This window comes from Stegostoma tigrinum, chromosome 15 (genome assembly GCF_030684315.1).
Source record: "Stegostoma tigrinum isolate sSteTig4 chromosome 15, sSteTig4.hap1, whole genome shotgun sequence".
In the NCBI taxonomy this organism is placed as follows: Eukaryota; Metazoa; Chordata; class Chondrichthyes; order Orectolobiformes; family Stegostomatidae; genus Stegostoma; species Stegostoma tigrinum.
In genome coordinates, this window is record NC_081368.1 from 38,025,542 (window position 1) to 38,283,547 (window position 258,006).

Below are 258,006 nucleotides of genomic sequence, written 5' to 3' on the forward strand. Positions count from 1 at the left end.
CTTCCTTAATTAAGACTCACACCTTTCCACATATCTCTGATAAGATTACAGTGTTTTTGATAGGATTGTCTTATGTGCTGGCCCTTCTGATTTTGAACCATTTTTATTAAGTGCTCCAATTTAAACTTACTTTTCTTTCTTTTCAGATATTTTCTCATCAACCTATTGAAAAATGTTGTTATACATATCTGGAGAAAGCAGGACTTGAACCCAGGCCTACAGAGTTGTACAAAAGTAAGGGTACGGCCAGACCCCCTTTCCTCCTCAATAACCTATTCCTCTGAATTATGTTCAGTGTTGCTCATCGGGTTTTACAACTGATAATCTTGATCCCATATGTGTGAATTCTTAGTACTCCAGTGCGCCGAGTGTCTCTCATTGTGAGAAAAAGACTGATTCCTGTTCCATTTCACAGAAACAGTTAGTTGCATCTTTCTGATTTCTTTGATAGAAGTGGATTTGTCTGTGTGGTAAAGCAGATGATCTAATTCAGATTCTGACAAAGTGTGATTCAAAAGCAAGACACTGCAGATACTAGAAATTTTCATTAAAATCTGAAGATGATGCTGGAAATACTCAGCAAATCATCTAACCTTTGTGGACAGAGAAACAAAGTTAATGTTTCAAGGCAGTGGTCTTCCTTGAAGGACCATTGATATAAAATGTTGAGCTAGCTTTTACATCTCCACACTAGTGGCTTTGAAAGCAGAGGGCTCATTAAATTCAGGAGGCAGCTTGCCCACTGTCTATTTACCCAACTTGGCCTTCCCTGTTACCAGCAGCGGTGGGGGCATCAGGCATTACGCCCGTCAATAGGCCTGTTAAGGCAGTTTTAAGTAAGAAATTAATGCCCACTTAAGAGATTCCACCTTGCCATTGCCAGAATTTGACGGACAGGAAAACTCCAAACCAAGTGACGAGCATGGCAGGATTATATGCATTGGGTTCATGGTATACAGGCAGTTCCCTTCTGATCGAACTCCTCAAAAGTTTCAGAGGGTGCTGTCCCTCAATGTCCCCTCATTTTCAAGCCACCCATCTCTCCTCACCAGCTATCTTACAAGGTATGCCAGCTTGACATAAAGTAAGACTTTGAAAACTTAACTAAATCCCGATCTACCAGCACAAACCTCTGTACCAAAGTGATGTGCAGCAGCTACCTTTGGAGATAGGACTTCCTGATTCAGAGAGGTGATAATCTCATCCAGAGAAAAAAAATCACCCATTCTCCAGGCAGACCTAGGTGAGCTTCCCCAACTCAGCCCTGTCTATTGTCTATTGGATGGGGAATCCAGTACTGCACATAATTCATCCCGTTAACTATTTTCTTCCCTTTAGTCAGATGCTGCTTGACATTCTGAGCATTTCAGGTATTTTCTAGTCATGTGCTTCTTGGCTCTACCCAACAACATCTCATTCAATCATGTTGCACAGAATTTCAATGTGCCAAATCATCTCATCCTATTTCATAAAATTCTTGATCCAAACATTAAAATAAAATCATCATCCTTTATGACTTAAAAAATTTAGCAGACGTAAAACCAAGCTCTGCCAAATTTCACACAGACGTTTCAACATATTTAAAAGCTTGTATTAAGGATTCATTTGTGACAAATGTTCTTATTTTATGTAAATTGAGCTGCTGATTGAATGTTTAATTAGGTTGTTTTGCCAAATTGACTGTTTCATTGCACAGTTTATGTCATGTTCCAACAAACTAGCAACGTGTTTAGCAAAATTTACCTTCGGGAATCCATTTCTCTCATTTTATCTCTTCTATAATCAGCACTACTGCATGATAAAGTGATGCCTCAAAAATATCTCATTTATCATGAGTAAGTTCATTACTGCCAAATCCTTTTTATTGCTATTAGGCTAAGTTACTAATACAAAGGGAAATGATGTTCACAATGCCTTTAGTTGAACACAGGTTCCACTTGCATGAACAGTACAGGTTTATTGCATAGTACTAAATAGGTAGTTAGATTACATCTAAGATGCAGAATATTCTCTTGTGAACCATTAAGCCCAATCTAAGAGTAAATACACACCGCTGTTAGTTACATCAACTTAGCACTAGAACAGCAACTTTCAGGTATTAACTGATTTATACAAGAGAGACCATTGCCCCTTGACATTCAATGGCATTACCATTGCTGAGTCAACCATCATCAATGTCCTGGAATTTAATATTGACCAGAAAGGGAACTGGACTAGCCATATAAAGACTGTGGCTACACAAGCAGATCAGAGGCTAGGAAATCCTGCAGTGAGTAACTCAGTTCCTGACTCCCCAAAGTCTATCCATCATCTTCAAGACACAAGTAAGGATGTGATGGAATATTCTTCACTTGCTTGGATGAGTGCAGCTACACTCAAGAAGCTTGACAGAACCCATGATTAACACCCCATTCACAAACATTCAGTCTCTCCTCCACCAGTGACATGAAGGGTCTTATATCACTGTCCTTTCCATCCATATTCAAAATATACAAGACTGTAGATGGCCCACATTCTGAGCAGTATATGATTCTTTGGATTTAGTAATCCAGAAAGCCTTGACATTTTTAAAGGTGTGGCTGGAGGTATTAAACTTGCCATCAGTTGTATTAGGGAAACTTGTAATGATATTGTACCTTCCATCCAGGTTATAAACAAGATCCTTTTCATTTCCTCCTTTCATCTACTAACAGAAAACTCACAATGTTCTTACTGTGTACCATCATCCTAAAACTGCAGGTAACAAACAGCAGCAATAGCCATCCCTTCCTGCACTTAATGTCACTTGTAATTAGCCCTAGCAGACTTCAAGCTGCAAGAATAAAACTGGATGAGTTGGTTCAAACTCCATCTTGCCAGACTGTTAGTTAAGATAAAAGGTTATAATTGCACCTAGGAAAACAACTTGATTTCATGCAGCACCTTATCAAGCCCTGAAGTAATCCCAAATGATTCACAATCAATAAATTACTTTTGAAATGCAGTCAGTGTTATGCATATGATATACCACCTTGTGCATTAATCTAATAATAAAATTCTCCAATTTGTATCCTACCATTGCTGAAACTAACCTCCTTCTTCCTCAACTTCATCTCCACTAAATACCAGACCACACAAAACCAAGTCATGATCCCTTTTCTCTCTAACATCCCTACAAATACATTCACCTCTCAGACCTGTCCACCTCCCCACGTATTCATGCTTGGATCAATGAATCAGGTTTCACATTACAGTGGCCCCATCCAAAATCATAAATAACATTTTTTTGTGACATTAACCATAGTTCCTTGCTCTTCTTAAACTCCCTACAGCCTGTTACTTAATATATTGATGTCACTGCAGTGACAGCGAGCCAGAGTGATTTTCCATTCTAGGAAGTCCTCTTCCAGTGGATCTGGCTCATTTTTGGAAACTGTTGCACCCAAAGAGATAATAAGTGTTAACTTCCACATGGAAAGCTGTAGGCCTCACACAAGGCAGGGAAAGCAAACTGAAGCGCTATAGAAAGTAACCATTTTAATGAAAAAAAAACTTCCAATGGGTGAAGATCATATAGTCATGGTGTCAGAGGCAGGCAAGGAATATGGTGATGAGGCAACCTACCCCAAACATTGGCTAGAGTTCAACATTTACAACCACTGGTAGGTGCAAACACATTACAGACATAAATATGCAACCAAGATAATAAAGTGTGAAGCTGGATGAACACAGCAGGCCAAGCAGCATCTCAGGAGCACAAAAGCTGACCTTTCAGGCCTAGACCCTTCATCAGAGAGGGGGATGGGGTGAGGGTTCTGGAATAAATAGGGAGAGAGGGGGAGGCGGACCGAAGATGGAGAGAAAAGAAGATAGGTGGAGAGGAGAGTATTGGTGGGGAGGTAGGGAGGGGATATGTCAGTCCAGGGAAGACGGACAGGTCAAGGAGGTGGGATGAGGTTAGTAGGTAGGAAATGGAGGTGCGACTTGGGGTGGGAGGAAGGGATGGGTGAGAGGAAGAACAGGTTAGGGAGGCAGAGACAGGCTGGGCTGTTTTTGGGATGCAGTGGGTGGAGGGGAAGAGCTGGGCTGGTTGTGTGATGCAGTGGGGGGAGGGGACGAACTGGGCTGGTTTTGGGATGTGGTTCAAAATCTCCCCTTCCCCCACCGCATCCCAAAACCAGCCCAGGTCGTCCCCTCCCCCCACTGCATCACACAACCAGCCCAGTTCTTCCCCTCTACCCATTGCATCCCAAAAACAGCCCAACCTGTCTCTGCCTCCCTAACCTGTTCTTCCTCTCACCCATCCCTTCCTCCCACCCCAAGCCGCACCTCCATTTCCTACCTACTAACCTCATCCCACCTCCTTGACCTGTCCGTCTTCCCTGGACTGACCTATCCCCTCCCTACCTCCCCACCTATACTCTCCTCTCCACCTATCTTCTTTTCTCTCCATCTTCGGTCTGCCTCCCCCTCTCTCCCTATTTATTCCAGTTCCCTCTCCCCATCCTCCTCTCTGATGAAGGGTCTAGGCCCGAAACGTCAGCTTTTGTGCTCCTGAGATGCTGCTGGGCCTGCTGTGCTCATCCAGCTTCACACTTTATTATCTTGGATTCTCCAGCATCTGCAGTTCCCATTATCTCTGATAAATATGCAACCAGCTGGGCAAATTGCTTGAGATAATTTTGTGGGATACCCAGTTCAGACAGTCATACCTAGGTCAGCTCCTAAAAACTTTCAAGCTGCATTGAAATGGTACGTTGCATAGTCACCTCACCCATTTCTCACATTAATCACTTTAAAGTAACAAAGCAGAATTCTTCATTTGAGGAAAAGATGTCAGAACATTGCATTTTGCCATTAATGAAGCAAGCTCCACTAAAGACTGAGTCAAGGCACTTTAGGGATAGATAATGTATTGCCCCCTGGCAGCAAATGTTGACCCAACCCAGGGCTTCAAACAAATACCCCAATAAGCCAGCATGCCAGGGGAGGCTGGTCCTGATTGACAGTTCTTTATAAATGAACAGGGATTCACACAACACAAGAAAGCAATCCAACAGTTTGACGAAAACTAATCAAAGGACTGGAGATGCTGGAGAAACTCAGCAGGTCTGGCAGCATTTGTGGGAAGAAAACAGAGTTCACCTCACAACGTAGTCTTGTCTATACAGGGAGAGACAAAATGCAGACTGGGTCACCACTTTGGTGACGACATCCACACTATCTGTAAAAATGACCTTGAGTTTCAAGTTGCCTGCCATTTCAAATCACAACCACGTCCCCATGTCAATATTTCTGTCTCAGGTCTGCTGCAGTGCTCCAGTGAGGCTCAACGCAAGCTGGAGGAACAACATCTCATCTTTCGCCTCGGTGTCTAACAGCCTTTTGGTCTGAACATTCAGTTTAACAATTTTAACAACACCTCTGTTCAAATTCATTACTGACTCTCACAGCCTAGGTCCTGTTCTGTATGGGTTATTTCAAGTAAAACCAACCCAATCTCATCTATACACAGTCCCTGTTAGTACTCATTCAGCACTTCCTTCCAGGCTTGCTCTCAATAATCTCTTTGGCTGCTTCCCTGTTTTTACGGTCTGTCACTCTGGGAACCATCTACCTCTATTGGACCCACTCTGCGTGATCAGCGTAAATACCACAGCGTCCAATCTGTTTTCAGTTCTGATGAAGGGTCACTGGACTCAAAACACTAGTCCTGTTTTTCTCTCCACAGATGCTGCCAGGCCTGTTGAAGTTTCTCCAGCACTCTCTGTTTTTGTTCCAACAGTTTGACATTTGGGGACAAAAATCTACTAAGAGAACAATTATTTCCCTTTGAAGCGAAGGAAAGGAGAAAATGGCCAAATCGTGTTAAAATAGTGATTTATTTACTTTTCCACGTTAACACATGTAAAAATTGACAATGGCTTTATTCTAATTTGCCAGTTTTTGAGTTTTGAAAAGGTTGAAGTATAAATATTCCAAGGACGGATTGAAGATATTTCTTTGTTACAGAACTATTAAGAGTGGCATCAGTCTGTCAGTGGCAAGCAACCACAAGCCTGCACAAGTTCATCCTCGAAATGTTAAAGAAACAGCACAGAACCATCATCATGTAAGGACAAGTAAATCTTGAAGTTACTGTTTGCAATGTTAGTGTTCAGATTCGTCACATTTGAGCAAATTCTTTCGTCTACTATTTTAACATTAACGTCACCTTTATCTGGTGAAAAATGACTCAAATAAAGCAGTTAGAAAAGGAATGGTCTACACTATCATTACAAAAATATTTTAGGGTATATTTATGATCATCTCAATTGCTTAATTTGTAATAATACTATTACTTCTAAAGCATATTTCAAAACTGTAGTCCAAATCATTTAATTGCACCCAATATGTTATTTGTTGCAAACACAGAAAATATTGGAGAAACCCAGCTCAACTGACAACATTAGTGGGGAGAGAAACAGGATTAATGTTTCAAGTTGGTGTGACTTTTCTTCGGGACTTTTTCATACTGAGGATGGCACATATGTGGAATGAGCTGCCGGGGAAATGGTGGAGTCTGGTAAGATTACAACATTTAGAAGGCATCTGAATGAGTATATGAAACGGAAGGATTTAGAAGGATATGGGCCAAATGCTGGCAAATTGAACTAGAGTTATGTAGGATATCTGGTCTGCATGAAGAAGTTGGACAAAAAGCTCTGTTCCGTGTTGTGAATCTCCTTGGCTCGCTATAACTGGAGTTACTTGCTTTCTTGCTACTTTTTTTTCCTCATGCATTTTCACTTTAAAATATGTGTGAGTGGAATGAAAACAGAACTCATGAATACAATTAGAATTTGAGGTGAGAAAACAACATACCAATGGAGTAATTCTGTGAAAGAATTAATCACCATTCAGTCCATTAAAAAAAATACCTACAGGCCAATTATAAGGCTAAAACCCAGGGGACTAGAAGGCTTTAGATAGAATCGCAGAGATAAATTACAATTTATTCTGAAGTTCAGGTGATTTATTTGAAGAATAATTAGTAGAATGCGTACTGGGATCAACATGACTGTGGCAAAATTGATAAGATCCATTGAGTAACAGGCTGGGTATAGTGAAAGGGTTTTGATAGATTACATGTTAGAATGATTTATTACCCAAGGGTATATTACAGGCTAGAATTTAATAAGGGAATTTGGGTTTGTTAATGGAATTCTTCATACTGCACCAAATTACAAATTGGAAGCAATCTGAGAAGGTTGGTTGAGTTATATTTGAAGTAATAACTTCCCAGGAGTGAGTTTTCAGAATTTTTCAATATATAAGTATTTTTACAATTATTTTAAATGCAGTTTGCTTGCTGTCCAGTTGATATCTACGAAGTAAAGCTAAGCAAAGATGTTACATGTGCACCTACATTTCAATTTCCAATGTGCCAAGATTGTGTTCTAACATTTTAAATATAAAGGAAATTATTCACTATTGTACTTCAGCAGACAATCTTACTCCCTGACAGCATATATTGAGAATTTATGCAAACACTGACTTCACTTTCCAACATTTATTTAAAATAATGGCTTGCAAGTACATTTTGGCCATGTTTGCAGTCAGTTGGTGATGCTTCTATCTCAGAGAAAGCAGAGCACAGTTGTGGATTGAGCTCATTCTAAAGTCCAGATTTGTTGAATAACAATACACAAATGGAGCTGGTAAATCATTTAAAGATTATAATGGAAACTGATGTTGCTTTAAGTTTGAAATGCAGATTCAACCGTGTATATAGGGTTGGGAGCAGAGTGCATGAATGATTGAGTTGGAGGTATTTCATTAGAACTAGTGTCTAAGAAGAGCTCAACCTGAAATTTTAACGCATAATATATTGACAGATCATGCAAATATTTTCAGATTTACACGATCGATTGGGAAAGTAGGCTTGCAATACTGTGGATATGAAAGTGACTTTGAAAGATCTCTGAGGCAGAATTCAGATGCAGAGAACGTATTAAAGAATTACAAATCACATCACTGTTCATGGTTTGCCTATGGCCTCAGAAGAATTTTAGAAATATTTAAAAGCCAGTTTGCATTTATTGAACTTCTGAGAAATGTTCAGAAAGAATGACAGTATATCCAGCTGCTGGTGTGGAAGAAAGTACTGTTTCTTGCAGAGGCTTTGCACTTTCTTTTGAGGCATCAAATTCTCCAATCCAGTAGTTTCAGGATGAAAGTACTTCTGAGAATTATAACATAGTAGCAGTGGGAATACTAGAGACAATGATGCTCAAGTATATTAATTGATAGCAGTAATTTTGAAGTATGTTACAGGTGAACAGTGATAAAGGAATGGTGCTTGTCTTGGAGTATAGTTAATAATGGTCAGTAAATGTAACATAATCATTGTTGTAGGAAAAATACTGTTACTTAAGTCAGTAATGTAAAATTTGCTATTAATGTAGGAAAGATATTGAGGATGAAATTGGTCTTGGAAGTTCGTGCCCAAGTGTAATCTTCAATCTTGTCTTGTTGATTGTTAGCTTGCAAATACTTTTAGAAAAATATATCACAGAATTCATAGACTCCCTACAGTGTGGAAACAGGCCATTCGGCCCAACAAGTCTACACTGTCCCTCCGAAGGGCATCACACACAGGCCCATACCGCATCCAATACTTCCCATCACAAATGCATCTAACCTACACATCCCTGGCCACTATGGGGCAACTTAGCATGGCCAATCCACCTACCTTGCGCATCTCTGGACTGTGGGAGGAAACCAGAGCACCCAGAGGAAATCCAGGCAGACACAGGGAGAATGTGTAATCTCCACACAGGAAGTCACCTAAGGGTGGAATTGAACCAAGGTTCCCGGCACGATGAGGCAGCAGTGCTGTCCACTGAGCTATCGTGCCATGTTTTAGCCTATTGTGCCGATGTAGCTCTTTGAAAGATGAATCCAAATAGTTCTGCTCTCCTGCACACTTTGACTAGGTTTGTTTCTGTAGCAACATTCCTCCTGAATATTAAAATCTCCTTAGAGACCAAAAATCTGTAAAAAGAATATATTTATACTCCCATGACATGAATTATTTCATTTTAAACGTGCTGTAATAAATGAAGTGAAAGCAATATTGATTAAACACTATTTAGTAGGGTAACTAATACCCTAAAATACAGAAGAACTAGTCCTCTTTAACCTTTTAACATGAGCAAAAACTATATGGTCACAGTTATAGTGCACTGATTACCAAAAGCGAAATTGCAATATTTGTAGGAAACAGCCCAACATCATTGTCAACGGGCTTGCTTCTTTCAGTTCCTGAAGAAGTCCTGAACTAAATGCAATCAGGAAGGCCCACTGGAATGATTCTTTTCTCCCACCTGGCTTTGTCAGGATAAATATTTTGAGTTCCTTAGATTGCTATGGGATGCATATTTTTCCACAGTATATCTTCCCATTTCTGCTTGATGACTCAGACAAAGGACATGCACACCTCTCTGCTGTCCATGTTGACTGGAATTCTTTATCTCTGTGGGATCTCTCTCACTCTCCACCTTTCTGTCCAACAGCTTGAAAATTGAATGTCTACCTACAGTCAATACAGCTGCCCTTGCCTCTCTTTCAAGTGTGAAACTGTCTCGTTTTGCTCCCATTATACCTCACCCCGGGCCATCCCATTACCACAGTAACCAGGTCACCTGATCAGAACTAATAACAAACCCCATTTCACCTGAAAATAAAGGCACAATCTCAACACATAATCATCATTTGAACACAGGAGCTAGAATCAGTAGGAAACCATTCAGACATTGTGGCCTGCTCTGTTGCTCAATAAAATCACACCTGATCTGGTCATGATCTCAGCTTTACTTTTCTGACTACAACCAATAGCCCTTGTCTACTTTGTCTATCAAAAATCTATTTAAGCCTTGAACAAGTTCAAAATGCCAGGCTCGACTACCTTCTGGGAAAGAGAATATCACTTATTAACAACTGTCTGACAGAAAACCCTCTTGATTTAACTCTCTTAAACTCTATCTCTAGGTTTGGTATCATTTACTAGAGGAAACTTCCCATGGATAACTATCTTATCCAGTTCCCTCAATTTCCTGTATGTTTCAAAATGATCACCTCTCTCATTCTTCTAATTCCCAATGGAATCAGGCCTATCCTATTCACCTTCATTCATTGCAGGAATGACTCCTACAAAACATCACTTCTGCATTGAGGGGGAGAAATTACATCTAATGTTGCCATTATTGAACATTTTTCTAATTCTTTCGATGTTGCTCAAGAGTGTAACTCAAACGTAACCTCAGATAATAATAGGTCAGCACAATATTGTGGGCTGAAGGGCCTGTGCTGAAATGTATTGTTCTAACTTCTATAATCTGCTCCTAAGACTGTGTGTATCAACCCTAGTGACAATGATCCAAATGGCATAACCCTGCAGAAACTCTTATAACTGCCTTGAAATCCATCCTACACAGAAATTTCTGGAAAAACTCAGCGGGCCTGGCATTTGTGGCGAGAAAGCAGAGTTATCGCTCTGCGTCCAGTAACCCTTCTTCAGAGCTGAAAGCAGCTCAGAAAAGGAAGAAGGATCACTGGTGATGTTAACTCTGATTCCTCTCCACTGATGCTGCCAGACCTGCTGAGCTTTTCCAGCAATTTCTGTGTTTGTCTCTGATTTCAGTCATCTAGAGCTCTTTGGTTTCAATCCTTCCCCCACTCAAAGATTCCGCTCATCTTCATCACATTCCAGTTCTGACAATAAGTGCTAGATTTTCAAAAAGCCTTGAAACCAGGCCTTGGACCTAATTACACAAAACCAACAGGGACTGTAGACTCAGAGGAGGTATTCAAGATCTTGGAGGTAAAAACAGTTTGCATGAAGGCTGCTTAATAAAGGCAAATGCCACACAGAAAATTGTCAACGGGATAAGTTAAAAAGAAAAGTGTATAGTGCATTTACTATTCACCATGTGTAAACAATGCAAGGTAGCAATAAATAGAATTGACTACCGCCAAATGAACATAGTTCAAATCCCAACAGTCTCATTACAATTGTTCTGGCCATATCTAGAAAATCATGCATTTTTCTGGTCAATGCAGCTAAGACAGGTTACCCTAGCTGTAGACATAATGTAAAGCAAAAGAATAAGCCTGATCTCCATTATGTGAGGGAAGAGACATGGGAATAATTTAATTGGCTTCTGTTGTTAAATCTTAAAACAGCAGAGAATTTTCAGATATCTTCAAGGAACTCGATTAAAAAGAAAATCCAAAACAGTGTATTAAGATGCACCGAAGGAGAAGGAAAATAAATTACAGCCTTGTGGTCATGAATGGCAAATTATGTGCAAATTTTAAAGGTAAACTTTGATAGAAAGGCTAATCAGCAGCTAAAATTGGTTCTCAGGAAGAATAGGAGATAACAAAATGTGGAGCTGGATGAACACAGCAGGCCAAGCAGCATCTTAGGAGCACAAAAGAGATGAAGGGTCTCGGCCCAAAACGTCAGCTTTTGTGCTCCTGAGATCTGCTTGGCCTGCTGTGTTCATCCAGCTCCACAATTTGCTATCTTGGATTCTCCAGCATCTGCAGTTCCCATTATCTCTGATACAATTTTAACCTCAGGAAGAATAGTTGAGGTATCAAGAGAATGTGAATATAAAACACAATTAAACTGCATCTCTACTGAGAGAGGACACTTAAAACTAAATCAACTTGTGTATTTTATAATAGCTTTACCATGGATTAACTTATTAACTATATGCATTCAGCAATATGAAATTGAGGACTACTAACTTGTGAATGAGGGACTTAAGTCTAAATTGAACTATCGGGAACACCACTTTCAACTCATCTCCAATCTGAGAAATGCCTATCTTTTTCCTATCTTCAGCCAAATTTTAATCCATGTAACCAAGGACCCAGCAAACTCAAACATTTCTAATTTGCTAATCAACCTACATGAGGCATCATATCAAGTGCTTTCTGAAAGTCCAAATATACAACATCTACACACCACTACCCTCATCCACTCCCTGAGTCATATCATCAAAGAACTCAATCAATTTTTTTCAGATATGACCTGTCCTTAATAATGTCTAACATTAACTTTTTTTTTATCTAAATGCATATTTGTTATCGTGTCTTACAAATCTTTCATTTTTCCCACTATTGGCATCAAGCTGATAGTTTTGCAGGTTCCTGGGTTATCCTTTGCCCATTTCATAAACAAGGGTATCACATTTGCAAACCTCCTGTCCAGGGACTAATCCAGTGTTTACAATCTGTTAACGTGTCCACAGTTTGCTCCTCTACCTCTCTCAATAATCTAGGTTACATCCTATCTGGGCTTGGTGACTCCTCCACATTCCCAGTGCTGCCAGTCTTTTTAGCATCTCCTCTTTACCTATCAGTATACTGCTCCATTGCTCGACACATGCTTTTTCAGTTGGGTTATTGTGAACATTTCTAATTTGGTAAAGACAGAAGCAACACAGTATTCATTTGGTACTGATGCCATATACTTTGCTTCAGTGAACATACATTGCTTGTTCCTTATGGGGGTCACTCTATCCTTCACTACTCATTTACCTTTAATATGTTTGAAGAGCATTTTATCATTTGTTATAGAGCAGCCTATGATGCTTTCTTCATGCTTCATCTTAGCTTTCTTTATTCCATCTTAAGACTCTCTCCTGAATTCAAGATACAATTCCTGAATTTAGTGGCTAGTATTATTCCAGTATGATCATATGCCTCCTTTCTCTTCCTTGTTTTCTCATCAATACCAATAGTCGTCTAAGGTACTCAAGCTTTGGGTACCCCATATTTATTTATAATGGATATGTGCCTTACTTGCACCCTATTAAGCTCTCTTTTGAAATTCTCCCATTTCTCATCCACTGTTTTATTCACAAAAGTGCACTTCCAATCAACATACTGCAATTCAACATTTAGATCATTAAAATCTACCCTTTTCCAGTTTGGAGTCGAATGAAATGTCATTTATCTCAAGACGGTTGGAATATAAAAGCAGCAATGTGCTTCTGAGACTTTATAAAGCTCTAGTTAGGCCCCATTTAGAATGCTGTGTCCGATTTTGGACCCCACACTTCAGGAAGGACGTACTGGCACTGGATCGTGTCCAGCAGAGACTCACACAGATGATCCCTGGAATGGTATGCCTAACATACGATGAACGGCTGAGTAGCCTGGGATTGTATTCATTAGAGTTTAGAAGGTTAAGGGGAAATCTAATAGAAATTTAAAAGATAATGCATGGCTTAGAAAGGGTGGATGCTAGGAAGTTGTTTCTGTTAGGCAGGGAGACTATGGCCTGTGGGCACAGCCTTAGAATTAGAAGGGGTCAATTTAGAATGGAAATGAGGAGACATTTCTTCAGCCAGAGAGTGGTGGGCCTGTGGAATTCATTGCCACGGAGTGCAGTGGAGGCCGGGATGTTAAATGTCTTCAAGGCAGAGATTGATAAATTCTTGATCTGGCAAGGAATTAAGGGCTACGGGGAGAGAGCGGGTAAGTGGAGTTGAAATGCCCATCAGCCATTATTAAATGGCAGAGTGGACTCGATGGGGTGAATGGTCTTACTTCCACTCCTATGTCTTATGGTCTTACGGAATCTTAATCCTTGATGATTTTTTTTATCTTTTTCCAACTTAATATTGAACTTTATTGTATTCTGATTGCTATTTCCAAAATACTCCCCATTCTGATGTTCTTTATTTGGTCTGTCTCATTTCCTAGGACGAGATCCAGCACAGGCCTCTCCCTGGTAAGGCTGGAAATGTGCTATTCCAGAAAGTTCTCCTGCACACATTGTAGGAATTTCTCCCCTTGGCACCTTACAATAAATCAAAGTACATGGAATTGGTGATAGCTACTGGCATGAGCTAAGAGGAAGAATAAACAAAGAATTTTTGCATTGGAACATGGTGCCGAGTGGGATCGCGCAGGGGCATGTGCTTGGACCCCAGTCATTCACAATATATATTAATAATTTGAATAAAGGATTCAAGTATCATGCCTACAAGTTTGTTGATCACATAAAACTAAGTGGGAGTGAAAGTAGTGAGTAGTACATAAGGAATTTCAGACAAGTGGATTGAGAAGGCAAATACATACCAATCCTAAGAGGTACTGCAGCAAAGATTCACCAAATTGATTCCTGGAAAAGCAGGTTTATCATAGAATCCCTACAGTGTGGAAACAGGCCCTTCGGCCCAACAAGACCACCCAGATCCCATCCTCCTAATTTACACATCCCTGAAAACTGTGGGAAACTTACCTGGCCAATCTACCTAACCGTATATCTTCAGACTGTGGGAGGAAACCAGCTCACCCAGAGGAAACCCACACAGACACGGGGAGAATGTGCAAACACCAGACAGTCACCCAAGGATGGAATTGAACCCAGGTCCCAGGTGCTGTGAGGCAGCAGTGCTAACCATTGAGCCACCATAGTGCATTGTGCAAGGAGAGATTGGACTGATTAGGCATGTACTGGCAAGTTTAGAAAAATGAGGGCTTATCTCTCAAAACAAATAAAATTCTGACTAGGTACAGAGATGATGTTTCCCCTGATTGGGGTGTTTAGAACAAGGGGTCTCAGGATACATTTTGGGTTGAGGAGAAATTTCTTACTTTGAACGTGAACTCAGTGAACCAACGGAATTCCCTACCAAAGTGATTGTGGAGGCGAACTCACTGAATACATTTAAGCAAGAAATAGATTTCTAGACTTTAAATATGTGAAGGGCTATGGGGAGCCAGCTGGAGTATGGTGTCAAGATAGAGGATCAGATATGATATGGTTGAATGGCAGTGAGAGCTTGATGGGATGATGGCCTACTTCATACAATCCCAGAATCCCTAGTGTGGAAGCAGGCTGTTTGGCCCATCAGGTCCACACTAATCCTCCAAACGGCATCCGACCTAGGCCCATCACCCTACCCCATGCTTGTAATCCTGCATTTCCCCTAGCTAATTCACCTAGCCTGCACATCCCTGGACAATATGGCAACTTAATATGGCCAATCCACCTAATCTGCACATATTTAGGCTGCTGGAGGAAACCGGAGCACCCAGTGGATACCCACAAAGGCATGGGAGAATATGCAAACTCCCTATAGTCACCCAAAGCTCGAATCAAACCCAGATCCCCGCTGCTGTGAGGCAGCAGTGCTAACCATTGAGCCACTGTACTGCCTTCTGCTCCCATTTGTTTTATTTCTGTGCCAAAAGCCCACCAAGAAAACTGTTCCTTTCTGAAGAGCCTTGTTTTCTTCAATTTTATTAGAATGTATATTGTTTCAGCAAGTTGAACGCCAGCTATGGCCTTCACAGCTTGTTAGGTCGATTGGCAAAGTGTGGTATGAATTGCTTGGACTTCAAAAGATACAATTTTCACTACTTGTTCTTAAGATCATCACTGGCAAGGCCAACTTTAATTGCCCATTCTGAATTATCCTTGAGATGGTGGTGAGCTACTTTTTTGACCCACTGCAGTCCTGTGCTCTAGGTACATTTACACTGGTGGTTGGGAGAACATTGCAAGGTTTTAAAAACAATTCTGTTTTAAATTTGTAAGTTGATTTGTTGCAGCTGCACTAATTCACGTACATATATAGTATCCTGCCACACTCCTAACTTATTCCCCTTCTAGATGATTGACAGGCTTTGGGGAGACAGGAAATATCAGTCACAGAATTGTCTGCCAGAGACCCAATTTTGTAATCATCATATTTATATGGCCAATCAGGTGGATGGTACAAGAATTCAGTGATGATAACGCTACCGGATATAAGAATTTTGATAAGATTAGGTCCTTCTGGAGATGGCGGTGGCCTGGCAGTTATATGATACTGATGTTAACTTGTTATTTTTTGAAGGCCAAGCTTGAACTTTGCCTAGGTCCTATTGCAAATCCAAATTGAGCATTAGTAAACAAGCTGTTGCTGAAAGTGCTGTCTAATGGCACTGTTAATGAGACATTGAAGCACTTTATTGATGAGTTTAGATTAATGGTGTGGCAATTGGTCATATTGAAGCTACCTTGTCTTTTGTGTAAAGCACATACTTCCCAGAATCAAAGAATTATTGCAGTTCAGAAAGAGGTCATTTGACCTTACACCAGCTCTACACTCTAATGTCAGTCTCCTATCTTTTTCTCATATCGGTGCACACAATTACCATCCAGAAAAATACGCTTTTTTGAATTCCTCATCTGAACCTGCCTCCACATTTACAGGAACTGCATTCCAGACACGAACAACTCACTGTGTGAGCAAGTTTACTGCTTACATTACTTGTCCTTTGTGTATAGCTATACCTCTTGTTTCTTTAACAAGCAGAAATGGCTTCACTCCATCTATACTGTCCAGCCCACTCATGCTTTTGAACATCTAAATCAGATTTCCTCTCAGCCTCCTTCTCTCAGTCCTGACTGCTCCAAATTATCCCCACAGCTGAAGATTCTCATAACTGGAACCATGTTAATAAATCACTTCTGCATTCTCTCCAATGCATTCATACCTTTCCTACAATGTGGTGTCCACAACTGTACATAAAACTTCAGCTGCGGTCCAACAAGTGTTTTAGACAACTTCAAGGTCACCTTCTTGCTCTTGCATACTACACCCCTATTAATAAAGCTAAGAACACTGTATGCTTTGTTTAATATTCTCTTCACTTGTCTAGTCACCTTCAATGATAGTAGGAAGTCAGTCTTCCTGCTCCTCTGATGCTGCTTGGCCTGCTATGTTCATCCAGCTCTATACCTAGTCACCTTCAAGGATGTGGGTACATATGCACCGAAGTTCCTTTGCTCCTACATCTACTTAACATTAGTTGAAAGAACACTGAAAGACAAAGTGCATGAAACTCTCACTTCCCTCTGTTGAACTGCATCTAACATCTATTCACACATTCCACTAACTTATCAATGCCTTTCTGAAACTCCATACTATCCTACTTCAAATTAACCATTCTCCCAACTAAACTGGCCATGTACACGTCGTAATGACTATCACCAACCTTATCTGTTATAACAAGGTGTAGAGCTGGATGAACACAGCAGGTCAGGCAGCATCAGAGGAGCAGGAAAGCTAACATTTCAGGTCTGGACCCTTCTTCAGTTTCTGTTAGTTCTTCAAAAAACTCCAGCTGGTCAGTTAAATGCAATTTCCTCTTTAGAAATCCATGCCGACTCTTCTGCCCTTTTTCATGTGACTACTGATTCTATCCTGAATAATTGTTTCCAAAAGCTTCCCCACTACTGAAGTTAAACCAACTGGTCTATAATTGCTAGCATTATCCCTACAATGTTCCCTAAAAAGGTAACCATAATACTGGCAATTCTCCAGTTTTCTGGCACATCCTGGAGTCCAGACGAGGCTAAAACATTTATGGTCAGTGCCTCCACAACTTGTACTCTCACTTCCTTCAAAATCCTTGTGTGCACCCCATCTGGTTTTGGTGTCCTATCAATGTTAAATGTCCCTTATTAATTTTGATACCTTCCAGTTAAAGATTTTCTTCATTTGTTACCAAGGCCTGGACAGCTTCATCCTCTTTTGTAAACACAGATAAATTTGTTTAATACATCAGCCATACCCATTTTCTTTTATCCATAAATCCCCTTTTTGGGCTGATTGCCCCCTCTCCTTTAACCTGAACACTTTTCTACATTATTGAATAGATTGCAGTGCTCTAGTTATTGTGGAACAGCTGGATAATGGGATTGCTAGTTCTGGAGCACACGTATTCAGTACATCAACCAAAATATAGTTAGGAACCCTAAACTTTATTGTAACTTGTACCTCAACTGTTTCTTGATATTTGACACAGAATGATTGATGGCCATAATGCGAGAAGCCTCAAGAGGAACTTGTGATGGATTGTTCACTCATCAGATTTAGCTGAAGGTGGTTGAAAATGCTTCAGCCTGTTCTTTTCAACTGATGTGCAAAATTGGTGATGTAGTCTCTAAGGTTTTTGGAATAGATCTATAGCACGGGTTGTGGGTGTTGAGGTTGGCTGGCCTGCCTGCTGAGCTGGTTTATTGTTTTGCAGATGTTTTGTTACCGTGCTTGGTAACATCCTCAGTGATGTAGTGAGCAGTGACGGTATCCTCAGAGTACAATGGGACTCTGTTCAAATAGACTTAGGAGTGGCTGATGGAGTTTAATCTAGATAACTGTGAGGTGCTACATAACAGAGGGGGAAATCAGGACAGGATTCGTATAGTTAATGGTAAGGTCCTGATTAGTGTTCCTGAACAAAGAAACCTAGAGTGCAGGCTCATAATTCCTTGCAGGCACAGTCTCTGCTAGACAGGGTAGTGAAGATGACACTTGATATGTGTGCCTTCATTGGTCAGTGCATTGCATATATGAGTTAGAAGGTCATGTTGTGACTATGCAGGACATTGGTTACGTCACTTTAGGAAATATTGTGTTCAATTCCAGTCTCCCTGCTGCAGGAAAGATGTTGTGAAACTTGAAAGAAAAAATTCACAAGGCTGTTGTCAAGTTTGGAGGGTTTGAGGTAGACAGAAGAGGCTGAATAGGCTGGGACTATTTTCCCTGGAGTGTCAGAGGCTGAGCGGTGATCTTTTAGGAGTTTATAAAATCATGAAGGGCACGAATAGGGTAAATAGTCAAGGTCTAGTTTTGGGCTTCCTTACCCCAGCGTAAAGGAGTGCAAAACTAGAGGGCATAAGTTTAAGGGGACAGGGTGGCTAAGATTTGAAAGGGGCCTAAGGGGCAACTTTTTCACAGCGAGTGTGGTGCATACATGAAATGACCTGCCAGAGCAAGTAGTAAATGCTGGTACACTTACATTTAAAAGACATCTGGGTGGGTAGATTAATAGGAAGGGTTTAGAGGGAGGCTTTTTCTGAAGGAAGGTCTAGGCCCAAAACGTCAGCTTTCCTACTCCTCTGATCCTGCTATGTTCATTTAGCTCTAAACCTTAGATAGCAAGGTGTAGAGAGATATGGGCCAAATGCTGGCAACTATGACTTGATCAATTCAGGATATCGGTCAGCATGGATGAGTTAACAGAAGGGTCTGGTTCCACGCTGTATATCTCTCTGATTCTATGTTCCAGAGTCCAGCATTACCAACTGTACATTGCAGAACTGGAAAGCATGGATCTGCTCTGTTGCCTGTGGGGTTGGTTACCTGTCTTTTGATTGCTGCTTGTATTTAGCATGCAAACAATCCTGTATTAATGCTCACCAGGTTTGCACCTTACTTTTAGCAATATCCAGCACTGCTCCTGGTATGTTATCCTATAATCTACCTTGAATCAGGTTGATCCTTCACATGTTCATTAGAATAGGGTGAATACCATTCTGGGTAATAAGGCTACAGATTGTGGTTGTATGCAATTTTGTACAGATGGACAGTTTTCAGCTGCTAAATTTAGGAAGCACAGCAGTACAACCAGGTAATATGAATGGGAGCGTGTCCTCTATGCGAAAGCATGACTTTGTCTCCACAATCACAGTACAATAGTCACTTTCCCCAATATTATCAAACAAATACATTGACTGCAGGTAGACCACGTTTAAGTAGGTCTTTCCTTCGTATAAGTTATTTTACCTGCAAATAGTCTGGTAGATATTACCTTCAGGGCTTGGATAACATACTCAGTGATTGTGGTATCCAGCGACTCTTGGGTTGGACATTGAAAGACATTAGTGAATAGGATATGGATTTTTACAACAATTGTGAACTCTTAATTAAGTTGAAATTTCATTCAATAGGTTTGTATATTCTTTAAGCATGCATCTTGAGTAAGATTTTGTATCTGAGAATTAGTCTAAATAAAAAAGCTGTGGATATGTTGTTTTGAACCTTAAACTGGACCTTTTAGATACAGAAGATGCTATTAATAGCGATGTAATCAAAAATAGCTGTTCTACCCAAGACTGGCAAATTGCTGATCATATTTATATACACATAATGGTAAATTTGAAGTTCAGTTGCATGGTTTTGAGCAGTAAAATCACAGAAAACCCACAGTGCAGAGTCCATTCAGCCCATTGAGTCTGCACTGATCCTCCAAAGAGTATCACATCCAAACCCAGCCTTGCAACTCCACATCAACCCATGGCTAATCCATCTATGCTACACATCTTTGGACTGTGGGAGGAAATCAGAACACCCAGAGGAAATCCTGCAGACATGGGAGAACTTTCAAAGTCCACATTCATCTAAGACTGAATGCAGAACCCAAGTCCCTGACACTGTGAGGCAGCAGTGCTAAACACTATGTGCCCATGTCCATTTAAAAGGGCTTCAGTAAGTGAAAAGCAAAAATTATTCACTATGATAAAGGAAAGTTTTCATGCTCAAAGAATATATTCAAACAATTTACAATTATGAATTTATGAAATACATGTAAAATGTCATAAAAAAAACTGAGATCCAGGTCTGCGGATTCACTTTGTCATCTCGATCATGTTGACCTTGGTTTGTGTTTATATATATATATATATAAAAACAGCACATGTACAATTTTTATACATACACTATCTTGAATTTTATCTTTACATTAGAATATCTTAAAGAAAAAGAAATCAATTACCAAAAAATGTACATAATTTTTAATATGTGGGCACAGTTTTACAAACCAAGACACAGTATTCTTTCTATACAGTGTGATATTCTTTTATCTGTCAGGCTGACTGTACTACATCTTTGTGGGAAAGAAAGTTATTATACATTACTTGTAACCTATTCCATGAATTTTTTCATAAACAGGTATTTGGGAGAGTTTCCTGCCACCTTCCCCTCTCTCTATTCCCACCCATGTAGATTTATGCAATTTCAGTAGTTTACTTCCATGATGCTTAAGATATCTGTTAAAGCATTATGTGCTCTGCACTTTGTGCTTCTTCTGGTACCCGCAACTTTCGAAAACAAATTTGTGTGGAAAAAAAACCTTTGAAATGAGCCAAAGTTCATGCAAAGTTGAAGATCTGCATCAAGTAGAATAGGTAATCCATAACTTTTCTAAAAAAATCAAGAAAAATCAGTGGGTGGACAAACTGAAAACTGCCTTGGAGGCTAAAATTTAGAAATGCACTGGGGTGATAAATATGAATTTTCAGAAGTCGTGATGCCAACATCTGAAGTTTCTCAATTTAACCCCATCATTGAGAGAATTTTGGTAGCTCCACACTTGGAAAATAATACAACTGTTAATTCTCTACTAATAAATTTTGTTGTCAACCAGGCAAGTCATGTTAGGGAATGATAGGAGCCAATAAATGAACTACAAAAGCATTCTTGAAGAATGCAGTAACATCAACAGTACTTCATTGACTACTTTATCTCTATTATAAAAGGCCTTACTTTCACTGGGCACTCTGAATTCATGCAGATCATTGAACGTGGCAAACATATGCAATAAACTATCATGTTTATTGTCCTTATAACTGTTAGAAGACTGAGAGATGCTGTTTTACCCCCTCAAATTAACCAAAGAAACAAATACAAGCATATAGTTGAAAAAGATGCAGTGGCAACTAAAGTTTATTCTTCATCCATTATGGTCTTTCTGAACCATCATTTCTCCCCAGTGTACATACAAACTTTACAGCTCAGTTCTTAATCTAGAATGTGTTAAAATGACAAGTGATGACCTATCTGAAAACCATTTTGCATTTTATTTCTGCAAAACAGGTTGGAATATTTATTTTTAAACTTTATAAAATTGTTCCTTTTGTTAATATGCCAAGGCACATATTCTGGCTTCTGATCATTATCTAACAACCCAACGTGGAAGCTGCACTCCTAGATTAGCTATGACGGTGCATGTGCTTAAGCAGCCTATGTATAGGTTCACATATGAAAAATGGTCATGTGGAGAACTACCAAACTGATGGTCCCATTGAGTCATACCACAACAGGTCAGTGATTTCCAAGCATAAGAGAAAAATGGTCAATAATTCCTTGTGTTCTTTTGTTTAAAGAGCATCAATATGAAACATTAATGAAAACAAACAAAAATAAATGTTCATAGAGTGCTTTCTATGTATACATATACACAAATGTATAAATTTATTTATATATATATATATATAAAAATATATATATGTTTTTAAAAAAAAAAACAGCGCTGGTGTAGCTGCTGGGAGAGTCAGTCTCAATAACAAGATGATCTCCTGTGAATCTCTATCATTGGCAATAACTAGCAGACCTGCAAGGTTTACAAATTGTGCTGGATCGCTCTTCAGGTGCAAGATCTACGGCAACCTTGTCAGTTAAATGCACATCAGCTGAAGTACTGTTGTTGAGCACAGATGTCCAATGGTTCAGCCTTCCTGGTCACCTCATTGAAGAGGACAGGATGGGATGGAATAGAGGAGGAGGATTGGAAAAATATACCAGCATCTCTCAGCTTTTTAATGCTGAAAAACAATTTTTCTAATCATGAATACACATGCATTGAGAGCAACCCGTTAAGTACATGAGGATATGGTCAATTAAGGAGCCAATTCCATAAGAAAGTCAGTCTCTGTGTCCAACACTACAGCTTGAGTCACAGCAGTGACATTCCTTTGGAGAACAGTAGACAAAATCTGGCATAGGCCAAGAGGTGAACAATTATTTCAGGAGATTCCAGCATTAATAGTATGGGTTTGCATTCTTCTGTGGTTGTGAATCTGTTGAATTAAAATAACAAAAGAAGAGACAGTGGGTCAAATAGCCAATTAACTCTAGATATAGTTTCCAACTAGACTGAACATCAAAAGGAGAGAAACACTGCCCCAAAAAAACTCATGCATAATTATTAACGTCATTTATTCAATCAGTTTGGTCTCACTTCTAGAGGTAAACTGTACTCACTAGCCTCGAACCCGCTGTCAAAGCAACATTTTACATTGATTATAAAGGCAAAATATTGCAGATTCTGGAAGTCTGAAATATGAATATAAATGTTGCAAATGGTTAGCAGGTCAGTGTGCATCACAACATCTATTACTACTCCCTTAAGTGAGAAGTTGGTGGCTATAAATTCCTAACTGCGAACCGTTTCATATTTCATTTAAATTTATCAGGGCAGACAGTGAAGAAAGAAACTGTACACAAAGAGACAGCTTGGGATTATTTCACGTATCCATCAATACTGGTTACAGAAGGACAGCAAACAATGACAAGATACCTCTAGTTTCTCAAAAGCTACGATCTGTGATAAGGAGAAGACTTGAGCTCACAAAGAAGGCAGTAATGGGAATGAAGCTCACAAAAACAAAACGTACAAGTCGTTTTGTTACAGAATTCCTTCTGAATAGGGTTAATGAGCTTGGAAGAAGTCAATCTTAAAGGTGTAACAGAGACCTAGAATCATACAGCATGGAAACAAGACCTTTGGCAACACTTTTCTCTCTCATTCATTCATTCATGAGGGCACTGCTGACCAGGCAGCGTTTATTGCCCATCCCTAATTGCCTAGAGGGCAGTTGAGAGTCAATCATAGTGTTGTGGGTCTGGAGTCACATGCAGGCCAGACCAGATAAGGATGGCCGTTTCCTTCCCTAAAGGACATTAATAAACCAGACGGGTTTTTCCAACAACCAACAGTGGGCTCACGATCATCATTATTTTACTGAATTCCACCATCACTGTGGTGGGATTCGAACCCTGGTCCCCAGAACTTTATCTGGGTGTTCAGATTAACAGTCCAACGATAACACCACTTGGCCATTGCCATCCCCAGGTGCCATGCCGACCACGTTTCCCAAACTGAACTAGTCCCATTTGCCTGCACTTGGTTCATATCCCCCTAAACCTTTTCTATCCACATACCTGTCCAAATGTCTTTTAAACGTTGTAATTGTACTTGCCTCTACTGCTTACTCTGGCAGCTTCTTCGATAATATGCACAATCTGTGTGAAAACGTTGCCATTCGGGCCCTTTTCAAACCTTTCTTCTTGTACCTTAAACCTATCCCCTCTAATTTTGGACTCTCCTCAACTGATGGATTAACTAACTGAACCATATAAACAGCTCATCCAATTCTCTAAATATGTACAATTCAAAGATATTCACAGGGTGTTTCTGCATTATAACATCTGCAACCACAAGGTTGGGAATCTTACCAGTTCTAACATCTCACTCAAAAATGAAGCTCAAAAAACAGCGATGGTAAGAACTGCCGGTGTTGGAGTCAGAGATAACACAGTGTGGAGCTGAAGGAAAACAGCAGGCCAGGCAGCATCAGAGGAGTAGGAAAGTTGACATTTCAGGTCAGGACCCCTGCCTGGCCTGCTGTGTTCCTCCAGCTCCACACTGCCATCTCTTAAAGAACAGGTGTCTCTTATGTAATTTTATAAAACTTGAACATTGAATTTAAACTGAGAAACATGTAGGCTTCACTGAGTTAAAATACTGAATGAAATAACAGATATGCAAATAATTCACAGTTTATATGGCTAAGTACTAATGACATAAAGACCACACTATTAAGCTGTCAAGAGATCTGCACAAACTCAATGTTCTAACTACCCAGCGTGAAAAGCAACTGCAAATTCATTGGAATATATTGTGTATTATTCAGTATTAAAATTTAATGCATTTTCCTAAAATTCTGCAGGCCACGGACTTCTACAAGGCACTTGTGAAGGTCCTTCATAAGAGATTGTTAAGCTGAAGTACCATAAACTGTAGGGATATGGACCAGATGCAGGGAACTGGGATGATGCTGTGAAGCTCATTTTATTGACTGTATCAGACATGATGGGCCAAAAGGCCTTTTGCTATGTGGTAAACTTTCTACAATTGCATTTTCAAAAAGTGAATTCTGCATGATTCGAAATTGGAAACTCATGGATTTAAAAGCAAATTATTGATCGATCAACCGATGAAATTGGTTGAGCAGCATAGCAGGGAATATTGGCATATATTTTTAATTGGCAGCATGTTACTAATTCCAATACTTTATTTTGGGGCTTCAACTATTCTCTGTATTTATTAACTTAACTAATAGAGCTATAAGCCAGGTATTCAAAGTTGCTATTATCATCAAAATAAGCAGCATTCCATGTGGTGTAGATGAAACGTGCAGTTCAAAGAGGTGTTGATAGGTGAAGTGAACACGCAAAAATGTGACAAATGGATTTTAATAAAGCCAAATGTATGGCTACCCAATTTGGATTCAAAACTGAAAACAAAAGGTGACTTTTTAAAATGGCGAAACATAAAAATTACAGGTCTGATTGGATTTGGAGATAATGGTTTATATTGTGATGGCCTCCCAATATTATAGAACATAGAACGTTATAGCACAGTACAGGCCCTTCGGCCCTCGATGTTGTGCCGAGCTGTCATACTGATCTCAAGCCCATCTAGCCCACAATATTCCATGTACGTCCATATGCTTGTCCAATGACGACTTAAATGTACCTGAAGTTGGCGAAGCTACTACCGTTGCAGGTAAAGTGTTCCATTCCCTTACTACTCTCTGAGTAAAGAAACTACCTCTGACATCTGTCCTATATCTTTCACCCCTCAATTTAAAGCTATGCCCCCTTGTGCTCGCCGTCACCATCCTAGGAAAAAGGCTCTCCCTATCCACCCTATCTAACCCTCTGATTATTTTATATGTCTCAATTAAGTCACCTCTCAACCTTCTTCTCTCTAATAAAAACAGCCTCAAGTCCCTTAGCCTTTCCTCGTACGACCTATCACTGGACTGTCAATCCAGAGACCCAGATAATGTCCTGGGGACCCAAGTTGCAATCCCGTTATGGCAGATGGTGGAATTTGAATTCGATAAATACCTGGAATTAACAGTCTAATAATGATTATAAATCAACTGTCGTTTATCAGAAAAACACACATGGTTCACTAATGTCCTTTAATGAAAGAAACGGCCATCCTTACCTGGTCTGGCCTACATGCAAATGCAGATCCACAACAAAGAGGCTGATTCTTAACTGTCCTCTGGGCAATTTGGAATGGATAATTAACGCTGGCCATGCCAACAATACCCTCATCCCATGAACGAATTTTTAAAAATCAAAATACTAGGAATGGCACAGAATATGATCATAAAGGCTAATGAAAGTCTGCCTTTCTAAACAGAGGGCTAAATTACAAAGAGTTAGAAGTCATGCTTTAGCTATACAAAGCCTGTTTAAACCACATTTGCAGTTTCATGTCTCACACTTTAGAAAATATATGCTGGTCTGGAGGTAATGCATTATCTTCCCCAAACGACAACTGATTTCCAATCAACTTAATTTTTACTCTTATATTAATAGGTTCACTAAAAGTATCAAGGGTAATGTGGCAAGGGCAGGTATAATAAGCCAGGTCACAGATCAGCCATGGCTTCAATGAATGGTATTAAAACACTCGAAGGACTATAAGACCTAGTCCTCATTCTGTGTTTCAATTTGAGGAAAGGTGGGAATACCACTGAGGAACCGAACAGGGATTTTGGATCACAGTATATGATACTGTTAGGCTTTATTTATTCCCCATCATGATGAGTGTATTTAAACAACTGGAGGTAATTAAACTTACTTGAAAGCTGCTGTTGCAACTGCCTAACCAGTGCCGCTGTCTGTTGTTGCTGTTGTGTCTGCTGCATTCCTTGTCGCTGGAACTTAAAAACGAAAAACAAAACATGCTAATTTTCTCAGTGTCTTATTTTTGGAATAAGATGAATAAATCTAGGACTTGCTGCTCATCACAACCTCATACTTGTTTTCTAAAAAATAGATACATATTCAAAAATACAAGCTCTCCCGCACAAATGATTGCAGTTCAGGTCCATTAATAAAATAGTAACTCTTCATACGAGATGGAGAAACGCCAAGGGGATTTTACATCACAGGAACATAACACGTCAAAAACACATACACATTTTCCAACATGAGTCAAAAGTGACCTGGAGCAGGAACCCTAGTGGATGATTGGTCATTTTAGCTAACAGCAATAGAAGCACGGACAAGGGTTATAGCAAAGTTCAGCAAAATCAGCATGGGCAAGGTTTGAACCAGCAAAGATCTCAGTTTTGCTTGTAATCAGAAACATATGCCATTGGAAAAGGGGGAAAAAGATGAATTCATTCAAAAAAGTTTCTTGGCCATTACTTTGTGTAGTAACTCAATTTGAGCAATAAATTAAAGCATCAGATAGTGCTGCACTTTCTTCTGAAAGTCAAGTGTGCTTTACGTTGCTACGCATTGTAGCCAAGGCTTACCATAGACTGCTGAGGTGGGATGGCCTGCATCCCCAGTGTCTGTGGTTGGGGCTGAGCCTGTTGTTGTTGCTGTTGCTGCTGAGCCTGTTGTTGCTGTTGTTGCTGAACTTGTTGCTGCTGTTGCTGCTGAACTTGTTGTTGTTGTTGCTGCTGTTGCTGTTGCTGCTGTTGCTGCTGCTGTACCTGCTGCTGCTGCATACAAAACAAGAATTTTCATTGTGTTAAGAACATGTTGAACATTGTAAGGAAAGCTTTCCCTGGTGCACTCTGCTAATAAATACCAACATTCTGTAGGGTCAAGGTGGGAAGTGAAGAAAACATCTAATCTAGAATGAATTGATTTTAACCTGGATTTCAAAACTACTAATGCTGAGAAATCTAAAACTTTTTTGTTTGAAAGAGAATTATAAAAGTAGTCACAAAAGGGGGAGACATTGGCATAGCGGCAATGTCACTGGACTGGTTATCCAGAAACCCAGGCTAACATTCTGTGGATCCAGGCTTAAATCCCACTTTGGCAGAGGAAATTTGAATTCAACGAAATCTGGAATTTAAAATAAAGCTAACCTAGTAGTGATCATGTAGCTGTTGCCAATAGTAAGAAAACCTCTCTGGTTCACTGATGTCTTTTGGGGAAAGAACTCCACCATCCCTCCCCCATTTGGCCTACATGTGACCCCAGACCCACTGCAATGCTCTATGCGCAATAAATGCTGGCCCAACCAAACACACTCATATTCCACGAATGAATATAAAAAAATTCACCAAAAAGACAATGTTAGCAAAAGCCTCTGGCTAACAATTGTACACCCACAATATCTCAAACGGGCATTTCAACAGTAAAAACACTAATCAAAGGAGCAATGAGGCCAAATAGGGATCAAATTGGAGATTTTCCAGTGGAGGCAGAAGCCCAGACTACTTTGCATCAGTACTTACTAAAGCAATAATAAGTGAGGGGTGCCGCGATATTGGATGAGGCAAGCAGAGATCCTAGAAAGGCCAGCAATATCTGTAATAAACAAACCACCTGGTCCAAATCATCAAAATTAACTTAAGGAAATACCACAGAGGTATTGGCCTCAAATGTCCAAACATTCCAAGATATGAAGAGAGAATATACCTTCAAGTAGGGATTTTGTCGTGTGTAACCCAGCAAATGTTAGTTTGTCCACCGTCTACAATGACTAAATGAAGGAACTGTTTGAATACTATACACGTGCCTCAAAAGAACAGACAAGAGATGGGCTCACAAGAAGAGAGCGCTATCTGACAGGGGCAGGGAGGAAATCATGGACAGGCAGTATCACCTTAATAAGTGAGAGTAAGGAGGACTTGGAGATAGATGGTAGCAAATAAAACTGCAGGAGATGGGGTAGCCAGAAACTAACAGGAAACCAACAGGAGCACTTAAAATAGTCAGAGTAAGGAAGGGATGGACAACGCCATCTAAAAAGAGTGGGTATGGGGAACATCCAGATTCAGACAGCTGAACATAAAATAGTTGGCAAGAGGACGACCTGGGGCAAGTAGTATCATCTGAAATAGCAGGCGACAGGGGATCCAGAGACAGACAACAGGATCTAAAAGAGAGGACGGCCAAGAGATGGTGACTGGCACGTAAAAAAATAGATGTGACAAGAGATGGACAGCAGCATCTATCCAGACCAACCATGTTCTGAACAGAGTGCATCACAGGAAAACAGACTGTTGTAAGATTAATAGTAAGGCAAGAAGATAGATGAGTGCACTGATCACAGCATTATGATTCAAAGTGCAAAGTTAATGCGCATTAATAGGAATGTTGAGACAGTAAGGACTATAGAGTCAGGGAGAGAGACACGGTTCTCTTTAGTCAACAGTATGAATCCAGAGGCTGTGTTGTCTGCTTGGTGCAGGGGTTGAGGCCACCTGCTCCTGGCTGCAGAGGAATTTGTAATAGTAGGAGAATCCAGTGTTCATGGTTGACACAGATGCCAACACAAACAGCGCTAGGAAAATGGATCTACTTACAGTATAAGTGGCTAGGGACTAAATTAAAGTGCAGAACATCAAAGGTACGGATGAATAAAGGTTAAAGATTTAAATGTGTGACTCAAAGATTTATGTGGGAGAAATGGTTTATTTACAGGCACTGGCATCAAAAGTGGTGAATGATATCATTTTGAAAATTTTCACATGAACTGTGCTGATCTGTACAGGGAGCCTTAAACTAAATAACAGAAGTGAGGAATCAAATGTGGGAAGATGTAATAAGTTAGACGGTAAAGCAAGGTAGTATTAAGGAAATTTGATAATCTGAGTGCGGCAAGGAGGGACAAAGCATATAAAAAGTGAAGGCGGTATCAGCAGATAAAGCTAGAAAATATTAAAAGACAGAATTAAAGATACTCTACCTGAACGTGCACAGCATTTGCAGACAGTAGATTAACTGACAGCACAAACGGGAAGTAATTGATATGATCTAATTACTGTCATGACAATGGGCTGCTAAGTGAATATTGCTGGGAACTGAATGTTTAAAGATATTCACATTTAGGAAAGATTAACAAAAAAAACAGAAAGGAGGCTTGGTAGCACTGTTAATAAAGAATGAGATCAGCACAAAAGTATATGAGAAAGCAATATCAAGATGTAGAATCAGTTTGGGTGCAGCTAAGAAACAGCCAGGAGCAAAGAACATGCGTGAAAACTGTTTACAAGTCATCAAACAGTACTGGTACTGTGTGGCAAGGTATAAATCAGGCAATTACAAATGCATGCAAAAGGATAATACCATTATCACAAGGAACCTTAAAATTTGCTAAACCCAATAAGCAATAATGTCATAGAGGATGAATTCCTGGAAAGTACACAAAATGCTTTTCCAGAACAGTTATGTTGAGAAAGAAGCTAGAAAGTGGGCTATTTTAAATGTAGTACTGTACAATGCAAAAGGGCTAACTGATCTTGTTGTAACAGGGTCTTAAAAGGCTGACCTAAATATGAAGAAGTTTTACATTCAGTTTGAAAGCAGTGTAATTTATCCAAAATGGAGGTCTCAAACCTGAGCAGACAAAACTGAGCAGGTAGGAGGGGCAAATTAGCTGTGGTAGATGTGAAACTATGTTAACACATATGTGGGTCGATGGTCAGTGACTAGCCTTGATGTACACAGAAGTTAGCCTTATCCCCAATAAACTTTGGCTTCTTGTCTAACAAGAATCTATCTAGCTCTGTCTTAAAAATATTCAGAACATTAAAATATTTTACATCCATCACCTTTCTGAGACAGAGTTCCAACCCTCTGAGATCAAAGGATATGGGGATAATGCAGAAAAATGGGGTTGAGGTAAAGGATCAGCCATTGTCTTGCTGAATGATGTCAGAACCAAGGTGCTAAAAGTCTTACTCCTGCTCTTATTTCCTTCAGTTACTGAATGAATACAGCTTCAGCACACTTAAGGTCCTGAATCACTATTCAAAACAAAGTAGCTCACTTAAGTAGTCTTTCCTATCACACAGTGGCAGGATCAACAAGTTGCACTGCAGGAATCTTCCAAATCTCTCGTGACTGTACATTGAAAACCCTCAAAGCGCTACCATAAGAACAAGGGTAGTAGTTGCATGACAACACCGGCATCAGCTGCAATTTCCCCTCAAGGAGCCTAACATTGACTTATATTGCCACTACTTCACTGTCACTAGAACATAATCCATGCAATTTCTCATTTACAGCACTGTAGCTGTACTTACACATCATGGACTACAATAGCAACCAACTAGCAAATCACCTCGAGGACAATAAACAATAGCATTGCTCACATTGCAAAAGCAAAACAAAAAGCTAGTTTTTGTGTGAGTAGCAAGGAAGCTTTTAGAAACAATAATCCGAAAGAAAATTAACCTCACTTGAACAAGAAAGCAGTAATAAACAAGTTGGCAATAAATGAGTTGGCACTAAATTGCGAAGAGGAAATAATATCTCACTAATGTGATTGAATTTTAGATGAGGTAACCTAATGCATGGATGAGGGCAGTGCAGTTCAAGACACTGTCCTACAAAGCATTTAATGAAGTACCTTTTACTAAGCTTGTTAAGCAAGATGCAAGTTCAAAAGGATAATACATACAACTGTGAAATGTATACAGCATGTTTTATGGGTAGATAGGAGTTCAAAGTATTTTTTCAGACTGGAAGACTATACACGAACTCACTGCCAATAATAAAGCTGACACAATGAATGATTTCAAAAGGGCAACAGGTAAACATTTCAGGGACATAAATTTGCAATTGTACAATGGGATAATGGGGCTGAAAGTATGAGTCTGTGTAGATTCAATGGATTTACTGGCCTCTTTCACAGAATCATAGAATCCTTACAGTATGGAAGCAAGCTATTCAACCCATCGAGTCCACACTGACCCTCCAAAGAGCATCCCACCCAGATCCAACGCCAACCTTATTTGTGCATTTCCCACCCAAACATTATGGGCAATTTAGCATAACCAATGCAACTAACCTGCACATCTTTTGACTGAGTGAGGAAACTGAAGTACCCAGAGGAAACCCATGCAAACATGGGGAGAACATGCAAACTCCACACAGACAATTGCCCGAGGCTGGAATTGAACCCGGGCTCCTGGTGCTGTGAAGCAGTAATGTTAACCACTGTTCCACCGTGTTGGTCTGAACATTATCTGGGTCTCTGCATAACAGTCCAGTGATAACACTATCAGGCTACTTCTGTGTCATAATAACCAAGACAGTATTCCTTCACGTATAGTACTTGGACCAATGTTATTTTTTGATTAACTAACCACTCCAATTCATCAGCAAAATTATATTTTACCTTTGGTTGCCTAAGGGAATGCTGAACTGGACCAACAATTTGATAATCTCCCAGTGGTGCACTCTTTTTCAATAATCACTTGGTGGGTCATTAAATCAATTTTCTTGAATGCTGTTTTACTATTTGTTTTAGCAATATTCTCAAATCTTATTGATCACTACAGTTAGTATTAGAGTCAGGATGATATTTTGATGCTTTACTGTTGAATTAGTGAATAAAATATTTTAGTGTAAGTTACCCTCAGGAGCTGTTGCTGACGTAGGTACTGCTGCTCCTGATCCAGTTGATTAGTCCTCAAAGTTGAATGAACACTTTGTGGGGTCATATGACTAATTCCTGTCATCATTGATGTCTGTTGCATGGGTTGGTGGGTTAGCCTGAAAAAAAGAAGACATCTTTAAACGTTAATTTACATTTATACAACACCTTTGGCATAGGAAGGTTCTATAGAGACCTGGCATTAGGGTGATCAAAGCTGGGAACTGTACATCCAATCAATCTTTAGGAAGCTCAGGCAAAACGTAACAGGAGGGAGATGGCATTGCAAGTGAAATTTGAAATCAGTGCAAACGTGAAAATGCATATTAGTACAGGACATCCAGACGCAGAATCAGTTGGCTGGAGCCAAGAAGCACAAAGGTGGAAAATATTAGTGGGTGTTTTCTATCAAACTCCAAATGGCTCTTGTACAATAGTAGTATCGCTACCACTGAGTCAGAAGGTCAATTATAACATAGTAAAGGTAAGAAAAACATTGTGGATATGGTGATGGAAAAGTTAATAGGGACAGACTTGGGCCACCAGCACAACTTTTCAAGGATAACTGAGGAGGTGTTTGTTAATGAGGAGTTCAGAAATGACTTTGCAAATATGAACCTTCCACAATTGACAAAATAATTTATAGTCTTTTGGCATATCAGCCAAACCGCAAGTTATTGATTGCACTTAATGTGGCCTGTACATGCTAAGAATTAGTTATGCGTGAAGGGTAGATATCAACTATATCATTTAGGTTTTTGGTAGGAATCCTAAAGTTCCATTAGTAATACATGATCAGCCCCCAACTTGGGAAAGGGTGGCAATTAGTTCAACTTTTTGGAGCATTTGAATGCATTGCGTGCAGGATGAAAAGCTTTCTTTAAATCCAAAACTTCAAGGAATTCCACAAGCCTTAAGATATAAGGAAAGGACATCAATAAACTAAATTCAAACTGAGCGACATTGTTTATTACAGGAGAGGGGCTGAAAGAATGGAAAACCCCAGGAAGATTATCTGCCAAGATGGAAAAATAATAATTGTACAGCATGCAAACGAAACTGTTCGGGTGCATTCGTCAACAGTGCTTAGCATGGATCATAAATTTGCAGATTTTGAAAGACTTACAGAAAATTGAGAGTCGTCGGGTACCTACCGTACCAAAATGTTGGTACGAGGATCAACCTGCCAAAATTGACAGTTTGTCTTAAGATGAACAAATCAGTTCTGATAGTTTATGAGGCTAATAGTTGTGAAGGACAAAAGTGGGTACCATTGTCAAATATTTAACAGAAGAAACTACTTAATGGAGAAATGCAACTATGATAAGTACAGCTGACAAAGCCACTGGGAAATAAAAATGCTAGATAAGTGTATGAGGGGCAGGATGTTAGGTCACAGATTGGGAATATCAAGTAAGAAGACAGAAGACAAGAGAATAGTCTAAGCTCAAATAGACAATCTGGGAATGAACATGTCTCTTGAAAGATGAATTAAGAAACCTAATTGGACGGATGAATCAGCTAAACAACCAAAAAAGGTCAGATGCCAATTTTGAAATATTAGAGTTAATTACAACTGAAAAATCCCAAGGTGGAAAATATTATTTAGATGAAAAATGCATTAAAAAGGTAAAAATGGAGCATCATGTTGTGAAGTTTCCATCATTTGGACATGCCAAGAACATAGAACTTGCTTTTTAGTGACACTTCTTATGTGAATCTGCACCGGTTTCTTGAGTTCTGGAAGGTTTATCATTTTTCTTGTTGGAAAGAGAGGTAAATGTTTCCCTTTAGCTCAGGGAAGAAAAAAGGTCAGAGAAGTAGTAAGAAGTACCTTAGAGATGGAGGTTCTTGCTCTTTGTCAGGCACGACACTTTTAGAAAAAAGATTGGAAGAATTCTAAAAATAGATTGAGCAGCATGACAATTAGAGTGCTTCACCAACAATAAGTCACTATAGGATAGAATAGACACAACCAAATGTGTGAATGTCAACAAGGCAGGGTCAATATTGCAGTCTTGGAAACAAATGGTGAAGCATTGAGGTATCTTAAATTGAAATAAATGATTAGCAGCAGTCAGTTATCTGATTGCTTTACAAATTCAGAAGCAAGTTCTAAGAAACCGTTTGACACCCATGCTTAGAACTAAGGTGCAAAGGATGAAGAAAATATAATCTGCTGTAATCATGTCTTGTCTTTAAAACTATATGATTCATTTGAAAAGGGATCTGTTATCATCTAATACGATCTGAATAAATGTTTGAGAACTATTGGAATGAGGGAAATGATGATGGCTATATTAATTAAGAATTCATTAGTTTGAATTGATTATAGTCATATGAGGAGCAGGTCAACAGTACGATCAATTTTATGGAGTGTGGCTAACTTAACTAAACCTCACCCATAGATGTGTGAATTTGAATTCTGCTTAAATAATTATCTTTTGGAGTACAATAGAGACTGCAATGAAGTAAGAGGAACTGCAAAGAAGGGAGTGCAGTTTTAATTTTTTTTCAACAAGAGAATATTGTATTGTACAAATAGCATTACTGTAAGGAATACTACCAACTGGATAGTTTAACACTGAACATTTGTTTTCACATTTCAAAGCAGCTGTAAATGTGCCTTACTTGAAGTGCAATGACTGTTAGAGATAGACACACAACCATTTAGCTGTGACTTCACCAATTCATTGAAAACATTTTTATGGTGATGGCTATTTTTCTTTAGTAGTGTTTGCATGTGATTTTAAAAAAAATTGCTGTTAACTACTGTCTTGTTATCTTGTGGAAATTTAAACACTACGGTATTTTGAAATTAAGGCTTTCCTGGTGTGTTGTGGCTTTAAGTTTAATGGGGCTGAGATGATTATTTAGGATAAAGTTGAATTCTTCTAAATCTGCTTGTGAAAGTTAAAACGTCTCATACCTCAAACACAAATACAGAAGATGCCGTGACCATGTTACTTAACAAAGGACTTAGTGGGAACGAAGAAGTAGCACTGAAAATAAAAAAAAACACTCCAGGCTCAAGAGAAGCCCGAAAAAAGTTACTTTATCTCTGAATAATTGGCAAATGAGATTTGGTAAGAGTTCAGGGCTTGTGAAGCAGAGTTTTACATGAATTTGAGTTTATACAAGGAAGCTATCAAATGTTGGTGCAATATAATTCAGATAGACTGATGCTTGAGAAACTGAAGGGGCAACCAGTGGACGTTGACATCATTCAAGAATAACTACAAGTGAACATCTAGGGGAAAGTATTTATCAAAAGGAGACTCATGCAAAGTTGGGGGGGGGGGGTACTTGTATTGGTGAGCCAGCTTCTAATCGTGCCACTGGGTTACTGAAATGACATCAGGCTTTCTTCCTGGTATCAGATTAATCTACTCCTTATACTTAGGCAATGAAACTATTCTATTTCTATTGAAATACTTCACCAAAACTGTGTTCAGAACAAAGCAAGGAACAGTGCCAAATGTTACTTAATGAGTAAAACCATCTTTAGTTAGATTTCCCACCAAAAGTATTTTATGTTTATATTTACTTACAGTAAAACCTTTTCAAATATTAAAAAACACAACCTGAAGTGAGATAATTCCCTACTTTGCCTCCTTTGAATAGGTCTTACTCATGTATTTTCAAATGATTTACACAATTAATTCTAAAAAACAGCTGCTGTTTAGCTAGCAAATATGACAATGCATTTTTCATCATAACACAAGCGATTATAAGCAGAATGATTATGTAACCCCTTACTCGCATATTGATTGAGGAAGTAATATTGACCAGGACATACAAGGGAATAGAACACAAAGAACAAAGAAAATTACAGCACAGGAACAGGCCCCATGGCGCTCCAAACCTGCACCGACATGCTGCCTGTCACAACGAAAGCCCCCTACCCTTCCGGAGACTGTATCCCTCTATTCCAATCCTATTCAGGTATTTGTCAAGACGCCCTTTAAAAGTCACTATTGTATCTGCTTCCACTACCATCCCTGGCAGGGAGCTCCAGACATCTACCCACCCTCTGTGTAAAAAAAAAACTTGCCTCGTACATCACCTTTAAACCTTGTCCCTCGCGCCTTAAACCTATGCCCCCTGGTAACTGTCTCTTCCAACCTGGGAAAAAGCTTCTGCATGTCCTCTCTGTCCATGCCCTTCATAATCTTGTAGGCCTCTATCAGGTCATCCCTCAACCTCTGTTGGTCCAGTGAGAACAACCCATAGCTAATACCCTCCATACCAGGCAACAACCTGGTAAATCTTTTCTGTACTGTCTCCAAAGCCACCACATTCTTCTGGCAGTGGGGCAACCAGAATTTGAATACAATATTCCCAACATGGCCTAACTAAGGTTCTACAAATCTGCAACACTACCTGCCAATTTTTAAACTCAATGCCCTGGCCGTTGAAGGCAAGCATGCTATATATGTCTTGTTGACTAGCTACTCACCTGCATTGCCACTTTCAGTGACCTGTGTACCTGTACACCCAGATCCCGATGCCTCACAGTACTCTTAATGGTTCTGCCATTTACTGTATATTTTCCATCAGGATTAAACCTTCTGAAATGCATTACCTCACATTTATCCGGATTAAACTCCATGTGCCATCTCTCTGCCCAAGTCACCAACCAATCTATATCTTGCTGTATCCTTTGACAGTCCTCATTGCTATCCGCAATTCCACCAACCTTTGTGTCATCTGCAAACTTACTCATCAAACAAGTCACATTTTCCTCCAAATCATTTATATATATCACAAATAGCAAAATCCCGGACAAACACCACTAGTCACAGCTGTCCATTCAGAAACACAGCCCTTCACTGCTACCCACTGTCTTCTATGACTGAGCCAGTTTTTTGATCCATCTTGCAAGCACACCTCTAAGCCTGTGCAACTTTACCTTCTGCATCAGTCTGCCATGAGAAACTTTGTCAAAGGCCTTTCTGAAGTCCATGCAGGCAACATTCACTGCCCTATCTCATTGATGATCTTTGTCACTTTCTCAAAAAACTCAATCAAGTTAGTGAGACACGACCTCCCCTTCACAAAATGTGTTGTCTCTTACTAATACACCCACTTATTTCCAAGTGGGAGTAAACCCTGTCTTGAAGAATCCCGTCCAATAATTTCCCACAACCGACATAAGACTCAACAGCCTGTAATTCGCTGGATTAGCCTTGCCACCTTTCTTAAACAAAGGAACAACACTGGTTATTCTCCAATCCTCTGGGGCCTCACCTGTAGAGAGTGAAATTACAAAGTATACTCTCGAGGCCCCAGAAATTTCCTCCCTTGTGTCTCTCAGCATTCTGGAGTATATCCCTCAGGCCCTAGGGACTTGTCTGCCTTCATGTTTTTCAAGACCCTCAATACATCCTACCTTTTGATCAGAACATGACCCAAACTACTTACACACACTTCCCCAGACTCATCATCCACCAAGTCCTTCTGTATGGTGAATACTGACACAAAGTACTCATTTAATACCTCGTCTATTTCCTCTAGCTCCACACAAATTCCCTTCCCTGTCCTTCAGTGGGCCAATCCTCTACCTGGCTACCTTCTTCCTCTTTATATATTACAAAAAGCCTTGGGATTTTTCTTAATACTGTTGGTCAACAACTTTTCGTGGCCCCTTTTAGCCCTCCTTACTCCTTGCTTAAGTTTGTTTCAACTTTCCTTATATTCCACTCTCGTTTTGGGTGTTCCCAGCATCCTAGCCTTGATAAATGCTTCCTTTTGCTTTTTGACTAGACTGTCAATGCTTCTCATTATCCAAGGTTCTCTAAATTTTCCATACTTATTCTTCATCCTTACAGGAATGTGCCAGTCCACAGTTCCTAGCAACTTACACTTGAAAGCCTCCCACATGACAGATGCTGATTTGCTCTTAAACATCTGCCTCCAATCTACATTTTTCAGTTCCTACCTAATATTGTTGTAATTAGCCTTGCCCCACCTTCGCCTGACAACTACACTTACCTTTATCCATCAGTACCTTAAAGCTTACTGAATTGTGATCACTGCTCCCCTACTGAGGCGAACACCTGGCCAGGCTCATTTCCCATTACTAGGTCTGGCATGGCCCCTTTCCTAGTTGGGCTATCTACATACTGTTTCAAGAAGCGCTCCTGAATGCTCCTTAGAAATTCTGTCCCATCTGTGCCCCAAGCACTAAGTGAGTCATAGTCACTATATGGGAAGTTAAAATTACCCATGACAACAACCCTGTTACTTTTACATTTTACCAAAATATGCTTATGTATCAGTTCTTCTATCTCCCACTGGCTGTTGGGAAGCCTATAGTAAACCCCAATCATTCAGATTGCACCCTTCCTGTTCCTGAGCTCTACCCACATTGCCTCACTGTATGAGCCATTGGAGGTGCCCTCCTGCATTACAGCTGTGATATCCTCCTTAACATGGAGTGCAACTCCCCCACCCCTTTTATATTCCCCTCTGATCAGAACTGGGCCTAGCAAGTCAGATGTTCTACATCAAGTACCTCTGTGTGCTTTGTATGGAGTGTGCATAAGCTGGAGCTTGCTGGTGAACATAGCCACTTGGTCTTTGCTGCATCTGCCGAACTTGATCTGCCAGCACAGGGTTATTGGCTGTGTGACCACCCTGGTATGGCTGGTTAGAATAGGCAGGAGGAATCATGCCTCTGGTCTGCGAAGGGTGTGGCTGCATCCCCAAATGAGATCCATAATTTGTGTAGCCTTGGGAAATATTCTGGAAGAGAACAGTAATTCACAAATAACATGAAAACTCACCCAAATCACTACTTTATCTTCAACTGTTTACTGGGCTAGATTTGATTATCTTACATCTACCCGCACACACTATGATGTCTATTTGTTACCACTTAAAGCCCGGTCATAATTCCTTCACCACTTGAATAGCTCTTTTCAATAGCAAGCAGATTTTATTAAAAAATACATTTACATTGTGCTTTATCAAGTCCTAGTGTATTATATCCAACGATTATTTCCAAAGTATAGTCATTATTGTCATCATAGGATAAATAAGGATAAGAGAAACCAGCTGTCCTTCAGAAGAACAAAGTCCACTCACACAACATGTTTCTTATGTAATCCTAGGGTTCCATCCTAGCTGTGAAGTTTTTCTCTCGGTCGTGCTGCAAGTCCTCTGATCTTGGTGAGCAGAACTAAAAGTTCTCAAGATGGGATCTGGTCACTAAGTATTGTTAGAACATACCTTTTAGCTTACTATTTTGCCTATATAGTACAGCATTGCACTTGCTTAGCTGATTACTGCTCTGTGATGGCTGGGTGATTTGATTTTATTTGATTTATTATCGTCACATATACTGAGAAAAAGTGGAAAGTGTTGTTTTCCATGTTATCCAGGCAAATCATATCTTACATAAGTACATCAGAGTAAGAGAACAGAACGCAAAATATGGTGTTATGGTCAGAGAAGGTGCAGAGAAAGATCAATTTCAATATATGCGAGCTCAGTTCCAATTTAGTCCATCCGAACTCAGATTTTTTACACTTCAGCTTTTGTCTTTTTGACATACAAAATAGAATGCCGTCCTTTACATTTCTATAGTCAACACTTTATACTTGCGTTTATTAAAATCAACCTACTACTGGTACGGCTACTACATCAATTATATGCGCTTTGTATTACGAAGTAGGCACTTGAATACTAACAGTCCTTGTATTTGACATTACTTGTTAATTTAATCAAATTGCACCGGGTTTGTGAATCAACACTGTTGTTTGAAATTAGAAACAATGATAATTCCAATATTGATATCTAGAGTTCTATAACACCAACTGAGTTCTATATATTGTTTTTCACGTCTTCAGCAAATTTCTTCCTATTACTAATCTTGAGATGGAGCTCAGCTAAAAAGCCTTTTCGTCTGATCTTTATCCAAAGTTTTTTTTCCAAAAAGGTAAAGCAATGTTGTAAACCCTTCAATAATCAACTGTAATATCAACATAAGATCAAGCACGAGCCAGATAAGGTCTTCTATTCTGAATCATGTTGACAGAGTTATTTTTACACAAATAATTCCCAAGTTTATACTTTTTTTCTAACAAAGGCTGTAATTGAATTTTTCTACATTAGCTTGCTCTCAGTTGACTGCTGTGCACCCTAGAACTCAGCCACTCCCTAATTACAACTAACGAGCTCTTAAGTTTCTTGCCCACTGTCACCCTTGAGTGAAAATATTGATCGTGCAAATTTCTGACCATCAGTATCAGGGGATTTTTTTCGATTCTCATTGTTTTCTTTGATCACTGTTAAGATACTGAAAAATCTTTACATTTATGGGTACACTTGATTTTCCCAGCTGCTTCTTTGCTCCGGAGTAACATTCTGTTTGCTTATTTCTGTAAAAATCTAATTAAACTTTCAGTGTGTACTCTACGCTGTATAGCGGTTATTCTTCCTCTTAACTTCTTAATTACATTAATCTTAAGGTGACAATTGGTTGGGCTAAACCTGACCAACGTAGGCATAAATTTCTTTTGGTTTATCACTACTCAACTAGACTGAATTTTCTTCTTGCTGGCAAAGAATCGTGGGAAAATGCACAATACTGTGCTAGAGGGCCACAGAGACCATCTTGACAGAACATTTCTAATCAGAGCTAAGAGTCAAAACTTTGAACGGAAGAGGTTAGGTAAAGGCGTATTTGAATGACAGGTGCCAAGACTAAAATAATGTCTCAATATATCACCTGGGCTTGTGACATTGGTCCATATTGCTGAGCTGGGTTTGCTTGACGTACCTGTTGTCCATACATTCCACTAGAATTCTAAGAGTAGAAGGGATATAAAGAAAAATGAGAGCTTTAATGTTTAATTACGTCTTTTTATAACTGTACCTTAAGAAAATGAAAGCCAAGGAACTTTACTTAGGCTTGAATTCACAGTAATTTCATACAGCAATGGGTTATTACTATTTTGTTCATTCTACCTCAATCACTTAATTTCTAGTTTCAACTTGACTAATGCCACCATTTCGACAAGTCAAAATATCTCCCTCATGTGCACCAGAAATAAAAAGGCATTTATTATTTCTAACAACACATTCACAAACCTGTAGGTACTAGTGAAAAGAATTTTACTGTAAAAGAGCTGTTTTCAACTTTAACATTTCAACAACTTGCATTTGTACTGTACTTTTAATGTAGTACACCTTCAGGCATTTCACATTAGCAATATCCAACAAAGTTTTACAGAAATGCATAAGTAATTCAAAGCAAAACACTGCATTTGCTGGGGACTTGAGGTAAAAACAAGATGCCAAAAAAACTCAGCAGTACTGGCGGCATCTGTAGAAAGGGAAACGGAGTTAACATCAAGTTCTGAAGAAGCGTTACATTAGAATCAAAAATGTTAACTCTCTGCGGAAAATTCTAACAGACCAGCTGAGTTTCTTTTCCGTTATTTACTGACATTTTTACGACAAGTCTGTAGCAAGACTAAATCCTTATACAAACAGGCAAGTTTCAAGGAGTTACTTAAATAAGGAGAGAGAGATCACGAGGCAGAAAGGTTCATGGAGGGAATTTGACAGGCTAGGAGAGAGATAGTTAAATATAATACCAGCATTGGTGGAGTGATTGAAATTTATCTGGAAGACTGTCAAACTGAGGGGGTTACAGGTTAAAAAAGGATGAATTTAGAGAGATTTGAAAATAAAAATATGAAAATTTGAAAATTAGAGTTGCTGCTAGATTGAGAGCCTAATATAAACAAATGAGCAGAGCACTGACAGATGAAAAGGACATGGTACAAATTATGAAATAGGCAGAAACTTGGATGCATCTTCAGAAGCAGGGCTGGAGAAAATTTGACAGCTGAAGCAAGAACTAACAAATTCACAGTTAAGAATTTTAGCAGATGAAGGGGGTCAAGCATGGAATAAAGGTTACAGATGTGAAAATAGATGATCTTAGTGATGGAGAGCACGTGGGTCAGCGGTTCAACTCGGGATCAAATAGGATGCTAACTCTACAAACAGTCTGGTTCAGTTTCAAGGCAGGCTTCCACAAAGCTACCCAGGTAGAAAGAAAAATAAGGTATTAAAGAAGCAAGATAATAAAATGTGAGGCTGGATGAACACAGCAGGCCAAGCAGCATCTCAGGAGCACAAAAGCTGACGTTTCGGGCCTAGACCCTTCATTAAAGAAGCAAGCTGCTTCTTTATCTATGAGCTAGGCAAAAAATGTTGCTTTGTGTGACTCTGCTTGATTGAACTTCTAGCTCTCTCACTTTTAAAGCAAGGCAAGTAGATTTATGCAATAAGCCAGGGTTTGGATGCCTATTTGAAACTGCAACAATGCCAAATTGGCAGCAGCTGCTATTATTTTGTGTTACTCTGAGTCTGTTTTCCTGTTCCAGTGGGTCAACTGAATGGCAACTGTTTGGTGAAACTATTCCAGATTCAGTGGTGGTTTCTCTGATATTTAGTTAAATGTAGCCATCACTGCAATAAATCACTGTGTATACAAACAACTTCTTATACAAAATCTATTGTGACATTTAAATACCATCAAGAGCTTTGTAACAGCACCTCTGTCTTCACTCTTAAACATCACAACAGCATTTCTTTTCAGTCTAACATTAAAATAACATCAGAATCACATAAAATGGAAAATAATACAACAAAATTATAGAAAACGCAGTCTGTCCTTCCTGATTATCAATTTTTGAATGCCAAATTTCTCAATTCAATTGCTTCCAAATTCAAAATTCTGCATCACACTGAATTTTTAACCAGTCACTTTGTGGACTTGAGAAAAAAAAATGATATGCTAATATTACTCCTGGGTTAAAAATAATCACCAAAACAATGCAATTTGCATCCCCATATTGAAGGAGAAATTGAAAGAAAGAAAGGAACAGAAATTCTCCTCGACTTTTGCTCTTACAGGTGATCACCCTTCCTGACAGTAGACAGAAGCCAGTGAGCATTAATAATGTGCCAGGGTCCTGACTGGACAAGAACACCATTGCTGATTTTCAGAAGAGTTTTCAAGCTACTTCATCAGTGAATGAATAAGAACGCTGCAAGACATGTGACTAACCAAACACACAGCAAAGTAAAATGGCAAAGGCCTCCAAATGCATCAAGCGTTAACTGTCTATTGTGCAATATGGTTAATTGATAAAACTACCTACACCTTGAAGACCTCTCAGTACCATACAGCTCTCAAAGCTTCTTTATAGTAAGACTGTAGTCAGTTCAAATGTATTGTTGAGCTCCACCACAGTAATAAAAGCTCATTAACATGAATTAAGATCCTCCAGGCAAAACAGGACTCCAGTTTACATAAAAACATGAGTAGGAGGATGCCAGTTGGCCCTTTGAGCCTGCTTCACCATTCAATACGATCATGGCTGATCACCCAACTCTGCTGTTCCCATTTTAGCCTCACCTTTTGATCCCTTTAGCACTAACTCTTCTAGAAAACAGCCAATTTTGGACTCAACCACTTTCTGTGACACAGAACTCCACAGGCTCATCACTCTCGAGGTGAAGAAATTTCTCCTCAGCTCAGTCCTAAGGGGCCTACCCAATATCTTTAGACTGTGACCCCTGAATCTCGACTCCACTGTCATATGGAACATCTACTCTGCATTTACCTTGTCTAGTCTTGTGAGAATTTTATGGGCTTCTATGGAACCTCCTTCATTCGTCTAAACTCCTGTGAATATAATTCTAACTGATCCAGCCTCACTTCACGAGCAAGTCCTGCCATCCCAGGAATCAGTACTTTAAAGCTCTGTTGCACTCCCTCCACAGGTACAACCTAGTCTGCAGTAGAAATGCATCACAGGTAAAGATCTCGATAACAAGTAGGTGCCCTCAAACTCTAGTCTCTTCTCAGCAAGAACTTTGATTTTAGAATGCCATAAAATCAGAGAGCAAAGGAGGGGGCCATTCTGCCCATAATACTAAGGCCAAATTTATGCTTCTAACTTATCTTGTCCATACAGGACATCTCTGCAGGAGTTTCTCACGGTACTGTGTAAGGCTCAGCCAACTTAATCTGCTTCATCAAGGGCCTTCCTTCCTTCATAAAGGACAGGAGATGGGGATGTTTGCTGATGATTGCATGATATTCAGCACCAATCACAATCCCTCAGATATTGAAACTGTCTATGATCAAATGCAACCAGAGAGGCAATATCCAAGTTTGGGCTGACAAGTGACAAGTAATATTCATGCCAAATGAGTACCAGACAATGACTACCTCCAACAAGAAATAATCTAACCATTGTCCCATGACACTAAAGGCACTAGCCCCAGTGAATTAACATCTTGGGAGTTACCACTGACCAGAAACTGAACTCAGCTATCTGTGTAAATACTTTGGATACAAGAGTAGGTCAATAGTTCAAATCCTGTGACAAGTAACTCACCTCCTGACTCTCAAAAGTCTGTCCAATATCTAAAAGGCACAAATCAAAAGTGTGATGGAATACTCCCCACCTGCCTGGATGAGTGTAGCTCCAACAACACTCAAAAACAAAACAAAAAAAAACGTTATTTTCACCATACCCACAAGAATTCAGTTCCTCAACCACCACCACTGCACAGTCAACATTCACCCTAAGCTGTGCAGCCACTCCAAGGGTCCACGCATGCCTCAGACGGCACATTCTATACCCATGGCCACTACTATCTGGAAGGATAAGGGTAGCAGATACACTTGAAAAACCACAACCTGAAAACTCCCCAACCACTCATCATCCTGGCTTGGACATATATTGTCACTGCTTCAGTGTCGTTCATCAAAATCCTGGAACTCCTTTTCCAATAGCTCTGTGGGTGTACCTACACCAGAGGAAAGCAGCAATTCAAGAAGGCATCTCACTACCTCATTCTCAAGGGCAGTTGGGGTGGGCAATAAATTCTGGCCAGCCAACAAAGTTACATTGAATAGATTGAAAAGAAAGATACTCACCAGTCTGACATGCAGCTGCTGACGGAGCATTTGGCCTTGCGGGATTGGAGGTTGTTGTTTGTATTGGGCAGGTTTGTAAAGTGATGGATCCATCATTCCACCCATAGGGGGCATCACTGTGCTATATGGTGGTCGGTTCTGCACCATTTTGGAGAACGGAGGCCGCACAGATCTGTATGGAATTGTATCTAATCTGGGTCCACCTAAATAAAACAAACATTGGTTAAAACATACAACATTATTTTTACTTTTACTGCCTTGCTGTTTGCATATGAACTTCAACAAGTATGCACCAAATGATAAGATGATTAAAAAACTGTTAGTACTTGAATACCGAACCCAAGAATTAGCAATAGTTCATCATCAGCCTACACAGGCACAATATTCAAGAGATAACCTTGAAAGTCCTAGAGCTGTTCTATACTAAATGCAACTCTATGTCAGAGACGTAAACTTAATTTATCCCTTTTTCTGATATGTTTGTTGGTGCCAGCCTCTGATAAAAGCTTTTCACTAATCAGATGAATAGAGAATCAACAAAACATCAGGCGAAAATTTAATGATGAGCCTACAATTTATGGGTGTTCAATCTAATGAAAGCCAGCTTTATATTTTTCAATGCCTGTTACAGTGGGAGAAACATGCCCCTGCTGCTACTAACAATAACACATAAGAACACCTACAAATACAAAATCTGCTTTATTCCACTATGATGCCTTGATTTGAGTTGTTTTGTCTCATGCTTCAAAGTGCCCAGATCAAAGATAACCTGGATAATTTTATCCTTTGGATATACAAGTGTAGGATAAAGAGCTTTCCTTGTTTTCAAATTCTCCCAAGCAGCAAAAAGGGCACAACAGCATAAAAAAAAGTTATTTACTGTGCAAACCTCTAGCTTTATAAGTGGCTGTTTACCTGGATTTTAAGTAATTCCTTCTTGAACTATCACAGTAAACACTTGAATTGCTATCTTGCTGTCCTTTTACTATAGTCTGAAAGCATTTCAGTTAGTCCCCAAAAAGGCAGTGATTCCTCAAGATTTATCAACAAACATGAATAGAAGAGGACAGCAGTATTCAGTACTGCCTTCTAAGATTTTACTAGTATAGCGAAATGACTCATTTAGGGATTGCTGAAGTTCATGCTTCCACAAACAATGCCTACTTAGCATAAATACCATAGTTAATAAGGTGCCATAATTAATGTCCATCACTTGACTGCAGCTACACAATTTAAAAAAAAACCTGAAAGGAACTTCATCAATTAAGGTATGAAGTGGTTTTACACCTTGCAGCATCGTGGTTCCTTTGCTTACCTGCTGGTAAAGGCTGGTTCTGTGCATATATCCCTACACTAGGCTGTCCATATGGAAGTCTAGTATAGTGGTTACTTGTCTGATGTGGGATGAGATCAGCAGGAACACCACCACCATAGGGAGGTACTCTGTGTGCACTGGAAGGCAAATCCAACTAATCAAAGACAAAGGAAAAAAACATTTTTAGACTTTCTGCAAAATTACCAATAGCTACTGATCAGTGGTTTTCAAAGAAAACAGAATTCTCAAAACACTGAAAAATCTTTCCTCATGGCATTGTTGCTCTACCTACTGTGGTTCAAGAAGACAGTTGTCAAGGATAACTAAGGACATGCAATAAAACGCTGGCCCAGCCACCAACACCCCAGCCAATGAACAATAAAAACAAAATCCCAAATAACAAATCAGAATTTAATAGTTTCTGAAGCCAGTGCCTTGATCATCAAAAATGACTATTGAAATAATTATTTCAAATTACTGTATTAAGATTCTATAGCTGAATTACAAGCTTTATTTAAAAAGGCCTTAAACCATTTTCTGTTCTCAAATTTACAACACTTAAGATCTGCTTGAAGCCACTTCTGGTATAGCCCCTTGCAGTCTTCAGTGAACCAAAGGTGAGGGGCAGCAAGGAGCAGGTAACCTTCGATTATATTCAGGAGACTTTCCTATAGCAATCCTTGTCCAGACCAACAGAAATGAGGTACAGCTAGATCTAGTTCTTGGAAATGCGGTGGGCCAAGTAGATCAAGAAACAGTGGAGGAAGATTTTGGGGTCAGTAACCATTACATCATAAATTTTTAGGATTATCGTGGAAAATAATAGTGGCATGACTAAGAATAACCAAAAAAGCTTTGATTAGGCAGCCCACTTCAATGCAACAAGAACGGATCTGGAGTGCACAGACTGAAACCAGAAGTTGCCAAGGCAAATGGGAACTGGGCAATGGGCTATCTCAGAGGAGCTGGTTCCAACAAAGCAGACATGGTGACTTACTGCAGCATTTTCTGTCTGTACGGATTTCCAGTATCAACAGTTTTTTACTTTTCTTTGATGGCTCAGATACAGCTAAGGTATATTCCCTCATAGGGAATAGTCCAAACAAACCCAAAGCTCTCTGATGTCAAAGGAACTTGAAATTCAGTAAAAGAAAAAATTTAACTGAAAACATGGACCAGATTTCTGTACTGCATGATTCTATTAAAGCTTCAGCTATGACCCTTTATCCATTATGAAGTCAGAAGTAGGGATTTTCACTGATGATTGCACAATGTTCAACATCATTAAGAAACTCCTCATACAATGAGGCAGTCCAGGTTCATATGCAGAGATAATGGGAACTGCAGATGCTGGAGATTCCAAGATAATAAAATGTGAGGCTGGATGAACACAGCAGGCCAAGCAGCATCTCAGGAGCACAAAAGCTGACGTTTCGGGCCTAGACCCTTGAAGGGTCTAGGCCCGAAACGTCAGCTTTTGTGCTCCTGAGATGCTGCTTGGCCTGCTGTGTTCATCCAGCCTCACATTTTATTATCATATGCAGAGATGCCTGGATAACATCCACAGTTGAGTGACAAGTGACATTCACATCACACAACTGCCAGGAAGTGCAATTACCAATAAGAAAGAGCCATTGTGCTATGATATTCAACAGCTATCAATGATCAGAAACTTAACTGGGTCAGCCATGAATACTATGCCTGTAACATGAGGTCTAAAACTGGAAATTTTATGGCAGGTAACTCACTGCCCCATTTCCAGAGCCTATCCATTCTTGCAAGGCACGAGTCAGGAATATGATAGAGGACTCTATAATTGGGAGGTAGTGCCACAGTGGTCATATCACTATCCTAGCAATTTATAAGTCAGACCAGGCTCTGGTGACATCCATCTGGGCAACACGGTGGCTCAGTGGTTAGCACTGCTGCCTCACAGCGCCAGGGACCCGGGTTCAATTCCACCCTCGGGCAACTGCCCGTGTGGAGTTTGCACACTGTCCCAGTGTCTGCATGGGTTCCCTCCGGTTTCCTCCCACAGTCCAAAGACGTGTAGGTGGACTGGCTAAGCTATATTGCCCGTAGTGTTCAGGGGTCTGTAGATTAAGTGGGTAAAAGGGGGATGGGTCTGGGTGGGATGCACCAAGGGTTGGTGCAGACTTGTGGGCCAAAGAGCCTGTTTCCACACTGTAGGGGTTCTAATTCAAACCCCATTATAGTATTTGATCAAGTTTAAAACCAGTTAATAAATCTAGACTATAAAGCTAGTCACAGTAAGCGTGACCAAGAACTATCACTGACTGCTGTAAAAGTCTATCTGATTCACTAACGTTAAAGGTAAGAAAATTTGTCAGCCTTACCTGATCTGATTTACATGTGGCTCCAGAACCACAATTATGTGGCTGACATAGGATAATCAGAGATGGGAAACAAATGTTAGCTCTGCCAGTGATACCAACATTCCACAAAAGAATAAAGTACTGCATGCAGTTCTGATCTCCCTGCTATAGGAATGATGTTGTGAAACTAGAAAGGGTTCAGAAAAGATTTATGAGGATGTTGCCAGGGTCGGAGGGTTTGAGCTATAGTGAGTGGTTGAATAGGCTGGGACTATTTTCCCTGGTCCATCAGAGGCTGAGAGGTGACCTTATAGAGGTTTGTAAAATCACGAGGGGCATGGACAGGGTAGATAGGTAAGGTCTTTTCCCTGGGGTAGGGAGGTCAGAACTAGAGGGCATAGGTTTAAGGGGAGAGGGGAATGATATAAAAAGGGCCTAACTGGCAACTTTTTCAAGCAGAGGGCAGTGGGTATATAGAATGAGCTGCCAGAGGAAGTGGTGAAAGCTGGTACAATTACAATGTTTAAAAGATGTCTGGACAGGTATATGAATAGGATGGATATACATGGATATGGGCCAATTGCTGGAAAATGCGGCTAAGATTTATCTAGGACATCCAGTTGGGATGAATGAGTTGGACCGAATGGTCTATTTCAGTGCTGTATATCTCTATGACTCTTAAAAAGAAAAGCTGCAAGTTTCCTTCAAACCATACATACCATCCTAACTTCAGACTATATTGCTATTCTTCCACAGTCACTGTTTCAATAACCTGACAGTGTGGCAGATGAAGGCGGCAGCTCGCCATCACCTTCTCAAAGGCAACCAGGGATAGGCCCAGCCAGCAATGCCCATGTACCACAAGTGAATGAAATAATCTCCAATCTTAAGAGCACTTGGGTAGACTCACTGCATCAGTTCAAGGCGGTGGCTCGGTATCACTTTTAAAGGGCAATGAAGGATGGACAACAAATAGCAAACCAGTGCCCCCATTTTGTGAAAGATAAAATATAAAAAATATATACATATATACACCACACATGTACTTAATACCACACTAAATGCTATAATAAAAGATGTGAGCAATTTCAAAATGTTACTGTGAGTCTTACTGCATTTATTGCAATTTGAACCCTCAACTGGGAATTCGGTTCTATCTCACCTCAGATTTATTAGGAGGCAGTCGTTTCTTTCTGGGTGGTTTTTTTTTCTTCTCTTCAGTAGTATTAGGTTTTTCCAGCTTTGGTGGTTCTGATGGGTTTTTTTCCGGTTCTGGAATGACTGGCACAGGTGGTTCTTCTTCCTCCGGGGGAAGTGGCAGTGGTTCTAGATAGTAACTACGAGGCTTTGGTTTTAGATGTGTGTGATACAATAGGAGCCTGTGCTGTTCTTCAAATTTGGTCACTTTACGATCAACACGAACCGTTCCAAACCAGCCCCAAGAAAGAGGAGCAGAGTGCTTCATCCCTTCAAACACATCCCAAGGTGAAATCTTCTGTTTAGTGGAGACCTGTAGCCCCTACTCCAAAGGGAATAACAAATGTAAGCTGTTTTGATGCACTTTTTTTTGCTTGCTTGCAGAATTAAATGTTTATCTTCCCCTTGTTAGCGGAGTCATTTATAATCTTTAACAAAGTTAGTTTCAGGGTTATCGGAGATTTACTTTACTGACACATCTAGAATGTCATAATATAAAAACTATCTAAAAACTCCCTCCCCTCCATCTTGCATTACATTTTGCTCCATTTGAACAGAATAAAATAAAATCCTGAAAAAAAAGTAGTCAGTTTGTTGCAGGGTACCTTAGTCTAGTTTCAAGCAAACGTTAAACTCTCACTTTATGAGGGAATATCAGCACTAGTAGGTAATCAAGTACTTGCCTCTTTCTTGAATATTGAATCAAAACCAGCAATTTTGTTTCCTTTGGTATCAATTAGAGAGCCTTGGGGTTCACAAGTGATGACATCTCTTGTCTGTTTGGGAAGTGGTAACAACTGTCTCACCTTCTCTAAGCTTTCTGATTGTCGGTCCCCAAGCTCTTTCTAGGCATTAGAACGAACATAAACAAAAAGGGGAGAAATAAAAGGAGATACGACCATTTTTACTTTGATGCACTGGCTAACACAGCTCAACAGTAAAAAGAAACACTGTAAATTCTTAAGTATGAAACGTGATGCTCCTCACCAAAAGTGCTGCGCACTAAGAGTGGAAATCATAGTGGAATTCAGGAAATCATAGCTTTGGCTTTACATAATTTCACTAAAAAAGCAGAAAATCAAGATTTGCAATCTTGGGTAACACTCCTTGATGCAAACATTTGATCAAGGAATCAAAGCAAAGGAAATTAAAATTTCCAACTCATCCAAATACCTAAATATATGGTTTTACAAATGCCGATTTATCAGTTGTGCATGATTAGCATTTTTGTCACATCACTATATCACTAGATTTTTCTTGGTGTCACTGCAGCAGAAATGGGTCGCTTTGTAAAGTGCTCTGCTAATTGCAGGGCGCAGGCTTTTCTCTACTGTATGAGACAGCGAATTTCTTAGCCCTTTCACACAAAGGAGAAAGGGTTTTATCCGGAGTTTCATTGTAAGGTTCATGTAGGCTCTTTTGTTCTCCTCCATAGTGCCCTAGAAAAACGGGGATCAAGCAAAAAATCATTGGCAAGTAATGGATCCAAAAGTCCTTGGATATCTGTTTGTAGCATGTAGGTACAGATTTGAAGACTCGAATGAAAGACACCCATCAGCACTTCAGTCAGGGAATGATAAATAAATAATCCATTTGGAGTGTATTATTACTTTGTGACCAGAGACAAGATTATATTTTTTCCCCAATGAAAGTGCACAACTCTGAGGAATAAATTTAATTTAAAGTTTTTGAGAAGATTTGTAGCTCAGGTTGTGGATGAGTTTGTAGACTTGCTCGCCGAGCCAGCGTGTTGGATTGCAGATGTTCCGTCACTCTGCTAGGTAACGTTGTCAGTGTGCTTCCGGTGAAGCATCAGTGTTCTGTCCCACTTGTTACTTACATGCCTCAATTGGCAAGGGCGGTTGGCATCACTTCCGGTTCTGTTTTTCAGTGGTTTGTATATCGGGTCCAGTTCGAGTTGTTTGTTGACGGAGTTCTATTTGGCATGCCAGGCCTCCAGGAATTCCCTGGCATGTCACTGTTTGGCCTGTGCTATTATGAATGTGTTATCTCAGTTGAATTCATATCCATCTTTGTCCGCGTGTATTCAGGCCAGCGAGAACTGGTCATGTCTCTTGGTTGGCTAGTTGCTGTTCATGTATCCTTATTGTCAGTTTTCTTCCAGTCTGGCCTATGTAATGTTTCTCACAGTCCTCGCATGGTATTTTGTATATTACACTATTCTAATTGGTTGTGGCTGTGGGTTCATCTACGTTCGTCAGTAGCTATCGCAAGGGCTGTTGTTGGCAATAGTTGGTTAAAAAGAACAGAACAATCAACCACGACACCTCCTAGACATGATGGTGGAACATACAACAGGGAACTCCAGGCTAGCACATGCAGAAAGATCACACATACAGACCAGATACTTAGTTACACCAGCAACCATAAACAAAGCTGCATCAGTACATTATTCAAACGAGCCACAACATACTACAGCAACCCTGTTCTGTGCAAAGCAGAACAGGAGCAATTATATGGAGTTTTTAAAAAGGAAAAGATACCCTAAAAGCACATTTCACCCTTACCCCATGACAGACGACAAGACGACAAGACGACGACACAACACAACACAACCAGACACACTAGTCACCATTCTGTACATCAGGGATATATTAGAAATGACCACAAGACTACCCAGACCCTGAAGTATTAGGTAGCCCACAAACCAACAACCACTCTACGACAGCTACTGACGAACACAGATGATCCCATAACTACAACCAATAAAACTAACGTAATATACAAAATACTATGCAAGGACTGAGAGGCCAAACTAGAAGACAACTGACAGTAAGGATACATGAATACCAACTAGACATGAGACACAGCCAGTTCTCACTGGTCTCAGTACACATGGACAAAGAAAGACACAAATTTGACTGGGACAACACATCCATAACAGGACAAGCCAAACTCAGATATGCCAGGGAATTCCTGGAGGCCTAGCATTCCAATTGGAACACCTTCAACAAACACATTGAACTGGACCTGATATACAAACCACTGAAAAACAGAACTGAAAGTAATACCAACCATCCCAGCAAACCAAGGCATATAAATAATAAGTGGGACAGAACATCAACGCTTCAGCGGAGGCACATTGATGGTATTACCTAGCAGGGTGACAAAATGTCTGCAATTCAACACACCAGCTTGGCGAGTAAGTCTACAACCCCAATAAATTTAATTGCCATAGACATCAGAAGGACTTATGTCATACTAGTCAAGCTGCACCTTAAATTATGTATCCAGATCTAGTCATTAAGGGACAAAGCCTGGAGGTGATTCAGAGAAGATGACCACAATTAACCTATTAACTAAATGTAAATGAAGCCAAAAGCTGGCATTTCCAGAAAAGGATTTGAGTAAATCGAATACAGTAAGATTGCAGAAATTGGTTTGTGCATCAATGGAAGGAGGTGCTTATTTACACGTTCAGATACAAATACAAATTAAATGAATGGAACTAAAGTACTGGTTAAACCAACAAAGCAAAATTTCAGTTTGTCATACATCACAGACTGAAAAACATGGCACAGATTTAGAGAGTAATAGAGCTAACATTGTCAAATCTCTGCTGTGAGAGTACTGAAGGTTGTTTTCAATGATGTAGGAAAGGTTGACTTGCTTTACTTATCAGTAGCAACCTTGTGTAAATTTTATTTAACATTTCTACAATGAAAAAAGGAAAAACAGTTTTACCCTGAGTTTCTTTACAAGATTCATGTAGGCTCTTTTGTTCTCCTCCATACTGCCCTGCGAGATGCTTGACATATCCGCTGCCAGAGTTCCATTAACCAAAACACTCAGCATATCCAAGACTGTAGTGAACAGCTCACTGGGAAACAAGATAGTCCTTTACTCTTAGGAACATTTCACAGCAATACATATACACAATGTGAGCTCCAAATGAGCTTAGCACATGAACACTAATAGTTACAACTGAGAAATGAAGGTTAAGAATTCAAGACATGTTTTCTCCTTTGTCTTTAAAATTTTAAAACTAATGGTAGAAAACCAAACTGCAGCAAACCACAAATAATTCAGCAATCAAACAAACCTCACAGCTGAGAACATCTTGGCTTGTACAACTCACCTAATCACAAATTAAATTTGCTGAATCATCACTGAAGCTCTGCATGCAAACTTGGAACTGTACTGATGGCAATTATTTCACAGTTTAAGTAAACAAACTGACCACTATGCTTCATAGTAAGAAAAAGAACATACTGTTTACTGGAAATCTGAAATAAAACCAAATATTTAAATACTCAGAAGTCCTAGCATCATCTGTGGTGACAGAAACTGAGTTACTGATTTGAACTTCCTCCGTGCTAGGAGGGATCAGTGACTTGAAAACACTCATTCTGCTTTTCTTATCACTGATGCAGCCACACTTGTTGAATACTTCCAGCCATTTCTTACTGTATGGAGGCGCTGCGTACAACATTCCATAGCTATCAATCCTTAAAGTGCATGCAAAATGCAGCGCAGCACAGATAACAGTCCACAAGTTATTGCAGAGAAGTCAGAGAATTGTGTGGTTTTGTTATTTACCACACCGCTGATAAAGACAGAAGGATCAGCAGCTGCATTGCTGCAAGTTTCAAAATAAAAACATGAGTAACAATGGTGCATACTTGTTGGACTGCATATCAACTGTTCCACTGCTAATTATGTCCAAGAGAAGAACAGCCCACTCAGTGGTGCCCTGCGTGCTACGCTGGACTGTATCGAACATCCCACCCACCTGCGAAGTAAATCAGAAACAAAAACACATAATTAGTGATTATCCTTTCAAAAATCTATTTGCCCTCAGCACTAAATTTAGTCAAATCCTAGGTTCAGTAGATTCTAAAATTAAACATTTGACTGAAGGCATTGGAAGATTATGGGGAGGTGATAGTTTAGTGGTATTATTGCTGGACTGTTAATCTACACCCTGGTAATGCTCTTGGGACCAAAGTTTGAATCCTGCCACAGCAAACAGTGGAATTTGAATTCAATGAAGTGTCTGGAATTAAGAATCTAGTGATGGCCATGAAGCCGCTGTCAATTGTCAGAAAAACCCATTTGGTTCACTAATATCCTTTAGGAAAGGAAACTGCCACCTTTACTTGATCTGGGCTACATGTGGCTCCAGATCCATAGTGGCATGGTTGACTCTTTACTGCTCTCTGGGACGGACAATAAATTTTGGCCGAGCCAGCAACACCCTCACCCATGAGTGAGATTTAAAAAACTGGCTCAATTTCCAAAGGTCAACTTTGCCATTCAGTTACTGAGTGAGAAATATTCAGAGGACCGCAGTAAGTGACCAGCCACCCTGGCTCATTAATGTGACAGCAAATATTGATCTAACGCTGGAGGCCAATAACATATCCAAATCAATATTAAATAATCCTTCAATCAACCAATGTTTTCACAAGTAGCAGCTTGAACTGAAAGTAGCTTGAAATTAAACAGCAATCTATTCTGAAATGTGTAAGTTATAGCTGTAAATTAGCATAATTTAGCATTAATTTAAAAGGCTAAAATAAACCCCAGGCCAATGGAAAAGACATTACACCAATACAAGGTATACAATGTAAACGGAACTGAAATTTGCTAACCAATAGGCATTTGAGCAAAGCGCTCCAGCTTGAGCCAAGCATCCTTGGTACAACACAATTTTCTGAAGTAGAGGCAGATACAGCATAGATTTATTTAGTATCATTTCATTAATGCCTGCTACATAATAGGATTTTTCAATGCAGTATTTTTGACACACTGAAAACATTGCATGCGATTTAACACTTTTCTATGGCCCAATGTCAGCTTGGATGATGCAATTGTATGTTCAAGCTAACAGCCATTGTTCTTTACTTGTTTCAAACATAATAAATGGAATTCATTAAAAGAAATAAAAAGAGACAAAGACTGCTCATTCTTGTAACGTGAGTTTGTAATAAAGAGGGAACCAGAAGTGAAAGCAATCTATAGCAACAGGAAAAAAGGGTCCTTTAGTTCACTGAGTCTGCGCTGGTCAAAACAGGCACCAAGCTATTTTAAGACAGATAGTAAGAACTGCCAATGCTAGAGTGTGAGATAACATAGCGTGGAGCTGGAGGAACACAGCAGGCCAAGCAGCAGGAAAGCTAACACTTGGGTCGGGACCCGTCTTCGGAAACGGTTCTGAAAAAGAGTCCTGTCCCAAAACGTCAGCTTTCCTGCTCCTCTGATGCTGCCTGGCCTACTGTGTTCCTCCAGCTCCAAACTATTTTAATCCCATTATTTGGCACTTGGGTCAGTGACTTCTATGCCTGGGCATGGTAAACGTAGATCTGCCGCTACCATCCTTACAAGTAGATAGTTCCAGGTTCTCACCATGCTTGGATCATTCCCCCACACCCCCCCTCCCAACATGCCATTTAAACCTCCTGCCCCTTAGCTTAAATCAATGCCCACTGGTCACTAATCTCTCCACCAGGGCAAAAGTTTCTTCCTGTTTACCCTACCTATGCTCCTCAGAATTTTATGTATCTCAATCGTGGCCTTTTCAGTCTTGTCTGCTTCAAGGAAAACAACTCTAGTCTATCCAATCTCTTAGTAAGCAAAACACCCAGGCCAGAAACATCCTGGAATATTCCCTCTGTCCCCTCACTGGTGCAATCACATTTCTTCTATATTGTGTTCTTGTATTGAACACAGAACAGTAGAGCAAGAACAAGTCCTTCAGTGCACCAAGCCTACAACAAGACATGATGCCATTCTAAACTAAAACCTTTTGCCTCAACATGGTCTGTATCACTATTTCCAGCCTTTTCCTGTTTCTGTCAAGATGCCTATTGCTACTGTATCCACGTCCATTGGCATTGTGATGATTTTGGATTTTTCTACTATTTTTTAAGAAGAAAATTAATGCATCTTAAGTATTAGGATTCAAACAATGCATAGAGACAAAAGATGGTTAAAAATATGTCTTCGTACTCTGCCAAATACTTTAAAAACACTATGCACTCTACAGGAGCCACTGAATACGTCATGCCCTGGGACAGGGCAGGTATTGCCTTGCAAAAGTCTTCCCATCAGGTTGTGAACAAGGAGATTTCAATGTTAAAATACAAAATGAAGTTCTTTCCTTCCAATCAAAATGACACAATTGTGTAAATAAGTTTAAGGAAAACAAAACTGAGAAAGAGAGGGAAGGAGAAATGAAATGAAAGAAGCAATGCCCAAATATAAACTGGAGAGAAAGGGTCAAAACAAAAACTACTCTGGCTGTAAGGCAAAGTACTTAAAATTATTTTTTCCTCAAACAAGCCTTACAAGATTTAAGCGGAGTTTCAGGGCTTCATGCATCATCTGTTTGGCTTTGCAGTCATCCTGGTACTGATCTTCACGCCAATTTGTTACAATCTGAGAAGGTAAAACAATATAGTTATTGAATTCATCTGCTGGTGATCAGTTATAGCTAGTGCCATTCTTTCTACAAATTAACCTTCTGTTGGGCAGATACCGTCAAGTGGACATTCATTTCAGCAGGGAGTCACAACAATTTCATAAGAAACTCAGTGTATCATCAAACTGATGCATTTTAAGAAGTCAATAAAATTTTCAGAAGCAGGTAGAAGTATCTGAGGATTAAAATGCAAATTTCAAAACAAGAACATTGAGCTAAATTCTTTAAACCCTTCACATAACCTTTAATTCTTGCAGTAGTTTTCACTCTACAATACTGGAAATGCCATCAGCACTAAAACTGATTTAATTCTTCAAGGCTTGAAAGGAATCACACTTCAAATTGAATCAAAGTCCAGTGAGTAGATGTCATATTTGTGCAGTTATATAAAATCAGTAAAATGCGAATTTCAAAACCCTATTCTGTGTTTCACTTAACTCACGTCAGAGTGAAGCTATAAATCAGAAACAAAAATAGAGATTACTGGAAAAGCTCAGCAGGTCTGGCAGCATCTGTGAAAAGAAATCAGAGTTAACATTTCAAATCTGGTGACCCTTCCTTGGAATAAAGGAAGGATCACGAGACACGAAACGTTAGCTCTGATTTCTCTTCACCCATGCTGCCAGACCTGCTGAGCTTTTCCAGTAATCTCTGTTTTATTTTTAACTCCAGAATAATGAAGATTTTATATTTGAGCTCACTAGCCCCTGATATGGATAAAATAACCTGGTTTAGACTCTTGAACAGTGTCCTGTTGGAAAGTGCATTTGTTTGGACACTAGGTGAAGCCAAACTTTGTCTTGGCTGTATTGCGTTCTACAGTTACTTAGTTTTTGGATCATACATAAAAATGGACAAAGTCAGAAGCCAGGTTATAGTCCAGGTTTATTGGAAACCAGAAGCTTTCCAAGCATAGTCCCTTTAGAAGGTGAATTGAGAGAAAAGCAGTCACAGAATTTATAGACAGAGAAATCAAAAGATCATACATGAAAATGGTCCCTTGGTTGAGGCAGTAGATGCAGCTGCAGCTGATGCAACATTTCTATCAAAGAGAATGTTTTCAGGAGCAGATAATCAACAAAACAGGAGACAAACTCCTTCAATTTGTAAGACAAAATAAGATTCTAGATTTGTTACATCTAACACAGGAAACAGTTATTGTATTATGTTTGTTATTGTTCAGTTCCTTGACAGCAGATGACAGTATGCATTATTTTTGAATCACAACAGGTTAGGAGATATTACACGCCAGTACCAAGCATTAGAGCAGAAGGACCTTTGTTGTCCAAAGCGGCATGATTGTAAGATCCTTGTTTTTTTTTAAAACACCTGTTTTTATGGTATTACATTACAAAACACCACTTGCCTTTAACAGTAAACTAGCAGCTTTAATGTGCAGTTTTACATTAAGGAGAACAAATTCAGGTTTATCAAAGTAACCTAGTAACTTAAGTCCCTCATCCCCTCATTCTTGTAACTTTCGTTCTGTGCCTCTCTAAAACCTTCACATCCTTCTGAAAAGGACCAGGAATGAATACAACTTTCCACCGAGACTGAACATTTTATAAAGTTTCAATGCAATATCCCATTTGCGTACTTGATATCTCTATTTATAAAACCCAGGGTGCTATCGATCTCCACTTGCCTTGCCACACTCAACAATTTCTATATTTGTCCCTGGATCTGTTCCTCAATCCCCATTAGAATTGTATCTTGCCCTTTTTAACCAGTTGTATCTTTTACTGTTTCTCTTTGTTCAAAATGTATAATTTTTAACTTTTATCACTTGTCCACCCATTCCATTAGCTCATCTACATTCTCTTGAAGGTCCGTCAGTATCCTCACCACAGTTCCAGGTACAGTTAAGTTTGAAGTTGTCTACAATTTTGTCCCCTCCACCAAAGCTAGGTTATCAAGATATTTTAAAATACCTCATATGGGCACTTGAGAATCCTGCCAAATGCCTTCCACTAATCAAACAATCAAACAATCCACTAATCAGAGGCCAACCAAGCGGAGGCTTGGTGACCGCTTTGTGGAATACCTACGCTCGGTTTGTGACAAAACAGCTGCACCTCCCAGTCGCGAACCACTTCAACTCCCCCCCCACTCCTTGGAATGACATGCCCATCCTAGGCGTCTTCCAGTGCCACAATGATGCCACCTGAGAACTGCAGGAACAGTACATCATATTTCGCTTGGGAACCCTGCAGCCCAATGGTCTCAATGCCGACTTCACAAGCTTCAAAATCTCCCCACTCCCAGCCTCATCCCAAAACCAGCCCAGCTGGTCCCCACCTCCCTGACCTGTCAGTCTTTTCTCCTACCTATCAGCTCCTCCCACCTCACTGATCAACTCCCACATCCACTTCCTACCTACTAGCCTCATCCCCACCTCCTTAACCCATTCCCCTTTTCCTTAACTGGCCAACCCCCATCCCAACTCCCTACCTACACTCACCTTTACTGGCTCCATTCCCACCTCCTTGACCTGTCTGTGTTCGCTCCACCCATCTGCTCCTTATCCACCTCCCATCATTGCCTCCCCCCCTCTCAATTTATTTTGGAGTCCTCTTCCCCCCCCAGCATTTATGAAGAAGGGCCCAGACCCGAAACGTCAGCTTTCCTGCTCCTCTAATGCTGCCTGGCCCACTGTGTTCATCCAGCTCTCCACTTGTTATCACAGATTGTCCAGCAGTGGCAGTTCCCATTATCTCTTGCACTGTTTCCTTATGTTATCTTCTCATGTCGTCAGCACGGTGGCTCAGTAGTTAGGACTGCTGCCTCACAGCACCAGGAACCCGGGATTAAATCCACCACTGGGTGACTGTCTCTGTGGAGTTTGCACATTCTCCCCATGTCTGTATAGGTTTCTTCGAGGTGCTCTGGCTTCCTCCCACAGTCCAAAGATGTGCAGGTTAGATGGCTTGGCCACGCTAAATTGCCCATAGTGTTCATGGTAGGTTAGGTGGGATACCTTGTGGGCCAGTGTGGACTTGTTGGGAAAAAGAGCCTGTTTCCACACTGTACAGAATCCAAGATATCAAATGGAGCGATAGAAATGGTTCTCCAAATGGCTTCACTGCCTGACTGAAACAGGATGCATTTGCTTTTTTTTGGCAAATGTCACAGAATAAAATTAAGGAAGTCATGCTGCACAAAGTATGGCCTTTGGTGAGAATACAGCTGGTATACTACATACAACTTGGTTTCTTTAATGAAGGAAGGATATGTTTGCAAAAAGACTCCATTAGATTGTTCCTTGCAATGAGGGGGCTGCGCTATATGGCGAAATTGAGTACAATGGGACCATATTTTCCAGTTGAAATTGAGAGGTGATCTCATTAATTTGCATTAAGTTATTAAGAGGCCTAAACAGGGCAGATGCCAGGCAGCTGCTTCTTACAGGTACACTATGAGATCATAGTGTTAGGACAAGAGGATGACAATTTAGGGTTGCGGGGAGCAGAAATGTCTCGTTCAAAGGGTACTGAATCTATGGAAATGCCTGTTCCAAAGTGTTGTGGATGCTGAGTCACTGAGCACAGTCATGAGTGAGGTCATGAGGTTTTTAAACAAAAAGTAAATCAAGGGGTTTAGGAAGAGTGAAGAAAGGGGTTGAGACAGCAGAGCAGCAATGATCTTATTCAATAGCAAAGCAAACTTGGTCTGTGTGAACTACCCATGCAACTATTTGTTTTCTTTTAATATCCAGAAGTGATTTTTTTTCTATCACCAAATCAGCTGCCAATTTATGTTATTCTGCCTTCATTGTTGTCCAGGTGAAAATTATATTGATGTGAATGTGAACTTTGCTGGCCAATGTTTCACAGGGTAACAGCTGTTGAAGTTACTGATTGATTCTTAGCTGTGCAGAGTAGTCAAAGTAATGGATGGTTGTCAGTATGGAACTATAGGTCAAAAGAAAAATGTCCAAAATTAATAACAGCAGACAATTAGAAGAAGGTAACTCTCAAAAAAAAATCTCTGATAGCTCCAATATGATTCTACAGTACTTGGTATTATAGTCTTTTTCCTTCTAACTGGGCAAACCAATTTAAAGTAATTTCCCTCAAATTGATTTATTTAATGTTGAATCAGAATAGTTCAGGTGACAGAGCATCTATTAGAAAGATAAAAGCAACACATTTCAAATCCTTTTCTTGTTCCTTAAAAGGTTATCAAGTTGGCCTAGCTGGTAGCATCTAGACTCTAAGTCAAAAGCATGAAAGTCCTACTTCAAAATTTGTGCATAATTTAAGCTGATATTGGTCAGAGTCGTGCAGCATAGATACGATGTTCAACCAATCGATCATCAGTTCTGATGTGCTACAGCAAAAAACCGTAATGACCTCCTCAGAAGACAGACAAGGGATTCTACCAATAAGGCAGCAGTCATCATCCATGACTTTCCAGGAGCGGAGAAACTACGCCATGCTCTAACACCCTTCAACACAATTTCAATGACCATGAGCACCTCGTCAATATCTTCCCTAGAGGTCTATTTCTTGCCTTCAAACAACCAACAAACCTTAAACAGATTATTGTTCACAGCAAACTGTCCAGCCTTCAGGACAACATCTTCCACAACACCACACAGCCCTGCCATGGAAAGGTCTGTAAGACATGTCAGATCATCAACCTGAATATTACTATCACGTGGGAACAGCCATCTATCACATGCACAACAGATACTCATGTGACTCGGCCTACGTTGCCTATCTCATATGCAGCAGGCAAGGATGCCCTAGGGCATGGTATATTAGCGAAACCACGCAGACACTATGGCAATGGATGAATAGACACCATGCAACAACTGCCAGACACAGATGCTCACTGCCAGTGGGGGAAAACGGTTCAGCGGTCAAGAACATTTGGCTTTGGATCTTTGAATAAATGTACTTCAAGACAGACTTTGGGATACATAACAACACAGGGTAGGCAAGCCGAGGCTGACAGCCAGGTTTAGTACCCGTGCAGACGTCTTCAAACGGGATCTTGGGGTTATGCTGCACCACAGGTGACCACACCACACACACTTTCTCACACACACATGCAGACAGACAGACACAGACACATATATGGGGTGAATTTGCATTTGCAGATTTGTAATTGAAGGTGCATTTTATTTTGTTCAAAAAGCACATAATTTGTAGACTGTCAATGTAGCATTTTAAAAATTCCTAGTGTGGAAATAAAACCAGTCTGACTCAAAGTTGGCACGCAGCCAGATTGTAAACAAGGGCTCACACTTACAATGCTTTGTCTTACCTGGGACGTCACCTCTGGTATACTGAGGGAACTAATAAAACCTTTAGTTATCTCAGGGCAGTGGCTTGAAGAAAAATCTTGAATTTGCATATTAACCTTTTCTAATTGAATGAAAATCTAACAGCCATCTTAGGTCTATTCAACATATTCGCATCCATTCTATGACTGTTCAATCTTTTGCTTACAAATTCGGTGTCTCTGATCCCACCTCTTTCATTGATACCTGAAGGAGGAGTGAGCTTGCACCTACCAATAAACCTGTTGGACTATAACTTGGTCGTGTGATTTTTGACCTTAGTTCACTTCAGGCCAACGCCAGCACCTGAACACCATGCAGCACAGAGACAGGTCTGCAACGTCTATGCCGACCAACAAATACCAAACTATACTAATTCCATTTACCTGCATTTGGTCCATAGCTTACAATGCTTTGGCGTCTTAAATGTTGAGAGTACCTGCCTGTGCCACTCTCACAGGCACATGTTCAATTTTAAAAAAAAGTTGTCAGGTCTCCTCTCAACAATCCACTCTTCACCTTCAACTTATTGACAATGGGCTTGAATATGACTGCCATGGGGAAGAAATATTGACAAACTACTATGTCTATACCTCTCATACTTGTGTATACTTCAGTGAGATGCCTCCTTCAGCCTCCTCTGCTCCAAGGAAAACAAACCTGCCCCATCCAGTCTCTCCTCATAAGTTAGTCTTTTCATCCTGGCAATATCCTGGTGAATCTCCTCTGCACGGTCTCCAGTCAATTCACGTTCCTCCGATAGTGGTGACCAAAACTACATAGTATTCCATCTGTGGCATATGCAACGTTTTATAAAAAATTGTAACAAGACTGCCTTGCTCCTATATCATAAACCCTGGCTAATGAAGGCAAGCATCCCACATCCTTCTTCACCACCCTGTCTACCTGTTGTGACACCTTTATAGGCTTATACACCAAGGTCCCTTTATTACTCAGTAGTCCTTAACAATCACTGTGTTCATCCTTCTTTTACTGGACATCATAAAATGCATTACATCACATTCAATAAATGGCTGCTATGGTTCTTAAATTACAATAGCGACAACATTTCAAAAGAAAGAAAACACATATTTATAATGTACTTTTTGACTGTGAATGAAATTACTGTAAGGCCAAGTAAGTACCTTTGAAGTATAGTTGCTGTTGTATTGTAGAAAAGTACTTCATCGGCTGCATGTATAAATATTTTTGATACCCTCCTTCCGTGATAGATGCTGCATAAATTATCTCCATTCTTTTTTATTCCATTAAGTTCACACAAAGTTGTTCCTTTAACATTACTAAATTAATTTCAGTGAATTACTTCAAACAGGCAGACCATGTCTGAATAGCTAATTACGGGCTATAGGAAACGTAGGCCCTGAAGGGCATTTCTCTGCAAATCTGAACTAACACCAGGGTCCTGTTTTGACAATAGCTCTTCCTCCATTTTAGATTCAATCACTTTTCCTTTAAAAATGAAATAATCCATTTCAACCAACCTCCTAAGGCAACATGTTCCACACTCCACACCCACTGTAAAGAAATTTATTTTAACTCTCCAAGCAATAATTTTAACTTGCTGACTTCTCGACACGGACTCCTCAGTCAAATAGCCTATATCCTCATGCTTGGGATAATAGGAACTGCAGACGCTGGAGAATTCGAAATAACAAGGTGTGGAGCTGGATGAACACAGCAGGCCAAGCAGCATCTTAGGAGAAGGAAAGCCGATGTTTTGGGCCTAGAACCTTCATCAGAAATGGGGGAGGGGAAGAGGGTTCTGCAGTAAATAGGGAGAGGGGGGGACGCGGATGGAAGAGGAGAAGATAGCTGGAGAGGAGACAGACAAGTTAAAGAGGCAGGGATAGAGCCAGCCGACACTCTTCCCTGCAACCCCACAAAGTGCTACACCTGCCCCCACACCACCTCCTTCACCCCACCCCAGGGCCCAAGATGACTTTCCACATCAAGCAGATGTTCACCTGCAGTATACCACATTGGCAGATGTGCATCAGCTGTACCCGTTGTGGCCTCCTCTACATTGGGGAAACCAAGCGAAGGCTTGGGGACTGCTTTGCAGAATACCTACACTCGGCTCGCAATAAACAACTGCACGTCCCAGTCGCGAACCATTTCAACACCCCGTCCCATTCCTCAGATGACATGTCCTTCCTGGGCTTCCTGGGCAGTGCCACAATGATGCCACCCAAAGGTTGCAGGAACAGCAACTCATATTCCACTTGGGAACCCTGCAGCCCAATGGTATCAATGTAGATTTCACAAGCTTCAAAATCTCCCCTCCCCCTACCGCATCCCAAAACCAGCCCAGCTCATCCCCGCCTCCCTAACCTGTTGTACTTCTCACCTATCGCCTCCTCCCACCTCAAGCCACACCCCATTTCCTACCTACTAACCTCATCCTGTCCCCTTGGCCTGTCCGTCCTCCCTAACTCCCCACATACACTCACCTTTACTGGCTCCATCCCCACCTCTTTGATCTGTCTGCCTCCTCTTCAACTATCTTCTCCTCCATCCATCTTCGATCCGCTTCCCCCTCTCTCCCAATTTATTTCTTAACCCTCTTCCCTCCCCTATTTCTGAAGGAGGGTCTAGGCCCGGAACATCAGCTTTCCTGCTCGGCCTGCTGAATTCATCCAGCTCCACACCTTATTATGTCTCATCCTAGGGCAATGTTTAGGTGGTTGGGCGAAGAAGTGCGTTGAGTCTGCATCTGAGGGCTGTTGGGTGTTAAATCAAAACTCAGCTCAAATGATTTTAAAAGCTGTAATGGAAAGCTAGCAGAACTAAATTTTGAAAGGATGAAATCATGTTCAAGCAAACCTAGCCTGTTTTCATGATGTTACCTGATGGCTCATTAATGCAAATGAACTGAAACACTCCAGTTAACTGACAACACCTACACCTGTTGATGTGAAAGTCACTGACTTTCAACAACAATAATAATAGATATAAGAATTACATTACCTGTTGGACCTGGCTGTAAAGGGATGTGAGAAGACCCTCTCTTTGCTCATCTTGCCCTTTCAGGCATGTCAAAACCAGAGAAAGAAACGGCTGTTGGCTCAGAAGAGACATACTGGACATAGAGAGTAAAGATTAAATAAAACATATTAATCTTAATAGGACCAAACTTATTTTGTATTAAAATTAATATATCATGGAACATTTCAGTGCATTGCATTGAATCAAATGCAGCCCACTATGAAGCATTCAACTGTAAATTGGAACGGACCTCTTGAATGCAGATACACGTAGAAATGAAATGACACTGGTTTAATATTGCACTGCATTTTCACACAGTGTATCAGTACGATCATAGATTTAAAGATATTTCGGTTTCTGGTAAAGCATAGAACATCAACCTTTTGCTAAATGCAGGGGGTAGGAAGAGAAGGAAATGTTGAAAACTTGCGAACAGAACAACAAAGCAGTAAAGCTTGATTTATGTCCTAGTAATGCATGTGTCTACCAAAGCATGTAATTCAATGCAAGATGCTTTAAAGAGTGATGCTCTGGCACCATTTTCCCTACCTGGAAAGACACAAGCAGTAGATGCATGGAAACAACATCTGCTTCATGTTCCTCCAGATGTATCGTTACCCACACATAGAAATATTTCACAATTCATTCATGGCTCTAGGTCAAATTCTAGAACTGACCATCCAAAAGTCAACTACAAGCACATTCCACAGAGACAGCTCACCAAATCTCAAGAACAACTAAAAATATAGGCAATAAATGCTGTTTTTTTTTGACAACAACCACACCTAAAAAATTACTTCTGCAAAAACAGAAATGAGGACTGTTCTGTTGCAATTTAGACAGCATTACTGAAGTCAACAGCTTCATTAAAGTCCAATGTCACCCCTTTTGAAGTGCAGTTCGTAATCACGACCTGCTTTAGTGGATGGTTTGAGATCCGCCCTGTTGTACCAGGCTGCTAGATGTTCTTTCCAGTGGTTATGCTGCTATACACCGGGTGAATTTGGTATTGGTAAAAGCACAAAAGCTCATTGAGGCCACATCAGCACAGATAATATCAATTCAGTTAACCGTAGAAAGCTGACAGCAAGGGGTGCACCAAATCAAGCACATTCGTTGTTCTTACTACTCATTAAGATACACTTACCTCTTCTGTTTCTGCCGGTCTCGTTCCTTCCTTGAGGATGACCCTAGATGTTGACCTTTCTCCAATTCCTCACCAGCTGCTTTCAGTACATGACCTTGGACAGATGTTGGCAATTTTGCAATCAATGGTGCCACCAGCCAGACACCCGTCCGCTCTGATGAGCTATATATAAAGGAGAAATTAAAAACAGCAAGAATACATGACACACATATACTACCTACAGTTAGATGGTCTTGATGCCTGGAGTTCAAATGAATTTCAACAAAAGACCATCTTTCTGTAGCATGACCCAGAGACCACAAGGTTGTGGATGCAATTATAAGGTGAGTTCAACTAACAGGTCCTAGGAGTCTGGAGATAAAATTTTAAATGAAATGCTCTTCCTTTAATACAATCATTAAAAATTCTTTAAACACATTATTGTCACTTTTCCTAGTATCTCATTTAATAAAAGCAGAAAATACTGTAACTACTCAAAAGGTCTAACACCATCAATAGAAGGAGAGTTATTTATGTCGACTGCCTTACAAGTGTACCAATTTGAAACATCAACTTTATGTTTCTTTCTCCTCAGATGCTGCCAGACCTGCTAAATATTTCCAATAACTTTTGTATCTATTTCAGATTTGAAACATTAGCCTCATTTTACTTTTGTTTAAGTATTTGGTTTTATAATTCTGCAAATTTTGTCCTATATTATTTCTCTGAACAACTTGGGACATTAGACATATTATAAATAGTACGCAATGGCTTACCAGATTACTGAGTCAAGAACCACTTGACAAAGCATCAAAAAGATCAGACAAGGAATTAAAAGCAAACAATTATAAGTTCAGAATTATATGGAAAGCAGATGTTTTGATTCATGGGGCAATGACACCAGTACTGTGAAAGAGGTAAGCTGTTCTATTGGGATCAGTTCATTTCACATGGGCTGGCATCAATGTTCTTTAAAATAACTAGGTTGGTGAATAGGGCTGTAAACTGAAAAGCTGTTGGTAAGGATGGTGGGATTGGGTCATGTGAAGAAAGATTCAGAAATCTAAAGAGAGACTGAGGTATTAGAGCAGTGTACAGACTTTTGGTAGGGGGAAAAAGGTAGGGATGCAGTTGGCACAGTTGACTACATGTCGAGAAGGCGTCTAAGAATGATGACAACAATATATCCTTTGAACTCTGTTCCAGTGGACTGTGTCTTGGGAAACTGTCTCATCGTTCTGTCGCATAGGAAAATTCATGGTACAAGTGATATTTGGCAACCTTTTTGTAATTAAGATTGCTATCCAGGGAAAAGAAGAAGAAAGGCTTTGACCAGTATATTAGAAGGAAGGAGAGTTCTTGAGGTGCAGTCGAAGTGTCCCACCTGTCTCAGAAGTGTGTCATAACACAACTAACAGGTTAATTAAAAAGGTGTATAAAAGGGAAAAGAGTAGCTACAGTAACTGTTGGTCCCTTAGAAGCAAAGACGGTAGAAATTATTCTGGGGAATGAGGAAATGGCAGAGACATTAAAATTAACATAGTATAGAAGACAAATTACATAACAAATAGATGGGAAGAGAGATACGGCAGGTGTTTCACATCAGAGTGGAGGACAATATAAACATGTTAAAGATAACAGGTACTAATGAGAGGAAACTTCTTATAGCCATATCTATGACAGACAAAGTATTCGGTGAATTAATGCGAGTAAAGGCAGACAGGTAGCCAGACCCTATTGGCCTGCAAAAATGTTCAAAGGAACTGACTGCAGAAACAGTAAAGGCATTAGTCATAATATTACAGAACTTTGTGGATTCTGAGAGGGTTCCAGCGATTGGAAAACCTCTAATGAAGTGCCCCTGTTCAAGAGACACAGACAGAAAGCAGGAAACAACAAGGTAGTTAACCTAACACAAATCACTGGGAAAATATCAGAGGTCATTATTCAGGGGGGAAAAAAAGAATCAGAGTATTTAGAAAAGCTTAAGCGAAACAAATGGAGTCAACATGGTTTTATGAAAGGTAAAACAAGTTTGACAAATTTGCTATAGTTCTTTCAGAATACAACAGGCTGAGTTGATAAAGGGAAACAAGTTGGCATAGTGTATGTTGATTTCCAGCAGGCATATGATAAGGTGTCACATAAAAGGTTATTGCACAAGATTGGAGCCACAATACTGTGGGCTAATATGTTAGCATGGACTAGGGTTTGGTTAACTTACATAGAACATAGAACATTACAGCACAGTACAGGCCCTTTGGACCTCAATGTTGTGCCGACCTGTCGTACCGATCTCAAGCCCATCTAACCTACACTATTCCATGTACATCCATATGCTTATCCAATGATGATTTAAATGTACCTAAAGTTGGCAAATCTACTACCATTGCAGGCAAAGCGTTCCATTCCCTTACTACTCTCTGACTAAAGAAACCACCTCTGACATCTGTCCTATATCATTCACCCCTCAATTTAAAGCTATGCCCCCTCGTGCTCACCGTCACCATCCCAGGAAAAAGGCTCTCCCTATCCAACCCTCTGATTATTTTATATGTTTCAATTAAGTCACCTCTCAACCTTTTCCTCTCTAATGAAAACAGCCTCAAGTCCCTCAGCCTTTCCTCATAAGACCTTCCCTCCATACCAGGCAACATCCTAGTAAATCGCCTCTGCACCCTTTCCAAAGCTTCCACATCCTTCTTATAATGCGGTGACCAGAACCATACACAACACTCCAAGTGCGGCCGCACCAGAGTTTTGTACAGCTTCACCATAACCTCTTGGTTCCTGAACTCGATCCCTCTATTAATAAAAGCTAAAACACTGTATGCCTTCTTAACAGCCCTGTCAACCTGGGTGGCAACTTTCAAGGATCTGTGTACATGGACACCGAGATCTCTCTGCTCATCTACACTACTAAGAATCTTAGCATTAGCCCAGTACTTTGCCTTCCGGTTACTCCTACCAAAGTGCATCACCTCACACTTGTCTGCATTAAACTCCATTTGCCACCTCTCAGCCCAGCTCTGCAGATCACACGTTCAGGATGAATCGGTGTTTTCCATGTTGGAAATATGTAATTGTCAAATGCCACAATGATCAGTCTATGGACCTTAATTACTTACTACCTATATTAGTGACTTGAAGAGCACAAAGTATAATGAATCCAAATTTGCTAATGATACAAAAATAGGTGGGAGGCATGTTCTGGTGAGACCATACAGAATCTGTGAGGGGGTATAGGTTGAGTGAATGGGTAAAAACATGACCGAAGGAATTTAATATAGGAAAGTGAGAGGTCATATAATCTGGTAAGAAAAATGAAGAGTCAGTTTATTTAAACAGAGATACGTGCCAAAAAATTGCAGGACGGGTGGATATAGGTACTTTTATGCATTAAACACAAAACATCAGCATGCAGATACAGCAAGTAATTAAGGCAAATAGAATTTTAGTCTTCACTGCTAGAAGACTGGAATTTAAAAATAGGCAAATTTTGGTACAACTGTTGGTGAGGCCACCCCTAGAGTACAGTGTTCAAATTTTGGACGCTGTATTTCAGAAATAAACACTGACATTGGAGGCAGTTCAAAAGAGCTTCATTCAGCTAAGTCCTAGATTAAAGGGATCAATTTGTCAAGGGGAGGCAATGGTTTAGTGGTATTATCTCTGGACTGCTAAACGAGAGACCCAGATAACATTCTGGGGACCAGATTCGAATCCCACCAAGGCAGATGGTGGAATTTGAATTCAATAAAACATCTGGAATTAAGCATTTTTATTTAGGTCTGCATCTAACAGTGACTTCCAGCACCAGAAGTCAGTGCAGCAAACAGCATTGCTGCTGTTGCCATTCATGGACCCTTTGACCTTCCATAAGGTAGTGACTGAAACAAGGTCTGAAATTTTCTGCAACAGAATTGTGGAGGTTAGATCACTGAAATTATTTAAAGAGGAAGTAAATATTGGGGAATTGAGGCTTTTAAGGAGGTGACATGAAAAGGGAGTTGAGACTGAGGCAGATCAGCCATGATATTATTGAACGGTAGGTCACTCTTGACTGGTCGAATGACCTAATCTTACTAATACTTATGCTCTTAGTATCCTCACAATTTAGTCAGTTTTTCCAGTCCAGCCCAAGCAAAAGGCAACAGAGGCTTGAAACAAACCTGCCAGCTATACAATACCACAGCAGGATTGGAAGAATAACAGCCTTGGACTTCAAATCATGTATGTAATTGGAAATTCTGATTTTAAAATGGATGGATTCCACTAAGTTACTGTCTTTTCATAGTGAAGTGCATAATGGTGATCAGATCAAGGGAAAAGGGTTTTCTCTTCCTCCATATTCAAACACTGCAGCCAGCACAATAAACATAGGAAAACCTAAAAAGGTTTTTACATACTTTAACATCACAGTTGCAGGAATGGGAAAATCATATGATAGCATACAAAGCAATTTACACAAAATGTTGGAAACCCCTTCCTCCTCCTCCACACCCCTGCCCTTCTCTTATGCAACCCTAGGTCTGTTCTTTCTCCAGAAAGATGGCTTGCATTCATCCTTCCTGAAGCACAGACTCTGTTTTTCTCTCTCTCTTTCACACCTTTTTGCTGAAGGCAATGTTTGACAATTTTCTGCTTTATATCAATCTTGTGCTTATTAACCTTCTGTTATGGGTATAGTTCAGGGAGGTATGGTCAAGTTGGGATGTCTGGTCAACATGGATGAGTTCGAACAAAGGGTTTCCAATGCTATATAACTATACGCTAACAAAAGCTCACAGAGCTGAGGGTAATAATATTAGCACGCATAGAAAGCTGACAGCAAGGATAATTGGAGGGGGGGGGGGTGGATTTTCAAGGAGTAAACTGATTAGTGGAAGGTCACAAGGACCAATATGGCAACCTCTGTAATTTACAATCTTTGTTAATGGCTTAGACAAACAAACAGAGTAAATGTATCCAAGTTCGCTGATGATACAAAGCTAATTAAGAATGCAAGTTGTGAGGAGAACTCCAAATATAAACAGGATAGTTGGCAACAAGGTAGCAGAAGCAGTGCAAGGTGGCAAAGTGCTGAGGTTATTTGCTTTGGTAACAAGAATAGAAAATCAGAACTTCATCCAAAGGTATGTGACTTTCACAAGATAATATTCAGAGAAATTGGCCATATTCACACAACAAACATAGAAAATTAATGTCTATCCATTTTTGGTCTCCACATTTAAGGAAACGTTGTTCTTTCTCTTCCTTAGGCAGTTATCTGGGATCAAGAATTACTGGCTTGCATTCCTATGTCCTCAGTCCTTGCAGTATAAACTAACATAACTTGTTCTTTATTTACCTTATCTTAAATATCTCCCTTTAAATAAAGTTTACATACTGATAAAACATCACTGACCTGAAACATACATCTGTTTCTCTCCACTTATGCTGCTTAATCTGTGGAGAATACCCTGTATATTTTGCTCTTATTTCTGGGCACCAAGAAGTTTGATATTCTGCTTTAACACTACTTAAATATTTGGCAGAAAACTCTCTGCTATTCAGAGATAAACCACAAACTTTTATTTGACTATACTTCTGGGCTGAATCAATCAAAAGAAAGTTAACAGCTTTTCTCAACATGAGTGTAGGGCTCCAGAACAAGACAAAATGTTCCATGCTCAAAACACAATCCCATACGATAGCCAATTGGAATTAATCAAATTTCATCATCCAGGATTTAAGCCTATATCCCCCAAATATTAATGTGGAGCACTGGATTACTCGGCAGTTACATTATCATTATGGTACCACCTCCCCCTAAGATATCACCTCGTATGTTTGAACTCCAAACATCCAAAATAAACTTACAAAAATAATCAGAAAATACTGGAAATGCACAGATCAGTCAACAAAATTAAAAAAAAGATACGTTTGTAGCTTTGATTAAAGTCTTTAACTGTGTTACCTCTTTTCAGACTTGACTGTCTTACAGTACATTTCCAGTTTTATTTTACGTTTCTGCTATTCACATGTTTAAGTCTTTCTGAAACTCACCTAAGTAATGGTTTCATTTTGCTGGTGGCATTTCCATTTATGCTGCTGGTGCTAAAAATAGGTACCCCTGCATTCATGATTCCATTACTGCTTAGATTGGAGGAATTCATTTCTGCTGATTTTTGGAATACTTCAATGGTGGCTTTGGCAATGTTTTCCAACAAAGAATTCATTTCCTAAAATACAAGATCAGACACAATATTCTGAGAGATATGCCATTAGGCCTGGGGAAGAAAATAAGGCACCTAGAAATAATCACTGTGACTAACATCTTTACGTGCACTCACTCTCAGCAGTTCATTATGTTTATGAGGTGACAAGTTTTGCAAGAGACATGCTTATATAGTCAAATGCTGTGTCCCCTCATGTTGTGTCCAAAGTAAATTCAGATACAAAATTTCCAATCTTGACGCATACCCTGGGCTTTCTAATAATCACTGGTTCAGTCAGTGCAGATTACCATTGAACTGGATGACAGTTGTGTTGTGGTTGTCTCATCCAATACACAGGGAAAGAGGAAACTTTGCATTCTTATCAACATCTGATGGACAGAAACTTGAATAGGTATAGATTTAGTACAGGTTTGGGTCACATGTTTCTGAAGTTCAGAAGCATTACAGTTTTTAATTACTCTTAAATAGCAAAAACACTCTCTCATTCACTTACAGGCATTAGCAAATAAACAAACATATGTGAATGCATATACAGAACCAGAATTGAAGTTAAACTGTAATGTCATTTGTTTTTGAAAAAGCAACTACTGCAGATGCTGAAAGACTGAAATAAAAACAGAAAATGCTGGAAATACTCATCAAGTCAGGTAACTCTTGTGAGGATATATTCAGGATGATAGGATAACAAGTTGACATTTCAGATTGACGAGCTTTGATCAAATGGATGAACTAACTTCTGATTAAGGATTATTGAACTGAAATATTCACTCTATATTTCTCTTTCTACAGACACTGCCTGACTTGCTGAGTATTTCTAGTGATTTCTGCGTTAATGTCGTTTACTTACACTGATGATGCTCTGTTTAATCATAAGCTGCAGTTCCAGTGATGACTGCCTCATTGTCCACTGATCAAGATTCTAAAATAAATGAAAAATGTCAACTCAGTATTCCATTTTAGGAAATGTGCATTTTGGGTGCTGCAGGTACCAACTGCATCCAGTGGGTGACTATCAGCCTGAACGTCTCCAAATATGGAAGCTACACACGATTACAAAAGGATATCATGACAAAAAACAGCCCATTCAGCCAACCCAGTTGATGCCAATATTTCTGTCCACTCAAGCAGCCTCCCATCTTTTCTATTCCAAATCCGCTATTATAACCATACATTTTCTTCTCCCTGACATACTTATCTACCTTCCCTGAAATGCAACTACACTGTTAGTTTCAATCATGTGGGCTATTCTGCCACAACACATTCTTGCCATTCTTTGGGCAAGTAGTTTCTTTTGAATTTCTTAGCAAATTTCATGGTAAACATGTTTAATATGTATGATCATTTAGGAAATTAGAATTTTAAAACAGAGGCTTAAGAATTTTGATTTCAGTCTCTAAAGGTAACAAGTTTATTTTAAAGGAGGTCAAATGTAATTTGAAGTAGAAACCTAAATACACAATTTCCAAGAAATCATGTGCGTAGGACAATATCTATGATGTTAATTGACGAAATGGCTATATTGCTGGGTTTAATAAAAAGAAAAAAGGGCTATTAGCTTAGTATACTTTCAGTTCAGCAGAATGAGGAGTTCACTGCAGCACTACTGTTTCCTCCTCATAGAAGATTTAAGTTTTCAGTTCAGAACAGTCATCCTAGCAAAAGGATTTTAGATTGTGAAGCCTCCAAATGATATGTATTTTTGCATAAGTTTCAAGCTCTCATATCCAAGAGGTGAATTAGAGTGAGAAGGCAACTGCAAGACTTTCAGCAGTTCAAGGAGGAGACCTAAAAATAGCTAGTTAAGTTGGCAATTAAACAGTTGAGACAGGAGTGTGAGTAAAGAATACTGCTGAGAAACAAGCTGACAAGTTACACAAAGCTATGTTTGCTTTATTTTCCTCTTCTGTGCAATAAGTTTATGTTCTTTCATTAATATTGGCAGTCACATGCAAATATGTTCAATGACCATCCACCAGGATTAACTCACAGCAAGAATTAAACTTGTGGACTACCAATACAGGTTTCGCACTGGAGTCCGACTTGTCTTATATTACTATCAGCTGGGATCATAACGCGATCTTACATTGAGGATACGATGAAAAGTGCATAATTAGGCACATCATAATTTATAGAATTTGGATTTTAAATTCTGAGGGGCAAACAGGTATTGATTACCTTTGTGAAGAATTTTCTTTTAAAATAAAATAAAGCATTTTATTAAAAGCAGGTGACTGCAGAGCCCTGTAAAATCATTGGAAGAATGTTTACACTATTGTCTTTACGACAGATAGTTAACACACCAGACCATTAGCTTTGGTTTTCTTAGTTCAAAAGAAACTAGGAACATCCAGCTTGCAAATGCTCATACTTACAAACACTACTCCATACAGGGATGCATTAATTTTAAAGATGCAATGTGAACATTTTCTCTTACTTACCAGCAGCTATCTCATGTTATCTGCAATGTAAATGACTTGGGCACATACTGATTTACAAACAGACTCAAGAATTGAACACATTTGCAATCCAGGAACTGCCAATATACAACAACAACAAAAGCAGAAGTTGCTGGAAAAGCTCAGCAGGTCTGGCAGCATTTGTGAAGCTAAAAAAAACTAGAGTTAACATTTCAGGTCCAGTGGCCCTTCCTCAGAACAGGAGGGGTCATCAGACCTGAAACATTAACTCTGATATTTTCTTCACATCTGCTGCCAGATCTGCTGAGCTTTTCCAACAACTTCTGGTTTTTTTTTCCTGATTTACAGCATCTGCAGTTCTTTTGGTTTTTACTGGCCTGTATGCAAGCTCATCCGGTCGTTACAACCAGACAAAACCCCATCATGGCAGTGCAGATCCGGCTGTACACTCTAAGTGATGCCATGCACGGAGACGCTATTTTAAGAAGATTAAGTAACACATACCTCACCTTGTAATGCTCTCCTATTCCGGTCACAGTTAAAAGTAGTACATTCGCCAATATCCCCTCAATCAGGAATAACAAAGAATTGTGGTTGACTCAAAATTGGCTTCAAGCTTTCAACCCATTCTGTTACCTTTGGAGACAAATTCTCCCTGGAAGTGCGCTTCATTCTTAGGTTTAAGAGAATTCCAAGGAGTTTTTATTTTTAACCAGTTTTTGTTGTTTTCTTTCCCACTATGCACTGTCCCTTACCTGCAGAATGCGTTTGATTCTCTGACGTTGTGGGTTGTCCCCTTCCTCACTATCCAGCTGGCGGTGTGGGTAGCAAATCAGTTGCAAGAGGCGTTGAGCTTGCTTATTTGTCAGAACTGGATCTTGCAGAGCACTGCTATCCTCACACAAACTCTTAAGGCAGCGCTCACCCACCCACTCCTGTAAGAAATGGCAATGATTCACAGAAAAGTGTTATGTTATACTCAGCAATAAATAATGCACTACGCTACCATCAATGTCAGGCTCTCTCCCTTTCAGGTCACATACTTATTGCTAAGTAAACCAACATCAGCCATTCAAAATGTAATTATTATTTGGTCAGTAAAGATCATTTTTTTTAGATCATTTGCAGGCCAGTGGCATTTCAGGGTTGTTTTGTTTTTGGAACAGGTGCAACATTTGCACAAACTAACAAGTTCAAAAATGGTGGGAATTTCAGAGACTGCAAAAGATGTAAACAGCCACAAAGGAACATGAAGAGTGTGACAAGGAAATAAGGAAAAAAAACGGGAATCAAGAATACACAGAACTAACATATTCCCCTGTGCAGGTGTTAATGCTACGTAACTCTCTTCCCACTCAACTGCATCAAATCCTTCAGCATAACCTATTTTTTTCTTCCCCACAATACCTTCACCTCAAAGGTATTTTTGTCATGTGCCTCAACTATTCCGTATGGTAGAAATTTCCACATTCTAACCACTATCTGGAGCAAGGAAGTTTCAATGAATTCCTTAACTTTATTAGTGACTTTATGCTTATGATTTCTAATTTGGATATTCTCACATGTGGAAACATCCTCCATATACATACACTATTAGATGGATCTGTACTTTGTATGCTCTTCTGACAGTTGTATCTAAACGTATCAATTGTGGGCATTCCTGCTTTAAATTTCAACAATCAACAGTGAATCCATGGCCATTGTTAGGCATGTAAACTTTCAATTCAAATGACACCACTTGCCATGGTAGATTCAAATCCAGGCCCAAAGAGCATTTCTGGTATCCCTGGATTACTAGTCCAGTGAAAATACCACAATAACATCACCTCTTCCTTAAAACTTGCTTGAATGAGTCCAGCTCCAGTAAGTTGAGAGCTTGACACCATCCAGGACAAAGTAGCCCACTGATTGGCATCACATTCTCAAGTATTCACTCGCTACACTACTGACATTCAGAAGATTCAGGTTATACCATCTGACAAGACACACTGCAGATGCACTTTGTTAGACAGCACCTTTCAAATCCCTAACTACTGTCACCTAGAAAGACAAAGGCAGCAGAAACATGGTAACACTACCACCTACAACAGCCCTCAAAGCTACTCACTATTCATATTTGAAAACATATTGCCGATACTTCAGTGTCAAAATCCTGGAAAGCCCGTCCCCATCAGCACTGCGGTTGTATCAAAACCAAATCTACTTAAGTTCAAGAAGGTAGCTCACTACCACCTTCTCAAGGTCAACAGAGAAAAGCCAATAAATGGTGCCCAGCCAGGGATGTCTTTATGTCCTGAATGAACAATATAAAAATCTCTTTTCTCTTGCGTTCCCCTTCAACATACTCCATGTTCACCTAGCATAACGTCGTCTTTTTTGGATCAGAGTATAATTTAGTGTGATTGTACTCAGTCATACAGTTACACAGCGTGCAAGCAGACCCTTCAATGCAACTCATCCATGCCGAACAGCTTTTCTAAACTGATCTAGTCCCATTTGCCAGCAATTGGCCCATATCACTCCAAACGCCTCCTATTAACATACCCATCCAGATGCTTTTTGATCACAGAATCCCTAGAGTGTGGAAACTGAGCCTTCAGCCCAACAAGTCCACACCAACCCTCAGAGCACCCACCCAACCCCATCCCTCTATAACCCACCTAATCGAGACATCCCTGAACACTGCGGGAAATTTAGCATGGCCAATCCATCTAGCCTGCACATCTTCAGACAGTGGGAGGAAACCAGAGCACCTGGAGGAAACCCACGCAGTCATGGGGAGAACGTGCAAACTCCACACAGACAGTCGCTCAAGGGTGGAACTGAACCCAAGTCCCTGGTGCTTTGGGGCAGCAGGGCTAATCACTGTGCCATCGTGCCGCCTGTTTTAAATGCAGTAATTGTACCAGCCTCCACCACTTCCACAGGTAGTTCATTCCATACATACACCACCCTTGACATTTAAAAGGTGTCCCTCAGGTCCCTTTTAAACCTTTCCTCTCTTGGCTTAAATTTATTCCCTCTAGCTTTGTATTTCCCCAACTGAGGAAAAAGACCTTGGCTATTCACCTTATCCATGCCCCTCACGATTGTATAAGCCTCCATAAAAGGTCACTCACAACCTCCAACGCTCCAGGAAAAGAAACCGCAGTCTTTTCAGTCTTTCCCAATAGCTCAAACCCTTGAGTCTCAGCAACATTCTTACAAATCTTTTCTGACCTCTTTCAAGTTTCACAATATCTTTCCGATAGCAGCGAGGCTGGAATTATACACAGTATTCCTGAAGTGGCCTAACTATTGCAGATGTACAGCTGCAATATGACATCCCAAATCGTATACTCAATGCACTGACTAATGAAGGTAAGCATGCCAAATGCCTCCTTCACCATCCTGTATACCTGCGATTCCACTTTTAAGGGACTATGCACCTGCACCTATGGGTCTCTTTGTTCAGTAACACTAGCCAGACCCTACCATTAACTATAAGTTCTGCCCAGGTTCGCCTTAACAAAATGCAAGACTTCACATTTATCTAATCTAAACTACATCTGCCAGTCCTAAGCCCATTGGCCCATCTGATCAAGGTCCTGCCCCACCCTGAGATAACCTTTTTCACTGTCCATTCCGCAACCAATATTGTTGTCATTTGCAAATTTACTAACTACACCTCCCATATTCACATCCAAATCATTTATATAAATGACAAAAAGCAGTGGACCCAGCACCAAGCCTTGTGGTACATCACTGGTCAAAGGCCTCCAGCCTGAAAACACAACCACCCACACAGTAGCTCAGTGGTTAGCCATGCTGCCTCACAGCACCAGGGACCTGGGTTCAATTCCACCCTCAGGTGAATATCTGTGTGGGGTTTGCACGTTCTCCCCGTGTCTGTGTGGGTTTCCTCCGGGTGCTCCAGTTTCCTTCCACAGATTTACAGGTTAGGTGGACTGGCCATGCTAAATTGTCTCAGGAAAATGCAGACTAGGTGGGTTAGCCATGGCAAATGTGTGGTTACAGGGATGGGGTGAGTCTGCATGGGGTGCTCTTTGGAGGGCTGGTGTGGACTTGATAGGCTGAACGGCCTGTTTCCAAAATGCACAAACTCTACAGGTCAGCCTGTCTCCTATCTACAAGCCAATTTTGTAACAAATTGGCGAGCTCCCTCGGATTCTATATGATCTAAACTTGCTAACCAGCCTACCATGTGGAACCTTGTCAAATGCCATGCTGAAGGCCATATAATCAGGGTCTCTCACTCTGCTTTGATTAACTTTCTTTGTCACTTCTGCAAAAAACTCAATCAAGTTAGTAAGAGGTGAATTCCCATGCACAAAGCCATGACGACTATCGCTAATCAGTGCTGGCTTTGTGGAAACATCTAGCCCTGTGAACATATCTTTTGGGGTGGGGTGGGGTAGGTATGGAGGAGAATGATTTGTTAAGTACAAGTTGCTTATTTAATCATCTCAGGTCTGAAAAACACAATTAAAACAGTAAAAAATGGAGCTCTCTTTGACTGTATGTTAGTCACCAATTAACGGTGTATTTTCCTAAATTCGATCTCTGCATTTTTGACAAAATATAAAGATAATTCTAACTGTTTGCTTAAAAACAGTAAAACTTTTATTTCAGTGAACATGCACGAACTTTCCAGTGTCAAAGATTTAAGGCCCTTTTACCTGCTGACAGATATTCTTCAGCACATATTTAGCATAAGCATCTAAACTGGCTGTTTCAATCGAAACAGTCCGACTGCCAGATTTTTTCACTCCTACGTCATCATCTGCAAGTTCCTCCATTCCACCAGAATGTGAAAATCCAGATCCTTTCAATTCAGCATCACCTTAAATTGATATGGAAAAGGAAATCTTTTCATTGTGTCGAGTCTTCTATATTAAATTTAATTGTATCTCAAAACATAGCGGTTTCTTTCTGGAATAAAGCCATCCCCTCTCTTAGCTCCGAGTTACTTGCCCCTGCCACAGAACATAAACCTTCCTTCAACACAGGAATGTAAACACTGTGGCAAGAAAAGATCACTTATTTGTTAGATATTTCATCAAGAGTCCAGAAATATTTATTCCACTAGAACTCTCCTCAGTTATCATCACAACCCCTAGTTATTTTGAAGATTGACAACAGCAAAGATTTTAAATATATGATTTCAACAGTGGTATGTGGTGCACAAGAGACAGTGTACTGTAAGACTGCAGGTCCACTGTGTATCCATTAAAACAAATGTTCAGAAAATTTCTGACACTACAATTGCAATATTTTAAATAATCTATTTGCTGCACGCAAGACCTGTTGAGCTACAATAAGAAAAAAAATCTGAGCTTTTCATAATTCTCCGGGAAGAGAAGCTAACCAGTATGGTTAATAATTTTAAGCCTCATGGTTTACTGCAGTGCTCTTTACTTCTTTATACAGAGTCATTGAGAAATGGCACGGAAAAATAGCACAGCACGGAAACAGACCCTTCGGTCCAACTCGTTCCTGCCAACCAGATATCCTAGATAAATCTTGTCCCATTTGCCAGCATTTGGCCCATATCCCTCAAGATTCTTCCTGAGCATATATCCATCCAGATGCCTTTTAGACGTAGTTATACCAGCCTCCACCACTTCCTCTGGCAACTCATTCCATACACACACCACCCTGTGCAAGAAAAAGTTGCCGTTTAGCTCCCTTTTAAATCTTTCCTCTCTCAGTTTAAACCTCCATTCTCTCGTTTTGGACTCCCACACCCCAGGGAAAAGACCCTGTTTATTTACCCCATCCATGCCCCTCATGATTCTATAAACCTCTATAATGTCATCCCTCAGCCTTTGAAGCTACAGGGAAAATAGTCCCAGTCTATCTAGCCTCTCCCTATAGCTTAGGCCTTCTAAACTTGGCAACATCCTTTAAGTCTTTTCGGAACCCTTTCAAGTTTCACCACATCCTTTCTATAGCAAGGTGATCAGAATTGCACAGAGTATCTCAAAAATAGCCTAATCAATGGCCGGTAGAACCGCAATATGACCTCCCAACTGCAATACCCAGTGGGTTGTTGAAGAAAGGCAAACATACCAAACGCCGCCTTCAATTATCCTACCTACCTGGGTCTCCACTTTCAAGGAACTATGAACCTGTATGCCAAGGTCTCTCTGTTTAGCAACAGTCCCCAGGACCTTACCATTAAGGGCACACGTCTTGCTCTGATTTGCCTAAATGCAACAGCTCACACTTAAATTAAACTGAATTGTCACTCCTTGGCCTATTGGCCCATCTGATCAAGATACTGTTGCACTCTGAGGGAACATTCTTCATTATCCACTACGCCTTCAATTTTGGTATCATCTGCAAAATGGCTAACCACACCGTCTATGTTCATATCCAAATTATTTCTATAAATGATGAAAAACAGTAGACCCAATACCAGTCGTTGCAGCACACCACCAATCACAAGCCTCCAGTCTGAAAAGCAGCCCTCCACCACCACCCTCTGTCTTCTACCTTCCAGCCAGTTCTGTATCCAATTGGCTAGCTCTCCCCTGTATTCAATGTAATACCTTACATTACCTAACCTTACTAACCAGTCTACCATCGGAGACCTTGTTGAAAGCCTCAATGATCATGTCCACAACGCTGCCCTCATCAATGCTCTGTAACTACTTCAAAATACTCAACCAAGTTAATGAGACATGACTTCTCAGGCACAAAGCTCTGTTAACTGTCCCTAATCAGTTCCTGACTTTCCAAATACAAGTAAATCCTGCCCCTCATTATTCCCTCCAATAACTTGCCCAACATCGATATCAGGCTCACTGATCTATAGTTTCCTGGCTTTTCCTTACCATCTTTCTTAAATAGTGACACCACATTAGCCAACCTCCAGTCTTCTGATATCTCACCTGTGGCTATTAATGACACAAATATCTCAACAAGGGGCCTAGCAATCACTTCCTAGCACCCCACAGAGTTCTCATGTACACCTGATCAGGTCCTGGGGATTTATTCATCTTTACACATTTTAAAGATGTCTAGCACCTTTTCCTTTGTAATATCGACATTTTGTAAGAGGTCACTATTTATTTCTCCATGTTCTACAACTTTTATACCCTTCTTCACAGTAAACACTAATGCAAAGTACTCATTTAGTATCTCTCCCATCTCTTGCAGTTCCCCACAGAGGTGGTCCTGCTGATCTTTAAGGGGCCCTATTCTCTCCCTAGTTATCCATTTATCCCTCATGTATTTATAAAATCCCTAACCCTATTTGCCAAGGCTATCTCATGTTCCCATTCTGTACTCCTGATTTCCCTCTTACATGCACTCCTACTGCCCTTGTACTCTTCTAGGGATGTACTCTTATAGGGATTCACTCAATCCCTGCTGTCTGTACCTTAGGTATGCTTCCTTCTTTATCTTGATCTCAGTTTGTCTAGTCATCCAGTATTCCCGGTACCTACCAGCCCTGCCCTTCACCCAAACAGGAACACGCTGTTCCTGGGCTCTCATTTTTGACGGCTTCCCATTTTCCAGTCGTCCCTTTACCTGCAAACATCTGTCGATATAAATGACATCAAGAAATATTGCATTCAAATCAGAGTCCAATCTGGGGCATACCATAGCATCAGGCCATCAAAGGGCAAGAATATGGGATAAATGCCGAGTCAAAACCAGCATCCCAAACAAAAAGGAGGTCCCATCATCCAACAGGAATCAGCATTCAATATTGACGGCACTTACCCAACATAAAAATAGCTTTCAGAACAGCAAAAACTGCTCCAACCACAATGCTGTTCTGTGATGCTGCCAACAAATGTCTGTCACAAGATGAACGAATCCCAACAGTCGGTTTATCTGGAACAAAAATGCTCTATCAGAGGAAACAAGTGATTATCAACAGTGCCAACAATTAGCAGAAGTCTTTTAACTATGGCCATTATCTTTCTCACTCTCACACACACTCGGTCATTCTCTTCTTAAACTGGACAGTAAGAGGTTTTATTTATAAATGTCGCAGCAACCAATAATGAAGGATGCAGCAATAGAGGAATGAAGGACTAGTTGTATTAAGTTATTCGACCTTTCATGTCTGTTCTCTCATTCAATAAGATCATGACCGATCTTGTGATCGCAACTATCTCAACATCTGCAGTATGTGGCTTTTAGTTTACTTTCCAGTTGAGTTGGTTTACCTTGTCTAAAGTTGTAAGAAACTAGTGTCAGTTTCTTCCTTATTCAGAGGAAACTACCAATCTCTTGCCCTTGGGCAAGACAAAATCCAAGCTTCAGCCAACATTTGAACAGTGGAGAAAAGATACACTTGCAATACATTTTACTTACGGCTGTCCTGATGACAAGGGTTCAACTGTGGTGTTCTAAACAAGTGAAGGAGGATTCTGCACGTTAGGCGAGCACCAGGTTCTGAATCTTGCTCACTGCATGCTGCAATATAAACAAAAAATACTTTAATGGTCTGAAATGTTTGTAGAACAGCCAAGCACGGGAGAAATAAAGCTCCAGCAACTGTTCTAAGCATACAATCATATAACAATTTGTCCATTCTCTTGAAATGAAATATGGAAAAAATGTTGGAGGCATACTGAAGTTCAGTTCACAACTAGAAAGGAACAGTGCTTAACATTTCAGGAACAAGTCAATTGTTATTGTTACAAATTTATTAACTCTACTGCAAATTTTGAGTAGTTTCTGACTCAGTGGTGAAGTTAAAACACAGGTTTATTTTGTTGTTGTGTATTACATTTACCCTCGTTTCCACAGTTAGGACAAAGTTACAACAATATCTCAAGATTCTTGGTTATCCTTCAATGATAATGACAAAACCAAGCTTTTACTGCATCCATCAACAAAGCTGAACAACAATAAGAACATCATAACTATATAGGAAACATATATCATGGGTATTTCAGAATTGTTCCAGAAGGTGGCATTGACTCCTTTGTGTTTGCAATGGCTCTTTGAGCATTTTAACTCAATGCCAATCTCCTGCCTTTTCATCATAACGCATAAATAATAATCGAATACCCTCTTAAACACCTCAATTGAACCTGTTACAACCATACTGCCATACAGTGCATTCTACAGTGTGAAAAAGTCTAGAATGCTGCATACTTAATTACAACTCTCTCTACCTGGCTCTGACCTTCAATGTCTAACGCACAAATACACCCAGGTCTCTCTGCTCCTGCCCTCCCTTTAGAATAGCACTCTTTATTTTATACTGTGTCTCCATGCTCTTTGCACCAAATTTGTGCATACTATTTGTTTTTCACATTTGTTTTCCCATTTCTGAATTTTCAGTATTCAGGTTGGTTCTCAATTGTATTTTATCTAAGTGACTGAGAAGGGGTCCGGCAAGGGAGGTTTTTGTTTTAAAATTCATACACAGGAGGTGCCCGTTGCTGGCTAAGCCAGCATTTATCGCCCATTCCTAACTACTCAGGTGACAGTTAAGAGTCAAATGCTGACTGAGACTCTGGGGTCACATAAAGGCCAAACCAGGTAAGGATAATAGCTTCCTTCCGTAAAGGACATCGGTAAAATCAGATACGCTCTTCTGGTAAATAATAACTAAAAGCAGATTTATTGCTTGGCACCTGTCATAAACAGCACCTCACACTTCTGTCGACTGAAATTCAGCTGTCGCCTATTTGCCCATTCCACCAACATGCTAATGTTCTTTTCCTCTTCATGGTTTATACTTCCTCCAGGTTTTGTGCCATTTCAGAACTTTAAAACCACCAAGATATAGATCTAGATCACTGGTATATGTCAGAAAAAACAAATGCCAAGACTGGCCCTGAGAAACTCAAATACAAACCTTCTTCCAGCCCAAAAATGCCCACTGAAATGTTTCTTATCCCTCAGGCAATTTTGAACCGACAGTACTACTGCCCTTTTATTCCATGACCTATAACATCCCCTACACGTTTGAGATATGGCACTGTATCAAACACCTTCGAAAGTCCATATACACCGTATCAACAGCTTTGCCTTCATCGATCTTCTTTGCTACCTCTTCAAAATTTCCAGAAAGTTAGGTAAAAATTATTTTCCATCAACAAACCCAAGATGACTTTTCTGAAGCAACCTCCAAGTTTCCACATGATTATTAATTCTATTCCAGATCGCTATTTTTTGAAGGCTTCCCACGGAAGTTAATCTAACTGGTCTGTAATTGTTGGGTTTATCGTTATAACCTTTCCGAACAAGGACACAGAACATAGAACATAGACAGGTACAGCACAGTACAGGCCCTTTGGCCCATGATGTTGTGCCATGAAATAATCCTAATCCAAAATTAAAATAACCTAACCTACATTCCCCTCAATTCACTGCTGCCCATGTGCATGTCCAGCAGTCGCTTAAATGTCACTAATGACTCCGCTTCCACGACTACCACTGGCAAAATATTCCATGCGTTCACAACTCTCTGGGTGAAGAACCTCCCTCTGACGTCTCCTCTATACCTTCCTCCTTACACCTTAAAACTATGACTCCTCATGGCAGTCAATCCTGCCCTGGGAAAAAGTCTCTGGCTATCGACTCTATCCATGCCTCTCATTACCTTGTACACCTCAATCAGGTCACCTCTCTTCCTCCTTCTCTCCAGAGAGAAAGGTCTGAGCTCAGTCAACCTCTCCTCGTAAGACAAGCCCTCCAGTCCAGGCAGCATCTTGGTAAACCTCCTTTGCACCCTCTCCAAAGCCTCCACATCTTTCCTATAATAGGGCAACCAGAACTGGACACAATATTCCAAGTGTGGTCTCACCAGGATTTTGTAGAGCTGCAGCATAATCTCGCAGCTCTTAAACTCGATCCCCCTGTTAATGAAAGCCAAAACACCATATGCTTTCTTAACAACCTTATCCGCCTGGGTGGATAAGGTTTGCTATTCTCCAGTCCTGCAGCACCTCTCCAGAGTCCAGTGAAGATTGAAAAACTATCGCCAATGTCTCCGCATTACACATTTATTTCTTTCAAAATCCTTGGGTCAACTCATCTGATCCCAGTGCCTTACTAACCTCAAGAACTGCCTCATTGGTAAAGTTAGATGCAAAGTATTTATTTAACACCTCTTATATTCCGTTTGCCTTTCTGTTGAAATCCCCTTTTTGATCCTCCAATGGTCCTGTTCCTATTACAACCTGTTTTCTATTGTAATACTGATAGACGACTTAGGGATTTCTCTTCGTGTTCGTTGCCAGTCTTTTCTCAAGGTCCCCCTTGCTTCTTATATTTATTTTCTCAACTCCTTTCTGAACCTTCCGCATTCAGCTTGGTTCTCAATTGCATTTATTACTTGACACCTTTCAAAGGCACATTTACCCCTTTTTTAAATCCACCTTCTACCTCCTTTGTCATCCAAGGAGCACTGGATTTGTTTGTCATGCTTTAAACTTTGAAGGAATATACAGTTACTGTACCCAACTTATCTCCTGTTTGAAGGTAGCCAATTGTTCAGATACCATTTTCCCCACCAACCTTTGACTCTAATCTGCCTAACTTGGCTACTGTACCATTGAAATCAGCTCTCCCTCAGATGTTTTTTCTTACCCCGGATTGACCACTGTAATCTTCCATTGTTATTCAACACTTTATGACAAAATGATTATTGTCCCCTAAATGTTTAACCACTATCACATGACCTATTTGGCCAATACCTCATTCCCAAGAAACAGATCTAGCAGTGCCTCTTTTTTTTGTTGGGCTAGATGCAACTATTCTGCTATGAAACTCTCTTGAACACAAACTAGGAACATCTGACCTTAATTACTCTTTACACTATAACTATCCTAGTCTACATACACCCAGTAACGTCCCTGCACTATGATCAGCAATCCTTCTGATTTTGTCTCTGGTTTAATGGGTCTCTGAGATATGTGCACAGCAGCACCTTCTGGAATCAGAAGTTAGTGTCACAATTGGCAGGCTAGCACAGATCCTATGTGCAGAACCTTTGAGCGGCTGTACGTACATGCAGCCTTAAAGAAATGTTGGCTAGGATGTTTATACCTCTCTGAAACTTCCTTGCAGAATTGTTGCTCTTTTCCTTTCCACTAGTTTGTAGACCAAAGGCTACACTGTGCAATGTAACTGAACCCTTCTCTTCTTTAGCTCTAGCCAAATCAATTGTCTTTTAACTATTTGAAACATCTTCCTTTCTTCATTACTGCAGTGCTGTCCTTAACGAAAACCCCCACCCCTTTTCTCTAGCCATTTTTTCCTTTCCTATCTGCCCTAAACACTTTTCCAGCACAGAGACCTGCCTTCTTTAAGCCAGGACTCCATTACTGCTACTGTATCATGATCCCACAAGACAATTGGTGTCTCTAACTCACTAATCCACTTAACTAGACTCGGTGTATTTACATACATGCAATATAGTCCTGATTTAGACTTCATTAATTTCTCCCTGACTCTGATCAGCCTAATAACTTATTATTACTTTTGTTGCTATCTACTTCTATCAGCACTTCACGCACCCTGGTATACGCTCAAGTTAGTTTAAACCCTTCTTATCAGCTCCATCAAAATGCCCCACAAGGAACTCAACTGCGGCTGTGCTCAAATGCAACCACTCTGGTTTGTACATGTGCAATTTCACTCAAAGCCGGCCCCTGTGTCCCAAAAATCTAAAAACACTCCCTCCTGCATAATCTTTCCTGCCATTTATCTATCTTCTCCTCTTACTCTTTGATTCACTAGCATGATGCACTGCAAGTAATTTGGAAATTTTGCCTTTAGAGATCCTGCTTGCTGATTTGCCAAGTAATCTAAATTGCAACTGCAGGACAACATATCTTCTTTGCTATTTATGTCATTAGTTCCAAAGTGGACCACAACCTTAGCTGTTTATCCTTTCCCATAAAGAATGCCTGCAGCCATTCTGTGACATCCCTGACTCTTGCACCAGGAAGGTAATAAACCATCCAGGAATCACATTGAAGTTTGCAAAAATGCATGTCCATTCCCCTAAGTAAAGAATCCTTATTGGTACTGCCCTTCCAATAATCTTTCTCCCTCCTGGACAGTTCAGCCATCCATGGTGCCATGAGCATGACTCATATTGCACTGTTCCAAGGATCCACCACCTTCATCAATACTCAGAATGGAATATCAGTTATTGAGCAGATCCGCTGAGAGCTTTTGCACAAACAGCCCAAGTCTTTTGGAGTGCCTGGTGGTTACCTCCTTCCCATGTGCCTACTCGTCCCTAAAAGTGCCGCGAACACCTCTCTGAACACATTATCATCTGCGAGGCCAGATGAATCTCAATAACTTGCTAGTAGTCGAACTGTGAAAACTGCAGCTTGAGTTACGCGCTGGCTGACAGTTCCTGTACATTGGCTTGGCTAGCAACAAGTGCTCACAACTCCCCACATGCCACGTAGCAGGCACTCTATATGGCAGAGCTGCACTGTCATTTCTTAACGTCATCCAGAGTTACTTTACATTGTTTAACTTGTCACTCTTATTTATTTTAACTTTATTTTTCCATTTAACTATAAACTGGACATTAGTAGAAAGCAAAAATTCCACAGCCTCTCTCACAAATTAGCTTCCCTTCCTGGTCTATTAATTCTTAATCTCCAAGTGCTAGTTTAGAAATTTACCTATTTCACAATTTATGGAATTGAAACTCACCTCCAAACAGCAGCTGTTTAACTGAAGACTTTCCTGAGATGTAGGATACTTAAACTTACTTTTCATGTCTCCTAACACTGTTTAATATGGTGTCGCACTCTGTCACATATTGGTCCGCGGTGTTATGTATTGGTCCATGCAGTGTATACTCTCTGTCACAAGCAGTTTCATATAGTGTTTGCTCTCTCTGACTCAAACTGTTTTACAAACTGCTCTGTCATATACTGTTCTATATTGTGTCTGCACTCTCCATCATGTACTGGTTCATGTGGTGTCTGCTCTCTGTCACAAGTTGTTTTACATGGCGTCTGCTTTCTGTCTTGTACTGTTTCATGTAGTACCTGTTCCTTCTGATGCACTCTGTTGTAGGTGGTACCTGCTCTCTCTGGCACAGGCTGTTTTATGTGGTCCCTTCTCGCTCTATTATGCTGTTTCACATGGTCTCTGCTCTCTAAAACACGCTGTTTTATATGGTGTCTCTCTGTTGCATGCTAATTTATTTGGTTGCTGCTCGCGCTCTCTTTCCTCACTCTGTTTCTAACTACGTCCTAACTCTTGTATTGTTTTATGTGCTGCCTGCATTCTCTCTCACTTGCACTACTTTAAATAGTACCCATTTTCTCTCTCGGCATGATACATATTTTTTGGTGATCATGCATTACAAGACTCATGGTGATATTTCTCTCATAGTAAAAATTTTCTGTACTGTTTTCTATGTGCAGAACGCATCAAAGGACAGATGGATGAAAAGAAGGGCTACAAAAATAGCACAGAACCCATTAATAGTGATCATTTTTGTTAGTTTAATGACATTAGAAAATAGAGAATATTTCTTTTGAGATGAGTCAAACACTCACTATAGAATACAATACACTGTGAAACCATTAGAAAACAGAAAATGGAAAATTTTCCCCTGCTTGTAGAATCGTCTGGTTATCAAACTTCCTGATTTCTGAACAGGATTGAAAAAGCATGTAATGCAGGAATATAAAATCAAATCAGTAAAATACTTAGAACATTTTCAAGTTTCAAAAGCAGAAGGTAACAATTTCGTTCCAGTTAGATGCCGCCATTGTTAACCAGTGATTATTGGGACAAGTACCTGAAAGGCTCCTCAGTTAACTGATAAGATTAAGGTTTAGCACTCATACCTGCATCAAAGTATGTATGTTGTAAACAGAATTTTAGTTCAATTTTTCACACCCAAAATACCCCATCTTAGCACTTTCAAAAATGGCAAGATAAATGGTTACCTGCATTAAGGAGTGATGGGATTGCCACACAACGTATCAGATCCTCCAGTAATAAACATTGCCTGGCTATTAAAATCGCTATAAATGTAGCCAGAGAGTCATGGAATGACAAGTCACTCACCTGAGGGAAAAAAAATGTGTATAAGAAAGACTTATTTCCACTCAAACATGACACCAAAGGTAATGCCTACTACTGAAAACATCAAGTAATAGCTATAGGTTCAGCAACTGCAATCACCATAAGTCAGAAGGTCACAAGATCATTTCCTTGATTTTCAAACTGTGCCCCCTGGTTGTAGACCTCCCCATTAGGGGGAAAAGTTTGACCTGCATCTATTCTGCTTATTCTTTTAAGTATTTTAAGGGTTTCCAATGAGATCACTTCCCATTCTTCACAACTGTAGAGATTACAGGCCCAACTTGCCCAACCTGTCTTCAAAAGTCAGTCCGGTCTACCCAGGGCCAAGTCTGGTGAACCTTTGTTCCATTTCCATCTAAGGATATAATAACTTTCCTCAGATAAAGAGACCAAAACTGCACACAGTAATCCAAGTTCTTAAAGAATTGAAGCAAGACTTTTCCATTTCTGTACTCAAGTGTTCTTGCAATAAATGCTAACACTCCATTAGGTGCCTTAAAAGTATTAGCCTTCTTAATAGCTTGCTGCATTGTTTTTCTTCATTTACTGGACGTGGATATCACAGGCTGGCCCTCATTTATTACCTGTCCATAGTTGCTTTTGAGAAGGTGGTAATGAACTATATTCTTGAACAATTGCAGTCCATGTGCTGTAAGTTAACCCACAAAGCTGTGAGGGAGGGTGTTCCAGGATTCGAACCCAGTGATAGAGAAGGAAGTCAGGATGGCGAGTGGCTTGGAGGGAAGCTTGCAGGAATGGTATTCTCATGGATCTGCTGCCTTTGTCCTGCTAGTTGGAAGTGGTTGTAGATTTGGGAAGTGCTGTCTACAGATCTTTGGTGAATTTCTACACTGCACATTGTAGATAGTACACACACAACTGCTACAGAGCATCAGCAGTGGATATTTGTGAAAATAGTGCAAATTAAGCAGGTTACTTTGGCCTGGATAGTGTTGAGTGTTGTTAGAGCTGCACCCAGCCCACCAAGTGGGGAGTACTCCATTACATCCATAACATCCACATTGTCGATGACGGACAGAATGCGGGGAGTCGGGAGGTGAGTCACTTGCTGCAGCATTCCTAGCCCCAGACCTGCTCTTGTAGCCACAGTACCTATCTATGAAAAGCCCAGTTGAGTTTCTGGTCAATCGTAATCCTGAGATCATTGAAAGTGGGGAATTCAATGATGGCAACACCACTGAATGTTGAGAATCAGGTCTTAGATTGACTCTAATTGGAGATGGTTTTGGCCTGGCATGTGTGTGGGACAAATGTCATGTGCTACTCGTCAGGCCAAACCTGGACAGTATCCAGGTCTTGTTGCATTTGAACATGGACAGGTTCAGTAACTGAGGAATTGCAAACAGGGTTGAACATTGTGCAATTATCAGTGAACATCTGCAGTCTGACCTTATGATGAAGGGAAGATCATTAATAAAGCAGCCGGAAGTAGATGGGCCTAGGCCACACTGGCTTTCAACATCCACAACCATTTTCCAATGTGCCAGGTATGATGCCAACCAGTGCTAAATTTGCCCACTGTTACACATTAATTCCACTTTTGCTAGGGCTCCTCAATGCCGCACTATCAAATGCAGCCTTGATGTCAACTGCACCATCTGTCAACAGCGTCACCTCATCTCTGGAATTCAGCTCTTTGGTCCATATTTGAGCCAAGGCTGTAATGAGGTCAGGCAATGAGTGGCCATGGCAGTACCCAGACTGGGCATTACTGAGCAGGTTAACGCGAGCAGGTGCTGGGGTCTAGATAGCATTGTTGATGACACCTTCCGTCACTTTACTGATGGTCAAGAGTAGAATGATGGCACTGTAATTGGTTGGAACAAAAACAAAATTGCTAGGAAAGCTCAGCAGGTCTGGCAGCATCTGTGCAGAAGAAAACAGAGTTAATGTTTTGGGTCCAGTGAGCCTTCCTCAGAACTGATGGCTGGGAAAATGTCAGTTTACATGCAGAATATAGAGAGGTGGGTGGGGTAGGGAGTAAACTATAGATAGAGCCCAAACAAAGAGAAAGACAGTTGGACAGACAAAGGAGATGCAAACGATCAGGCTGGGACGGTGAGTATTTGTTGATGTAGACTGTTAGTGGTTAACAACAGGGGGTGTGTAGTGGCAGACTTTGTGGTAACAAGGCCTAATGTGTGGGGTGGGGGCCTGGGACATGGGAGAGTTTAGGCCCTAAAATTATTGAAATGTAATTAGTTGGGTTGGATTTGTCCTGTTTTTTGTTTTGTGTGCAGGATATTCTTGGACAAATTTCCACATTGTCAGGTAGATGACAGTGTTACAGCTGTACAGGAAGAGCTTGGCTAAGGATGCCGCAGGTTCTGGAGTATAAGTCTTCAGTATTATTGCCAGAATGTTGTCACGGCCCAGAGCCTTTGCATTATCCAATGCTTCAAACCATTTCTTGAAATCATGTGGAGAGAATCGAATTAGCTGAAGGCTGGTATCTATGATGCTGGAGTCCACTGGAGAAGACCAAGGTGGTTCATCTACTTGATACTTCTGGCTGAGGATTATTGCAAATACTTCAGTCTTACGTTCTGCACTGATATGATGCATTCTTCCATCCTTGACGATGGGAATATTTGTGCAGCCTTCTCTTCAGTAGAGTTATTTAATTGTCCACTACCATTTACGACCAAATATGGCAAAATTGCAGAGCTTAGATCTGATGGTATCTTTTGGTTGTGATATCAGTTAGCTCGGTCTATCACTTGCTGTCTAGCATACAAGTAGCCCTGTCTGATACCTTCACCAGGGTGAGACCTCATTTTTAGGTATGCCTATGGTGCGCCTGGCATACTCTCCTGCACTCTCCATTGAACCAGGGTTGATCCTCTGGGCTGATGGTAATGGTTGAGTGCAGGATATGCCAGGTCATAAGGTAGCAGATTGTGCTGGAGTACAATGATGCTATTGATGGCCTACAGCACCTCATGGATGCCTAGCTGCTCAATCTGTTTCAAGTCTGTCACATTTAGCATGGTGACAGTGTCACACAACACAATAGAAAGTATGCTCAAAGTGAACCTTCAGGTCTAGGCCCGAAACGTCAGCTTTTGTGCTCCTAAGATGCTGCTTGGCCTGCTGCGTTCAGCCAGCTACACACTTTGTTATCTCGGATTCTCCAGCATCTGCAATTCCCATTATCTCTCTCCACATTTACCATAGCTAGCCCACTTAAGCCTGCGCATCCCTGGGCACTACAGGGCAAGTTAGCATGGCCAAACCACATCATGTGCACGGCCTGTTTCTGTGCTGAACGACTCTATCGTTGGGCTATGAAAGGAAACCAGAATACCCAGAAGAAACCCATGCAGACATGGGCAGAAGTGCAAACTCCACACAGACAGTTGCCCAAGGCTGGAATTTAGCCCAGGTCTCTGGCACCGTGAGCAGCAGTGCTAACCAATTCTAGAAATGAAGTCAAGTTTTAATGCCTGACTAAGAACTCAATTTAATGACACGTTTGCAGCCAATACAGATAAATTAACAATATCACATACAATCACAGGCTGCATAACTAGCTGCACTCAACAAATGAACGTGTTAGATTGAAGTGAGCAAAGGGGGAAAAATAGTAGAAATTTCAGTAACAGGACTGATTAAAAATCAAGTAGATCTCAATCCAAACTCCTCACTTTCCCAGAGAGGCAGCCTGTTGTTTCATTAACCATTGCTGGTAAAAATTATTATTTATGTATGTATTAAAAGAGTCATCCATGACTGAATAACTAATTTATCAGTGAATCTCAATTTATAAAGAGACATGCTCCCTTTCAGTATTCACCTTTTGTTTTGTGGTGATAACTGTTCATAAGCATTAGCTTAATTACCAGGCACACAGAAGTCAAAATATGACGTTAACCTCCCAAAAAATTGAGGAGGTTAAAGGCTTACTTTATGGCAGTATACTTACATCAACATTGCAGAGAAGATCATTGAAGCCACAAGTTCCATTATTAGATGAACAGCACAGTGCCTTAAGCACACCAAGCCACTCTGCGCTGAGAGCCTTGCAATAGGCAGTCAGCTCTGCACACAGGATAGCAATGTCATTCACACTAAAATAAAAAGACATACAAGTATATTTTTAAAAATTCAGAGATGAATCAGGCAATTTAAATATAGCAAATACGCTCCTAAAAAATAGCAGTTTGCAAGCGTGCGTTTGTACTTTTGCAATCGTAGGTTCGATGTTCCTATGCAGAATTAAACCATTCTTTCTTCACCCTCAAAATAAGAATTTAACACTAATTCCAAAATAGCAAAACATCAACATACAAGTGCAGGAGGAACAGGGTGATACAATAAAATTCCACCCAAAAATAATAGCAGAAAACACTTGTGAATTGCGTATCTTCTACTGAAGTGAAATAAGAGGAATTCACACAATTAAACTTGCCGCAATGTAGCATAATGTGACATCAGGTGTCTAGTCTCAGTCAAGGTGTTCTTAGGATAGCAAAAGTGAGGAACGTGTAAATGGTACTAGTCTTCGCAAACTAAAGTACAAGCACATTATTTAGATAAAGTGCAAGCTCCACTTTGCAATTTTAAAACTTGAAGTGCTTGAAATGACCGGCACATGCTCAAAATGGTGGTAAAAGAATGGTGAGGGTGTGACAGGCAAGCAAATATTCTATTATTGAACAGTGACATCCTTCAACTTGATAAGGCCATAATAAAGATAAATTTAGAAACTGAACATCAAGGTTCACTAAATCAACTGAGGATCCATTAATACCAGTGTTTGGCCCAATAGCAATACAATGCCCAAATAAGTCTAATCTAGTTGCTTTAATACTCAAATCTACATTCTCTATCCTAGTATTAAAGGTAGATAAAAAAAATTTAAACTTCAATTAGTGAAAACAACATTTACCAAGTAAACGACAGAGTTTTTGAACATGACAACACAAAAGAACTTGCTTTTATTTTTGCTTTTGAGTGTTAGAAGATTAGTTGAGAGCAGTGGAATGGAATAGGGATCAGAATATGTTTAAATTGAAGTCAATCTACAGAATATTCTTCCAGGAATTAGTTGTTCCTTCACAGGAGTTCAAAATCCTTGTTGGTCATTAAATGCCTCCCTGATCATCCTTTGGCGACACTATTTTCCACTCATTTACTGTTATGCTCATTATTTCTCCAAGACAGCTCTTGCAATGTTTCATCCATTATTCCCAGGTTAAGTGTAGCACGGCATAATGTAAAATACAGCTTCCACTGCTGTATCTCAACAAGACTCAACTTCAACTTCAAATCAGCAATTCTGTTTTCTTGGTCAGTAATACTTTCAGTCTGTTTGTGAGGATTGGCAATTCTGTACAACTGATTTTCAAGTAAATTTAATGTTGGACCGCTGAATTCACTGGAAGTCGGAAGTAAGGTTGGGCAGTGGCTGGGCAGAAAACACACATCAATTAATTATTCCGACCTGACTTCAATCTAGGCTCCAGATGTGAATGAGTGACAATATAGTATCAAGTGTACGTTCACCAGCCATTCTCTTTTTTTTAATATAAACTTATAAATATAATAAATATAATATAGCTAAGTGAATTGATTGTGAATTTTTTCTCATTGCAAATAAGTTGGTTTACAACTTTAGATGAAATAGTATTAATCTATCTTGCCACATTAACTTTACATCTACAGAGGAAACAGTCAAGTAGATATAATGTTATTTACGCACTTACCGATCAGGATCATGATGCCCCACACAGACATGCATGAGTGCATTGCAAACAAAGCTGTAGCGATTGGCTGGGTTATCATTCAGGATTTTACCAAGCATGGAGTAGCTGAAATTGTGGGCAGAGGGGTTTTCAATCGCATCAATCATGAATTCAGGTTCCCAGAGCATGTTGGAGTCAGAAGGATCTATATTACTGTAGATTGTGTTCTTGACTTTGGAACAGGCATCACTTGCAGCAAAAATAAACAATTAAACATCATTAAATTTCAAACACAGAAGCTTTCATGATTTGTCAAAACTCTGAGTAACGGACTATGGTCTGAAATGCTATTCAAAGAGTAATAGAATGGCTACTCTAAATTATGTCCATGCTAGCTTGTCGCAAGTGCAAATCAGCTAGTTCCACACCTCATTTCTTTGCTCACAGCCCAGTGAATTTACTTTAAGTGCTTATTCATTTCCCTTTTGAAAGCCACAACTGAACCTGCTTCTACATCAACATTTCAAATACTATCCACTTTTGGCACAAAAAAAACTTTTCAATATTGCTTCTTTACTAGCATTTGTGACTCTTTGCCCAACAGAAAGAAATTTTCTCTATTCACTCAGTTTACACCACATACTACAACTTTTAATATTTGTCATATCTCTTTTCAGCCTTCTCTTTGCAGAGGAGAATTAACCTAGCTTCTCTAATCTATCGACATAAGTGAAGTGAAACCATTTTTGATAACTTTTTCCCACATACTTGATGTAGTGCATTGCTCGATATTGGACACAATATTTCAGTTCCAGTTTTAGTAAAACAAAATAGCACTGGACAAATGAATGAGACTACAAGTTGATAACAACCGGAACTTCATGATTTATATCCCAATATGCTGGAAGAATTGCTTGCAGGAATAGTGGAGGCATTGATGGTTAGCTTCAAAAATTCTACCAACTGGAGGATGGCAAATGTAATCTCATGATCAAAGGAGGGAAAAAGGAAACTGGGAACCACAGACCTGCTGACTTGACAACAGTAATAGATCCTGGCATTTTCTCTGTCATAAAGAATATGATAACTGGACACAATTAAATGATGGCAGGACTGGGAAGAATCAATATGGATTTTATAAAATGAAAAGCACATTTAACAAATTTGTTATGGAGTTTTTTTGAGGATGCAACCAGCAAAAAAGAAATCAGTAAGTACAGTGCATTTGGATTTTTAGAAGGCTACTGATAAGGTCCCAATGCTGGAAATTAACAAACAAAATTTAGAGCACATGACATTTAAAGTAACATACAGAAATGGATTGAGAATTGATATGGACAGAAAGCAGAGTTGGTATAAACAAGTAATTCCCAGGTTGGCAGCTTGTGAACTAGTGTAAGGATCATTGCTAGGGCCTATTCACAACCTGTATCAATGATCTGGATGTGGAAAGAAACGTAAGATTTCCTAGTTTATTAACGGCACAAAACTAGGTGGAAATTTAAGTTGTGGGGAAACTGAAAAGAGGTCTCAAGGGAATTTAGATATTTTAAGTGAGGGGACCACAATATGGCAAACAGAATATAATGTGGAAAATGTGCTGCTCCTCTTTGGTAGGAAACACACAAATCTATATCTTAAATGGAGAGAGACTGGGAAGCACTGATGCACTCATGCAACAAGTAATTAGGAAGGCAAACAGTGTGTTTCAGACGTTTCCGCAAGAGTAAAGATGTCTTCCAGCAATCGTCTCGAACTCTGGTGAAAATGAACTTGCAGTATTGTGTAGTTTTGGTTTCTATTCCTAAGGAAAAGTACACTTGCCACAGAGGCAGAGCAACGAACATTCACCAGGCTGGATATTCCTAACATCCCAGGGATTAATGAGGAGGCATTAGGAGATTTGGCCTATATTCTCTAGGTTTGGAAGAATGAGAGGTGATCACATTGGAATACATAAAATTCTCAGTCATCTAACCAAATGGAAGAAGGATGTTTCCAGTGACTGGTCTTTCTAGAACAAGGATTCTCCATGTAGGGACCCCAAGTGTGGTTGAAAGGTGAAATTTTGGGGTCACAAGCCCTAATGTACCAACCCCTTCAACCTGCTCTAATGAGTGGTCCCCTCCTGTCCCCGTATCACACTGTTTACCAAGAGGTTGCCATGATTTTCAAGTGTCAAAATGTGGTCATAGTTGGAAATTGTTTGGAAGACATGGTATAAAACCAGGGAACAGAGTTTCAGAATAGGAAGTAAATCACGCAAGTCCGAGAGAAGGAATTCCTTCACTGAAAGGTTGGTGAAGATTTGGAACTCTCTATCCCAGAGGACTGTGGGAGACATAGTCCTAAAATACATTCAAGGCAGAGATGACATATTTCAAGATATTAAAACAAAGTTGAGGCCAGTCATGATCTAGTTGAATATTGCAGCAGGTTCAATGAGCTGCACTGCTCCAATTTTCAACATTATGTTGATCGTAAACTCACATTTTTATTAAGGTTCATCATAACTTCCTCTATTTTCCTTTCTTTGACTATTTATAAAGCCTTGGACCTTATGTATTCTTAACAATTCTAACAAGCTCCCCTGCCAGTTTCAAAGATCTGTGCATATATAACAAAAAGGTGCCTGTGCTCTTGAACCCTTTTAAGAGTAGCACCATTTGGTTTATATTGCCTCTCCTTATTCTTCCTACCAAAATGTTTGACTTCCTGCACTAAATTTATATCTCGACTACCCACCCATTCAACTAGCCTATGTCTTATTGAAGTCTACCATGATCTTCCTCACAGTTGACAATACCTCCAGGTTTTGACTCATCTACAAATTTTGAAATTGTGCCAAGCACACTCAAGTCTAGAACATTTATGCAGATCAAGAAAAGCAGCGGTTCTTGTTCTGATCTCCAAGGAACCCCACTGTATACTTCCATCAAAGAGTCATACAGCGCATAAACACACCCTTCAGTCCAAACAGTCCATACCAAACATAATCCAAAACAAAACTAGTCCCACCTGCCTGTTGCTAACCCATCCCTCCAAACGTTTCCTACGCATGTACTTATATCAAAGTGCCTTTTAAACACTGTAGCCATGCCCACATCCACTACTTCTCACAAAGTGCATTCCACACTCTGTCCTCTCAATTTAGAAATATGGCTCTTGTCTTGAAAGCCCCATGGTAGGGAAAATGACACCTACCATTAACCCTATCTACACCCATCATGATTTTATAAACCTCTATAAGATCACCTCTCAACCTCTTATGGTCCAGTGGATAGAAGTCCCAACTTTTCTTTAAATCCAAACAAAAATCTTTAACCAGTATTCAGTTCCCTATCACTCAGTTTCTATGTTGCTATTGTTTCTATTATTCTTATCTTTCAACTTTCCTGGCAAGGCTATTATGTGGCAATATCAAATTACTTCTGAAAAATCCAAGCACACCACATCTAACATATTATTTCCACCTGTTAGTTCATCAATGAGCACAAAAATAGTTAAGCACGATTCACCATTAATAAATCAGTGTGGTTTTTCTTTTATTAATCCATGCTTATGCAATTTTACTGGTAATTTTATCTCAACATTTGAGCTTAAATTGACTAAGCTGTAGTTGCTGGATTTATCATAACTTTGTTTTTTGAAAAAGGGTGCACATTTAGAATTGTCCAATTATGTGCTATTACTCGTGTAGCTGAGAAAAAGTGAAAGATTATAGTCAGATATAATGTAATTTCCAACTTTACTTACATCAGCAATTCCAGATGCGTTCCATTATCCTGATGACTTATCAACGTCAAATATACCAGCCTTTCTAAGGCCTCCCTAATCTACTTTTAATTTCTCCAGCACTGAAAGAACCTCCTCTCATTCGATATGATTTCAATAGCATCTATTCCCTTGGCACAGACAGATGCTGAGGAACTCATTAGTTAGCTCAGCATCCGTGTGAAAATCTTTTTTGGTCCCTGATCAGTTCACCTCACCTCTTGTTAAGCTTTACTACTTGCATATGGTTGGGAGGACATTTGGATTTGCTTTTACACTGACTGCAAGTCTCTTCCCGTATTTTCTTTTCCAATTCCCATCTGAATTTTGTCAGCATTTTCTTATTTCCTCTTGAATTAATATTCCGACATCTGTCACATGCACACCTTTTCTGCTTTATCTTGTCCTTTAATTATTTTGTCATATAAGGAGCTCTAGTTTTACTTGTCCTACCTCTTTCTTCATAGGGATTAACCTTAATGTACCTGAACCACCTCCATTTTAAAGGCTCATTATTCCATACCAGTTTTGCCTACCAACACTGCATTTTAATTTACCTGTAACAGATCTATCCTTATCCCATTGAAATAGCCCTTCTCAAATTCTTCGGATTTTGACTTGAAATTATTCCATGCATTTTCCCATCACTAACCTGGAACCGGCCAGCATCACAGACATTGCAAGGAAGTTCATTACTCAGGGTTGCTTCTTATGTCAGTTTTGTTGAGAAGCATGATAACAATAATGGAGAAATGAAAGTCACTACAAAGAGTGACAAGTTCCCAAAATAAGACAGTTTGATCACAGGGTTTTAAAAAACATAGCCTAAAACATTACAGATGTTTCAATTATAATGCAGGAGGCAGTGGCATATTGGTACTGTTACTTAACTAATCCAGATCCCCAAGCTCTAATGTACAAAGTTCTTTGTTTAAAACCCTGCAATGAAAACCATCTGGTCTAATGTTCTGGGTATATGGGTTTGAGTCCACAACAGCAAATGACGACATTTGAAATCAATAAAACAATTTGGAATTAAAATTTAGTCTAATTTCAATCATCTAAAAAAACTGCCAATTGTCCTGAAACCTATCTGGCTCACGAAGGCTCTTTAAAGAAGGAAATCCAATGTCTTTACCTAATCTGACCCACATGAGGTTCCAGACCCATAGCAATGCAATTGACATTTAACTGCCCTTTGAAATGCCTTAACAATCCAAACAGTTCTAGTCTAATTAGTGCTGGGCAATAAATGCGGACCTAGCCAGCATGACATCCATGTTCTGTGAACAATTTATTCCAAGAATTCTTTCAAAATTCTCTCAACTTGGGAATCCTCCCCTCAGAATGACAGAGGGAAAGCAGTGAATTACAGACCAGTTAACCTAACATGTGAAGTAGGGAAATTCCTAGAGAAAGATGTCTGAATGCTAAATTTTTTTCTACTAATCAGGGAAAACCAGCATGGATTTGTTAAGAGTTGACAATGTCTAATAAAACAAACTGAATTTTATGAAACCGAAACAAAATAGTGGCTAGGGAATGACAATGCATGTTTTATACATGGACTTTAAGATGGCATTTGATAAAGTATCACATACGTGACTACTACCTACAGCTGACATTAATGGACTTTAAGGAAAATTAATGACTTAGTTATGGCTCTAATGGTAGTGGTAATGTCCATGCTTCTGGACTGCAGGGTCATGTTCAAGTCCCAAGTGCTCTGAAGGTATATGATAACATTTCTCAACAGATTGACTAGAAAAACATAATTGGCTGAACGGCAGGATGCAAAGGGTTCACATAATGGACGTGATTTGTATTGCGATTTCAATTATTTTCTCTAATTATTAAAAGACTTTGTTGTTAGAATCACAAAAGACATGTTCAAATTTGCCAATGACAAAAATAGATGGCATTGAAAGCAATTCAAGTGAATGCATAGGTTTACAAAGAGACAGCAAAAGAGTAAACGAACAGGCAAAATTTTGCAAATGGATTTCAAACTATGCTAATGTGAGGTTATCCAATGCAGACCTAAAAGTAGAACTGGGGACTTTGTAAATGGTGGTGTACCAAAACAGTGGATGGTCCAATGAAATGAAGAGCCAGGTATACAAGTCATTAAAATGTCAAACAGACACAGAAAATAACTAAACAGATTAATAAAATACATGGCTTTACATCTTGAGGAATAAAATACAAGAAGTCAGAAGTCACACTTCAGCCAGGCAAAGACTTAGTCAGAATTAACCAGAAGTCCTAATGGCTGTTCTCAGTATTCGACACAAGGCTGGATATGTTGAGCTGGTAGTGAATTCAGCACAGAAGGACCAGAATGACTAGAAGTTATTACAAGAACAAAGGTTGGAATTTAGAAAGTCCAGGACATTTTCAGGAAACTAAGCTGAATTGATGGACTAAGTTAAGAGGAACTATTTCTACTAATTGGGGAAGTATAGGATTATGGGCTATGGTCAAAAAATGAGAGGCAAACTAGATAGAAGATTGGATCTCTCTCCCACAAACAGAAACTGATGTTAGAATCTCGTTAATTTTAAAACTTAATTTGACAGTTTTTTCTATTAATCAAAAACATCAAAAAGGATATGGAGAGAGATAATGGGAACTGCAGATGCTGGAGAATACAGATAACAAAGTGTGGAGCTGGATGAACACAGCAAGCCAAGAGCATCTCAGGAGTACAAAAGCTGATGTTTCAGGCCTAGACCCTTCATCAGAAAAGGGTGATGGAGAGGGGATTCCGAAATAAATAGGGAGAAGGGGGACCCACCTGCCCTGGTCGAACTATTGTCTCTGCCTGCTCCTGCCCCACCAAACTCGTCTCCACTTATCTGGACTCCATTTTCTTCACCATGGCCCAGGAACTCCCTACCTACATCCGTGACATCACCACACCCGCCACCTCCTCCAGAACTTCCAATTCCCCGGTCCCCAACACCTCATTTTCACTATGAGCATCCAGTCCGTATACACCTGCATTCCCCATGCAGATGGCCGACAGGCCCTCACTTCTTCCTGACCCGACCAGTCCCCCTCCACCTACACCCTCATCCGCCGAGCCAAACTTGTCCTCACCCTCAACCACTTCTGTTTCGATTCCTCCCACTTCCGACAGACGAAGTGGGTGGCCATGGGTACCCGCATGGGCCCAAGCTATGCCTGCCTCTTTGTAGGTTATGTGGCACAGTCCCTCTTTCGCACCTACACTGGCCCTAAAACCCACCTCTTCCTCCATTACATTGATGACTGTATCGGCACCACCTCATGCTCCCACGAGGAGCTCCAACAGTTCATCCATTTCACCAACACCTTCCACCCCAATGTTACGTTCACCTGGACCATCTCCAACACATCCCTCACCTTCCTGGGCCTTTCTGTCTCCATCCCAGGCAACCACCTACAAACAGATGTCCATTTCAAGCCCACCGACTCCCACAGCTACCTGGAATACAGCTCCCGCCACCCACCTTCCTGCAAAAATTCCATCCCCTATTCCCAATTCCTTCGCCTCTGCTGTATCTGCTCCCAGGATGAGGCATGCCACTCCCGCACATCCCAGATGTCCTTGTTCTTCAAGGACCGCAACCTCCCCCCGGCATGTCTCCAGCATTTCCTGCACCTCATCCCTCACACCCCGACCCTGTAATAACCGCCAAAAGAGAATCCCCCGAGTCCTCTCATACCACCCCATCAACCTCCGGATATAACGCATCATCCTCCGACACTTCCGCCATCTACAATCCGACCCCACCACCAAAGACATTTTTCCAACCCCACCCTTGTCTGCCTTCCAGAGACCACTCTCTCTGCAACTCACTTGTCTGCTCGCCACTCCTTTCCAATCCCACCACACCGGCACTTTACCCTGCAACTGCACGAAGTGCTACACCTGCCCCCACACCTCCTCCCTCACCCCCATCCCAGCCCCAAAAAGACCTTCCACATCAAGCAGATGTTCACCTGCACATCCAAGGGGGTGGCTTGGGGACCGCTCTGCAGAACACCTACACTTGGTTTGCAGTAAACAACTGCACATCCCAGTCACAAACCATTTCAACTCCCCGTCCCATTCCACAGACGACATGTCCATCCTAGGCCTCCTGCAGTACTATAACGATGCCACCTGTAGCTTGCAGGAACTGCAACTCATATTCCGCTTGGGAACCCTGCAGCCCAATGGTATCAATGTGGATTTCACCAGCTTCAAAATCTCCCCTTCCCCCCCCACTGCATTCCAAAACCAGTCCAGCTCGTCCCCGCCTGCCTAATCTGTTCTTCCTCTCACCTATCCCCTCCTCCCACCTCAAGCCGCACCTCCATCTTCTACCTACTAACCTCTTCCCGCCCCCTTGGCCTATCTGTCCTCCCTGGACTGACCTATTCCCTCCCTGCCTCCCCACTCATACTCTCCTCTCCTCTATCCATCTTCAGTCCGCCTCCCCCTCTCTCCCTATTTACTTCAGAATCCTCTCCCCATCCCCCTTTTCTGATGAAGGGTCGAGGCCCGAAACATCAGCTTTTCTGCTCCTAAGATGCTGCTTGGCCTGCTGTGTTCATCCAGCCCCACACTTTGTTATCAAAGGATGTGGAGTTGGGTCACAAATTTGTCAGAACATCACTGAATAGCAAAATACGCTTTCAGAGCTAAATATTGTCCTCATGTTGCTATGTTTTAAATATTATATTTCCTGGTCGACTGAAGCAGCGAGGAGGATGAAGGTGGAAAAGAGCACTCAGCTAACATCGAGTATTGACCATGCAAGGATGGATGAATGTTTTGACATTCTTTCAGGGACTATGAAGTACTCATCAGTAATAATAGGAACTGCAGATGATGGAGATTCCAAGTTAACAAGGTGTGGAGCTGGATGAACACAGCAGGCTCAAGCAGAATCTGAGGAGCTGGAAAGTTGACGTTTCGGGCCTAGACCCTTCATCAGAAACGGGGGGAGGAGAAGAGTGTTCTGAAATAAAAAGCGAGCGCGGGGGAGGCGGATCGAAGATGGATGGAGGAGAAAGTAGGTGGAGAGGAAACAGGCAAGTTAGAGAGGCAGGAATGGAGCCAGGAAAGGTGAGTGTTGGTAGGGAGGTAGGGAGGAGATAGGTCAGTCCAGGGAGGACGGACAAGTCAAGGAGGCGGAATGAGGTTAGTAGGTAGGAAATGGGGATGCGGATTGAGGTGGGATGAGGGGATAAGTGAGAGGAAGAACAGGTTAAGGAGGCAGGGACGAGCTGGGCTGGTTTTGGGATGCGGTGGGGGGAGGGGAGATTTTGAAGCTTGTGAAAATCCACATTGATACCATTGGGCTGCAGGGTTCCCAAGCAGAATGAGAGTTGCTGTTCCTGCAACCTTCAGTTGGCATCGTTGTGGCACTGCAGGAGGCCCAGGATGGACATGTCATCTAAGGAATGGGAAGGGGATTTGAAATGGTTCTCGACTGGGATGTGCAGTTGTTTATTGCGAACAGAGTACAGGTTTTCTGCAAAGTTGTCCCCAAGCCTCCGCTTGACTTTCCCGATGTAGAAGAGGCCACAACGGGTCCAGTGGATGCAGTATACCACATTGGCAGATGTGCAAATGAACCTCTGCTTGATGTGGAAAGTGTTCTTGGGGCCTGGCATGGGGGAGAGTGGGGAGGCGTGGGGGCAGGTGTAGTACTTCCTGTGGTTGCAGGGAAAAGTGACGGGTGTGGTGGAGCTGGAGAGGAGTGTGGCGCAGACAAGGGAGTCACTGAGACAGTGGTCCCTCCAGAAAGCAGACAAGGGTGGGGAGAGAAAAATGTCTTTGATGGTGGGGTCAGATTGCAGATGGCAGAAGTGTCGGAGGATAGTGCGTTGGATCCGGAGGTTGGTGGGGTGGTATGTGAGGACTAGGGGGAATTCTCTTTTGGTTGTTATTGCGGGGATGGGGTATGAGGGATGAGTTGCAGGAAATGTGGGAAACATGGTCGAGGACCCATGATTAGTGACTATACATGTTGAATACAGTCCATATATTTGGTTTGTAGAAGGACAAACATCTTGGTCCAAATGGCAATTTACGGCTCATTCTTGTCCATTTTTTTAGTGTCTCTAGATTTCAAATATGCATAAGCGAGAAGTAACAAATTCTGTAAATATTCAAAAACTAAATTTCTAAAATACCTATCATTTATAGCGGACTAAGTTCAATCTATCTCCTCATTAGCTCCTCTGCCAGCTTGTCAATCAACTGATTGCAAAAAGTTGTCTACCTAAAGCTTTGCATATTAGCTCTCAAACATTTCTCCAATTCTTACCCAAACAGTTCTCCAAACTTGCTCTTTAAATGACTGCAGGAGGTGTACAGATCATAGAGGTAGGCAAGGATACAACGCTCGGCAGAGGAGCAGTCTGCTGGGTTAACACCATGCTTTACCACGCCACATAAACTGAAAAGGAAAGAGAGGTTACTCAAAGAATTTTTAATTTAACAAGGTTTCAGATGGAACATTATCAACAGCATCATATATCAGTTTATATTTTCTTTTCATTCATTTAAAGAGCTAGTCACAGCATTTTTCCAAGAATCACACGGAATCGATTTTTGAATCCCTCAGTAAGAATGCTGCCAATTTATAACACATTCAGTGCAACACTGTACACATTGTTTTAGTTCAAAACTGACATGGCCATTGCTTGGATACAAACATCCAAGTATTTAGACACAACCTGATAGCACTCTACCCTCACATAAATGGGAGGCTTTCATATTTCCGGGCTTTTTCTTATGGGCTGCTGCTGTTTGTTTTGATTTAATTTGCTGTAAAATAACAAAAACCTGGTACAAAACAGCTTTTAAAAAAAGTACTTTATTTACAAATATAGACATTGCTGGAGAAACTCAGTGTATCTGGCTGTTTCTGCGGAGAGAAAGCAGAGCTAAAGCTTCAGGTCCAGTGACCTGGGCAGTAGAGGGTTCAGTAAAGGAATAAGACAGGTGGAGACAGAGCCAAAAGGAAGAAACAGATAGTCAGGCAGACTAAGGGATAAATAACAGCAAGCCAGGAAGAAAGAAGAGCTGCTTCTCCCTCCACCCCAAAAGTCTTAAGCATGTGTACTACTTTTACCCAGCTTCAATCAGCTCTGAAGAACGATCACTGGATCCAAAACATTAACTCTGCTTTCTCACCACAGATGCTGCAAGATCTGTTACATATCTTCAGCAGTTTCTGATTTTGTTTCAGATTTCCATCATCTGCAGTTCTTTGTTTTATTTTAGCACTTCGCTTATCTTATTCCTTGATGCCCTCCAATGACACAGCTGCTTGTGAAGTATTTCAAGTCAACGTACTTAAAAAAAAGAGTCCCAATAACAAGATTCAAATGCATAACAGCCACCAAATTCATTTTTGTTCAAACTCCTTACAACATTCAAGGATCACGTTCACACAGAAATACTGCATTACATAATAATAAAAACAAAATGCTCAAATGTTGAGCTGTGGTTGCTTTTCTGATGAAGTTGATCAACCCGACTGAGCCCACTAAAATTTATTTGGTAACAACCCTGCGTGAAATATCAGGCTTCAAAAGCCACACTGAAGTTTAAGCTTAAAAATCAAGGCTGGCACTTCAGTACCAACTGAATTCTCGAGGGGAAGCAGTCTTTTGGACAGCCCCAAATATTCACTTAGGAGCTGTAAAAGATCCCACAGCACTACTTTGATGGACAACAAGGAAGTTATCCCCAGTTTTCTGGTTATCTTTATTCCTCTAAAAACTTCACAACAAACAATCATTGTCACAGCTGGCTCAATTCAAAATGTTATGCTTCCTACACAGTGCCAACACTGCAAAAATGCACTTGATTGGCTATAAAGTACTTCTAGACATTTTGTAGTCTACACTACATAAATCAGTTTTTTGTCATTTTCAATCGGCATTAAATTTGTCAATAATATTCATGTAAAGCCATGTTTGGACAAATATGAGGAGCAAACAACTGCATCTAGAAGGGAAATACAAGCCTGCATGTGGCACCTTGGATTTCTTCGACTGGGGGTGATGCACGTCCATCTTTATAACATAAATCTACGCAAAAAGTAGTATGTCGAAGTCTCACCCTTCAAATACTTGTGCTGTCTGATCAGAGTTGAGGATAAGGCAGGAGTGATAACGTCGCAGGACTGCCACAATGCAGAGACACAAACCCGTTGTGTAGCTGCCAACCAGACTGGATGACTTCAGAAGTAACTCTGCTTCCACCACACTCAATTCATTCAGCAACTGCAGGGAAAAAACAGATGCAATAAGCATAATTTCCAACCAACTTTTACATGAAAGGACCTCAGAACTAAAAACCAAAGCAATACAATACATTTAAAGAATAATGCATGTAGATGAAATTGAAGGACTGTAATAAACTCGACTTCAAAAACTACATTAGCTTTTACAACCTTAAATCTCTTTTTGGGAAAGCTGACTCAAAGATCAAGCAGACAACTGGCAATGGTTTAAGGTGAGGGTCACCATATTTCAGGCAAGGGGCCAGCTGAAAAGGAAAATTCTTCACGATAACCTTAACCAGTGGCAAGCGCATGGTGTTAGCATCACCCTGCATTGCAAACCAGCCCTCCAGCCAACTGTTCAGCCTTCTATTACTCTTTGATCCGTACCAAATAAGAGTCATCTCAAACTGCTGCAGTCCACTTCCCACAAGTAAAGGTGAAAGAAGTACTGAGGGAATATTAAGTCACTAATGTCTCAACTAATTGCTAGGGTGTACAGACTGCAGAAACTAACAGCTTTCTGAAAACAAGTTAAACAATTAGGCATATATATGGTACTGTACTGGGTGTTACTTGGCTAACAATTCAGAGAAATTAGTTCAAAAGCCACCACCACGGCAACGGAGGCATTTAAATTTAATTTTGATAAATCTGGAATAAAAAGATAAAATCAGCACTGATGTCCATGAAACTATTTAATTATTGTTTCTAACTCACTAATTCCTTAATGAAGAGGCAATGTGTCATACTGAGTCTGGTATATATGTGACTCCAGTGCCATGGCAAAATTGTTGACTCTTAACTGCCTTCTGAATTAGCCTAATAAATCACCCAATTCCATTAAAAATCTAGCTCACCATTACCTTCTCAAGAGGATGAATAAAAATACAGCCCTACATATGAAAGCTGATCAGTACAGCCCATCTCAGCAGATCAAATTACTCAATAGTGAATAACATACCATGTTCCTTTAGAGCGAAATAAACATTTGTTTTGAAAATGCATCAGTGCTTTCAGTTTACAAGATTATAGCTATTTACAAACTGAGTTGTTGGGGAAGTTGGTATTGAAATGTTCAAACCAGAAAGTCCCAGGATCCCTCCCTAGTCTGCAGCAACAAATGCATTTCAATTGACCTCAGGTACTCTTGAGCAGGGTCTGAGAAAATCAGGCACACTGCCTACTCCTGATTGCTATTCAAAGAAGTTATCAGGCTGAGGGACACATGCCTGGAGTTCAGTTGAAGCCATGATTAGGTTCAGTTGCAATATTCTTCACTATAAAAAGAAATGCCTTCTGGTGTTCACCATCTAATCTTGGCCTTAAGTTAGAACATCAAAATCCAGAGACATGAAGCAGTCCATTATATAATGTAAACAAGTTAATAGCAAAAGTCTGGAGTGCTACTTTGCCTATATTATAACCACACTAAATTTTAACAATTAGGTACAATTAAAATTCTAGCTCACCATCATGGAAACAACACAAGTTCAAATTGCCATTATGTATGCTGAGGCGTTAAGTAAAGCAAGTTGAGACAAAACAGATTAATACCAAAATTACCTGAATAGCAAAATCTATAAGTCCACTGATATTGAGGGAATACTCCATCAGATCAAAGATGAACTGAATATGCTGAACAAGAGGCAGATGATAGGACATTCCTAAGGCAAAACTAGTGATCTGTTCCAGTACATTCCGTGACACCTGTCATAACAAAGGAGAGAAGGTAAACACTCAATTACTCATATTTTGAAGAGATCAAACTTACTTTTGCACTGATCTTATTTCCTTAATAAGTAGGAACAGCCAAATCAGTGTGGAGGAATGCACACAAAACCTGCAGAGTTATCAGATATTCAAACTGCTTTTTAATTTTAAATTGTTTTCAATTACATTGCGAACAGATTATGTTTTTGATAAGCAATACCGTTAAAAAACGTTAAGACCTACAATCAATACCACCAAGGCTGAACAGAGAAGGATGAGGCAAGTCAAATAGTGGTTGTACCATGGAGCCTGCCCAAACAAACATACTGCATTTCCTTCAAATTTACATCATTTTTAATTGCATTCATTAAAGTATATACAACAATATGGAAACTGGCGATTCCTACTGCATACTGACAATGGGAACTGCAGATGCTGGAGAATCCAGGATAATAAAGAGTGGAGCTGGATGAACACAGCAGGCCAAGCAGCATCTCAGGAGCACAAAAGCTGACGTTTCGGGCCTAGACCCTTCATCAGAGAGTATAGGTGGGGAGGTAGGGAGGGGATAGGTCAGTCCAGGGAAGATGGACAGGTCAAGGAGGCGGGATGAGGTAGTAGGTAGGAAATGGAGGTGCAGCTTGAGGTGGAAGGAAGGGATGGGTGAGAGGAAGAACAGGTTAGGGAAGCAGAGACAGGCTGGGCTGGTTTTGGGATGCACTGGGGGTAGGGGATGAGCTGGGCTGGTTTTGGGATGCAGTAGGGGAAGACCAATCCATCTCCACCAATACCCTCATCCGTCTAGCCGAACTCATCCTCACCCTCAACAACTTCTCTTTCAATTCCTCCCACTTCCTACAGACAAAGGGGGTGGCCATGGGTACCCGCATGGACCCAAGCTATGCCTGCCTCTTTGTTGGTTACGTGAAACAGTCCCTCTTCTGCACCTACACAGGCCCCAAACCCCACCTCTTCCTCCGTTACATTGATGACTGTATCGGCGCCGCCTCTTGCTCCCCAGAGGAGGTCGAACAGTTCATCCACTTCACCAACACCTTCCACCCCAATCTCAAGTTTACCTGGACCATCTCCAACACATCCCTCACCTTCCTGGAACTCAGTCTCCACCTCAGGTAACCAGCTAGAAACTGATGTCCATTTCAAGCCCACTGACTCCCACAGCTACCTAGAATACACCTCCTCCTCCCACCCACCCTCCTGCAAAAATTCCATCCCCTATTCCCAATTCCTCCACCTCCGCCGCATCTGCTCCCAGGATGAGGCATTCCACATCCCAGATGCCCACGTTCTTCCAGGACCACAACTCCACCATACCCCACCCCCACCCCTCTTCTCCTCCCGCCCCCCCCCCCCCCACTACCCCGCGCTGGTCGAGAACACCCTTGACCACATCTCCCGCAACACATCCCTCACACCCCGCCCCTGCCACAACCGCCCCCAGAGGATCCCCCTCGTCCTCACATACCACCCCACCAACCTCCGGATACAACGTATCATCTACCGACACTTCCGCCATCTACAATCCGACCCCACCACCCAAGCCATTTTTCCATCCCCACCCTTGTCTGCCTTCCGGAGAGACCACTCTCTCCGCGACTCCCTTGTCCGCTCCACACTGCCCTCCAACCCCACCACACCCGGCACCTTCCCCTGCAACTGCAGGAAGTGCTACACTTGACCCCATAGCTCCTCCCTCACCCCGATCCCAGGCCCCAGGATGACCTTCCATATCAAACAGATGTTCACCTGCACATCTGCTAATGTGGTATATTGCATCCATTGCACCCGGTGTGGCTTCCTCTACATTGGGGAAACCAAGCGGAGACTTGGTGAAAACTTTGCAGAACACCTCCGCTCGGTTCGCAACAAACAACTGCACCTCCCAGTCACAAACCATTTCAACTCCCCCTCCCATTCCTCAGACGACATGTCCATCATAGGCCTCCTGCAGTGCCACAATGATGCCACCCAAAGGTTGCAGAAACAGCAACTCATATTCCGCTTGGGAACCCTGCAGCCCAATGGTAACAACGTGAACTTCACTAGCTTCAAAATCTCCCCTTCCCCTACTGCATCATAAAACCAGCCCAGCTCATCCCCTACCCCCAGTGCATCCCAAAACCAGCCCAGCCTGTCTCTGCTTCCCTAACCTGTTCTTCCTCTCATCTATCCCTTCCTCTCACCTCAAGCTGCACCTCCATTTCCTACCTACCACCTCATCCCGCCTCCTTGACCTGTCCATCTTCCCTGGACTGACCTATCCCCTCCCTACCTCCCCACCTATACTCTCCTCTCTACCTATCTTGTTTTCTCTCCATCTTCGGTCCGCCTCCCCCTCTCTCCCTATTTATTCCAGTTCCCTCTCCCCATCCCCCTCTCTGAAGAAGGGTCTAGGCCCGAAACATCAGCTTTTGTGCTCCTGAGATGCTGCTTGGCCTGCTGTGTTCATCCAGCTCCACACTTTGTTATCTTGGATTCCTACTGCACAGTTTAGCAATTTAATGGCATCTTGCCTTTTACCTGAGAGGTAACTTGATGTTGATCAAAATGTGAAAGATGCTGAAATTTCACAAATATATCCTCAGCTGTAGGAAAGGCTTCCGGTTTATTTTTTTTCCGCTTCTGTCCTTCCTCTCCACCTGCAGTCAGAAGATGCAAAACAAACAAACAAAGAAAAATTGCTATATTCAGCAAATAACCATCTAAAATTGTAGAGGAAACTTTGAAGAACACGACAAGAGGAATCACGTTAGCACCTACCTATCTCAGTTGCACCTGTAATGAATTTCAGAATCATCTTTAGCCGAGACACATCTATCTTTTCGACACAATGTAAACATTTACTCAATTCCTACTTTTTCTTCAAAAACACAATTCCCAGCAGTAATAGTTCAAATGTGAATTATGTCTACTCACAGTATAATACTTGCCTCTTGGGCACTGCACCCAAACTCAACATACCTTAACAATCTACACAATCCTATCAAAATATTACACTGAAAGGGGTGTGTCTTTCTGGTGAGCCATGAGCCAGTTCTTAGTTTAACTGTTCAATGCATTCTAAAAATCCATGTGATTATTCCAAGAAGTGTTGCTCTGTGACCTGGCAATACTGGACTCTGAATCAACACCAAAAAAAAAAGTAATATTGGTGCATTTTTGAGTGACAGTCACTGCATTTATACAAGTCATGCCATTGAATATTGTCTGATACATTGTCAATGTCATGTAGCTGAAACAACCTTGGGGCTAACAGGACAAATGAAGGATGGTGGGGTGGTGGGGGGTCTTTAATACATTAATCACAGTTCCTCTAACAATCTGTATTCCGTAAACATTGCCGAGGAGTACAAGAACAGATGCGAAATGCATCGCCTGATTACTGCAATAGCAATTTGTATTAATTTGTCCAACTTGAAACAAAGACTGCATTCCAATAAAGTATCAGACATCAGTCAGCTCTTATGGAACCATAACATGTATGGTATTCTTGGAGAATCAAATTTTAGAAACATTATTAATAGGCAACAGGGATGGGAGATAAATCATACTTGTAGCAAGCATTTGAGACAGCTGGATTAGGTCACTGATTCGAACAAAAAAAAGGAATGATAAATACCCAAGAAACCAAAGAGAGAGAAGAGGTCAAGGTAAGTGGGTTGTAGACCTGGAGAAAGTATCAGGAAAGTACTACGTACTAGGAATTTAAATATCAAGTAAACGAATTTAAACATCAGGTATATGAACTTTAAACCGGAGGCCCTGGGGGACTGAAAACAATACAGGCCATCAATGCTGGAGGCAATAGGATAGTAACTTATTCAGTTACAGATTTAGGAATTCTCTTTGAGACAAAGTAGGTGGCAAATGGAGATAAATAAGTAAGTGACATGATCTGTGCATTGAGTGAATCAAACTGAATGAAATCAAAAGGAAACGTTAAACTATCCAGAATTCAAAAAGTTTGCAAGGAAAGGACGATGTGTAAAATCTGATTTAAAGAATAGTGTAGCATTAGATTGTGACTTATTGATATATTTTTACACCAGGAACTAAATAACAGACTTTCTGTAGACATGAAATTGCATTTCATGATTGTCTAGATAGCTTATACACACACTATTTAATAAATCTGTTTCATTTGTAACTCATCAGGTCTGATGTGAAAGTCTTTTAGTTATGAAGACTAAAGCAACAGATCATGCAGAGCTATCCCAGACATACTGTGACAAACTTACATGTACTTTAAACATTGGAACGATACTCAAAGTTGTGTGGATATTGGATATATGAATTTATTCACAAATGGGAGAAAAAATCTGGATTGACTAACCAGCTTCAGCAAATTCCACAGAAATGTTGTTAAAACATCTCAGAAAATGCATATCTATTAACTCAAGTAGAGAATAATGCATAATGTAGGCTATGAGGGTTGGTCAAGGAATCCCAATGTTGTAAATAAATGCACAATGTCCTTAACTATGTTCATTCATTTTTTACATCATACAATATATCCAAATTCTTGACTGAAAGGGAACTCCCTTTAGTGTACCAACTATAGGTCAGTTGGTAACACTTGCCAGAGTCAAAATGTTTTGGGCCAAATCCTAATCCAGAGACTTGAGCATTTTGACTTTGCTGCACTGTTAAAGGAGTAAACTTTAGTACAAGATGTGAAACCAAATTTATCCTCTCAGGTCAATGTAAAAGATCCATTACATTGGCCTTCAAGCCATGCTGTTAAGCTAATTATCTGGACTAATTAAAAGCAAAACATTGTAGATGCTGGAAATCTTGAAATAAAAACAGGAAAATGCTCGAGGAATTCAGTAGGTCTGACAGCATCTTTGGAGGCAGAATCCGATTGGTTTCGAGTTCACAACTTCAGAATTACGTAGAACTCTGTTTCTGTCAAATTTGAGAGTTTCTTCAGCATATTCCATTTTTAATTGTCTGGATTGTTTTGAGACCTTCAACAGCAATTCATTGGCTGAAAAGCACTTTGAGATGCCCTTCAGTAATGAAAGACACCATATAAATTTAAATTATTAATCTTCTTATGCAGTACTCAATTAGGATAGGGCAATTCTACACCACAAAAGAACATACCTTTGGAGGAAGTGCAAAGAAAGGTATTAATCTGTCTGTCTGGCTAGTCACAAGCATATACTACAATCCTGCAACTTTGCACCCTTGGAATTTGAGATTTAAAAGTAAGCATTTAATGATCAATCTGAGGAAGGGATAAATCATAAAATGGACTTTCAAGTCAAACTGAGTTACATCTTGTAAAAGCTGCTCCCAGCCAGTTTGCAGTAGTAGACGCTACTGATCTCTGGTCTTCAGGCTATACAGTTAGGACAGAAATCTGATATTGATTTTCTAATGATTCCTACAGGAAAGTACATGCTGAAATTTAAGAAGGTAATGCAGATGAAGCATGAGGACAGTGCAGTTGATATGTATATTAAGTTTTAAAACAAGTTTAATGAACGACCATATGTTGAGTTTGTTAGCAGATCTAAGTGTATGAATGTGTCAGGATGGCTGAGTGGTCTAAGGCACCAGACTCAAGGAGTAAAGTCATTCTGCAGAAAGCTGGGTGTTCTGGTCTCCAACTGGAGGCGTGGGTTTGAATCCCACTTCTGACACACTTGGATTGGCACAGTGGCTCAGTGGTTAGCACTGCTGCCTCAAAGCACCGCTGCCTCAAAGCACCAGGGACCCAAGTTCAATTTGTCCCTCAGATGACTGTCTGTGTGGAGTTTGCACATTCTCCCCATGTCTGCATGAGTTTCCTCCAGATGCCCCAGTTTCATCCCACAGTGCAAACATGTGCAAGCTAGGTGGGTTGGCCATGCTAAATTGCCCATAGTTTTCAGGGGTGGGTCTGGGTGGGATGCTCTGTGGGTCAGTGTGGGCTTGTTGGGCTGAAGGGCCTGTTCCACACTGTAGGAATTCAATGAAAAATGATTTCCCCATCTTAATGAACCATTGTAATGATCTATTGTCTTCAAACTCCTAAGCTGTCTAGTTTCCCCTTAAATGCATCTCAACAGTTCACTTTAATTCTCTTTATAATGCCCTGAAGAATAATGGCCACTTGAACTACGTCACACTGAGCATCTGACATCCATGGACAACAGGCCCCAGAGAGAGTCAGTGCCTTCAGGAGAATAACACTGCATTTATATATGCTACATCATACAGAAGTATAAACACACAACTTGGAACAAATTATATCCAAGAAAAACGTGTTTACAAAAATTATTAGACCATGTTGGTCCATACTTATGCAGCATAAGATACTAAAGTTGCATATGACAAATGTAAAATTGATCTAAGGGATTCAAACACTGCCTACCTGTTTCTGCAGTACTCTTCTTGTTCAAAACCTTCAGGATGTCTTTGGTTATTTTTTTAATTACATGCCGAGCTTCATCACGTTGTTTCCCAACACCATACAGAACCACCAGGCGCTGATTACATTCGTGACTTGCTGATTCTTCCTGTTTTGATAAGCATCGGCAAGGCAGAAGAACAAGGAGGAAAAGGAGAATATGAGAACCAAACAGAAAATGTAGGCACATGAGTAAGCATGTTGGGTTAACTACAGGTTCTCTTTCCTAATGACATGAAGAATCACGATAAGGTTGCTTTTGTCCTATTTCAAAGGCATTGATATCAACCCATGAGCAGACAGGAAATAAGGGACTACGTGCAAGCAGATGGAATTAGTTTAGAAAGGCATTATGGTCATCACAGACATGTCCTGTTCCTGTGCCGTGCTGTTCTTTTGTTTATATTCTATAGGAAATTTGTTGAAACAGTAAGTTAAGTGCCAAAAATACATGATGGGTTAGCCAGCATCCTAAATCAAAAGTTTGTTATTATACCAGAAGTTCTGGAGGAATTTATTTGAAATATTAACCTGTTTTTTCTTTCAGTTACTGACAGAACTGTTTGTTTCCCATATTTATATACTGGATTTTCAACAGTCAACGCTTCTATACAAGATTATTAGTTTGCAACTAGATTTTCTATGATGTAACTTCGGGTTTCAATAAAAAATTGGTGCTGCAAAGGCAGCATTACAATGTTATTGTTTTCTGTTCTGAAGTTGCAAAGATGTTAATCTTTATTAACAAATTAAGAAATTGGAAAATTCACGAACACTTATTTATTAAATTTCACTTCATTAATTTATCAGTACTGAGGAATGGTTCACTTTTATTTCAGATGCAGACACACACTCCTAGATTTAGTGTAGCATAGATTATAAGAAAAACAAAACTTGCTCCTGTGTCCTAACAGTCCACATCAGTTCCAAACCAGAAAAGTACTTTACACTGAATTGAAATAACATTTTTCTTATTTCATCCCAGAAGTGGTCATTTTCTCAATGGACTACACTATGAACTACACTGGTATTGTATAGATTTTGTTTTACAAAGGAGCCTAACAGTCAGCTGAGGGAGGTTTACCACTAGAATTTAAATTCAGATGCTGGAGATGAAAGGCCATTGATTAAAATGATCCACTACCTAAAGATCAACAAAAAAAAACTACAAAATGGTTTAACTATAATATTGACATTTACTTGGCACCAATACATTCTAAGTTATTTACAAAGTATTTACATGCATTAATGTACACTGTTCAGTGAGATTGTAATGTCTGCCATGCTTAATCTGTCAATTAATTTTTTACAGAAATTGTTCTTGTAATGACGCACCAAGTAGTGTCTATGATTTTGCATCTGCTACCAAGCCCATACAAATTAGATGCTCTCAAAGTGACAGCACAAACTCCAGAGTCAGCAATACAATCTGAGATCATGGAAGGATGCTGGCATATCAGGAGAGATTGACTACGTTGGGATTGTTCTTGCTCGAGTTCAAGCAATGTGGGGGGGGAGGAAGAGAGAGAGATAGAGACAGAGAGAGAGAGAGAGAGAGAGAGAGAGAGAGAGAGAGAGAGAGAGAGAGAGAGAGAGAGAGAGAGAGAGAATCTCAGAGACTTATTAAATTCTAACAGGACTGGACAGGGTAGATGCAGGGAGGATGCGCCCGATGGTGGGTGTGTCCAGAACAAGGAGTCATAGATAATTTAGGGCAGAGATGAGGAGACATTTCTTCACCCAGAGAGTGGTGAGCCTGTGGAATTCATTACCACAGAAAGTAGGTGATGCCAAAACATAGAATGTACTCAAGAGACAACTAGATATAGCACTTGGAACAGATGGGATTAAAAGGTCATGGGGAGAAAGCAGGATTAGACTATTGAGTTGGACAATCAGCCGTGATTAGGAAGAATGGCTGAACAGGCTCAAAGGGCCAAATGGTTTCCTACTGCTCCTATCTTCTAAGTTTCTATAACAATTAGAATCCTGACATTGGACGTTTGAGCTCATTATGTTTTTCAAAAGATAACCAATAGCTTAAATAGATTGAACAAAAACACTTCATCCTGCCATTGCCTCGACCACCCAACCTTGTGCCTTACCTGAGGAATAGGAAAGTGTGTGGCATACTGTATATGCCTTGATTGGTCATACGGTGATGGAAATGTTACTTCATTTATTTTCTGTAGCAGCTTCACGTCCTTTTCTGAAGCAGGTTTTTCTGGGGATGGACTAGTTTTCGATTCACAGTGCATTGAAGGAGAAAACATCTATAAAAGCAGGGGGAATAAAATCAATTCATTTGAAAAGCTGAAATTTAATCATCAGTTGTAGCATTCAGTCAAAGTTTTCTACCATTGTATTTTATTAGATTCTATCATCAACCAACCCCAGCTTCTGTGCCCACTTTTCTGAAAACCAGTCATGATTCATTCTTTTAATTACTATCCAAGGAACCCTGCATATCTGTACATGAAATTATGCTCTAACCTGATGCATCCATGGTCAAACAGGCTGAGATTAATTGTTTAGATTCATACTTTTTTAAAAAAAGCACATGCAGTCTGACCAGTGTGGAAATGTGCCTAGAATAGATTTGGTATCTTCAAAAAGGTGAATAGAAATCAAGCAGGCTTTCCATTAAGCTCCAATATCCTGGCTACTTACAATAAAAACAATGAAAACAACAACCATGGCACAACTGGTAGCATCAAAAACTTCAAAACAATCACAGGTTCACAAATCTACCAGAGAGTCAAACCTCACTACCGCAAATCATCACAATCCATTCATGGTAGTTTTTTTCTGGAAATAACTCACTTTTTTCCTTCATTTACAATTTATATTTCATTATAAATTGTGATCTGCATGTGGCATATCTGAACCAGTGATGGACATAAACCACATTCCAGTGATCACAAAAATACCAAACATCAGCTATATACTTTTCATGCTCAAGCATGGGCAGGAGCACCTACGCAAAGCACTCATTTCTGAGTTCATAATGTCTAAAGAAGATAAATCAAATGATTTTTGTACAAAATGATTTTGCAAAAGCCACAATAAAGTTATGCTCCATATTGTGGTAATCCAACTAACAGAACTATGGCCAGGCTTGACAGAAAAAGACTTACTGCAGTTCACTTGTGAGACATTTTCACAAATGCTTGCCAGATGCTATATGGTCCTCCAAATGAGAACGGTTAGAGAATGGGTTGAATGAACATGTGCCAAAGTGAACGAATAAAGCAGGACAAAGTATGACTGAAGAGCACGGACTCAAATAAATATCAAATAATCATTTCCAGTAAAATTTGTGTCCCAAGATTATCAGAATCAGTATACTGGGAAACCTTCCACGTTGAACAACACCAAGTGGAAGAAGCAATGAGGGCAGCAAGAATACAAAACGTACTCAGAAAGGGAATTCCAATGATCATCACCAACACCACTATTTGAGTTCAGAATGACATAACTGTCAAACCGAGCCTATGACAGAAAGGGAGAGAACCAACAAGAGTGAAAGAAAATTGATCTTTTCTTCACCAATCTACTAGTTGCAGATGCATTAATTATTGCCATGGGTGGAGTGTACAGTCCTTCTGGAGGTGATGCCCTATCTTTGTATTAAGAGTTCAACCCCTTCCCCTAGATCTTATTAAATGGTGTTGAATAGATCTCATAGCTCAAAACAGGTCATTCGTGAAGAATTGTGCAGCAATAGTAGCAGAATTGCATTCAACCACAATGTCCAACTTTTGGCCCAGTAAATTGATCACTCTGCCATTACCACCATCTAGCAATAAACCCAGATGAATAAATAGTACAGAACAACACATCAAAAACAAGACTAGGCATAACTAAAAAAATGAGATTCCAACCTGATTAAACAGTGGAACAGTGAGATATATATGATAAAAAAATAGAAATAGTAACCAATTTGCTTTCAAAAAACAAAAAACAGCTGTTAAGTCACTGGATACTGCAAAATGGCAACATCCTAGCACTGGTACTGAAACCGAGTGCTCCAGAACAAGCTACACGCAAGTTACTCCAGTGTAGCAATAGCATCATGTGTGGCATCAAGTGTACAAAGTGGAAAATTGTCCAGCTCTGCCTTGTCCACAAAATGCAGGTCAAATCCAAACCAGCCAATTACTTCCCTATCAGTCCAATCGCAATCATATATTAATAACTTGGATAGATGCAAATACGGTAGGAATGCAAGTTGGGAAGAAGAGCAAAAGCCACTATCTCATGAAATGTGACCTTGCTGAATGGACGAACAGCTTTGTTAAGCTGAATGTGGCTTACTCCTCCTCCTCCTCCTCTCTTTCAATTAAAAGTAATGGAACGGGTTATTAAGTGGCAATTCTGCGACAATAACCTGCTTACAGATGCTCAGTTTATGTTCCGCCAAAGCTAATCCGCTCTTAACCTCAGAACAGCCTTGATCCAAATGTTAAAAGAGCTAAGTTTCAGAAATAAAAGGAGTGACTCCCCTTGGGTTCAAGGCAGCATTTCAGAGAGTCTGGAACCAAGGAGGCCCAGCAAAACTGGAGACAATGAAAATCAAAGGATAAACATTTTGATTGATTGGAGTCATACCTAGCATACAGAGAGACAACTGAGATTGCTGGAGGTCCATCATCTCAGCCCCAGGACAATCTTACAAGAATTCATCAGGGAACTCAGCTGTTTCATCAATGACCCATTGTACAGTCATTAGCAGGATGTTTGGTAATAACGGCAGAGTACACAGTGCCACTTGCAACTTGTCAGAAACTGCATCAGTCTGGTTTAGACATGAACACATTCAGTTTGTATTGATAATTGGCAAGTAACGTAAATACCATTGCACCCAAGTGAAAGGCAATGTCCAACAAGAAAGACATTACCATTGCTGAAATCCCTCAAAAATAGCATTCTTGGGTTATCTTTGACCATAACTTAACTGGACTACCCGTCCAAATACTGTGACAACGTGAGCTGGTCAAAGATTGGCAATTTTGTACACAGTAACTCACTTCCTGATTCTCAGAGTCTGTCCACCTTCTCATGGTACTAAACTGGCATGTGATGGCAGAGTCTTGAATTGAGGGCGATTACTGCAGCTCCAAAAACATTTAAGAAGGTTCACACTATCAGAGACAAAACAGCTCTCTTGTTTAGCACCTCACCCACTACCTTAAACATTGAATCTCTGAACCACTGGCACACCGTGGTAGCTGCACTTCATGAGTTGCTGCAATGCATCTTAAGGCTTCTTCGACAGCCCTTTCCCAAACCCCTGACCTCTTTCACCAGGGCAGCAGCTACATGGGAACAGTACCAGTTATAAGCTTCTCTCCAAGTCAAACCACGCTAACTCAGAATTACATTGTTATTCCTTTACCATCACTGGGTTAAAACCTTATAATTCCCTCCCTACTGGCACTTTTGGTACACCAGCACCACATGAATTGCAACAGTTCAAGAAGGTGGCTCACCATCAACTTACGATAAAAGTCAGGAAAGAGGATCAAATACTGGCTGTCAGCAACACTTGCATCGCATGCAAAAGGATGATTTAAAGAGAAAAAAACAGTAGCAATCCTCCCAACTCCAAATCAAGGAACAGAATTAGGGAGAATAATACTCAGAATCTGAAATTAACTTACAGAAAAATCAGAACTAAATTCACTTTTAAAGTCATTCTTTTCCACATCTTCAAAAATAGCACTAGAGTTTGGGTCTATGTCCATGCTTTCTGATAAGCCAGGATCCTGCAAGAAAACAAACATAAATCCAAAGTTAGAATTGACTGGGATCGCGTGCATTTTTGTCCGTATTAATCAGAGCAGAACATCTTTTGGTATGGCAGAAATGTACTATACCTGGTAGCGTGTTCATTGGCTAATGCATAATCTCAACAGTAAAGAATTGACAGCAGTCAAGTTAAGCCCATACAATGTCTATGAGATTGCCACTTAAAAGTTTCCTTGGAAATATGCAAGAGGGTAAACATGGTATGAAACAGAGTGGAGAAAGAGAACAAACCAGATTGCCCTTGGAAGCTGCTTTCATAACAGCAACGCCAGAAGCTTGTCAGTAAATATGCAATAACTTGACAAATTGTTTCCAATCAAAACAAAATTTCGCAAAGGAACTGCAAATGCTGGAGAATCTAGGCCCAAAACATCAGCGTTCCTGGTCCCCTGATGCTGCTTGGCCTGCTGCGTTCATCCAGCTCTACACCGTGTTATTTCCAAATTTAGCACAAAATTTGAATCATATGCAGGAAGAGGAAAAAGAAAATTCAAAAGCAATTTCATGATTTGAGCAACGTTTAAAATAAAATTTAATAGCTTGCAAAGATCGATACTCAACCATCACCAGAAATGTGCATTCAACATGCTATACCTGGCAGCACATAGAATATAGAACAGTAGAGCACAGTACAGGCTCTTCGGCCCACCATGTTGTGCCGAACTTTTACCCTAACCTTAAGGTGTATCTAACCTCCACCCCTACCTTATACTATCATCCATATGCCTATCTAGTAGCCGCTTAAACGCCCCTAATGAGGCCGACTCCACTACCCTCTCCAGCAATGCATTCCATGCCCCGACCACTCTGAGTAAAGAACTTAATTCTGACATGTCCCCTCTATCTACCTCCACTCACTTTAAAACTGCGTCCTCTCGTAAGAGCTAACTACACCCGAGGTAAAAAGTGTCTGGCCGTCCACTATCTATACCTCTGATCATTCTGTACACCTCAATCAAGTCATCTCTCATCCTTCGTCGCGCTGAAGAGAAAAGCCCGAGCGCTCTCAACCTTTCCTCGTAAGGCCTTCCCTCCATTCCAGGCAACATCCTGGTAGATCTCCTCTGCACCTTTTTCAACATTTCTACATCTTTCCTGTAATGAAGCGACCAGAACTGGGCACAATACTCCAGATGTGGCCGAACCAGGCTTTTCTATAGCTGGAGCATAACATCATGGCTCTTGAACTCAATCCCCCTTTTCATGAAAGCTAACACATCATACGCCTTCTTAACAAATCTATTCAGCTGGGCAGCAGCTTTCAGGGAACAGTGAACATGAACCCCAAAGACCCTCTGCTCCTCCACACTGCCAAAATAGGCTATCCAAATTTATCAATCAGCACTGTGGGCAAAGGAGAGAACACAACAATACACAATAATAGAGCATCCAACTATTCTTCCCTATTTAACAAGGTTTGGGGAAGGAGAAGGTATAGAAAGAGATACTTGAAAGTATAGCGTCTTAGAATAATTGCTCAAAATATCTTGGGTATTACATGCACTTTTAATGTGAAATACAGTGATGGTCCTTACAGCCAAATGCGATAGGCATTTTGCACGTAGCAGGATTCCTCCATAAAAAGCAACAATTGAACAATTGATTTTTGTTTTTATGATATCGGCTATGGGAAAATTGCCTGTTATGCTAACAGAACACTATAAAAACAATGCTTTGGAATCTGCAATATTCACCTTAATGACCTGACAACATACATGGCTACAATTTAGCATGACATCTATCAAGCAGCTCATTTCACAATTTAGCATTCACTTAAGTTTTTACCAACATATCCAGGTTTTAGATTAACTCTGAACTTATAACTTAGGAACAGTGCAACCAAACCAAGCTTGGACAGCAAGAGGAAAATAACTGATATATACAGCCATGATTCCAGCTGATGGCACTACTGGACAAGTCAGATTCCAGCACAAAACATCGCTTTATGACCATAAGTTTTATGTTTTGTTTTGTTTATTGTGGAGGTCAGTCGTTGTTGTAGTTGCCCCGGCTGAATATGACAAAATGGTTATTAGGGGTTTTATTTTTAAACTTACACAGACAAAGGAAATTTTAGCTAATGTAGCATTTCATATAGCTCAAATCATGGCCTTCACAGACAGCCAACAAAACACCTCAAAATCTTAGTTAGACCCTGTTAAGGCAGCTCAGATGGAAACCATCTGATTTGAGATTTCCAATTTTTATATGAAATAGAAAGGGAAAGCCTAACTTACCTGAGATGATACCTTTTAAATAATTATAATTACATATTAGAGTCGACACATATTTGTCCAGTAATAGAAGCTTAACTTTATTAGGTATTGGGAAATTAAATTTCTGAAAGCAATTATCCTTGGATGCTGAGACTAATTTTGATAAACACCCTTGAAGAAACATTCTTCTCCACCAGCAAAAAGATTGGAACTACAAAAAGGTATAAACAAGATAACCTTGTAAGAGCACCTAGAGGCAAACAATGTTGCCAGGGGTTCGGGTGAGGCGTAGAGGTGGTGAATTTGGAACAGAGTCACTATGACTGCGAGAGAATAAACAATTGCTGCTTGCAGCTCGGATAAGAAGGATGTTGTTCCCGAAATAGTTAGCTTAGTTGCAGAATCATTGTATTAGCTTTGACTATGTATGACTTTATAAGCAACTTTATATTAGAGCTGGTGTTATATATATTATAACAACTGGTAGAAATTGACATAGTTTTTCATCTTCTATACTGAGATCAGCACGGGATAGGACTTGCATGATCAAAATATGAGAAGTGACTAGTAATAAGTATACAATGCAACTGCAAATGTCTAGGAAGGGACATAACAATTGGCATGGAATGCAATCAAGGATCCTAAGAGCCCAAGGATAGGTGATAGGGGGTCTGGCAAATATCACAAGGTAATGGGAGAACCTAAGGTACAGCATCAAGTTGTCCATCATTGATCCTGTATTCACAGGACTGGATATGTAGGATAGAGGAGATGTGGAAGCACTGATGTTAATGTCACATGTAACCACTGTAACATGGTATGTATAAATATTCTGGACTTCATTAGGAAAGGTAGAATGTCACTGAACTCCAATCTGAGCTGTGTCTAAGAGGGTAATTGGGCCCTACGTGAAAGCCAGATTCAGAGCGGTCTCTGGCCCATCCCAGACTTGGAGTAAACAAGGTCCAAATAAAGACAGATGTGTGCTGAACACAGAACTCTGACTCCTCTTAAAACCTCTCTCCAACAGTCATTCAGCATATTCACGAGAGGCTACCAATGTGGTTTCAACAAAAGAACAGATAAACACAAACTATATTATACGAGACTAGACGTATGGAAATCAGCATAATCACACTGAATTTCCCAGGAGTTTAGAAAATTAACAGGTGATCAAACTGAAACATAAAATTCTTTAAAGAGGCATGCCACTGCCAATCTGTAGAAGATGATGTCACTTAGAAGGGATTCCAGAACTAGGGGATCACAAGTCTCAAAATAAGAGGGCTAAGATACGGAGAACATCTCAAATTCTCTACCTTTGAGAGCTGCAAATATTTAATCATTTAATATATTCAAGTCAGGGAATGTTAGATTTTTGGGTACTAAGATGATCAAGAGATACAGGGACAGTTTGGAAAAATATGAAAAAAGATGATGGGAAAGGAGAACTGAGAGGTTATTAAAGTCTTACAGCACAGACACAAATAGGTCAAAGTGTTTGGAAAGGGTCAGGAATTAAACTTCAAGCACAATGGATAAATGAATGACAATGAGAAGAGGGACAGTTAATACAGAACTAAAGTTGTTCTATCTGAACGCACACAGTTTAAGAAAGAAGGTAAATGAGCTTGCGGCGCAGATTGAAATTGGCAGATATGATGTAGTGGGCATCACAGAAACGTGGCTGCAAGGGGATCAAGACTGGGAACTGAATAATGAAGGATATACATCCTCCTATCGAAAAGATAGGCAAGTGGGCAGAGGAGGTGGGATTGTCTTATTAGTCAGAAATGAAACTAAATCAATACTAAGAAAGGAATTAGGGTCAGATGGTGTAGAATCTTTGTGGGTAGAGTTGAGGAACCGCAAAGGGGGGATAAAAATTCATAGCTGAAATTATGTACTGGCCTCCAAACAAATAGTCAGGAGCTGGGGCGCAAGATACACCAAGAGATAGAAAAGGATAGAAAAGTTACGGTGATCATGGGAGATTTCAATATGAAGGTGGACTAGGTAAGTCAGGTTGGTAGTAGATTGCAAGGAAAGGAATTTGCGAAATGTCTACGAGATGGCTTTTTGGAGCAACTTGTGGTGGAGCCCACTAGGGAACAGGCAGTACTGGATTTAGTGTTGTGCAATGACAGAGACTTCATAAGGGAGCTGAAAATAAAAAGAACACTTCGGAGACAGCAATCATAGTATGATTGAATTTACTCTGTAATTTGAGAGGAAGACAATGGAATCAAAAGTAATGGTATTACAGCTGAATAAAGACATCTACAGAGGCATGAGGGAGAAGCTGGGCAGAATTGACTGGGAGAGGAGCTTCGTAGGGAAGACAATGGAATAGCAATGGCAGGAGTTTCTAGGAGTAATTCAGGGGATACAGTAAGAATTCAACTATAGGAAAAAGAAGCATGCTACAGGGACGATGAGTAACCATATGGCTGACTAGGGAAGTCAAGGATAGCATGAAAGCAAAAGAGAAAGCATGTAATCTGGTGAAGGGCAGTGGGCAAACAGAGGATTGAGAAGCTTACAAAGACCAACAGAGGGTAACAAAAAACAAACACAGAAATAAGGACGGAGGAAGATTTAGTTGGCAGGTAAGCTAGCCAGTAATATAAAGAAAGACTGTAAGAGTTTTTTTGCATGTGTAAAGGGCAAAAGAGAAGCAAAAGTAGACATTAGACCACTGGTAAATGACACTGGAGAGATAGCAGTGAGAAACAAGGAAATGGCAGAGGAACTGAACACTTACTTCATGTCAGTCTTCACAAGTAATATTCCAAAAAATTCAAGAGTTGGGTGGGTGGAGCTTAGTATGGTAGCCATCACCAAGGAGAAGGCATTGAAAAAACTGAACGGTCTGAAGGTGGATCAATCACCAGGAGCAGATGGACTAACTTAAGGAGATAGTTGAAGAGATAGTGAAGGCTTTAGCGGTGATCTTTCGGGAATTACTAGAGTCAGGGAGGGTCCAAAGGACTGGAAAATCGCTAATGTGACATTCCTGCTTAAAAAGGGAGTAAGGCAAAAGACAGAACATTACAGGCCGATTAGCCTAACCTCAGTCACGGGTAAGATTTTAGAGTCCATTGTGAAGGATAAGATTGTTGAATACTTGGAAGTGTACAGTAAAATAGGGCAAAGTCAGCATGGTTTTATCAAAGCAGGTCATGCCTGACAAATCTGTTAGAATTCTTTGAGGAAGTAACAAGCAGATTAGACCAAGGACAGCCAACGGATGTTATCTAACCGGACTTCAAGACGACTTTTGATAAAATGTTGCACAGGGGACTGCTGAGCAAGGTAAGAGCCCATGATGTTAGAGGAAAGGTACAAGCATGGATAGAAGACTGGCTGTCTGGCAGAAAGCAGAGGGTGGAGTTAAAAAGGTCTTTCTCAACTTGGTAGTTGTGACAAGTGATGTTCCATAAGGGTCAGTGTTAGGGCCACAAATTTTCACTTTATACATGAACGATCTAGATGAAAGAACTGAGGGAATGCTGGCTAAGTTTGCAGACAATACAAAGATAGATGGAGGGACAGGTAGTGTTGAGGAGGCAGGGAGGCTACAGGAGGATTTGGACAGGTTAGGAGAGTGGGCAAAGACGTGGCAGATGGAGTATAAAATGGGAAAGCGTGATCATGCACTTGGTAAGAAGAATAAAAGCATGGGTATTTTCAAAATGGGAAGAAAATTCAGAAGTCTGCAGTGCAGAGAGACTTGGAAGTTCTAGTCCAGGATTCCCTCAAGGTAAAGTTGCAGGTTGAGTCAGTAATAAAGAAGGCAAATACAATGTTGGCATTTATTTTGAGAGGACTTAAACGTCAAAGCAGGGATGCACTTCTGAGACTTTACAAGTCGCTCGTCAGGCTCATTTGGTGTATTGCGTGCAGTTTTGGGCCCATATCTCAGGAAAGATGGACTGGCCCCGAACAGGTTCAGAGAAGGTTAACAAGAATGGTCCCAGGAATTAAAGGCTTAACATGTGAAGAATGTTGAGGACTCAGCATTTATACTCGATGAGAGTTTAGAAGGATGAGGGGGGATGAGGGGGGATGGAATTGAAACTTACAGAACACTGAATGGCTTGGGTAGAGTGGATGTTGGGAAGCTGTTTCCATTGGTAGCACAGACTCAGACCAAGTGCACAGCCTTCAAGCAAAGGGATGACCTTTTAGACCGGAGATAAGGATAAACGTTTTCAGCCAGAGTGGTCAATCTTTAGAATTCACTGCCACAGAAATTTATGGAGGCCAGGTCATTGAGTATATTTCAGACAGAAACAGATAGGTTCTTGATTATCAAGTAGATCATGGGTATGGGGAGAAAGCAGGAGAATGGGATTGAGAAACTTATCAGCCATGATTGAATGCCGGAGCAGGCTCAATGGGCTGAATGGCCTAATTTCTGCTCCTATGTCTTATGGTTCGATAACCCCTTCATCATAATCCATCATTTAAAAGAATCATGATCGACATGCAAGCTCACTCTCAATGCACACTCAGCCCCTTATCCCTTTTATCATCAAAAAAAATTCCTACAAACTCAGATTTATTATTAATAAGAGATAACAATGTGTAGAGCTAGATGAACACAGCAAGCCAAGCAGCATCAGAGGAGCAGGAAGGCTGACGTTTCGGGCCTAGACCTTTCTTCAGAAATGGGGGAGGGGAAGGAGGTTCTGAAATAAATAGGGAGGCGGGGAGGCAGACAGAAGATGGGCAGAGGAGAAGTTAGGTAGAGAGGAGACAGACAGGTCAAAGAGGCAGGGATGGAACCAGTAAAGGTGAGTATAGGTGGGGAGGTAGGGAGAAGACAGGTCAGTCCAGGGACGGCGGACAGGTCAAGGGGGAGGGATGAGGTTAGTAGGTATGAGATGGGGTGGGGCTTGAGGTAGGAGAAGGGGATAGGTGGGAGGAAGGACAGGTTAGGGAGGCGAGGACGAGTTGGGCTGGTTTTGGGATGCGGTAGGGGCAGGAGAGATTTTGAAGCTTGTGAGGTCCACATTGATACCATTGGGCTGCACGGTTCCCAAGCAGAATATGAGTTGCTGTTCCTGCAACCTTCGGGTAGCATCGTTGTGGCACTGCAGGAGGCCCAGGGTGGACGTCAGCTGAGGAATGGGGGGGGGGGGGGCGCGAGTTGAAATGGTTCGTGATTGGGAGGTGCAGTTGTTTAGTGCCAACCAAGCCTAGAGTTCTACAAAGCGGTCCCCAGCCTCCACTTGGTTTCCCTGATGTCGATGAGACCACAACGGGAACAGCAGATGCAGAATACCACATTAGCAGATGTGCAGGTGAACCTCTGCTTGATGTGGAAAGTCCTCTTGGGTCCTGGGATGGGGGTGAGGAGGGAGGTGAGGGGCAAGTGTAGCACTTCCTGCGGTGGCAGAAAGAAGTGCCAGGTGTGGTGGGGTTGGAGGAGAGCGTGGAGTAGACGAGGGAGTCATGGAGAGAGTGGTCTCTCCGGAAGGCTGTTAAGGGTGGGGAGAGAAAACTGGTCTTTGGTGGCGAGGTCAAATCGCAGATGGCGGAACTGTCAGCGGATGATGTGTTGGATCCGGAGGTTGGTGGGGTGGTATGTGAGGACGAGAGGGATTCTGTTTTGGTTTTTATTGCGGGGAGGGGGTGTGGGGAATACGGGTGACAGGTCAAGGGCGTTTTTGACCAATGATTGGGGGAAGTTGCGGTCCTTGAAAAACAAAGAAGTCTGAGACATACGGGAGTGGAATGTCTCACATCCTGGGAGCAGATGCGGTGGAAGTGAAGGAATTGGGAATGGGGAAGGCATTTTTGCAGTAAGGTGAATGGGAGGAACAGTATTCTAGGTAGCTGTGGGAGTCGATGGGCTTAAAATAGATATCAGTTTCTGGGTGGCTGCCAGAGATGGAGATACAGAGGTCCAGGAAGGAGAGACAGGGATTAGAGATGGTCCAGGTGAATTTAAAGGTGGGGTGGAAGGTGTTGGTGAAGTGGATGAACTGTTTGAGCTCCTCTTGGGAGCATGAGGCGGTGCCGATACAGTCATCAATGTAATGGAAGAAGAGGTGGGGTTTGGGGCCTGTGTAGGTATGGAAGAGGGACTGTTCCACATAACCTACAAAGAGGGAGGCATAGCTTGGGCCCATACGGGTACCCAATGCCAGCCCCTTTGTCTGTAGGAAGTGGAACAAATTGAAAGAGAAGTTGTTGCAGGTGAGGATGAGTTCGGCTAAGCAGATGAGCACTAAGTCAGTGAGAAGTGGAGGGCCTTTAGGCCATCCCCATTAGGGCAATGCAGGTGTATAGGGACTGGATGTCCATGGTAAAGATGAGGTGTTGGGGACCAGGGAATTGGAAGTTCTGAAGGCGGTAGAGGGAGTGGGTGGTGTCATGGATGTAGGCAGTGGAGTTCCTGGACCAAGGGGGAGAAAATGGAGCCCAGGTAGGTGGACATGAGTTCTGTGGGGCAGGAGCAGGTGCAGGCAATGGGTCCAGCAGAGCAGTCAGGTTTGTGGATTTTGGGAAGGAGATAGAAGCGGGTGGTGTGGGGTTGGAGAACAATGAGGTTGGAGGCTGTGGGTGGGAGGTCACCCGAAGCGATGAGGTTGTGGATGGTTTGGTGTTTGGGGGTGGGGTCACGATTGAGGGGGCAGTAGGAAGAAGTGTCAGAGAGTTGGCATCTTGCCTCGGTAATGCTACAACTGTGCCTCCCTTGTCCACGGGTTTTATGACGAGGTTGGGATTGGACCAGAGGGCTGCACATTCTGTAGGGGAGAGGTTGGAGTGGGTGAGAGGGGTGGAGAGGTTGAGGTGATTGAGGTCATGGCGGCAGTTGGAGATGAAGAGGTTGAGGGAAGGTAGGAGGCCGTGGGGTGGTGTCCAGGAGGAGGGGGTGTGTCAGAGGTGGGAGAAGGGGTCAGTAGAGGGACGGTTAGGCTCACGGTTAAAGAAGTGAGTGCAGAGGCGAAGGCTGCTGAAAAACTGCTCAAGCGTGGCTGGTATTCATTGATATGTGGGTGGAGGGAGACAAAGCTGAGCTCTTTACTGAGGACTGACCATTCATCCTCAGTCAGGGGGAGGTCTTGGTGGGGGGAATGGTGAAGACTTGGCAGGGCTGGGTGTTGCTGTCTCCTCTGGAGCTGCTGGGTGTGAAGGCAGTGGGCAGAGCAATGTTGGCTGTGGTGGGTGGAGTTGCGTCAGCGGTGGGCAGAGCGGGGTCGGAGACGGAGTCAGCAGCAGTGACAGTAAGTGCATCCTCAGTTTCTATGGTGTTAGACTTGCAAATTAGAGACGGTGGCATTTGCTGTCCCAGAAGTGGTGTACCCAGTGGCAGAGGATGTGACATCATCTGTGGTTGTTTCGACAGTGGCCACATGGCCAATGGTGGCGGGCACAGAGTGGGGAAGGTCCTGGGGAGGGTTGGGGTTTTGGGAGGTGGAGGAAGCCCATTTAGGGTGGCAGGCACCTGTAAGTTTACTGTACTTATGGTTTTTTGTGTCCAACAAAGCTGAGTAGAATTGAGAGTTCAGGTTGTGGATCCTACGAAAAATAAATAAACAGGAGAAGTTCTTTGCAGGTCCGGGGGAGGAAGGCTCTGAGCTGGGGTAGGCTTGATTGTAGTGCCTGGAGATGACAGTGCATTGCTGAGAGTGTGTGTTTCAGGAGACACAGGGAGAAACGCTTCTGAAGGGTCTCAATGTTCTGAATACAGACATTGTCACGGTTGAAGCCAAATTGGGAAGGCTTGAATGTGGACTGTAGTCCATTGGGGATGATCTGGTTCCATAGGCAGTATTAAGAAAAGTGACGTGGCTGTAGTACCTGGTTTGCTTCAGGACGTGGTCAAGCAGTTTCAAGGCCGAAGAGAATACAAGTGTTACAGTGGGAGAGAGACCCACTAAGGTTTTTGCCAGAGGGAGGAGGATAACTTCTTCACATACCACCCCACCAACCTCCGGATCCAACGCATCATCCTCCAATACTTCCGCCATCTGCAATCCGACCCCACCACCAAAGGCATTTTCCCTCCACACCCTTTTCTGCCTTCCGTAGCGACCCCTCTCTCCCTGATTCCCTTGTCCGCTCCACACTCACCTCCAGCCCCACCACACCTGGCAGTTCTCACTGCAACTGCACAAAGTGCTACACCTGCTCCTACAACTCCTTCCTCACCCCCACACCAGGCCCCAAGACGACATTCCACATTAAGCAGATGTTCACCTGCACATCTGCTTATGTGGTATACTGCATCCACTGTTCACGTTGTGGCCTCCTCTACATCGGGGAAACCAAGCGGAGGCTTGGCGACCGCTTTGCAGAACACTGACATTTGGTTCACAATAAACAGCTGCACCTCCTAGTCGCGAACTATTTCAACTCCCCCTCCCATTTTGCAGACGGCATGTCCATCCTGGGCATCCTGCAGTGCCACAACAATGCCACCCGAAGGTTGCAGCAACAGCAACTCATATTCCGCTTGGGAACCCTGCAGCCCAACGGTGTCAATGTGGACTTCACAAGCTTCAAAATCTTCCATTCCCCCTACCGCATCCCAAAACCAGCCCAGCTTGTCCCCACCTCCCAAACCTGTCCTTCCTCCCACCTCAAGCCCCATCCCCATCTCCAACCTACTAACCTCATCCTGCCCCCTTGATCTGTCCGTCCTCCTTGGACTGACCTATCTCCTCCCTACCTCCCCAACTACGCTCACCTTTACTGGTCCATCCCCACCTCCTTGACCGGTCTGTCTCCTCTCCTCTATCCATCTTCTAAGCACCTCCCCCTCGCTCCCTATTTATTTCAGAAATCCCTGCCCCTCCCCCATTTCTGAAGAAGGGTCTAGGCCTGAAACGTCAAGCTTTCCTGCTCCTATGATGCTGCTTGGCCTGCTGTGTTCATCCAGCTCTACACCTTGCTATTTTATTCTCCAAGTCCTACTATCTCTTCATTATTAACAAGTTATCTAACAGCAATTTGTCATTTTGAGAAGAAAATTCCTAATCTCTATCTGTTTCTGTCTGGAGAAAATTGCTTTCCGAAATCACTGCTGGAAAATCTGATTCCCAAGTCCTGGACTCAACTAGTAAAAATAATGTTCCTCTACTTACCCTATCTGTTCCATTTGAAAGTTTGAAAACATTGATAGAATCACCCATAACCTACTACATTCCCAAGTACACCCAATTTTATGTAATCTCTCCTTATAAAAGACCCACTGAAAATTATTAAATCTATTCTGTCCTCTCAAAAGCAAACAACATTAAAAGAGTACTTCAAGTTGATAAACTGAAGGCACAGTGAGTACTCATCTGGAACTTCTGATAACTTGTACATGAAGTCAGGTGCTTTCCTAGATCAAACATTTTCAGGCAAATATTTAACTTTGAGCTCGATTACACTCATTTTGTTTCTGGCCTGAACTCTGATATTTTAAAATATTTGTTAGCCATGAAAGTTTTCAGAAGTTCTTTATTATGTGTTTCAGAGATCAGTATCCAATGTTACGTTCTTCAGCCTGTGGCTTGTCACACAAGGAAATCAAGCATAGGTCTAAAGCAGACAAGAAATAAATGAATATTGGCAGATTACGTAGAGCATTTAAGCTCAGTACAGGCCCTTTGGCCCTCAACATTGCTCAGGCCTGTGAAACCAATCTGAAGCCCATCTAACCTACACTATCCCATTATCATCAATATGTTTATCCAATGACCATTTAAATGCCCTTGAAGTTGGCGCGTCTACTACTGTTGCAGGCAAGGCGTTCCACACCCTTACTACTGTCCGAGTAAAGAACCTACCTCTGACATCTGACCTATATCTATCACCCCTTAATTTAAAGCAATGTCCCCTTGTGCTAGCTGTCATGAGCCAAGGAAAAAGGCTCTTACTGTCCACCCTTTCTGATCATCTGATCGTCTTGTATGTCTCTATTAAGTCACCTCTTAACTTTCTTCGCTCTAATGAAAACAGCCTCAAGTCCCTCAGCCTTTCCTCCATCCAGGTAACAACCTGGTAAATCTCCTCTGCACCCTTTCCAATGCTTCCACATCCTTCCTATAAGGCGGCCACCAGAACTGTACGCAATATTCCAATTGCAGCCGCACCAGAGTTTTGTACAGTTGCAACATGACCTCATGGCTCCGAAACGCAATCCCCCTACCAATAAAACCTAACACACCGTACGCCTTCTTAACAACCCTATCAACCTGGGTGGCAACTTTCAGGGATCTATGCACAAGGACACAGAGATCTCTCCGCTCATCCACACTACCAAGAATCTTACCATTCGTCCAGTACTGTGTATTCCTGTTACTCCTTCCAAAGTGAATCACCTCACATTTTTCCACATTAAACTCCATTTACCACCTCTCAATCCAGCTCTGCAGCTCATCCATGTCCCTCTGTAATCTGCAACATCTTTCCACACTATCCACAACTCCACCGACTTTAGTGTCATCCACAAGTTTACTAACCATCCTTCTACGCCCTCATCTAGGTCATTTCTAAAAATGACAAACAGCAGTGGCCCCTAAACAGATCCTTGCAGTACATGACTCGTAACTGAATTGCAGGATGAACATTTCCCATCAACCACCACCCTCTGTCTTCTTACTGATCCAAACTGCTAAATCATCCTCAATCCCAAGGCTCTGAACTTTCTGCAATAGCCTACTGTGGGGAATCTTATCAAATGCTTTACTGAAATCCATATATACCTCATCCACTGCTTTAACATCATTCACCTGTTTGGTCACCTTCTCAAAGAACTCAGTAAGGTTTGTGAAGCATGACCTACCCTCTACAAAACCATGTTGACTATCCCTAATCAAATTATTCCTTTCCACATGATTACAAATCCTTTCCAATACTTCACCCACAACCAAAGTAAGGCCCACTGGTATATAATTACCAGGGTTATCTCTACTTCCCTTCTTGAACAAGGGGGCAACATTTGCTGTCCTGCAGTCTTCTGGCACTATTCCTGTCGACAATGACAACATAAAGATCAAAGCCAAAGGCTCTTCAATCTCCTCCCTAGCTTCCCAGAGAATCCTAGGATAAATCCCATCCGGCCCAGGGGACTTATCTATTTTCACACATTCCAGAATTACTAACACCTCCTCCTTATGAACCTCCATCCCATCTAGTCTGATCACCTGTATCTCAGTATTCTCCTCGACAATACTGTCATTTTCCTGTGTGAGTACTGATGAAAAATATTCATTTAGCACCTTTCCTATCTCTTTGGACTCCACACACAACTTCGTACTACTGTCCTTGACTTGCCCTAATCTTACTCTAGTCATTCTTTTATTCCCAACATATCTACAGAAAGCTTTAGGGTTTTTCTTGATCCTACCTGCCAAAGACTTCTCATGTCCACTCCTGGATCTTCTTAGCTCTCTCTTTAGGTCCTTCCTGGCTGACTTGTAACTCTCAAGCACCCCAACTAAGCCTCCAGCCCTCATCTTTACATAAGCCGCCTCGTTCCTCTTGAAGAAAGATTCAACATCTTTAGTAAACCACTGTTCCCTCACTCAACCACTTCCTCCCTGCCTGAGAGGTACATTCTTATCAAGGACTGTAGCTGTTCCTTGAACAAGCTCCACATTTCAATTGTGCCCAGCCCCTGCAGTTTCCTTCCCCATCCTATGCATCCTAAGTCTTGCCTGATCGCCTCATAATTGCCTTTCCCCCACCTATAATTCTTGCCCTGCAATATATACCTATCCCTTTCATCACTAAAGTAAATGTAACCAAATTGTGGCCACTATCACCAAAGTGCTCACCTACCTCCAAATCGAACACCTGGCCTGGTTCATACCCAGTACCAAATTCAATGTTACCTCACCTCATGTTGGCCTATCTACATATTGTGTCAGGAAACCCTCCTGCACACATTGGACAAAAACTGATCATCTGAAGTACTCGAACTATAGCGTTTCCAGTCAATATTTGGAAATTTAAAATCCCCCATAACAACTACCCCATTACTTGTCCTCCTGTCCAGAATCATCTTTCTTCCACATCTTTTGTAGGCCTGTGGAAAACTCCCAAAAGGGTGACCTCTCCTTTCCTGTTTCTAACCTCAGCAGATGAGTCCTCATCAAACATCCTTTCTACCACCGTAATACTGTCCTTGACTCACAATACCACACCTCCCCCTCTTTTACCACCTTCCCTGATTTTACTGAAACATCTAAACCCTGGAACCTGCAACCACCATTCCTGTCCATGCTCTTTCCATGTCTCCAAAATGGCCACAACATCGAAGTCCCAGGTACTAACCCATGCAGCAAGTTCACCCACCTTATTCCGGATGCTCCTGGCGTTGAAGTAGACACACTACTAACCATGTTCCTACCTGCCAGGACACTCCTGTGACCTTGAAACCTTATTCATCACCTCACTACACTCAACCTCCTGGACACTGGAGCTACAATTCAGGTTCCCATCTCCCTACTGTATTAGTTTAAACCCTCCTGAAGAGCATTAGAAAATATGCGCCGCGCGCACCCCCCCCCCCCCCCACCCCGCCCCAGGATATTCACACCCCTCTGGTTCAGGTGTAGACCATCCCATTTGTAGAGGTCCCACCTACCCCAGAATGAGCCCCAATCATCCAGGCATCTGCTCTAGCATAGGGATAGGTTGATCAGATAAGAAATAAACCAAGAAAAGGCATCAGAGTCCAGGTATACAAGATATGCTACCAAGTTTATAAAAATATCAAAGACAGAACACTTTGGACTCTGGAAAAAAGATCAGTCAAGAAAGTCCCTTCCATTCTCCACTTCCAATGGCACTTGTAAATTTAATAATTCAATCTGACAGTGAAACAATAAATCAGGTTAGAGTCCAGTCAGTCAGTCTTTTATTTGCCTCCCCAAGGATAGCTGTATCCAACATGGAGCTGCATACAATAGCCACCAGATTTTCTCGCTAAACAGACAACATCACTTACATGACGCCATGTCCAGCACCTAAGACTGTGCCTGAAAGAATTGCTGAAATTAGAGGACAGAGGAAATTATATTTCAAAACATCTACCACAGCACTGTCCCAGATTTTCTCCATACCTCCAGCTTTACACTGATATTTCCTTCATGTTCCTTCCGGTCCTGTTCTTCTGCTGCATCATCAACAGGCGATCGTGGTCTGGGCACATTTTGCTCGGAGGATAAATCTCCTCTGGATATCAGCGTGCACATGTAGACATTGTGAGAGAAAACATCATGGCGGATCAGCTCACAGAACAGGAGTACCAAGTTGGCAAATTCAGCCTTTTCACTTTCACTACCAGGATCAGCTAGAAGGCAATTAAAGGGATAGTTAAGGACAACAAATGAAATGTTAATCTGTATTCTAGTGACTGATGTACAAATGACCTTCTATGGATTATATACAGCTTCCAAGTACTAACACTGCACAGAGGAGACTCCCTGCCAGATTAGGTTGCTGGTTTTTCAGTAACCTGTGGGTTGTCTGTGTGTCTGAATTAAGTAATTACTTGTAAATATTTCCATAACAACAGTGATTACTTTTTAAAAGAAAACTTTGAGAGTATAGCTTCAGATTGAATGTGTTTGTGCACACTGTTAATGGACTTTTTTTTGTTTCCCATAGGTTATTTACCATGCTCAGTTGTCAAACAATGGAGGTTCAACGTTTGATAGAAACTTATGGAACTTGCTTTTTTCAAGTTGAAGGGAAACACCCATTGCTTAAAGAGGAAACCTTCTGGTTCAATTTTACTTTAAGTTTTGGGTAGTCCGATGAAATCCTTGGAATATATGTGACAAATGAAAGGAAGGTTGTAATAAACTAGACTGCCTTGGATTAAAAAGTTAGTGTTAGTCCTAGACCAGGAGTGTTGGCATAAAACCCTGAAAGGTTACTTACAGCCGAGTACAATAAAGCTCAGGTATAAAGTTGAGTCAGGAAGAAACAATCATTTGCAGTTATAGTCTTAAAGTTGAAATCACAAGCAACCCATGTCTACAGAGGTACTGCATACAGGGATTCTTGAGAGAGTACTGTACAACTAGAGTTTCAGAAACTATCCCGGGGTTGGTTTTGAGTTACCGTACCAAAGCTGGTTGGTCTTCTACCTTATAATTTGCGATTCATGGGATTCTACTGTGTGCTTAAAAATCTTTGAATGCTCAAATGTGTATTTATAAATAGATAGTTTGGCTTATTCCATATCATCTTCAATTCTTTTTGTAATAAACTTCAGTTTTATTCTTCAAGCAATAAGCTGTAGCAATGCGTGCTTATGTTTCAGCAAGAGACCAAATACTAAAACCAAAATGAATCAAAATATGATCTACCAAGCTAGGTTTCTGTCTAGAATCTGACTTGTCCAATAAGAACACCAGCAAGGATCATAACAATGAACTAAAGGGAAAATGAAAATGCAAGCATATGACCAAAGGGGTCTTAGGCCATAGGATGCTTCATATCAAGGGCTTGTGCTGGTTAAAAACAAGATTATTTACAAGGGAATCAGATAAGGTGATATACGAAAGGACCTGGTTACTGAGTAGTTTGTTGTGGGAACACAACTCCAGCCAAACGGCTTCTGTCCCATGTCATAATTCCAACATTCAACAAGAACTGTCCTTCATTAAATAAGCCCAGGACTTCGTTTAAAAATATTGATTCGGAGATGACTAAGGTGTGTCTAGCATGAAATGTCACAAACATCAAACCTATGAAATAAATTCTCTTATTGCCAATGCAAGAGGCCTGAGAGGCAAGGCAAATAAACTCAGGGCATGGATGGGGACATGGGGCTAGGATATTATAGCCAATACAGAAACATACCCGAGGGACTGACAGGACTGGCAGATCAATGTTCGAGGATACACATGCCATACGGAGGATAGAAAAGGGGGCAAAAGAAGAGGTGGGTGGGGGGAACGTGGCATTGTTAATTAGGGAAAACATCACTGTAATACTTAGAGACGATATTCTTGGCGAATCGCCCAGTGAAGCTAAATGGGTGTAACTGAGAAATAAGAAGGGCATGATTACTTTGAAGGGATTGTACTTTAGGTCCTCCAAACGTCAGTGGGAAATTAAGAAGCAAATATATAGGGATATCACAGATGGCTGTAAAAATAACAAGGTTACATTGGTAGGGAATTTTAACTTTGATCAAGTCACCTCTCATCCTTCTTCACTCCAATGAAAAAAGCCCTAGCTCCCTCAACCTTTCCTTACAAGACCTTCCCTCCAGTCCAGGCAGCATCCTGGTAAATCTCTTCTGCACCCCCTCTAAAGCCTCCACATCTTTCCTATAATGAGGCAACCTGAACGGAACACAATACTCCAGGTGTGGTCTCACCAAGGTTTTCTAAAGTTGCAGCATAACCTCGCGGTTCTTTATCTCAATTCCGCTGCCATGAAAGCCACCACACCATACGCCTTCTTTACAACCCACTCAACTTGGGTAGCAACTTTGAGGGATCTATGGACATGGACCCCAAAGATCTCTCTGTTCCTCCACACTGCCGAGAATCCTGCCATTAATCCTATATTCTGCTTCCAAATTCGACCTTCCAAAATGAATTATTTCACAATTTTCTGGGCTGAATTCCATCTGCCACTTCTTTGCCCAGCTCTGCATCCTGTCAATGACCAGTTGCAACCTACAACACTCCTCCACACTATCCACAACTCCACCAACCTTTGTGTCATCAGCAAACTAACTAACCAACCCTTCCACTTCCTCATCCAGGTCTTTTATAAAGATCACAAGCAGCGGAGATCCCAGAACAGATTGCTGCGGAACCCCACTGGTCACCAAGCTCCAGGCAGAATACTTTCCATCTACTACCACCCTCTCTGTCTTCTATTGGACAACCAGTTTTGTATACAGACAGCCAAATTTCCCTGAATCCCATGCTTCCTTACTTTCTGAGCAGTTTGACAAATTGCCACAGTGCATCTGGCAGATATTACACACTGCAGCCACAAAAGTGCTGGTGACAGAGAGGATAAATATTTAAAGTAGTGAACAGAGTGACAAATGAGTGGGTTACATTTTCCTAGATGTTGAGATCCTTGAGTGTTTTTGAAGCTGAACGTATTCAGGTGTGTGGAGAGTTTTTAAAGTCACATTCTTGAGTTGTGCCTTACTGGTGGCAGACAGGCCTAGGGGAGTTCAGTGGCAAATTGGTCATTATGGAATTCCTAGTCTCTGACCTGCTTAGAAACTACTATAGATATTTGTGTGGCTGGTCCATTTAGGTTTCTGCTTCACAACAACTTAAGACATTGACGTTACAGGATTCAGCAATGATGATGCTATTAAATACTTAAGTCAGGCAACTAGATTAGATCATCTTGTATTGGAGGCAGCACTCTGTGGGGTAAATATTGCTTGCCACTTGTCAGGTCAAGTCTAAATGCTTATATGGTCGTGCTTGATGTGAGCAAAACTGATCTGAGGAACTGCGAATGGAATTGAACATTGTGTTTATATTAAACATGTTAGATGACCGTTACGCAGAGGTTCTTGCTCCAAAGTTTTCACTGTCCTACAGAACGTAAATGCAAGTTTATGTCCAAAGTGATTGAAAGAGAAATGTGCCAACAAGGGATCCTGACTACATGTTGCTCATTGCAAGTGGAGTCTAGCTGCAATGACATGGTGAATATCAACAGGTTACAGGATTTTTTTTTAACCAAACATACATAGAAGGGGAAAATCCACTATGACCAGTCACATACTGATAACAACAAACATACAAGTAAGGAGTCATAGGCCATTTGGCCTTTTAGCCTGTTCTGACTTTTCTCCCTTTACTGAATGGAGGAATTACATTCACTATTGTCTAATCCATGGAATTTTAGACAAAATGCATCAACTATCTTACTTCTGACTTCTGTTAAGATGAGAGGACTCAAGCATTTATCAAGCCACAACTTTGCTGGTGATTGTAATTCCTCTCTTTCAATTCCTGATTTAGTGAGGTGTTACTTGTATCAAAATGAAGATTGATGGAGATTTCATCTGCCATATCATTATTTCCCATCATCAATTCTCCTGACTTTCTTTTGCTAGGACCAGCACTCAGTTAATGCTTTAATTTTTAAATTATGTACAGAAATTCTTCCTGATTTTGTATTTCAAGCCAGCTTCTTATTTTACTGAATTTTTCCCTCCTTATTGATCTTTTAGTCATTGTTTCTGTTCTTTACATGTCATCCAACTTTCAAATGGGCCCGTCTTTACAGGATCATATGCTTTTTCCTTGATCCAAAAATACTGTTTACTTTTTAAGTTAACCACAGATGGTAGTTTCCCCCCCTTAGAATTTCTGTCTCTGCTGAAAAGTATATTTTTTGTGTATTCTGAAATATCTCCTTAAATATCCATCACTGCAACATCTATTGATCTTTCCTGAAATTTAAAATTTGCCAGTTCATATTAGCTAGTCCATTTTCATGTTCTCATATTAAATTTAAGTAAGGACAAGTACATCAGTCTTAGGCTCACCTCTCCTTCAAACTGAACATAAAATTCAATCATATTATGATCATTACGAATTAGAGGTGCCTCTGTGAGATTATTAATGAATTACAACTTATTAAGAGGTTCTTGTTCCAGTATAGCTCTCTCTCTGGTTGGATTCAGAACACATTGTTCTAAGATACTTTCTCAAAAATATTCCATAAAGTCAACTTGACTATCTTCTACCATGTGTTTTTTCCCACCAGTATACAGATTAAAACTCATGATTATTCCATGCCTTTCTGTCAAGCTCCCATTCTGTACTCCACCTTACCATGTGGGTTAGTTAGATGGCCTTTACACTAGTCTCACAAATGACTTATTGCCTTTACAAATTTTCATCTGTACCCAGACTAGATTTACATCCTCGTTTCTTGAATTTAGGTTATCTCTTTGGTAGTCACACAATACCATCAGTTATGATAGCATTGTGTCAATATCAAATAGATGTTGCCAGCAATGTCAGTAATTTACAAGTTAATACAAATAAAAGGGGTGACTTGAAACATGAACTTTGTTAATTCCACGGCTGAGCATTTTTTTTCTCATTTTACTTCAAAACACTGAACTACAAAAATCACCAAATGTTTATGGGATAAACAGTTACATAAGTCAGAGGTCAGATCATGATATGGTCAGAAATCACACAACACCAGATTACAGTCCAACAGGTTTATCTGAAAACACAAGTTTTCAGAATCTTACTCCTTCTTCAGGTGTTAGTGAGAGAGGTAGTATCAGACACAGAATTTATAAATAAAGGTTCATAGGGTCACACCATTGATGGGAATGGAGTGCACAATCCCAAGAAATCTTCAGTTAGAAGGTTTTAATTGATTAATATGTACATGTAAATCCCCGAATTCCAGGGTGACAGTTTTGGTCAGACAATGAATGTTAGGTGTGAGGCCTTGATTAGAATCGGTTTGTGGTTTGGTTTGGCATCAGACCGGTTTTATCTCTAGAGTAGGAGCTTATAAAACGCCACATTGAGTGACTGTCTATAAACTGCATGCACATCTAACATGCATTGTCTGACCTAAAACATTATCTCTTCTTTACACTGATGAAACCTTTAGTCCTCACAGGACAGGGGCTCAAAAGGAATTTGGGATATACATATGCATATTAATCAATTAAAACCTTCTAGCTGAAGATTTAACAACATCTTGGGTTTGTTTAGTATATCCTTAAGAATGGTGTGGCCCTTTGATCTTATACTTATAAATTCGTCGTCTGATACCCCTCTCAATCACACCTGAAGCAGTAAGGATCTGAAAGCTTGTGTTCTCAAATAATCCTGTGGGACTATAACCTGGTGTCATATGATTTCTGACCTTGTCCATGCCAGTACAACATGAGCACCTCCATATCACAGATCATGATATGGCATTTAAATCCTAAACTGCCCAGAGGGAAAAATATCATGGCAGAGGCATTATTATCAGCAAATTTTCTTTTAAAAAGAATAATTAGCCAATCTGAGCTTCATTGAGCACATGAATTAACACAATACCTTGTGTCAGACACGATTGATTCTGTTGGCATCTGTACAAAAGGTTGAACAGTCTCAGATGACCCAACAGACCATTTACTAATCCTTGTGTTCACAAATTCTCACATTGCACTAGATCAGCAATGAAAGTATTCCTCAATCTCTTGTTAATATGCCACTTCTGTAATTCCATTATTCTTACAGAATTTACATAGAGACAAAAGTCTGAGTTTAAGAGTTACAGTTAATGTTAGAGCATGTAATTTGAGATAACATTTTCAGATGCTATTGCATCATCCAATAGGATAGTTGCTTGTTTTAACAGAACTTATAAAAAATGTATTAAAAACTTTAGTATGAATTCAAGATATATTCAAATCAATTGCACAAATTCAATGCTAAAGATGCATAATCTTGTTCTACAACAAGATATCCAGTAATAGATCACTGCAGTAATCCCAGTCTGCCTGATCCACTGAGTGAAGATCTTACTATTTTGATCAGACATTGCTGCTTCCTGGTGCACCTGTACTCCAGAAAATTTGAATAGAAAGGTAAAGCAATTGGGTCCAATGATAATCATGTGCAGCATCTAATGGTTTAACCTTGTCACTTGCTTAGGTCGAACCTTCAGTCAAATGTCCAAGCACACACAGTTGCATGTGAGATCAAAGTTTGACTGCTGAGCATGAACTTCAGTTTATTCATTCTGGCTCCTTACAGCCACCATTGTAGAAAACAGTTGCCAGCATTTCGATGCCACCTACGCAAGTAAGCTAGGGGAAATAAATCCCACCAGAATGCAAACCAAATTACAGCATGTGATCTCACTGTGATGAAAATTATAGATTCCGGATTTCCCAGAGCAAATTTTGTTGGTCTGACACAGCACTGCATCACTGTAAAATTTCCTGCAATACACTTACTCAGCATTGGAGCTTGGGTATCCAGGAACTGAAGTAATACATCTTGGAAAACAGGAATGCTGGCACTGGTAAGAGAACCAGATGAGACAGACCCCTTCTCATCTACCACTTCAGATTCACCACATCTCTAAAGTAAAGAATACAACAGGAGATAAAATTACTTGATTTACAAAACTTAGTGTAAAGCAAAGTAAAAATCACACGGATGTTAATTCACAGTACATTTTCATTATGCCATCACTTGATGACACCAAGTTTTGGTTTTCAGACAGCACACATTTTGCTTTCTCTCAAGATTTTTGAGAATGAGTGGAACTTCACCTTCCCTTCAAAAGAACTTGAAAATGATGTTGGTTAATTATTCAACTGAAGTTTGGAACTTAATCTCAGATTAAGAAAGAAACAGAAAATTCTAAATATATTAAGAACCAATAAATCCTTGAGAAGCTTTAAAGCATTTTGAAACTAATTACAGAACAGTTACAACACAGAAGAGGCCATTAAGCCCATCATATCGATCCCGATTCTCCAAAAGGAGCAAGTTACCTCCAGACATTTCCAGTCTTTTACCCGTATCCCTGCACATTCTTTGTTTCCAGATAACAATGCAATTCCCTTCAATTGATCCTGCTACCATATATTGAAGCAACATATTCCAGATCCAAACCAATTGCTACGTAAAAGTTCTTTTTTCCTCATGTCTCCATTGATGCCTTTTGCCAATTATCTTAAACTTGGGGCCTCTTATCCCAATCCATCCACCACTGGGAAGATTGTACTAATCTACTCTGTACAGATCACTCAATCTTGTAAACAGCTAACATTCTTCCTATCAACGCTCCTACTGGGATGTTATTGGGATAGCATCCCATTTAATTTATAGAAATATAGAAATCAATGTCCTTTATCTACCTACACATAGGTATGCAGGCACTGCCTTAAAACTTCCTGCCCAACTAGAAATTAGGCGTAAAACTTTGTAACTCCTTATTTTCCTACACAGAGGTATGCAGTCACTGCCTTAAGCTTCCTACCTGAATAGAATTAGAGTTAAACTGTGCAAATCTTTATCTTCCTGCACAGGGGTAGTGGAAACTGTCTCAAATAAAGGTAAGTGAGGAGCATTTGTAAAGGTGTGAGACTTATGAAGCATGTAACTTCTGTTTCTGACAAAGGGGTCAGGGCACTGACTTTTGGTCAAGCCAGACACTTCAGCAGCTTGAAATTGCATTCTGTCACTTTGGCAACTTGGAATCGCCTTCTGTCATTAGCAGTCACTTCGCGAACGATCAATACTATATCCTGCTGTCTCTATGTTTTTGATGCAATAATTGTTTTGCATCATGTCTTTGTCTGTTGTAGTAATTGTTTCATGTATCTTACCATTGTGAGATGTAAAATTGCTTTATGTAGTATGCACTTGATAAGGTATAAAAAGCGGGGATTGTCTGCTGCTCGGGGAGAATTGCTTATGAGACTCTGCACTCTGTGCTGGGTTGAGTACAGTGATTCTCCACAGCTTGTACTTGCTTTATTATAAAGGATTTGGTGTGTTTCTAAGCAGGTCAGTGTCTTGTTACTGCAGCAAGTCTGTGAGGGTCTCCGAAAATGAACCTAACACTACCTCCATGGAAAATAATCAAAATGTCTACAAATTATCCACATTACTGAACTTCCTTGTCCCAATCATTTGCTTGAATCTTCTCTGCACTGTTCTATTCTTCTCATACTTTGCAAAGTTTAGCATCTTGAAATGAGTGTAATGCTCCAGTTGAGGCTAAGGCAGTGTTCGATACAAGCTTAGTATAGCCTTCTTGCTTTTGTACACTACGCCCATTATTAACAAAGCCCTGTACAGCCTATTCTTTCTTCTCAATTCTCTCAACCAGCCCTGCCACCTTCAATGATTTATACATACTTGTATAGCCAACATGTATAAATAAAATATTTATAATATCTAAATTTACAATTATATCAAATATCTACACATAAACATGCAAATATGTAAAATACATTCAAACATACAACTAGTTTCACTGCTCTTACACTCCCTTGGCAATTTACTTAATATGTCCTCTGTGATCTCTGTCAAGATATATCACTACAATAATCAACATTAAGTTTCATCTGCCACTTTTCTGGCCATTCCAACAACCTATGTGTCCTTTTTGAAGTTCTACAATATCCTTTTCTTCACAGCTATTCAAGCATCGCATCATGTGCCAATTTTGAAATTATACCAAGGTCTAAGTCATTAATAAGGTTCAAGGGGATAAAGGGCACAAACAACAGTTTCTAAATAACTCCAGTGCAACTATTTCTCTCAAACAAAAATATCCATGAATTTCTACTCAACCCATTTCATACCCACATTGCTCCCTTTTTGATTCAGTTACAACAATGCTCACAAGTCAATTTTGTGGGACTGTATTAAATGCCTTTCGAAAGTCCTTTTGGATGTTCTACCACATCAGCAACATTACTGTACTCAACCTTCTGTTACCTCTGTTCCAGCTAGGTTAGCTGTCCATAATTGGCCTGCATTCACCAAAGCATTAATTTTATCTCAAATTAGGGTTTCCAGAAGATTCTCCATCATGGAGGTTAAATTGAGTAACCTGTATAATTATGTCCTTCTCTGAATAAAAGTGTGATATTTGCCATTTTCCAGATCTCTGGCATCACCCTGGGACTGGGGGAGACTAAAATTTCAGCTACTGCCTCTTCAATTTCCACATTCACTTCCCTTAAATGCATCACATTTGGTGGTGCCTTACCAGATTTAAGCCCATATAGTCTATCAAAAACCTCATCAATTTTAAACCCTTCAACGTTCAAATTACCTCCTCTTCCACTGTGACCTGCACATCGTCTTTCTTGGTAAAGAGGGATGCAATGTATTCATTTACAGTTTACATGCATAAATCTATTATTGATCCTTCATTGGTCCCCATCCTGTCTTTACCACTTTCACTATTTCTATGACAATGAGACTTTAGGATCCCTCTCATGATTGCTGCCCATCTATTTTCATATTTGATTTTTCTTATTTGCTTTATTACTTCTCCTCTAAAACTTTTATATCCAGTCTGTTTTCAGTTGTATTATCCTTCTGACAATAGTATTAAGCACACAATTTCTTGTTCATTTTTAACTCCATCTCTTTCGTCACCTGGGGAGGTTAGCATTAAATTGGCCTATCTTGTCCTTTCAAAGCAGTTCATCGTTCAGTTACTGTGTTGCACATGTGGCCCAAATCCATTCTTATCCTACTGGGATCCAATTAACTATTTCTACTACAAGTATTTTCTTGCTCTATTCCACAGCCAACCTTTATCTTGAGATTTAACAATCCTAACCCTTAAACATCCCATGACTGAAATTTGATCTACTTGCCTCAGTAACTGAAAGTATCCTACCTCAGCTTCAATTTCAGCTTGCCTCTTCTCCAGCAACTTTGCCACCACCATGGCTCGGTGCCTGCCTGAACGCTTGTAGCTCACTGCCCATTCACACAGCAACGTCATAACTGCATCATCATCTGGTAACATCTGGACAGGGGAAAAAGAATAAATTCAGTGTAAACTGGACAACTAATTGCCTGGAAGCACAAAATGCCTCGAAGTATGATCTGATTTCTCTTCACCAACTTGAAAAACAAAAAAAAGTTGTAAAATCACAAATATGAATTTAATGAATTAGAAGCCACAGCACATGTACAAGGCCACATTGTCTGAAATGTGCAAATAATTTTAAAATTTAAAATAATGCTAGAAAACTTTGTTTGATGATTCCATGAGTAAATGCATAAGATTACGCTGTGTCATACCACATCATCATAAATTTCAAAGTTCAATCCAAAATCACAGCTGAAATATAAGGACCTGTCTGGGCAGCAGTGGGATGCATGGTGGTCGACAAATACACTGGCTCCAAATGTATATGTACATAATGGATTAGGTATAAGTAAAATACAGAAGCACTCTCCATTGGTTAATATGGTCTGCTAATCATGACACTGCATACCAAGAAACTTGGCAAGTATGTGTACCTTCAAAAAGGAGGAATCAACATTCCAATTCAATCTTGTGATCAGAATTCCTCTCAAGTCCATAAAGAGAATGATACACAGCTTAATTAGAAGTACCAGGTAATACAAGTCAAATAGCTAGTAAACAATAACAAACACAACATCCACAAATCAAGACAAATGAGCTCGGCAGTGATTTGTGAAAGAAGAGCCACAGGTTCAGTATTATGTCAACATCAACTTTCAACACAGCAGTGAGCATTGTCAAAAGACATCTCAAGATCATCACTTTTTTTTGGAAATGGAACAATATTTAGTGATCACATCACCACAGAAAGATATCTGATCTCAAATAGAATTGCATTTGAATAGTGCAATAAAACAGGGCCTAAAGATTTTTCAAAGCAAACTAAAAATGCATTGAAAGTATCAAACCATAAACATTTACGTCAACTGTAAATTTCCATCCTCTTCAAAATGAATGCCTAAATATTTTCTATTTTGAGCAACTAGCATCAACGTTAAAATATTCACAGGTTAGTTATGACTGAGTTGATACAAAGTAAGGTTTACTCTGCCTCAATAATCAGAGGCCAGAATGTGAAAACACACTTCTACTGTTCTCTTGTACCACATACAATTGTGTTGGCAATTTCGCTATCTTTTTTCTGAATGAAGGCCAATATATTAGAGTAGTAGAAGAATTTGAAGATATCACAAACACTGGAAATCTAAGAGATAAAGTAAATTGACAAATGTGTCAGCATCTGATTTTTTTTAAATGAATACAGCAGGTATAAACCCATTACTCAGAAGAGGATTGTTTGTCCTGCTGGTCCATGCCCATTTAGAACTTCATATGGAACACCAAAATTAATTTCAGGCGAGTTGTTATGACATGAAGCAGTACGTGAGACTTTCATTTCAGCAAATTCTGGGCTAAATTCAAATCTAGATCACCATGAAGAAGGTGAGTATTTAATCTGATATTAATAGAACAACAAGCTTCTACAGTTGCTTTGTCTTCAATTTTTTGTGAATAAATCACAGAAATACAAGATGGTTACAGCAAAGAGAGAAATCATTGGGTACTGTGTGCTGAAGTAACTTACCTCATCCCACTTTTCTCAGTTTTAAACGAAACTGTTCATTGATAACTAGTGAAACCGCCACAGTGACAAAAATGAACAATAAGACTTCAATATGTGGTGCATTTGACGTGTTAATTGTTAATTTTTTAAAACGATTCCATTTTGAATCTCTTCTAGGTAAGGGTAAACAAATTAGCCAGCTTTCCACTATCCACTGACACCTGTCAAAACATGCTTACAATCACTGATCCCCTCAAGGTCCAATAATTCGTATCTAATTCCATGCATGAAAAATGGTCACCTGGGATGAGAATGACAGCTGGAAATGATGATGAATTTCAATCCGAAAAAGGAAATACCATCTTCAAAAGAAAATCATTTAAAAACCAGGTTACAATGTTTCCTAAATGCAACAACGCATCAGATACTTTTAGAAAATTCATGAAACTCACCTCATGGCCATCTTTATTCTGCCCTGATCCAAATATCCTGTTATACAACGAATCCAACGAGTTATTAAAATCTGATTTTTCAAAACTGTGGCTGTCAAGCACCTCCAGTGTATGCAATACGCGACCAATAGTAAAACCTGCACAAATGGGATCCGAGCCATGAGACTTAAAAACTTATTATTTTCTACAAAAATGAAACAATATTTCACGTGGTTAATTTACATCAAGTATAACCAAAGCAGTTTTTTTTGGCTTTACAGCAACCATTGTTCAGTCACAACATACTGTATGAAATGAAGCACTAGTAAAACATGATTTTTGATTAGGCTGGCCTACTTGTTACTCCACATCCACAGCAATGTTGGCAGCTCTTCAATATCCTATGAAATTGTCAAGAAAGCCATGAACGTATCAAAACTCATCACAATGTCTACATATAGGATCTTAAAAAGGTGGACCACCTAACACTGACCTAGGCGCCAGAAATCACAAGGACAAGTTCCATGTCGACACTGGAAAGTGCTCCTTATTAACATATAGGCGCATGAACCAAAATGGTAAAAGGCACCCCTCGGAGCAGCGTTTCCTCCAGAGATAGTAAGAACTGCCGATGCTGGAGTTAGAGGTAACACAGTGTGGAGGTGGAAGAGCACAGCAGGGCAGGCAGCATCAGAGCAGCGGGAAAGTTGACATTTCGGCTTGGGACCCTTCTTCAGAAATCACAAACCTTATGAAGAAGGGTCCTGATCCAAAATGTCATCTTTCCTGCTCCTCTGATGCTGCCTGGCCAGTTGTGCATCTCCAGCTCCACACTGTGTTATCACCAGCACTTCCTCCTTTGTTTTAAAACTGTTGCAAAGTCCCGAGGTCCGCTCAAGCAGCGACTTCTGGAACTGGAATTCATTGCCATGATTAGCGTGCTGATACCAATCACTACACACAAAACCTTGTCGCAGATTGTTGGGAACAATTCCACAGACCAGTTAAGTAAGAGGCTGCCAGTCTCTGTAAGGTACGATTTTTTTGTGAATGACCGTGCCCCAGACACCACCATCACTACCTTTGGATATGTCCTGCCCCATCAGCAGGACAACTTCACCAGAGGTGACAGCACAGTGTGAAGAAGTTTCCCCAGAGAGACCTCAGCATCAACTCCAAACCACAATCTCACGGTTTCAGATCAAACATGAGCAAGATGTCCTGTCAATAATAACTGTAGTTCCACATGAATCAGTAGGTAGTGCTGGAATCTCCTGGGGTGCTATTCACAAATCAATTTTTCCATTTTGGATTGCCATGCTAAAATATGACATTGTGGCAATAACTGAGAGCAGGGGCTTGAAAGGGCAGAATCGGATGTTAAATATTCTTGGGAAGAGAGTATTCAGAAACGATTGCTCTTCATTTTCTTCCTGAGCTATGACGTATTTGGTTCAGGAGAACATTTTTGTGCTAATAAAAAGGTGATGCACCAGCAGCTCAAGTTCACAATCAATTTTTCAGAGCCAAAGGAAAAAAAGTGTACAACTGTTTGTTCATGTAGTCTATAAACCACTTACTAGTGGGGAGGATGTAGAGATACACATTTGGAATGATATAGCCAAGACATGCTGAAACTATAGAGTGGTTATAATTGTGGACTTCAACTACTTGAACGAAGATTGGGACCATGGAAGTGGTAAGGGCAGAGGAGGGCAAATCTTCCTCAACTGTGTTCAGGCAAGTTTCCTTCATCAATATTCATCCAATCCAACTTGGAAGGATATATTCCTAACTTTTAGAAAGGAGGTGGACTAAGATGATCAAGAGTTAGTAGACTCAGGACAATGATAGAAAAGAACAATAGGCAATCCAGCGTAAGAATGACTATGGGTTGGGGGTGGCAGGGATCTCTTCAATGAGTTAAGAAAGGTGCTGGGCCAAAAATACTAGAAAATAAAGGTTTACAATAGACACTGCGGCTGAACAACTGGTTACTTTCAAAGAGAAGATGGTCCAGCTACAGTCCAGGGTTGTATTCCCTAAAAAAAAAGGAAAGAGGGAAGAAATTCAGACCTCTCTGGGTGACAAAGAAAATAGAAATTAGGTTGGATAAGAAAATGTGTGTTTGTCACAAGTGTAACTAAAAAACACAACTGAACACCAAAAATACAGAAGCTTCAAAGGAAAGGTAAGATAGATTATTACAGAAGCAAACAGGAATTACGAGAAAAGATAGTCGACCAATATAAAATGAAATCTCAAAGTCTTCTACAGGCACATCAAAAGTAAAACAGTGATAAAGGGAGTAAGGCCTCTTAGGACCAAAAAAGTCAATTTACACATGGAGGCAAGCAGAAACTCTGAATTGTTGAATTATAATTTTGCTTCTGCCTTTACCAAGGAGTAGACGTGACCCAGGGTTCAAAATTGATCAGTGCTGCTTAGACTGTTGGTACTTAAATTTGACAAGGCACTAGGACCAGATGAGATGTGTTGAAGGGTATTGAGGAAAGCGTTGAAATTGCAGGGACACTGGCCAAAATCACAGTCCTCACTAAATTTATTGGAGAAGTCAGGTTCCTAGAAATTTGGAGGCACTGTACCCATGGTTATAAAGGTTAAGCCCAGCAACTGCAGACGAATCAGCTAAACTTCAGTAGTGCAGAAACATTCAGAAATGATTATTCAAGACAGAATTCATTGTTAGCGTTGTTAAGTTCGTTGAACAGATAACGTCGCTGAGTTTAACGCTGCTGATGTGGTGTGCGTGGACTTTCAAAATGCATTCAATGTAAGACCACATAACAGACTTTGAGAAGTTACAGATCATGAAATAAAAGGGACTGTAGTAACACAGATACAAAATTGGCTGAAAGATGGGAAACAGACAGTAATGTCCAATTGATATTTTCCAGGCTGGGAGGAAAGCTTTCAATGGAGTTCCCAGGGACTGATATTGATGGGCAGGAAACATCGCAAAATTTGCAAGGCTGCAAATCTTGATGATAGATTTGTTGACATAAAACTTGGAAGCACTGTAAACTGAGAGAAAAGATGTAGAACTAAAAAGAGGACACTGATAAGTTGCTAGAATGAGATGGAAGACAGATGAAGTACAATGCAGATAGTGGTGAAGTGATGCACTTTGGTAGAAAGAACATGGAGAGATAATAAAAAAGGGGCAGTACAATGCTTAAAGGGGTGCAGAAGCAAAATGTGCATTGAACACTGAAGTGGCAGACTGAAAGTGCAGTTAACAAAGCTTACAGTATCCTGGGCTTCATTAATATGGCATGAAGTACAAGAGTAAGGAGGTTATCATGAACTTCAGATTGTTGTTAGAGATCAGCTGGGATATTGCATACAGTTCTGAGTACCATACTGCAGCAGGGATATAAATGCATTGGAGTGAGTGCAGAAGAAATTCACAAAAATGTACCGGGGTAAGAGATAACAAGGTGTAGAGCTGGACGAACAAAGCAGGCTAAGCAGCATCAGAGGAACAGGAAAGCTGACATTTCAGGTCAAGACCCTTCCTCAGAAAATTTTGTGAAGAAATCGGCAGCTTTCCTGCTCCTCTGATGCTGCTTGGCCTGCTGTTTTCATCCAGTTCTACACCTCGTTATCTCAGATTCTCCAGCATCGGTAGTTCCTCCTATCCTAGGAATAAGAGACTTCAGTTATGAGGAGAGATTACAGAAGATGGAACCATTAATTTTGGAGAGATCTGATAGACGTTTTCAAATCCACAAATCTAGGCAAAGAAGGGAGAAAAATTTTCCACTCACAAAAAGAATTAGCAAATGTCCTTTAAAAAAAACTTTACTGACAATGAGCGCTGAAGTCTGGAATGCACAATCTGGAAGTGTGTGGAGGTAGAGTCAATTCAGGCATTCAAGAAAGCATTAGATGATTATTTAAATAGAAACAATGTGCAGGGTTACAGGAAAAAAACTACTAATATATAATGGAGAGCTGGTGCAGATTCAATGGACCAAATGCTGCTTTCTGTATTATAACAATCCCATGATTCGGTACGGTTCCATGCTTAACATCACTTGGAAGAAGCACCAAGGATGACAAAGGAACAGAACGTGCTCTGGAGGTCTTTAGTCACAAGAACAGGTTAGGAGCGCCACTATTAACAAGCTGGTTGAGCTCTGAAGAGCACTGCTGCTAGCTTTGGCCTGCAGCAGATGGGGAGGAGAAGTTACTTGTCTATGTCCTCATTAATACACTGCAATTTATCAAACATGCATCTTTCTATACTAGTATTTACAAGATAACTAATTCACATTCCTTGGAGGCCTAAAATCCTATCTTTACGATGGGCATATCGTCCATGGCGTTGCTTGACTTAACCACTGCCCAAAATGGAATGGGTTTCAATCAGATCAAGCAATTTAAAACTGGGCATTCACGAAGCACTGTCGGCCATCAGCAGCAACAGAACTGTACTCAATCACAATCTGTAAACTCAAGACCCAGCAAGACCCCTCTTCCACCATTACTATCAAACCACGGAGGCCAACCTTGGTTTAACAAGGAGTTTAGGAAGGTTTGCTAGGGGATCAGAGATACCTAAAAGCGAGGTGTCAATCTTAAGATTACAACACAGGACTACCTGCATACCAAATAGGAGATACAGCATGCAAAAGACAGGGCGGAGCAATCCTACAAAAAACAGATCAGATGTAAGCTCTGCAGTCCTACCAAATCCCGTCATGAATAGTGGTCGACATATACAGGCAACAATAGCGTTGCCCAACACAACAGTGGAAAAGGCAACTCTAAAGCATATCTGGTTGAAGTTGGTTACAAATACCATGCGGATGATTCACAACAGCATCCTCATCATGTCCCCAGAACCACAGATGCCTGTCTTCAACCAATTCAATTCACTCTTGATGTCACGTAACAGCTGAAAAGACTGGATATTGCAAAAGCTATGCATCCTGACAACATTCCAGCAATGTTAGTGAAGATCTATGCTCCAAAACTAGCCACACCCTAGCAAAGAAGTTACAGCACAGCTTCAAAATCTACCTGACAGTGGCATAAATTGCTCAGGTAGATCCTGTGCACAAAAACTCCAACCAATTACCATGCTTTCAGACTCTCAAACATAGCAAAGTAATGGAAAAGTCATCAATAGTGCCATTCAGCAGCATTTATTCAGCAGCAGCCAGATGTGTAATCTGGTTTCTGCCACAGCCATTCAGCTCCTGATTTCAATAACCCTTGATGCAAACAGATAAAAGAGCTGAACTTTAGATTTGACAGGAGAGTGATTATCCTTGATACCAAAGCAGTATTTGATTGATTATAGTTTCAATGAACCTAGCAAATCTGAAGATTCGGGTATCAGGGGAATGTTCTTTACCAGAATCATAGCCAGCACAAAGGAAGATGATTACAGTTGTTGAAGTTTGATCTTCTCAGCCTCAACTCAAGGCAGGTGGTCCTCAGTGAGTGCCCAGCCCCAACATCTTTAACTGCTTCATCAATGACCTTCACTCCATCATTAAGTCAGAAGTAGGAATGTTTGCTGATGTTGGCACAATGTTTAGCAACATGCGTGACACCTCAGACACTAAAGCTGCCAGTGTTCACATGCAGCAAAACTTGGATGACCGTCAAGCTTGGCTCGATAAATAACAAATAAAATTTCTGTCCCATAATGACAGGCAATGGGCATCTTCAACAAAAGGAGAGAATCTAACTATTTCATTTTGACATTCAATGGTATTACCATTGCTGAAATCTCCCACAATCAAATCCTGGGGCTTATCATTCAACAGAAACTGAACTGAACCAGCCATATAAATATTGTGGCTAAAAGAGCGGATCAGAGGGTAGGAATTTTGTGGTAAGTAACTTGCCTCCATTCTCCCCACTGCCTGCCCACTACCTGCAAGGCACAATTCAGAAGTGTAAAAGAATACTATCCACCTGCTTGGATGACTCCATTTGCAACAAAACTTGTGAATCTTGAAACCAGCAGGACAAAGCAGCCCACTTGACTGACAACTCACTCATCTTCAATATTCCCTTTTCTTCCATCATATAGTTGCAGTAGTACTTAACATCCACAAAATGCACTGCATCAACTCACAAAGCCTTTTCCAACAGAACTTTCCAAAACCATAAACTCTAACACCAACAAGTACAAGGAGCATTGGATGTATACGAATACCATGACCCATTTACCCCAGTCCATATATATAATGACTTCGAATTCTATCACTGCTTCTCCATTTTCACAAGGTGAAAGTCCTGTAATTCTCTTTCTAAAAGTACTTTGAGAGTCCCTATACCTTAAGGACTGCAGTAATTCAAGAAAGCAACTCACCACCACTTTTTCAAGAACAATTATTGTTGGGTAATATAGTCTGACCTATCAGTGATATCGACATCTCTCAACTAATATTTTAAACTAAGAGATAATTGCATTTCTTGAAAAAGAAAGTATTAAAACATACGTTGAAAACGCAATAGGTAAACGTTGAGATCGATCAGAAAGTCAGGCCTAATGGTATTTCCATATCTCTACAAATTATATTACTACAGTACTGGTTATACTCAATATTTAATTCTTGAGTCAGTCAACTTAAAGCTGGCATGAAGAAACATTCCTAATATTAAGATTTTCCATTACCTGCATTAGTTTCTTGACATTTATCAAATGACCACCTGACCTCTACAGCTTGACCTCGTTCTTTAATCTGTTCCTCAATTTCCCGCACTTTAGCTCGGACCTGTCAAAAGCATAAAATGAACTTTTATAACAATCCACATCTATTAAACACATCTAATGTGGAAAAACATCTGAAACCTAGACAACATTTTTATACAAGAGAATCTCATATACCTGTTGGGTAAATGTAGAGTTCCCTCCTGGCATGGGCAGACTGGATGGCGCTATGGGTAAAAGATCGAGGGGAGATCCAGTCTTATTTCTGCAATCAGTCAACGAGTAATGCCACACCAATGCACTTGGGCAACACAAAACTATGCTCTGTAAAACAAGCAGCCAATCGTCATTCACAACAGTAAATCTTCATGTCTTTCTCTGCACAACTGTCTTAACTGACAGTACCTGACGGAAGTGTTCCCTAGTTTCTTCATGCAACTCCATAACTTGTTTCTGTGTTTTGATTTTATGGGGGCCAAGTGTCCAACTGTGGCTCACTCAAATGGCAACCTGTCATGTGTGATTTAAGATAGTAAGTACCTACAGGCCATTCAATGTGCAAAGATCATAAGTAATCCTTACTGAATGTAAGAAAGGGGACTTTTCTTTTAAATTAAGGATCACTAGCAATGTTTAGGAACCAAACAAATTCTCTCTCTCTCTCTCTCTGCTACTGTAGTTCCTTATGGCTAGTGAAGAAAGCAGATGAGTCCATAGGGGTGCCATTTCTCCCTGGGGCAAAACAAAAGCAAAAACAGCTTTCTGGTGATAAAAATCAGTGCAAGGAAACTGAACAGATATAAAATCCAAGACAGTAGTGCTGCTAGAACTGTACTGGAACAAAATTGATCACAACAATCAGGTAAACACCTAGATTCATTTTCAACAGGTAATTCGCTAAAAGGTAACATCAGGCAGCACAGTGGTTAGCACTTCTGCCTCACAGCACCAGGGACCCAGGTTTAATTCCAGCCTTGGGACTGTCTATGTGGAGATGCACATTCTCCCCTGGTTTATGATGGGCATCATCGTTCCCTCCCACAGACCAAAGATGTGCATTTAGGTGGAATGGCCATGCTAAATTGTCCATAGTGACTAGGGATGTGCAGGCTAGGTGGATTAGCCATACTAAGTGTGGAATTATGGGATCAGAGTAGGGACAGGCACTGGGCAGGATGATCCTTGGCAGGTAGATGCAGACTTAATGGGCTGAATGGTGTCTTTCTGCACTGCAGGCATTCTATGATCTTTCCTTACCTAACATACATAATCTCTTGAGCAGGGATACAAACAGTCTGCACAGACATTAGACGAGTGGGCAAAATCATGCAAGACAATGTACCAAAATGTGATGTTACGTACTTTGATTGAAAGAACATACATGTGCACTGGATGTAGTCTGGCTGATCCCAGAAATATTGAAACTTTATTGTGTGGAGTGGTTAAGCAGGAGGGGTCTGTATTCATTGCAGCTTAGAAAAATGAATGGCAACCTTGTTGAAATGTACAAAATTCTTACTGGACTTGACAGGGTAGATGCAAAAAAGTTAATTCCCTGTGGGAGTGTGTTAGACTGGAGGCATAATCTCAAAGTAGGGTCTTGTACATTTAAGACATGGATGAGGAGCAATTTCTTCACTGAGAGGACAGTGAATCTATGGAATTTTCTACTGCAGAGGGGTGTAAAGGCTGGATTGTTAAGTATATTTAAGGCTCATTGACTGGCAGAACAGACTCAAAGGATTAAATGGCCTATTTCTGTTCCTGCATCCTATGGTTTTACGATTGCAACCTGGCTGATACTTGCTTTTGAACTTCTGTCCTAGAATAAAGGTCCAAACACAGATTGAGTCAGTCTTCATTGTTTCATATCTTTTAGGCAACCTCCCAGATACCAACATCACTAGGTTATGTCCTTCCCACCAGCAAGGCAAAACAAGCTGAGATGGCAGCGCAGTAGCATACAGCCTGTTCTCAACATCAGGTCTGGATCTCATGGAGTTTCACAGCATCATTTCAAAGACGGGAAAATATACTTCCTCTTCATTACATGCACAGCTGCCCCAAATCTGATGAATCAGTACTCCTTCATGTTGTTCAGTAACTGAACAAATGAAGTACCAAGCATGTCAAAGGCACAGAATATAGTCACGGTCAGCATCTTCACTGTCCATCTCCAAGGGTAGCTCAGTAGCACCACTATTGACCAAGATGGCCAAATCCTAAAAGACATAGCTACTAGACTGGACCTGGGATAGATGCCGTAATAGAAGCAACGAGAAAAACCAGTCTGGCCTCTTCCCTCATTGATCTACCTGTCCCGGAAGAGTTTGCCCACAATCATGCTGGTAGGAGTGACCACCATACAGTCCTTGTGGAGACAAAGTCCCATATTCATATTTTCCATTCCCTTCACTATTTTCTGTGGTACCACCACTGTGCTAAATAAGGCAGGTTTAGCATGGATATAACAATTCAAAACTAGCCTTCAACGAAACACCACAGACCAACAGCAGCAGAAATGTATTCAACTACAATCTGTAACTTTATGGTCTAGAATATTCTCCTCTCTACCACAACTATCAAATCAGGGGTTAAATCCTGTTGGAATGAAGCTTGTCGGAGAACTAGCCAGAAGCAAGAAAGGATATACCTGAAAAAGAGGTGCCAGCCCAGTGAACCTACAACATGCGACGTTTATCTGTCGAGAAATGGAAGCAGTATGCAATGGACAGACAGAGGTAACCAATCCTAAAACCAACAGATCAGATCAATATTCTGTGGAGCTGTCTCATCCAGCCATGAATATTGGACACAAAAATACTGCATCCTCTATGATGGGAGAACCCAGCACATCAATGTAAAAGGCAATGTTGAAACACTAGTAATTATCCTCAGCCACAAGTGCCTAGTGTTGCCCCATCTCAGTATCATATGTCAGTTTTCAAGATAAGTTGATTCACTCCAGACACTCTGGCTGAAGATAGCTTACATAATTATAATTGCTGAATCCATAGTCATTCACGCTCCAGAGGTTCATCAGTGACCAAACATTTGAAGGTTTAGCCATATAAATACTGTGGCCACAACAGCAGGGTCAAGGGTAGGAATTCAGCGGTAACAAACATAACTCCCGATGCTCAAGCTTGCTCACCATTTACAAAGCACAACATCAAAAGCACGATGGAATAGGTTCCACTTGTCTGAATAAGTATAGCACCATTAACAGGCAAAATGACAGACAAAATCCAGCTCAGTTTGTTAGGACACCATCTACCATCTTCAGTATTCACTGTCTCCACTATAGTTACACCATACCAGCAGTATGTATCATGTACAAAATACACTCCGTCATTCATTCTTACACTCCACTGACAGTACCTCACAAATCCACAACCTCTACTACCTTGTATCACAACAGCAGAAGTTGCATGGGATCAGCAGCATGTTCAAGGTCTCCCTAAGTTAGGCACCAATCAGACTTGGAGTTATATCAGCATTCCTTCAATGTCACTGAGTCAGTATCCTGGAACTCTTTTCTGTGGATGTACCTACACCACATGGGCTGCAGTGGTTCATAAAACTGCTTCCAACCACTTTCTCAAAAGTAATTAGGATTGGCAAGGAACTAAAGGCCAGCTATCGATATTCATATCCTGTAAAATAATTTTTTATTCCGGTCATAATTTTAAAGCTGAATAAAAATTGTCTTTTCGATCCATTAATAGAACTTCTGTTTCATTTTGACAATGTTTTCAATGTGAAAGTTAATGGCTATTTGGCATTAGCCCAATTAAAGGCAAGAAAAAGAAAACTAAAAACTACTGATATACCTGAAGCATGCAGCTTAAACCAAACACAACTGGGCGATGCTGTGGGCAAATATAAAAATCCATGAATGGAGATTGAGGCTGGCTAGCCCCATTAGTTGGTGGTGTTGGAGTTGGAGGCAAAGCATTTCCTGTGGGTGCTGCCATAACATGGGTCTGGTGTCCTCCTGTTACGGTATTACTACTACTATCCCCAAGCAGCAAGGACAGGCGTCGAGTACAGAAATAAGCCAAGCGTCTTGACAGGTATGCAGATTGCACAAACTCTCCAGAGTACTACAAAGAGCAGAAAAACAAATTTTAGTATCTCACAATTAGATCTTTACAGATGATTGTAGAGTAGCGAGATGTACAGTATTTGTACAGTAATATATGTAACAATATTGACAGCACTGTCATTAGGATTTCAGTGAACAGTAATGCTTGATGCTTAAAAATGACTTGCTGCTTTTCAAAAAATCCCCAATATATAACTGGAGCTCAAATAAGAGTTTGAGTATTGCAGATGCCATAAATCTGAAATAAGGACAGAAATGGTGAAGAAACTCAGCAGATCTGGCAGCTTCTTTGGAGGCAGAAACTGGTAATGTTTTAAAGTGTAATGTGATTCCCCTTCAGAGCACATATAGGTTATGTCATCTGCCTAGTGCTGCATCATCATGGTTGAGCAGTTTGAATTGATGTTTAGGACTATTTCACAAGTAGTGTACTAATACATCATTAATAACACATTGGATTAAAATAAATTCCCTTTATTATGACATCAATAAATTAAATAAGCCTGGTGATTAAACAGAATTAAAGCCTTTACATTTCAACTAAAATTTTAAATTACCTGTATTTATTTTAACAGACCGTAAACTCTAATTACTAAGAACTGCAGTCCCAATCAAAAACTTACCCACCTGTAACATCAGTGGAAGCAATAACTTAAGAAGTTCATCCTCCCCCGGCCGGATTTTCTCAAAGCATTCAAGTACCCAGGTCAGGAACTCATGCCTATCCAGCATTCCATCCTGTAGCCAAAGCAAGAAAATTACAGCTATATAAATGAACGTTGCAAACATTACATCCTTGTTGGAAAAAAGGGTCTAGAAACACACCCAACAAATACAAGCCAGTCAGTTTAACTTTGGTATTGAGGAAAATAGTGTTTAACTAATTTGCTGCAGCTCCTTGAAGTAAGAAAAAAGAGAGGGAGAATTGATCAGGGCAATGCTGTTGAAGTTGTGTACATGGGCATGCAAAAGGCATTTGACACAATGCCGCACAACAGGCCGGTGGGCAAAGTTATAGTTCACAGAATAAAAGGAACAGTAGCAACATGCTTAGCAATACACAACTGGCTGAGTGGCAGGAAACAGAGAATAGTAGTTAATGGACATTCTCCAAGTTAGAGGCAGGTTTGTAGTGGGGGCTCCAAAAGGGTCAGCAATGAAGTTACTTTTCCTGATATATATGAACAACCTAGACCTTGTCTGGTTGGGCACAATCTAAAAAAACGGAACATAACACAAAACTTGAAAACACATGAACAGTGACGAAGATAGCATTAAATGTCAAAAAGTACATAAACAAGCTGATCCAATGTAATTCATCTGTTACCAGTCTGGTCAACATGAAGAAACGCAAAGTGACTTATTTTGGTAGTAAGAAAGCTAAAACTCTAAAGGGTAAGGAAAAACAGACACGCCTTCGAGCCTGCTTGTCATTCAGTAATATTATTGCTGACTTATTTGTGTTTTAACTTCCAACTTCCCACTAACTCTCAATTCCCCTAACAAGAATCCATCTGCATCCGTCTTAAAAATAGTCCATGACACCAGCTCAAACGTCTTCTAAAGCAGAGTATTCCAGTCTCACAACCTTCATCTCTGTTCCAAAATAGTCACCCTAATTTTAAAAACAGTGCTCTCTACTTCTGGGCTGAGCACAAGAGGAAGCATCCTTTCCACATTCACCTTGTCAAGGTCAATCACAATCTTCTAGACTTCAATCAAGTCACCTCTCATTGTTTTAAACTCTAGTGGAAATAGGTCAAGCCCATTCAAACTATCCCATACAACAAGCGATGACTTCACATGTTAATCCTGTAAATTTCCTCTGAACTGCTTCCAATAATATTCACATCCTTCCTTATATAAGGGTGGCACAAAGATTCTGCAAACGTATGTAGACAAGTGAGTTGGAGAAAACTTGGCAGATGGAATAAGATGTGGGGAAATGAGGGTGCATACTTTGGCAGGCAGAATAGAGGAGCTGAATGTTATTTAAATGGAGGAAGACTGCAGAACACTACGGAACAGAGGGATTTGGGAGTTCTTGCCCATAAATCATAAAACGCCTCTAAGGGGAAAACAGCGACAGATTTGTGGCACCACAATTGGCTCTGCTGCACAGCATGGGTGGAAAAAGACTGAGCAGCTGTGGGGTATTCTGAAAGGGGGAAGATAAACAGCAAGCAGTCATGGTGCATGTTGGCACCAATAAGACGGGTTTAACAAAAGGAAAGTAGGTCCTGCAGCAGGAGTTGAAGAGACTCAGTTGATTATGGAAGAAAACTACTAAGGCTATAATCTCAGAGTTACTTAAAGTGCCAGGTGCTACTGAGTACCGGAACAGGAAGACATGTCAGACGAATGCTTGGCTAAATGGATGGTGTAGGAGGGAGGGTTTTAGACTTTTAGATCATGGGACAACTCCTGGAATAAGTGGGACCTGTACAAGCTGGGCATGTTGAACCAGTATGGGTCTAATATCCTTGCTTGAAGTTTCCTCGTGCTGTTGGAGAGGTTTTAAACTGATTTAGCTGGGGTATGAAGCACAGAGTAGAAGGAAACTCAGGAATAAGGTCTAATCAGATTATGTCAAGGCGTCATACAGCACAACAACATAACCTTTGGTCTAACATTTAAAATATATTTGGACAGAAACATGATTGGGAAAGGTTTAGAGGGATATGGGCCAGACATAGATAAATGGGACTAGTTCTATTTGGGGAAACTTAGTTAGCATTGACAAGTTGGACTGAGGAGCCTGTTCTTGTGCTGTGCGACTCTATGACTTGCCCCGTTATCACCAAGTTTCCCAAACTAAACTACCCCCATTTTTCTGCATTTAGCCCATTTGTCTCTAAACTATTGGTATTCGTGAACTTATCCAAATGTCTTTTAAATGTTATAACTGTACCTGCATCAACCATTGCTTCTGGCAGTTCATTCCACATACCAACAACCCTCGTTGTCAAAAAGTTGCCTCTCAGGTCTATTTTTAAAATATTTCTCCCCTCACCTTAAAAATATGACCATTAGTTTTGAACTCTCCTACACAAGGTAAAAGATCTTTGCTCTTCACTTTATTTATGTCCCTCACGATTTTATAAACCTTCAGAACGTCACTCCTCAACTACCCACACACCAGCAAAAAATTACCAGCCTATCCAGCCTCTCCTTAACTCAAATCCTCCAGTCCTGGCAACATCCTTGAAAATCTTTTATGAACCCTCTACAATTTAATGACATCCTTCCTGAGCAGGGCAAAAAGAACGGCATATGCTACTCTAAAAGTGGCCTTGTCATTGTGTGTACAACTGCAACGTGACATTCCAACTCCTATGCTCAGTGGTCTGAGGCATGACCACTGAGGCCTTCTTAACCACTGTCCACCTATGATGCAACTTTTGGAGAACCACATACCCTTACCCTAGGGCTCTCTGTTTGACAACATTACCCAAGGCCCTACTGTTGTTTGTATACATCTTGCCCTTATTTGTCTTATATAGAAGGAATAGTAGGACAATCCAGCACGTACAGAAGAATGGAGCAGGAATAACGCCCACGTGGGTGGGCTAGAAGTTGTACCTATTTTAATGCAATGAGCGTTACTGGTAAAGCAGAATAACTTCAGCACTGATTATCATTTGGAAATATGGCATCATTGCAATCGAAGAGACATGGCTGAAGTAAGGACAGAACAGCTCAACATTCCAGAATAAAGAAACTTCAGGCGTGATGTTGGAGGGGGGAGAGGGGAAAAGAGTAAGAGGGGTGGGGCATTGCATTATTGATAAAGAAAATCTCCCATGCAGCAATGAGTCGGTCCTAAAAGTGTCTTGAAATTAGGCCATCTGGATAAGGCTTAGGAATAAAAAGGGCAATTACTTTGCTGGGATCAGACGACAGGCCTCCCAACAGTCACACTGAGGTAGAGGAATGAACATGTAGACAAATTACAGAAAGGACTTCAGCTTTGCTAAAATTAACTGGGATCACTTTCGTGTGAAAGGACAAGATGGGGTGGAATTTTTCAAGTGCATTCAGACGAGGCTGAGGGGTGATCTGATCAAAGTCTACAAAATTATGAAATGCACAGCAGAATATAATGAGAATCTCTTGTCCATAGCTGATGTGTCAAAGACCAAAGGGTATAAGTTTAAGGTGAGGAGAAAGTGGTTTGGACATGATTTGAGAAACTTCTTTTCACTCAGAGGGTGGTAGATATGTGGAATGTGCTGCATGAGATATTCTCACAACATTTAGGAAACATCTGGATGAGTACATAAAATGCCAGGACATAGTAGGCTGTGAGCCATGTACAGGTACTGGGATTAGTGGAGTTTGGCATTTGTTGGTCAGCATAGACATGTGGGCCATGCTGTACGACTCTTATAATATCAGCTGTGAAGCAGAATCAATGGGATGAATACCCTACATTTGCTGCTATGTCTTATGGTCTTACTATCTAAGGTGGCCAAAGCTGAAAAAAGTATTTAAGATGTAGTCTCACCCATTGAAGCATAATATCCTTACTTTTACACAAAACCAAAGTGTTGGAAAAAACTCAGCAGATCCGGCAGTATCCATGGAGAGAAAGACAATGGCCTTCATCTTTTCTGGTGCTAGCCCCTAAGCTACAAGACTTAAGATCACAACATACCATAGTAGGATTTGAATTTCACAATCTGAGTTGGAAGGAAATCTTTCATTATCTCAAAAGAAAAAACAAGCATAAATCTTATTGCTCTAACTTTTAGTATTACACGACTCTCGTTTTCAATGTTACTGCTATCCCGCTGAAGAAAACTTAGTTCTTTCACTTATAGCCATTCCTCCACATCCACGAGAGTTCAGTTTCTGAGAACCCCATGAATAATGAAATTCATGAGTGCAGAGCCCATTAAAAATACAGGTTTAAAAAGAGGCTTAAAAATTGCAGACACACGAGTTTTGCTGTGGATGTTGCATTCTGATGTTAGTTACTATTTGGTACAAATAGGCAAAATCACGAGTCCTGAACTCATGGATACTGAGGATTTCCTATATTTCACATTTGTACGTACAATGTTACACATTACCCTACCTGAAACATGTAAAGGGCCAGCTTTTCATTATATTCCCACTGTTTCACGGCCTGTTCCACTTCAGGCACTGTGGGTTGTACTGGTGTCCCACAATTCTGCGAAGACATCACTCGATAAGATTCAGCAATCTTCTGTAACTGTTCCCAGAGGTACTTAGTGATGATTTGAGTCCACTCTACAGGGGAAAAAGAAATCATCCTTAAAACCACTGTTGCAAATTTTTTAACTTGGCACTGCTTAGTCCCAATACGTTTAAACTCCAGTACAAAATAACTCTCCAAAGTTACAAAACTTTTGTCTTCCAGGCTATGCATTTTAGTGTGGCATTACAGATACATGTGTAGAGACCTGGCAATAGGAAGGAGGCAAACTCGGAGTCAGGCATGCACCAACCTAATATAACATTTCCCCGCTCCAATAAATTGCACTTTATACATTGGACAACTGTTAAAGGTAGAACAGTACAGCACAAGAACAGGCCCTCCGGCCCACCATGTTGTGCCAAACAGGATGCCAAATTAAACTAATCCCTTCCACCTGTCCTGCACATCTTTCCATTCTTTGCTCATTCATGTGTTTTTCTAAAAGCCTCAAACACCTCAATCTTATCCACCTCCACCACAACACCTGGCAGTCTGTCCGAGGCATCTAACATTGTGTGTAAAAAAACCTGCCCTCACATATCCTGAGCTTTTCCCCCTTACCTTAAATGCAAGCCCTCTAGTATCAGACATTTCAAATCTGGGGAAACAAAAAAAGATTCTGACTGTCAACACTATCTATGAGTCTCATAATATTATAAACTTCATTCAGGTCTCCCCTCAGCCTCTGCTACTCCAGAGAAAACAACTGTGGTTTGCCTAGCCTCTTCTTATGACTTGCACCCTCTAATCCAGTCAGCGTCCTGGTAAACTTCTTCCACACCCTCTCCAAAGCTTCCACATCCTTCCTGTAATGTGGCAACCAGAACAGAATGCACCTGAATGAAAACATGTTAAATATTATTAAACAATATCAAGTATTTAAACACGATTTAAGTATTTCAGCACTATTAAACTGTTAAATACTGATCTTTAGTTTCTTGGTAATTCAAACTTTTTTGATGTAGAAATTTCAACTGGAGTAAAGCACTGTAATTTTGTTTTCCAGGTCAATAAATACTGGCATTTATATTCAGCTAACCATTTAATACCGAAATTGGATTGGCCAAGTTTGAAGACTTGAGCTGTCTGGGTCAGAAAGGCTGAATGTCTAGTTGAGTTGACCCAGAAAGTACATACAAAATGGTGGAGTCAATCAACACTCATTGTGAATAACAGTCACTGAAGCAATATACAAAAGCAATCAACACCTCTGAAAGATGATACCTTCAAGAAAAAGCAGAAGGAAATAAATTATAGTGGAAATAAATAACTTCCCTCTGAACTATCAGTATACGATCGGTCATTTGGTAATACAGAACTTCAGTGTCGCTGAACAGAAAACTTACTTCAAAGCTTCTTGTCTTGCACCATCTGCCATGGAGTTCTCTTCTATTGTCTACTGCAAGCCTACCTTCACTGGTCAATATTTATGGTAAGATTCCAATAGCACATGGAAGTATCAGCGTAGATTTACTGTCACCTCATTAAATAGGGTCCGAAACATTTACTCATTGCATAAATTTTGATGAAATAGAGCACATTAAAACCATGCTGCAAGGCAATAGCTGCTCTGATTGGAGCATTTTGGAGCTAATGCATGAATGAGACTAAGACTGTCACTTCTGGTCTTGAAAAATCTCTGATTACCCTGGAAGAGTGAGGTATGTCAAAAATGAGAGGAACAGGTGACAATAGCTGTTTCACAATACAGTGACAACGAGTGGTATCCAACATTACAGGATGCTGCCTTCAAACTAAACAGACATTCTGTTGGTCATGCAAATGAGTAATGTGAGAATGTCAATCTTAGGGTCTGGGAGATGCTGAGTACGTAGGCCATATGTCTCAAAGGTTGGTGGTTCAAATCAGACTGTGTTCTTTTAACCGAAAGAACTGTAGATGTTGGAAATCAGAAACAAAAACAAAAACAAAAACAGAAGCTGCTGAAAAAGCTCAGCAGGTCTGGCAGCATCTGTGCAGAGAAAACAGGTTTAATGTTTTGGGTCCAATAACCGTTCTTCAAAACTGAAAAACAGAACAGATCAGCTCTGAAGACTATGTTCTATTAGTGTTTACAACATGCAAGATACTGACTACTCCCAATCAGCCTCAAAACACATTGTTCAAAATTAAGTATGATCCCATGATTGGAGAACATGTACTAAATAAGCCAGAATGTATGAAAAATTTCGCTAACCACCTTAAGATTATCAGCCAAGTTAGGAGCATTGCACATTTACATATATTGGAAGCTACATATATTAATACACAAAGCAGGGGAACAGAACATATTAAGACAACTCAGGCAAAAGAAAACATACGCACATATTATGAGATAACAAAGTGTGGAGCTGGATGAACACAGCAGGCCAAGCAGCATCTCAGGAGCACAAAAGCTGATGTTTCGGGCCTAGACCCTTCTTCAGAGAGTGTCAGACACTCTCTGATGAAATGTCTAGGCCTGAAACATCAGCTTTTGTGCTCCTGAGATGCTGCTTGGCCTGCTGTGTTCATCCAGCTCCATACTTTGTTATCTTGGATTCTCCAGCATCTACAGTTTCCATTATCACTGATACGCACGTATTACACCTGCTTCAACTTCATAAAACAGTTGACCGCCATTCTCTGGTTCATTCATCAAGGTATTGTTTTGATGAACTACAGTCAATCTACCTGATTTAAACTTAAACAATTAACTGTTAATCACAGTCTAGCTGGTACATTCTCTATGGCACACCTCTACAATCAAAGTCTACCTGCCAACCAATCAGCACTCTTGACCCCCATCGTACTAGTATACTGCCAACACAGTGATGTCTCGAAGATGCAAAGCTTCAACAATGTGTCTGCACAATATTCAATACACAGATTAATGGAGTGCTTGCTGTTGCTAAAGCATGCTTAGCTTCAAATGTTAAATGAAAGGAATTGTTCATTCAAAGGTCTTACCAACAAAACAACAATCAATGTACAAAAGGTAGAAGCCAGATTATTAAACATGTTTATTCAAGTTGCAAAGCTACAGAAAAATATTTTTTGTTAAGCCTACCTATACAAGGGTCTATGACATGACGTTTCTTCATCTTTGTTTCGGTAATAGCAGCATAATAGGCACATGTCATTTTTATCAGCCAAGCAGCTCTCATGACCGGCACCGAATATTTGGCTAGGTATCCAAACACTTCTTCCTTTTTACTAAATATAGGCACCTGAAGAATGCAAAAAAAAATTGGTGTTAGGTGAATCTTAAGATAGGTAAATGCACATGATTTCTTTCAGAATAAGCTAACAAACTGAAATATGATCATAATAAAACAATATTTGAAAGATCAGAGACAGGGTGGCAATTCACAAAGGCAAACAGTGCAGATGGGTGTTTTTTTGGCTCGCTGTTTCAGGTGGTAATTGGAGGTCAAGTTGGGGGGGGAGGGGTGCAATAAGCTGGATTTGGAAGGAAATAGCAGATAACACCCAAGGCAAAGGGATTCCATTACAATGCCAGTTAGCATGCGGCCCCAAGAATCAATGTTAGATGGTCAGAAGATTGGTTCAAATAGGACAGAGAAACTATAAGGTGAGGTATATGGACTAATTGAACCCAAAGAGGTGAAGTAGTGGAGGCTGATGATAGTTGGAATTAGAAAATGGCATGATTTCAGGAGTGGATTCTAACATAGATGAGATTTAGCTCACGAACAAGGGATATGGCTGCTAAACAAATGGTGTTAACATTAGAAGCTGCTTGCATTTACAACTACAGGTATAGAAGACAGGGTCGTAATGCAATTGTTTGCAGTGGTTGAAGGGAGCTGGGGTTTACTTTTTTGTTTAACAGAATCATCCTGGAATAATAAAAGAAAGCATGGCCCAAACACACAATATGGCCCTGTCACAACTGTTCATCAACGATTAACCAAATTGCGTCCTCCATAAATGATTCCATGATTGGACAATATGTACTAGATAAGCCAGAGTGCGCAAAGAATTACGCTGACAACCAACTTTAGATTGTCAGTCAGATTTGGAGAATGGCACACTTACATACTGCAAGCAACATAAATTAATACACAAAGCAGAGGAAAATATTAAGACAACACAGGCAGAAAAAACATATGCACATATTACACCTGTATCAACTTAAGAAAACAGGTGACAGCCATTCTCTGTAAACTTGAAGGATGAACATGGAGTTATATTGCATTATTCAAATGGATCAGAAGAGGTATGTATTTTGCTTGAGCTGTCCAATAACACCAGCAATATCATGGAGACTGATAGCACAAAGGCTAGTAAATTAAATGCAGCTGTAAAATAAGTTTGGGATGGGGAGATTACAGATTCACCGGATTATGAGCAGAAAGAACTCATTTGGGGACGGAGTTGGGGGAAGGAGGTGGCAAGAATGTGAGGGGCAAGGGCCACTGCCAATATTGGATCAGATAAAAGATCACTGGCCACTGATCATTTTAGATCACTAAAGATTTACGTCTATTTCTCTCTCCAGACATGCTGAGAGACCTTTTAATCGTTTTCCATTTTACTTAACTGAGAAACTGCAAAGGACCATTCAACTCCTCAACCTTTTAAAATCAACTAGATCATGGCTAAATTGTAACTCAATTACATTTATCCACGTTTGTTCCATGTCTATTGAGTAAGTATCTATCTGATAAAAAATCCTGCTTATTCAGTCTTGAAGATTTCAACTAACCACTCATCAATTAGCCTTTTAGGATAGAGTTCCATATAGGGCAAGTACAGAGAAACAGAACTAGCTGAAACATAAACAGAAGTTGCTGGAAAATCTCAGCAAGTCTGGCAGCATCTGTGGAAAGAAATCAGTATTAACATTTTGGGTCCAGTGATCATGCTTCAGAACTGGCCAAGTTGTCTGTGCAAAATATGACCTGGTACTGGCATATCAAATGGCCTCCTCTGTGCTGTAATGATTATATGATCCTACATTTCCACTCCTTCAGAGGAGGAAACAAGTGAGATACATAAGATGCTTGAGATAAATAAAAATGATACAAGAAGCTAGATGTGAGTTAAAACTAAGTTATCCTTGGTAATAAAGGAATGCACTGCCGCTGTGACACAAGCAGTTCAAAGAACAAACAGAGACTCTGGCCAGATATAGAACGTCACTGTCATGAACAAATTCTACATAACTGAAGATTGAGATTTTTTTGAGATTGTAACCAAAACAATTGCTGAGGGCAGAGGGGCAGATGTTGTCTACTAGGACTTTGGTGAAGCCTTTTGCAAGTTTCCACATGATAGGTTCATTAGTAAAGTTAGATCACATAGGATTCAGGGAGTGCCTGTCAATTGGATACAAATTTGACTTGACAGTAGAAGACAAAGAATGGTGGTATTATGTAGCAATAATGGAGAAACTTCAGTTATCCTAACAAACAGGGGTAGCAACAGTGTAAAGAATAGAGTGGAGGAGGAATCCCTGAAATGTGCCTAAGACAATGTTCCTGATCAGTGCATTTCCAGCCCTGTGAGGAAGGAAGCGGTTTTGATGTAGTTCTGAGGAATAAAGTGAGGCAAGGCATTTGAAGAACATGGTATGATCAGGTTTAGCCGAGTTACAGAAAAAGATGAAGTACAATCAAAAATACTTAAATGGAGGAAAGGTAGTAAATTGATAACATGTATGGGACATCATAAGTTAATAGATTAATAGATTAAACAATAATTGTAAAACAAACAGCTTTCAAAGAACAAATGATTCAAATGAAGCAGGAGCAAAAGAAAGGACAGCCAAAGCTGGAACTCAGTGAATGACTAAAGACATAGTGGCTAAAATGAGACAGAAAAAGGGAGACATGACAATTGTGCAACTAACCCAATAGGAATTATATTCAGTATTTAGAAAACAGAGTGAAGATTCAAGAAAAGGGAATAATAAAAAAGAGAAAATGAGAATAGATGTCATAATTTAAAAAGGTAAGCCAATCTTTCATAAATGTATAAATAGTAAGGAGTAGTCAAAAGTTAGTTAAGGCCAATTAAGGGTGACAAATGCGACTTTCTTGTGGAGATGGAATGCTGAGTTACTGAATGAATACTCTGCTGCTGAATTCACTAGAAAGGTGAAGTGAAGGCATTGGTAAAAAGTTGAAGTAGTGGTTATAGTGAACAGGATAAAAATAAAGAATAGGTACTTAAAAGTTTGCCAACATTTAAGAATAGTCACAGTCCAATGAACCTCACTTACATGGAGAATAAAGAGGCTGAATTTTGTGCTTTAACAGCAGGAAAAAGGTAGAGGAGATTTGATGGATGTGTTCAAAATCATAGGTAATTTAATAACAATACATAAGGAGGAACTGTTTCCAATGGTAAAAGGGTCAGTAACCAGGATATACAGACTTAAAATTATCAATAAACAAATCAGAAGAGACATGAGGAAATATAATATTTCCCCTCAAAGCAACTTGTTATATGATGAAAGGCACTGCATGAAAGAATGGAGAAAGCAGATTTAAAGTAACATCCAAAAGAGAATTGGGTAATAACTGTCAGTTAAAAAAATTACAACTATTTGGAGCAGTGGATTGGTTTTGATTGAACAGCTTACCAAAGTAGCTGGGGGACAGGGAGGGTGGATTGAACACAGGTTAAATGTGCTGCATCATTCTATATTTGCTGTACAAACCAATTCTTTATTCTTCCTGATTTCTGTGACTCTAAATGCTTGCCAACAGCAACTGTAAGGGCATGTATTTTTTCAAGCCCCATCCATTGTAAACAAACACATTTCTAACCAACTGACAAGAGACCAGCTGATGGTGGGATAAGATTCAACAGCCCTTTTTCATATCATTTCTCTGCAATTAAAAAGAATAATAAGTTAATTTAGTGTGTCTACCATCAACAGCATCTAAGGTGTTGAAAAAGCTGCTGAATTAAGTGCTTTAATTGACACAGAAGTCTTCAATGATACTACTTTAAATGTATGTACAGAAAAGTAGACTAAAATGAATTAGAAGAAAAAAATCAAAGTAGAGTCACACCCACCAAATTGAATTTTATTAGCAGCCAGACTGGCTTCATTCGGACCACTGACCTACTTCACAACACAAAATTATACATCATGATAGGACTACAATTACTTAAATACTAGGGTAGTTGGCAGCTGAAAAATGTAACAGCATTATGAGACAATTGTATCTTTATAAACTTAAGAGGAAAAAAAACACATGGATCAAAAGTAACTTACCTTTTTGGCAAGTTGTGTTAATGGTTTGGTTCCAGACAGATCAGTAAACCAGTTATGTATTGAAGGTTGGGAACGAGCTGTGACAAGCCAGAAACTATCCTTCTGATTAACTTGAGGCTTCCGTTTGCCTGTATCCGGAAAGGTGTTACATCGTAATTTCTCTGCGATTATACTGCTGAAGTAGGAGCTGATCTATAACAAAGTTCAATACAGACTTGAGTGGATCCAGTAGTACGAACTATTTGTAACAATAAGTAGCTATATGTGTGAAGCTCTGGATGCAATAAAACATAAAAGCTTGTTGGAATATTTCTAGTAATCCAAAATTACTTTTATGCGGAAATGCCAGTGGCTTCACCTGTTGAAGGACTGGCGCTCCAAAAGCTTGAGATTTCAAATAAATCTGCTGGACTAAAACCGAGTGTCATCTGACTTCTGAAATTACTTTGTGTGAGCCCTCTAACTCATTCCCTTGTGGTAACACTTTTCTTTTAAGTTTCATTCACACTAAGAATTGTTCTTCAACAAAAATATTGAGTGGTCTGTAAGTGCATGTGGAAAATAGATTTGAATTTGTAGAAGATTGATAGCATGGTAAACCAGAAGCCCAGGATAATACTCTGGGCCACAGGCTTGAATCCCACCACAACTAAAGTGAAATTTAAACTTGATTAATAAATCTGGAACTAAAAACTGCCTAACAATGACCATGAAGTCGCTGATTTGCTTTAACAACCATTGGTTCACTGATGTCCTTGTAACAAGGAGTCTGCTGCCAGTATGATCTAGCTTACATCTCACTCAAGAAACATGGCAGTGAGATTTTGGCTCTTTAAATGCCTATTGTATCAGGCTACAACAAAGTTTATGAAAAGGAATGAAACTAGACATGATATCAACTATGGCACAATTGTTACAGTTTGTATCATCTACAAGATGCACTGGAGCAACACAGAGTTCCTTCAACAACATCTTCCAAACCCAACTATCACGTGCAAGGACAAGGGTAAAAAATGCACAGGAACATGACTACCCACAAGTTCCCCAACAAGGCACACGCTATTCAAATATTGCCATTACTTCCTGTCACTGGGTCAAAACTCTGGAATTCCTTACAGCACTGTGGGTATCCAAATTCTCCAAGGACTGAGCAGTACAGCATCACATCCTCCTTGGCAATTGGGATGGAAAATAATTGCTGGCCAGTCATCAATACTGGCATTCCATGAACAAATTAAACAAAATCAACAATAGCAAACTGTAAACTCCACAAAGTCGTTTTTACCAACATCTGCGGGCTTATGCCAAAATTGGAAAAACTGTTCTATTTATCAGTTAGGCAACAAACTAATAAGCATGTGCATGGAATTATAACTTACATGCAATATCCCAAACACCACATTTAACATCCTGTACCACAAGCAGGACAAACCCATCAGAGATGGCAAGCAGGTCTCTGTGTTTGTCTCAGATTTCAAGCATTTGCAGTATTTTCCTTTAACGCAAAGAAATCAATTCTGACTCAATGAAGAATATAGACTGGCATATCAGGATCAGCACCAGGCATACATACATACTTGTAACGAGGTGCCAACCTGCCAAAAGTGCTATCTAGAACAACTTGCATGCCAAGCAGCATGCGACTGACAGGACTAACCAATTTCACAACGAAGGGATCAGACCTAGATTCTGCAAACCCACCACATACTAGTTTTCAAAGGTAGAGGGCAATTAAACAATTAACAGTTGGCGATGGCTCCATAAATATTCCCATCCTTAATGATGACAGGGTCTATCTTACAAAACTTACACAATGTTTAAAACAGTAGATAGGGTAGATGCAGGCAAGACATTTTCCTTAGTAGGACAGTCTAGAACCGGGGTGGGGGGCAATTTAAAAACAAGGATTTTTAAATTGCACCCCCGCAATGCCACTTAAGCAAAAGAAGAAGAAATTATTTTACTCAGAGGATTGTGGATTTTGAATTCTTCTCTGCAAAAGACAGAGTGTGAAAGCCCAGTCTTTGTCTATGTTTAAGGCAGCTATCAATAGATTTCTGATTACCAATGGCAAACAGTTATAGGGATGAGGTGAGTAAAAGACATTCAAGTCTTCATTCACTTATGATCACACTTAATAATGGGGCAGGCTTGATAGGCTGAATGGCCCAATTCTGTGCCAGCACATCAGTACGAAAGACAAAGTTGAAACATTTGGATACATCTTCAGTCAAAAGTGAAGAGTGGGTAACCCATATCAACATCCTCCTGAGGGCACAACATCACTGGTGACAATCTTCAACCAATCAATTCATTCCACATAATATAAATGCATTGCTTACAGCACTGAATACTGTCAGGTTATGGGCTCTGACAAGCTTCCAGCAATGCCACTTAAGCTCCAGACCTCACCATGCATCTCGGAAAACTGTTCCAGTAGAGCTACATCACTGGTACATTGTAAGGGACCACATATCTTTCCTTTTTATACTACAAACTAGAATGGAAGTTAGACATTGCTTTATAGCTGAAATTCTAGGAGGGTTTGCAACCTGGAAAATCAAATGCACATTCAGCTATACAAAAAAAAATGCTGATTTTGGAGCAGTGAGCTTGTCACATTAAGTCAGAGTGGCACAATTTTTTTTTGAGTTAAGGAATCATGGACTGACAACTAGTACCCTCAAATTGATCAAGTATAGTCTGCTACAAATCAGTGTAAGCAGTGCAACCAGAACCAGAGTCAGCAAGCTAAAAACATTTTTCTCCTATCTGATTAAAACAAAACTATGAGTAACAATCTGAAAAGACACAATTCTAATAGGACAGAAGATCTAGATGCATCTGATCAGACATCAAACTGACGTGGTTGGTTGGCTCGCCAAGCTGAATGGTTTTCATGCAAATGTTTTGTCTCCCTTCTAGGGGACACCATTGTTGTGTTGCCTCCGTTGAAGCTTTCAAATTGTAAAATAAACCCTACTCCACATGCAACATCATGTCATGATCGCAAAAACCGGAAAAATTTAAGGGATAACTTAACCCATCCGGGTGATAAATCATGGATTCACTACTGTGTGGAAACAGGCCCTTTGGCCCAACAAGTCCACACAGACACTCACAGCATCCCACCAAGACCCATCCCCCTAATCTACAGGGCCCCGAACATTACGGGCAATTTAGCATAGCCAATCCACCCTACCTGTACATCTTTGGATTGTAGGAAACTGGAGCACCTAGAGGAAACCCACACACACAGCGAGAATGCGCAGATTCCACACAGACAGCTCCCCAAGGTGGAACTGAGCCTGGGTCTCTGGCGCTGTGAGGCAGCAGTGCTAACCACTGAACCATCGTGCTGTGCCAATCATGCCCCTAGACCAACGAGCCAATTCTGGATCTGGACTTTTGATCTCTATTTTTCTGACTATAATATCAGTGTTAAGGCACTCACCTAAAGAAACATACTGGGATTGGAAGCAGCCCAGAGAAGGTGGTCTCATGTATGAAGCAATTTTATCATGAGGAGCCAGAGTCACACAGCACAAACAGATCTTTTGGCTCAACTTGTACATGTTGACCAAGTTTCCCAAACTGAACAAGTCCCATTTGCCTGCATTTAGCTCATATCCCTCTAAAACTTAGCTATTCACATACGCATCCAAGAATCTTTTAAATGTTGTACCACTTTCTCTGGCTGTTCATTCCATACATGCACCACCCTCTGTACAAAAAAGTTGCCCCTAAGGTCCTTTTTAAATCTTTCCCGCTCCCCTTAAAATTATGCCTCTTAATTTTGAACTCCTCTACACAAGGGAAAAGACCTTTACTATTCACTTTATCTATGCACCTCAATTTTTTAACCCTCCATAAGGGCTTGAGTACGATAGGCCTGTACAAATGAAGTTCAGAAGAATGACAGTTGGTCTTATTGGACCATTTAAGATTCTTAGGGGCTTGACAAAGTAGACAGAAACTTTTTAAACCTGGTATGAGGGTACCAGAGGCAATAATCACAAAATAAAGGGTCTAAGACAGAGATAAGGAAGAGTTTCTTCTGAGGGTAGTGAATCTGTGGAATTTTTTAACCAAAGAATTCAAAGCTGAGATTGCCTCCTGCTACTGCTACATCTCATGATCTTATAGTCAGTCCTTTGCTTGTCTTACTTATGAACAAATTTGTGCACTTTAGGTTTTAAAGCAGTGCAGTTTCAGTTGCATACTTGTGCATTGATAATCATCCTTCTTTGCAACTTGTTAAAAGAATTTTATTTATTCATTTTGTGGGATATGGGTGTTGCTGGCTGGCCAGTTTTTATTGTTTGCACCTAATTGCTCCTGAGAAGCTAGGTGGCGAGCTGCCTTCTTCAAGTGCTGCAGTTCACATGCTGTGATTGACCCACAATGCCCTTAGGGAGGGACTACCAGGATTTTTACCCAGCGACAGTGAAGGAACAGCGATATACTTCCAAGTGAGGATGGGGATTGGCTTGGAGGGGAACTTGAAGGTGGTAGTGTTCCCATATACCTGCTACCCTGGTCCATCTAGATGGAAGTGGTCCTTGGTTTCGAAGATGCTGTCTAAGGAACTTTGGTCAATTTCTGCTGTGCATCTTGTAGATAGTAGCAGCTGGGAGTACTGACAGTTGGCAGTGGAGGGAGTGGATGCAGTGCCAATCAAATGGGCGGCTCTGTCCTGATGGTGTCAAGCTTCTTGAGTGTTGATGGATTGCACTCATGCAGGCAAGTGTGGAGTATTCCATTACACTCCTGACTTGCCTTGTAGATGGTGGCTTTGGCAAGTCAGGAGGGGAGTTACTTGCAGGAGTATCCCTGGCTTCTGACTTGCTCTTGTAGCCTCTGCATTTATGTGGTGAGTCCAGGCGAATTTCTGACCAATGACAACTCTAAGGACATTAATACTGGGGAAATTCAGTGATGGAGCACCATTGAACATCAAGGAGTGGTGGTTCGATTGGCTCTTGTTGGTGGTGGTCATGGCCTGGCATTTGTGTGGAGCGAACGTCACTTGCCACTTGTCAGTCCAAGCCTGGATATTGTCCAGATTTTGTTGGATTTGAGCATGGACTGCTTAGGTGTCTGAGGAATCATGAATGGTGCTGAACATTGCGGAATCATAGAGGGATGTCCAAACCTCTCACCTTATGATGGAGGGAGGTCATTGATGAAGCAGCTAAAGATGGTTGGGCCTAGGACACTACCCTGTGGAACACCTGCCGAGATGTCTTGGCGCTGAGATGACTGACTTCCAACAACCACAGCCATCTTATGTGTCAGGATTTTCACCCGAAACCCACTGATTCCAGTTTTGCTAGGGTTTCCTGATGCGACACTCAGTCGAATGCAGGCTTGATGTCAAAGGCTGTCACTCTCACCCCACCTCTGATATTCAGCACTATTTTTTCCATAGTTGAACCAAAGTTTCAACATGGTCAGGAGATGAGTGGCCCTGATGGAACCCAAACTGGGCATCACTGAGCAGGTTACTGCTGAGTAAGTGCTGCTTGATAGTAGTGTTGACAACACCCTCTATCACTTCAGTGATGACCAAGAGAGTAGACTGATGGGGTGGTAACTGGTTGGATTGGATTGGATTTGTCCTGCTTTTTATGTACAGGACATACGTGGGCAATTTTCCACATTGTCACATACATGCCAGTTTTGTAACTGTACCGGAACAGGTACAGTTAGGGAAGCAGGAAGCTCTGGAGCAGAAGTCTTCAGTACTATTACCACAACGTTGTCAGGTGCCTCAAACCATTTCTTAATATCATGTGGACTGAAACAAATCAGCTGAAGAGAAGTATCTGTTATGCTGAGGGCTGGAGGAGGCCAAGATGGATCATCTATTCGGCACTTCTGGCCCAAGAATGCTGTCTATACTTGTGTATACAACAAATTGGTGTTTTCTGTTAATGACAAAACATGGTAAGAATTGCTTTTGACCCAAGTAGAAGTCAGTCAGGCAAACAGATATTTTGATAGTTTAATTAGGCATTTGCACATTTGTGAAGCTCATGGAACACAAATGCTTGATTATAAAGTGCAGTCTTCCCAGTTAAATTGTAATAATTTACCCAGCTGAGTGGAAAAATACAAGGTATATCCTGTCCAAAAATCCCACCCTGCCAATTATTATCCCATCAGTCTACTCTTTCAACAAAGTGATGATAGAGGTAATGCCATCAAGTTTGGGTTCTGCATGTCACTGAGTTCCTGATCTCAGTGCAGCTTGGTCCAAAAATGGACAAAAGAAATAAACTCCTGAAAGGAGATGAGAATGATTGTTCTCGCGGCAGTATTTAACAGAGAATGGCATCAAGAAGTCCGAGCAAAAATAGAGTCAATGGGAATCAAGGAAAAAATTATCCACTGGTATGTTGTAAAATGGAAGAGGGCATGGTTAATTGAGGCAAATCATCTCAGTTCCAAAATATCACTGAAAGAATTCTTCAGGATCATGCGCTATCCCCAACTATTTTCAGCAGCTTTATTTGTGAACTTCCCACCTTTATAAGTTCAGAGGTAGGGGCATATGACGGTCACCTCATATTCAGTACCATTCGCAATTCCCCAGAAAGTGAGGCAGTCTGTATCCCTATCCAGAAAAACCTGAATAACATTCTGGCTTGTGCTGGTAAATGATGAGTGACATTCATGTCACACAAGTACCAAACATTGGCCATCTCCAACAAATGAGAATCTAACTACTAGTCCTTGATAATCAGCAATATTACCATCACTGACTCCGCCACTGTCAACATCCTTGAGGTTACTATCTGGAGAAACAGACCCGGACTGGCTGTATGGATATTGTGGCTACAAGAGCAGGCCAGAGGCCAAGAATCTCACAGCTAATAATTCATTTCCTTTCTCCCCAAAGCCTGTCCACCATCTACAAGACACAAGTCAAAAGTGAGCTGTAATGCTGTCCACTTGCCTAAATGAGTGCAGCTCCAACAACAATTGAGAAGCTCAATATTATCCAGGTCAAAGCAATCCACTTGACTGCTGCACTATCCACCGTCTTATATTCACTCCCTGTGCCAAAGTATAGGGTGGCAGTGTATATTGTCAACAAGATGCACTGCAGCAATTAACTCATACTCCTGATACAGTGCCTTCCAAACCTGCAGCCTCTGCCACCCAGATGGACAAGGGCAACAGTTGTAAGGAGACACCACCACCACCTTCAAGTTTCCCTTTAAGTCACACACCATCCTGACTTCAAAGTACACTGTTCTTCAGAGTCACTGAGTCAATATCCTGGAGCTCCTTTCCTACAGCACTTAGGGGAATCTACACCCCAATGACAATGCTAATTTAAGGCAACTCACCAGTATCTCAGTAGCATTTTAGGATAGAACATAGAACAGTACAGCACAGAACAGGCCCTTCAGCCCACAATGTTGTGCCGACCATTAATCCTCATGTATGCACCCTCAAATTTTTGTGACCATATGCATGTCCAGCAGTCTCTTAAATGACCCCAATGACCTTGCTTCCACAACTGCTGCTGGCAACGCATTCCATGCTCTCACAACTCTCTGCGTAAAGAACCTGCCTCTGACATCCCCTCTATACTTTCCACCAACCAGCTTAAAACTATGACCCCTCGTGCTAGCCATTTCTGCCCTGGGAAATAGTCTCTGGCTATCAACTCTATCTATGCCTCTCATTATCTTGTATACCTCAATTAGGTCCCCTCTCCTCCTCCTTTTCTCCAATGAAAAGAGACCGAGCTCAGTCAACCTCTCTTCATAAGATAAGCCCTCCAGTCCAGGCAGCATCCTGGTAAACCTCCTCTGAACCCTCTCCAAAGCATCCACATCTTTCCTATAATAGGGCGCCCAGAACTGGACGCAGTATTCCAAGTGCGGTCTAACCAAAGTTTTATAGAGCTGCAACAAGATCTCACGACTCTTAAACTCAATCCCCCTGTTAATGAAAGCCAAAACACCATATGCTTTCTTAACAACCCTGTCCACTTGGGTGGCCATTTTAAGGGATCTATGTATCTGCACACCAAGATCCCTCTGTTCCTCCACGCTGCCAAGAATCCTATCCTTAATCCTGTACTCAGCTTTCAAATTCGACCTTCCAAAATGCATCACCTCGCATTTATCCAGGTTGAACTCCATCTGCCACCTCTCAGCCCATCTCTGCATCCTGTCAATGTCCTGCTGCAGCCTACAACAGCCCTCTACACTGTCAACGATGGCAAGTAAGTGTTTGACAATTCTGCAACACCTACATTCCTTAAATAAGAATAGCTTAGTTTAATTTTCTTCACTTTTAGGCATTTTTAACAATATGTTTGCTGCAGTAAATTGACATGGTCAAGGTGCGATTTTGAATTGAAACATTCATATTAAAGAAGCCATTTTGAGATTCACAAATAAATGTTATAGCAGATTAATAACTAGCCAGCTACTGATGATTGTATCAGAAGGATACAAGTCAATTAGGTTGTAATTCTAAAGTAATTAACAAGTAGTTGACGGAGGATGGTTCTTTCCAAATTTTTGTGTCAGAAATGTATGAATTGACTGAACGTTAACATCAAAGTGTAATGCAAAGCTTCTGCAGAAGATGACAGGATATTAAGGCCATTAATCACTCTTGCTTGTCCTTGAATTAGTTAAGGCAACATTCATAATGAATAAAAGCATAGGTATTTCAAATATTTTGCCTCCTTATGACTTGCCCACATAGCCAATGTAGCTACTCTGGTGGCAGTTTCTTCAACCCAATTGCGCCTGCTAATGTTGCTACTCTTGCACCCATCTTTAGGGCACATCGAGCACTTGTATTTGTCTGTCATCCAGCTCTTGCAGTAGCCTCTACTTCAATATATCTCCAAATGTGCTCTGAAAACACAACAGCTCCAAATGTAACTGGACTCACTCAGAGTTCAATGGTGTCACAAATGACCGAGATACCCAGGACAGAGAAAAATGAGGAAGAAAAGACGGATCAGTTTTTCCAAGCCAACATACAAGCTTGTCAGAGAAATACTAAGACGTGGAAATGATCTCCTTAATATGAACAGAAGGTGAGGATACTTTAGGCAAAATCACTCAGAGTTGGAGGACAGTTAAAATCTTGCATGAGGGTTTAAAGAAAAACAGTCGCTGGAATTAATCGTCTGCCAACAGCTGTAGAATAAAGGACACAATGCTACATTGTGCAACTTTGATCCATGTAACTCAATAGAACGTCAGACTTTTCACGCCTAAGCAAATGTCACAAAGTATTCATAAAACCTGCCTTTATTCTGTAATGATATGGCAGAAGGTATAACATGAATTCTGAGCCATTGCTTATTTTAGTCCAAAGCAATTATGAAGAAAATATTTGTACCTTTAATACATTATTCTAATTCAAAAGTACATCAAGTACAATGAATAACTTTGAACTGTAATGACTATTATGCTAACTGTATAGCAGTTACAGTGCGTACCGCCAAGTCCCATAGGCCACAAAACTAACATTTTATCCATCTGTTACTTATAGAACATTCATCGGAAGATTTTTGATTGAACACCAGAATTAACTCCTCTCCAAACAGTGTAATTGGATCTTTCAAATTCAACTAAGCCGCTGGAAAATATAACATGAATTTACACCATGATGGTACTATCAGAACACAGAACCTCTTTAGATATACATCTTCATTTGAAAATAGTGTATACATAGTTATTTCCAATTGTTTTCAAACAGATGGTAATGCTGTATTTCACTATGCAGTACTAGAAATGACCTCATCTGCACTCTTATTAAACACGGTAGATTGCATGAAAGTGAAAAGTGGTATGTGAACATAAATTCTTAAAAATCCATCAATCTTGAGTAGAAAACTGCAATGTTTCTATTTTTAAACCTTGTAAATAAAATTTGAAATAGTAATGGTAAGCACACTTCCATAATTATTCTCTTTAGTTATATCATTTTTCCACTATTGACCTCCACCTCAGCAAAAGGTAGTCATAGTTCTCACATTACACCTTAGCCTATTCTCAGATTCTCAGTCAGAACAATCCATTGCACAGCTCCAATATTTAGAGGAGACTTTGATCGACAATGAGAACACCTTACCTTGCCAGGATTGAAATTTACATTTTTTGCACTACCATGTTCGTCTCCAGATACTGCAGGTTGATTGTTAAAGCCTTGTTTAACATTCAGTGCTGTCAGCTCATCCTAAAAACAAAAAGGAACATTTAAGTATGATTAAAATGGCCAAAAAATATGCTCAAAACACCATCTTTATTCCTCCCATTTTCTGGGATCACTGTCCTGTATTGTGGCAATTCACTTCCAAAGTATTTAATTGGTTTAAAGTGTTACAGGATGCTAGAGGTCATTGAAATTGTTATATAAATAGAAGGCTTTTCTTTTGTATAGTGCTACCTTTTGAACTGTTCTCACGAGCTTCAACTGATTTGACTGATATTTTCTGTCTGTTGGATTCTTTGTGATAAATCAAAATTATCTGAACATGTTTTCATTTTTGTTCATCAACTAACTTACTTGTTCCAGTCCAGTGTGGGTTCTTTTTAAATATTAACCTGGTAAAACAATTTTGTTAACTGAAAATTTTGTTGACTTGACTTCTATCATGTTGATGTATCCTCTCTAACAATTACAAAACATATCCACCATTACCCAAACTAGAGGTCACGATTGAGAAATAGTCCAGAAATCAATTTTTAACTAAATAATAATTTAAATGAAATACACATTTTGTTTTTGTCAAGTTCAAAAGCTAAACATAAAACTGAACAGAGTAGTAAGCATATGTGTGCCAAAGGACATTGCAGCCAAGTTTGCAGAAGATTTCATTTAGATTTGCTTTAACAGTGTAAACTGCTGACGCAACTCTGTCATTTCAGTAGCTTGGCTTCTATTATATCACACCATTCCAAAGACACCAATGTTTATGTGCATGATTTGACACAATAAGCTGTGACAATGGAGACAGCATTGGAAAAAGATTAAAGGAGAAAATGTAACAGCATTTTTGTTAAGCTTAAAAGAAGGAACATTATTGTTTTTAAACAGAAGATAAGGAATTGATAATGTCTGTATGCTCTGTGTTTCAAAGGCTTTTGTGATAATGTATTCCAGTCATGTACCAAGTTTAGTGAATTTTAATAAATCAGATGTTTTATTTAATGTTCAGAAAATCCCTCCAGGCACAGCCATGATCCCCAACATGCAGATTGGACAGTAAATTCCACTGCCTGCCGTGTTCCTTTGCCATGAGCGTGTCCGACAGTTGATTACACCACCTGGTATTCTCACACCACGCACATTTCTGATAGTTTACTGTCTACCCACATTTCCTCGGGTGACTGCCCTGCCACTGCACGAGTTCCATTTCAGGAAAAACGTATACACGTCCTGAGGTTTTGCCAGAATGTTGCTTTGAGTCACAGTGCAGTTGACGTGGACTTTAATTGCAGGATAAATTAGGCTTTGCAATGGCTGTACAAATAAATAAGCAAAAAAAACTTGTAACAGATCTATGAAGTCAGTATATTACAGTATTAAAAACACAGGGGCCATCCAGCTCATCATGCCTATACACACACTCTACAAGAGTAGCTCAGCTAGGCTCACTCCTCTATCCATTCTCTGTCGTCCTGCAGTCTTGCTTTCCTTCAACTGCTTTTATAATAGTTGCATGCGGAATAAAAGAACAAAATTATAGGAAATGCTGTCACGCTCTGCATCCAATACCCAAGCAAAACAAGACAATCAAGGGCCTCGGAAATAAGTCACAATGGCAGAAATGACCTTCATGTGCCTTGAAAGCAGCCAGCAGCATTCCAAATGTTGCAGAAACAGATCCAGAAGCTTACTTGCAGCTTGACCAATGGTAGAGTGAGGTCACAAACTACAAGGTGACACCACAATGATGAATGATGAACCTGGACCATTTAACAGGAAACCACAACAGTATTTCCACGCTGAACAGGAAAATGAATTCTTGTTCACAACTGCAAATGACAAGGGGTTGTCTTCTTTGCCACCAAAGCATGTCAATAAGTAAAAAGGAAAATTTGGAAGACACCAGACACCAACACAGTGCATTCAAAGATAATTTTCCCTTGAACAGCACGGTTTGGACAATAAAAGTCGAAAAGTTTAAGACAGTTTTGAGAGCTCAACAATCGTTACTCTTTTCCTACGTTACAGCAAAAAGGGAAGGCATGCACTAAAGCATCATTTTTCCGCAAAAATACAAGAAATAATTTACAGGTGGTGAAGCAATTAACGCAACAATGATAATGACGCTTTATCAGAAGACTTTCAGAACAAAGAAATAACTGCAATCCAGAACAGGTCAATCAGTGCTTCCACAATAGCAAAAACAGAGATACCTTTGTCCAAAGACATTTTTCAGTAACTACAGCAGGACCAGAAGGTTGTGAATACTTCGCACTTCAGTTCAAAGAATCCCCCAACACGGCCTTCACAGCCCAGCTGATTGTTTTTGTCCACACGGCTTTTTACAGCATAACAACTCAAAGATCTCTTCACCATTTTGCTCTCTAAAAAGAGCACAAAGAATGAGGATATCTACAAACATCAGCCCTTCTTATTTAAATCCTTTGAGAACTCTGTGCTGCCAACAATGAAGTCATCTTCTATGCTGATCTTGTGTAGTTAATAGAAGGGAATATCCTGCGAAGATTTTTAGTTCTGACACCTGAAATAGTCGCCTTTTAAAAATTCAAGAAATGTAGTGCGCAGCGAGCTGTCGGAAAATGCATAATTGCTCAACTTTGGGTTCCTGACAGATATAACATCAAAATTGAACAATCTGAACTGTAAACTACTGGGAAAGGACAAAGACTTAGAACAAATGGTCAGTGCTGTGAATGCATTCCAGATGAAACTGGTACTCCTGGTGAAAAAATAAGATGTAGCAACATTTCACAAGTTTGGAGAACCCACTAGAAAGGGCAATTCAACAAGTTACTATTGAGTGCTGGTGGAGGAGGGAACGGATGTTTGTGATGTGGTGCCAGTCAACCAGCAGCTTTTGTCAAGCTTCTTGAATGTTGTTGGAGCTGTATCCATCCAGATAAGTAGGGAGTATTCATTCCATCACATTCCGAACTTGTGCTTTGTAGATAATGGACTGGTTTTGAGGAGTCAGGGGGTTAGTTACTCACCACTGTATTACTAGCCTCTGAACCTGCACTTGTAGCCGCTGTGTTTACGTGACAAATTCATCTGAGTTTCTAGTCAACGGTAACCCTATGGATGTTGATAGTTGGGGTTCAGTGATAATAACATCCATGAATGTCAAGGGACGGTGGTTAGATTGTTTCTTATTGGAGATGGTCACTGCCTGACTTGTGTGGTGCAAGTGACTGAAGTGATAGCAGGGTAACACTTTGGTAACGATTATAATTCTATTTGTTTTAAAATAGTTCTGGAATAGGATGAGCCTTCCATAAAAAAAAATGAACTTTTAATTGCATTAAGGCAAATTTTAATGATATGAGGCAAGAACGTTCAAAAATTGATCTGAGTAGGCTATTCACAGGTAAAGGGGCATCAGATAAGTGGGAGGCTTTCAAAATTGTGATAACAAAAGTTCAGAAGCATTATGTTTCCGTTAGAGTGAAAGGCAAGGCTGACAGGATTAAAGAACAGTGGGTGAATAAAGTTATCGTGGCTCTAGTCAAGGATAAAATATAAATGAATATTAGGTATAGACAACTGGGCTCAAATGTATCTCTTGGACAGTATAAAGAGTATAGGGGAATTGACAGGGAGATCAGGAAGGCAGAGGCTATGAGATACCTGTGGCAAGTAAAGTTAAGGATAATCAAATAAGACAGAGTAAGAGCAACACAGCAACTGCAGACAGAGTGGCGCTCCTTAAAGATCAAAGATGATGTCTTTGTGCCCAACTTCAGGTGGTGGAAAGAGATATTAAATGAGTATTTTGCATTTTTTTTTAATGTGGAGCAAGAAGGGGAGGCTAGGGAACTTGGGAAAATAAATACTGATGTTTTGAAAACAGCTCACATTACAGAAGCAGTTGTCCTGGATGTCTTAGATAAAATAAAGGTGGATAAATCTCCATGACTGATCCAGTGAATCCCAGGCTGTTGTGGTAAGTTAGTGAGGAAATTGCAGAGCCCTATGTAGAAGTACATATATCATCTCTAACTATGGGTCGAGAAGCTGGATGACTAGACTGCGGCTAACGTACATTTGTTTAAAAAGAGATGTAAAGAGAAGGAACGATAGACCCGAGAGTCTGACTTCGGCGGTGATTCAGAAAGATAGGATTTATTTACATGTGGAGAGGCAAGGAATGATTAGGATAATTGGCAAGGCTTTGTGCGAAGGAAATCATGTCTCCCAAACTTGATGCGAGTTTTTGGAGGAAACAACCAAGAACACTGATGAGGAGAGAGCAACAGACATTGTTTACTTGGACTTTAGTAAAGCCTTTAACAAGGTTCCACATATTAGACTAATTAGTAAAAAGTTACATCACATTAGATACAGTGTAAGCTTGCCAATTGGATACAAAATTGGCCTAATGGCAAGAGACAGAGAATGATGGTGGATGGCTGTTTTTTGGACTGGAGGCCTGTGACCAGATAGATTCCACAGGGATCAGTGCTGGATCCATTTTATTTGTCATTTATACAAATGATTTAGATGAAAATATACAATGGCTAGTAAGTTTGCAGATGACACCAAAATTGGTGCTATAGTCAACAGTGAAGAAGGCTATCTAAAATTATAAGGGTCAAGAATGGCAGACAGAGTTTGATTTGGATAAATGTAAGATATTGCATTTTGGTAAAACCAACAAGGGCAGAACTTATACAATTAAAAGGAGGGCCTTGAGGTGTACCGTAGAATAGAAAAGGCTAGGGGTTCTGGTACATAATTCTTTGAAGATTGCATCACACATACACAAGGCATAGAACATAGAAAATTACAGAACAGTACAGGCCCTTTGGCCCTCGATGTTGTGCCGACCTGTCATACCAATCTGAAGCCCATCTAACCTACACTATTCCATGTACGTCCATATGCTTGTCCAATGACGACTTAAATGTACTTAAAGTTGGCGAATCTACTACCATTGCAGGCAAAGCGTTCCATACCCTTACTACTCTCTGAGTAAAGACTTACTACTCTCTGAGTAAAGAAGGCAGTAAGGAAGGTGTTTTGTATGCTTGCCTTCACTGCTTAGACTTTTGAGTATAGGAATTGGGATGTTATGTTGACACTGTGCAGGATACTGGTGAGGCCTCTTCTGGAGTACTGTGTCTAGTTCTGTTCTATCTGTTGTAGGAAGATATTACTAAGCTGGAGTGGGTTCAGAAGAGATTTACCGGGATGTTACTGGGTATGGAGGGTTTGAGTTAGAAGGAGAAGCTGGATATGCTAGGACTTTTTCCATTGGAGCATGAGAGGTTAAGGAGTGACTTTATAGAGGTTTACAAGGGCATGAGGGGTGCAGATAAGGTGGACGGCGAGTGCTTTTTCTCCTCTACCATGTGGGATTTCAAAGCTAGGAACATTTTTTAAAATCTTTTTCGTCTCACTTTAAAAATAAGGCACGAGAGACAATTTTTTTTTTATACACAGAGAATGGTTTGTGTGCGTAATGAGCTTCCAGAGGAAGCGGTGGATGCAGGTACAGTTACAACATTTAAAAAGACATCTGGATAAGCACATGAATAAGAAATGTTTTGAGGGATATGGGCCAAGCGCGGGTCGACGGGACTAGTTTAGTTTGGGGTTATTAACTGGTTGGACCTGTTCTGTGTTTCTGTGCTGGAACAAAAACAAAGTTGCTGAAAAAGCTCAGCAGGTCTGGCAGCATTTTCAATTGTGAGAAAGGGTCATCAAACCAGAAACATTAAGTCTGGTTTTTCCACTTCACAGATGCTGCCAGACATGCTGAGCTTTTCCAGCAACTTTGTTTTTGTTCCTGATTTACAGCATCCGCAGTCCTTTTGGTTTCTGTCCCGTGCTGTATGACTCTATGAATGTTACTTGCCACTTGTCAGCCCAAGCTTGGGTATCGTCCAGATCTTGTTACATTTGAACATGGGCTGCTTCAGTATCTGAGGTATCAAATGGTGTTGAATATTATGCAATCATCAGCAAACATCCCCACTTCTGACTGGAGGGAAGGTCATTGACAAAGCTGCTCGAGGTGGTTGGGCCAAAGACACAATCCTAAGGAACTTCTTCAGGGATGTCCTACAGCTGCGATGACTGGGCTTCAACAACTATAGCCATCCCCCTACGTGCCATGGTTGATCCCCACCAGTGGAGATTTTGCCCCTTGATACCCAATGATTCTAGTTTTGCGTCGGCTTCTTGATACAGCACCCAGTCGAACTCGGCCTCGATATCAAGGATTGTCACACTCACCTCAACTTTTCCCAGTAAAACAATTTAGGTCATGGCTAACCTCTGGGTGCCCCACCACCCAGACCTGTTGTCAGATGAGCTTCACGCAGGTAACGCTAAATTTACAGACAGTCCCAAAACGTCAATCTTACAAACATCACACCGCAACACATGATACTGTTTCTATTATGAATGAATTGCTAAGTACAATAGCCACGGTGGAACTTTGATCTCTCATTGAGCTATAAGTCAAATTCAGTCAGAAAGGCAGTGGGAACCTGTGTTTAGCTTTAATTCCCTGGTGTTAGGGCAAGGCCATGGAATAGCTTATCAGAAAGATTCAGTGTTGCTGCACAGTTTGGAAAAATCCTTTTAGGATGACGGTCTTTGTCACTTTCAATGTGTTTCCTTTCTGAAACTCGGAGATGCTTCCACAAATGTCGATAACTTTCCAGTAATTCACCTGTTGCCAGTTGTCATGTGCAAATCTTTCCAAAAAGTATCAACATTCTATAAAATCATAAAGATTTCATATTTAAGCCAGATTTTCCAATGACACTTTTATTCTAGCACAGACCACTGTAAACAGAGTGTAATGGATATTTTCCACGGGTATATTTACTTTCCTAAACTGGGGGACTGAGATATCCTCAAGCATTTCCCACTGTTGCCTCCAGAGTGAAATTAATGGTCTGGGAAATTACGTAACTAAAGATACCAGCTGAAAAACTGGTAAGAAAAACACTTTTTTTCAGCTTTTTTAGAATGTAATAAAATTCCCACAAAGTACTTCTGAAAGAACTAGCTCGGACGAACATTGTCCACAAATTTAAATGATAATTGAAATTATGGCCAATGAGATTTAAAAAGACAACTCAAGATGAAATGTTTGAGAAGAGATTTTCAGGATGCAGCTAGGATCATAAGAAATAGGAACAGGAGCACGCCATTTGGTCAGCTGAGCCTGCTCTGCCAGTCAATAGATCCTAGCTGATCTGACATGCCTCATCACCCCATCCCCCTCTCTGATGAAGGGTCTAGGCCCGAAACATCAGCTTTTGTGCTCCTGAGATGCTGCTGGGCCTGCTGTGTTCATCCAGCCTCACATTTCATTATCTTGGATTCTCCAGCATCTGCAGTTCCCATTATCACTGATACAATTTTAACCTCACTGCGAAGCCTCTTCCAGGGATGCCTAACCTGAAGAAGTTACCCTCCTCCCTCCGGACCAACCTCAGAGAATCTCTCTCCCATTGCAACTCTCTTGTAATCTCTTCGGCCTTGAAACTGCTCGACCATGTCCTGAAGCAAACCAGGTACCACAGCCACATCACCTTCCTCAGCACCTGCCTATGGAACCGGATCATCCCCAATGGACTCCGCACCTCCTTCTCCTACCTACTAACCTCATCCCACCTCATTGACTTATCTGTCTTCCCTGGACTGACCTATCCCCTCCCTACCTCCCCACCTATACTCTCCTCTCCACCTATCTTCTTTTCTCTCCATCTTCAGTCTGCCTCCCCCTCTCTCCCTATTTATTCCAGAACCCTCACCCCATCCCCCTCTCTGATGAAGGGTCTAGGCCCGAAACGTCAGCTTTTGTGCTCCTGAGATGCTGCTGGGCCTGCTGTGTTCATCCAGCCTCACATTTCATTATCTCTGACATTCCTCATGTCCACTTTCCTGCATTTTTCCCGTAGCCCTTGATTTCCCCATCAACCTATCTATCTATCTCAGCCTTAACTATACACAAGGGACACTTTCTCCACAGCTCTCTGGGTCAAGGAGTTCCAAAGACACTAAGCCCTTTGAGAAAAGAAATTCCTCCTCATCTCAAACTGGCATCTTTTTATTCTGGGCTATGCCCTCTGATCTCAGACTCTCCCATGATGAGAAACATCTTCTCAGCATTTATACTGTCAATCCCTTTATGTTTCAATGAGATCACCACTCATTTTTCTGAACTCTGGTGAGTAGAGTCCCAACCATTCAGCCTTCATTCAGCTGCAGTTAGAATTCCCTACCCTTGTACTTCAACCCCTCTACATTAAGGGCTAATATTCTATTGACCTTCCTAATTACCTGCTGCACCTGCATGTTAGTTTCATGTAGAAGTACCCCAAATCCCTTTGCCTTGCAGCTTTCAGCAATTTTTCTCCTTTAAATTATTCTGTTCTTTTGTTCTCCCTTCCAAAATGAACAACTTCACATTTTCCCACATGATACTCCATGTGCCAACTTCACCCACTTACTTAACCTATCAATATCTCTTTATAAACTGTTTGCATCCCTCTCACAACCTGCATTTCCACCTATTCTTGTGTAGTCTACAAACTTGGCAGCAGTTCGTTCACATCCTTCCTCCTAAACATTAATAAATGCCAGCTCAAATGTTCAGTACGAATGGTGGGGTGGAGATGCACAGCAAAACAGAACTGCAAACATAGAAGATCATAATGAATGTAAGACTAGAGCTAGGCCGGTATGAATCAGTGGTAGTATTTGTAATCATAGAATAGATAATGAAATCAGTGTATTGGTGAACAAGAAACCAACAAAGGTTGATAGAAACATAAGTAGTTGGTGAGTCGACTTAATCTGAAATAGCTTGCAAACACTGAAGTTTCAAGTAAGTCAGAGTTTTATCTGGTGAAGATCAAAGAACTGATAAAGACAATGTTGGACAAATAACAGCTGGAGGTTACAACAGCATGATTGAAAGCAGTATCACCTCAGTTTTGAGCCAATATCTTTCCTCACTAGCAGAGCACCCACACTCCCCAACCCCTGTCCCAAAGCCTAGAACTCCCCATCCCCCCTCACCTCCCGCAAGCACAATCTTGCTCGTTAACGAACCTGTCAGTAGACACTAAGCTTACATGAACAACAGACACTTGGGCAAAGTACTAGAGGATCACAGGTACCAATGAAATTGTACCACGTCTTTTGTTTTTAAAAGATCAGTACCCAGAAAGAATCCACAATGAAGAGGGTAAGAAACATGATGATAATTGCCCTTTTATTCCCACACCACAATGTGCAAGAGCAGGCCATTCAGCCCCTCATGTCTACTTCAGCATTCAATAAGACCATGGCTGATCGGATTGCAACCTCAAATCCGCATTCCCGCCAGGCAATCTTTCAACCCTTGCTTAATAAGGTTCTATCCACCTCAGTCTTAAAAATATTCAAGCACTTTATTTCCACCATCCTTTCTTAAAAACAGTTCCAAAAAATTCTCAAGATTCTAACAGATTCAAGGAAATCAAAGTCGTACATGAGGGGAAGAAAAAAGCAAAATATTGAATGATGGAAATCAAAAATGAAAACAAAAGTGTTGGAAATACTGTGATCAGGTAGTATCTAGAGAGAGAAACTGAACTGATGTTTCAGGACAAGTCATCTCACTCTGAAAAATTAACTCTGCCCAACTTTATAAGTACTACCAGAAATTATTATTATTAATTCTAAATGGGACTTTTTGGCCAAAAAATATTGCAAAGCTTTAATCAGGCAAGGCCCAAGAGTTACTTGAAAGGACGGGTCTCAAAATTAATTAAGGAGGACATGGAGTTCAGCGGGCAGCCAAAAAGAATCTAAATGACAGTAACGGTGTATGTTGTGCAGCTGAAAATGTGGTTCAGTGATCTTAAATAGCTTCTCATTTTGAGGTTTGAGGTCTAGTACATTAACTGAAAAGAAAAAGTACTTGATGATATAGTGTGGCGTAATTTGAGTGTGGAAGCACAACAGATCCTCAAAATTTCCCGATTATTTTAAGAGTAAAAATATATCAGCTTCAAGATCAATCGCAAACACTGTGGAAGTTGATTGCTTCTGGGTTTCTCCCAGATAGAGACAGTGAAGATTTGTACCATCTATGACGAATTTCCATATTAACCAGGTGTTATTGATAGGTCGGTCCAGTAGTTAACTGTTAAAATGGCTGAGCTGTGCTCCAGCCCAAACTCTATCTCACAGAGACAGGGTGACCAACCCACGGTTAGGGACCGACAGTACAAGAGCAGCTTATTGCTGCTGTCTGCAAGGCTACTCTAGGCCCAAGTCCACCCATACATACGGACTGTTTATTGTTTACATGGACGCTGCTCTAGGCCCGGCTCCCCGCGCCGGCTTACTCACCCCGCCGGCCCGGCTGCCTTACTGAGTGACTGGCCGTCCTCCCCTGGATTCTCGACGATTTTTCCTACCTCTTTCTGCTTGGGGTCCTGCGGATAAACGTCTGGCGGCCCGAGCCGAGGCCTTTTCAACGGCCTGTGCTCATAACTCAATATTCCGAACGCCGCCATCTTTGGGAAAGCCGGCTTGCCCCAACGAGTGGCTCCGAGCGCTACCGGAATTTGTCGATTCCGAGTGCTGACGAACATTGCCGATTCCGGGCGCTACCGGAATTTGTCGATTCCGAGTGCTGACGAACATTGTCGACTCCGGGCGCTACCGGAATTTACCGACTCCAAGCGCTAGTGGAGATTGTCGTAGCCGAAGAGGCATTTTGGTTAAAAGGACAAATGATGATAAATGTAGTATTTTGGCCTGGACCACATAAATTCCCTACTATAACCAGGGGCAACATTCCAGATAACTATTTTTCTAATGGCTGAAATAAACTATGATGTGGAGGTGCTGGTGTTGGACTGGGGTAGACAAAGTCAGAAATCATGCGCCACAAGGTTATAGTCCAACAAGTTTATTTGAAAACCTAAGCTTTGGGGACACAGGCCCCTTCATCAGGCGAAGTGAGAAAGAAGTACACGCACGCACGCGCACACACAGAATTTATAAATAAAAGATCAAAAAGTCACACAACTGATCAGGATGTATTAAACCTGCAAGGAAAGTTAAGCCTCTCAAATTATTTTTTTTTTCTTATTCAAAAATTAATGTGAATGGCGCCATGTATGTATGGCCAAGGTACACACTTTTCAGTGTATTTTTACATTGAATACACGTGACAATAAATGTTTCAATTCAAAGTTGCTGATAAAGCTCAGAAGGTCTGGTAGCATCTGTGAAGGAAAAAACAGAGTTAACGTTTTGGGTCCGGTGACTCTTCTGAGGTTCTGAGGAAGGATCACTGGACCCGAAACATTAACTCTGTTTTTGACATCACAGATGCTGCCAGATTTGCTGAGCTTTTCAGGCAACCTTGTTTTTGTTCCTGATTTATAACATCCACAGTTCTTTCGGTTTTTATTTAACATTTCAATTCAATTCAATAAGATGCTGTTAAATCTTTAATCAGTTAGAAGGTTTTAATTTATTAATATGTATGTGTGAATCTCCAAACTTCTTTCGAGTCACTTCCCTGCGAGAACTAAAGATATTATCGGTGTAAAGAAGAGGTGACATTTTAGGTCAGACAATACATGTTAGGTGTTTAGAATTTGTTCATGTTTTGGTTCGAAGTCAGACTGGTTTTATTTCTAACATAAGAATTTATAAAATGACACATTGACTGACTGTCTATAAATTGTGTGCTTTTGGACACACACACACACACGCACACACGCACACACACTTTCTCTCTCTCTCTCTCCCTCACCAACACAAACATATACATATACACATACACACTCACATATAAATTTGTGAGGTGAATTTGCATTTGCATATACATTCTATTTTGTTCAAAAAGCACACAATTTATAGACAGTCTGTCAATGTGGCTTTTAATAAATTCCTACTTTTAGAAATAAAATCAGACTGACTCCAGACTAAGGGGGTGGCCATGGGCACCCGCATGGGCCCCAGCTATGCCTGCCTCTTTGTAGGTTATGTGGAACAGTCCCTCTTCCGCACCTACACAGGCCCCAAACCCCACCTCTTCCTCCGGTACATTGATGACTGTATCGGCGCCGCCTCTTGCTCCCCAGAGGAGCTCGAACAGTTCATCCACTTCACCAACACCTTCCACCCCAACCTTCAGTTCACCTGGGCCATCTCCAGCACATCCCTCACCTTCCTGGACCTCTCAGTCTCCATCTCAGGCAACCAGCTTGTAACTGATGTCCATTTCAAGCCCACCGACTCCCACAGCTACCTAGAATACACCTCCTCCCACCCACCCTCCTGCAAAAATTCCATCCCCTATTCCCAATTCCTCCGCCTCCGCCGCATCTGCTCCCACGATAAGACATTCCACTCCCGCACATCCCAGATGTCCAAGTTCTTTAAGGACTGCAACTTTCCCCCCACAGTGATCGAGAACGCCCTTGACCGCGTCTCCCGTATTTCCCACAACACATCCCTCACACCCTGCCCCCGCCACAACCGCCCCAAGAGGATCCCCCTCGTTCTCACACACCACCCCACCAACCTCTGGATACAACGCATTATCCTCCGACACTTCCGCCATTTACAATCCGACCCCACCACCCAAGACATTTTTCCATCCCCTCCCCTGTCTGCTTTCCGGAGAGACCACTCTCTCCGTGACTCCCTTGTTTGCTCCACACTGCCCTCCAACCCCACCACACCCGGCACCTTCCCTTGCAACCGCAGGAAATGCTACACTTGTCCCCACACCTCCTCCCTCACCCCCATCCCAGGCCCCAAGATGACATTCCACATTAAGCAGAGGTTCACCTGCACATCTGCCAATGTGGTATACTGCATCCACTGTACCCGGTGCGGCTTCCTCTACATTGGGGAAACCAAGCGGAGGCTGGGGGACCGCTTTGCAGAACACCTCCGCTCAGTTCGCAACAAACAACTGCACCTCCCAGTCGCAAACCATTTCCACTTCCCCTCCCATTCTCCAGATGACATGTCCATCATGGGCCTCCTGCACTGCCACAATGATGCCACCCGAAGGTTGCAGGAACAGCAACTCATATTCCGCCTGGGAACCCTGCAGCCATATGGTATCAATGTGGACTTCACCAGTTTCAAAATCTCCCCTTCCCCTACTGCATCCCTAAACCAGCCCAGTTCGTCCCCTCCCCCCACTGCACCACACAACCAGCCCAGCTCTTCCCCCCCACCCACTGCATCCCAAAACCAGTCCAACCTGTCTCTGCCTCCCTAACCGGTTCTTCCTCTCACCCATCCCTTCCTCCCACCCCAAGCCGCACCCTCAGCTACCTACTAACCTCATCCCACCTCCTTGACCTGTCCGTCTTCCCTGGACTGACCTATCCCCCCCCTACCTCCCCACCTACACTCTCTCCACCTATCTTCTTTACTCTCCATCTTCGGTCCGCCTCCCCCTCTCTCCCTATTTATTCCAGTTCCCTCTCCCCATCCCCCTCTCTGATGAAGGGTCTAGGCCCGAAACGTCAGCTTTTGTGCTCCTGAGATGCTGCTTGGCCTGCTGTGTTCATCCAGCCTCACATTTTATTATCTTGGAATTCTCCAGCATCTGCAGTTCCCATTATCTCTGATACTATTTTAACCTCACTGCGAAGCCTCTTCCAGGGATGCCTAACCTGAAGAAGTTACCCTCCTCCCTCCGGACCAACCTCAGAGAATCTCTCTCCCATTGCAACTCTCTTGTAATCTCTTCGGCCTTGAAACTGCTCGACCATGTCCTGAAGCAAACCAGGTACCACAGCCACATCACCTTCCTCAGCACCTGCCTACGGAACCAGATCATCCCCAAGGGACTACAGTCCACATTTCAGCCTTCCCAATTTGGCCCCAACCATGACCACCTCTACACCCAGAATATTCAGACCCTTCAGAAGCGGTTCTCCCTGCGAGTCCTGAAACAGACACTTGCAGCCATGCGCCGGCACCTCCACACACTGCAATCCAGCCTGCCCCAGCTCAGCGCCTCCCTCTCCCAGACCTGCAAAGGACCCCTGCTGTTTTTTATCCTCCGCAAGATCCACAGACTGAACACCCAGTTCCACTCAGCTTTACTGGACACCAAAAATCGTAAGTACAACCAACTCACTGGCCCCTGCCACCCACAAGAGGATTCCTGCGCCTCCCAAATCCCGACTCTGTCCCTGCCCCTCCCCCACCATGCACCCGCCGCCATTGACCATGAGGACACGGCCGGAGACCCCACCGATGACGTCACATCCGCCTCCGCCGGCCACAGAACTTCCGGAACCGCTGCTGCAGTCACCACCTCCACGTCCAGGTACAACACGCCACACACCACCCTCACCGCAGCTGCTGCCACCCACCCCGATCCTCCAACCGCCGACGGAACCCCGCCCACGGCCGACGCCGGCGAAACCCCGCCCACAGCCGACGCCGACGGAACCCCGCCCACGGCCGACGGAACCCCGCCCACAGCCGACGACTTCATCGCTCCGCCCACAACCTCCACAGCCAGCAACCCCAGAGAAGACAGCCACACTGAGCCCTGCCGCATCTTCACCAACCCCCAGACCTCCCACTGACTGAGGACGAACGGTCAGTCCTTAGTAAGGGGCTCACCTTTGTCCCCCTACAGCCACACATCAACGAATACCAGTCACGGTTGGACATAGAGCAGTTTTTCCGCCGTCTTCGCCTGCATGCCTACTTCTTCAACCGGGAACTCAACGCTCCTTCCACTGACCCCTTCACCCGCTTCCAACACAAGTCCTCCTCCTGGACACCACCCCCAGGCCTCCTACCCTCCCTCGACCTCTTCATCTCCAACTGCCGTCGAGACATTAACCGCCTCAACCTCTTCACCCCTCTCACCCACTCCAACCTCTCCCCCGCAGAACAGGCAGCCCTCCGCTCCCTCCGCTCCAACCCCAACCTCACCATCAAACCCGCAGACAAGGGTGGCGCAGTGGTAGTATGGCGCACTGACCTCTACATCGCCGAGGCCAGACGCCAACTCTCCGACACCACCTCCTACCGCCTCCTCGATCATGACCCCACACCCGAGCACCAAACCATCATCTCCAACACCATTCACGACCTCATCACCTCAGGGGACCTCCCACCCACAGCCTCCAACCTCATTGTTCCCCAACCCCGCACGGCCCGTTTCTATCCCCTTCCAAAAATCCACAAACCTGCCTGCCCTGGTCGACCCATTGTCTCAGCCTGCTCCTGCCCCACCGAACTCATCTCCACCTATCTGGACTCCATTTTATCCCCTTTGGTCCAGGAACTCCCCACCTACGTCCGTGACACCACCCACGCCCTCCACCTCCTCCAGGACTTCCAATTCCCTGGCCCCCAACACCTCACATTCACCATGGACGTCCAGTCCCTGTACACCTGCATTCCGCATGGAGATGGCCTCAAGGCCCTCCGCTTCTTCCTGTCCCGCAGGCCCGACCAGTCCCCCTCCACCGACACTCTCATCCGCCTAGCTGAACTCGTCCTCACACTGAACAACTTCTCTTTTGACTCCTCCCACTTCCTACAGACTAAGGGGGTGGCCATGGGCACCTGCATGGACCCCAGCTATGCCTGCCTCTTTGTAGGTTACGCGGAACAGTCCCTCTTCCGCACCTACACAGGCCCCAAACCCCACCTCTTCCTCAGGTACATTGATGACTGTATCGGCGCCGCCTCTTGCTCCCCAGAGGAGCTCGAACAGTTCATCCACTTCACCAACACCTTCCACCCCAACCTTCAGTTCACCTGGGCCATCTCCAGCACATCCCTCACCTTCCTGGACCTCTCAGTCTCCATCTCAGGCAACCAGCTTGTAACTGATGTCCATTTCAAGCCCACCGACTCCCACAGCTACCTAGAATACACCTCCTCCCACCCACCCTCCTGCAAAAATTCCATCCCCTATTCCCAATTCCTCCGCCTCCGCCGCATCTGCTCCCACGATAAGACATTCCACTCCCGCACATCCCAGATGTCCAAGTTCTTTAAGGACTGCAACTTTCCCCCCACAGTGATCGAGAACGCCCTTGACCGTGTCTCCCGTATTTCCCGCAACACATCCCTCACACCCCGCCCCCGCCACAACCGCCCCAAGAGGATCCCCCTCGTTCTCACACACCACCCCACCAACCTCCGGATACAACGCATTATCCTCCGACACTTCCGCAATTTACAATCCGACCCCACCACCCAAGATATTTTTCCATCCCCTCCCCTGTCTGCTTTCCGGAGAGACCACTCTCTCCGTGACTCCCTTGTTCGCTCCACACTGCCCTCCAACCCCACCACACCCGGCACCTTCCCTTGCAACCGCAGGAAATGCTACACTTGTCCCCACACCTCCTCCCTCACCCCCATCCCAGGCCCCAAGATGACATTCCACATTAAGCAGAGGTTCACCTGCACATCTGCCAATGTGGTATACTGCATCCACTGTACCCGGTGCGGCTTCCTCTACATTGGGGAAACCAAGCGGAGGCTGGGGGACCGCTTTGCAGAACACCTCCGCTCAGTTCGCAACAAACAACTGCACCTCCCAGTCGCAAACCATTTCCACTTCCCCTCCCATTCTCCAGATGACATGTCCATCATGGGCCTCCTGCACTGCCACAATGATGCCACCCGAAGGTTGCAGGAACAGCAACTCATATTCCGCCTGGGAACCCTGCAGCCATATGGTATCAATGTGGACTTCACCAGTTTCAAAATCTCCCCTTCCCCTACTGCATCCCTAAACCAGCCCAGTTCGTCCCCTCCCCCCACTGCACAACACAACCAGCCCAGCTCTTCCCCCCCACCCACTGCATCCCAAAACCAGTCCAACCTGTCTCTGCCTCCCTAACCGGTTCTTCCTCTCACCCATCCCTTCCTCCCACCCCAAGCCGCACCCCCAGCTACCTACTAACCTCATCCCACCTCCTTGACCTGTCCGTCTTCCCTGGACTGACCTATCCCCTCCCTACCTCCCCACCTACACTCTCTCCACCTATCTTCTTTACTCTCCATCTTCGGTCCGCCTCCCCCTCTCTCCCTATTTATTCCAGTTCCCTCTCCCCATCCCCCTCTCTGATGAAGGGTCTAGGCCCGAAACGTCAGCTTTTGTGCTCCTGAGATGCTGCTTGGCCTGCTGTGTTCATCCAGCCTCACATTTTATTATCTTGGAATTCTCCAGCATCTGCAGTTCCCATTATCTCTGACACTCCAAAAGCTTATGTTTTCAAATAAACCTGTTGGAAGATAACCTGGTGTTGTGTAATTTCTAACGGAATTTATAGGTGGAGAGATTGTGGCATGATAATTCTAGGTAATTAAGAGTCTCAAAAGATAGTGCTCATGGTGTGAGTGGAGATTCTACAGGCTGCATAATAAGTCTTTGCAGGAGATCAAAAGTGTCAAATGATGTGAGTAAGTTGGGAATAGCTGAATAGCAAGTGAAGAAATGACCAATGATCCAATTAATTAAGGCAAAGAGATAATGACAAAAAATAATTTGGAACTTTGAAATAAACTAAGCCAGATTTAGAGTTAGTTCTAAACACAAAAGAATCCAAAGAACTGCAGATGTTGGAAATCTGAAACAACAGAAATTGCTATGAAAACTCAGCAGGTCTGGCAGTATTCTGTGGCAAGACAGCAGAGTTAATGTTTTGAGTCCAGTGACACTTTTTCAGAACTGGGCAGTTCTTCTGTTTTCTAGAGATAGTAGGAACTGCTGATGCTGGAGAATCTCAGATAACACAGTGTGAAGCAGGATGAACACAGCTGGCCAAGCAGCATTAGAGGAGCAGGAAAACTTGATGTTTCTTCTGAAGAAGGGTCCTGACCCGAAACGTTAAGTTTTCCTGCTCTTCTAATGCTGCCTGGCCTGCTGTGTTCATCCAGCTTCACAACATGTTATCTTCTGTTTTCTATTCTGTTCTATTTCTGTTTCTGTTTTAGATTAACTCCTTAAGTTCTGTGCTGGTGAATGGGCATAAAGAATTTGTCAAGCACCAGTCCATCACAATCTCTTTCACTCCAGACGTGGTGGTGGTGCCGCTCTTGAAAGTCTTCCTTATATCTACTATACCAGATCTTCTTTGGCTGGCCATGTCTTATTTTCCTATTTGATAGTGTCCATTCAACAGCCACTCTAGCAATGTCTAGTCCAATCCACAAAATCTGCATCCTGTCAGTCACAGTCTCTCTTTTTTGCACAGAAGGTGGATCGATTGTGAAAGGGACTGTCTGAGGAAGTAGTAGATTCATGGAAAATTATGACAATTCAAAGACATTTAGACAGGTACATGAATAGGAAAGACTTCAAGGGATATTGGACTAGTTTAGTTTGGAAAATGTAATTGGCTTGGGCAAATTGGATGGAAGGGTTTGTTTCTATGCTGTATGACTCTATGATTCTCTGTCACAATGTTCACTGCACACTCATGTGCAGAATTTCTTCGTTGACATTGTCTCTCCATATGATTTGATGGATCTTAGTGGTAGACGACATCTGACTTGAGCATCCTCTTTGGAATAGACTGCAGTTAGTACATGTAACATCCAGTTTCATAACCATGTGGTTTGTGTTGGATGACCCTACTGTGTCAAGATATGGGGCGACTGTTGATGCTATGTATGTTGTGTATAGCCATTGATTTTTCAGCGTTTGTTTGGCATTCTCAATATTCCTTTGCACGATAATAATGTGGGTCCTTTGAATGCCCAGACATCATTTCTCACAACTTATCGGTAGACCAACCTCAGTATTACTACACTTAATACTTGTGGCTGGGTCTCGGAGCATATGTTAGACTTTAACCGCCAAGACAATGCCATCTGCAAACTGTAGCTCTGTGAGTGTTGCCATTGGATACCAAGTGTGTACCAACCATCACCTTCCTCATGATAAAATTATGTCAAAAAAAGGAAAGGAATTGAGAGTGTATGAAAGCTTGCCATCCTCTTGTGATGATATTGAAGTCCATGGCGCCTTTCCTAGTCTTTATTCAACAGCTGGAGTCATGATATAATATTTTAAAGATGTTGGTAAACTACTCAGAATATTGTATTATGATGGAACAGAGTGATTGTTAATGAATGCTTATAGAAAGCCGTCTTGAAATCACTGAAATGGAAACCCTAGTCTTTGCTCAATTATGTTTTTGAGGGTAAAGAATCTGCTCACAGTGTGATCTAGCATCTCAGAAAGAGTACTGTGCTGAAAATAATTCCTGTTCCTGACAGCTGAGTTATACCCCTCCAGTTGTAGCTATGGAGTTTCTTTGGCAGCTTGAATATTAGTCATCACTTCCAGCATTCTGGTGTATTGTTCACACTGTCTAGATCTTGTTAAACAGGTTTGTGAGCTGTGCTGATATTTCTTAAATTTCACATGCCACGTTGTTTTTCACTCTCCTTAAAGGTTTTCACAGATGGCACTATCTACTAGGATATTGATTTGTAAAGTTTTGTGAAGCTGAGTCTAAATTGTCCCAATTTTTAGTGGCAGGTCTATCTACCATTCCCGATCCAAATATTGAATCAGGATCACTGGTCCAGTGTCAGGAGTAAACAAATCAGTTTATTCGCACTGATTCTTCTAGCCTTACAACCATTTCCAAGTCTACAGACCACTCTAGTCTCGTGCATGACCCAACTTCTGGAGATCAATGTATGGTTGGAAACTTCAGTTGAATATATTCCTGAATGATTGTTGCTGAAATGACCTCCTGGATCAACTACCTGACCACTCAAACAGGCTTTGATTTTTGTTTCCCTCAAAATTGTTACAGTTAATAAATTACATGTGCAAAGAAAATTAAAATCTTTTCAATGCCCCAACAATTTCCCTTCCAGATTTCTTGCAGCTAACTCTTCTGGATTAATGTTCAATTCATAGAGATTCCAACCAGTCCTGGAAGATTGGCAATTCTAGAAAGAATTTTCCATCATATTTGGGCAGCATGGTGGCTCACTGGGACCCAGGTTCAATTCCAGCTTTGGGTGACTGTCTGTGATGAGTTAGCACATCCTTTCCTTATCTGCATGGGTTTCCTTCCACAGTCCAAAGATGACTAGACCCAGGCCCGAAACGTCAGCCTTCCTGCTCCCCTAATACTGCTTGGCCTGCTGCGTTCATCCAGCTCTACACCTTGTTATCTCAGATTCTCCAGTGTCTGCAGTTCCTACTATCTCTGAAACAATTTTAACCCCACTGTGAAGCCTCTAAGGATGCCATTTTTCTGAAGAAGGGTCTAGGTCCGAAAACGTCAGCCTTCCTGCTCCTCTGATGCTACTTGGCCTGCTGCGTTCATCCAGCTCTACACCTTGTTATCTCAGTACAGGGCTCAATTGGGCAAAGGCCTCTTTCTGCACTGTAGGGATTCTAAGACCTCAGCTACTTTTTAAAATTCTTGCCTCTCTGTCCACCTCTAAAAATGGTGTAACTCACCTTTATCACTACATTTTCAACAACAGCTCCTAACTCTTCCACCGGACTCACATCTCAGTCATTTATTTGTCTAATCTTTCATTACCAATTGAGCATCTTTATACATTTCTAAATTAGAGGTGGTATATTGATGTTTAAAGACTTTTCTCGCACTTTTGATTGTGGACTGAAATGGGAAAAAGGACTATTCTCAAAAGCAAGGATTGTTGCATGCTTTAAAAAAAAGTTACAGAAACTAATTTTTGTATGTTGATGGCAGATGGGCTGGCACCAGGGGAACTGTAGAAAGTGAGATTCAGCCAGAAACAAATAGCTGATTGATTTGTGGACTAATAACCAACTGCAAATCACTAAGGTCATCTGCCTGCCAACAACTATGTGGTTGCTCAACACCATCCAGGAAAAGCAGTTGGTTTGTTTGACATCCAATCTAACAAATTCCACATTCACATCCTCCACCACAGAGGTAAACCAGCAACAGTATGTACCATACATCAATGCACAACAATAACATACTAATCCTTCCTCAGCAGTGCTGTGCAAACCCACTAGTTCAACCACCTAGAACGACACAAGCAGCAGACACATACAAACACAATAACTGCAAGGTTCTCTACATTGCACACAACAATAAAACCATAAGGAACAGGAACAATAGTAGGCCATTCAGCCCCTTAAGCTTGCTCCGCCATTCAACAGGATCATGGTTGATCATTCTTCATGTCTGGTTTCCTGCCCTTTCCCCATAAGTCTAACATTGAGGGTATCACCCACCATTCCTTTATTATCAATGCATCAAAATTCTGGAGCTGCCTTCTGTAAAAAGTGTACATGGGATAAATAATAGCAGTTCAAGAAAGCTTATCATTACCTTCTCAAGGTCAATTAGAGACAAGCCAAACATGTAGGTCTTGCACGTGATTCCCACACCACTTTAAGGGATTAGTTGCAGAACTTAATTTTTCAAACAAAAAAACATTTATCATCAGCATGATAGCACAGCTTTCATCCAGTTAAGCATCCGATGTTTTAGACATCCGATTATTGTAATGCACAGCAAGCTTAAGCAAGTAATTCTAAAACAGATTTGCCACCTTTAGCTCACACTAAATGGCAGCCGATGTGGTTGTCCACCCTTAGAGTTTCAATTGCAGTCAATGATGTGCAGTCACCTGGACATCTTTAAAACTACAAGCCCGCCACCAAAAGCTACTAATTAAAATGGAGGACTATTTACTACTCACAACTGTTTATTATGGGACTGTATTCGTTATTGAGTCTTTCAATCTTGTTATATTCTACGTTTAGCGAGCGGTAAACAGAAGCAACGCCCACATCCAATATATTCCCCGATGCTGTTTTCATGGGATTCTGAACAGGGGGCATAATATGCCAATTCTGGTGCAGGCAGGAGGCATAAGGGGCATTCGATTTTAGATGCCGAGCTATGAGGAAAGATTGAAGCTTTTCAACCGTGAAAGTCAGTCTAATAATGAAGAAGAGGTTGAACCTAGAAATATGACTTTAAACTACTCGAAAATAAACTTTCGAGCCGTATCAGAAAGGCTTTGATCGACATTTGAAACGGGCATTCAGTTAGAGTTCGCAAGGCAGATTTTCTGGAAGCATCAGAGAAACAGTAAGCTCGTGCCGTGGGGAACAGGGGGGTTTACAGCATTTTTTGTTTGTTGCTGTGAAGTCGGAAGACTCTCCGAACGAGCACAGGTGTCGCTTCTGAGTGAAAGATTGACGGACCAATGGGGAGATGTGAAACGTCACCTGTAGCTGCAGGTCGGGGCGGGACATTTGGCGTTGGAGCGGTCGCTTGTGTCTCGGGGTGAGCCGGCTTGGGGCTGAAATACGCTCAAGGAGTTGTACTGACGCACTGCTCGAGCTGTCACTCCTCCAGCCCCATGTCGGCTGAGCGCGACACCGTGCAGATCCCCGATGACTTGGCGTTCGCCTCGTTCAGAGAGCGCTGCGAATCGGAGCGTGGCTGGCAGCAGAAGTACAGTAAACTGGAGATAGGCGTCTGGGTGCAGGCCGCGACTGAGGGCAAAGCCGTCCACAGGATCAAGGTAAAAGAAACTACTGGGCACGGGATTGACTGACAGGGACTGGGAACATTGGGGTCAACATGAGTTGCCCTGGGAAATTAGGAAATAATGAGAAAAGAAGTCGTCATTACTTATCACCGCCGTAGAGACCACACCGCCTCATGAGCAGTGAAGTTCGTTTGCAGAATGCTCGCTGGTGCAGTGTGTGGAAACGTAACTCTGCAAAGAAGGACAAGTGAAAAAAAATCATCTGTTTAATTACACTGTGGGACAAACATTAGCCTGAACACCAAGCCAGCTCCCCTACTGTTTGTCCTTTCAAAGATCCCATGACATTAATCAATTTAACACGTCATCCAAAAGAGGGCACCTCGAACAATGCAGGAATCCATCAGCATTGGCCTGTTTCATATCTGTCTATATCCAAGCTTTACATACTGATGGGAATACAACTGAGCCAAAGCTAAACAAATAATCACTACTGAAAAGCCTAGCAGTGATAGAAGGGGTCGATGGTTCAGAACTCCAAAAGAGACTGGCAAATCTATGTAGAGGGATAGAAGAGATGGACAAATGCAATTGAAACTGTGCAACAGGATCTAAGATTTTTTTTGAAATGGTTTGGACAAAGGGGATTAAGATCCCAGTTGCAAATTCTTCATCCAGAATGCTAACCCACCTGTTGTCTTAAGATGGATGCACTGCACATTTCCATCTTTTCAATTCTCACTTTCTGGTGCACCTCTCATTTAACACCCAGTGTCATTTGTAGGATAGCATGACTACAAGGTTTGCAGTGGTTCATGGAAATAGCTGACTGTCACTTTGATTAAAACCAGCTAGGGATGAACAATAAATCGGGTGTCTGTGGCCTTGGTATATACATTTTAACTGTGGTTTTGTTACTTTATGAACAAAATATAATTATCAAGAAGGGAGATGATGTTATTTATTGCAAAGGATTTGAATGTTATTGGCCCCAAATTGGGATCCTAATGAACAGAAGGTATTAGTGGACTATCCTTGAATCTGGTATCAATAAGGTGTCTTTAAGTTACTGCAAATCAAATGGTAAAGATTTTAGTGATTTCCTTTTTATTTTAGGCATGCTGATTTCAATACTCTAAACCTACAGACAATCCTAATCTGAAATAGCAGAGTAAACTGATACCTTCCATGATATTAACTAGTATTAAGTGCCTTTGAAGATGTAGAATTTAAATGATAATAAAGACATTGCTATACAGTTGCCAATCTAAGGAATAGGAATATCTTAATTATAGGAATTTTCAGAGCTTGCCACTGAACACCTCTGCTATGATACATAAGTAACTTTATGTGGCACATCACTGAATATGAGCTTCCTTGCCTTTTTATCTATCTACCCCTCAAGTTCCTATTTCACCAAGCTATATTAGCAACATTTTTATTTATTTCTGAGGCTTCAGCCATGTGATGGGTTGGATTCTTAAATCAATAACAACAAAGGTGTTAGAATCACTAAAGCATGTTCTGAAGTTGGCTGCTACTTGCAGGAAAGGTGTTTTTTTTTTAAAAAATCTTCCCAGGTTCTGCTGTATGAATTCCATTTGTAATGCCTCAGTTACCTGTGTTACAGCAAATTAGCAAGGTGGATAAATGAAAAGTTTTAGCAAGACAGTGGTGAGGAACGCATTTTGTACGCTTGCTTTCATTGATCAAAGTGTTGAGTATAAGAGTTGGAATGTAGTGGCTGTATAAAACATTGGTGAGGCCACTTCTGGAATACTGTGAACAATTCTGGTCACCCTGTTTTATAGAAAGGATGTTCTTAAACTAGAAAGGGTGCAGGAAAAAAAATTTAAGGAAATTGCCAGGACTGAAGGGCTTGAGTTATAAGGAGAGGTTGGATAAACTGAGACTCTTTCTCTCCCTCCCCATTGGAGTGTAGGAAGTTGAAGGGTGACTTTTTTTTGAGGTTTATAAAACCACGAGGGGCATAATAAGATGAATAGCCAAAGTCTTTTTCCATGGGTAGGGAGACCAAAACTAGACAGCATAGGTTTAGGTGAAAAGGGAAAGATTTGAAAGGGACCTGAAGGGCAACGTTTTCATGCAGACTGGTGTGTGTGGAAGGAATGAGCTGCCACAGGAAGTGTTAGAGGTGAGGACGATTACAACACCTGGAAGACATTTGGACAGGTATGTGAATAGGAAGGGTTCAGAATGTTACATGCTGAATGTAGGCAAATGGGATTAGTTAAGTTTGGGATACCTAGTCAGCATTGATTAGTTGGACGAAAGATCTGTTTCCATGCTGTGACTCTGACTCTGACTCTACTTCTACTAAATTCATCATCTGCTTGTATCAGACAGCTGACTGTGATGGAGCAGTCATGTGCATTTTATGTAAAATTATCTGGTTTCTTTAACAAATTGTTCAGATTAAGTTATAGCTGTAAACTTCTTTTTTCTAAAATCCTCTGCATATCTTTTAATATCATTTGTACTTTAAGACCAGGATAAATCTTTATAGAAGATAATAAAGTGTGGAGCTGGATGAACACAGCAAGCCAAGCAGCATCTCAGGAGCACAAAAGCTGATGTCACGAAACGTGCTCCTGAGATGCTGCTTGGCGTGCTGTGTTCATCCAGCTCCACACTTTATTATCTTGGATTCACCAGCATCTGCAGTTCCCATTATCTCTAAATGTTTATAGAAGTTATCTATATGACAATGAAACAAAGTTATTAATCTGAGAAGTTGCTGTCCAAAAACATTGCTGTAAATGAATAATTCATAGTCACTTATTTGAATACAGACAATCGATTTCTGGTTTAATGCAGAAAGTTGTTCTCATGCTGGAGTGCAATATTTATCATGCCCAGAGTTTATCTTGACATGGGGCAGCCTGGACAGATTCATGCCAGTCATCACCATCTTGAAGAAATAATGGAAATGTAAGGCTCATGGATCTATATAATACTGAGCTTTTGTTTTTCTACTGCTTACCTGGAATGCTGGCCAGTGTTGTCATGCACATACCTTCAAGAATTTGCCTGCTTTTATATATAGTAAAACAGGATGATTTATGTACTATACCATTGCATAGTTTATGCAAGATGCTGCTTTTATGTCTTGCAGCACTTCATTTAGAATTGTTTTAAATTCAGAGACCAGAATGTAAGTGTTACCCACTGCAGTGGATGGTGTCCTCAGTATGAAGGGGGGGCCTTATCCTGTACAAGAACTGAGCAGGAATCACACCTGTGAATAGTGATCAAAGTCATTTATGACTGGTAAAATTGTTGAGTGTTTTTCCCCCCCCACCCACCTCTCTTCCTCATCATCAGTCCTAGGCCCAAACTGTTGGTTGTTTCTGTTTGAGATTCTGGTTGCTCAATCAGTGTTGATACCACTCGGGGACCAAATCCCTCCCCTAAAGTGCCCTTGCCACTTCCAGTTCAATGTAAAAGTGTAATGCTTGTACAAGGTCTGCCCCGATTGGGGCGGTTAATCTGGTCCAGTCAGGGAGCTCTGGCTCACCGATTATAAACAGGAGTGTCAGTTCTTCCTCACTGAGGAGCTGGCTCTGAGGGAGCTGGATCAGTGTCCAGGACTCTGTACATAAAGAGTGACTCGGTGACAGGATATCGGCCTCTGTGGACTTATTTCAGAAAGAATGATGATTTCAGCAGATGAGGGAAGGTGATTAGCGGAGATCAGGACACTTCTGTTGTGTATTTTTACTCTGAAGCCAAGTTTGAAGCAATATTCTGTCTATGCTGCAAGATCAAAGTGCATGCCATTATGCAAAAATACCTGTGCACTGCACTGCACCAAAGGAAAAAGTACCTTGGTATGGAATAGAACTCACTCAGATAGTAAGAACTGCAGATGCTGGTGTGCAGCTGGAGGAACACAGTGGGCCAGGCAGCATCAGAAGAGCAGGAAACTTGATGTCAACGCCAATTTTCTTGCTCCTCTGCTGCCTGTGCAGCTGGAGGAACACAGCAAGCCAATGTGTTATCCTTGGTATGGAATTGTACCTCCCCTGGAGGCATTCAGTCCTCACTGTCTGAGCTGATGTCTCTGGTGTTCTGCCCTGATTGTCAAACAGAACATACTCCAGAATCGTTCTAGAAGTGTATATCCTGTTAGTTGAAAGTCCTGTGCAAAAATTATATGTCGTAGATTGTGTTTCTTGACTGCCAAAGTTTGGACAAATCCCAAATGTTAGGAGTCTGCTGTGTATGGTCCTCTGATTTATATTGCTGCTTTATCCAATTTTATTCCTGTATCAAAATCACAATGAGACCCTACAACTTGGTAGGCCATTCAAAAAGCAGTTAAAAGTCAAGCACATGGCTGTATGTCTGCAGCCACATAATAGACCAGACTGCCCAAGGATATCAGACTACTCTTTCCAAAATACTACTTTGGGAACTGTATAGATGATTATGAAAATCTGAGTTTTACAGTACTTATTATTCATTCCAATTCTGTTTTAACTGAATTTAAATTCCGCTTCTACCAGCTGGGTTTTAAATTCTCTTAATCTAGGAGTTTGGTTTAAAGATTACTGTTCCAGTAACAATTGCTATGCTATTGTAGATGTTTCTGTGTCTGTGGTGGGGAACAGTGATAGACACTGTCACGAACAGATGATGGCATAAAGATGCTTATGTAATTAAGGAGGTCTAGATTAGATTTGTGTATGTTAGGAATAATTGAACAGCACATTTGCTCCATCTTTATCAGAGTATGTAATCTGTCTGTGGGAGGAAAAGAACTATGAAGTCACGTGAAAATGTTTTCATACCAAACAATAGGGTCATCAGTATTGCTCCAGATTTCACTCTGTTCGAATGAAACTATGCCCTGATTTATACACTTTAAATTCAGGTTATATTATTGACACACATGCACTTTAACTGGTATTGCCACTTTTTTAAAAAATTACAATGCAATTAGGAAGGAAAAATATTTATATGCTTTCTACATGTTAAAATGTGTCAAGAAGAGCTTTACAAGGTATAACTTACTTTAGGGTGCATTTTTACCTAATGTGGCAAAAGTTCTACCACTGCTATATTTCATTTTTCAAAAAAAACTACCTTTGTTTTTAAAACAAGATCATAGAATTATACAGCACTGAAGGAGGCCATTTCAGCTGTCATGTCTGTGCAGGCTCTTTGAAAGCCCTATCCAATTAGTGTCTCTGCCGTTGTTCCCCAAGACCATGAAAATTCTTCCTCTTCAAGTATACATTTGACTTTGTATTTGAATGGTCCTGTCAAAAGCTGTTCTTACCACACTTTTCAGATTGTGTTTTCCAGATTATAATTCACTATAGAGTTTTGTTTAAAAACAAAACTGTACATAATATGGAAACACCTGAGTAAAAATCCCCTTCTTTCCATCTTTGGGGAGAAGAACCCTGAGGATCCTGGATGCTTTTGTAATAGTCCTATCAATTTGTTCCACATCATCCAAAGGTTGATAAATGTGAACTTTCAGGTCACTCTGTTCCTACATCCCCTTTTAATTTTGTACCCTTTTTGTTTCTCTCAACTTCTTTCGATGAATCACTCTTAAACAATCAACACCTCTGCAGTCAATTTTAATCTGCCATAGGTTTGCTAATTTCAGCAGAATGAATTCTCCTCATTCTATTTAAGACATGACCAATTTTGTGTAATCTGCAAATATTTTTCAAATGCTGTGTTGCACTCAATTGGTTAGCTGGTTCCAGACCAAAAACCTTGTCCATTTGTCATTTAAAGAAATCATGATTTGAGGGGAATGTGAACAAGAATGTACTGTAGCTTATCAAGATCGGATGTGTAGTCAATCTACGTGATAACTAACTTCCATTAAACAAATGTATTTTAAATTGGCCAGATTCCCTCCTTGACCAAAATAACTGGCCTGTGGAATGGTGGTTTTCACATTATGTAGAGAAGTTGCATTCTCCTGATTTCAGAAGATGCTCAAGTTAGTGTCCTTTTAACTTGGTACTAGACCCATCCCTTTGTGTCATTCAAATAGTTATCTAACCAAAGCAAAGTTAGAGGTTGGACTTAAGGTTGTTTTGCATCTTGTTGCAACAGAGACATTGATGTTTAGGTTTTGTCAGAGTATTTAATCAGTGGCAAAACACCCCAAAGGCTGTAGAACATAACTTCACCTATGCTTTCAGAATCCTAGAGTCATACAGTGCAAAAACTGACCCTTTGGTCCAACCAGTCCATCCCAAACATAACCCCAATCTAAACTAGTTCCACCTGCCTGCTCCTGACCCATATCCTTCCAAACCTTTACTGTTAATGTACTTTATCCAAATGTCTTTTAAACATTGGAGTTGTACCCATATGCCAGCACTTCCTCAAGAAGCTCATTCCACATGTGATCCACCCTCTTTTTTTAAAAGAAAAGTTTGCCTCACATCTTTTTTTAAAATCTTTCTCCTCATGCCTTAAAATTGTGCCCCCTGCTTCTGAAATCCCCCATCCTGGGAAAAAGACGACTACCAATGACTCCTTCTCTACCTCTCACTATTTCATAGACCTCTGAGGTCGCCTCTACGCTCCAGTGACAAAAGTCCCAACCTATCCAACTTTTCTTTACAACTCAAATATTCTGTAGCTGGCAACATTCTGGTAAATAGACTCTGAACCCTCTCCAGCTTAATAATATCCTCCCTAAAGCTGGGTGACCAGAAGTGGACACAGTTTTCCAGAAGAGGCCTCACCAATGTCCTGTACAACCTCAACATGACTTCAAAACTCCTATACTCCACAGCCTGAGCAATGAAGGCAAGCCTACCAAATGTCCTTTTAACCATCTGTCTATATGTGATGTGAACTTGAAAGAATTATGTACCTGCACCCCAGGTCTCTCTATTCTATAACACTACCCAATGCCCTGCCATTAATTGTATAAGCTCTACCCTTGTTTGTTGTACCAAAATGTAATACCTTGCATTTATCCAGATTGGACTCCATCTGCCACTTTTCAGCTTATTGACCCAGTTGATCAGATCCTCTTGTAATCTTAGACAGTGAAGAAGGTTTTCTATGCCACCAATTTTGGTGTCATCTGTAAACTTGCTATCCATGACTTACAATTAGTTTGGATGAGGTGGAACACTGCTGGTGACAGGCCTCCAGTCTGAAAAGCAACCCTCTGCCACCACCCCCTGTCTACTGCCATTAAGCTAATTATGTATCCAATTGGCAAGCTCACCCTGAACCCCATGTGACCAAACTTTACTAATTAGGTCTACCAGACACAACCTTGTTGAAGGTTTTACTAATGCCCAAGTAAGCAACATCTACTGCTCTAGAAAGAAAACAAAGTTGCTGGAAAAGCTCAGCAGGTCTGGCAGGATCTGTGAAGGAGAAAACAGTTAACGTTTTGGGTCTGGTGACCCTTTCTCAGAACTGCTCTACCTTCCTCAGTCTTTTTGGTGACTTCTCCCAAAAAAAAACTCAATCAAGTTTGTGAGACATGGTTTTCCTCGCACAAAACCATGCTAACTGTCCGTAATCAATTTTTGCCTCTCCTAAATGTCCACAAATCCTATCTTTTATAATCTCATCCAACAGTTTACCCACAACCAGTGTCAGATTCGCAGGTCTATAGTTTCCTGTTTTCTCCTTACAACCTTTTCTTAAACAAAAGTAGCATTAGCTACCCTCCAGTCATCAGGCACCTTACTTGAAGTTATAGATGTTGCAAATATTTCTGCTAAGGGTCCCACAACTTCCTCCCTTACTTCCCACAACGTTCTGGGATACATTAGATCAGGTCCTGAAGATTTAATCAGCTTTATTTTCTTCAGTTTTGTTTTAAACCGTGGCTCTTGAATAAATTGCTAATAACTTCTCCTTCTGGATGTGACTGGAAGTGAAAGTAAGATAAATTTAAAGGCATTATAAGGCTCCATCTTTCCATCAGTATTTTGTACAGTAAGGCTTTGAAGCTTTTCTCCCTCACTGTTCTGGTTCACTATCTATAGAATCCTGGTAGATTTGTTTTTACTCTATAAGGATCTGTCTGAGTTGGGCAACTATTCTGTTATTACAGCAGTGGTATCTTGAGTGCTATTAGTTTCATACTGTTCTGTGTTTTGATTTTTCTGGGATGAAGCCTAGGTTTGGTGCCATCTAGTTTCATTTGCAATATCACAGGGATGGGAACATAAAAGATGTTTTTGGTGTAAAAATGCTGTGATTTTTCTCAAATTTCATTTGAGAATTGCTAATTTTACATGCCTGTCAGCAAGATCCATTTGATTGTCTCACATGGTCTGTTTATGCAATGATTTTGCCATTTTAGATGCAGAGATCATATGTTGCCTGTTCCTTCACTTTCAGTACTGGATCATGCTTGGTGGCTGGAATTGTCCTTGTCCTTGTCCTTGTTTCATTCCTAGGATTATGAAATCTCAATATCACATAGTATTCCAGTTTTTAACTAGGGTTCTAAAGATTTAATCCTGCAATTCAGCGATGAAATGGCCTTCTGACAAACCAAAGCCTTACAAAGGATGGCCAGTACAGATTTACCAGCCTCTGCTAAATAATTTGCATCACCATCACTAACACACACAATACTTAAAAATGATCCAATTTGTTCTACAGGCCTACTTCAGTCTGACGATTCACCTTTTTTATGGACGAAATTCAAACTAACTATGGAAGCAACTGTACAAGTTGCACTTTATATTGTATATATTTCGTGCAGAAAGATTGGAGAGCAGACTGATGGGTAGGAGTTCATGAAGGTGATATGAAGCAAGGAGGAGAAATAGTACAGGCCCAGAAAGGGGGTTTAGTGAACCTAAGGAAGGAGCTGATCATATGGAGGCATTGAGGGAACCCTTCCAGAGGGTGAGAACAGATTAGTCTCCTTACAGGAGTCAAAGAAACATTAAACAATAAGTAGACAGATGTTAGATGAGGGAAATAGAGCGTGTGGAGGAGGAGGAGGAGGAGGAGCAAGCAAGGTCATGTAGGGATTTAGAGAGTGGTAAGAGTCCTGGGTGATTTATTTTGTCATTTTTTTTTCTTTTTGGTGACTTGAGAAGCCACCAAAACTTGGTAAAGCTTCAGTGGCTACAGGAATGTGGAGGTTATTGCAGATGAGAAAGAAATGGAGCTACATTTCACAGCATTTTGAAGTCTCCTGGATGTAACAACGTGGTTTACAGCTACTCCATTCCTTTACAAGCATAAGCACGTTTGCTGATTTAACTTAAAGACAGCAATGTTGTGCGAACAGCATCAGACAAATAACTAGTTCTTCTTAGCAATGGAGGTTAGTTGGCTAAGAAATTACAGTAGCATTAATACAATAGGATATTTAAGGTGTAAATCATGGTTATGGTGCTAGATTAGTAGAAAAGCTGAGTGACCTTTTCAGAGACTGAATACTCTTGGTGGTGATGACTTCAAATGAGGAGGAAACTTTTTAGTTCAAGGTTTTATTGCACCAACATTTCAAGTTTAACTTTGTATCAGATAGGGCAATGATAATGAAGTTATGGACATATGTTAAAAGCACTATAAATTATAAGTTTAGCTTTTTCGGTTGGCCTTTCTCCCTTTTTGTGGCTTCAGTTAAAAGATGACTTGGTGATAAAATCTGTTTGACATTTTTTTTAAGATTTAAAACCCACAACACAGTGGAGTCTAGCTGAGCACAAAAATGTCTACAGAGACTAGATAGGAAGGAATTCATCTCAGAATGAAAACTTTACCCTTTTCACACAAAAGTAAGTTATCCTCAAGTGTGTGTCTCACATTGGGAAAATTAAAACTTTGTGATTAGCAAAGGAATAAATCCTTTATAAACCTCCTCTGTTAGAGAACTTTGGCTTTTGTTTGTAGTTCATTTAACTTGCAAAGGTTGTGAGCAAGTTTAAGAGGCATGCACCTGAAAATTTTAGACTGTCAATGGTGACAATGAAATTAGTTGCTCTGAACTGTGTTTTCTGAGACTCTATGCCCCATCTTCAGTCAGCTAATGTGTAACAACTGAGTCATTTCATTTAGTCATTTAGAATTTGCAATTAAATTTGGATAACATTGATTTCGTAGAACTATCTCATTAGGATTTTGATAGTGAGTGAATAGTAAAATATGTATCCTCCAGCATGATGATAGTATTTGGCTTGACATGTGAGGCTAGTTTACGAAAATAGTCTAGAACCAGCATTGGTTGCATGTAGAAGTGGAATACGCTTTTTAAGATACAGACAGTCCTTATCTAATGTACAAAGCTCAGCTTCTAAGATTTAAAAAATGGAGAATAGTTTTCCCAGTACTGTGATCCCAGTTGATGCTAATACTGATAGTTTTATTTTTACAATTTGGTTTCTGTGGTCAGTCACTGAACATCTTCACATGAGGTTGTCCATGTACTTTTAATAAACAAACCTCAGAAGTTGGAGGAGTCAGTCATCTGGCCTGTTGAGCCTGCTCCGCTGTTCAGTAAGATCATGGCCAATCTCTTTGTGGACTGTGGTTCCACTTACCTGCCTGTTCAACATAACTGTTAATTCATTACTGTTCAAAAATCTCTTGACTTAAAAGCATTCGCCCAAGGTAGCCCCAACCGTTTCAGGGGGCAGGGAATTCCACAGATTCATCTCCTTTTGGGAGAAAAAATCTTCCCCCACGTCAGTCCTAAATCTGCTTCCCCTTATTTTGAGGCTATGTCCCCTAGTTCTAGTTTCACCTGCCAGTGGAAACCACCTCCCTGCTTCTCTCCTATCTACTCACTTCATAGGGTTCTTATTGAAACACAAGAAATTATCATTATTCTAAATTCCAAAAGTATAGTCCCAGGCTACTCAATCTCTCTCAAACCAACCCTCTCAACTCCAAAATCAACCTAGTGAGCCTCCTCAGCACCCCTTTCTCTGCCAGTACATTCTTTTGTACATAAGGAGACCAAAACTGTACATAGTATTCAATGTATGGCCTCATTAGCACCCTTTCTATTCATATACTCTTCCAGATGCCTTTTAAATGTTGTAATTTACTAGCTTCCACTATTTATTTAGTGTCATTCGACTACGTGGACCACCCTCTGAGTGAAAACATTGTCTCTTGGGTCCCTTTTAAATCTTTTTCCCTCTTCAGTTTAAACCTATGCCCTCTAGTTTTGGATTCCCCTACCCTGTGGAAAAGACCTTGGCTAGTCATGCTATCCATGCCCCCCATGATTTTATAAACATTACACATACATTGGTTCAGCTGCCTTTGGAATACAGTGTCCGATTCTGGTCACCCTACTATGGGAAGGATGTTGTGAAACCTGAAATGTTTCTGAGAAGATTTGGAAGGATCTTGCCAGGTTTTGAGTGTTTGAGCTATGGGGAGAGGTTGAGTGGGATGGGGCTATTTTCCCTGGAGCATTGGATGCTATGGGGTAATCTTAAAGTTCATAAAATCATGATGGGCATGGACACGGTGAATAGCCAAGGTCTTTTTCCTTGGGGTAGGGGAGTCCAAAACCACAGGGCTTAGGTCTAAGGTGAGAGGGAAAATATTTAAAAGAAGCCTGAGGGGCAACTTTTTCACGTAGAGGGCATGTATAGAATGAGTTGCCAGAGGAAACAGTGGAGGCTGGTACAATTACAATAGCTAGAAGGCACCTGGATGGGTATATGAATAGGATGGGTTTAGAGGGATATGGGCCAAATGCCGACAAATGGGACAAGATTAATTTAGGATATCTTGTTGGCATGGACAAGCTGGACCGCAGAGTCTGTTGCCGTGCTGTGCATCTCTAACTTTTTATGAATGATATGAGAGTTCAGGTCAAGTGCCCTTATGCTAGTTTCTATGCCTTCGTTTTGAACCTTAACAGTTCTACTGGAAGAACCTTTTTATTTTAATATGTTCTCTTTTTCTGTCACCACCTGGTTTCCACTTATCTTACTCCTATGCTGCTCAGCTGCTTCTTGCTTTTTATTTGCTGTCTTAATTTGTATGTTTTATATGTACGTTCAAGAGCTGTAGTAGGCAAATCAGCCCCCAAAGTCTGCTGCACTCGTCAGTGTTATCATGACTGATCTGATTGAACATCAATTCATGTTTCACCAACACCCATAATTTTTTCACTCCCTTGTTTAACAAGAATCTATCCACCTCTGCCTTAAAAATATTCAAAGATTCTGCTCTGCCGCCTTCTAGAGAATTCCGAACGCTAACCATCCTCTTGAGAGAAAAAGAGCCAAATCACTGTTTTAACTTGTGTCCCCTAATCTTAGTTTCTTTAAGATTTAAAAAAAAAATCCTCTCCTCCTCAATACTTTTGAGAATGCTCTATCTTGTATGTTTCAGGCAAGTCACCTCTTTGTCTTCTAAGTTCCAGTAGATGTTAGATGTAAGATTAGTCTATCAAACCTTTCCTTGTAAGACAGAGCCCGCACTCCATAAATATGTAAAGTAAACCTTCTCTGAACTGCCTCCAGTACATTTCTATCCTTAAACAATGTGTCCAATACTGTACACTACTCCCAGATGCAATCTCAGTCAGCACCCTGTATACCTGAAGTATAACCTCCTTACTTTTGCATCCAATTCCCCTTGAGTGATAACATCCTATTAACTTTACTGAGTATCCCAACTGATGGAGCTGCAAGCATTTTCTTTTAGTGGCTTTCTGCGCATTCATTGGACATGATTCTCTTTAAATTCTCTTCACCAAGACACCCAAGTTCAGAGAAGATTTACTAGCTGTATATCTAGAAATGAGGTTTTTTTTGTCTCCTAGGGAAAAATTTGAAAGGCTAAATTGCTGGCTTTCCTTGCTGAATTCCAAGGAATAAACTCTTAGCTTTGGCTACATTTTAAGCACTGAAGGAGGACATTTGCTGGTAGAGGTTTTTTAAAAACTGCTGAACTGTCACTTGCTTCTGACTCCTGGCTTCATTTTGTAGGACATAAAAGCTTAAGTAAACCATGAACAGCCCAAACTCATTTAGTTTAAGCCACACTTCTTGAAACGGCTGTCTTGATCTCTATATTCAGAATAACTTTCTGACCCCTTCCTTCAAGAAAATCAAACCTTTTCAGCATTGAAAACCAGCTATTTTATGAACTTCTTGTCACACCTGTAGTATGTCAGCAGAAAACTGATCATTTCCACACCCTTTTTGTTCTTATTGGTGAGTTAAACAAAAATACCAAGGAACTGTAGATCAAAAACCAAAATTGCTCAAACAACTCAGCAGGTTTAACAGCATTCGTGGGGAGGAACCAACGTTAACACTTCAGGTCCAGCAACCCTTCAGAACTGATTTGTAGCTTGGGGGAAAAGAATTGGTTTATATTAGGAGGTTTGGGATGGGGACTGGGGGAAGGAGGAGTAGTAAATGATAAGTGGAGATGGAGTCCAGAGAGGGAGAGAAACACAAAGGAGTGGGTAGAGGTTAGTCTGGGAGAATCGGTAGCTGACAATAGGCTGTTTGTGATAGACTGTAATAAGGCCCAATGTGGTGAGGCTGGGAGAAGGTGTCAAGGCCTAACATTTAGTGGACTCTTAAGGCCTGAAGGCTGCAGGGTCACCAAAGAGAAAATGAGGTGTTGTTCTTCTAGTTTGTGGTGAGCTTCACTAGAGGATTGCAGCAAACCTGAGACAGATGTTGGCCAGAGAATACGTGAGTGTGTTTTGAAGTGGCAGGCAACCAGAAGCTCAGGGTCAGTTTTGCAGACAGAACATAGGTATTTTGCAGAGTAATTATTTAACCTACTTAGGCAATGTCATTTCTGCTTTTTTTGCTGCCCTGACAGAAAAGAATCTGATAATTGCTGGCATGAGTTGTTAACAGGGTAAGTGCTGGACGTAAGTCTGCTGTAATGAACAGGGAAGTGAAGCCTTGCATAGAGAATGAAGGTGTCTGAACCCTCTGTCAAGAGTTGAAATTAAATCTGAACCTAAGTGTCCTGTAGTGTAATGGTAGTTTCCCTGTCACTGGGTCAGAAGATCTGAGTTCAAATCTCACCTCGCGATATAATGGCCACAGTGTGATAACTTGTCAAGCTGTTACATAAAAATAATGAAAATCTGAACCTTTTAAGGGTTTTGGGGAAAGGAGCAGTTTCTGTGAAGTATGTCTGAGTATATATCTTTTTGCAGTCTTATCTATGTCATCTGTCAGAAGTAATTTTTATTGAGTTTAATCTTCAGTTTTTAAAAAGTCCAATATCTTGCCTTTGATATATTGAAGGATTTATTTTCAGTTGCAGCTTATCTAAAGTTAAGGTCCTGAATGTGATTTGGTTAGCAATAACCTCTTAGAAATTACAGTAAAATGATGTCAGAAGAAAAATTAAACGTTAAGGAATTACTGCTCAAGTTTTTTTTTGCAGCTTTTTCTCTTTGTATACCTTGCACATATGTATTCAGAATTCAAATTCACTTTTTCTGTTCCACTTTCTCTTGCTTATTTTCCTGGAAATATTCAGCCAGACATTAAGAGCACAGTGCCCCAAGAATTTCATTTAAGGAGTGTTTTTTTTTTAAATGTTGGTGCGACAGTGTGCTAAGAGTGCGGGTGTATTATCTTCACAATCGGAAAAAAATTATCCTATGAGACTTTAACAACTCATTCCTCTTCCTGTTTCAGTGTAGAATTGAACTTAAAGACACTTCTGCAGAGACTGTGTATGACGTACTACATGATAATGAATACCGCCTCAAGTGGGATAAGCAGGTCATCAAGACTTTTGACATTGCACGGCTCACAGCAAATGCAGATGTTGGGTATTATTCATGTAAGTGTATTCAAAGAGTTCACAAACTTATTTGGTGATTTTATGTGCTGCTTCTCCAAGAAGTGAATTGGCAATTGTTGAAAATACAGCTAGATGTACATATGACTCACTCTGTTCTGATAACCTCTTGGGTAATGTTTAACTAATATCCAGAAGATCATCATACTGGGAATGCACACATGCGCTGAAATATTATAGAAGCCCTTGGAAATGCCTATTTGTCATGTCAGTTTCAGATAAATGAGTCTTGCTGTCTTGGTTTGCTCATGTCAGTTTCTATACAGAAATGTTGAGATGCAGTCGGCAAAGTGAATCCCTGTAGAATTAAACTCTACAGACCAGAAGGCTGGTTATATTCCCTAAGTGGGGTTGCTAATTTGCCCTTGTGCTGCTAGATTGAAGGGAGAAGTTACTATATGATGAATCATCCTGGCAAGTGCCTGGATATTAACTGAGGATAGACTTAATGCTCTTTTTTGAATAACTTGTCAGGATTCACTGTCCATTCTCTCAAATGTCAAAAAGGGGGAGTTGATGCTTATTGAACTGGAGTATGCAGATTAATTATTGAATGTTGGAGTAGGCTACAGAAGTTTATATGGCCTTGATAAATCTGTGACAATTCCAGCATGGAGGGGCTATAGTAGTGAACTGCATTATCGGAATGTAGTTTCATTTTAAACAAAAAAATGACTGAAGAATCACCCATTTGGGGTGGGAGCAGAGACAGCATTAGGATCTTCTGTTTTGTCTTTTTTTTGACAGTACTGCTTGTTACACATGTGACAAGACTTAAGGATCTCTGAGATTAAACTGACCTAATTAAGAGGTTTTCTTAATTGCATCAATGTGGCTTGGATCTATCGTAGGCCTTACCCAGTCGGTGCTATCAATTTTAACTATGCTACTGAGGTGTTTGGTAGGGATGTGGCTTGTGGAAATCTAGCTATCTTACCATCAATGCACATGGTAACATTTTTAAAAGAAATCTTTTATTTATACAAGTACTAATGTTCTCAAAGTGTCTGAATGCTGTATTTAAAAATGAGTTCAAAATGTAATTATTATGTAGTGAAAAGTGGAAATCATGTTGAATTAGCAACTGATTAATCATTTTGCTTTTTTTTGCTGGTGTTCATTGAAAAAAGTATGTCAGCTAGTTAAAAGTTGCTCTTCAACTACAGTCATGGGATTTTTAATGTCGACTTGATCAGGGAGATGGGACAGAGCACTGAGTTGATATATTTTTCTCAGTATGTCAGAAGATTTGTCAGTTTTGATTATAAATTCACACCTTGCTTTGGGCCTTTGCTCCTAGTTATGTCAAGCAATTAAGGTGTATTAGGAGGTCATTTAGACAGCATTGGTAATACTGTGTGGAGGTAATCCATGTTGCCAAGGGATGCCTTTGTGCCAAGGAGAAGTGTACCCAATGCCTGCCCCCCCACCCACTGAATCCAAAAATGAAATTGCAGCCAACTAACAATGGTAGTACAACATGATATTAACAGATTTGCACAAGAGTAGGCTGCTAGATGCTGTTTTGATCAGGTATGACATGAACGACTGTGCTTCTTAACAAAAAAAAATTCAGCTCTTTATGATGACACTTTTGCTTGTGTTCCTCATAGGGAAATGTCCAAGACCCCTAAAAGACAGGGATGTGGTTATTTTGAGATCTTGGCTGGTCACAGATAATGATTACATGATTATCAACTACTCAGTGAAACACCCTGTAAGTATGTTTCAAAGTTATCTGTCTGCAATATCATCAAAAGATGAAGGGAAAGGAACTGCATATAGCAACAGGGATCTTGATATAATGTCATACTGAAACAAGAGCATCCTATTGTTTAAGAATTTGTTGTAGTTTGATAAAGCAACATCAATATGAAGTATAAAAGCGAAGTTCTGTGGATGCTGGAGATGTAACGTGATATTATAATGTGCCTGTCTTAGATTTGGTGGTTGATGCTGACCTGAGCGAGTGCTACGTTTTAACCCCAATAATGCAAATGCTCAAAGCTACTAGGTTTCATTTTCTAGAGCAGGGAGGTTTAACAGCATATTTGTGGATATTGATCTTTGCTGTTCATACTGAAAATGCAATTGGCAGCACGCTTGGGCACAGCTGCACCAGTGAAATGTAGAAGAACCTTGAACGTGCCCTGATTTTATAGTTCAAGCATCAGTAACTTAAGCTTTTTTAAGAGGAGTCTCGTGTTTTGGTAATGAAAGCACAAACTACGGAAATACTCAATCTAGCAGTGTTGGGGCAGACAGGAAAAAATGAAGTGAATCATTGAATTTGAGGCATTTGGGTTTGGGGGTTTAGATGTGGAGAGGCTGACAAAATGGTGTGGCATACGCCTGAAGACTTTGATACCAGACCAATTTACCAGAAACAGGACAGGTGGCAAATGGTTTACCTCAACTCAATTGGCCTGATTAATTGGATAATTGAGAGGGGGTGATCTCCACTTTGTTGGAAAACCTGAGCTTCTCACTGGATTCAATGGGAGAAGTAGAGGGGTTTATACTACTCTGTATACAAAGACAGAAAGATGACTCTATAGCATTCTTTCTGTGTGTAATGCTTCCAATGTCTGGTTCTGAGGGCCATATCAATGTGTGTGCTCTTCATTCAGATATAGTTCCAATATCAAGTGCTCCCGGTTGTGGTGCTGTTAGCCCTCTGTTTGCACCAGTAACTCTTCTGGGCAGCTCCCTGTGGCAACCACTTGATCACCTCTTGCCTGTAAAAAGTTTCTCCAGTTTCTACTAATTGCCAAAGAGAGGTAGCCCCAGAAGATGATAGGATCCTGGCTGCCTTGGCAAATCTCAGTTGAAGTTTCAGGAATGTAATCTTTTGTCACAACATGTCAATGAAAGGTCACAGACTTCAAACATTAACTCTGTTTATCTTTTGCCACAGACCTCTTGAGCGTTTTCTACATTTCTAATGTGTATAGTATTTTGCTTCAGCGTTAGGTGTTTAATGTCTGACATTGTGAAAGTATTCTAGGGGTTTTTAAATGATTGGCTGCTATTTTGGATGCCAGTGTAGTGTTCTTGACATTTTAAAATAATAATGGGTCTCAAACTGGTAATTTAGATTTTGATTTCTTTTTCCAAATCACGTGTAATGCTTTTAAAATAGTGGAAACTAGAAACAGTGCTCCCGAGTTTGAATAACGAATGAGGTTAGTGTTGCCATAATGCTGCACTGTCTAACAGTTAATTGTACAAATTGAAATGTGAACCAGACATTTATGTATCTGTATGCTAAAGTGTACTTTCTCCATTGTGATAATGAGGAGGAGGAGGGGAAAAAAGACTCATTATTCAATCTAGCGCCTTTTCCTTAATTTGACATCAAAAGGTGCTTTACAGACAGATCATTAAAACACCACCATTTTAAATTGGAATTTGGGGAGGTGATTAAAGGAAGGTACTGCCAAAAAAACTAAGTCATGAAGTTTTGGTAAGTAAGGAAAGGTAGCAATTAGAAAAGCCTTGAGGAAATGAATAACAACATTTGAGGTTTCATTTAAAGATTTATGAGGATGTTGAGAGATGGTAAGTTTGGAGGGTTTGAGCTATAGGGAGAGGCTGAATAGGCTAGGGGTATTTTCCCTGGAGTGTTGGAGCCTGAGGTGTGACCTTTTATAGAGGTTTATAAAATTGAGTGGCATGGATAGGGTAAATAAAGAAGGTCTTTCCCCTGGGGTGGGGAGTCCAAAACTAGAGGGCATAGGTTTAAGGTGAGAGGGGAAAAGATTTAAAAGAAACCTGAGGAAGAACATTTTTCACAGCATGGTGCATGTATGGAATGAGCTATCAGAGGAAGTGGTGGAAGCTGGAACAATTACAACAGTTAGAAGGCATCTGGATGGGTATATGGATAGGATAGAGGGAAATGGGCCAAATGCTGGCCAATGGGACCAGATTAATTTAAATTAGCATGTCTGGTAGGCATGTGTAAGTTGGACCAAAGGGTCTGTTTCCTTGCCATGCATGTCAATGGCTCTATTTATTAAGTCAGTAGCTCTGAAAATGAGGATGACTGCAGAAATGAAACGTTACTGCTGCACAGAATTCTAGGGCTAACATCCTAAACAACAAATGTAATATGGCATTTTTGTTTTCTTTCAAAGGGTATGTCTAATCCAATAAATTGAATAAATAAGTGGAAGGTAATTACTGTTTACAGATTTTTGCATGAAAGAATGTATATGGTCTGGCTTCACCTATGGATGTTAACATTTGCTTTTATTGTCTGAGCTAAGCTTGTTACCAAAGACCAGCATTCTCAACCTCAGTTCCCTTCCCTTTCACAGAAATATCCTCCTCAGAAAGATCTAGTCAGAGCTGTGTCCCTTCTAACAGGTTACCGAATCCTACCCACTGGGTCCAAAAGTTGTAATCTTGTGTATATGGCTGAGGCAGATCCTAAAGGTGAGTATTGACAGCAGTAACATTGCAATTATGAAACTTAGGATGTCAAAACATGTTGACTGTTTTACTAAATTGAGTCAAGGTAGATGGGGAATTTTTTTTTAGTTTGAGGATGTCAAGAAATATGAAGATCGGACTGCAAAATGGCTTTGTTGTACCACGCCAGCCATGATTTTATCAATTGGTGGAACAGGTTTGAGGGCTGATAACCATATTCTTGCTCCCTGATTATTATTACTTTTCTGTGTGTGTGTGTGTGTGTGTGTGTGCGTGCGCGCACGCACACACTGTCTCTGTCATCTAGTTTTCAAGTCTTGATTTCTTTCATTGGGTATAGTTACCCCATCTGTCATGATTGCCAATGAGCCTATGTGAATTTTTAGTAGCATATTTCACGAGTCAGGGGCTTATTACAGCAAGGCCTAATTCCATTTACTCTAAAAGTTGAGTAATTATTAAGAATGGAAACCTTTATTGATTTTACCTTCCAGTATTAACTGGAATTGTAGTTAAACAATAGTTCCTAGTTCAAAGCATTTAAATCAAAAATCATGATTTTTACATATCAAACATTTAAAGTTTCAGATGAGAAAAGAAAGCTCCTTTTTACCCAGTCTAATTGTCATTGTTGTTAATTATAATATTCAATTTCGTTTTCACCTTAACTGTATTTTCCCTTTGTTTTTCTGAAGGATCTGTTGACCCCTCACTTTAACATTTGGGCTTTGTTCATAGTTCCTGCAACCAGTTGAATAATTCTGGATTGTTCTTTCAGGGTCTCTTCCAAAGTGGGTTGTCAACAAAGCTTCTCAGTATCTTGCTCCAAAAGTAAGTAGTAATCAGCTTGGAGACATTTGTTTGTTTGTGTTCCTGGATTGGTCTATTACAATGTTCACTAAACAATTGGATCTGTTGAATTGAAAATGGCAGTATTTTTTTAAAAAAACAAATTATACTTGTTAAAAAATTAAAATGTTGTTTCTTTATTCCCATGAAGAAATAAATAACAGGCTATTGTCAGTCACTTATTTAAATACATATATTGCTGTTCTGTTTTGGGAATGGTGTGCAATACTAATTTTTCTTCTGCTGGAAATGTTTAGCAGCTTTTTATTTCATCCAATACTCTAACCATACTCTGGAGATTTCCTAGAATACCAACATGTTGTGTAATTCAGATGCTGATATGCCTGCATTTGTGTGTGGTTCAGGTTCTGAAGAGAATCCATAAAGTGTGTTTGAAGTACCCTGAATGGAAACAGAAGAACAGGCCAGCCTTCAAACCTTGGCTTTACCCAGAACAAAATACCTTGCCAACCATGAGCCTCTCTGAACTTTCAATCCAGCATGCAGATTCACTGGAAAATATTGATGAAAGTGGCCTATCTGAAGAGAACAATGGTAGTGATGATGAAGAATGTGGAACTAAGGGCTTAAAAGACTGAAACCATGTTGTAACGTTTTTGTTTTTCTGCAGTGTTGTACGCCCTTGATGGTTGGGGCTGCTGCGGAGGAGTCAGCAGGAGTTCATATTAGTTCTTGGAATTTGGGAGGAAAATTCTTAATTGTGGATGGATTTAATGATTGGGGAGAAAACTGTCATTGAACCAAGGTTGTGTGTGTGTGTGTGTGTGTGTGTGTGTATATACAGAATGACATTCAGGCAATAAATGAAATATCTGTGCACCCTAGGGTTAATACTAGTAGTGACATGTTAAAATGAAGGAACAGCATGAAAATGACTTCTGATTTTATTTAGTTTTGAATGCATCTTTCGGAAATGTTATATTGGGGTATTGAAAGGATTCTTTTGAAATTTCTCTCTTTTTTTTAGTGAGACTGTAGGACTCTTGAATTACATGTATACAGGGTTTGAAAGAAGAGTATGTACAAGGATTATATGGTATTGATTTCCAAGTCACTTTGAAAATGTTTGTTAAGTTACCTTGGAAACAAAATTACTTGTCCTGGTTTCAGACTGCAACATCTTATCTTCTCATGTAATAAGATTCTGATCATTGTGCACCTTTTTTTATGAACAGTAATTCTCTATTCTTTAAACTACCAAGTGGACTGAAAGTTTTTGTTTGTGTTCTGTAGGGTCACAATTTTTAAATTTTGCACTACTGTGTTAAAGTAAGTGAAGAAAACATTAACCCTAAGATTAGTTATTGATACCGTTGCTAATAGTCACCATTCACTTAACTTTGAACAACTTCTTCTTGTGGGGGGGGAAAAAACACACATTTAAAAGACTTGGGTGTCTGGTGTTCAACATGTGGATTAAGGGGATCTGTTTCTCTCCTAGCAGAGCAATTCCTTCAAAGTCTGAGGATCCCTTTTTTATTTTTATTGTTTCTTTTTCCTTTTTTATGGTTCGATATTTATTTCAATTGAAATATTCCTTCCCAAGTCCTGCCTTTTAACACCAGGTTCCCACTGCCTTTTTAAAATAAAAGTCTGAGCGTACAGCAAGGTAATGCATGAGAGAGATTTTACAATTCGCAGTGGGAATCAAGACTGAAGTAGACTGTTAATATTTAAATGTGAGACTTTGCAGCAGATGTACAACTGAGCAGGGGCATACATGTTGAAATGAAAAATAGTGGGGGCGGGGGGGAATGCATAATGGATGTCAGTTGTCAATAAGGTAATGTTTTTGATGGATACAAACTTCCTATGTTCATATCACCTTGGAAAATGATCAATTGCAGTCTTGATGGAATTGGGGAAGCCCTATATACAGGCTCATGTACATGTTACATACAATAAATATAGAGATGAGGTGAATAAAATTCTGTCAAGCAAGTTTTAGGCTGGTTTCATATGTGAAGTGGTTAGACCTAAATGAGTAATTGTTAATGGCGAAGCTTATAACCATCAGCACCCAAATGCTTTGTTTTATAATGTTGGCAGCAGAGTTAAAATTTGTTCAAAATTTGAGCAGTTAGTAGATATAACAGTACTGAAACACATTGTCCTAGAACACAGCTCTGCACTATTTTTATGATTCCTGACATGAAAGGAACTGCTCATTGTTTTATTGTTAAACCTTGATGGTTCAGTCAATCTGTAATCATTTCAGTCAGTTGAATAGTAACTAACTTTAACTGCTATTGAAGTATGTTCAAAATAGGTGACATGATTGTAGAAAATATGATCCACAATCTTTTATTTGCAAGAATGGACAGCTACTTGTTCAGAAATTACAATAGCCTTAAGAGATCAGTGTATTGTTCTTCAGCTTGTTAATGAAGCCTTACAGCAATAAATTTTGGTATGCTTGCTTCTAAATCTGAATCAGAGGAATATTAAGGCCGAACCCTAATTTTCTTTCCTGAACTTCAAAAAATATTGTCCAACAGAACTACTTAAGGTGCCTAAGGGATTGTACAGACAATGTAGATGTTACAGTGCAATAGAAGCACTGGCATTAAATAAATTAAAAGTATGAGTGAAGATGATACATTTTGAGAACAAAATCTTGGAATTGGAATTTAGGGGTATTTTTGGTATTTTGTAAAGTGGATTTTTGTAACTGTTGAAAATAAATGAGCAACTTTTGAAATAACTGCAGAGAATTTTGGGACCTCAATTCTAGTAGATGCATGAGGCGGAAAACACTTAAAGATATGCCTAGTAATTTGGTTTTGCCAATGAAATAGTCCCTGCTAAAGAATTGCCAATGCAGTTCTAATCATTGTTTCTAAATATTGTTGCCTTTTATTTCCTTTTATTGGGAATCTAATACAGCTCTCTAATTGATATAAGGCACTGATAGGAAAATGGATACCCTGCCCTGCCTCGTAACCAATAAGTGGTTGTACCCAAAAAAATGACAATTTGTATGTATTGAGAGTGATGTGTGGTTGATAAGGATCCACCTCATTTATGCGTCTGCTAGTTTTGAGGTCCCGAAATGTTTCAAACAGGCTAGAAAAAAATTTCTGTTTTTGTGAAAAGAACCTTGTTCCTGCTGAGCATTCAGTGTCATTTTGGATACAAATGTCTCTGTTTATACACAGGCTTTTTGTCCTGTATAAATGTTTTATAAAGAAATTCAGCTATCCATTGACCTTACAATATAGTCACTTCTGTAGTTTTTGCAGTGTTGTCAGGTTAGGGTTATTGTATGTAAAGCAAAAACTATGCTGAAGCCAAATCAATGTCTTGCTCAAACTTTGTTGAGGTTCACTTCAAATTGTTATGACTTGGTAATCACTGTGTCACCCATTGCTCAACTGAACCTTTTCCAGTCTAAAATTTGTGATTGCCATGCTAGGTTACTCTATTCACCAAAGGGCCAAGTGTGAAAATTTCACTGTTTTCTGAAATTTAGCAGCAATACTGCTGTGGTGCCAGTATACTTGTTCATCCCACTGATTATCAAATGTTTGTTAATTTCCTTCTAACTCCTGTAAATGTGATAGAAGTGTGCTAATTAAAAATATTAAAGTAGTAGAAAGCTGTGCCTACAATTTGCATTCGATGGAGCATATTTAATGCTTACATTTGTGTTTTTCTTAAACATTGGAAAAACCAGAGTTGGGCGGGACCTCAGTGTTTGCATGTTTATGATGTGTATTTTTCTCTTGCCTGCACCATAAATCAAAAGGGAGCTCATAGATACTATCCCAAAATGCCGGATGAATCCTAGGATCATTTCTTTTCATTTTTTTTAAAGCATACTTCCCCATTCAGAATGGGGCTGCACTCCTACCCTATCTTATTTATAGAGGATTTCCAAATCTTTGGAAGTTGCTGTAATATCTGTAGTTTCATGTTGTTATTGCTGTCAAATCTTTTCAAATTCTGTGTATCTCTTTTCTCCTCCTCCTCCTCCTCCCCAATGTGGCTAACCGTCAGCTGTTTGGGGGGGGGGGATTCATATACTGATAGTTTTATATCCTTGAATCATCATCTGATCATGGGTTGATTAAGAGATGTTATTCTGCTTATAATTTACTCTGCCTGAGTTACACTGCTGGCTGAGAAGTTTAAAACTTCCTTTTTTCTTTTTAAAGACTAGGTTCCCGCCTTGCTTCCTCTTTCCTACCCCATCTTAGCCTACTCAAGGTACCTCATGGATGAAAGACCGAAGTACAATTTTGTATTTCTTTCAACTTTTGAGAGAGGAATTATTTGCCTGTTGGATGTGCTTAGTTTCTTTGTATACAGTTTTGGTTTTGTTGTTTAAACAAAACAATCGTTTATTTCTTTTTTCAAAAACACTGAACTAGAAAAGGAAGTTATTTTCAATTCAATTAGTTGTTCCTCTGGCTGTCATGTATTTGTGAAGTTCATGTTTTTTTAATCAAATTAGACCAGATTTATTTTAATGTAGACTTTATCTCGGAAACAATTACTTACAGCGCAGAATTGGACAGTATAAAGATATTTTAACTTGCGTCTGTATTACAATGATACTGATTATCTAAGTCATTTGTATCTATACTAGAGTAGCTACTGTCTGAAAAAGTATTTGAATTAAATCTGCAACTATCAGACAGGAAATCTGGCTTCAGTTCCCTTTCTTTACATAACTCTCAGCTAAATTTCTTTATATGCAAATGATGTATCTGAGATTAAGCAAAAGCTGTATTTAGCAAATCTTGCACAATTCAAATTTTCTTAAAATGAAAATTACCATTTAACAACTGGGACTGGCAACAGTGTTTTATATGTGCATGTTGTAATAATAGACTTTTTTGAATTAATAGGGGCAGGTTGTAAGAGAACAAATTGATTTTTAAAGTGTAGCTTTTAGATCTTGGGTATGTCAATAATTGGATCCCTCAATTAGCTTAAGTGTCCTGTTAGAATGGAACACTAACCAGGGCTCCCAGTATGACAGCATAGATTTTTTTTTTCCCCCACTGTTAACGTTGGGAGAGTGGTAGAATTCCCAGAATAGACAATGCCATTATCCTAACAAATGACATCACATTTCACATTTATGTATTGGTATTTATTATTGTTCGAATAAAGATCAGTATAACAATATTCCCCTCCATTCAGAGATAATGGGAACTGCAGATGCTGGAGAATTCCAAGATAATAAAATGTGTGAGGCTGGATGAACACAGCAGGCCAAGCAGCATCTCAGGAGCACAAAAGCTGTCGTTTCGGGCCCGGACCCTTCTTCAAAGATGAAGGGTCTGGGCCCGAAACGTCAGCTTTTGTGCTCCTGAGATGCTGCTTGGCCTGCTGTGTTCATCCAGCCTCACACGTTTTATTCCCCTCCATTCACCTCACTTCTCATGATCGCGTAATTTACCAGCACACTAGCTGCACTTGAAGGAGAAAGAAAATGACCATTGAAAATATTTCAACTGTTAAAGTGAAATAATTGGACAAGGTGGCTTCTGTTTATTCAGTCACATGAACAGACTATATCTGGTATTGTTAGTTTTGTTTGACACTAGAATCTTCCAAATATAACTGCCAATATCATACTTGAATCTATTTCTGAATTGAAATACTAGTATTTCAAATCATGCTAGTATTACAAGTACTTAGTTATGTTTACATTAATTTTGTGTTGTAATGTTGCTTTTTTAATAAGTATGAACTTGAATAATATAGCTTTCATATTTGTGAACTCTTGCAATGGATCATGATCAGTATAATAATGAAGTGATTTCTAACTCCATTTCATTTTACTAAACTACTTTGTAATTCTTCTTTTAAAGCATTTTCTTACAAGTAAAATTTAGTCAGTGAAACATGGTGTCCACATATTTCCTATTTGACATTTATGCCAGGCCTGTGGGATTTCAAATGAGGCATTCATCCTGGCGAAGCTATACTGTAGAATTTGAGGGGCTGGGATAAAACTGGATGCAAAAAGGGAAATACACTTTCTCAGCTTCTCTCTCCTGATGCCATAGATTTATGGGATGTGACCCTTTTTTGCCGGCTAAACCAGCAACTATTATGTAAACTCACTGCCTCCTTTTTATGGACAAGTGAATTGCTGCCTTGAACCATTTTTGGGACATCTAACAGCACTATGGGAAGTACACAGAACAGTACAGTACAGGCCTTTTGGCCCGAGTACACACCAGTATTTGGACCCAGTGATAGTTAGATAATGTGTGGTTAACAGGTGACCTTGCAGATAGTGGTGTTCTCATGTATCTTTTGCGTTTATCCTTCTAGATGGTAGAGGCTGTGAATTTGGAAGAAGCTGTTGAAGGAGCATTGGAATTACTGTAATGCGTCTTTTGTAGATGATGTATACTGTTGCTTCTGTGTGTTGGTGGCAGAGGGAGTGCACGTTTAAAATGGTTGATAGGTTGCCAATCAAGCAAGCTGTTCAGGCCAAGATGCCAGGCTTCTTCTGTATTGGAAATGTATCAATTCCAGCAAGAATATTCCATCCTGCTTTCTATTTGTGCCTTGTAGGTAGTTGACAGACATCATACTCTGATAGTGCTGGTGGTGTCTTAGGACACCTGAACATTTAATACAGTGAGTATGACTATCTCAGGCTGTTTGCTTGTCTTGGGATAGCTTTCCCAATTTTGGTGCAAGCCCCCAAGTATTACTGAAGAGGACTATCGCAGATCAACAGGGCTAGGATGTGAGTTTGCTCGCTGAGCTGGAAGGTTAGTTTTCAGACGTTTCGTCACCATTCTAGGTAACATCATCAGTGAGCCTCCGAAGCGCTGGTGTTATGTCCCGCTTTCTATTTATCTGGTTAGGTTTCCTTGGGTTGGTGATGTCATTTCCTGCTCTTTTTCTCAGAGGATGGTAGATGGGCTCCAAATCAATGTGTTTGTTGATTTGAGTTCCGGTTGGAATGCCATGCTTCTAGGAATTCTCGTGTGTCTCTCTGTTTGGCTTGTCCTAGGATGGATGTGTTGTCCCAATCAAAGTGGTGTCCTTCCTTATCTGTACGTAAGGATACGAGTGAGAGTGGGTCATGTCGTTTTGTGGCTAGTTGATGTTCATGTATCCTGGTGGCTAGCTTTCTGCCAGTTTGTCCATTGTAGTGTTTGTCACAGTTCTTGCAAGGTATTTTGTAGATGACGTTCGTTTTATTTGTTGTCTGTATAGGGTCTTTTAAGTTCATTAGCTGCTGTTTTAGTGTGTTGGTGGGTTTGTGGGCTACCCTGATGCCAAGAGGTCCAAGTAGTCTGGCAGTCATTTCGGAAATGTCTTTGATGTAGGGGAGAGTGGTTATGGTTTCTGAGCCCGTTTTGTCTGCCAGCAATGAACCCAAACAAACAGACAAAACGGGCTCAGAAACCATAACCACTCTCCCCGACATCAAAAGACATTTCCGAAATGACTGCCAGACTACTCGGACCTCTTGGTGGGTTTGTGGGCTACCCTGATGCCAACACACTAAAACAGCAGCTAATGAACTTAAAAGGCCCTATACAGACAACAAATAAAACAAACGTCATCTACAAAATACCTTGCAAGACTGTGACAAACACTACATTGGACAAACTGGCAGAAAGCTAGCCACCAGGATACAAGAACATCAACTAGCCACAAAACATGACCCACTATCACTCGTATCCTTACGTACAGGTAAGGAAGGACACCACTTTGATTGGGACAACACATCCATCCAAGGGCAAGCCAAACAGACATGCACGAGAATTCCTAGAAGCATGCCATTCCAACCGGAATTCCATCAACAAACACATTGATTTGGAGCCAATCTACCATCCCCTGAGAAAAAGAACAAGAAATGACATCACCAACCCAAGGACACCTAACCAGATAAATAGAAAGCGGGACATAACACCAGCGCTTCGTCGGAGGCTCACTGATGTTACCTAGAATGGTGACGAAACGTCTGAAAACGAACCTTCCAGCTCAGCGAGCAAACTCCCATGCAGAACCTCCAACCTGAGCTACAAATCTTCTCTCAACTCGCTAGCAACAGGGCTAGGTTCGCAAGTGTTGCTTATGCTGGACGGTCTGTTTTGTCGGATTTTGTAGAATGATAGTTTTTTTTTCGGTTTTCTGGGCCATGGCAGAGGGTAATTGGCAGTTGATCACAGTGCAAGGGGCTGGAGTTACATATTGGCCATGCCCTTTAAGGATGGCCAATCTTCTTAAGGACATCAGTGAACCAAATTTCACAATCTGCAAAGCATTGCCTGGGCCTTGATGATTAATACCAGAAAGTACAAATCATTCCATATTACTATAATTCTCCCACTCTCTCATGCTCCAGTTTTATTAGGAAATCAATCAGTAAATGCTGTTTTACAGTACTCTTGCCAACTATTACTTTGCTTGAGTAGACTGCTGGGGCAGTAATTACTCATGCTGCATTTATCCTGCTTTTTGGGGGGCACTATGTATTTGAGAGACTTTGTCAAGCAGACAACCAGCTTTCTTTTTTTTTAAAGCTGTATTTGAACCTGGTTGCATGGTGTGTGTGTGTGTGTATCTAGTTGTAGTTTCAGCCAGAACTATAACATTTTGATTTCATGACATAAATCAAATTTGTTGAAGATTAGCATCTAGATGATTTGAAACCTGGGGAGATGGTACAGACAAATCATCCAGTCAGGCCCTTGTTTTTGTTTGCATATGCTGGGCCTTGGCATCATTTGTGAATGGACTGTTTTTTTTGTGTGGAGCCATCTTCTGTTGTTCATCTTCACCTCATCCTCACTGAAAAGAATTGTGGGTGATCTGAATTCAGCTTTTTGTCTCTGTAAACCTTTTTTTCTTTGCTTTTCCTGTACTTGGCACATTTCACCAAGTCTGAAGATGAGCCAAGCTATTAGACCATACATTTTGTACTGGCATTAAAAAATTCTGCTGTAGGTGAAAATAATATGTTCACATGTACCCAGTTTTTACTGAAGACTTATTCTCTGTCCATCTATTCAGGTCAGTGCCATCTCACGGATTCATAATGTTGCATCTAAATGGCACTGTTCAGGACTCATGTTGGACACCATTTTAACTGTTCCTCTATCCACTGTTGCCTTATCATCTTCAACATTTAATAATAACTTAATTGCTCCATATTTGCCAAAATAAGGAAAGCCACTATGACTGTTGCAGGCACACCCTTTAACATGTATTTTTTTTTAAGTTAGGTAGTTAGACTATATAGTTGTGTACGTGAGCTTCCAAAGGCTCTTAATAATGTGCCACATATAGCCTTGACAACAAGTCAGTACTCATTTTTACGTGAGCTTTAACAGGACTGTACAGTTTTTTTTTCTTCTATGGAACTGTTTGGAAATCTGAAACAAAAAATTGCTGGAAAAAGTCAGCAAATCTGGAAGCACCTGTTGAGGAAAAGTGATGCCTTGTGGTATTATCACAGGACTGTTAATCCAGAGATCCACATAATAATAACATTCTGGGGATCTGGGTTTGAATCCTGACGTGAATGGTGGAATTAGAGTTAAATTCAATTAAAAAAAATCTGAAAACTAGCATCCTTACCTGGTCTGGCCTACATATGACTCCAGACCCAAAGCACTGTGGTTGACTCTGAACTAGGAATAGAATAAGTGATGCCCTCATCCCATTAATGCTTCAGGTCCTGTGACCCTTCTTTTGGAGCTCCTGAAATTAACTGAATAACAAGAAGCAGTTATGTAAGTTCAAGACTGGAGTAAAATATATAGTGGGTTTGCCCAGCAGTTAATAAGTACTAAAAGACTCCAAATTGGGTTAACAAGGTTCAACTTCAAATTGTCATGTTATGGTGAATCTTGAAAATAATAAACTTCAAGAGGTTATTGATGGAATTTACACGCATTTAAAATGCTTCATACAGAATAGTAGGATAAACTAATCCCATTGATGGAATGATTCAGAACGGAAGATTTGGCAAAAGCTCCATGGAGGAAAAACTAATGTATACAGGGATTAGGTTATGAAATACTCTGGTTGTTAAGAGGCTGGTGGAGGCAGATTCAATTGAGATTGAGGGGGGGAAAAACTTCACAGGGTAATAGCAAAAAGAGCAGGGAATGGGAGAAAGATATTGTGCCTACTCAGGGGTGGTAGCAACATGGTAAATTGGCCTCCTGTTCTTAATCATTCTATGCTGGGAAACATGGTGTTCTGATTCAAGAGTTCGACAAATTACCTGGATATGTTTTAAAGGTTTTGATCTAAATTATTAATGCTGCTATGTTAGCAAAGCATGATGGTATTTCTGGAGTTTTCAATATAAAGACGCTGAACTCTCTCGTGTGTAAACAATCCCTTTTATAGTTAGGCATATGTCATTTTAAAAGATGCCAACTACAATAAAGAAACAATTGTAGAAGAAAAGGGTTTTTAGTAAGAATGAATTCCTCCTTTCTGATGTCAAAGGTTAGTATACATGTGGAGTAAAGATATCTCCTCAACCATTGATTCTGGCAAATAACAATTTGTGGTTCTTTCTTGATGACCTTTCTAGTAGTCAACATAGCAGCAGCCCCCCCCCCCCCCCCCCCCCAATCAATGCTGATAGTGGGATTCTCATCATTGTGTCAATAACACAATGACAATTTTTTTTTTGGGGGGGGGGGGGGGGAAACTCACTGAGCAGCTTTCCAAAAATCAGTTGCCACACAAAATGGATTTATACATGTATCTATTTTAGAAAGGAACTACTAAGCTACTATTAGAAAGTGCTAAATTCCTTTTTGGACTAAAGACACTCTCTACTTAATATCCACTGAAGTAAAGCCTCGTGGAATAATAACTGTAACAAAATTGCAACAGAATAATCTGTTCAAACTTAGATTGATGAAATAAAACCCCATGCATGCTTTGCATAATGGAAAACAAGAGTTGATTTTCAGATTGTGAAACAGTTAATAATTCTCCAGTTTGTAGTTGTGCACAGCAGATGGCATTCAAGGACAGTTAAGGCTGTTTAGTATAGAACACGAGTCAAACTCCACCTGAAATCTGCTCAATTTCACATGATGAACAAATCAAATGATTAGAAAGGGTTCAAAAGTTGAACATAGAACAGTACAGCACAGAACAGGCCCTTCAGCCCACGATGTTGTGCCGACCATTGATCCTCATGTATGCACCCTCAAATTTCTGTGACCATATGCATGTCCAGCAGTCTCTTAAATGTCCCCAATGACCTTGCTTCCACAACTGCTGCTGGCAACGCATTCCATGCTCTCTCAACTCTGTGTAAAGAACCCGCCTCTGACATCCTCTCTATACTTTCCTCCAACCAGCTTAAAACTATGACCCCTCGAGTTAGCCTTTTTTGCCCTGGGAAATAGTCTCTGTACATTAACAAATGTACACTTATTGTGTATTATCCACAGTATATCCCAAAACTATATTTACCTCATGCAACAATGAACGTTTAAGGAGATAGATAAATTAGGCTATGAAAACCCTCAGAGAAGATCCTGACGTGCATTTTTCTGAATCATTACTTCCTGTGCTTCAGGATTTCCTCCCAGAGTCAATGTTTTGGCTTTAGACATGCCAGAGGGCCTGGGTCATGGTCTTTATTACCAGATAAATCCAAGGAAGGGGGAAAAAAAAAATCAACCACGCATTGCATTCAGCCATCTGATCAAGGATTTGATTCAATACATTGTGAGGATCATGTTCTAAAAGTTTAGATGTCCAAGAGTCTTCACCATAATCCTGAAATTACTTCATGATGATACTGCAACTATAGTGAAAGAACTGAAACAGATGCAGTTAAATCCAGAATGAGGTCAAGCAATGCTGTGTGACTATGTGACAGTTTGAACTATTTACAATCTATTTGACAGCTGATATTCACCTCAAATGTCAACTGCTCTCTGATGCCCATTAAATATCAGCTGGACAATTGTAACTGTTTACATTATTGCTTTGAAAGGTATACTTATTCAGTGTAGACTACTTGCTCCCAGTGCTAAACATAAAAGAAAGAAAGACAATAGTTTTTTGGTTGTGCAACCTGTAGAAAGCATTCTATACGGTGGCAATAACATACAAAATTGTGTCTTTATTGTTGCAAGATGCAGTACTGAGTCAACAGATGAAGTCATATGTGTCTTTGAAAGATGATCTGACATAGGGATAAGCAAATCAGTGGCAGTGATTGAGCTTCTGACAATAACAGCTTTAAGACTCCTTTTACATTCCCAAGACAGTTGCAGAATCAGGCACTGTCTGAATTTCACTTCAAGAATTTGCAATCATTGCAGTTTTCCCCAAAATATTTGAAATGACTAAATCCGAGAAATGTCAAATAAATGCAGGAGGCATTTTATAAATCCCAAACAGAAAACCCACATTTCAGGATCTCTCTAGATATTGGACCATTTGACCAGAGATCTGCCAAGTACCAAACGTTTCAATGATCTCTAAGGCAGAGATCTCAAAATAGAGCAGGACCTCCTTTTAATGAACTGTCCTTTCCTTCTGCCTGCGGAAATCTGAAAGAAGACAGATAAAATTTGACAATCCAAGTTAAGAAATTAATTAGCTTCCAACCTTAAGAGTGCATGCTACAAAAAAATTTAACTATTTCCCCACTCTATCATCACAAACTCATCGTTCAAACTAGTAATGTAAAAGAAAATAAAAACCATATTGTGTGGAAGGGCTATCGGCTCAGGTTGCCTGCAACAACAGATGCTCTCATGAGTGAAACAGATTTATTTTTGTCAGCAGAAATGTCTTTCATCTATATAACGCTGCCTCCAATTCTGTGCATTACCTGATTAGTAGGAGATTTAAGCTTTAATTTATGTACGGAATATTAGCGCTTGCTACTGCCTATGCAGTAAACAACAATCTGCTACTTTAAGTGTAGTCAAGATGGAAAACAAAAATAAAAACACTGTTCCACACTCAGTTTAGATCCCTGCCAAAGACACACTGATCTCCTAATTCTGTACGCCAACCACCAGAAAATAAATAGCTTTTCTTGTGAACACAGGGTAATATAGCTGTATTTGGTACAGATAACACTGCACATTGTACTAGAGGTACACAGTAGGAGATAATTTAAGATGCAGATTTTATTTTGGTTGGGTAATTTAAGCTTCTACGTCAGAATCTAAGTGTTTAAAAAAAGTACTTTAGGAACCAGATTTTCAAATTTTTTTCAGTAGTCTATTTAAAACATAGCCCTCACCAGCAACAATTGAGATTCTACATATTATAGTACGTGTGTATAGCAGTCAAACAAGCCAAAGAGAAAATGTCAGGAGGTATGGAGGTTTGGGATACAAGGTGATTTGGCTGTCTGGATTCAGAAGTGGTTGGCTGACAGGAGGCAGAGAGTGGTTGCAGATGGTAAGTATTCTGCCTGGAGGTCAGTGCTGAGTGGTGTCCCACAGGGGTCTGTTCTTGGGCCTCTGCTCTTTGTAGTTTTTATAAATGACTTGGATGAGGAGGTTGAGGGGTGGGTTAGTATGTTTGCTGATGACACAAAGGTTGGAGGTGCCGTTGATAGGATCGAGCGCTATTGCAGGCTTCAGCGAGACACTGACAGAATGCAGAGCTGGGCTGAGAAATGGCAGATGGAGTTCAACCTGGATAAATGCGAAGTGATGCATTTTGGAAGGTCGAACTTAAATGCTGAATATAGGATTAAAGGCAGGATTCTCAGCAGTGTGGAGGAACAGTGGGAATTGGTGTTCAAGTGCATAGCTCCCTCCAAGTTGCCACCCAAGTGGATAAGGTTGTTAAGAAAGCATATGGTGTTTTGGCTTTCATTAACAGAGGGATTGAGTTTAAGAGCCGCGAGGTTATGCTGCAGCTCTACCAAACCCTGGTGAGACCACACTTGGAATACTGAGTCCAGTTCTGGTTGCCCTATTATAGGAAAGATGTGGAGGCTTTGGAGAGGGTGCAAAGGAGGTTTACCAGGATGCTGCCTGGACTGGAGGGCTTGTCTTACGAGGAGAGGTTGACTGAGCTCGGACTTTTCTCTCTGGAGAGGAGGAGGAAGAGAGGTGACCTGATCGAGGTGACAAGGCAATGAGAGGCATGGATAGAGTCGATAGCCAGAGACTTTTCCCCAGGGCAGGATTGACTGCCACGAGGGATCATAGTTTTAAGGTGTTAGGAGGAAGGTATAGAGGAGACGTCAGAGGGAGGTTCTTCACCCAGAGAGTTGTGAGCGCATGGGATAGTTTACCAGTGGTAGTCGTGGAAGCGGAGTCATTAGTGACATTTAAGCGACTGCTGGACATGCACGTGGACAGCAGTGAATTGAGGGGAATGTAGGTTAGGTTATTTTATTTTTGGATTAGGATTATTCCATGGCACAACATCGTGGGCCGAAGGGCCTGTACTGTGCTGTACTTTTCTATGTTCTTTGTGTATGAAATAAACACACCGAATGATATGCAAGAAATATTTTAAGTGAACAGTGCTGAAAAATTACTTTAAATAGATGAAGAATTAAATGTTAAATCCCTGTCAACTTCAATGCATGTGTTAACCAATCCACTAATGAGGAAGTTAAACTCACTCAAATCAATATCCATCCTGTGCACCAACATGAGGACTTGCTGGGAAGTGTTTTCATTGATCTCTAACTCTTCCTTTTAAAGTCCTTGAAAATCACTAATGATTAAGTTTTGGTCACTCTTTACGTCCTCCTTTGGCTGTGACCATTTTTTTGATCACACATTTAAAGCACCTTAATGACTTTTATGTTAAAAACATGTTATATGTTATTCAAACCTACATTTATTATAATTTGCTTTGTTACAAATTAAATTTTAAATTTTTCAAAAAAAAGGACAGATTTTGAAGCTCGGATTTGGCAGATAAATGCACTCCAATTCAGTACAGCCACATACAGACAGGAAAAACCCAGGCTTAATCTCTAATAGGTGTTGCTAAATGTTGATCACAGTTAGGGAGCTACAACTATCCCAAGACAATCAAGGAGAAAAGAATAAATATCTACTTTAAAATTACCCAATTACCACTGCTGGATAATGTGTGTAGGGACTGCTCAGGATCAGGTTTTGTTGACAAATAGTTAGCAGAGGACATCTGAATACTGTCCAAACATGTGAAACAGGCATTTGAGTGATGTAGTGGGAAAAAAACTTGCATTTGTGTAGTATCTTTCACATCCTTAGAACGCCCCACCCTGAACCCCAAAAGCACTTTTATAGTTGCTGTGATTTTTGAACAGCACAATTGCAAAGTAGGGAACAGAGCAGCCAATATGCAAAATGAAAGCTCCTATAAACGATGTGATAATGCCAGGTACAGTAGTTATTTTATTTTTAAGCCCTGATTGAGGGATAAGTAGTAGCCAGGACACTAAGAAGAGCTCCTCTACTTCAAAATTAGGCAATGGAATCTTATACATTCACTTAGTGTTATGCAGGGCAGCAATAATGTTGCATTCAAAAGCACGTAACAGATTTTGTCTAGAATTTATGCTGAAGTCTGTGGAATGGTACTTGAACCCACAATCTAGAAGCAAAAGAGCTACCCTTTGATCTACAGTGACACCGAGTACAAAGAAAATTAACTCTAGCAACGACTAGCATCTCAGAAAACAAATGTTTTTTAAAAAAGTTATGTAAACCCCAAACCAGCAAAATTCCGTCTCCTCCTTGGAACTCAAAGCATTTTTGGTAACATGATCTCTTTCCTGTTGGCATGATCCAGGTCATGAGGAATACTAATTTTCTCAGTTTTTTTTCTATTTTTCTCAAGCAGATGGAAGGTAGAATAGCATTGAGTAGTGAGACAGGTCCTGATTTACAACAAGAGTGTGCATAGCAGTCAAACAAGCCAAAGAGAAAATATCAGAAAAATGACAACAGATAGTCAGAAGAATTTAAATAAACTACTTACTTCACAATGCATAACTATTTTAAATGTATAGTTGTTTGGAAGGAAAAGTTTAATATTATTAAAGTGAAAGAGTAAAAAAACTAAACTATCAACTTTGTTCATGTCTCACCATTATTTATGATGATAGGGGAAACATAAGTCATGATACAAAAGACCTGTCAATGTAATAATTATTAGTATCTGTATTCATGCTAACTAAGAACTTGGAACAAATTTGAACCACGGATTTGTGTAGCCTCATCTAATCTGATACAAAAACGGAAATTGTTGGAGAAACTTGGCAGGTCTGGAATCATCTGTGAGAAGAAAGTCGAGTAAATGTTGAGTCCAGTAACTCCTCATTGGAAAACCTAATCTGATTTTGCTGTTAAAGTGAGCGAGTGTAATGAGGGTAAGTGATAATGCATCTAATTGGAGGCGGCCTTGCAATAATGGTTGAAAATTGCTGAGAAGAAAGCAAATCGAGTAGAAAGAGAGAGTACGTGGCCTGATTGTTGAAAAAAAAACGTTCCCGAGGTTTGAACTGGAGCCTTAGTATTTCACTATATTTAGAAATAACATAACAAAAAGAGTTGTACCTCCAAAATTTGCAAACTGTGGCACTAGAGTGGAGACACAGTAAATAGTATGTAAGAAAACAGGAAATTGCAAAGGGACAAACGAAGTGAACGGGAAACCAATCCTTCTGACTTTTTGGGTTTAAGCAGGTGTCAAAAAAGTTACCACAGGGAAAACTGGCTTGTGGCAACCAAGTTGTAGCAATGTCAACTTTTGATCCTTTGACATCAACTCTTCGTATCATTATAAAGCAGAATTCACCAAGGGTTGGATTATTCACCTGCTAATGGAGAATGTGAGCTGAGTTTAGACAGTCGGGAGACAGATTAGTTATCCTTTACTGATGATGTTTTGTTGCAATTGTAATTCTGCTCAGTGTGACAGGAACTGTAGGTTTAGACATTTGGTGGCTGTGCTTGTCTAAGGAATCTAAGGTGTGAAGTTATCATCTGTGGGATTCTGACTGAATACCTTTAAACCAGGATACTGCCTAAAAGAAACAAAATCCCTACCTCCCCACCTATACTCTCCTCTCCAGCTTCAGTCCGCCTCCCCCTCTTTATGCCAGAACCCTCACCCCATCCCCCTCTCTGATGAAGGGTCTAGGCCCGAAACGTCAGCTTTTGTGCTCCTGAGATGCTGCTGGGCCTGCTGTGTTCATCCAGCCTCACATTGTCTCAAAAATCCTAATGCCATGGAATGGCCTGGTTGGCCTGGAATAACAGTATCCAGGCAGTGTGTAATGCCACTTGATTCAAGGCAGGAGCGTGCCACGTGGGCGTTCCTGCATTTCCAATACTGATTCTGGCTCAGGGTTTCCTAAGTAACAGAGCAACTACTTCACTGTGATCTACTGAAGTCATCCGTCTAAAGAAGTTGGGACACTGGTTAGCACTGCTGGCTTACAGCATCAAGAATAAGGGTTTGATTCAAGCCTTGGGCAACTATCTGTGTGGAGTTATCACATGTTCCCTGTGTCTGCATGGGCTTCCTCCAAGTGCTCCGATTTTTCTCACAGCCAACGTCAAGTGAATTGGCCATGCTAAACTGTCCATACTGGCCAGTGATGTGCAGACTTGGCGCATTAGCCATGAGAAATGTTGGGTATTGGGATAGGGTCAGGGGCTAGGTCTTTAGAGGGTCAATGCAGACTCAAGGGGTCAACCAACCTCTTTCTGCACCAGGGATTTTAGGAACTGTGGCAAGCTAAGTTTGATAAGGAATACTTAGAGGTTATCCATTGGTTCAGAAAAGATAAATTGGAATATTTTCTAAACAGTAAGCAAATTAAAATTGTGGAGAGATAAAGGGTGTCTACGTACACTGTTATGATTTCAACTAGTGTTAATTTTGGACAGGTTGGATTCCAGAGCAAAACCTGGTTTGTTAGATCCTAATGGGATGTCAGTTATCGAACATTTCAGAAGAGATTGTCACTTAACTTTGACAAAGAATAAAATGTTTATTTAATAAGAAGAACTATGCTACTCTAAGCAAAAAAGCCTGAACAACTTAATTACAAACCACATAAAAAGATTCAAAGTTTTATTCTAGCAACATCCTTACAAACACCCAAACCTCAACAAAGGGACACTATTGCCACAGCGTGCTTTTGGTTTCCTTATGGCAAACTTCCGAGTGTTCTAGCTACTGTTTTCCTTCAGCTAGTATCTCTCCGAGACACAAGAAACAAACTGCAAACTAAACTCATCATAACTTCAGAGCAAATACCAGAGTTTACTAAACTTAGCTTCCGGGCCAGATTTCTTTTTAACAGATGAGCCTCCAATCCCTCAAACACACATACACAGACTAACTAGCTGCCATTTGGAATTATTCCATCGGTATCAAAAGGATGACACAAGGACACCTGCACTGGTTAACAGCATAAACAGAATAAGAACAACTTTTTTTCAAAAAAAAAAGCACAATTGTAAAAATCCAACTCTTCAGATTAAGGTAATAAACCTCATTTAACAGCATATAAACACAAAGTCACCTACATATCAACCCAAACCAATATTACAAAATCAAACTAAAAACAAGTCTAGATTTAGGAGTGATTTAACTGACATGTTGACATAGAAAGATTCAACAAGAATTAATTAAGAAACTTTATTCTTTCAAATTGGGAAATCCAAGGCAAGAGGGCATAAAATTAAAATTACGGTCAGGAGATTCATACTGAAACGTAAGGAAGTAGCTCCTGAAGTGAAAGAATTGTCAAAATCTGGAACTCTTCCAGAAAAGCTGTGGATGACAGGTTACCTAAGCTTTCATGACTGTGATACATTTGTGTTACATAAGCTTGTGAAGGGAGTTGGTACAAATGCAAAGATAGATAAAGCAGCTTGAGATCAGCTATATTTCATTGATGAAGGCAAAAACTGGCCTCATGGCCTACTCAAAATAGTTTTACAACTAGTTTTGTACTTACTGTACGGAAAGTAGCGAACCCTCATGGTAATTTCTTTGGCAGATTTCAAGATTTCAACAGCCTACACAACAGAAAAACATAGAACTCAACAAGAACAAAGATCTGAAGGGAAGAGGACAGACGATTGTTTAAGTCGTGAAAAGCAGTTTTGTTTAAATAATAGAAATAAGTTATCTGAACTGGAATCCATACATTAGCACTGCTATGTCTGATATTAACTGATTTAATTACTTTATAGAATAATGCGTATTCCCCCGAACTTTATTCCATTCAGCAAATTAGGACACTGGTATTATGGTCAGGCTCTGAACTGAAAAAGATCAATCATGCAGATGGAACACTATCATGGGCGGCACAGTGGTTAGCACTGCAGCCTCACAGCGCCAGGGACCCGGGTTCAATTCCAGCCTCGAGTGACTGTCTGTATGGAGTTTGCACATTCTCCCCGTGTCTGCGTGGGTTTCCTCCGGGTGCTCCAGTTTCCTCCCACTGTCCAAAGATGTGCAGGTTAGGTGGATCGGCCATGCTAAATTGCCCATAGTGTTCAGGGGTGTGTGGGATGCTTCAAAGGGCAGTGTGGACTTGTTGGGCCGAAGGGCCTGTTTCCACACTGTAGGGAATCTAATCTAATCATTAACTGTTATGATGTAACAGTGGTTCCTATTGCACGACCTGAATTAGAACATAGAACATAGAACAGTACAGCACAGAACAGGCCCTTCAGCCCACAATGTTGTGCCGACCATTGATCCTCATGTATGCACCCTCAAATTTCTGTGACCATATGCATGTCCAGCAGTCTCTTAAATGACCCCAATGACCTTGCTTCCACAACTGCTGCTGGCAACGCATTCCATGCTCTCACAACTCTCTGCGTAAAGAACCTGCCTCTGACATCCCCTCTATACTTTCCACCAACCAGCTTAAAACTATGACCCCTCGTGCTAGCCATTTCTGCCCTGGGAAATAGTCTCTGGCTATCAACTCTATCTATGCCTCTCATTATCTTGTATACCTCAATTAGGTCCCCTCTCCTCCTCCTTTTCTCCAATGAAAAGAGACCGAGCTCAGTCAACCTCTCTTCTTTAACGTTAAAAATCTTTCATCAAAGAAACTAGTGTAGCTCTATGGGCCATAAATGCAAAACATAAACATACTAGTTCTCATCAGGCTAAAAGTCTATCTTCAGTACTTTCAGTAAAACAAAAACTAAAAATATCATACTATCTTTCCCTCAAAATTAAAAAAAAACGGAATTTGGCATTGTAAAATGTTCATGAGCAAATTTCAGCCTTAAAATCCAGCCAACAGTGTTCCTCCATAGCACTCAAGTCTAGCAAGTCAGCTAGATCTGATACTGTTGTAGAGCCCCAGACAGGATAACAAAATGTTTTTGTGGTTATGACTTCACAACTATATAACTGCGATTTCTGAAACACCGAAATTAAATTGTCCATTGGTCAGTTACATTCTGCCCTAAACTGTAAAATAGGCTGGTCTTCAGATGAATAGAACTGATTCTTTCTAATTGTTTCCCCAGTTCATCATTTCTTGGCACATAGATGTTACAAACTTTCAAAATTGTTGCCCCATGTACATTTAGTGTTAAAGGTTCACACAGATACATTTCTCTGCTCTGACACCTACCTTGCTATGTTCTATGTCCTGAAAGTCAATGTCATTCACAGCAAGGACCTGATCACCCTCCTGCAGCCCTGCATGATCTGCATCGGAATCAGGAATCACCTATGATAAAAGGCAATCACTCACACTTGGGTTAGTAATCAAGAACATGCCTGCACACATATGGCCATTCTTATTAAACAGCACCTTTCATATAAAGTCATCTATGTTAGCAAGATCTGCAGAGGGTCAACAAGTGCCCTTTGCCTCAGCCATGTGTGTGTGTGTGACATTACCAATCAAGTACTGAATTCGGAAAATCATCGACTATGGCATTATGATCCCTAGGTATAGGACTGATACGGGGAGACAATGGCCTAGTGGTATTATCACTGGACTGTTAATCCAGAGACCCAGACAATGTTCTGGGGACCTGGGTTCAAATCCCATCAGGGCAGATGGTGGAATTTGAATTCAATAAATATCTGGAATTAACAGTCTAATGGTCACTGTGAAGCCATTGTAAATTGTTGGGAAAACCCATCTGGTTCACTAATGTCCTTTAGGGAAGGAAACTGCCATCCTTATCTGGTCTGGCTTACATGTGACTCCAGATCCACAGCAATGTGGTGCCCTCTGGGCAATAAATGCTGCTATAAAAGCCAGCGATGTCCTCATCCCATGAATAAATAATGGAAAGAAAAGAACTGAGATCACGCAAGATAATGGGAACTTCAAATGCTAGAGAATCCAAGATAACAAAGTGTGGGGCTGGATGAACACAGCAGGCCAAGCAGCATCTTAGGAGCACAAAAGCTGACGTTTCAGGCCTAGATGCTGCTTGGCCTGCTGTGTTCATCCAGCCCCACACTTTGTTGTTTGAGATCATCCAAATTCATTTCAATGTCAGTGGACAAGACAGACTTCCATCCATCAGCTTGAATTGGATTTAAATGTTACATTTTAACACTTTAAACAACTGAGTTTTCTTTCCAGAATTCTTCAAGCTAGTCCCTGAATAGCTGTCACTCCTTAAGCCATCAAACTGCAGGCTTATGCGTTTTTACTTGGTTGATGAAAATCTCTAAGATTCTAGTTTGGGCATAATACTTAAGAGAAGAACATAAAACTGTGGCATATTTAAATCATGAATACAAACCTTTGATATGAAGATACCAAGCTGAGAGGCCTTGCCCCCTCGAATGTTGAATCCCAGCTGCAAAAAACAAAAACACAATTAAGTTTGTGAAACATCAGATTTACAGAATTTTCAAGGCAGCATCATGTTAATCCTTTGATAAAGTTCTGCCGAGTATTCACTGCAACAATTAATATCCTGGCTGACAGTCAGCTTTAACACTGTAGGCCGGATCAGTTACAATACCAAAACAGCATCTTGCATTGCCACTGTTTTAATTTGTAGTGGATCAACTTTGGGCTGCACTCTCAATGAGAGCTATTTTCAGCTACGCATTTCCTCCCCACAAAGTCAACTCAATCAAGGATCCGCATAAAAAAAAGACAAATTGGAGCATCGTTCAAAGCAAGTTAGTGTTAAATTATAAACAGTTTACCCTCTAAGAACAAAGATATGGCTGTTTCAAACTTATTTTATGAACCCCTACAAGCATTAAACCAAGGTGGAACTGTGTTCCCAGCAACTTATTCAAATTTATTAGGCAATGGGAGGTTGGAAACCATGCTCTATGATGGGGGTCATCTCAAACATTCTTTTCTTCCTCATTGTTGGAGTAGTAACCAATGCCCTGGTATCAAACCGAAGAACTCACTTCCTGGGGCAGTTATAGTAAATCACTGCCAACCTGCAGTACACCAAATCAAGCCTTTGCAATCCATTAAATTATCTTTATAAACTTGTTGAGGACACAACCATTATTGGGTAAAAAGATTATGTAAAAAGATTAACATTAAAGCTGATTCACTCCATCCACAGAAAACAGTGCACTCAAAGCTTAATGATTTCCTTTAACTAACAAATACACACTTAGGTATGAAGAGTTAATACCTGAGCCCCAGAGGGTTTCTTCAACTGGATTATTCGAGGTAAAAACTGGGTCAGTTCATTGTTGTAATCTAAGTGATGTAACCTCTAAAAGAATCAATTAAAAATCAGTTTCAATTTTTAAAATGTTCAAATAGAAACATATTCTTCATTCCTTGAAAAGTCATAAATCAGGTTCATACCCAATTTGCGCCATCACTGACCAGAGTAAAGCTCGTACCTTGATCGCTTTGGAGACCATTAAGATTTGAAGAGAAATTCGAACTCCTAGCAATTAAGTCAACTAAATTACATTAGATTTCATGGTTTTAAAACAACTTAAAAATTATTGTATATAAAGCAAACTCCATTAAACTACCAATCCAGCTTAAAGGCCTATGCTATAAACCTAATACTCCTTGTTATTTCTATCCAAGATTGAATCAAGATTTCAAAAGCACATTTATGTTTCTCAGCAGCAATCCAAAAGCATGTTACCGCTCTCCAAAATGCACTTAAAAATCCCTCAGTGTTCCAGTTTTCTCAGCAGTATAATATTTTGAGGACTTTTCCATTAAGGTTTTAGTTAAGCAATGTTCCAACTTTCCTCTAAGACTTCATGACTGAGGATGTCTTAGCCTCTTGTTCGGATTGCTGGCAGATACCCAAGCACAATCCGAGCCTTTCAAGCTAATTCAACAGACCCTAATGGCAGAAAGCTCAAGGTCACTACAGGAATTTTCCTCATGATAATTAAGATGGGCTTCAGCCACTTCACACTCTACATGGTGGACAATAACTTTAATATTTTATTCGTATAAGACCCGGTAGCTCCCTCAATCTAGTGAGCTACAGGCTACATCAAATCAAAAACTGTGACCAAGATAGTTCTAAAGAGTCATTGGACTTAAAATAGTGGGATAACAAAGTGTGAAGCTGGATGAACACAGCAGGCCAAGCAGCATCTTAGGAGCACAAAAGCTGACGTTTCAGGCCTAGACCCTTCATCATAGTAACTCTTTCTCCACAGATGCTACCAGAACTGCTGAGTTTCTCCAACACTGATTCTGTCACCCATATAAATAATTTATATAGCCAGTACATTTTGCAATTATTTGTCCAGAATTTTGTCTTAAGCAAAAAACTCTCTTGTTGACCAACTACTCCAATCTCTCTCCTCCTGAAAATTTATACTTAATTTAAAGTTGAATTGAAGTAAATGGTGACCCTCTGGCTGTACCACAAGCCTAACAATGAGTCACTTACAAGCGTTTCCACATCACCTCTGAGCTGCCTGAATAATCACAGACTGTTTCAAATGCAATAAATGTATGGTCGTTTGTATCACATTTGTTTACCAGTTTCCTAACTTGATACCCCCACTCATCAACAGCTTAAACTCTTAAATCCTGAAACCAAATGTTACATTCAAAAACATAAATTATGAATGTGATATTCCCAACACACATACAAGCACATTTCTTCCACAAGATCCAACTTCTTCTTCCTTGATTCTATTCCCTAAATTGACAACCACCTAATTTAACCTCTGGGTCCCTATATTGATCAAAATTGCGTTGGCACTTTTTTCTCCCCCCAGGTGTTGTCCATCTTTCCTTTAAATCTACAATCAGAGCAGGAGCATGCCTACCTTTAAGCCAGGAAGGATTCAAGCCTGTTCCACAATGCGTTAACATCTTTGAACAAGCTGATTAGAAAATATTTATTGTCATCACTTTCTTCTCAAAAACAAACCTTTGACACAACTTGCACTTGCAAACTGCAATTTGATCTCTAACATTTCCTTCCTTTCCAAAGGTCCTCACAGATGTTACCATCTCGTAAACTGCTGCCAATCTTTCCAGTATGCCACGTGTGAATTCCTTCAATCAAGATTTTGCCACTTACAATAGCAAAATTACACATCAAAAAGTTACAAATGGCCTGTAATAAAGCCAGTCCATTTCTCCTTGTCCTTCTGGATTGGTCTGTTCTTATGTGGTTGACAATATGCTCCCATCCAGTTGGATGAGACTGTTCCCACCTTGTTCCATTATAACCAAAAAGTATATCTTGAGATGGCTTCTTCTTGAGCTCCCATAAGCCTCTGGTGTACCCAAATAATTTATCCTTCGAACCCACTCAATTCTCATCGACACACATTTCAGGAGACTTCTCAAATTATAATGTTAGCTTTGAATGTATTCTAACACCCCTCCCAACTACTCCAATTGTTAAATTATCAAACTGATTATCTGACATCCCGATTTTCTACAGGAGCAGAAATTTGTTCCAAATAAAAAATGGGAAGACTGAAGTCATTTTTCCAGTCTCCATAAAATCTCCATCACTCTTCCTGGCATCAAAATCAGAACAGTTGAGGTCATACTTGACCCAGTGACAAGCTTCTGACCGTTTTCACTATGAACTGTGCCAATTTCACTTCTATAATATTGGTCAATTTTATAGCTGCCTCAGCTCACCTGCTGAGACCCTCATTAATTTAAGAAAAACTCTAGATTTGGCTATCCCGATGTACACTCCTGACTGATCTCCCAAATTCAACAATCCATAAACTGCAGAATTACTTTGCTGACTGCATCCTAACTTGTACAGTATCTAATTTCAGGGGTGGAAAACCTCAGTTTTTTTGGTTAATCATCCTTGGTCTGATTGTGTCAAGATCCATTTTAGAATCCCTGTCACTACACCAATCAAGACTAGTTGACACAAAAAGATCAGGTATCAAGTCTGGCGTTTTTGACTCTATTACTCAGTACCATAACGGGGATGTCACAAGCACAGCATTAATAAAAAATGAACATAAGCAACACGCTTACCTCCTGCACAGGGATCCATGGCGGTGGATTCTCATATGGAGGCAAGAATACTACTGGATACTGATAGTCATCATAATTGCCTTTTGGGTCTGCGTATACTCGGTTTGACATTGGTTTACAATCTCTAAAAGAATTCACTAAAATCTGCAAATACAATTGCAAACTGCTATGAAAAGCTAAACATTTATACTAAATACTACATTGTAAGAGGTCATAAATTTACTAGATACAAAACAGAAGAGTGATTCAGCCTTTTTTGTGTCACTCATCCAGACAGAATCTACATCCCACTCATAAAATCAAGTTGCTGCTTTACATTAAAAAAAAATTGCCTCCATTAATGAGCAGTTTGCGATAAGAATGATGCAGTAGTTGTAAAGTTGCTTTTTTTTTGGTCAATTGAACCTATGCCCATTGTGCTTTTTCAATTTAACTGGGAAGTAGTTTCTTGAATATTTTTTCATACCATTTGTTACATTATTTATACACATAAAAATAGCCACCTCAGGAAAGAATCAACCGTGGAATGATACACAGTTGCAATAAGATTAAAATTTACTGTCTGCAAAATATAAACAATGAACCAATTTATAAGTTGGTATCTTCAGCAGTATGCACCAAGGCCCTGATTTCTACAAAATTTTAAAAATGCAAACAAAAATAAATAACCCACCCTACAATCTTCAAAATTTCAGGATGCAAAGCAACTATTCCAAAACCTAAGCACCGCCCATCTCAATCACAGGATGTTTCAAAGAATCCCACAGCAAAGTTAGTATGTTGACTGTAATGAATGTTGGAAATATGGCAATTAATCTGTATCTAGCAAACTCCCACAAACAACAATTTGGTAACCATCAGATAATTTGCAGATGATGTTGATGGAGACATTGAGCCAGTCATTATTGCTCTATTGGTAGTTTTCCTTTTCATTATCTTGTTAAACATTTTTCAGTACTAAGTATTATAAGCATGTTGCTTCTGTTAAATCTTGTAGGACATCTGTTTCACAAATGTCTTACTGTTTGAAAACAACAACCAAAGTCATAAGGAAGCTGGTCATCCATTTGCCTCCTTTTTTTTCCTGTGAATCCTGCACAGTGTAAAATTTGACATACCAAAGGAGTGCAAAATATCCCTAGCCACATTATCGCAAAATTATCTGTACATATTTTGAGGTGTAGCGCCAGAATGAGCAACTCAAGTGCATTTACTATTGTCCAACTAGTATTCTTACTGATTTGATTCTATTTGATCCTTTGAACAATTGTAAATCAATAATATTCAAAATAGAAGTGCAAAGAAATTAGACTTCCTTCAACTTGGGTGTAATTAGGCACCTTATGGTTTATCCAGAAAGCTGGGCTGGGTTGAGCTAAGCTTATAATTCCCACTGACACAGTACCTTGAGCTTTATTAATACGGACAGAGCAAAAGAGCAAGGAGGTTATGCTGAACTTGCATAAACCAAATGTTAGACCTCAACTAGACTATCATGTACTGTTCTGAGCTGTAGTAAAGATTTGAATGCATTGGAGAGTGCAGAAAACATTTATAACAATGGCTGAGGTATTTCAGTTACAAGGATAGTTTGGAGAAATTGTGGTGTTCTTCCTGGAGAGAACTTGAAAGTAAAGTTGCCACAATCATACCAGACTAAAGGGCTGTTCTCTCACCAGAAAGAGACAACTAGTGATTGTTTGATTTGAGGGCTGCCACGTCTCAGGCAAGTGGAGAGGCTAAGAAGGAGGCTTCCATCGTAACCTGGTGGACGAATTGAACCCCATGTGATCTGTATCACTCTGCATTACAAACCAGCCATGCAACCATTTGAACAAAATCGATACCTAACGACAAATGCCCATCCAAATTCTGCTCAATTTTCCATTTCCTTGTTTGAGCACTTAGTATGCCAAGTGAATTTCATAACCCTACTTTATTTCCTTTCTGCTTGTCTGGGCAAACAGTTATGGTTTGATATTGAGGTTACCAATCAATTCAATGACTTCAGGTAGTGCATCATGAATACCTGTGAGGCCACTAGGAATGATCTCGCAAGGAAGGTGTTCAGTGTGTGCACAATAGTCTGATTTGGATGTCCATAGTTGAGCTTTTCCCTTGTTTCATTTGTGCTGTAGGTGGCCATATTTTCTCTGGACCATTCTCAAACAGTTGAAGTTTATTCAAATTTTCTTTGAAAATTGATACCTGAGACTTCACTTGTGATGTGATTGAAGACAGGAATAGTTTTTAGTGAGTTATCTTGTGCCAATGACAGTGCAGGGCACAGGTAGACTACTGAAACTCCCCAAAACCTTACAGCTACTTCCATCCTCCTGGCATCTCTTGGGGCAGCATGATGGCTCACTGATTAGCACTGCTGCCTCACACCACCAGGGGCCTGGCTTCAATTTCACCCTTGGGCGACTGCCTGTATGCAGTGTGCATGTTCGCCATGTATGCATGGGCTTCCTCCCACAATCTAAATATGTACAAGTTAGGAGAATTGCCCAGGCTAAATTGCTCCAAAGCATACAGGCCAAGTGAATTGGCCATGGGAAACGCCGGGTTACCAGGTTGGGGGCCTGGGTAGGATCCTCCTCTTCGGAGAGTTGGTGTAGATCTGATAGGCGAATAGCCTGCTTCCACATTATAGGGATTCTAACTAATCACCTACCTGATCAGGCAGTTCCATGTGAAACTTCGAATCAAATCAGCTTCCCACACATAACTGCACATGCTCCCACAAGGATCAGTCCTCAAATCAGCTCTCTTCAACATATACCAATGACCTCCATCCCACAAAAGTCACACCTGGACTATCTCTAGCAACTCCCTCACCTTCCTGGACATGTCTGTCTCCAGCTCGAGCAACTACCAAGAAACCAATATCCATTTCAAGCCCACCGACTCCCACATCCACCTAGAATACACCTCCTCCCACCCACCTTCCTGCAAAAATGCCATCCGCTATTCCCAATCCTTCGCTTCTGCCGCATCTGCTCCCAGGATGAGGCATTCCACTCCCGCACATCTCAGATGTCCTCATTTTTCAAGGACTGCAACTTCCCACCCGCAGTGTTCGAGAATGCCCTCAACCATGTCTCCCGCATTTCCCACAACTGATCCCTCACACCCCGTCCCCGCAATAACAATCTAAAAAAGAATCCCCCTCGTCCTCACATACCACCCCACCAACGTCGGGATCTAACACATCATCCTCCGACATTTCCGCCATCTGCAATCTGACCCCACCACCAAAGACATTTTTCCCTCCCCACCCTTGTCTGCTTTCCGAAGGGACCACTTTCTCAGGTGACTCCCTTGTCCGCTCCACACTCCCCTCCAGCCCTACCACACTCAGCATTTTTCCCTGCAACCGCAGGAAGTGCTACACCTGCTCCCACACCTCCTTCCTCACACCCATCTCAGACCCCAAGAAGACCTTCCACATCAAGCAGATGTTCACCTGCACATCTGCTTACGTGGTATACTGCATCTGCTGTACCCGTTATGGCCTCCTCTACATCGGGGAAACCAAGCGGATGCTTGGGGACTGCTTTGCAGAACACCTACGCTCGGTTCGCAATAAACAACTGTACATCCCAGTTGCGAACCATTTCAACTCCCCCTCCCATTCCTCCGATGACATGTCCATCCTGGGCCTCCTGCAGTGCCACAACGATGCCACCCGAAGGTTGCAGGAACAGCAACTCATATTCCACTTGGGAGCCCTGCAGCCCAATGGTATCAATGTGGATTTCACAAGCTTCAAAATCTCTCCTCCCCCTACCACATCCCAAAACCAGCCCAGCTCGTCCCCACCTCCCTAACCTGTTCTTCCTCTCACCCATCCCCTTCTCCCCCTCAAGCTGCACCCCCATTTCCTACCTACTAACCTATCTCCTCCCTACCTCCCCACCTACACTCACCTTTACTGGCTCCATCCTCACCTGTTTGACTTGTGTCTCCTCTCCACCTATCTTCTCCTCACTCCATCTTCAATCTGCCTCCCCCCTCTCTTCCTATTTATTTCAGAACCCTCTTCCCCTCCCTCATTTCTGATGAAGGGTCTAGGCCCAAAACATCAGCTTTCCTGCTCCTAAGCTGCTGCTTGTCCTGCTGTGTTCATCCAGCTCTACAACTTGTTATCTCACAGTCTTTCACATTTTTGATCTGAGTTTTCCATGCTAAAGAAACTCCAGGATGTTGAGAAAACAATCTGAAGATTAATGTTTGTTGGAAGACTCAGAAAATAAAATATCCAGGATTCTAAAGGAACTTGACAGGGTAAATGCTGAGAGGATACTGTCCTCCATGGGAGAGATGGGACCAAAGTGCATTGTCTCAGAATAAAGGAACATCAATTAAGACTGGGATGAGGAGGAACTTTTTTCACTCAGAGGACTGTGTGTCTTTGGATATCCTTGCCACAGAGAGCTGTGGGGGCATTGTCCTAACATGTGTTTTAAGACTAAGATCTTGATCAGTAGGGAAATCAAGCACTTAGAGAAAACACAGGAACATGGACGTGATGAATGTTAGAGCAGCCATAATCCTATTGAATGGTGCAGTAGGCTAGAGGTCAGTCTACTGTTCCTACTTCCTTTGTCGAGGAACCACAGGAGTTTCTTATGAAATTAATTGGCATTGTAATCCCTCCATCAATAGCAAAACGGTAAACAATAATGAATTAACACAAAAGAAAAGTACAGAAGCTGTAAATCTTAAACAGTAGAGTGTACATCAAATCCCTCTGTCCTGAGGGTCACCAGACTCAAAACATTAACTCTGACTTCTCTCCACAAATGCTGCCAGATCTGCCAAGCTTTTCCAGTAATTTCTGTTTTTGTTTCAGATTTACAGCAGCTGCAGTTCTTTCGATTTCTACTGTTATGCCTTTATTGTGCTCACCTACATTTACTATTTTTAGTCAGTTGCCTGGCCTTTTAATGTCACATCCTATTCTAAAATTAGCCAAAGTGAGCAAAGAATTACTTCTTCTCCTGCAAGCGCCACATTCCAGGTTCTTTAGTTGATGTTTCAGCAATTTGACGTTTAAAATATCTATTTCCTTTCTTCGAATTTATTGTACACATTCAATTTTCGTCAGCAGAAAACGTCCGAGGAGTAGCATAATCTGTCCCCTCTACAGCCGCAAGCGTTTCCACGATTTGTTTTTTAAAATAAAATCTGCGTAGAAATCCGGCTAGCACACAGGCCGCAGCCTGTTAAAGTGCAGCAATTTAAATTTACTTTAATGCCAGTTATCAGAAATACCGAGAGGGGTATGACCTATCTTCCAAGCTGAGTGGGGCTGGCCACATAAACATAGTAACGCCGCGGGTTTGTTTATAAAGCACTAAACAAGGCAAAGAGGCGGGAATCGAAAAGGAAATTTCCCGAAACGCAACTTTTTTCCGAATTTCTGGGAAACAAGGCCTGGAGCTCAGATCAACATCATTCCGGGCAGGAGGCTGACCACAGCCTGAAAAGGACCAGGACAGCCACGACAAACTAACCGTTACCTCGGGATACCCCCGCCACTCCGTGCAGGACCCGCAGTGACCCACAGCCGGCCGTTAATCACGTGACTACAATTTGACCTCGGCGGTGACGGTTTCACCAAAATACAGGGAATGGAGGCGGGGCCTGAGTGTGGGGGCGGGGCCTGGATCGACCGGCTTGTTGTGGACAATATTAGTCTTCCATCAATATTGTCAAGCTTTCCATTGACTGCCACTTCACACGGCACGTGGTCTCATGGCCACAGTTCTGTTTATCAGCACTATTGACAACACCTGCCATCATTTTACTGATCAGAGATAATGGGAACTGCAGATGCTGGAGATTCCAAGATAATAAAATGTGAGGCTGGATGAACACAGCAGGCCAAGCAGCATCTCAGGAGCACAAAAGCTGACGTTTCGGGCCTAGACCCTTCATCAGAGAGGGTCTGATGAAGGGTCTAGGCCCGAAACGTCAGCTTTTGTGCTCCTGAGATGCTGCTTGGCCTGCTGTGTTCATCCAGCCTCACATTTTATTATCATTTTACTGATAACTGAATTAGCTTTATTGTCACAACTACTTAAATGAGTAGTGAAAAGTTTATAGTCGCTGCCTCGCAGCACCATCTTTAGTACAGATAGTTAAGATGAAACGCAGAGGAAACAAAAAAAGTAAAAACGAATAGTCTAGCATTATTTCTTTTCTTAATTTTTTTCTTCCTTCTACTCAGAGGAAAAAATTAAGAATATATCAGTCTTTCCAACCCTGTACCTGTCAGGGAGATCACTTCCTTCGTCACAACCTGTGCCAGACCCAGCACCAGCACCCTAGGAGTTACCCCACTTTAGACACCATATCTTTGTCACTGGGCCTACTTAACCCACATTCACGCTGCAACCATGACCACCTT

The 258,006-nt window shown here is 40.7% G+C and overlaps 3 protein-coding genes and 1 non-coding gene across 6 annotated transcripts; 2 read left to right on the forward strand and 2 right to left on the reverse strand.

Moving 5' to 3' along the window:
- Nucleotides 1–20,435: 20,435 nt before the first annotated feature.
- Nucleotides 20,436–194,126, reverse strand: med12 (mediator complex subunit 12). Of its 2 annotated transcripts, XM_048544255.2 has the most exons (45): nucleotides 194,005–194,126; nucleotides 183,476–183,580; nucleotides 173,357–173,548; nucleotides 169,172–169,331; nucleotides 165,979–166,154; nucleotides 161,526–161,636; nucleotides 160,624–160,896; nucleotides 156,968–157,114; nucleotides 156,755–156,854; nucleotides 150,115–150,251; nucleotides 147,961–148,092; nucleotides 144,542–144,668; nucleotides 137,676–137,905; nucleotides 122,239–122,343; nucleotides 118,681–118,848; nucleotides 116,540–116,684; nucleotides 112,696–112,814; nucleotides 110,008–110,151; nucleotides 108,279–108,442; nucleotides 106,474–106,605; nucleotides 96,416–96,643; nucleotides 94,633–94,777; nucleotides 90,548–90,668; nucleotides 83,970–84,071; nucleotides 83,370–83,483; nucleotides 80,315–80,478; nucleotides 76,391–76,570; nucleotides 74,066–74,137; nucleotides 73,046–73,221; nucleotides 67,019–67,180; nucleotides 65,854–65,965; nucleotides 57,446–57,535; nucleotides 54,778–54,887; nucleotides 53,840–53,975; nucleotides 50,818–50,979; nucleotides 50,100–50,456; nucleotides 48,959–49,000; nucleotides 46,602–46,755; nucleotides 45,287–45,489; nucleotides 41,048–41,125; nucleotides 38,831–39,060; nucleotides 32,294–32,432; nucleotides 27,224–27,415; nucleotides 26,542–26,623; nucleotides 20,436–22,675 (listed from the first exon to the last, which is right to left on the reverse strand). In XM_048544255.2, exons 1-45 carry the CDS (start codon nucleotides 194,101–194,103, stop codon nucleotides 22,638–22,640), a joined length of 6,555 nt encoding a protein of 2,184 aa, XP_048400212.1. In that variant the 5' UTR covers nucleotides 194,104–194,126; the 3' UTR covers nucleotides 20,436–22,637. The 2 variants fall into 2 exon arrangements, with proteins under 2 accessions (XP_048400212.1, XP_048400214.1); XM_048544257.2 differs by lacking the exon at nucleotides 48,959–49,000.
- trnal-caa (transfer RNA leucine (anticodon CAA)) lies at nucleotides 115,713–115,826 on the forward strand. Its single transcript has 2 exons — nucleotides 115,713–115,750; nucleotides 115,781–115,826. It is a non-coding gene; the product is annotated as a tRNA-Leu (tRNA).
- Nucleotides 194,127–205,735: 11,609 nt separating the features above from the next.
- On the forward strand, nucleotides 205,736–231,388 carry LOC125458931 (START domain-containing protein 10-like). Its single transcript, XM_048544780.2, has 6 exons — nucleotides 205,736–206,122; nucleotides 220,729–220,876; nucleotides 222,508–222,611; nucleotides 225,217–225,334; nucleotides 226,110–226,162; nucleotides 226,546–231,388. The coding sequence occupies exons 1-6, from the start codon at nucleotides 205,958–205,960 to the stop codon at nucleotides 226,777–226,779; spliced, it is 822 nt and encodes a 273-aa protein (XP_048400737.1). The 5' UTR covers nucleotides 205,736–205,957; the 3' UTR covers nucleotides 226,780–231,388.
- Nucleotides 231,389–238,275: 6,887 nt separating this feature from the next.
- On the reverse strand, nucleotides 238,276–257,230 carry pdzd11 (PDZ domain containing 11). Of its 2 annotated transcripts, none has more exons than XM_048544785.1 (7): nucleotides 257,117–257,230; nucleotides 251,589–251,732; nucleotides 248,773–248,856; nucleotides 247,906–247,962; nucleotides 246,771–246,869; nucleotides 245,124–245,184; nucleotides 238,276–238,728 (listed from the first exon to the last, which is right to left on the reverse strand). In XM_048544785.1, the coding sequence occupies exons 2-7, from the start codon at nucleotides 251,697–251,699 to the stop codon at nucleotides 238,694–238,696; spliced, it is 447 nt and encodes a 148-aa protein (XP_048400742.1). In that variant the 5' UTR covers nucleotides 251,700–251,732; nucleotides 257,117–257,230; the 3' UTR covers nucleotides 238,276–238,693. The 2 variants fall into 2 exon arrangements, with proteins under 2 accessions (XP_048400742.1, XP_048400743.1); XM_048544786.1 differs by having other exon boundaries at nucleotides 257,111–257,230.
- Nucleotides 257,231–258,006: the final 776 nt, after the last annotated feature.

What these genes read in the sequence shown, in the direction of transcription:
- pdzd11 (XM_048544785.1), bottom strand. Translation starts at nt 251,699, where the DNA reads ATGTCAAACCGAGTATACGCAGACCCAAAAGGCAATTATGATGACTAT. An exon ending in TTGGTATCTTCATATCAAAG is followed by an intron (nt 246,870 to 247,905) that starts GTTTGTATTCAT and finishes CTTTTATCATAG; the next exon opens with GTGATTCCTGATTCCGATGC. An exon ending in GGTTCGCTACTTTCCGTACA is followed by an intron (nt 238,729 to 245,123) that starts GTAAGTACAAAA and finishes GTCTTCTTTCAG; the next exon opens with ATTTCCGCAGGCAGAAGGAA.
- LOC125458931 (XM_048544780.2), top strand. Translation starts at nt 205,958, where the DNA reads ATGTCGGCTGAGCGCGACACCGTGCAGATCCCCGATGACTTGGCGTTC. An exon ending in GGCTGAGGCAGATCCTAAAG is followed by an intron (nt 225,335 to 226,109) that starts GTGAGTATTGAC and finishes TTGTTCTTTCAG; the next exon opens with GGTCTCTTCCAAAGTGGGTT. An exon ending in CTCAGTATCTTGCTCCAAAA is followed by an intron (nt 226,163 to 226,545) that starts GTAAGTAGTAAT and finishes TGTGTGGTTCAG; the next exon opens with GTTCTGAAGAGAATCCATAA.
- med12 (XM_048544255.2), bottom strand. Translation starts at nt 194,103, where the DNA reads ATGGCGGCGTTCGGAATATTGAGTTATGAGCACAGGCCGTTGAAAAGG. An exon ending in TACCCAAGCTCCAATGCTGA is followed by an intron (nt 137,906 to 144,541) that starts GTAAGTGTATTG and finishes ATTGCCTTCTAG; the next exon opens with CTGATCCTGGTAGTGAAAGT. An exon ending in GACCGGCAGAAACAGAAGAG is followed by an intron (nt 65,966 to 67,018) that starts GTAAGTGTATCT and finishes CTCTATGTCCAG; the next exon opens with TATGTCTCTTCTGAGCCAAC.